Source organism: Toxoplasma gondii, chromosome VIII (assembly GCF_000006565.2).
Source record: "Toxoplasma gondii ME49 chromosome VIII, whole genome shotgun sequence".
Classification (NCBI taxonomy): Eukaryota; Apicomplexa; class Conoidasida; order Eucoccidiorida; family Sarcocystidae; genus Toxoplasma; species Toxoplasma gondii.
The window spans coordinates 2,946,833-3,188,289 of NC_031476.1; the positions used below are offsets into that span (position 1 = coordinate 2,946,833).

At 53.0% G+C, this 241,457-nt stretch overlaps 31 protein-coding genes across 31 annotated transcripts; 13 read left to right on the forward strand and 18 right to left on the reverse strand.

The window, feature by feature from the left end:
• Positions 1 to 275: 275 nt before the first annotated feature.
• On the reverse strand, positions 276 to 4,376 carry TGME49_274180 (hypothetical protein; the record flags this gene model as incomplete). The annotated part of the gene is made up of 1 exon (XM_002365978.1): positions 276 to 4,376. One exon carries the CDS (start codon positions 4,374 to 4,376, stop codon positions 276 to 278), a length of 4,101 nt encoding a protein of 1,366 aa, XP_002366019.1.
• Positions 4,377 to 7,849: 3,473 nt separating this feature from the next.
• On the reverse strand, positions 7,850 to 9,836 carry TGME49_274170 (protein kinase (incomplete catalytic triad)). Its single transcript, XM_002365977.1, has 2 exons — positions 9,635 to 9,836; positions 7,850 to 9,107 (listed from the first exon to the last, which is right to left on the reverse strand). Exons 1-2 carry the CDS (start codon positions 9,695 to 9,697, stop codon positions 8,130 to 8,132), a joined length of 1,041 nt encoding a protein of 346 aa, XP_002366018.1. The 5' UTR covers positions 9,698 to 9,836; the 3' UTR covers positions 7,850 to 8,129.
• Positions 9,837 to 13,374: 3,538 nt separating this feature from the next.
• TGME49_274160 (hypothetical protein) lies at positions 13,375 to 28,871 on the forward strand. The gene is made up of 14 exons (XM_018781719.1): positions 13,375 to 15,178; positions 15,754 to 15,782; positions 16,086 to 16,124; positions 16,634 to 16,872; positions 18,430 to 18,586; positions 19,341 to 19,504; positions 20,256 to 20,330; positions 20,898 to 20,925; positions 21,843 to 21,972; positions 22,583 to 22,708; positions 23,524 to 23,648; positions 24,475 to 24,716; positions 26,381 to 26,535; positions 27,418 to 28,871. The coding sequence occupies exons 2-14, from the start codon at positions 15,776 to 15,778 to the stop codon at positions 27,506 to 27,508; spliced, it is 1,578 nt and encodes a 525-aa protein (XP_018636756.1). The 5' UTR covers positions 13,375 to 15,178; positions 15,754 to 15,775; the 3' UTR covers positions 27,509 to 28,871.
• A 2,205-nt stretch (positions 28,872 to 31,076) lies between these two features.
• On the forward strand, positions 31,077 to 39,522 carry TGME49_274150 (hypothetical protein; the record flags this gene model as incomplete). The annotated part of the gene is made up of 8 exons (XM_018781718.1): positions 31,077 to 31,943; positions 33,506 to 33,655; positions 34,618 to 34,883; positions 35,807 to 35,972; positions 36,831 to 36,915; positions 37,634 to 37,908; positions 38,473 to 38,541; positions 39,187 to 39,522. The coding sequence occupies 8 exons, from the start codon at positions 31,077 to 31,079 to the stop codon at positions 39,520 to 39,522; spliced, it is 2,214 nt and encodes a 737-aa protein (XP_018636755.1).
• A 2,070-nt stretch (positions 39,523 to 41,592) lies between these two features.
• Positions 41,593 to 45,136, reverse strand: TGME49_274140 (hypothetical protein; the record flags this gene model as incomplete). Its single annotated transcript, XM_018781717.1, has 3 exons — positions 41,593 to 41,798; positions 42,084 to 42,485; positions 43,222 to 45,136. 3 exons carry the CDS (start codon positions 45,134 to 45,136, stop codon positions 41,593 to 41,595), a joined length of 2,523 nt encoding a protein of 840 aa, XP_018636754.1.
• A 4,278-nt stretch (positions 45,137 to 49,414) lies between these two features.
• On the forward strand, positions 49,415 to 61,879 carry TGME49_274130 (TBC domain-containing protein; the record flags this gene model as incomplete). The annotated part of the gene is made up of 11 exons (XM_018781716.1): positions 49,415 to 50,691; positions 51,586 to 51,765; positions 52,411 to 53,332; positions 54,142 to 54,387; positions 54,759 to 55,014; positions 55,220 to 57,075; positions 57,647 to 57,781; positions 58,635 to 58,721; positions 59,095 to 59,199; positions 60,103 to 60,209; positions 60,583 to 61,879. 11 exons carry the CDS (start codon positions 49,415 to 49,417, stop codon positions 61,760 to 61,762), a joined length of 6,351 nt encoding a protein of 2,116 aa, XP_018636753.1. The 3' UTR covers positions 61,763 to 61,879.
• Positions 61,880 to 64,050: 2,171 nt separating this feature from the next.
• Positions 64,051 to 71,237, reverse strand: TGME49_274120 (hypothetical protein). The gene is made up of 9 exons (XM_018781715.1): positions 70,885 to 71,237; positions 69,812 to 70,046; positions 69,253 to 69,372; positions 68,674 to 68,955; positions 67,842 to 68,090; positions 66,965 to 67,080; positions 66,276 to 66,396; positions 65,565 to 65,736; positions 64,051 to 65,072 (listed from the first exon to the last, which is right to left on the reverse strand). The coding sequence occupies exons 1-9, from the start codon at positions 71,134 to 71,136 to the stop codon at positions 64,595 to 64,597; spliced, it is 2,025 nt and encodes a 674-aa protein (XP_018636752.1). The 5' UTR covers positions 71,137 to 71,237; the 3' UTR covers positions 64,051 to 64,594.
• Positions 71,238 to 73,891: 2,654 nt separating this feature from the next.
• TGME49_274110 (glycoprotease family protein) lies at positions 73,892 to 81,462 on the reverse strand (the record flags this gene model as incomplete). Its single annotated transcript, XM_002365971.2, has 6 exons — positions 73,892 to 75,342; positions 75,727 to 75,819; positions 76,404 to 76,501; positions 76,997 to 78,692; positions 79,431 to 79,573; positions 79,964 to 81,462. The coding sequence occupies 6 exons, from the start codon at positions 81,460 to 81,462 to the stop codon at positions 73,892 to 73,894; spliced, it is 4,980 nt and encodes a 1,659-aa protein (XP_002366012.2).
• A 1,834-nt stretch (positions 81,463 to 83,296) lies between these two features.
• Positions 83,297 to 85,795, reverse strand: TGME49_274100 (hypothetical protein; the record flags this gene model as incomplete). Its single annotated transcript, XM_018781714.1, has 3 exons — positions 83,297 to 83,933; positions 84,469 to 85,491; positions 85,703 to 85,795. 3 exons carry the CDS (start codon positions 85,793 to 85,795, stop codon positions 83,514 to 83,516), a joined length of 1,536 nt encoding a protein of 511 aa, XP_018636751.1. The 3' UTR covers positions 83,297 to 83,513.
• Positions 85,796 to 87,022: 1,227 nt separating this feature from the next.
• Positions 87,023 to 88,126, forward strand: TGME49_274090 (hypothetical protein; the record flags this gene model as incomplete). The annotated part of the gene is made up of 3 exons (XM_002365969.2): positions 87,023 to 87,070; positions 87,526 to 87,586; positions 87,975 to 88,126. The coding sequence occupies 3 exons, from the start codon at positions 87,023 to 87,025 to the stop codon at positions 88,124 to 88,126; spliced, it is 261 nt and encodes an 86-aa protein (XP_002366010.1).
• A 694-nt stretch (positions 88,127 to 88,820) lies between these two features.
• Positions 88,821 to 92,199, reverse strand: TGME49_274080 (hypothetical protein; the record flags this gene model as incomplete). Its single annotated transcript, XM_018781713.1, has 4 exons — positions 88,821 to 90,217; positions 90,353 to 90,484; positions 91,005 to 91,067; positions 91,884 to 92,199. 4 exons carry the CDS (start codon positions 92,197 to 92,199, stop codon positions 88,821 to 88,823), a joined length of 1,908 nt encoding a protein of 635 aa, XP_018636750.1.
• A 2,429-nt stretch (positions 92,200 to 94,628) lies between these two features.
• On the reverse strand, positions 94,629 to 98,411 carry TGME49_274070 (ThiF family protein; the record flags this gene model as incomplete). Its single annotated transcript, XM_002365967.2, has 4 exons — positions 94,629 to 95,259; positions 95,620 to 96,068; positions 96,415 to 96,633; positions 97,371 to 98,411. The coding sequence occupies 4 exons, from the start codon at positions 98,409 to 98,411 to the stop codon at positions 94,629 to 94,631; spliced, it is 2,340 nt and encodes a 779-aa protein (XP_002366008.1).
• A 1,536-nt stretch (positions 98,412 to 99,947) lies between these two features.
• Positions 99,948 to 103,777, forward strand: OMT (2-oxoglutarate/malate translocase OMT). Its single transcript, XM_002365966.2, has 5 exons — positions 99,948 to 101,082; positions 101,583 to 101,774; positions 102,122 to 102,266; positions 102,582 to 102,723; positions 103,205 to 103,777. The coding sequence occupies exons 1-5, from the start codon at positions 100,801 to 100,803 to the stop codon at positions 103,413 to 103,415; spliced, it is 972 nt and encodes a 323-aa protein (XP_002366007.1). The 5' UTR covers positions 99,948 to 100,800; the 3' UTR covers positions 103,416 to 103,777.
• A 2,468-nt stretch (positions 103,778 to 106,245) lies between these two features.
• On the forward strand, positions 106,246 to 110,398 carry TGME49_274050 (hypothetical protein). The gene is made up of 8 exons (XM_018781712.1): positions 106,246 to 106,693; positions 107,388 to 107,503; positions 107,963 to 108,075; positions 108,636 to 108,783; positions 108,974 to 109,022; positions 109,317 to 109,423; positions 109,758 to 109,862; positions 110,037 to 110,398. The coding sequence occupies exons 1-8, from the start codon at positions 106,629 to 106,631 to the stop codon at positions 110,246 to 110,248; spliced, it is 915 nt and encodes a 304-aa protein (XP_018636749.1). The 5' UTR covers positions 106,246 to 106,628; the 3' UTR covers positions 110,249 to 110,398.
• A 5,270-nt stretch (positions 110,399 to 115,668) lies between these two features.
• On the reverse strand, positions 115,669 to 125,717 carry TGME49_274040 (hypothetical protein; the record flags this gene model as incomplete). The annotated part of the gene is made up of 12 exons (XM_018781711.1): positions 115,669 to 116,367; positions 117,127 to 117,756; positions 118,014 to 118,865; positions 119,708 to 119,848; positions 120,433 to 121,144; positions 121,624 to 121,943; positions 122,303 to 122,605; positions 123,057 to 123,225; positions 123,543 to 123,754; positions 124,003 to 124,402; positions 124,641 to 125,143; positions 125,433 to 125,717. The coding sequence occupies 12 exons, from the start codon at positions 125,715 to 125,717 to the stop codon at positions 115,669 to 115,671; spliced, it is 5,226 nt and encodes a 1,741-aa protein (XP_018636748.1).
• A 549-nt stretch (positions 125,718 to 126,266) lies between these two features.
• Positions 126,267 to 127,352, reverse strand: TGME49_274030 (hypothetical protein; the record flags this gene model as incomplete). Its single annotated transcript, XM_002365963.1, has 2 exons — positions 126,267 to 126,477; positions 127,170 to 127,352. 2 exons carry the CDS (start codon positions 127,350 to 127,352, stop codon positions 126,307 to 126,309), a joined length of 354 nt encoding a protein of 117 aa, XP_002366004.1. The 3' UTR covers positions 126,267 to 126,306.
• A 3,161-nt stretch (positions 127,353 to 130,513) lies between these two features.
• On the forward strand, positions 130,514 to 135,792 carry TGME49_274020 (kinesin motor domain-containing protein; the record flags this gene model as incomplete). Its single annotated transcript, XM_018781710.1, has 10 exons — positions 130,514 to 130,599; positions 130,969 to 131,189; positions 131,329 to 131,388; positions 131,603 to 131,707; positions 132,026 to 132,186; positions 132,602 to 132,693; positions 133,082 to 133,135; positions 133,470 to 133,674; positions 135,256 to 135,446; positions 135,753 to 135,792. The coding sequence occupies 10 exons, from the start codon at positions 130,514 to 130,516 to the stop codon at positions 135,790 to 135,792; spliced, it is 1,215 nt and encodes a 404-aa protein (XP_018636747.1).
• A 3,353-nt stretch (positions 135,793 to 139,145) lies between these two features.
• TGME49_274010 (hypothetical protein) lies at positions 139,146 to 155,685 on the reverse strand (the record flags this gene model as incomplete). The annotated part of the gene is made up of 9 exons (XM_018781709.1): positions 139,146 to 141,198; positions 141,592 to 143,989; positions 144,780 to 145,127; positions 145,722 to 146,335; positions 146,575 to 147,731; positions 148,258 to 149,083; positions 149,432 to 150,940; positions 152,058 to 152,495; positions 152,923 to 155,685. 9 exons carry the CDS (start codon positions 155,683 to 155,685, stop codon positions 139,207 to 139,209), a joined length of 12,045 nt encoding a protein of 4,014 aa, XP_018636746.1. The 3' UTR covers positions 139,146 to 139,206.
• Positions 155,686 to 159,151: 3,466 nt separating this feature from the next.
• Positions 159,152 to 177,888, forward strand: TGME49_274000 (hypothetical protein; the record flags this gene model as incomplete). The annotated part of the gene is made up of 14 exons (XM_018781708.1): positions 159,152 to 160,975; positions 161,486 to 162,487; positions 163,172 to 163,842; positions 164,385 to 164,616; positions 165,567 to 165,894; positions 166,370 to 168,453; positions 168,863 to 169,267; positions 169,747 to 169,886; positions 170,229 to 170,361; positions 170,851 to 171,203; positions 171,673 to 172,126; positions 172,643 to 172,943; positions 173,533 to 173,800; positions 174,372 to 177,888. 14 exons carry the CDS (start codon positions 159,152 to 159,154, stop codon positions 177,886 to 177,888), a joined length of 11,712 nt encoding a protein of 3,903 aa, XP_018636745.1.
• A 1,627-nt stretch (positions 177,889 to 179,515) lies between these two features.
• Positions 179,516 to 181,521, reverse strand: TGME49_273995 (hypothetical protein; the record flags this gene model as incomplete). The annotated part of the gene is made up of 2 exons (XM_018781707.1): positions 179,516 to 179,853; positions 180,708 to 181,521. 2 exons carry the CDS (start codon positions 181,519 to 181,521, stop codon positions 179,516 to 179,518), a joined length of 1,152 nt encoding a protein of 383 aa, XP_018636744.1.
• Positions 181,522 to 184,603: 3,082 nt separating this feature from the next.
• On the reverse strand, positions 184,604 to 186,556 carry TGME49_273990 (CobW/P47K family protein; the record flags this gene model as incomplete). The annotated part of the gene is made up of 1 exon (XM_002365959.1): positions 184,604 to 186,556. One exon carries the CDS (start codon positions 186,554 to 186,556, stop codon positions 184,604 to 184,606), a length of 1,953 nt encoding a protein of 650 aa, XP_002366000.1.
• A 295-nt stretch (positions 186,557 to 186,851) lies between these two features.
• TGME49_273985 (hypothetical protein) lies at positions 186,852 to 189,277 on the reverse strand (the record flags this gene model as incomplete). The annotated part of the gene is made up of 3 exons (XM_018781706.1): positions 186,852 to 186,868; positions 187,657 to 187,961; positions 189,147 to 189,277. The coding sequence occupies 3 exons, from the start codon at positions 189,275 to 189,277 to the stop codon at positions 186,852 to 186,854; spliced, it is 453 nt and encodes a 150-aa protein (XP_018636743.1).
• An 872-nt stretch (positions 189,278 to 190,149) lies between these two features.
• Positions 190,150 to 190,914, forward strand: TGME49_273980 (hypothetical protein; the record flags this gene model as incomplete). Its single annotated transcript, XM_002365958.1, has 1 exon — positions 190,150 to 190,914. The coding sequence occupies exon 1, from the start codon at positions 190,273 to 190,275 to the stop codon at positions 190,912 to 190,914; it is 642 nt and encodes a 213-aa protein (XP_002365999.1). The 5' UTR covers positions 190,150 to 190,272.
• Positions 190,915 to 192,754: 1,840 nt separating this feature from the next.
• Positions 192,755 to 194,843, reverse strand: TGME49_273970 (CorA family Mg2+ transporter protein; the record flags this gene model as incomplete). The annotated part of the gene is made up of 1 exon (XM_002365957.1): positions 192,755 to 194,843. One exon carries the CDS (start codon positions 194,841 to 194,843, stop codon positions 193,230 to 193,232), a length of 1,614 nt encoding a protein of 537 aa, XP_002365998.1. The 3' UTR covers positions 192,755 to 193,229.
• Positions 194,844 to 198,447: 3,604 nt separating this feature from the next.
• On the forward strand, positions 198,448 to 203,263 carry TGME49_273960 (chaperonin GroS protein; the record flags this gene model as incomplete). Its single annotated transcript, XM_018781705.1, has 8 exons — positions 198,448 to 198,756; positions 199,595 to 199,730; positions 200,000 to 200,145; positions 200,511 to 200,578; positions 201,377 to 201,443; positions 201,845 to 201,963; positions 202,347 to 202,509; positions 203,147 to 203,263. The coding sequence occupies 8 exons, from the start codon at positions 198,448 to 198,450 to the stop codon at positions 203,261 to 203,263; spliced, it is 1,125 nt and encodes a 374-aa protein (XP_018636742.1).
• A 1,981-nt stretch (positions 203,264 to 205,244) lies between these two features.
• Positions 205,245 to 208,293, reverse strand: TGME49_273950 (replication factor C subunit 5, putative; the record flags this gene model as incomplete). The annotated part of the gene is made up of 6 exons (XM_002365955.1): positions 205,245 to 205,799; positions 206,170 to 206,396; positions 206,814 to 206,951; positions 207,351 to 207,426; positions 207,794 to 207,907; positions 208,213 to 208,293. The coding sequence occupies 6 exons, from the start codon at positions 208,291 to 208,293 to the stop codon at positions 205,245 to 205,247; spliced, it is 1,191 nt and encodes a 396-aa protein (XP_002365996.1).
• Positions 208,294 to 215,592: 7,299 nt separating this feature from the next.
• Positions 215,593 to 216,519, reverse strand: TGME49_273940 (hypothetical protein). The gene is made up of 2 exons (XM_002365954.1): positions 216,375 to 216,519; positions 215,593 to 215,884 (listed from the first exon to the last, which is right to left on the reverse strand). Exons 1-2 carry the CDS (start codon positions 216,480 to 216,482, stop codon positions 215,687 to 215,689), a joined length of 306 nt encoding a protein of 101 aa, XP_002365995.1. The 5' UTR covers positions 216,483 to 216,519; the 3' UTR covers positions 215,593 to 215,686.
• Positions 216,520 to 220,444: 3,925 nt separating this feature from the next.
• On the forward strand, positions 220,445 to 223,656 carry TGME49_273930 (DNA topoisomerase domain-containing protein). The gene is made up of 4 exons (XM_002365953.1): positions 220,445 to 221,255; positions 221,847 to 221,892; positions 222,556 to 222,606; positions 222,980 to 223,656. The coding sequence occupies exons 1-4, from the start codon at positions 220,660 to 220,662 to the stop codon at positions 223,049 to 223,051; spliced, it is 765 nt and encodes a 254-aa protein (XP_002365994.1). The 5' UTR covers positions 220,445 to 220,659; the 3' UTR covers positions 223,052 to 223,656.
• A 2,779-nt stretch (positions 223,657 to 226,435) lies between these two features.
• Positions 226,436 to 231,401, forward strand: TGME49_273920 (aldose reductase, putative; the record flags this gene model as incomplete). The annotated part of the gene is made up of 6 exons (XM_002365952.1): positions 226,436 to 227,306; positions 227,615 to 227,830; positions 228,844 to 228,935; positions 229,195 to 229,284; positions 229,913 to 230,044; positions 230,485 to 231,401. The coding sequence occupies 6 exons, from the start codon at positions 226,436 to 226,438 to the stop codon at positions 230,695 to 230,697; spliced, it is 1,614 nt and encodes a 537-aa protein (XP_002365993.1). The 3' UTR covers positions 230,698 to 231,401.
• A 2,077-nt stretch (positions 231,402 to 233,478) lies between these two features.
• On the reverse strand, positions 233,479 to 234,619 carry TGME49_273915 (hypothetical protein; the record flags this gene model as incomplete). The annotated part of the gene is made up of 2 exons (XM_018781704.1): positions 233,479 to 233,539; positions 234,228 to 234,619. The coding sequence occupies 2 exons, from the start codon at positions 234,617 to 234,619 to the stop codon at positions 233,479 to 233,481; spliced, it is 453 nt and encodes a 150-aa protein (XP_018636741.1).
• TGME49_273905 (hypothetical protein) lies at positions 234,597 to 241,161 on the forward strand (the record flags this gene model as incomplete). Its single annotated transcript, XM_002365950.2, has 9 exons — positions 234,597 to 235,548; positions 235,855 to 236,010; positions 236,683 to 236,761; positions 237,819 to 238,017; positions 238,460 to 238,636; positions 238,930 to 239,056; positions 239,689 to 239,746; positions 239,989 to 240,162; positions 241,068 to 241,161. Exons 1-9 carry the CDS (start codon positions 235,056 to 235,058, stop codon positions 241,159 to 241,161), a joined length of 1,557 nt encoding a protein of 518 aa, XP_002365991.2. The 5' UTR covers positions 234,597 to 235,055.
• Positions 241,162 to 241,457: the final 296 nt, after the last annotated feature.

Consider the following 241,457-nt stretch of genomic DNA (forward strand, 5'->3'; position numbering starts at 1 on the left):
GCGAGTCCACCCCCACCGCTGCGTTCTGTCCCTCGACGAGAACCTGTAGGAGAGACAGATTCCGACGTCGATGCCTGCGGAACACAGGCGAAGCGGTGATGACTGCGTGAGGAGGCGAGGGAGTCCAATGAAGCGCCTCAGGGATTAAGTCGCACAGAGGCATGGCGTTTGAGGTCCCGAAGCCACAAAGATTTGAGAGCAGTTCACAGACGACGACTTCAAGGCGAAGCGGGGACAGCGCCTCGACTCTCTGCCAACGGTGTCTGACCTGACACTCATTGGCCGCTCTCTTCTTTCACCTGTCTGCGTTTCAGATCCACTTTCTGAATCTTCTGTTTCCGACGCGGCTGCGGTGTCTGTCGCGCCGCAGACTTGCTCGCTTTCTGCTTCTCTCCTGTCTGTCCCGTGAGGCCTTCGCCTGTCTCCTGCCACGCACCTTGCTCGACCTCGACTCCTGCGCCCTGGACCAGCGACGGATCGCCGCCGCTCACCTCCCGCCTGCGCTTCTGCCTGCCTGGAGACAGGGACCCCTCGGGATCTGCTCCAGGGTGCAAGCAGACGCTCGACGAGGCTGCGAAAGGGGAGAGAAACGGTGAGGAAAACGGCGCACGCAGGTCCCCAGCGCTATGAACGCCCACAGGCCCGAGCACGAGGCTCGGCGACCCTTGAGGGAAAAAGGGGGCGCCCGGCAGCGAAGCCCCCACCGCAGTCTGCAGCGTTTGCATCGGCAGGCGCGCATGCAGAATCTCTTCTTCGCCAGCGCGGCCCTGTGGAGCTGGGGACGGCCTCTGGGCGCCGCAGGCCGACATCTGTGCCGAGTTGAAGGCCGGCAGAGAGAGACGGCTGTCCAGAGGCGAAGCGGGGAAAGGAGAAGGACGAACTCCGGCGGCGACAGGCGAGGGCGAGGCGGAGGCCCCCAGCATCCATGACGGGGAAAGAGCTGCGGCCTCGACAGGTTTCGTTTCCACAAGCTGCTGCAGACGCATTTTGTAGCACTGTGCGTGGTACTCCCTCAGCGCGTGTCTGTACTGGCGCGCGCGAGTCTCCTGGGCTGCTGCCGCGCGAGAAGAATGGCTTTCTTGGTCCTTCAGCAACGCTTGAAGGACCTTCACGCTCTCCTCGTCCTCGGAGTCCCCACAGCCACTCTCCACGTAGCGCTCCCACCGGAACAACCGCCCCCCAGAAGAAGGTGGAACTCTTCTCGGGTCGCGTCTCAGACCTTGCAACGGAGAAGCCAAAGATGCAGACGATGAAGGTGAAGAAGAAGAATATGAAGAAGTCGAAGAGGACGCAGAAGAGGCGGAACAGGAAGAAGTACAGGAAAGAGAAGACGTCGAGCAGCAAGACGACGGTGAGAAAGAAGCAGAAGAAGAGAAAGAAGGAAAGGTGAAGTTCCAAGGGAAGTCTTGCCACACAGCAGTGGCGACAGCAACTCCGAGGCGATCGAGATAGGAGGCAGGCGCATCTGGGGACGAACCGGATGGTGAACTTGGACTTTTTTCACTTGGAAGAGGACAGAGTTTCGAGCTGTCGCATGCATCGGGGTTTCCCTGTTTGTGCAGACTCGGCGCGGAGACCGGTGCATGCGTCTGTTTGCTCGCGCCTTTTCTCGCGGCGTTCCCCGTGTCCTGTCTTCCCCCGTTCAGCCACAGGAGCTGCAGCTGAACTTCGTCAAGGTTTTCAAGAGAACAGTCGGGAACGTAGGGAGCCGCACCCGCTGCGCGTCCATTGCTGTTCACATCATCTTCTCTCTCGCCAGATCTGCTGCTCTCAGATCTGTCCCCTTGTCCCTCCGGCACCGCGTCAGTCGCCTTCGTGTCTCGTCTGATGGCTCTTCCAGGAGTCTCTCCTGTCTCTTTCAGGCAATCAACGCGCTGGCCTCCTCGCTCGCAAACTGGGATTTTCGTTTCTCCCTGCCTCTGGGGACTTCCCACCCTTCCCTCAGTCTCGGGCCAGCAGTCTGCGGAGACCGTCGCCGTCTCTGCATCTGCGAGCGCAGTGCAGAGTCCTCGGACGCGTTTCTTCTGCGTCTCTCCGAAGCCGGTTTCTCTGCCTCCTCGTTTCTCCCTCTTCACAGGAACCATGTGCCACCGTCCTTCGCCTGCGGCGCGAAGCACGCTCGTCTGGCGAGTCCGCGTCTCTAAAAATGCGTGAAAAGAGAGGGCAAGAAGCTCCTCTTCTTCGACATCCTCTCCATCCTCTTCTCCCGTCTTCTCGGCGCTCTCTGCTGCCTTCCTCAGCTCGTTGCAGCCCGCGGTCCCCCGCTCCGCTTCTTCTTCGTCTCTCTTAGACTCTCTCTTCGTCTTGAACACAGCTCCTCCTCCTGCCTTGTCCCGTTCGTTCGCAGCCGGTCCCCCCGCTGGCCTCTCGCCACCGGAAGAACCATGAACCGCGAGGGCGGAAGCGTCGTCGACGACGGCCCGGCACCCGCTCTCCTTCTCTGCATGCAGAACGCGAGACGAAGAAGAGGCGCCGTCTGGGGTGTTGCCCTTCTCACCACCCCCCTCTTGCAAACGTAAGGAGACAGGGGCGGCGTTCTGCCCAGCGGCTGCTCCTGGCCTCTGTGGCCTTTCCACGAGCCGTTGCATGCGCCACCGGACGCGGGTCTCGAGTTGACGCAGTCGCCTTGTTTCGCTCTCCACTTCGTCTCTGAGGAGACGGAGACAGGCAGCCGAGGTCTCGTGGCGTCTCCGGAGAAGCGCCGAAACGCGCTCCTGCTGATCCAGAAGCACCGTCGCCCCGTCCTCTCCACCGACAACAAACGACGAGGCCGAAGGGGAACGAGAAAGCGCATGCGAACTCCCAGAAGAAGAAGGCGAGGAAAACGATGGTCGCTTCCCCACATCCCCTCCAGGCTGCGGCCGCCTCGCCCCAGGAGAACCCCGAGAGAGCGCGGGACTTGCCTTTAAAGGCGCCCGGAACACGCTGGGAGAGTCGGCGCAGTCTCCGGGAAGTCCCTCCCTCTGTCTGCCTGCAGGCGATCTGCATGCGCCGCTAGCTGCCACGGACGTTCCACATGGTTCTCCAGTTAGGGGACGAGAACTCGAAGAAGCGGGAGCTGGAGCCTGGGAAGCGTCCTTGTTCCGCGCCTCCTCGCCCTCGTCTCGGAGCGGCGATGGTGTCCCATCATGAGTGGAGACAGGAGGCCCAGAGGCGGCGCCCCCGACTGGCTTCGGAAGGTCGCTGTTCACGGTTTCGTTTTCTGTGGGCGCAGCGGCGCCGTCGCGAGGTGTAGAGCCTGCTGGCGTTTTGGCGGGATTCGGACAAGTCTCCGGAACTCTCGGAGAGCGATCTGGTCCAGAGCGCTCCTCGGCTTGCACAGAGGAGCCGCATGCACCCGCAGGCCCGCCAGCAGGCGAAGCCAACGAAGCAGGAAAACCAGCGGCAACAGCGGGAGTTGCCATGTTTGTGCGCGTCTCTGGAGACTCGCCGCCAGTTCCTGAAGGAGCCGACGGAGGCCTGTCCGCGGTCGCAGCAATCGCCGAGGCAGCCCCTCGCAAAGGCTCTGGCTCGCGGGAGCGAAGCGGAGACGTCTGTGCATGCGCGGAAAACGAAACGAAGGAGGAGGTCGCAGTCGGGACAGAAGTGACACCGGACGGCGAGAAACACGCAGGAACTGTAGGCACCGAAGAAGGAGGGGGAGATTCAGTGGAAGAGGGGAGAGGAGAAGACGAAGAGGGGAGAGGAGAAGAGAGAGAAGAAAGACGATGAGGCGAGGAAGACGAGATGGAGGAGTCAAGAGGGCATGTAGGCCGAACAGAAGGAGACGGATATGTGGCGCCAGGATGGGTCACTGCGTCTGGTTTTTGGAGCCCAGACGGTCCATGCGGGTCTTGTCCGCATCCGTCTGAAAGAAAGGACCGGTTTCCGGAGGCCGTTTCTCGCATCTGGGGCGCCTTTCGCCATAGAGGTAAGATCGTGAGGCCGTTGCTCGCCGAGGAGGCGGTGGACGGCGAGGGAGAAGGAGGCGAGGACGAAGCGCCGGCGGGAGAGGGGAAGGGAGAAGCAAAGCCAGGTGTGGACGACGTCGGCCCCGCATGCTTTCCTGGGAGCGGGAAGAAGCTCGAACGATCTCCGGGGGCTCCTGCAGGCGCCCAGGCGGTGCCAACTGGCGAGAGGAGACGCGGGGGGTCTGGTGACCCGCGAGGCGCGCCATGCGGAGCGGGAGAGTGCGAGGGTGCACGCAGAGAAGAGAGACAAGAGGACGGACAGAGCGCATGGGGAGTCGCAGTCTGAGGCTCCGTCTGACGAAACTGAGCAGAGTGAAACCCAGCCGTTGAAACAGGCTGAGAAACGGCGACCGTGCGCCTGTCGACCCCCCCGCTCCCAGAGCCTTCCTCAACTCGAGGCTCTTCTGCGGTGGGGGCTTCCTGCATGGCGACCGCCGCCAAGTTATGAAACAGAAGGGAAAGAAGAAGAGGAAGAAGAGGCAGAAGACGAAGAAGATGAAGGAGAGGAAGAAGAGGAAGAAAATGAGGAAGAAAACGAGGAAGAAGAAAAGGAAGAAGAGGAGGAAGAAGAGGAAGAAGAAAGGGAGGGCGACGAAGAACAGGGGATTGCAGTTGTTTCCCGGATCTCGCTTTGTGTATTTTTCGATTTTTGTCGGAGCTCCTGTCTCCCTCACCCTCATCAGCCAAGAGGTTTCTGGAGCACGGGGTGGTCTCGCCCTCCTCTCCCGCTTCGTCTCTCCCTGGGGCAGAGGAGAGTCGGCCGGCGAGAGAGAAGTCGACAGAAGGAATGTCACATCGATCGGAAGAGACAAGCCGCCACTCCACAGCTAGGGGGCTCTAAGTGGGTCGAAGCAAGAAAATGGAAACAGGGCGCCTTCGCTCACTGGACGGCGAGAAAACAGACAGACACTGTTAAGAAAGAGGGAGAGAGGCGGAAAGCACGAACAGCACAAGAAAGAGACGAAGAGGGACACCGGTCTGTTCTCCTTTGAGGGCGTCCTCTCAACACTTGCTCCAAATGAAATTCCTCCCCCGTAGTGGTTTCTCGCTCTCAGGTCCACTTCTTTGTTTTCCTTCGAATCGCCTCCTCCTGTACAGCCGTCCTTCCCCGACTTGCTCCACACAACTCGCTGGGTGCTTTCTTTACCTTGTCGCGCATCCTCTCTCTCTTGCAGTTCTCCTCTCACTCTCGTGGTCAGTTTCCTTCTCCTGCGCCTGTGGGGGTCGCGAGTGTGTCACTCCCTTGCGGCGTTTGCGCGACCTCAAAGAGGGAAAGTGAGATAAAAGGAAAGAAACGTTTCGTTTGCACCATGCATAACAACTGAGGACCACCGTGATGCACAGCTGGACGTACTGGACAGTTTGGACCTTTCTCTGTACCTCGGTTTCCTCAAGCTTTTCTGAGCACGTACGCAGCTTCCTTCCACTCTCCACAACCTAAGAGATTCGTGACTGGACAGAAGTTCAGTAATGCAATGTTGACAACACAGTTCTTAAGGCTGCCGGCTCCATGCAGTTGTCTTCTCTCACACAGACACGTGTACCGAAAAAAGCGCAAGAAACGCAAACGGCCGCGCGGGTCTGAAGAAAAGACGGCGCCAGTCACGACACCCGCGGATTTCTTCTTCAGGGAACAGCAGGCACTGCGACGAAGGAATGGGGAGGAACTCACAAGAGAAACGAATCGCCTTGTCAAAGGAACGGAAGAATCCAACGCAAAATGGGAAACGTTGACAACGAAAAGAGAGAATCCACGTGAGGAATGGTGGACTTTGAGGAAGAAAAGGACTAATTCACAAGAGATGCGATCGACTTTTAGTAGAAAAACGAATTCACCAGAAGAATGATCCACTTTGAGAACAAAGGGTGGATGACAGTGCTTGAGGCAGAAAGAAAGGAGTTCGCGCGCGAAGTTTCCTCAAGAAAGAGACCGATTTTTCGGGAAAGAAGCAGCGACCCGTCTGAGAACCCGACGAAGACAGTCTTCCCCGTCCCGACTTGGGACGTCACCGGAAAACAAATCTGTAAAAACACTGGCTGGGAGTCTTCTCACGGGGAAAAGATGCAGTGCAGGTCTAAGGTGGAAAGTGCGCAGAAGTCGAAATCCTGTCGGCTCCGAGGCCAGCAAGATTGACCGAAATGAGTAAGACAAAGAAGACAGGTAAAAACTGAAGGTGTAAGGAAACAGTCGGACAAAGCGGAAGGAGTGTTGGCGAGCTTTGCTCCGTGTGTCAGTTTCACGAGGGAAAGAACGAAATCCGAGCAACCAGACAAGAGGGGGTGTCTTTTCATGCTACCTAACAGGAAGTTTTTCAGGATACGAGAGCGCATGCAGAAACAAAAGGCGATTACTCCTCGCCAAAGCCAGTTGAAAAGGGGAAAAAATCAGTGACAGACTCGAGAGAGGACGCACAACTGTGTTTTCTGTCGAGACACAGCCAAGAGAAAATCACACAAATCTTTTCTCCACCATCGGAAAGTGCCGTCCACACTTGGTAGCGGCTCAGCTCACCACGTTACCGCAAAAGTGTTCGTAGACGACCCGGCACTTTTCTAGTCTCGAGGAGAGTCTCAACTTGCGGAGAGTGGATTCCACAGAAGCCGGCAACGCGGACGACAAAAAACACCGTCCACAACAACCCCAATAATTCCACACTCAACTACTCTGTCAACTGGACCAGAAAATTGTATGTCTCTGGTCGTTGTTGTAGGAAAGTCACACAGGTGTTGAAAGAGAGAATGATGGTCAGATCAAAAGGACCAGTTAATACAGTACAGTGCTCATTCTAACGACCTTTACGGCGCTCTTTTTTCCGAGAATGGGAAATTTCAGATCAAAGGAGAAGGCTGACAACACCTCTAGTTTTCGTCAGCACTGCTTGAAAGAACAACCTGTGAAGACTGGTGCTCCCTTTCACACCACGAGAACGGCCCGACAAGGATTTCCTTCTTTTTCAAGCGTTATAACGCAGCGTGCCTATCTGCTGAATGCGTGACGCCGGCTGCTGAACCCTACTGATAGCTGGACCAAGTAATCTAACAACCACATTACAGAGAGGTTTGTCCCTGTACAAATGATGCACACACCCTTGGGGGGGACGTCAGAAACAGACTTGAGTGGAACTCCTCGATATGAGCCACGGTTTCATCGCTAGTCCATCGAACCACTACGTATGTTTAAATAAAAGTTACCGAAAAGGTGTCCTGTCACTCATTCAGCGTTTTCCGAAAGTCAGGGGGGACACAGGGCTCCTACATTGCGTTTAGGAACAATGCCGCTGCCCTTCCGCCTCCACTCGGCATATTCTAAAGTGACGTCCGTTGTCCATTCCGGGAAGAACGCGTTTGTATGTTTTGCCGTGTCACAGGAGGCACACTCCAGCGTTCGCATTCATCTACAGCATTTTGGTGTTTCGCATGATCGTGGCAGTGCTGGGGACACGCAGGTCGTTCAGTAGAAGGGACAAACGATGTAGTTTTCTGTTTTGACCGCCACTATCGTCGGTCCACATGTCTGGCACAATTGTAGGAGTTCATCGTCATTCGGGGAGGGGTTTAGGGTGTTCTGCTATGTGCTGTGGAATCTGGGTTCTTGTCTAGCTCTGTCTAGCTGGCAAGTGTCAGTGGTGTTCTCAGAGAAAGAAACTTCGAAAAGAACCGGTGGGCGATGTAGAATTTCTTACCAAGTCCCAACGGCCCCTAAAACGTGTATGATGCAACTCAGAGTCCCGGCCTTGAAACTCTTTTTCAGTCGGTGCGGGACGACTACGGCCCACAAACGGTTGCAAGTTCCGTTAAGTTTCCGAGTCCACCAGCGAAGCAGTCGGTATTATATCTGGTGTGATCTGTCGGTTCCCATAAAAAAAGATACGAGCAAGCTCAATTCTAAACTTAAAACGGGAGGCTGAGCAGACGCTCGCGTGCAGCTCAACCTCATTACCACGTGCATTTATCGGCAGCAATTCAACTGTACACAGCGAAGGGTTGAACCCACTCCGCATTATTATTGACTTGGCACACGACAACTCCACCGTGCTCACCAGGAAGCTCAAGCGGGTCAGAGAAAAGCATTTTTGTCTTCTCCTCCGGAAGCATTTAGGGTGCCTTGTTTTGCCTCATACCGCAAATCCCCCAAAACACCGGCGCGCCCCTTTAGGCAAGCCTAGGATTCGGTGCATTTTACGAGGAGAAAAGCGGACTCGCGACCACCATGTCGGCAGGCTTTTGCATAGGGCACTCGCCACAGCAGAGCAGCCGCATGATGGCAGCGCGAATGACCACGTCGTTCACATCCGTGTCATCAGCCTTAGGGAAATCGGGGTTGTCGTTGCATTTGTCCAGGTCGTCAGAAGGGTATTTCCCAGTGTAGATCGCGTGAGCAATATTGCCAAGGCGCACTGTGTCTTGCTTGGCACCGCCCACGCCCATGGCGTCGGAAAGCACAAACAAAGACTGGAAGCAGCTGTCACCGAAAGAAGTGAGCGCAATGTCCCCCGACTCGGCTAAAATCACAATGTTCGTTGGGTGGAGATTGCCGTGGCAAAGCTCGCTGCGATGCAAGTCTCCGACACTTCTGATGAGTCGGCGAATGAGGAAGAATTTCGCAGCCTTTTCCAACGTAGCGCCAGACCAGAGTAGGGCGTCCAGAGTTTGTGCCACCCGGGGGTACAAAATCAGCGCACCAAGGAAAGAAGTATCCGACCACTTCCCTGCCGGCTGAAGAACGGGGGGAACGTTCACTATGCTGCCTCCGCCTACCGGCACGAGAAAGCCGCTTTTCAGCACATTTTCGTCCGACCCGAAGCGCTCGACCAGCACGTTCTCGACGTTTTTCTCCTTGAAGGACTTCCACACAGCTGACAAGGCTTTGACCACGCTTTTGTTCGCCACTGAAAAAAGCTTGGCTGTGTACTCGTGTTTTGATTCGTTGTCCGTCACGTCAAACAGGACCGCGCCTTCGGTCACAGCAACGTTTCTGCCGCGAACCAGACGCTTGCCCCCCCATACCTCAAGAACGCTGCCCAAAGGGAGGACCGCAGTCGCAGCATTCACCATGTGCAGCTCGCGCTCAAAAAGGTGCGTATATCCCGAAACTGCGGATACATGTTGCTTGACGAGTTCACGGCCTCGCTCTTCAAGACTCTCCCACGTGGGTTCCTGAGGACACACACATACTGACCACGAGACAACTGCACAGACCTTCCTTCCTAGAAAAGGCATGATCCACCAGTGTGCTCTAAGACACTGTGTCGGCAACAGCAGATCTCATGACACAATGAAGTGCTCTGCTTGTCTGTAGGTTCCGATTGTTTTGATAGCTGTTTCTAACCCCCCGTCGCCGCAGGCGTGCGGTGCAGCCTGAGCTGGACGGCTGCATCCAAGCGCAGCGTGACCGGTAGCCCGCGCAACTGGGCATGAAACCCGTTGTTTCTTTTGTCTACAGACTGGTTAAACTTCCCTTCAAAACAACAGGCAAGCCATTCGCAGAGTATGCATCTGAATCGCTCGTATCCATGTCTCGTCTCCTGGATCGGGAGGCGGCCGGAGCCCCTCTGTCCCCCGGCGGGTCTGGGTCTCTCGCGCCCTCGAAGTCGAGCACGCATGCTTCAAAAAAGAAAGGAAATGACAGAGAGCACCGCGGCAGCGTATTTCCATGGTTTCCGTAAACACAATGACTTTCTTACTTCAGCAGAAACGGCTAGGCCGAGCCAACCTGCCGCAAAGAGCGAAGCCACCGGGAACCTCATGGTGCTCGTACCAGCCCGAGGCGACACTCCGGGGACTTGAGGCGACCGAGGGGTCAGACAGTGGAAGGTGTTTCTTTCCTGCGAGGATTTGCCGGATTTGCGGATGCTGGCGACAAAAGAGGATTTTGAATACAGTCTCGAAATGCACGCGCCGGCGACAGATGACACGGTACCCTTGAGTCAACCCGCGCGGCATCGACGCAGGCGATCAATCATTCGGAGTTTGCATGCCCTTTGCAGCGCGACGGGCTGGGTTCCCTTGACGGTGCTGATGATACTCGCACCAGAGTGGTCGCTTTGTCTCCGTGTTAATACGAGTTTTGATGACAGTAATCCATATAGATGATGCCTAGAACACAAGCGGAGTGGAATGGTCTGAATGCTTCGCGGTACTGTAATCCAGCAATGTTTACCCTAGGGAGCCCATCTGGAAAAGTCCTTGTTGCCGTGACGGGGGTCTGCCTTGTCCCCAGTGTCTATTTCCTGGCAACGGGCTGTTTATACTCTTCGGGCGTTTAGGGTTCCTGCGCAACATATGCATGCTCCTTCCGCTATACGCTTAATGCTTACCACGGGATGTGAGAACGGAATGTCGAGTTCTCTGCCTCGAGGTTTGTTACGATCCGTAAAAGGTAGAACTGTGTGTTTTCACTTAAATCGGATGAAATCCTAATAGATCCACCGGGAGGGAGTTCCAGTGATTATTAGGCTTAGACTCGCGTTGTAGCGCATTGCTGCACTCAGTAGTTTAGGCTCAACCTTGCGGTTCTACTTTTATGGCCCGAGGCTAGTTAAAGAAGTTAATGTTTCGCCGGGCAATAGCGTGGTAGTGTCAGCAGAAAGGAAACCGAGTGTGGGTGGAACTCCTGTACCCAAGTACATGTATGTTTTAGTGAAACGTAAATTAGACAAGAACTCAGAAGGTCCAGCAACACTGATTTGGGAGCAGCACAGGAAACAGGTTTTCCATATCTCAGCCGTTTCGAAAAACCCTCTGCAGTAGTTCTATAGACAGACCATGTGGCACAAAAAAATCCTTCTCATGTACGGCGAGGATCCCCGATTTTGTTACCTGAATCTCTTCTCGAGTTCGCCTCCTTACCCGTTTTGGAAGAAATCTGCCGCACTAAACAGACAGCTGTTGACCCTTCTTTAGTTCCATCGTGTGCAATTTGGGATGATGAGGAAAAGCACAACACTGAAAGAGGGGATACACACTGACTCCGTGGAATTTTTCCTCACTTTCTCATGATATGTCTTTCTCCTGAGTCTAACGGAAAGATGTCGGGTCCACAGAGACGGCCCGTTCGATTCGACAAAGAGACACAGGCGTCGATTTGCTTCTCCCAGGGGCAGGGGAGTCATGGCAGCATCTCTGCCCCAATAGAGAAGCTTTTCTTGAGAACGACTGCACAGAATTGCCGTCTGCCTGCACGTAGGCAATCGGCAACGGCGGAGAAAGGACACCGATCGTCGCAGGCAAATCGGCACGTGATCCTGCTCTGTACAATCTTTTTGATAAAAAGTCTTTGATGCCTTGTTTCCTTACTTTCAGACGAAGGAATTATACACCACTGATGAATGACAGATTCCACCGCAGGACTGGCAGGTGTGGACAAGAAGTGCTTGGCGGACGGGAACGTGACTCGCGAAAGAGTGCGGAATTCGCTGCGAGATCAGCGGCGCTTGTCCGGTGTCCCCCCTTCGCTTCTGCCCCTGCAAATGCTGATACATCGCTATCCCAGAGACAGAGTCCCACGGATGAGGAGTCCTTGAATACGATGCAGAGTGTTCGGCACACAAATCCAGAAATGTAGAGGAACAACAACTGTCGAGGAAGAACAAGTGACAGTGTGTGAAGGAGAAGCAAGTGAACGTTCGCCCTCTCCGTTTCTGATCCTTCTGTTTATTCCTGCAGCATGTGAGATGCTAGCTCACTGATGGCAAAACAACGAAAATCACCAATACATTCTCTTGTGGCACTGGCCACAGAAAATCTCGCAAATGTCCTCAGAGAAAGGCTGGTCGCGCCTGAAAGAAGGAAGTCGCTATCTTTAACATGGAAAGGATATGACGGTGGGGCGAGAGAACCACATGTTCACAAGATAAGACGGGGCAAAGGAGAAAAGCAGGGGCGAACCGTTTTGTCAGCGCTGTCGACTTCAAGAATCTTCCTCTCACGATTTTCTTTGCCTCTGTCACACTTTTCTGCATCGGACGGCTTCTGGTCGTCTTTCTGTAAAACGTCAACTCCCACCCGCTCCGGTCCCACCATACCATCACAACGGATTTCCTCAACAGGCATCTCACAGAGTGAATCGATCGAACGAGTGTTACTGGCCTTCCTACGAGTATGCACCTAACCTGAGATTCAAGCAACTCGAAAAGTAGAAAATAAACTTAGAGCAGCACTGTGTTCCGCGGGCAAGGACCGGGCACATCTGCTGGAAGCTTTCCCTCCTTTCGTGATCGCACCGTCACCCCCTTTTCGCCTTGTCCGCCTCTTTGATCGGTTCTTTTTCAATGCAGCATTCCCTTTTTCTTAAGAGTGGAGAGGCAAGTGAGGAACTGGTTCGACCCGCAACAAGAGGGAGAATCTTTTCTGCCGGCACTACGAACATAAAACGTCACATCTATAGTTCTAGGGATCCTGCAGGTGTCGATGCCGTGTTAAAAAGCTTTCCTTCCTCCGTATAGGTTGACGACGGATGATAAATGCCTACCGCACTCGATTGGATTGTTGAATAAGAGGAAGAACGTGTATTCACATGGAACATATTCAGAGTATCTTTTGACACATCTTTACTGTAAAACATAAATCCTCACCTGATTGCCTTGCCTCTGAGGGCCCTCCCTGTGCTTGCAACCGCGCCTTCGTCAGTTTGCGAGGAAGCATCCAGAGGGCCAAAAAGAACGAAGGGAGTCGAAACACTTAAGAGGAAGAAACAGGAAAGGTGGGAAATCGTAAGATACTGTGTTGGCAGCAATTCCACGCAAGCAGTTTGCTAGGACGTGTCCTGACCCTGAATACCGGCTTCGCAGGGCGGATACAATGACTTCTTTGTCTCACTCTACATTAGGGGTTCGGCGGCGCCTTCTCAGTAGCTGACGCGAAAAAAAGGAACAAACTGTCTCTGTAGTTTCGCAGTGTAGCGGTAAGGCAACCATGAGGCGCGCGCGAATCTGTTCGTCTTTTTTTTCGCTCTTGACTCTCGGAGAAACAAAACTAGTCAAACAGGAGAGGTTGAAAAGATGCGACCCTGATTCTTCCTGGACCGGTCCTCAGCTTAACCAAAGCATGAGCAAAGATAAGTAAATGTTCCCACACAACGTGATCGTGTTCGCTAGATCTTGAGGGTCTTTGTTTGCCAGATCCCTGTTAGGTGGGAAAAAGTTCCTTTGGATGGATGTTGCTGACTTCTGCGGTGGAACAGAGGGGATCTCACTTCGAGAGTAGCGGCAGGGGCCACCGAAGCCGAGCGAGGTCTCCACTGTGCATTTCACAACCTCACGATTTCGACCGTTTCTCGCAAACGTGCACACTTGCTGGAAATTGAACGTCACTGAATGCCGGATCCCTAAATATTTCCCTTCTTAATAGTCGAGATTCCCCGAACTCGGCTTATATTGGGGGAAACCGAAACCGCCGTGCAAGCCGACGGCATGCGCGGCCAAGGGAAGAGAGGCGACTGTATCTGTGCCTCTCTGCTCTCGCAATCCTTTCGCCTGGATTGGCTAATTGGAATTATTTAGAGAAAACGAAAGAGCTAGAGGGGTAAAGCAATCTCACGTTCACCGTTCCAAGGTGAAGAGGGGAGGAACGCTGCCGGTCCACAAGGGCTGTGAGGACAGCCAAGGGGCTCCCGACGGAGGCAACATGACCTCAAACGGGACGAAGTGAAAAGGAAACACGACCTCCTTCGCTGACCTTTGTCAATTATTCCTTCTTCGTTTTTGTTGCTGTTTCCGTCGTCTTCTTGTCAAAAACTTGAGGTCGAACCGGAGGAGTTAGTTGTGGCACGGCTTTGCTCGCAGGGATCTGCGCTACTGTCCTGTGTCTTGTTCACGTAGTTTCTCCGGGAGACTTCGAGCAGAAAACACGCAAACCTGTCGTTTTTTTTTGCTTGTGTCAAAGCTGCATCGGCTTTTTTCGCGTCCTTCGCGACTTTTGGGCCCTTGTCGTCAACACTGGTCTCTCGGACGGCGTGTGTGTCTTGCACGAGTTACTTTCCCTCCTTACCTTACGCGCTTGGCCCGCCACCATCAGTTCCCTTCGCTTTTCTCTGTCCACGGCACCTCTCTGTTTCTTTTTCGTCTGCCACTGCCATTCGCTTCTATGAAACTCTCCGTATTTCCGCTTTTGCTGACGGGAAATCCGCTCCCGCTGGACTGCTGCCGCAGACACGACGCAACCGGAGCGCGAGGACTCCCGGAGTTTCCTCTCGACAAAGGAGACACTTCGGCTTCCAGTCTGGCTTTGATTACGAAAGCGCCTTCTCCTCTTTATGGACTCCCTCTCCACTTTGTTCCGTACGCGCGTGATTCTCTTTCGGCGCGTCAAGACACCCGCCGAGTAGCGGATTCAGGGTCGCGTCAGTCGGACCTCTCCGCACGGTTCTAAAAAAGGCATCTCTACACCGTTGTACCGCCTCTCTCTCGTTTCCTTGTGTCTGCATCTCTAGGTTCACTCTCTTGGCCGAAGTGTGGGAGGGCATTTCCTCCTGCCTTTGGATGCATAGGGATGCCTGTGCCTTGTGGGGAACTCGTCGCTTGACAAGGATCTCTTTCTGCTGCTGTTGTTTTCAATTGACACGCGCACCAGTTTCCTCTTCTCCACACTGCGCATGTCTTTCCCTTTCCACCTCAACTTTTTTGATTCCTGTTTCACCGACTGTCTCTCGCTCTCCCTTTTTCTGTGGGCGTCTCCGGTCCTCTGCTTCTTGGTTCCCTCCCGCTTTTTCGTCGACTCGCAGCCAAGAACGAATTTCACCTGTTGGCCGTGATGGGATCTGTTGCCTGTCGTGTCGTGACTCTTCCTTTCTTGACATTCCTTCGGTTTTCTTTGAAGTCGATTTCGTCGCGGACATTTGAATTCGAGAAAACGTAACGCGACAGGGACGCCTTCCTTCTCGATTTCCTTTCTGCTCGCTTTTCGCTTCGGCACCGCTGCCCCTCCTTCTCAGTGTTGCTGCTTCTCTGCTTGTCGTTCGCATGTAGTTTTTCGCGTCTGCTACTGCTTCCCCCTATTCCGCCTCTTTCTTCTTCACTTCCTTCTCGCCCTCCTCCTCCTTCTCCTCCTCCTCGTCTCCCTCCCCTGGATCTTCGTCGTTCGCTCCACTTTAGGTTTTTCGTCTATCTAGTCCCGAGTTCCGCGCTCCTGTCTTTCAGCGTTTACGCGCCTCCACGAGCGCCCCGCTGAAGGAGTTCGAGAGCCCCAAAGAAGAATCCGCTAGCGGAAAGACATTCACGTGTCTTTTGACGGTAGGTATCCACCAAAAGCAACGCAGGAGTCAAACGAGACAGAGGCCATCGTGCAGGAACGGAGTATCGGCATTCTCTATCTTTGCATGCTTGCTTCTTCGCAGTTTCTGAATCCTCTTTCTCGATCGGAGTTTCGCGGATTTGCGTCGCAAATCTTTCTTCGTACAGAGAGGCTCCTCCTTTAAGTGCGGGAGCACGAATTGGTCAACAACAGTGCAGATTTCTTCAGCCTAGCGCTTTCGTCTTCTTCCTCGATCTTCACAGATGTCTACGTTTCCGTACTCTTACATCCCACCTGAAATACTCCGTTTCTCCAATTCTTCATGTATATATATGCATACATAAAAAATGAAAATATTTGTAGATGTACTTAAATATATATATATATATATATATATATATGTCTGTGGTCTCCAGTAAGCATGTAATATGTGCATTTTGCGCTGGCTCCTTTCTTCTGGAATTTGTGTCTGCTTCGACTCTGTTTCGTTCCCCGCCGCATCAGGGTCTCCTTCTCGCCTGTGATTTCAGCGTTCTTTCTGTCTTTGAATCAACTGTCTTCTGTCTCGCCTCAGGTGCTGCTGCAGATCGACCAAAATGGCGAGTGAGTCTCGGAGAGGACCTGAAAATTATCTCGCACGGTGGCAACAGACTGCTCTATCTTGTTTCATAAGCCCATCAACACATGTGCATATGAATACACGCTCACATTTATTCATATGCGTACAGGTGTACACAGATGCATGCGTATGTATCTGTCAACTGTGGGTCTTGTCTTTGACGTTCCGGTTTTTTCTTCCCTTGAGACTCGGCCGTTCTTTCCTTCACTCTTCTCTGTTCGACCGTTCTTCCAGTTGGCAGCAACAGTTGCGTCTCTCCTCTGTCTCTGTCGCTTTCCTTTTCTCAGCGTCTCCGGGCGGGGAGAGCGGTGCTCCCAGGTTGACGGGTGAGTTTTGAGAACAGCCGAACGATTCGTCTGGGGAAGAGGCCTCTCTCTGTCTCTCTCGTTCCTGTCTGAACCGTGTCTGCTTCTTCTGCGTCCGCTCCACTTTGACGACCGCGTCACATGTTCGGTTCTGGAAGAGTCTCTCACGACTGAAGTGCGTGCGACGAGTCGCACAGCAGCAGGTGATGCATGATGCAACGGCGTTTCAGTTCCGGCAGTTCAGTGGAGCAGAAACGCCGTCTGCGATCAGGGTACAGATGGAAGACGAGATCCGTTCGAAGGGTCTTCGTCGCTAGCTGGCTCGCTACGCCTGGTGCGTGGTGTGGCTTGGAGTGTGTCTAGAGGTTTCGTTGTGTCCGGTTTCTGAGCGCCCCTTTGGTCCGTTGTTTCTGCGGAGGCTCGTCGCGTTTCGACTTTGTTTTTGCGCTTCTGTTGCTTGCTGACTGCGCGGCCTTTCACGCTGTCCGGAGACTCGGTAGCGCCACTGTCGCGGGGGTGTTTCTCTGCAGAGAAAGACGGGAAGACGATGCAGAGGTTGACTCTCGGGGAGGCGGCAGAGGAGATCAAGAGACTGCGTCGCCTGACGCGGCAAAACAAAATCGACTTGCAGAAGAAAGAAGAGGAAAAAGGACAGCTGGAACACACCGTGTCTGAACTCCAGGCGGAAATGCAAAGTGCGCAGCGTGCAGCGGAGAAGAGAATCCGCGAGAAAGAACGAGAAGCAGACGACCTGCGAAAGCAGCTCGACGTAAGTTCTGAAAACCACGCAAGACAGAAGCCTCACGCGTCTGAGGACACTCGCTTCCACCTGAAAAACGAAGAAGGCGCTTCTATAAAAGGACTCTCTCCCCGCGTCCGTCCCCGCTGTCGTGAGCGTGTCTTTCACTGCGATTCGAAGTGACCTGCTGTTCTCGTATCTTCTATTACACTGGTCGTCAGTATTCATTCTTGACCCCTCCCTCGTCCCGACGTTTTCTTCGCGACGCTCACAGAGTCACGTTCTCTCCCATGCGGTCTCAGAGGAACTTCTCCGTTTCCACTCGCTCTGCTGGACTCACGTCCTCGACTTGTCTTCTCTTCAGCGCTGTGCCCCCCCCTCCCTTCTTCGGAATGCGCTTCCGGCCATGAGAGCCAGCATCCAAATTCGTTATGCGCGCTGCGCACCCCGCACCAGCTCGCTGGACTGCTCAAGAAGCCGTCTGTGCGTCGGACTTCCATCTCTTCCGACACCAAGCTTGTCACACATCGTGCTACTGAGCTTTCGTTGTCTCCGTTTTCGCTTATACATATATGCATATATATAAATAAGTATTAATACATCTGCGATACATACACATGTACATATATATATATATATATATATATGTATGTATGTATGTATGTATGTATGTATATGTGCGTATAAAGAGATGTATGCGAAACAAGAAGGAACGCTGTTTGAGTAAGGGAAATTGCAAATCTGTTCTCGAAAAAAATGTTTCACGTGAGAGCAGTGGCACTTCTTTCCGTTTGTTCGTCCGCCTCAACGGTTGTTCCCCCGCTGTTCTGTGTCTCCTCACTTGGATCCCGTAAACGGAGACCTTGCAGATCTAAATCAGGAGTTCATGTCTTGAAAACGACTCCCGAGCAAGAGCTGATAAATCATCCTGCCTCAGGCATACGTGCACAGATCTTTTCAACAGATCTTTACGATAGAAGACAAGTCCGCCATTAGTTGCTGTTCTCCGTTCTCTCGTCTGTCCTCATCTTTCCAAATAAAAAGCTGAATCCGATTTGCCGAGCAGCGCCCGTGGTGTCTGTCTGCGCCTGCCGTCTCTCTGCCTCTTCTTTCTCTGAGGCTCTTTCAGTGGGTTTCGTGTCGCTCTGAGAAATGGGGGAATTTCAGTTGTTTTGACATCCAGGTTGCTCATCCTGTTCTGCGCGCCAGACTGAATAGTTGAATCTGCGGCTCTCGCATGACGGCGAGTCCATCGCATTCTTGTTCCTCGTGGCAGCTGTGGTTCCCGCGCGTTATTTCCGTTGAGTTCCATATTCTACATCAAGCAGTTGCGTATATCTCTATACATGGAGTGTCACTGTTTCCTGGTATCACGTTTCTCCGTCGGTTCTGTGATAGGCGAAGTTATGATTTTTTCAGTCAACAAGGAGAGAAGAATCCAGAAGCCTTTTACCCGTGTAACTTCTCTGGATGATCCAGACTCTCCGCTTATCTCTGTGTCTCTCCTTAGCGGTTGGGACGTTCCCTTTTCTACGTATTTGAACGCTCCAGCTTCCTCATCGTTCTGGTTTTTCTGTTTTCCGCCAGAAAGCTGCTGAGGACATGAGGTTCCTTCAGTCAGTTTCCCTGCCGATCAACGAAGCTCGAAAGTTGACGTACAAAGCGTTGAGAAAAGGTCGGGCGTTGGAGTGTCTCGGAGAACTGTTCTGTCGAAACTCGGTCACGAACCGCATGCTGCGCGAGGGTAAGCGAAGAGAGTTCTCTCTGGAAGGAAGGAAAGCCGTCTCGAGCAGACCTCAGTTTGTGGCGTCCAGCAACCACAAAAAAACAGTCTCTCGAGAGTGTCTGCATTTTCTGGGGAGCATGCACCAGTCCAAAAAGAAATTTGGACGCCGCTCGCAAGCCACAGTAGATACACGTCACTGTTTATTTCTTGCACAGCGTGGAAGTAACCACTGCCAACACTGAAGGCCTCACAGACTCTTTCCGAGCCAGCGTCCTTTATTTCCTTTCAACTTTCGCTCCGTTCCGCGGAGTGAACGAATGAGATGTCTGCGTGCAGAAGTGGGTTATGAGAAAATAATTTTTAAGATTATTACGTGCAAAACAATCGTCAGATTTAGAATTTAAAATTTCGAGAGATAATTCGACGTCGAGTTAGTCTGGAGGTGACCCGATTTGCACACATGTTCAAAAGATAATTTGACCTCAAGAGTTTGAGAGAACGCCGGAGGTCAAAGTTTCACAGAAAAACGCTTCGTCACGGCGTTGATGAACACGCAGCGTTTCTCAGTCTTTCTGAAGCTTCCAAGGAAAAACTTTTCCAGGTTCAAATTCAGAGAGACACACGAGCATCCAGAACTTTCTCCATTCTTCCAATGCTCTCACTTTCGTAGCTTCCTTGCAGGTTGCTCCTTGCGTTCGAAACGTTTCCTTCCTCCAGTTTCTGTCTCTTATCCTCTCCTGTTCTTCCTCTCCGCTTGTTCTTCCGACTCCAGGTTTCACCGCAATCGTTGAAAACGCCTTCGGCCTTGGTCACTTGGCTTTTCGAGCTGAACACGGTGTCGGGCCGAGCAGCCGCACCGCAGTCGAATCCCAGCTGCGACTTCTTCGACAAGAGCAGCTGCTTCTGCTGGCTGAGAACGACAGGCTCACGTCGCAGGTGGGGTGCAGGAAAAGAGGAGGCCAGATGCATGCGAACGGGGAGCATGCCAAAGCGTCCTGCACGCGCCTCCAAATGCGGAGCCGCAGACGGAATAAATCGGGGGAGACAGACGCTGTGTTCATGTGTGTCAACGTCCACCTCGCGTTTTTTTCACAGTCTTCGGCAGTCTGCTGTGTCCGTCAACATTTCTCTTTCGCTCTCGTTGCCAGCTGGAGGGGACGACGACGTCCCTTCGCGAGGGAACGCGCAGAGGATTTTGACCGCCCTGTTCAAAGTGAAAACGTACGAGGCGGCTTGTCTTCGTCGAGAAAAAAGAAAGTGATAAAGGGATCTCTAGGTTTCTGAAAAAAGACCTGGCTTCCGAGGAGACAACTCCATGGAACAGGAGCGTTGGTGCCGTCGTTCTCGTGTTTGATCGAAAACCGTGTGTCACAAGAGAGCGTCTCATTCTAGCTCAAGTCCAGCGTCGCAGTCCCCTTCAGTTGGTCACTCTGACGTCACACCGGCATCCCCTGCCGGAATGCTTGCGCGGTCTCTGTCGCCCATCTCAGGTGCAGGCACAGCTCCTCTCAACAGATGGACGGAAGTTCCGCGGGTGCCTTCCCCAGTGTCTCCTTTTCTTTCTCCTTATCTCTTTTCAAATCTGTCTGAGTTCATCCGACCTGTTTCACCGTCTCACTGAAGCCTACACAACTGGCCAGTCTCGGTTACTTTTCGCTCTCACAGATGTCTTTGTCCTGCTTTTCAGCTGTCTGAAGTCCAGGGGTCACTGGCCAGTCAACGGAGAGAAGCTGCCAACCAGCCGGAAGAAGAAGCAGAAATAGTAGGGGAAAAAACGTTTTTCAGTCTGCGGGACTGTTCGTTTCTTTTGCGTTGAGTACGGAGACGATTCAGATTCGAGACTTTAGTCGTTCTTATTTCGAACAACTCTCTTTCAACGAATCAGGGTCGACGGCTTGCGAACGTTTGCCTTTCCTTTCGTCATTCGTCTCTGTCTCCAATTCAGTTGCTCCTATTTTTGCCTTTCTACATGTCGTCCTTCAACGACTCGCGTCTCTCAGCGAGGCTTTCCATGCCTGTTTTCTCATGGTCTCTCTTCGATTTCGACTTGACGCTCTGTCTCTCTGAGCTTCTCTTCTCTCAGCCTGTTGATAGCGCTGTCTGTGGTTCTCCGACGACACGAATGGCGTCGTTCTCTCGCGTTTTGTCGGTTTGCCGTACGATTCCTTTGCTTCTCCCTGTCGTCTGGTGGGCACCCTGTCGCTAGTTGCTTGCTCTCCCCCTTGGTTGCTTTCTTCTCGTTTTGACTCTGCTTTCTCGGTTTCCGAGAGTCCTCTCTTCCATCCCCGCGCTTCCTCCGGTTCTTGTTTTCTCTTTCTCGATGACCCAGGAAAAAGCCGAGGCGTCCGCAGGCGGCGGTAAGGAGGCTTTGCATGCAGAAAAGGCGACAGTGCACAGGGCAGTTCGCCTTTCCTCTTATTCGTTCTTCCTCCTTTAGCGTTTTTGTTTCTCTCTCTGCTTCGTTCACGCGCTTTCGATGCTTCCTTGGACACTTCCACTTCTGTTCGCTCTTTCTCGACTTGCGAACAAGCACCGTTTGCACCTCTCTCTGGGCAGAATCGATCACGAGGTCGACTCCGCAGTACTTAGGTCTCCACTTCGTCGACCAGTTCTCTATTCTGTTCTGGTCGCGCGGCTTGAGACCGCTCAGATACCTCATGAGTGTACACTGACATGCTTGTACATATATATTCATATATATTCATATATATATATATATATATATATACATGTAAATATGTGTATTTGTCACATTCTAAGTCTACATATGCGTATTTGCCCAGGATGATTCATCAGTTCACTCTCATTCAGACAAGTGTATACACAGACAGACACACAGACACAGACACCTGTAGTTGTCCATCTGTATATGTATGCATCGGTGCATAGCTCTCGACGGATAGATATAACTGTCTCTGCATGTCCAGGTTTGTACACTGGCATGTGGAGTGTCTTTTTGTGTTCGTCAGTAGAGAAGTTCGATTTATTTTGATACTCAGACATCCACCAAAGGGGATTTGTGCCTCTGAAGAGGGAGAAGAGCAGGAGTCTTTCTTCACAAGGTGAGACTGTACAGCGTTCGCCTCGTGGCAGCATCTCTCTTTTGCGACATGCCGTCAGTGGCGGAGGATCGTGAGTCTGGACGGCGACGTCCTCTGGGGTTCCGCCCCCTCTGCCAGATATCTGAAGGCTCGTGCATTCGTTGTTCCCCGTTCTTCTCTCCCCACTGAAGAGAGGCGAGACGCGTCGCTCGTGACTTCTTTCCGTTCTTCAGGGGACACAGACACTGAGGAGAAGAAGCAGTCCGCGAAAAGCAGAAAGAAGGCGATCAAGGCGGCGTTCGAGCTGGTCGCAGGCCTTCTGCGAACTGCCCGAGTGCGCCTATTGGCTGTCGCGATGCAGAGGTGAGGCGGCAGACGCTGACAGCTGCGGTGGACGTACACCTGGCCCCGAGACCTGCATGGAAGCCGTTTGCCGGGAGGTGCTCAGGATGTGACTGCTTTGTTTCCGCCCTAAAAAGACTTGCCGTCCTTCACACGCTGATTTGAATAGGACAACTCGGAAAAAACTGCTGAAGACATGCACAGCCTGAGCAGACGACAGGCTCCCCTGTCAACGGAGAGACTCCCCGATGGAAGGCGACCTTCCTCAAGAGAGACACTTTCTCCGAAAGTCTTCGCGTTCAAAGAGATGTGAAAGACAAGCGTGACCATACACACTTGCATCTGCGTTTCATTACTCAGATACAGATATCCACATGTAGATAGATACACATTCGTGCGTGATCGGACAAACTTAGCGACATCCAATTATCTGTACTCACACACACATATATATATATATACTTTTATACATATATATATATATATATATATATACTTATATCTATATTTTCTTTGTGGCGTCTCTGTGAAAAGCGTCTTTTTCTGTTGACTGCAAATCGTTCCATCAGAAGCACGTCGAAAGGGAGACGACCCTGTGGTGAGACATGAACTTTTTTTTCTGTTTTTTCAGGCTTGCGTGCTACGCCATACATGAAACAGGAGTCATGCTCTTGGACGTTGCTCGCACAAAAGCCACAAACAACTGGAACCAAGTGAATTTTATTCTGGGCGCTAAGTTGATCCTCATATTCCTCCGGTAAAAAGACGACGCATCCTTTCAGCCGATGATTTTCTCTTTTTCTACGTCATTACCATAATGTCTCTCTGTCTGCGTCTGCACATATGAATGAAGATCCCGTTTATCTAACTGTCGATCTATCTATTTCTGTTTGTCGGCCATTTACTTATCGATATGACTACCCAGCTGTCTCTTTCCATCTATGCCTCCATCGATCTCTGCTTCTATCTCTCTGTCAGTGCCTCTTTATCTATCTCTCCCTGTGTCTCTGTGTCTACATGTTTACCTGTCTATTCATCTGTCCATCAACCTCTCTGTCTATGTCTATCTGTCCATTTGTCTATCCATCTATCTGTCTATATTTATCCGTCCATCTGTATATCAGTCTGTAACTATCTATGCATCTATCCTGTCCATCTATCTGTGCCTATATGTTTATCTTTCTCCGTCGGCGTTCATGTTGACAGTTCAGTAGAGATGCAAGCAGGGAGTTCTATGCACATTCGTAAATGTAGTGTATATGTATACATATGTACATCTGTCAACGTATTCGCACAAAATTGTTTTTTCACATATCTGTTTCTATATGGATATATGTATCTATGACATATTTAAATCTATTTACAGAGAGATATCTATATGTGTGTATTTACTTCAGTATCCCTGTGAATATACACCCTTGTGTATGATTGCGGCTGACGACAACTCTCTGCGAGGGCGCATGCATGCGGATGGAGAACGAGAACTGCCTGTCTTTGTCGTTTTCTTGCGTGCATTTTGACAATTCCCTTCTGAGTTATTTTTCCTGGATTTCTTTTCAATTTCCCCTACAGGGCTTTCATGCGTCGCCGCGAACAGCTCGGATTTTATCGCCTTTGGGAAAATGCGATTAAAGATAAGAAAGTCAATAGAGAGCCGGAAAAAACACCCATGTGGAGAAACTCGGACCCTGCGGCAGGTCGGCGGAACTCTTGACTTCTAGTCATCAACTATCGTTCTACCTGGCTATTTGTACCTGCTCATACCTATCTATCTGCCAAGATATATATATATATATATCCATCTGCGTATCCCTGTATTTATCTACCGAAATCTATATACTTATTCATCTATTTATATATCTGTCTATGTCTCCCTTGTATGTAGATATAGACGTGCCTGGTTATCCCCATCTACGTATCTACCTATGTATATATATATATATATATATGTCTACCGAGATCTGTATATCTATTGATCTCTTTGTTTCCATTTCTGTCTGTCTCGTCTCTCTCTGCATTCGTACATGTGCATATATGTGTATCTTTATCAGTCGGCCCACAAATGCATATGTCCTTGTTTGCCTTTAGGTCCAATTCTCTGCTGTTTTTTTTCTGGATGTGTTTCTGTGTCTTGCGGATGTAGACTTTTCTGGTGGTTTCCCCGCGTTTGCTGTTCCCGTCTGCATTCTTCTTGCGCGGATGGTCTCTCTGATTCTGCATTCCGCGCTTCTCGTCGAGCCACCACACCGATGGCGGTTTTCTCGTTTTCTCTGTTGTTCTGTGTCCTCCGTTTCGCTTCTCTTTGCCCTGTGACTCCCGTTGCTGTCTGCGTTTCTCTCCCCCTGTCTTCGGCTCCGGGCGCTCGAGAAGCCTCCCTTCTCACACCCAGGAGCAGACGGTGCCCACACCCTTCGTTCTGTCTCGCCGAAGCCCGTCCGCTGGGGTGTACATCCACTTCGTCTGTGTGCCTGCGTCTGGATCCGCGATCTGCGTTCTGCCCGGTTTCCCTGCGCCTGTCTGCAGACTTGGCGCTTCCGTCTCCAGGCGAAAGTCTGTCCCCGCATCTTCTGGGGTTGAGTCTGGCGGGATCTGCCGGGCCTCTGGGAGGCTTGCCACCCTTCGTCTACCAACCTCACTACTACTGCAGGCTGCCTAGCACGCAGACGCGCAGATCTGGAAACGTTTTCTACCCTGCTCCTCCAGCGCCGACGGGACAAGCTGAATTGAAGCGCCAGGCTCTCTGCCACAACACTGACGTCTGCGATGTGAGACCCTCTGACACTGCTTGCCGTTGAAAAGGGAGGGCGTCGAAAAGGCTGAGGCAGCGCCACACACCTGCAGATCGTAAGATCGGCCTGCGTCGGAGTCTGACGCACGACAAATCGTGTGTTGGCTGCGTGAAGGCGTCACCTTCTTTCGTGCAGGCAGTCGCGAACGCTCTTGTGGTTGCCGAGCGTCCGACGTTTTTAGACTGTCGCCACTCCCGTGCTGTGTACCCCACTGCCGTCAAGGCTCCTCCTGTGAGTAGCTTTAGCTCCAGGCAGTCCAGACGGCTCTGGAGACTCCTGAATGGTCTCTAAAGAGGGCGCCGCCATATGAAGCATGTGAATGTCAGAGCGTCCGGAGGAGAAACTTTTGAATTCACCCGCCGTTCAAATCATGGAATAGCTGTCGCAACAGTGCTCTCGTGGGTTGATGGGAAAAACGGCTTGTGCCGATCAGAATGCGTGCGAGGCAGAGCACGAGGCGCAAGAGGGCGAGAAGAAAAGGCTGATTCCAACGTCCAGTCTTGACGTCGTTGTGGAAAGTCACTGCCTGATCTCGTTGACGAGCATTACCCCTCAAGAAGATATATATATATATATTTATTTATATACATATATTTATTTATATACATATATATATATATATATGTATATGTATATGCTGGATGCGAGTTTTCCGGGTACTCTGAGGCTTAACAGACCCACTTGAGGTCGTGAAAGTAGATGTATAAACATCAGATGAGTTGTCTCCTCCAAGCAGCCGAGGTACCGTACTTCTCGAAAAAAAACTTGTCGAGAATCCTGTCTTCTATGAACTGGAGGTTGGTAATTGCCTGCGTTTCAAAGTAGCGACTTCTTTTCTGTCAAATGCCTAATCTCAAGTTTACGTCGCAAAAGACGTGTAGCTCTTCTCTTCCATGTTGTCTGGCTTCATCCGCGTTTCATCTGGCGTGGCGGGCGAGGGGGGCGGAGAGCAGAAGGCAGGTCCCGAGTTTAGCGCGTGGGGAAGCCGCGGGGCTGCGGAATCCTCTGTTGATTTTCTTTGTGGAGTTGGGTGTCTCCTCCTCCCTGCGGACTTCTGAAGAGAAACGCAAGGCAATTCTTCGTCTCGTTGCCCTTCTCTTGAAGTGTCGACAGTGGAAAGCCAAATGAATCGCCTGGGATGTCTCGAGTTCCCTGTTCTGACAGCTCTTGTCTCTTGTGGCCTGTTCTCACTCGAACTCGACCTGCTGCCCGTCGCTGCTGTGCATGCGCCGCAGTTCTTCTTTGCTCTGTGTTGCGCGTCACGTGCATCCGGAGCTCTGAAGTGGAGACTGTCGAGCGACGTTATCCCTGTTTGCGGCTGATCCCCGCAGAGACATTCGAGAGAGGACGTCAGCGTTGTTTCGTGTGAGGTGTGCTTGCCCTGCTGCACCCCTTCGCGGTGTTGTCTCTGTGTTCCGCGTTTTGTCTTCGCCAATTTGCCCGTCGGCACCTTCTTTTCCTTTCGTGTTCCCGTTCTTTTTTTTTCTTTCTGCGTTTTCTCCGATGCCCCATCTGTCCCTCTAGTCCACCGATTCTCTCTGCGTTTCTGGGTCTCCTTTGGTGGCCGGACCTCGCCCGGGGGTCTCCGATTTCCTTCGCTTTTCTCGCCACGCTCTCTTTTTTTCTGTCTCTTCTCGCAGCCGATCTATCGGCCTGCACCAGAGTTGTCTGCAAGCCCGCAAGTCAATCGCGGATTCAATTCGGTAGGTCCCAGTGGCTTTTTGCCGGGACTCGCATTCAGCAGAGAGACGAAACAGCGAAGGAGAGAACTTCAAGGGGCACTGCTGAAGCGGAGGTAAGCCCTGTGGCTTCCGGGAACTCCTCCAGCACCTTCTGCCGGGATGTACTCCTTTCCGGGGATGCATCACGGCGTCACTTAAACGAATACTCGACTCGAGCGTCGAGAAAAGTATATCTGTCGTCTTACAAGATAAATGATCGATGAGCAAACGGAAGAGTTCAGTGTGCACTGCGGTGGGGGCGCCTCCCCGATTCGAGCGACTGTTTCTTCGTCGAGGGCTTAGGGTGCTGAGACCTCTCCGTAGAGAGCGATCTGTCCTGCATTGTGGCTGAGTACTTCCTCGTCATGGAACAAGATGCAGTTAGGAACGCTGGGTCACCGCCAGATGCGTCATGAACTAAAGAAAGAGTGTCTACAGATAGTTTGTTCCCTGTATCTCCTTTGAACCTGAGCAAATATACACAACAGAGCTTCAGTGTTCACGCTCATGGAGTCAATGTCCAGGAAAACCTCGCACTTACTTCCGCTGGCGAGGCACCTCGACTCACTTCCTTGGTGCATTCCTCCTTCGTTCTTTTCGTGATCCTTAGACGCGATCGTTTGCTTTTTAAAAATTCTTTTGAGACACTGCTGCGTTCTGCAAGTCGGCGCACACAGGTCGAGGGAAAGACGCTGCCGGGGGGCTCGAAGTTGGAAGGGAGAGAAGGGAGAGTAGATAACAACGTGGAGAGTGCATGAGAAGGTGGAAAGTAAATGCGTGTGAAGACCAAGCAGGGAACTCGAGTCTCTCATCAAGCAGCGCATAATTCAAAGCACCAAAAGTTTTTTAAGAAAGGAGAAACGCAGAGGAACCGCACGCAACATTGGTTGGGAATAGGAGAAGGAGACGCGACAGGAAATTGGACAGAAATGGGTTTCTTCTTTTTTCCTTTTTAGTGCATTCCCGGACGAGGAACCAATGAGCGCGACGCAGATGAACGACATGTACATCGACATGCTTCTGGAGGAAGTCGACAAGAGACAGTGAACTTGAAGAACTCGTTTTTGTCTCTTGTCTAGAGCACGACAAGCGGCTGTTCAGCGTTTTATCGTGGCGAAGAAGCGAGGCAATGAACGGCGCTAGGTGTGCGATAGTGGGATTCGTGAAGGTCGGCACTGTCTCTGTTTCACACAGCCGTGTGTACCGAGGACGATGAGAGAATTAAGGGTGCGAAACAGGTACTTTGTCTCTTTTTCGGGGACTTTCCCCTTCTTCATGCGTGGCGTTTTTCCTCTTTGGTGGCTCTCTCGCGCACCCAGCGCGCGCGTCTTTCCCTGCAAGGTCGCTAGACGCAGTTAGTAAACGACGCATTTCAGTCGCTTCGAGTGAAAAATTTATCGAAGGCAAAGGAAACTCGGCGCAGAAACTCCTGCTAATGCCAGGCGAGTATGGCCTGAGGCTCTCGAGAGAGAGCGAGCTTGCAGTGTCTCCGTTTTGGGTTCCGCCCCCGAGCAGGAAAGGGGCGCAAAGCTGTTGTTTGACAAACAGGTGATTCTGTCCAAGTTCTTCAAGTCAAGTGTGCGAGCGATTCGTCTCGCCTGTCTTGGAACCGAGAGACGCGAAGCCCAGGGGGCACCTAAAGCGCTCGATTCTCCCCGCGAGAACGCCGACCGCGAGAGACTCAGATTCCGTTTTTTTGACTTCACGACGGGATGTCCAGTTCACAGACTGTGGCTATACCCACCTGCCGTAGGGGAGTGCGACAGACATGGGAGGAACGTGACGAGCACTCTACGAGGGAGGATAGGTAGACTGTTTTTTTCCAGTTCAGGTCGGCGCGCACAGAAGTTCGAGGCCCCTCCAGGTGTCTTTCTGGGCGCTGTGGCGTGCGTTTTTTCAGCCCCGTGACGCGGCATTGGCACACAGAATGGTGAGATCTTTAGACCTGCAATCCTCCTCATGCCAGGATATTTGATGCTTAGGAACGGGGAGTTTTCCCAGCCTTGAGAACCCCACTTTGGTGGGGCAGCGATGTTGAAAGCACTTCAGCCCAAGCCCCGCGGTTTAGTAAAGCTTCTGTCGTCAATCTGTACTAAAGGAAAGAGCGACAACGCACAAGCGTGCAGATACACTTCAGAAGAGTCTTGTGCGTTCCACGACTTCAACATCGAGGTGGAGAAGTAGCGACAAGATCGGAATTAGGAATGGAGCTGTTTTGCAAACGTGCTCAAAGCTTCGAACTCTACTTTTTTTGAAAATCAAGTAATTTCTTCATCCCACGTCCACAGTTTCAAAGCGTGATCAGTTCTCGGTCCGCTAATTCAGTATTTAGATCGAATTCCACGTAATTTAAACATATTCGTAAATGCACAGCAAGTGTAATTCTCTCTGCCGTGTCCATCAACGACTGTGTCTCTAGCTCGAGTTGATATATATATATATATATATTGGCGCGTAGGGTTTCCAGAATGTAGGCTGTCTTATCTGTTAGGTGCGGATGAGCACACGCGAGTGTCAGTCGATGTTCATGAGTTCCTTCAATCGTAAAAGGGCATTAACATTCTTCTACAAATATGGCAATCTATATATATATGTATATATATATATATAGAGAGAGAGAGAGAGAAGGGAGACCTTTGGACGTCGTTTCTCTTCACGAGAGGTATCTCGCGAGCCACACGAAGCAAAGAATTAATGATATTTTCGTGCGTGAGATCCACCCAGGCGGATCTCTCGAATCTGTCGGGTGTATGTGCACTTTACGGTCGGAGGCGGCGATCGCATTTTTTCACGTTCTGTTTCTTTAGGAAAGCTCCCAATTTGGTGGGGAAAGTGTAAAGGGAGGGCGTCGGCTTGAGAGAGGAAACATTGACTGACTGAAAAGTCAAGCAGTTCGTTTGAAAAGGATAAGCTGCACAGGGTTATTCGAGGCGAGAGAGACCGTCTGAAAACGACACACGTTTTTTGGGTTTCGATGCCATCCTGGATCTGCGCACTCCTCTTCCGTGCAGTGCTTTTTAAGCTTCTGGGCGCACAAAGGGGTTCCTGGGGGAGTATTCGTATTAACCGTGAGAGACAACGCCGCCTCCGACGGTAGGATGAGCTGCTATTTCATAATCGTGCTCAGAGGCATCCCGCCACAGGCTTGTTTATCAGCTCTTTCTGAGAAGCAAGTGCGGCGAACGGACGACGGGTTAACAGCTGGACGGTCGTTTGGAAGGCTGCGCCGTTTGCTGCCGACACAGTTGGAGGGATCGCCTTCGGAAATCTCACCTGAGTCTAGACACACCGTTTTCTCCGTTTTTTTACGCTCTAGACAAACAGTTTCCACCCTTTTCCATTGCGCTGTCCCGACACTCTGGCGTCCGAGCGAGTCCTTTGTGTGTCGGGATGTTTGGAGTTGCTTGTCGTTTTGCCAAGTGGTACTGATCAGACTAGCATCTGAGTAGCAGTTGTCTCTCGCTGTTACTACGAGTGATTACAGAAATGCATATATTACGCCTAGAAATTAACCGATGTCCTTGATGCATGGACGAGGAGGAAGCAAGAATTGCTTTCATGTAAATAAAGAGCTCGTTTGCACACGCTTGTAATTACTGTTCACCTGAAGTCGGGTCCCATGGAAACCTTGTTCCCGACTCACAGAGTCTGCCTTTCTGCGCGCAACGATGTTCCCGCAGACTCTCCGTCCTTTTCATAGACAATCGAAGTTGTATTCTCTCTTTTCTCGGAGAGTTCTTCTCATTCTTCACGTGAACAGCGAAATGCAGAGGACAACGCACGACGGAAGAGATTTTGGAAAGTGAACGACCGTCCCCCCTCAACTTTCCCCGGAGGAGACACGGAGCAGCGCGGAGAGACACCCGCGAAGGGTGCCGCGTCGAGGCTTTGCCTCCCGGTTCTCGCGTTTTTTCCTCTCGTATCCTTATCGTCTCTCCAGCGTCAGTTGTCGACGCAGCAGGAAAAACGCGTGGAATTTCAAAGACCGCTTTGTTGCTTTCTTGCTCTGTCGCGGCTGGCCAGATGGCGCTGCCGGAGAAGTCGCCGTTCCGGAGAGACAAAGTAGCACGCGACACTCGAGAGACGTCGTCCACTTCTTCTCTTCCGTCTCTGTTTCCCCGTTTCTTCGCAGTGAAATGCAGTCTGTTTGCATGCGGGGGAAAAGAAACTGCAGTTCTTTTCCTCAGCGTCAGGTAGCTCAGTGGTCCTCGAAACGGTCCGCGTTCGAAGTCGAGACACACACATGCGCGTTTTCTCGTGGAATCAATCACCTAGAAAGACATCTGGATCTGACTTTGTGTAGACCCGAGGTCTTTCTCGCTTGCGAGTGCATTTTCAGAAAACTGACTTCCCGCCGACGCTGAAAACCTTCTCCCCGTCCTCTGCAGTACCGAAGGAGAATCCGAATTAGCAGTCAGCCACAGAAAGACACCCCCAGCGAACGCAGCGAGAAGAAGAACTAGCGGAAAAGAGACGAGGAGAAGGACAGAGACACGAGGAGGGCTGTTGCACAATCGAGAAACGAAGGCAAGAGAAGAGAGAAGAACAGAGGAGTGAGAGGAAAAGAAGAAAGCATGCAAGTGGCGTTTGCCTGTACACCTCGTCTGAGGACAGAATGCCGGCGTTATCGTCCACTATTTGTCCTCGCGTAGCTCGATCGGCTGCTTCTCTCTTTCTTCTGTTATTCCTTATCGAGAGCTCATTCAGATACGTCGGCTCTTTGCGAGGGTGTGAGGCCCTCAGTTGGTCTTCTTCTCATCTTCTTCCCCAGTCCAGATCTGATTCGTTCCTCTTCAACAAAGCCTTTCGGTGGAAAGGCAGGAAACAACCCAGCCCTCGGACTTCTTCCCTTCCATCTGCTCTCCTCACTTGTGCCCCAGGCTCTTGCTTCCTCTCTTCTGTCGTGAACTCTCAGCTCTCTTCTTCTTCTTCTTCTCTCCCTTCTTCTTCTTCTTCTTCTTCACTTGCTTCGTTCTCTGTGTCTCCTCTTTGCGGCGTCGCTCCGCACCGTGAGCCTAGGCCAGCAAGCGCGACGGCGGAGGGTCTCTCTTTTCGTTCTTGTTTTTCTTCCGGTCGATTTCCTTCTCCCCGGTTCCCGTCTGTGTCTTCGTTTCTATTTCCTTCTTCTTCTGTCTCTCCTTCTTTCTCGTCTTCCTCGTGGTCTTCTTCTGCTCAGTCTTCGCCTTCTCTTTTTTTCCTGTCTGCCTCCCCTGTCTCTGCTCTTCTTGCACAGTCTGCTGTCTCTTCGTCTTATGCACTGCCATGGTTGTCTTCTTCCTCGCGCTCCCCTTCCGCCGTGTCGGCGCTCTCGACTCCGACGACTCCAGTCACTCCTCTCCCCTTTGCTTTGTTCAAGGAGGCAAACACCTGGGTCGAGTCTCTAATAGCTTCGCACATCGTTCAACTTCAGAGACGAGGTCGACGCAATGAGCCTCCTCGCGAAGGGCCGTCGCTCAACTGGGATCTCCTTGCTGACGGTCGAGTAGGTCTGCTTTGTCTCTGTTATCGATAAACAACTTGCTTCTGCACTCTGCTCCATTCTTCAATACGCTATTGGTTATCGCAACTCCTAGGAGAACTGACGCTGTGCCTACTGGACTCCTCAGTTCGAGCAGAATCGTCGTTGAGCAGGACTCACGTTCAGGGGGGGCTCAGGGATTATATAGAGTTTGTAAATGCTCGACGGTAACTCACTGGAAAGGCTGCTTCAGCGCCGGATTCTCCGTCAACTTCCTTGTCTCCTCGGAGCCCCGCCTGCAACATGCTCTCGAAAGTCTCCTGTCACTTGTACATGTGTGACATTGACAGTCGTTTCATCTACCACCGGCGGCGTCGTCCGCTTGAAGTCCTCAGCATACCAGTGAAGTATCGACAAAGCGACATTCAACTACACACGAACATCCCAGTGGTATTTTGAGAAAAGAACTCCAGTGACACAGGCCTCCAGTCGTGAAGGATTCTCGCCAGACTTCGATCTCTTCGTGACTTCCGTGCATTTCTTCTCCTTCGAGTGATGTGGCAGACTTGGTCTGCCTTGTGTCTTCTTCCATGCACAGTTTTCTTCCTCAAAGGCACACATATCGGGTTGATATTTTCTTCTTATTTCCTGCAATCGACGACTCCCCTCATTGCACCTGCGGATGTGGTGGCGAACTCCTTACTCTACCTATATGTATCTATCCGTTTATCTCCATACCTATCTATCTTTCCCCTTTATCTATATAGCAATCTATCTATCTATTTCTCACGATCTGTGGGTCTATATCCACCCTACCGGACAAAGACTTTGAAAATCAATACCCTCCTGACATTTGCTGTGATATTTTCAACTCGTTCTAGCAGTCTTTGAACATTATTTGGAAGCGTACCGTTTGGGAGTCCGCTTCTCTTTATTTCAAGCGCGTCTGAATTCGTAGGATAACATCGAGACCCCCCGGTCGTGGGTTTGCGTTCTCGCGGTAGTGTACGTTGTCGAGAATGTGATCGTCTCTGTCTCGTAGCTGGGATGTGAACACATAAAGATCACAGGTGGGCTGTGTACGGTAGTCGCGGCAGCCAGCGTGGATACTGTCTACGTTTCACCCACGATGCGACCATTGAGACGTTGCTAAACGATGTTGTTTTTCGCAGGATAGGTCTATGTTGTCTCTGTGCACAAGATTCGCCATCCAGCAGTTGCCTGTCTTCTACGTCGAGGTCCATTTTCGTCTCTGTCTCACTCGGCATTCCATACGCGGGTCTGCTTTTTGCTGAGCCTGAACTCTGAGGAGTTTCAAGGCGGGAACAAGAATTGTCTTTGTTAACTCGAGCAAAGACTTCGAGCGTGGTGGAGTGTAAATTCACACGCGCTAGTTCGACGGGGCGTAGTCTGTCCAGTCTCAAACGGAGAACCTACTCGGTTGCCGGCAGAAGGTCTATCGCCTCCGTCCTCTCTCTTGCGTGCTTCGGAAGCCGAGCATTCTTCAGTGAAGCAGCCTGTGGATGTCCCCGAGCTCGACGGGTCCGCTTGACTCCCTTTTTTTCTGCTGATCTGTTTCTCTTCAGATTTTAAAAAGACAAATCGAGGGAGGCGAAGGAACTCTCTATCCGAATCCTCAAACGAATGTGACTGTCGAATTCTCTCTCCACACCCTCTCGGGGTTCAAGATCGCAGACACCCGCGCTCTCAACACCACGATGATGGAGTTTCCTTTTGTGAGGGAAAACGGATGTCTGAAAAAAACGAAAAAGATGAGGAGGCTTCAAAAAGAAAACCAAACACTGAGCGGTCTGCAGAACGAGAACTACAGAATCAAGAAATCAGGTGTCTGAACAAAAGTTGTGCGCACAGTCGCTGTCGTAGTCTCGCTACTGATGTTCGTCTGTAGACAATGCTTCGGTGTACTTGTATTAACAGATGCAAACTTGATCGAGGTCTAGTTGTGCCTCCAGGCATACATTTGCCAGTCTTGTCAGTGTCGTTGTTTCTTTATCGCATAACTGGAGTCATTGCCGGCGTCACGGGGACAACATGCATGTTTCATTGATAATTCTGTACCCTTTCATCAATCGTTTATGCGCGCATACATACATGATTAGTATGTATGCAAATGCCACTATATATATATATATATATTTATGGACCTAACACTGTGCATCAGTCATGAAGGCTTTGGTGTTCTCTCATTCCTAGAGTCTCATTTAGCTTCCGCGGAACTCGAGTGGATCTGTTTATTCGATATAATTTCTGTCGTTCTGGATCTCGACTTTTATTTCGTCAGTGTCGAAAACGAGAGCAAGTCACTAATTTAAAGGCATCCGCGCCTTTTAGATTCTTCCTTTTTCCTTTTTCGTCCTCCGTTTCTATCACTCTGAACAAACACGCAGCTGTCCTCTCTCTACCTCTCCAGCTTTGTGTCGGCCGCATCTCACAGATGGATGAAAGTTCTGAAATTCGTTTCTTAGAAAAGGTTCACTTCGACAAGTGCCTTTTGACTGAGTGTTGCATGTAGTTGTGGTCTATCTTTCCTCATGTCTCGTTTTGGTCAGAAAAGTTCTGTTCTCTCGTGTTTCCGCTGACGTTTTTTCTTCGTCTCCGTCTCTGCCTTCCTCCTGCGTCGGTTAACGTCTCGGCCCTAGGTCTTAAAATTCGTTTTCCTACTTTCTTTTGCGGCCAGGCCGATGCCATGCCGGGCATGCAAATCGCCCTCGCGAGCATGCGCAAGCTGGAGAGGTCCGTTTTTCTCCTCAGCCCAGAAATGGGCCTTCCCCTCGACTTCTCTGTCGACCTCGATCTGTCTGGAAGAGAAGAGAGCTGCATGCGAAGAGAAGACGAACCAGATCTCCCGCCAGCGCTGCGAGGGCGAGGGCGAGAGGAACTGCAGCAGAGGAAAAACGAGGAAAGTCCAACTAGTTTCACTGTCAAAGGCGGCGAGTGGCTTGCGTAAGAGAGGCGGGGCAGAGCAGGAGACGTGGACGCAATTCGCATGTGAAAAATCGCACCTTCTCTATTCTAGCGCTGGTCTCTCCTGAACAGGGAAATAGTGTTCATTTCCCTCTGTGTCTCCGCTGTTGCTCTCTGTGCTCGTCGCTCGCTTTTCTTCTCGCTTGACCTTTCTTGTGAACTGTGTCTGCTCTTCACATGTCGTGAATATGCACAGCTTCTGCAAGTCGAGTCGTTTCTGAAGATGGTAAGATGATTCGGCGTCTTCACTAGGTTTCTGGTCGTAGCCTTGGAGTCCTCTGTCTCGCCTCTTTTGTAATGACGTTTCTCTGACTCACCGCTCTTGTATAACGCGTTCTGCATGTGCTCGCGTCGAGCGGACAGAAACGCGGATACGCAAAAAGTAATTAAGGAAAGAGAAGCAAACGGAGAACAAAGCCAGTGCGGCCATGCGTATGGCATGTTGAAACGCCGGCGGATCCAGCGAACGTCTGAATGCAGTAGACGAGGTCCTGTGTGCCTACGCCTTTCACGATTACCTCTGCGACCCTTCTGTTCACCTGTTTTACTCGATTTCCAACTGCCATGCGCCTGTGTACTAGATCGTCGTGACCAGCTGTTTTCATGCAAGTTTCTCGCATTGTCACGTCGCGCCTCGCCTTTCCTAGATGTCGTGTGTTTGTCTCCTCTGGATGTCGTTTCTCCTCACGTCTCAGTTCCTTTTTATGTCCCACCTATATGTTTTTCGCTATTTTGCAGATCCGTTTCTGCGTCTCCCCAGATTACGTTTCCCAGTGAAGACATGCTGCGTTCCCTTTTGGCTGCTCCAGCCTTTCGTTCCTTCCCTCGTCCTTTGGTTCTGGAAGGCCCATGTGCTCCGACACTCCCTTTTCGTGCAGCGGTTTGAGTTTCTTTGCCTGCAGATTCGATCTCACTCTGTGTAACATCTATGACCGCCATCGACCGTGGTGGCGCATTTCTCCGGATATGGAATTTCTGAAGAACCTCCCTGTGGAGCACATTCCGGGCAACATGACCCATGACGAGTGGCTAGAATATAAGGCAGACCAAGTGCGAGACAAGATCCAGGTAAAGAAAGACGAAATGTCGCAAAGTGTAAAACGACGTGTCTCGCGTCTAAGGTTTGCTGCAGGTGAACCGGACAGAAGCGCTGGTTGGCGAAGCTGGAACTTCTTCCCCGTCGCGTTTGGAGGAAACGCGTCTGTTTCTTTGGGATACAAGCGTCTGTGTACTTGCCTTTGTCTCCTCTCTTTTTCCGCCTCTCGCACAAACCACAGAGACTCTTCCAGACCGCGTAGTGTGGAAAGGGCGTTTTGGCCATTGGTAGATTGACAGGCAGTTCGAGTCATGTCTGCACGCGCAGTAGAGTCCGCGCGTCGAGGAGGGAAACTTTTGGAGAGCTTGATCTTGCCCGCGTGATGTTGTCTCTTCCACGGAGTTTTTGTTGGAGGCGACGAGGTCACACTCTTCCGACAAGGTCCTCCAACTGCGCACCGAAACCACGATTTGCGTTCACAGACCTAGACGTGGATATTGAGCCACTGAGGCGCATGGAAAGAAATGGACGCGCATACAGAGACATGGAGACGCATGCGCAGGCATCGTCGGAAACGTATGGTTGACAGACTCGCCTGTGTCTCATGCAAGGCAGAATTTGAGAGACTTCCGTGTTTTGCAAAGACTCTGCGGCCTTTAGGTGACGCGTGAGAATGGGGTGACAGGACGCACTTCATACTTCCAGGATCTTATTTTGGTTTCGTCTGCACAAGTCTTCTGTGAGCACTTGCTTCACCCATTTCAACTGGTTGACTGGCTAGGTGTTTGTGAGATGTATCTATGAATACGAACATTCATGATTCCACGCAGGCGGGGGGAAACAGGTTCTCTCGTTTTCATCTTCTCGACTCTCCAGATGTCCCTCTTCAGGACGAAATGAGCACCAACCCCGCGAGTCCGTACTGGGAAGACATCGAGCCCGCGATGAACGACATGCAACGCGAGAGAGTTCAGAGTGAGACGAACAAAAACACACCACAGATGGCCCGGTAGAAACGGTCTTGTCAAGCAGAATGTCAAGGACACATCGTAAAACTCAGTAAATATAACTAGATATATGCATTTGAGGTGCTGACATGCATATATATATATATATATATCTGTTTATAATGTGCTGACATACTTATAAATACGTATATATATATATATACATATATGTATTTGTAGATGAACATTCAAGCGAGAGACACTGAGATGCACGTAAAGTTTTTATTTTTTTCGCTTTCGATGTTGCCCTAGTTCTTGGTGTATCTGCATGCAGGGGCCCGTGAGGTTGCCGGCATCTGTTTCCTTTTGTATGATGCACTAGAGACAACAGGATACGAAGAGTGTCCATAAGACTCGAGGACATGAGTTCTGATTTAGAGATCACCTTTGCAGGCCTGCGTACTCCTATACGATGCGCATTTATGTATGTGTATATACATATATTTATGTGTAGATATTATGTACTCGAGCAGAGGCACATCGCTGCTTGTCGCTCCGTGAGTCTCTGCCACGGTCTAAGGAGTCCTCGCGTGTGTCGACGTTGTTTGTGTGTTCGTTTGTGGTCTTTCACAGACTGTCCGGTTCGCGCTGTGCTTCGGGTCCCGTGCTTGTGCCATGCGCTGCGATTCCCCGTTCTCTGTATCTCCGCGTTTTCTGTCTCTGTACGAAACACCCATTTCCTTTAGACTACACGGCACGACTCTACGGGCTCGACAAACCGCAAGACCCGCGCAGGGACGGAAGCCGCGGCTTTCGCGATAGCGTCTTGGGTCGCTCGGGGGGCATGCGTCACGGCTGTGAAATGGGAGACAGGATGATGGGCAGGTCCAAGCACTACGTGTGGAGAGAAAGCATGTTCAACTTCGAGATTGTCCTCTTTCTCCGAGACGGAATTCGCGCCGAGCACATCACCTGGGATATCACCAGCAAGCGCCTCGACATCTTTATCGGTGGGAACCGGGTAAGAGGAAACAGAGGAACAGAACGAGGGGCATGCCGAACATGCGAAAGAAGAAACTAAAGACGCACCTCGCAGGCACAGGGACGCGTCTTTGCGCCTTCAGGGGGTTCGTCGCGAGACTGGTGGAGAGAGTGACAAACAGATGGAAAAGTGGAGAGAGGGAGCGAAAAGATGCAGTCGGATGCGTGCAGGTTAGGGAAAAGGAGAAAGACCGAGAAACCGACCGTGTGAAGGAAACGTGAGGTTTGTCGAGTTCCTTAAAAAACACGCTAGGCACCGCGAGGAGACCCTCCTCCCCAGAGCATCAGCAAGATGATATAAATATGTACATGTAGAAAGCGGGAAGGGGATATGAAGGAGGGAACTGGAGAAAGACGCGATCTTGATTGTGAAATGTGGAGGGGGTCTGGAACAAAATCCTCGAAATTTGTAGATAGACGTCGAGAGGTGTAAAGAGGGAAGTGACAACGTAGAACATGAGAGGAGAGACAAAGCGCAGATACGGAAAACCAAAAGTCACTGGCATCTTGAACAAAGAAGTGATTTGCCGAGTTCTGCGTTCAGGTTTTCGGCGATGAATTCGTTCACTCTGTAGACCACGGTGAAGGAGCAACGTGGACACTGACAGAGGCTGTAAGCGAGGATGAACGGGCGAAAACAGAGGGCATTTCCGCATGAACTCTGAACCGGGCCGAGTAATCGAGGGTGATATGTGTCCTGCGTTAAGGTAGAGAGAGTGTTGCGTGCTTACCCGCATCTCGCGATGAACAAAATTCAAAATGACCTTGCACCTTTTAAGTGCGAGCGCCTAGTGAATATCGGCAGGCGTCCCCTCCACGCTGAGGGCCAACGCTGACGCCGTGTCGTGCGCACTGCACAGTATTTTCTCTTTTTTTAGTTTTCCACAGACACTACACTGAGCATGGTAGCATTTGCTGACGCGATAGCGACCAGGATGAGGCCCTTGGCAGCTGTGCTTTGATTTCATTTGGACTGAGAACAGAGATACTGAAGAGGAGCCACGGTTCAACTTTTTCGCTCTCATGCGCATTGGACATCTAGGAGCAGCGACTTGTTTCTATCTACGTTGCTTTCAAACGATTTCATGGCTGTATATTAAGTATGCATGTGCAACCGATTCCGGGTGGTGTTTTGGCGGCCCCTCACCCAAGTATTTGCCTGCTGAGGAAAGCGCCGATGAGTTTCAAAATTAAAACACAAGGCTAAATTTAAACTTGAAGTCATAGCGGCGTCGCATCCGGTGTGAACTGTGTCTAGGCTGCCAAGCAAGAGGCAGTGCCTCTGTCAGAGCTTCACGCGTTGTACGCTTCTGCGCCTCTCGAAGTACCGACGCGGCTTGATCTCCCAGATGCTCCGTTACAAAGCGCTCCGAGAACGACGCCGGGAACACCTGCTTACGAATTTCCCCAGCCGCAGCCGATAGGCCAATTACCTGAAGAGGCAACAAGTTACACATGCCCGACGCTCTTGTCGACTCTCAAGGGGCAACTCGAAGATCTGAAGCTGCCTCTGCATCAGCCGGCGATGCACATTCATCTCCCGAAAGCAAGCAGCTGGAGAGAAATGTGGGGGAATCCCTTCAAATTTGTTTGAGGGGGAACAGTGCATTCAGTGGGGCTTCGGAGAGCGACAGGGGCAAGACACTTCCTTTTCACTACGCTTTGATGTTCAGGAATGGTGGGAGTTTGCTCGCGACAGCGGATCTCGTGGTATGAGGTCTCGTGGCTGAACTCTGGGGCGACATATCGGCGATTCCCACGCGGTCTTGGGGAAAGGTGTTTGAACTCTGTAGATTCGATTTCAAAGGAAAGTGGCGACCAAGAATGTTACGAGGGAGAAAGTGCCCATTAAGTCCCTGGCGAAGCATGTAGAAGGTGGGGTGGAAACTGCTGTTTTATCTCAGCCATTTTTAGACTAGGGGTCCCGGCACGCGTATCCTACAGAAAGAGCGCTTGTGTCTGGTGGTCATCTTCGCGTTGTGTGGAACGGGGGGGGAGTAAAACTGTCAAACAAACCATGATAACACTTGATGTGGGAAGCCTTGCATGCATAATTCGTTGTATGGAGGATCGAAGGCACCTCTTCAAAGCCGATTCTTCTCATAGTTTTTTCCGGAGGGACGAGCGCCTGCTACAAGAGCACTGGAGCGGAACACTCTCATGAACATCTGGATGAGTGTAGTGTCTGCGGTCACGTGCGAAAGCAACAACCGTGATGTGTGGAATGGACTTGAACGAGGTTCGTACATTTACACAGCTGAAGTGCTTTGTTGTATACGAATATATCTCTCTGAACGGGGGGACTCCTTGTCACCGGTGACTGAATTTTGTAGTTCGAAGAAGTGTGGGCACCGCGATTCGGCATCCGCTCACCCGTCAGAAGGTTCGGCGCATACCTTACGTAATTTCTTTTCGGGAAAGGACACGAAGCATAGGTCGGTCACATGGATAACGACTGTGTGTTTCATGGCTGTTCCACTTCACTCTGCGGCGCACTATTGCATGAACCTGGGCGACGGAACGGTACTTCGCAATCCACGCGCGATTGTATTTTCAGCATCCGCTTCTATCGAGGCACATTGCTTCTCCCGGCAGACACCCCGAAAGAAAGAAGACACGGATTCGTTATTAAAAGCCATCGGATGCGAGAAAGGGTTTCATTCTCAATGCGGTACAGCACCAAAAGACAAGGCGCCCACGTTGGGGAGGGGGATCGTGGGATGAATGTGTGGTAATCAACAGAAATGAAAGAAATGCAGTAAAATACTGTCAACACAGGGAGCTCGCTTCGCATACTCTCCAATAGGCGAGCCTCCTATTTGTCCTTCGTACACGTAGCGCAATAATCATTCAAAACTCACAGCAAACACAACCCGTTTCTGCAATACCTGAACGTTCTCGAGGCCTTCTCATGATCACATATATCCGTATATGTATATATATATATATATCCAAATATGAGACCAGCCAGAGAACTCTTGACGCAACGGGCACTCAACTCTACATTTCTTGTGGTACGCGCCCTCAGTCGGGGAACCCAAGCACGGGCGTAGTACACGGCCTGTCTGCGGACATCTCTCACCGTCCGTCTGAGACAAAGCCAGGAGTTTATGCTGAAACAGTTCACGATTCGACGAAGTTCATTGCCTCAGTGTGGCCTGTGTTCGGAAAAGGGAAGTCGAAACGCATTGACGGTAATGGATCGACACCCCAATAAGGCCTATCCAGCGTGTGGCCTATATGGCAAACGATCAGAGTGAAAGCGAAGCAGTTGGCGACAGGACCGAGACACACACATTTGCCAGCTAGCCGTCTCCGCCGCACCAACTGCATTGAGAATACACAAGACGGTTGATAACAGAACTACGTTCACGCACGCTATGGACACTATAACCCAGCATGGGGAAAAGGAGTCATTGCCGGGTAACTCTGAGGCACCCTGCTAACCGACGCCACTTTTCGATTGGTACAATCGATCCTTTCTGTAAAGGAAAGTGCGTCCAATGTCTTGGGCGTTCCGAAAAACATCACGATCACAGACCAAAAAAGAATCCATTGAGAGACTGCGCACAGACGATGTATGGCGCGAATCTGCTCCTATATTGTTCACCGGCCGTTTGGGCCGAGGCGGAAGAATCCTCTTCTTGCTGGAAACGCAGGACAGTCACGCCTGATTCTGGTCCCGAAGATTGGGCCCGTTTTTGCCATGTCCATTGTCGTCGAACAACCCGCCTTCAGCCATCATGTGAGAATACGTGTGGCTGACAAAAGTATTAGCCCTTCCAGTCCAACGGCATAAAGGAGCAAATGGGCAACAAACCCTCTCGTTGTCTTTCAACTGGCGCAGCCTCAAAAGAAGCCCTGAGTCCGCTGCATGACAAGTAACACAATGACATAGAAGCGCTGAAGCGCGGTCAGTGCTTCGCCATAGACGTGTTAAAATATGTCACTTCAGTTTAACACTTTCAAACTATTTAGGCACAACCGCGCGTGCGACCCCAGAGTCAGGCCAGATCAAAAACGACAGATACAGCCGGCGCAGAAAAAGCAGTCACCTCTGGCCACAAGCGGTGCCTTCCTTCTGCATACGTGTCTACATGCAGATGAATTATCATGTGCATGAGTGCAGAGGTAGTGTTTCACGTATGTTCGTACCTTCGTCTATCTTCTTGATCGCTGAAGCTTGCCAAACGCTGCCACATTCGGGGCAGTCGACTACGACGGGTTCTGATGGGTGATTCGGCTGCCAGCGTAAGCACTGATGCACACAGTCGCTGCAACACAGATGCCAACATGGGAGCAGGACGGGGTCGAAGGCAATGAATTTGCGGCAGACTCGACATGCAAAATCCTGAGCAGACTGTGGGGTGACACATGCTCCCACCGGGACTTTACGTTGTTCCAGATTCCCCATTCCTGGAGGTTGACGAGTGGGGACACCGGGCGACACGCCATTAATGCGGCGGGGCTCTTCAGGCAGCGGTGGCATTGTCTGATGACTTTGAACGGGAACGAAAGGAGTCCCTGGCTGCCAGTTTCCTGTATCTCCAAAGTATTCTGAGCGAACAGTCCCAAGAACATATAGGAAACTCATGTATGCAGATGCATCAAAATATCCGCAGGCGTTTCACAAGAATGGCATCACGGAGCTACTCTCTGGGTCACGAGGCGAAAGCCACAGCCGCCCTGCATCGGTCGACCATCATCGATATAACCCCTCTATGGGCAGACCTGATCCAACACTGAAAAACAAAGAACACTGCATTGGTTGAGCCCTTTGCCTCACCAGCTCCTATGCTGCCGGTGCCGGTAACACAAGATATATCGGTGGTCGATGAATGCTTTGCCAGCGAATCCTTCTTTGCCCATGTCGCCCTGATTCTGCTGCCACGCATGCGAATGCCGCCTACAGCCGCTGCGGCGACGGCTGCAGCAGCTTCAGAGGACGAGGAAAAACGGACGAAGGCGTATCCTACAAATGAAAGGAAAAGGAAGGGAAAGAGACTTGCCGTCGGCATGATGTACAACTTCCGACACAGCTGTAGCTCCACTCAACTCCTCTATTAACAATAGAACGGCACATGGTCAAACGTTGAATTCTTTAGATGCGACGACACAAAGGAACTCTAAACTCTCTTCACTGTCGTCTACATCCATGTTGAATTCCTTCCTTACCGCGGATAACACGATGTCCCAGACAGCGAGACTCAGGCAACTCTTCTCGTAAGAAAATGCAGGGGGACACGTGCTGTGTCCTTGATGGTTTCACGAGGGCACAAAGTAGGAGACTCACCGCTAGTTGCTGTCCATTCCTTATGAGGGTGCCTGTGGTCCTTGTCGCACACAACTACGGTAAGTTCGACTTTGCCGAATGCGCTAAAGGTCATGTGCAGGTCCTGTCGCGTCGTCATGGGAGGCACGTTTACAATTAAGGTGTACTTGGCCAGTCCTCCACTTCGACCGGAACTGGTCGATGTGTCATGCTTCCCCGCAGTGTTCAAGTCAGTCGGCCTCGTTGCTGCTTGCTCGCCCGAAAGATCCCCTGGTGGATAAAAGCTCCTCTGACTGCAAGACCCTTCCACGAACGGAACCGCAGGCATTCCTGGTGTGCACGAATCTGTTCCATCCCAGCTCCACAGATCACGGGCTTCGAGCATGTCATCCGATGGCACGGCAGGCAGTGCAAATGGCCCACTATAACGCCTTTGATAATTAATTCCTTGGTTGCCTGTAGGTCCGACTACACAAGGAAAGTATTTGCCGGCTTCAGTCAAATCCATCTTTCCGACTTCTCCTCCAGGAAACGTCCAGCGTCTGCCAATAAACTCTGGAATACCAGCGTCTTCGGGTGGAGCATTTATTCCGACAACATTCGGAATCGTACATTCGTCAGAAGAATTGGCCGCCATATGGAGAATTCGGGAAACCGCGTGTTGCCCCGTGTCGCAGCGGTTCTCAAAAAAAGAGACTGATTGCTGTTTTTCGCGAGCGGCCCTTCCGTGCCTTTCGGCCGCCGACTCTTCTGTTACATCAATGTCCCATGCTGTTGCAAGATCCTTAAACATGCTATCTTCGTCAAGAACGATAGCATGGCGATTCGGTGAGTCTCTGCGACTTACCATCGAAGCGGAACCCCGTTCGATGGCGGTCACAGAACTTGAGATGTGGGTTCTGCTATCCTGAGTCTGTCCGCCAGAGCTGTCAGGAACTTCTTGGGGCTCTAAGCATTTGTTGCCTTTCCACAACCGGGAAAACTCACTAACTATAAATTCTTTATCCTCATACCTAACAGCCGGACTCGGCCGAACAGTTTCTGTATTTCCCCTCACAAATATGTTTCTCTCGGCATGCGAGTCTGTGCCTTGGAGAATCATAAAGTCGTTGTGCGAGGAGGTGCCGCCACTGGTATCCTCTTTGTCGTGGCCTAACGCGGTCGTGCGTGCTTGCTCCTGATTCTTCCTCGTCAAGAGAGACAGAAGTTCTTGACCCTGATTAAAGGACGACGCAAAACTCGCTGGTGACGGAGCACCAGCCTTGTGCACGTTTTGCGTTAAACGTAGGAAGCGATCACCAATAGTTGGTATGGTGGAGCGTGCCTCCGGCAGACAGAGTTGAGGCGCATTCGCCCCGTTTCCCCGACATTCCTCGGACTGGCGTCTCTGCAGTATCTGCGCCAGCTGTGATTCTGACGTGTGTTCCGCACTGGACGACTCGGCAGTTCTGTGCACTTCGTTTGATTCCTTTTCTTCGTAGCATGTCGCCGAGGTGATAGACGTAAACGAAGTGGATGACAGTGACATGACGGAAGACTGCGCTGCCGAAAGGGAGCCCTCTGAATGAAAAGAGTGATTCGCAGCTGGCGAAAAAGGATATGAATCTCCTGCAAAGGAATTGGTCGACTGCGCTGACAGTGGGTTCCGAAGCTCCGCGGTTTCTAATAACTCTTTGTCGTCGGGACATTGGATTGATACCCCAGAGTTGGCGTCGGCTCCGGAGGATGCTCCATTGTAGTCACTGTTGTTCTTCATGGTAAAAGTTTTGCGTCGGTTTGCCTGTGTCGTCATTGAGGCCGCCTGTATGCATGTCGACTGCACGTGACAGCTGGAAGAGCTCATCGCCAGTTCAGGTTCACGTTCTTCTAATACTGCGTCTTCTCTCGATGAACCGCACGATTTGGCAGAATAACGGAACATAAACGATGCGTGCATTTTGTTTCGCTAACACCCGCTCCTGCAGTAACCCTCTAGCTAGATAAGGGTCAGGCAAGAGTTTGTCCAAACAATGAAGTCACAGTATCTGTTCACTTGGTGCAACTGTGAAACAAGTTTTCTGGATATCGAGTCACGGGTAGCCCGTCAAACACTTCAAGGGGGCAGGGTGAAATTCCTGCTGCGGACTTCATGCGCTACTGTCAAGGCATAGAACGAAAGCCATGATATTCCTTAATGTCAAACACGTCGGACGACGTGGCTGGGTCGAATCCAGAAAAAGGCACAGAATGGTCACCGATTGAACGGCAGCCTCAGTGGAAGTCTTTTGGCTTCCAACACTTCTGATCTGAGGTAAATGAGGCCTTGCCTCTGGGAATCATCAGAATTGAGACGGAGAAGTCCAAAAACCCGGTGGCTGTGCAGCGCGTCGTTCAACATCCGATTCATCTGACAGTCTGATTTGCAGTCACCGTCCAGCCAGGCGCCTCCATGCCACGCAGCCAGCCACTGCTACGAGCACACGCGGACTACCTTGTTTTTCGACCTTCCACTGTTATCCGTGACTAATCAACCATCGGCGACGCAGAGATGCACATTGCCCAGAAACCAGTGTTATTGAGTGTAGGTCGCTTTAGCTTCGTGTGACGTGTCGCTCTCCCAATGAACAGGGGGCCCTGGAACAGTCATGAAAGTCCCAGACGTGGCGTCGCAAAACTGGACTATCTCCATCCAATTTAGTTACACGTTCTAACCCCAAAGCCATCTTTTTGGCGTTCGGCAGGCAATGACGCTCATCTGGACCACGTTTTTAACACGTGCGCATTTTACGCAAATAGTTGTACGAGGGATGGGCAGACGTTTTACGGCGCTTCCAGACCTGGCTGCGTAATGCAACGTTTTGTCGATGATCTAGAAAAATATGTTGCTAGCGCAACTTCGAGTGGTCATTTACTCGTACACTCCATCTACGAATATGGGACAGACTTCAAGAAAATCTTTTCTTAAACAGCAGGGCAGTGGTAGTCTTGTTTGGCTGTTGTATATCGAACTGCGACGAATCCTCTACAGATTTGCAGTGCACACGTTGAATAGTCGCTAGCATCTTAAACGTCTCTCCAACTAGAGAACTGCCGCATGAGTAATATAGTGACGAGAGAAACAAACATTATTTGCAAGGCTTTGCATATCTCTGAATGTGTAGCTCGCACGTTGGCGGGCCCCATTATGATGCCTGAAGAGCACAGTTGCGCCACTCGAGAACTCGAGAACGCCTGCGTCTCGACGGAAAGAACCTCTTGGACAAAACTGTATTCGTGATAACATCAAGCATCATTCGGTGCTGAACACACGAACACGTAGATGGACACAGATCAAAGTAGTATTAATCAACGCACTGTGCTGGAGGGAGGAAGAAACCAACGAACAAGCTCTTGTGGTACTTTTTCGTTTCCTTGAACCTCGTAGTAGCAGCATAGATAGGGAAGTAGTGTTCTCTGATTTCATCGAATGTATGGGCATCGTGGCGAGAGTTTGACGTCTGACGACACTACCGGTGCTTATATGGCTTCGTACGCTCAGGGCCTTCGCAAATGTTCACATCACGGCAAAGATGATTCCGCGTTGTTTAGAAAGCAACCAGAGAGCTTGACTGAGTACTTGGGTGGACGATGTACCCGTCACTACAGCAAAAAGTAGGTTTGGAACCTCGAAGGTATCAGAGAACAAAGGAGTAAAGGGTAATGACCACGCGTTAGTTGAAGCCGCGGTCCTCTCCGGTTCACACTGTTAAATCTCTATTAGGCAATCGATAATTTCTCTACCTCCATCCAAAACTGAATTTATAAAGACCACTTCCGTGGTTTTGGATCTTACAACATCCGACACGGCGGCACTGATCATACTCACATCCGGCTAGTTGCTGTTCAACGCCGTTGATGCAACCAGTAATCCATATGTTACGCCTAGAACACATACGAATAAACTTGACATCTGTTTGTGTCGACCGGAGTTCCTCGAGTGTGCAGTTACCCGCGGCTGTCTGCAGACTTTTTTCGTGCATGGTAGCTCTCGGAGAGAGGCAGCGTGGCGGGATACTCGGGGACGAAGTTAAAAGTGAATCAATCCACAGCCGTTGGTCTGCTACTATTTATGACACCAGCATGTTAATGAAATTTCGATAACGAGGAAGCTTATTTGAATAACATAACACACAGAAGAATACGCGTCCGATGCCATATTCACCCCGGAAACACCGGCGTATTTGTTTCTGAACGGTATTTAAGGTCAGGTACTCGCGTCGTAAGAAGAAACTGCCACGGAAGCATTCGCACGTTGTATTGAAGAATGATAACGATAACGCCTGGGTGAGGTCATTGGGCGTTTGTTCTCTATGCGTTCTATGGGGAAGGAGAAAAACTTCAGCCTACCCGCGTTCACATATTCTGTGACTTTAGAGGGACTTCTGTTTTCGGCGACGCGCTTGGTTTCCATGAAGTTTGCCTTTCGTTTTGTTTCCCTCTTTTCCCCGTTGCAACGATTAGGCTCCAAAGGGTCCAGTTTTGTATTGCAGCAACACCTTCCCTGAAGAGCGAAGAACACTGTCTTCCTCAGATGTTTCGTAAACTATGCAGTGAACAACTTCCTTTTGCATTCACGGGTATCGCGCTCCGCCAAGCGGGTTTAGCAGGGGGAATGCGAGGGTAGCTCGTTTCTTCCCTTTTTCGACAACTTCATTCCTTTCTCTGCGTCAGCTTCCACAACAAAAGACACTATCCCGTTCTTTTCCATTTCCGCGTTTCTCCGAATTTAAAGACACTGTCACACCTGAAAAGAGCAACCGCAAAGCGGCTTTTCGATACTTTTCCTCCCGTGTCGCGTGCACACGCGAGTAGGTAGACGCACAACGCAAGTTCTGGCTGTCTTGATCTGTCTCGCTTTCGTTGTGGGACCTCGTTCGTTTCCTTCCCTGCCACGTGCACGCTTTGTCTCTCAAAGAATTGCGCGACCTTGGAAAATGCAGCTTTGCTGTCCAAATGGGCACAAGACACTACACTTGTTCGCGAAAGCATGTGAAAAGGCGACAGGCCGGTGAAGCAGCGCTTGCACAGCTAGACGCGCTCCCGATTCTTCGTCATGAAACAATTCACCGTACTTGTCTACAACATCAAATAATGTTCTCCTATAACAATTGCGTGTCTGTTTTTAGTTGCCGTCGGTCTCCTCCCTGCCGGCACGCGCTGGTGACGCTCGGATTCCCTTCACCCCGTGTGTCTCTTGAGGACTACAGCCCTCCGCTTTTCTTATTCAGCTTTCCCACTGGAAATCGCTTAAAAGAATTTAGTCAAGTCGATCTTCTGAACACGACACTTTCGTGTCCGTCTCTGTGTCTAAAAAGTCCCTCCCGTGCCTTCTGCGTTCAACTACACGGACTAAATAGCGAAGTGTCTTCTTTGTTCGTCTATCGTTCGATGCACGCCACTCCTTTTCGTTTCTGCTCTCTATCTCGACTTTGTTCTTGTCCTCCTTTGATCGCCTCTTCAACCCAATTCTTGCCTGAAAATAAATGCCCCATCCTATCTTGCTAGGGCAGAACTTGCGCCGATCCACCCGCCCTCGTCAGACCGAGTGGGCTTACCGCTTTCTTTCCCGTGAAAGTCGGCATTTTCTTCTTCTCAGCTATTCCGAGCTAGTCTTTTTTTTCACCTACACTACTCACTTTCCTGCCGCTCTTTCTTGCTGCACCCGAAATCACGCTTGTCTCCCACCGTGGACCTAGTTTGCCTCGTGTTCGGCTCCTCGTCCTCGACATGTTCTCTGAGAACCTGCACACGATACGCAGTCACCTTTAAACGTCGTTGCAGAGTCCCGCAGATGCCAGTGAATGCTTCGGTCTGTACGCCTCACGTCTGGTTTTTTTTAAAGAGGAATTCGCACTCAAAATCCTATTTTGGCTTTTGAGAGACAGACCACACTGAAAAGTTCAAGCCAGGTGTTCAGTGTCCAGAGAGTCGTTTGCGCGAACGCCCTTCTTCCCGTTTGCTCCAATCTGGAAACCACGGCAACGGAGGGACAGCAAGCCCTGGAAAACCACCCCTGTGAAAACCGCTGCGAACGGCCGGCACATGGAGATTTTCGTACCTGGATGGCATTCTCGAGTCTCCCGTGCGTTGTTGAAAGTCTTTCCTCCCAAAGTCGGGGCCTTCAGCCACTACCCTCGCGTCTTCTGTGCAAGTACTGCCAGCAACTACTAGGAACTCGACGGAGATCCCTAAGAACATGGCAGAACCGTGGCGAGGCGTCTGTCAGCTCAGATCCCGCAGCGAAGCCGCGCAGACTCTCGAGGAAGGAGAGCGAGTCAGGCTAGGGGACGAACTGCATGCCGACTCAGACAGAAGAAGAGGGGCGGAGGGAGGAGACGCTTCCCCTCGGAGTTCGGGAGAGGAAACAGGAAATAGTTTTGGGAGATCTGGCTCGCTTCATGGCTCCGATCGTCATGCCGCTTCCGGTGTCTCTGTCCGTTCGTCTGGCCAGTTCCTGTGCCCAGAAGTGACGGAAGCAGACGTGAGTTCTCCTGGGGGTTTCGCGTCCTCTTCTTCGCTGCCATCCGTTTTGTTGGCCTCTTCGTCTGAGTCTTCTTCCGCAGTATTTTCTCCTCGAACTTGCTCACCTGCTTCCGTGCTGCTCCCTCTACCTCAAAATGGTGCCTCTGTTCCTCTGAACAAGAGTCTTCCTTACAAAGGTTTGGCGCAGTCTCCTCCATGCCGCATCACCCTTGCAGCATGCTCCTCTGCGTCTCTGCTAAAGTCGGAAAGTTCTCTTTCAGCAGAGCTGCCTTGTTCTTCGCATTCGTGTCGTGACACCTCACCTCCGCAGCTGGTCGCGTCTTCGTCTCTGGCCTCTGTCTCCGGTGTTGCTCGAGGCGAAGGGGAAGAGATAGGACAGCAAGAGGCGCCTCGAAGGCTCTCTTCTTCTGACCCCACCTCGTCTTCTGCGCCGACGGAGGACCCGCCTCCCGGGCACCAAGCCGAATTCGCAGCTCGCGCAAAAACCGAAGAAAAGTTCGCGTCTCTGGCACACGTTCGGGAAGTGCAGACGAAGGAAAGAGGAGACCAGCGACTCCCGGGACTGACCGGAGGAGACAGAGATGGAGGCGGAACTGGCACAGCTAGCGACGGGAGAGGAGCCGATGGAACCGAGTTGAGAGGGGCTTCCTTTCTTTGGGAGAAGTCGCCTCCACACGCGAGAGATGACTTGCAGACAAACGCGTTCCGAGATCGACAGCGTGCATGCGTTGCAACTGGGGAGCACGGGATGAGAGAAGGAGAGAAGCACAAGACAGAGACGGGTGGACTTCGTGAGAAGGTGACCTCCGCGGCGCCGGGCAGCAAGGAGACATCCCGTGCAGGAAATCCTGAAGACACCGAGCGAGATTCTTGCTCCGAGCAGGCACCGCGAGAGAGCCGACTCCTCACTGCTGAAGAGAAGCTCGCGGTTCTGCAAAAGCATGTTCAACATCTTTTTGCCCGAGAACCTGGCGCAGCCGTCCGAACTCGGTAAGCTGCATGCGCAGATCGAAATTCGGTTCACTTCAGAGTTCCCAGATTATCTTTCGAGGAGAAGCAGACAGCTTGGTGTCGACTCGCGGAGTTTTCGTCTGTTTTCTCCAGGAAATGTCCGAGTGCGAATCGTGCGACACCGGGTTTCTAAAAGCTGCGCCAAACGAGCGCATTCATCACATCTGGGGAAAAACGGTGTGGCGGGGAAACTGACTCCAGCTGTGTTGCCGCGCAAAGCTTTTTGGATTTCGAGTGACGAAGCGACCGTCAGGTGCTCCGGAACTAGCTGGGGAGGAGTCGACTGGGAGGCTGCTGCGGCAGATCGTTTAGACGGATAAGATGTTTCGATGGAAGAAAGACGGTAAAGGACAGGTTTGAGGCGAAGACGGCACAGCAGCGAGTCCTCCGAAGAGAAGAGGAAACAGCGCGACGAAACACCACCAAACGCGAAGAAAACGCCAGACAGGCAAAAGGAAGAGCGAAAAGGGAAGGCCACAGAAAAGACTAGAAGCACCAGAAAGGAATTGGAGGGAGACAGGGCGCAGGGGAAGAAGCCATAGGAAAGAAGAGACAGAAGCCGGGACGAGACTCAGGGGAAGTGACAAGAGAAGAACGTGAAAACGAGCGGGAAAATACGTAGAAAAAAGAACAAGAAAACGGACGGTTTCGGCGACTGCTTTGTAGATGGTGTTTCGGCTCTTGTTCGCTAGACTGCAGAGAACACCGGGCAAGCTGCGCGTTCAAGACAAGTCTCTGCATGAGCTCTTTTTGATTTGTACTTTATCTGGAAGCTGGAAGCGACGGAAGCGCTTGGATACAATTGCAGGTGTTCAGTGATACTTTTGTTCCTTTCTTTCCCTCCCCCTTTTGCTCCTTTTGTCTCTTTTCCAGGCTTGCGTCGCGCGCAGAAGCTCTGAGAGAGTCGCCTCTGGATTTGGAGAAACTCCGCAGTCTGTGCGCAGCAGGCATGCCCGATCTTTGCCCAGCCATGCGTGCCATGTACTGGCGAATTCTCCTCGGATATCTCTCGCCCGATCCTTCTCGTTGGCAAGAAGACATGGAAAAAAAAAGGTAACCCTGCACTAGCAGGTGTCTCCTCACTTTCCCTCTGCACGCAATTATGCATGCATAAAAGGGGGACTTTTTCGTATTTCAATGGTGTCTCCTGGCCTTGCTTCTACATAGATGTACATTCATATATGCATGCATTGATCAGTGCGCATGTATTCACTTTTTATACTGTGTGATACTCCCGCAAAAATGCGTGCTTCATCTGAGGCATCGCACCTTCGAGTTAGCGCTATCCCTTTTTAGTTTTTTTACTATCTTCAAGATCTTCAAGAACCTCTTGTGAAGCCCGGAAACTCGAAAAAGGCACAATCACACCCTTGCACATTTTTCTGAATTCGCGTTCCTCTGACTTCCTGTCGCTCCCGCAGCTTCAAACTCGCGGGCTCTGACAATTGCTCGTGCAGAGTTTGTTTCAGCAGCGCATCAGATGCTTTCACCGGCGCTGCATGCACCTTTCTGATCCGCGCATGCGGCTCCTGTTTCAGCAGTGCATGCGTATTTTTTCCAGCATAGTATGCTTATTTTTCATCGGCACATGCGTTGATTGTGTATCCACGCCTTGCTCCAGGAGCGCTCTTTTTCTGAAATTCCTTCCATTTATTCTTATTAAACGTGGATTCTGCTCTTTCACCCTTTCTCTGACAGAAGCGCCTACCAGAGTTACAAGGACGACTTCATAAAAGAGCCCGAGCTGGTTCGGCGCCTCAGACAGACGCGTCCTTCATGTTCGAAACAGGAGAGCGAGGTGTCTCTCTTTCCCTCTTTGGCGCTGCACTCTGTCGCATCAAATTCTTTGTTTTTGGGTCCACTTACTTCGCCTCAGAGAGACCTAACGACACCTGGTGCCTCCACGACGACCCGTCAGGAGCCTTCGCCTCCCTGTGAAGCCTCTTCCTCTTCTTTTTTCTCCTCTCCTTCGTCTTCTTCTCTCACAGATGTGTCTGCTGTTTTACCATCTCCTTCTGCCGCAGAGCTGTTGTCTCCTTCCTGTGCCGCTGCGACGCTGCCGCCTGTCTCCTCTCCTTCGCTCTCTGCGTCTCCTGGAAATGTCCGAAATGCGCAGTCACTGCTCGCGGCGTTGGTAGGCCCACCCTCTGCTGAGAAGGGCCTCCAGGAGAAGCAGACTTTCAGCTTTGATCAGGAGAAAGCCTGCTCTCTCTTCGGCGATTCAAGCGAAACTCACCCACATCGGTCGCGTCCCGCCTTGACTTCTGCAAAGAAATCTCCACTTTTTGGGGAAGACAGCGATGCATCGGCTCTGCCGTCAGCCGCGTCATCGATGCTGGTGTCCAGGCCTCCCTCTCTCTTTGCTGAGAAAACATCTTCCAGGCTCGACGCCCCCGGCTCTTCTGTGCCTGGTTTCCGTCCTTCTGTGCCTCTGTTTCCAGCTCAGAAAGAGCAAGAGGAGACTGCGACAACTGTCTCTTCCTGCACACTTGGGTCGACAGCAGAAGGACATCAAGGCCCCGCGGTCGCCTCAGCGGCCTCCGGGCGACCGACTGGCTCAGGGCCTCACGGCCGGCAGCTCCTGACGCGTCCGTTGAACCTCGAATCAGTCAGCGACCATGTACGCTGTTTCGAAGAAATGGCTATCGATTTGTGTAGGGTCCGAAACGGTAGACAGACCATAGAGAGAAGCGAACTTTCATCTCCGTTCTCTCGTAGGTCTGTCTCGAGTGAGAGGTTGCAACTCTGGTCGACAAAAGATATTTAAAACAGCTGCACGTTCCACTCTGCAAAGCTCCAAAAACGGGTGCACATGCAAAGAAAAGGCTCATCCCGCATGCGTGCATGTCGACGGAGCTGTGTGTACGGAATCCGAATGGACAACGTTGAGACCGGCAGGCTTGCTCTCTGCTCGACATTGTTGTCCTTCGCTCGGGCTCTCTTCTCTGTCTCTCTGAGGAAACCGAAGCAGAGGTTTCGGTGCCTCCAAATGTAAATATCAGGTCCTGTTCTCCCGCATCCGCTTGTCATTGCTGCATCCGGGAAATCCTTCTTTTTGTCATGCTTTTCGAGTTCGAGAAGCGGCCAGAAAATCCTCAACCAGATGCGTTTATGAACCGGACCCGATATGTGTGTCACTTCTTCAATTGTCGCACGCACACATTCGCCACCGCGTCTTTAGTCAAGACCGCGAAGTCTCATGGATACCGTTCTTTTCCGCATTTTCTTCCCCTCGTTTCTTCAGCGTGACGAGCTCTTTCGGGGTGACGCTCTCGCAATGTCAGACTTCCGCTCGACTTGTGTTTCCTTTCCCTCCTCACTGTACCCTCGCAAAAGCTCGTGCATGCGCTCACAGCTTTCCACAGAACCTCGCCCTCTCAAGACTTCACGTTTCGCTCCCCTCTCTGACTTTTAACTTCTTCTCTGCAGCCTCTGAGTCAGAAGACAAGTAGCGAATGGAGAAGCTATTGGGACGACGCTGACATCTTCGATCAAATCAACAAAGACGTTTTTCGCACGCGGCCAGAGCTGGCGTTCTTCAACTACGATCCTGGCCTCAGTCTCCAACATCAACACGAACGACTGCTGCGGGCGTTACAAACTTCGCCGGGCCAGGCGGCGCCCCAGGGGTCTCCCAACCTACGATCTTTCGCCCAAGGGACGAGTGAAGAAGAGGTGAGTTATACACAATGTCTTGTTCAAAATAGGAGCTTTTCTACCAGATACGGTGTGTGTTGTTTATGCGACTGCTTTGTCTGTAATCTACAATTACGACTAGAGTATCTCTCCTTACACTGTCGCAAGTACATTTCTGGTCTATCTATGGTCGTTAAGAAGAGATACTCTCTCCCTCGATTCTGTGGTCTGCATGCAGAAGCTGCTGTTTGAGAACCTGTTTGCCCCCGAAAATACAGTTTGTCTCACACCTCATTGTATGTATGCAGTCGTAGACATATTTCGGGCGATTCACTGTGAGGATATTCAGACTTGCTTTCTCTTTCATTCCTCCCTAATTTCGGATTTTTCGCGTCCCTGACATGTCGCAGGAGCCGATTCCTCTGTTGGTGGACTACGAGACTCTGATGCTTCAGAAGGTGCCATCGCAGGACCTTAGCCGCATCAGCGACTCTTCGGTCTCTTCGGGTGCATCTGCGGCGTCTCACGCCTCCAAACCGGGCCGGTTCAGTTTGCGAAGAGCCTTTCTTTCACGAAAGACCAACGCGTCTTCCGAGTCTTCTCGGTCCTCACCTTCTGTCGCTGCCGTCCGCGCTTCGCTCCTGCCCTCGGACAAAGGTACCTTTTGTAAGTTCTTGTCGGAACCCTTTACTTGGGTGTATCTACATTTTGCGAAAGCCGTGCGGAGGGTGATCCACGTTACATTCCGGTTCGAAATTATGTAGCGGTCGTAAGGTACGCCGCGGATAGCAGTGGGCCAGATAACATCGGGAGTTCTTGTCGTCCTGGACTGTATCATCACCGAACTCTTAAGTGCTCTTTGTGTACATAGGTTCCGAGGCGGCAAACGGCGTCACAGCCGATGGCTCAGGCGCTGCTCTCCACTCGCGTTTGGACGCCACCGCCGAACCGTCCGGAAGCGAAGTTACGAGGCCGCTGGGCTCCACGAAGCCTCCGCTGTCTCTCTCGCCCTGTCGCGGCTGTCCGCCGAATCTGGAGGGTGGAGGATCGGCTTTGGCTTGCCGGTTTTCCAGTGACATCGGGAGGCAGGGCTCTTCGCCCTCGCCAACGTCGCTGTCCACGAAGACGGGGCACAGTCCCTCGTCCTTGGTTCGCTTCTTTGCGTCGGGCCTTGTGTCTCCTCGGCGGTCGCAGCGCCCCAAGCCCGGCGTCTCGCCAGGACAAGGTCATGCAGGAGCGGCGGAAGACGCGCCTCTGCGCGAGGGCCTTGTTTTCGAGCCCAACGGGCGGGGGTCGGAGAAGACAGGAGAGGAAACGCAGGCCTCGCTGACCCTCTCGGAGAAGAAAGAGGGCCGGGCAAAGGTAGAAGAACACGATACGCATCAAGAGTATTTTGTGACAGCGAAGGAGCTCGGGGCGCACCGAGGAGACGGGGAGACAGCCGTTGGAGCCCAGACGCAAGGCAACTGGCCCCTGGAGGGGACGTCCCTCGGTTCCTCAAGAAAACTGGGTACTGAGATTACGAAGACAACGAGAGGAGCCGCAAATTTGGGAGCAGCTTTCGCAGACTTAAACGCAAACGGTGCAGTAAAAGAAGACAGGAAGGCCCTCGATTTTCTCGAGAGCGACGGCTGCCCACATGGCGAAGTGCGAGAGATTTACCAAGGCAACCCTCAACTGGACGAAAACCCCGTGAATTTTTCGGTGGAGAACTCCATCTCTGTCGAGGCGGCTAGCGCGGACCGACTCCCTCCAGGTACGAGGATGCCTGCGTTCACAAGGGCTTCACCTTCTTTTTCTCCTTTGGCTGCGCAGGAGACTCAGGCTCTCGGGCGTCCGGCGCCCGTCGAGGCGCCGGTGGCTAGCCAAACGCCCAAGGAGGCGAAGGAGACTGTGTCCCCGCTGTCTCTTGTGGGTAGCACGTCCCGCCTTCACTCCTCGCGAGACCCCCTGGAGTCCCCAGAAGGCTACAGTCCCTTCGCTGAGACACCGGAGCGACTTGCGGGAGACTTGGCAAAAACAACCGGAGAGCATTCGGAGGAACGCCTCTCAGAGAGAGACCTTCCGTGGGCGGGAGAAAGAAGGCTGGACACAGCAGGAGACAGTCCGCAAGCCTTGGCTTTGGGGACTTTTAAACAGACGACGGGACAGGCCAAACCGCCACAAGTCGAAGAAGCCCAAAGACCCCGAGTGATTGTGGGGTGGGATGAACAAGATGGACAAGTGCCTCAGAACACCGTGCAGAAGAAAGACGTGCCTTTTGTATCGACAGAGATCTGTCAGTTGTCGGGGATTCCTCCAGAGGCACCGGGCGACCGCGGGGAAGCGGCGGCGAAGAGGGAACACAGGTCGGGGAACCAACTTGGCTTCTCACACAGAGACAACGTCGCTGAGGCGACGGAAAGTGGGGAGGAGACCCCAGGCGCGCCAGGCAATGCGGCGTTCTCCGCTTTTTCCGGTGCCGATCTGCATGCGTTGGCGAGTGATGAAGCGTCAAACTCGTCCGAGGAGACAGTCCCCCTCCTTCAGCCTTGTCGGGCCCCTGCTGGCATGCAAGACACTTGCGACTTGTTGGAGCCGCGCAGACACTACGACTTGCTGGGACGGATTCTCTTCGTGTACGCGAAGGTGAATCCAGGCATTCGATATGTTCAGGGAATGAACGAACTTCTCGCTCCGATCTACTACGTGATCATGTCCGACCCGCTCTGCACGGACCCCCTTCAGGCATGTCAGGAGAAGTGTAGAAAAGCAAGGCAGAAGAAACGAATCTGCGACTGGCGGTTCTTCCGTCGTTAGGTCGCGACGTATCGAACGTCCTCGTCGACAGACACAGAAGCATCAGAAGAGAACATGAGGAACAGAAGTATCCTAAGTCTACTTTGCAGTCCTCTCTGCTGCATCAATCAGCGATGCGAAATAGTCTAGTTGCGTGTCACGTTCGACTTGGATCATTCTCGAATCTTCGACAGTTGAATAACCACTACTGCTGCGACTAAACAGTGTGTACTTACGCAATGTCTATCCAGGTTTTTCTTCCGAGCTCGGGGAGAGTACCAGCTCTCGCAGTTCTCTGTGATGACGAGGTACATTTCCTGTAGCTGCATATAAATGGCAGTTCTAGACCAGTTGAGATCCGACAGATTCTGCAGGTTCTGAGGCCTTGTCTCTGAGGAATACAGAGATTTAGGTACGCTTGCAGTCTTCTGAAAGCATTGCGCACCTTCGCATGAACATCGTTTTTCTGCATGCATGCGAACATTTGTATAAAAATGTGGCGACTGTGTCGTTTTCGCAGGCAGAGGCAGAGATCTTTTTTTGTTTCACGGAGTTGATGCAGGAGCAGAGAGACGCATTCTGCAAGGCCCTCGACCCGACAGACCACGGCGTCAGTGGACGGATTGCTCGTCTGAGCGCTCTCTTGAAAAAGAAAGTAGGCCGTGAGAAAAACAGAACAGAAAAAACAGACGAAAAACGTCACGCAGACGCTAGCAGAGGCTCGGTTGAGTGCGATCAGGTCTGGGGACGGAGAAGATCCGAATTTTCTGTAAACGCGGCTGCGGATCGGACGCAGCGGACGCGATCTGTGAGTCGAGGAAAGAGAAGGACGCTTCCTAAACGCAGTTAGTGTATGCTCTGTCTCGCTTGGCATGCCATGTTAAATACTTCCGGAAGAGGGCAGGAGCTACAGGGGTCGGAACGAAGAGAGGGGAATGCACTGATCGCCTTCTCGAGGAGCGACGAGGCTTCCCTGCACTCGACGCGCGCGCAGACGTGATGTCATCTGAAGTCCCGCATACTTTTCTGTGCGTCCCCCGCCTTTGGCTCTGCGAGTCAGAAAACGGACCTTGGTCTGTGACGCAGCAAACGGGGAAGAATCCAAAGAGAGAGAAACAAGAACGATGAGTCCGACGGCCTTGTGTTGGAAAGGGAGACCCACACGGCGAAAGAGCAGACAGAAAGCAAAAGACTCAAACAGAAGAGTGAAGTGACTCTCGAGACCCGCGTCACTCCACATCTGTGGTGTTCTAGGCAGGTCTCTGACGCATTCCAGTGGACTGCAGTGGCGTACAGCAGGCGTAAAGAACTGAGCAGTCTGGATCTGACAACTGGAAGTGAACGCTCCCGTATTTTAGGCACTACACTGTCAGACGGCGTAGAGAATTTGCACCTCAAAATGGCAGTCACACCTAAGGTGCCGAACATGGTTTTGAAGCAAGGAGGTTTGTAGTGACTGCACGTTCGCAGAAAACGCCCAGTTTCGTTTCTCTCTCACCTCCTTTCAGGACATCGTCGTATGGACGCACTTGGAGACGATAGGCGTCGATCCCCAGTTCTACGCTTTGCGCTGGCTCTTGTTGCTGCTTACACAGGCAAGCGAAGTGGAACGGGTGCACCCTCGTAAAAGCAGCGAGACGTTGGCCACTTTGGTCTATTCGCCTCGTTGCTTTTTAGAGTCACCCGAATCGAAGGTCCTGCGTGCAAATGTGGAGAGATGAAGGGCTTGCCTCACCTGCTTCCACCGAGCTAGCGAGCTTCGAAGAGAGTCGTGCTCCGTCGATGAATAAAGAAACTGAAAGGAAGAAGAAGATGTGAAGGGAGACACCAGCAGCGTGACGTTTCCATTTTGTCTCGTTGGTTGCTGGCAAGGAGAGGACTGACAAAGAGAATTCACTGAGAACCTCAAAGCGGCTGGCAGGAAACCAGAACACCGAGCTGTCTTCGTTTTCCTTCTTGTTGCCACAGGAGTTTCAGTTGCCGGATGTCCTCGTCCTCTGGGATGCGTTCATCGCCGACGACGGATGGCCCCTGCCTCTTCTCTACTACGTTTGTGTGTCGATGATTCTGTGGGTGAGTGTGAAAGAAAAGCACTCCATGACCCTTCCTGTCTTCATGTACTCACGGCATGCAGTTCCAGCCAGATAACAGCCCCGCCGGCGAGCTCCACATTCACAGCACAAGACGAGGGCGCACGCGTTTACACGTTGTGTCTAGATTGAGGCGGTCCTGTTATCCTGTAAAGAACGCGCGGCTGCGAGTAGTCTGCGACAGGTCCTAACCTTACAGCGAGGAGGGAAGTATAGAAGAAAAGGGATGTGTAGACGGACGGTTAGCGTCTAACATTTAGAGCAGAATTGTCAGTGCACAGATGGACGCAGTGTATCCGAGCGCAGTTCAATCTTACGTGACTCTGCAGTTCAAGGTAGCGAGTCCTTCGTTTACAGCAGCGTTCAACATATGTAGTCAAGTACTAACTGAATGCCGATAAAAACATGCGTCTTTACAAAAATACCCGAGCATCAGGTACACAAACGGACACCGTCTTTGCGCTGTCGCCTCTACCTCTTTAGCGGTTAACCTTCCGCAAGCATTCAGGGCATGCAGCGCCAATCAGATAAAGTCTGAAGCTAGACTTGTTACAGATGATAAACTGGGATCCCTACGTTTCCATAAAGTCTCTTCGTAGAAAACCAGAACTTAGGGGAATCAGGGATCTTGCGTGAGTGCTGAGAGCCAGGTTTCTGCATGCAACACCAGTCGGGGATACCAACTGACGCGGATTTCTTTTGCAAGGTGCTCACGTGGTTTTTCTCCTTGTGCTGAAGGACTCTGTTTTCGGCTGTTTCTTCTTACACTTTTCTTCGCTTTATTTTCGCACAGGGAGAAGCCGTACAAGGATGAATTGTGTCCATCTGTGCATCTAAGTTGATGATCGGCTGTACATGTCTCTTTCGATTGTCTCTTTCTCTGCAGCTGAGACCCGCCCTTCTGGCTGGAGACTTCACTGCATGCATGAAACTTCTGCAGCACTTGCCGGCTTTCGACCCTCAAGTGCTTCTGAGAACGGCAGTCCGCATGCGGTAGGTTTTTTCCAGTTTTTTTACTAATGTCTTTGTTTGCCGGGTTCAAGGTCTGTCATGCATTTCATGGCCGTCGTTAGTTTTACATTTCTCTGTTTCTTTTCCAAGAAAGTGACTTTTTTCAGTGGTATTTGCGTGTCCGAGTTGGTTCCTTCTCTCAGAGTTTTGATTCTTTCCTGCCTCATACACGTCTCTCATTCTGTGTCTTCTGCTGCGGCCCTGCACTCGCTTCTTCCATCCACTCCTTGTGTTCGGTGTTTCTTCTCCGCGAAGCCGTTGATTTGATGATGCGTCGTCGGTTTCGCGTAGCATTGTTGTCAACACGGTCTCTACTTCCTTCCCCTTCCTTGTTTCCCCTGATCTCTGCTGTTAGAGAGGAAGACATAGCAGAGGGTCCCGCCGCTGTCTCTGATGTCTCGTCGCCCTCGGCTAGTCTCTCGGCTCGGGCCAACGACCTGGAGCGTCTCGATCCGCTTCGGACGCGAACGCAACTTCAATCGCTACCCACTTCTTCTCTTCAAGTGTCTCCTTTGTTTGGGCGAATTCGAAATGCCGGGAACGCGTTGTCTTCGTTCGCCTCCTCGGCACTGGCTACGTCCCCGTCTTCTTCTCTCTTGCCGCGCTTCGCCAGCGGCTTCGGAGCCCGAGACGGCGGGAGTGTAGGCTCCGTGGAGCCCAACGACCGTGGCCGGAGCGGCGGTCTCTCCGAGGCGAAGGAGGGAGACACCTGTGGTCTTGAGCGCGAAGGCGAGAGGGCTGATGGCATCTCGAGGCAGGTGTCGCCTAGCTTTGGTGAGCCGGTGAGAAATGTGGAGACAGACGGAAGAGTGGTAGATGCCGGGAGAGGCAGCGTTCTTCTTCCCAGCTATGTGTCTGTGGGCTCTGGAAACGCGAAGACTCTCTCTCCTCTTGAAGAAGCGAGGCACGACAGACAGCTCGTACCGCCAGCTAGGCGCTCCGGCGCGCCGCTGTGGGGTGGAGAGCCCGCCCGACGGGGCCCCCAGGAGAGAGGAGGAGACGCGGGTGTGGGGAGAGAAGCAAGGTCTCTTTTGGAAGTTCAAGCGGGATTTGAGGGCCAGCAAGAAGAGAGAGATTCGGCGAAGGAGAAACAAAAAGAGAAGGACAGGAAGGAGAGAGAAGAAGAGCGACGGAGGAAAGAGGAAGAAAGAAGACGACAAGTCATCAGCAGTCTGCCTGCAGCGTTCTTGACCGGGACAACAGATAGAGAAGAAAAGCGGTCTGGAGTTGCATCGAGCAGGCAGCGAGAAGAACAGAGACACGAGGAGGGAATGGAACCTCGGCGAGAACGAGAAGACAGATTCAACTCGAGATCTCTCTTACCCTGGAGGCGAGGCGAAGAAGCCAGTGAAAGAGACAGAGACTTCGACAGCACCCTATCGAGTTTAGGAGAAAAACTAGGAGAATTACGCTCCTTTGCAGTCACGAGTTTCGTCGCAGACACCGCACGCGCTCTCTGGGCCGCAGGAACGGGAAGTGGCGAAAGTTTCATTCAGGGAGAACGCGAAAAGTGGACAGAGGGTGAGCGCGAGTGACAACTTCAATTTGTCAAAGAGACGGGGAAAGCAGAGAAATCGGAACACCCAGAACAGACACCCACAAGAAACAAGTCTACGAGAAGGAGTGGAGCGGTTCTATTCGCTTGTGTCGCGATAATGTTCTACCTCTCAAGGCGAGTGTGTCTCGGTTGAACTTCTAGGTGGCTCTGTCGATCGGCGACGGCGCTTCCACCGCCTGAAGCCTTTCTTTGGAGAGGGTTGCATGTCGATTTTCCCTTACCGAAATTCGCGGGTCGCCGTGTAATCTCTTGATTCTACACAATACAACACTTCTGAAAGGACGCAGGTACAGTATATGCACAAATTCACTTACCGATATATATATATATATTTGTATCTATATACATGTATTTTTATATCTTTTCGTAAGTGTACAAGTTTGTGAGTGGCTGTGGGTGAGGAACAATGCGACTACTTTCTTGGAGAGATACTTTGAGTCTGGCGGCGCTACATTTCAAAAGCTGGAAGAACTCCTCCGTTCATGTGGAAGGGCAGGCATTAGGTTTTATCCCGAGTGCGTGAGGAGAACGTGAAGCGATACATGCCACAAGAAAATACAGAAAGATACAGGAGAAAGAAAAGCACGACTCAGGCTGTTGAAGTTCGAACCTTGGCAGTTCACTCATTACAGGAGGAAAGGGTACTCAGCTCCGTTTGAGAGACTTCGGGCTGCTCCAATGAACTCAATTGCGCCGTCACATTGTTTCACAAATCCGACAAATAGATCTATGAATGCGCCTGGATAAAATTCGAGACAGAGATTTCGTCACATACGCGTTGATGAAAACTGCGGTGTCTCCGCCCCTGAAACCACGTTACTTGTCGAAAAAAGATCTCTATGAAATCCTAGACATGACACACGGATGTCAACAAATATTTAAGTGACAATCTAAAGGTTTCCGAGGCATCTCGGCGGCCTGTCCGTGTACAGACATACGGGTATCTATGGAGATGTTTATAAGCTGTCTTTTGCCCCCCGAAGCACACCCCTAGAATCGCACTTTTTCGTGGGAGTAAACGTTTGTGAATAAGTGTGGTCAACGGTATAAGCTCCGGTTTACACATCTCTACAATTCGTTAACAGGCAAGCAAGAGTCTCAGGTGAACGATGCAGGAGCAGCGACGCCAAGAGCGTCTTAAGGTTGATTCCAAATGCTAAAGTCTAGCGTGCATCGGTCCCTTCTGTGTTTTGTTTCTGGGAAACAAGAAAACAACTGATTGGCTCCCGTTGACGATATCAACCTTTTGTTCAGTTTCCTTTCCTTCTTTGCCTTGTGTTCTTTTCGTTCACCCTTCGGTGGTTGAGGCACATATGGGTGTTCGCTAGAAAGGCGCTGTTGTGTGGGAATCTGTCGACAGGCGGGTCTCTTTCAAACTCCGACAAAACGGTCCCTTTTTAAAGCAGTGTGCATCACAAAACGGAAACGTGTGACCAAAATGTTTTCGCAAGCTGCTTTGGTTCGTCAAGAAGACAAAAACCCAAAGGAAACAGAACCGCTTTCGAATTTTCAATAGAACGGCGAGAACTGCCTTTTTCTGGGGGATACATACTACGGGTTGGAATGGCGCTTAGAGAAGGTAATCTGGACTCTTTCTTGGCGTAACGTTGTGTAGTTGGATGTTGCGTTCATTCCTGCATCCACAACGACGGTGTGTAGCATTTCGTCTGCTCAGTCCGTGTGAAACGTGAGACCACGCACACGCTGTTATGGTTTTTCAGAATTTAGAAACGTGTGGGCTGAAAGAGCATTGACACATCCATCCAATGCGCGCCGCGTATCACTTTGTTCCTCAGAGAGACCTACACATCTGTGCCGCCACGGACACAGTTCTGCCTGAGCATTTGAGATCCGTCGTCTGCGTAGGAAGCAAAGCTCGCCAGTGGAAGAAACACAACTCCTCTACCAGTCTTTTACGTCTCGGAAGGGATGATGTTTCTTGACTGACGAGTTTAACAAGAACGGAACACGTGCATCTTGAAATGACAAAGCATTGACACCTTCGTGTCCTGAGAAGCTTCTGAAAAACCTGTGACTCCCCACAACTTGGGCGAAAGGCGCTGACATCGTTGCCGCACCTCCGTACACAGCTAAGCATGGCCCACATGGACCCGTTTCAAGATGTAAAGTCCTTCCCGGCTTTTGTATGCTGAACCCTCTGGTCTGGTCGGCAAAAATGTGTTCTTTTTCTCTCGCCAGACACAGACAAGAAGCACAAGGTCCTCTCTGGAGGAAAGCGGCTTCAACTCAATGAGCGAGTCCTCTTCGAAATCGCCTCCTGTTTGTTTTTTCCCTTTGTCCATCTTAAGCGACTAAAGAGTGCCTGGCCTTCAAATGAAAACGCGAAAAAAACTTGACACTCTTAGACTTTCCGGAAGAAGCCAGGCGTGCTTTTGGCGCCCTCTCTGTCTGTTTCTCGACAGCAATGCAAAACCTCATGCAAGCTTCCAAGTCATGTCCCAATCAGCTCTTTTCCATGGAACAGTGCAGGCGGGCTGCGCGTCCAGACCCACCACGTGATGACTGCTTATTGTCAGGAAGTTTCTGGTCAGCTGTGAAAATTATGATTGCTACTCCTCCATGTACTAAGATGTTTAATGTGTTGGGCGCCTGAATGGCTAATCATAATACTGCACGAACAGGAGATCTTTGGGCTCTGTCCTTGGTTTCGTTTTTACACCTGCGCCTAATACATGTCCTGGAATACACGCCTCTTCAGCAACCCCAAACACAGAAGTATGCACATTCGTAGATCTGCAGACACGGCTAGATACTCACAGAAGCAGATGCATGTTAAGCGGTTGTGTAACTACTGTTTCCGGCTGATGGCTTGTTCGGTTATGCCTGAGTCGGCGGGTTCCGTCGCGATCGTCGCCGTCTTCTTTTCAGGCACGAGACGAAGCCACCGGTTGACAATGAACTCGAGCACACTGGCTTCCACGCCCACGACGGAGTTGAAGATGTATTTTCCGACGCAGAGAGTGACAGAGAAGAACTGCGGTTCCACTTTCAGCGAGTTGTGGCCCTCGCGAGACGATTTGCTTTCTTCTTTGGGTGCCGACGCTCCGGGCGCCTTGCCCTTCTGAGACAACACCGCTTCAACAGCTTGCATAGCAGCGGCTGTAGAGACTGGACGAAATTCATCTCCCGCGAATCTCTTGGGAACAGGCAACACGTCTTCGGGCCACGGCTCGAAAAAAAGCGACACTCCCGGGGCGATTTCAAGGCCCTCGGGGTAATCCGCGTAAGGATTTCTCGCGTGGCGGAGCATAGGCGGCACCGGACACCTGAGGGAAACAACAGCAACGCTTTTTCTCTCCCCGGATAACTCACTTTGAGTTTCGCCCCTAAACCGTAGTCCTCCCCCCGGGTTCGGATTGGCGGGATAGGAATCCACCGAGGACAAAGTGACATGAATCAAATGGACATCAACAGGAGAGGCGTCAGGGGAAGAATCAAGACAGATCGACGGACCGAAAGAGCGAGTGGAATCACGAACATGGCAGTGGCAGTGAAAGAAACGCGGCCCCGCAACCAGCTACAGTCGACATGCGCAAAATTCCTTTGTTCCAACGTAGAACCGCAGACGAAAAAGAGTCTCTGATCCAGAGAGTGGCAAAGAAACGCGGTACGGGAGGGCCTCTTTTTTTCATGGAGATCCAGACAAGGAGAGAGTCCATTTCCAACAGAAACTGCGATCTCGAATGAGCTGGTACAAACATCTAGCAAACAGAAGATCGAGATACAATGTCCCGCCTTTTCCGGCGCATGCAGCTTACTCCACTCGCTCGAAGTCTTCAATCATGAACTTGGCTGCAACGTCGTTTTTGCACGGAACGCATCCATCCACGTAACGCCAGAATCGCGTGTCTGCACACAGACGTTCTGTTGCCTCAAATCGGTCAAGGCCTGGAATGTACGAGGCCCGAGCTCGATTGCGAAATGAAGCGGCTGAAACAAAGACAGAGAAAAGGAATTCAAAGACGACCTAGAAGAGCGAGAGAGCAAACGTTCAGTTAGATGGCGAAAAACGGCACGAGAAAGACGAAAACGCGACTCGAAACGACAGTGGCGAGATGAGAAGAAAGAAACGCATGTCGTCGAACCCTCGGGTTGCGAGACAGAAGAACAAATCGGAAGAGATACAGTCATGAACAGAGCCGCGAACCGACGCCGGTGAATCACCTTCTGACGAAGAGTTTTTCCTTTGTAAATTTCTCCCTTGGCACTTCGGTCCATAGACAGCTACACAATGGAACACACAGAAAACACATGCATACGCGCATACATGCATGCAGACCCAAGCATATACACGCATTTACCTATACATATACAAATACATACACACGCATACGTATACGAACGTATCTAGATACAGCGACACATACGGTGGTTTCCACGAAATAGCGGAGAGAATCTTTTCTTGGGCGCCAGAGAGGGCCTTTTGTGCCCGTGAACGGAGTAAATCATTTCAGAGGACAGAGACTCACACGCGTGAGGCGCTGCCTCAGTTGGAGAGAGGGTGAAACCGAAAATGGTGTAGATGTCGCTGTAGCAAGATTTCGTGAAGATGTGAGCAGACAAGACGCCGTACGGCTCGAACACAAAGACCTGTGAAAGTGGAAGCGTACATATCAAATACAATGATCCGAAAGCGAGCAGACTGTAATTCGAAGTGGCTGGAGGTGCAACAGGGTGTGGATCCACGTCGAGAGGCCGGAGACAGTAGGGACAAACTGGCTTAGGGGCGAGACCGGGAAAAAAACGCGAGAAGACAGTTTGTCGACTCCAAAAGCAATGCCTCCCGAGGCAAAGAGTCAGAACATCCATGCGGAGAACGCGAGCCAAGTACAGAAAACGAGAAAGTCAAAGGCCTTCTAGGTTTACAAAAAAAGAACAGCGATTAGAGGCACAAAAGGACACACAATTTCGATATGTGTACTGTTGGCTTTGAAAATGACAGCATTTGGTCCCGCGGTCAAAACAAAAGTTGAACATTCAACTGTTTCTGGAAACTCCTTCCGATATGCACTGCGGGACAGTCGCCAAAGTGGAGAAAGACGGAAGGTCAAAAGGAGAACGAGGCGGCGAGGGGCAAAAGACACCGAAGAACTGGAAAAAGCAATTAAGGCATAGACGAAGAGTAAAGAAACGAAACAGAACACGTTCAAGAGCCTACCCGAGAGTGGAAACAGGCAATCGAGAGCCGTGACGTCGCTGCGCATGAGTTGAACAGCGAGATCTTGAAAGGAAGAGGAATCCGGACGTCACAGGTGTACGCTGAATCGGCCAAAACTGCACGCAAAGGGAAAAAAGCCGAGAACACTCGGTATTTTTGGTGAGCATCAGCGGGTCAGAAACACGGAACACATGTCAGCCGCCCGCAAAGTGCAAGGAGAGAGGCAAGCAGCCATGTACCCCTAGCTCATCTTGAAGAGCGGTCCTAGGCGAACGCCTGGGAATGAAACCTGGAAAAAACGGTGCACTCAAATGAGTTATCTTTGATCCTACTCTACCCACCGCTCCACTGAACAAACACGATTTGGACTCCTACAGTACACTCTAAACGCCTTTCCCACATCACGACTGTGTGTAGTTTTCAAGAACCTTCTTAAGCGCCGTTTGTGTTCCACACTTCTCCGTCACAGAATCTCTTAGTCTTTTCCTGCCTCAAGAGCTTTCTGAGCCTGGCAGAGCTAACTCTCCCGGCTTAGCATCCCTTTGCGTTGAAATACTCTTCTGTTGTCGCCTTTAGTTGGATTTGGAAGGACCAGAGGCCACAGATGTAATATGAGCTGGGCTGAGAATTATGGGAGCCAGTTTGTTCCCTCTCTACCATTTAAGTGTGTGCAAACACACACAACAGAAGTACAGCGTTCACGCTTAGGGATGCAGTGTCCAGACTTGCGTGGAGCTTAATGCTAACATTTAGAAGAATTAGCATGATCTACAACTACTGTAACTGCTGTGTTTGAATAGTGGTTAACTTTTTCTTTTCCTTTTCCAGCTTCCAAATAGACTACATATTGAAGCGCGTGCATTCAGACTCGTCCGACCTATCTCCGGGTCGCCGAACACGGGGACGTTTTTCGGCTTCGTCGCACTGTCTAGACACTCCGCAAGACGTGCTGTGAAGTCCTGGCCCTTAGGTTCTGCCACCAGGCGCCCGTTGGGCCCGACAATTAAGCCGCTTTTTCGCGTTCGCGGAATTCCAACGCGATTGGTTCCGATCATCACGCCTGAGGTCGCGACCAATGCGTCGAGATCCGCCGTGGTGTACGGGCCGGTCGCGGGCAAAGTGGTTTCTGAAAGAGAGACAGAAACGGGAGGCGACACGGGGGAGACACATCCGAAATCGGAAGCCATTTTGGTCGTTTCAGACTTTGCTCGAAGACGTAGTCATTCTGTAAACCCTCAAACAGGAGACATACGACAAGACACGAGCCTATGGTGTTTACCACACCTTGTTTCCCGAATGTCAAAGGTGTAGTTTCCAAGCTTTTGAAAAAACAGGTGGGGTCTATTTCCGTACTCGCTGCTCGTCAGAGCTCGCACCTGGTGTGCTTGGTGAGGTGTTGAGAGAGCAGTGAAGGGACATAAGAAAACTCCTCTCGTATTTCGTTCACTGGTGAAACGCGCGAGGCTACAAAAAGGGGCTTCTGCTTGGCAGAAGGCGCATTTCGTCAGCTCGTGTTTCGTCTTATAACGGAAAAAAACTGACGTCTCCTTTTTATGAAGCCTTAACCCCAGTTTCTTCCCTTGTGTTTTCCGGTGTTTCCCTCTATCTCCTGCTCCCTTCCGCGGGGTTCACGCCTTGCCCTTTGGTCTGCTTCTTCAGGCTTGCCTCACATTTGGGGGATGCAAGCAACTGGATTCCTCAGTTTTTACCGTGTCGCGGTTTGAGAGTGCTGTAGCAAAGTGGGGGGTCCTGACGCCGCCGAGGAGCACGCACGACGACGAAGGGGATGTTGAAGACAGGTGAGACTCGTTTGAACTCGTCTTTGTCCTTCCTGTCTTTCTTGTCTGTCTGCGAAGACCGAAGAAGGAGAGCGAGGGGGTAGCCGGACCGCGTGCAGATCGAGAGAAAGTGGCGGCCGGCTGGGAGAGGCGGCAAGACTCCCTTGAGCAGCAAGGCGTCGGTGGAGCAGTTGCACTTCACTCTCCAGTTATCTAAAACCATGACAGACAGAAAGAGTGGGCAAGACAACAATAACACAGTGTATCCATGTCCTTAATACTGTCTTTTCGCAAGACAGGTGTAGCACAAGGAGAAAGGCAATGGACAACTGTCCTCTGTGTCCGCGTCTCGTTCGACTCATCGGCGGCCCAATCAAGACTCGTCACGTTCTTCTTCCACTGAACACCGATTCTTTCCACGCCTGCTCTCACCTCTGTTGCTATCTCTTTGTCATGCACTCACATTCGACACCTGGTTCCGCCGTACTCTGGTTCTCTTTCTGCTCTTACCGATTGACAAAACAACCTCAAGGCCCGAAGGCAAGGGCTGAAGAAGGCCGATGAGGAACGGCTGCTCCCTCTCGGCCTCAACAATGGACGTGTAGCTGTCGATTTCGAGGACCGCCCTCGCTGAAAGAACAGCCACAAAAACGGCGAGAGCTTGAAGCGAAAAGGACGAAAAAGATGAGACACAAGGAAGACAAAAAGCTCACCATGTGACGCTGTCAAAGCAGGAAAAACGACATGACCGTGGATCGATCCAAAACAGTCCTCAAGAAAACGCATAAATGTCGAACAATACAAAGGCTGGTGTGACGACAGAGCACATGAGAAGACAAAGCGTATCCACAGCTTATTTCGGTTGCTGCAGCAAGACAGGAGGGTCATCCGCAACGCGACGGAGAAACCTCAACATGCACTTTTGAGAGGACACGAGGTCTTCTGGGTATCACGCTCTTTCCTTGTTTACCAAGCCACGCCTGTTCGTGGATGTCTTCCTTAGCCCACAATTCAGACCTCTGTGTCTTTGTGCTTTTCTCTCTTTTCCATCAATGCCTTCTCAGCCTACTTTTGCGGCTGCCCTCTGGCGGGTCTGAGAGGGAGCCCAGTTGGTCGAGGAAATCGACTTCAGTGTATGGGGGGCCGTCTCTGTCTGATCTGCGTTTCATGGCCTCTAGCGGAAGAGGATAGAAGTCGCTCAGAGGATGCCTTTTCACGTTGAGAAGCTCCTGCAACATGGACGCATTCTCCGCGTGCTTGTGCTGCATGTGCGCGCCGGATCCCTTATTGAGGAAGTCAGGGTCCTATGCATGCACATGCGAAAAAACGAAACGGAGGAGAAAACAGAGATATGAGGAAGGTCAGCTCGCGACTGTCCAGCCTACAAGAACGGCAATTAGCAGGAGAAAGTGACGCCGAGACAAACAGATCCGAACAATGCGCAGCTAACACGAGGGATTGACTCTCTGGTGGCCGAGGTTCCATTCAGCGACATATTAATATTTATATGGCGGTACGTATCTCCATTTATTCGTGGTAGTGTGTTCTTCCCCATTAGTAAAAGGAGGACCTTGCCGCCTGTGATCTCTTATGTAAACTTCAGCTCGACCTCTCTAGTTTTCGAGGAGCACTTAGCCACGGTTGGACCGAATCTGTGGCGACGCTGCTCAGCTGTCTTCAGCAAGGACTGAATTAGCACGACGGAAGAGCACCACATCCAGAAACAGAGTCGCCTGCATCTGCGGGTTCTTCATTTTGACTAGGATGTGGCTTCGGTATCGTTTTCTTTGCTATCGGTCTCGAAAAGAGACCAGAAACCCAGAGAACCACGGACTAACCAGAAGGCGACTGGAACAAGCCACAACCTGTTGCTACTCCTCTAACGAGATGTTGAATGCTACAGTAGATCGGAAGAACGGAAAGAAATTGCGAGTGTCTCGTTCGAAGACACGGAAGAGTTTAGGAGAATGAAATCCACGCGTTTTAGCCGTCTTTATCAGTTTACTGGGGTGGTGGTGTACAGCAACAATAAAGAACTTAGTTGTCTGTATCTCACAATGGAGTCAAATATGCAGTGTCCTAGGTGTATAAAATGTCGACTCTTCCGGATTCAATTTCTTTCCTTTCTCCAGTTCCGCCTACCCATCTTGTCTCCCGCTCGTTCAGGGCAACGTGGTCGCACTTGTAGTCGATGTATTGCTCGTAAGATGCAAATATGTCCCGGATTTGATTCGACAAAAAACTGGGTGACGGATCCTTGTCTCCGGGGGTTTGCTGCTGTTCCGAAAGAGCTGCAGAGCCAGGATTGCCCACCGAGGCAGAAGCTTGTGGGGCTGGAGACGAAGCCGCGCCTTCCTTCGCACCACCCGGGCGCACAGGAGCAATCCGCTTCATTTTGACAAGAACGAACAGAAACTCTGCTTTGCCACTCAATCAGGGGTATGGTTGACGACTTGGGTTGGGATGGTATGGCTGCGTGGAGGTTTCCTCGAATTGTATCGCTAAATTGAAAGCGATTTAGGCAGCTTACAACCCGTTCAATACTTCTGGTACTTTCAGATCATACTAATGGCGCGAAGGGAGGTGTGTCTCAAGAAAAGGATTGTTCTAGTGTCGGTGTCATTAATGTCGGTGGCGAGGGGACAAGGACAAAAGCAAAATTGGCGGATGTGTCTTCCCTAAACACCAGAAAACCAAGAAGAGAAGCAGAATCTTGTGGTTCGAGTGTGTCTAACTAAACCCAGGAGCCAACGAGAAGTGTACTGGTGTTTTCGAACGGAAACTTCTCCATCTCAAAACAGTTCGGGACCCCAGAACCAACAGTCTAGGCAGCCGACGCCTTCTAGGTGGTCACTTAGCTACCACGACGAAAGGGGGGACGGGAACATCCAGTCTCCCCATTGTCAGCGCAGATGGAAAATTCGTTAGTGTTGAAAGAATGCCTCAGCAGCGAGGGGATCGTGAGCTTTTGGTAGAAAGGAACGAACGGCTCTCAAAAAAAACGGAAACGGTGTAGTGTACCGGGTGGAAACGAGCAACGCGTCACCGTGACGTTTCTCGTGGAAGGGGGGGAAGTGAGACTGGAGAGCAGGGGAAAGGAAACAGAGAACGGAGCAAAGGGAGACGGCAAGGAACACGAGAGGAGAGACTCAAACAGAAGCTTGACGGGTTCTGGATGCAGCTCAACACGCGCAGGGATACGAGGGGTGGGAAAAAATGACACCCTTTACGAATTACAGGCTGCAAGGCGTCGCGAAATTAGTGTGGAGCGGAAAGACATACGAAAAAATGGAATCTCGGGAAGGGTCGAAAAATGATCGGATAAACCGAGATGTCAAGGCAAAATTACGCTGGCCTGGGGTCTGCTCGAGGTAGACCTCCCTGCGGTAAGACACGGAGAGGGCTAGAGGCTTGGCGCTCGCAAGAAACAAGGTCTGCCGCAGAAGGAAACCGCGGAAGATTGTACAGAAGAACGATACACAGTGACAGATCGTTTCATCCAACGCGGGAGGTGAAGTTTAACTGTGAGGCGCTGTGAGAAACGGAAAAAATATAACGGTCACAAGTTGCCTCCGCGCCGAAGACGGGGAAGTGGCTTCTGCCTAGCCTAGGCGGTAACTTGGAAAATACGAAGGCGAACGCCGGGGAACGTGCACAAAGGTACACGAAAGAAACGTACTGCCTCTATGGTTCTCAACAAAATTGCAGAAAGCAGCTGATCGCAAAAGTCGAAAACAGGAAAGATCATCAAGCCACAGCCAGCAGTGACACCTGCTTAACCCGAAGCCAGGACCCAGAGCATGCTGTGACCACGGGTAGCTCGTGCGCGCTCATCAAGAGGCATCGCACGAAGTGTACGAGCTTCATTCCAGTGCAACGCTCACCGAGCAAGATTTCTCGTTCCTTTTGAAACAGAAAGGACCTGCAGAACAAGCAAAAGAGATGTAGCGGTAGGGGAACGCGTACAGCCGGGTCACTGCGGCGAGCGTTCTTAGTTGAAGGCACCTTCTCTGCCTCCCCACGAGTGACATGAAGCATCGCGAGGAGGCTCTGAATGAGAAAGGTCGTTTGCGCGACAAACGGTTGCTGCGGCATTTGCTTTGCTGAAACACATCTGGATTAAAGTGAGACGCAGTCTAACACTGCGAGAAAAGGACCGTAGCCGGCGGGACAAACCTAGGTTGAGCGGCGCAACGTTTGCACTGCAACCCTGCAAGCTGGAGATAGAGACTTGCTCGATTGATCGTGGCAAATAAAAGGGGTGAGGAACGATTCATCTTGCATGTTTGTGGTGGATCGTAAGCTTCCGGGTGGAAAAAGCGAATAATGGCTGCTCATATTCATGTGGGATGCACTGCGGCAGGAAGGGCGGGTTCGGCAGTGGCACATCGGAAGGCTCAGTACTCCATGAACTCGATACCGTCGATCGCCCTACACATATGTATATAGGATTCCGCCGTTACAGCCACACTGACGAGACGCAGGTGCACCCCCGCACAGCTGTCCAAACGTGAACTGGAATGTACCTTTCATTCCTTGAAGCCTGATAGGAAAGGCGACCAAGAGTGGAAAATCGCTGCATTTGCCGCAACTTCTGTAGCTCGATGTTTAACGCCAGTATCTGCCCATAGTACTTTTGAGTAAGTCTACGCGGTAGAGCGATACCTGTAATCATTTAGAGTACAAAGTTTACTGGTATATGGGGTACTCCAGTCATGACAAGCCTCCTTTCTCCCATATTTGGTAGCTTCGCTACGAGGATATCTATGTCTGCTCAGACAACGTCTACCAACAAGATAAAGATCAAGATACACACAGAAAATGAGTGCTGCCTTGAAACAGTGACCGTACATGCGAGACCTTAACACGGGTCGCCTGTAGCATTGGATCCAACACACTGTGGCATGCAAAGCATCTGCTCATCTCGAGAGTAGCGCCGAACCCGTGAAAGTCATTCGATTCTGCTGCACGTCTCCGTTGTTTACGAAACATTCACCTGACCAGTTCAATACTGCGTTCACCGATACCTAGGAGAGCAGCTGCAGACTTGGGTTCCTCTGGCACAAAACCAATGGGCAGCTGCGACAGCAAACTTCGCGGTGGAATACGCGCACAAGAATCATCCGTTCTTCAGACACGGTATTTTTGACTAAGGCAGTGACTTTGTTTTCACAATCCAATCGAGAACCAGGAACTCGACCTTCGAGAGGAGGTCGTTTGCACACAGCGATATCCCGCCCAGCCAGCGAGGTGTAACAAGTTTCTTATCGTTACCAGCCGCAGCCATGAATTTTTGATTACGAAGATTACTCTCATTTCCATCGTTTGGTGACATGTAATCGTCTTCGCCTGCATTGTGTAGCACTCGCTCTGGCTGCTGCGGCCTCTCCTCTCTGCCCAGCCCCAGAGTTTCTGTCATTTTGCGACTCACCAGATTTTCTATGTGATCAAGGTCGAGGCGTTTCTCTGACTCGACACTCCAGTCTTCAATGTCTGTGTCAGCGTCAGTCTGCGTTCCATTCTGAAGATCTCTTCGGGATAGTTTCCCGTCTGGTTGACTCAGTGTCGCCTCTGACCGGTGGACGTCGGTCAGTGCTGCACCCGAATATCCCGTTGACATGTCCATGCATTTCACTGCATTCACGGCTGCCCACGCTATCATTACCCCGTTGTCGTTGCATAGCGGCTTCGAGGTCCAGAATGTTTCCCACCTGTCTACTCTACTTCCACTCCGTCGAAGGTCACCGCTATCACCCCTCGTGCAAAGCCCTAAAGGTGCTGTCGGCTTTGGTATAACTCCATCAATCGCCACTTCGGCACCAGTGGACTGGGACCCTGGTATTTTTTCTCCAACCAACCCCTTCGTCTGCTCTTGATGATGACCAAGAGAACACGATCCGTCGAAATCGAACGAACCCTCGGGCGACAGAAAAAATATCGGTCGCCTCGTCTCCTGCGAACTCAGAGAATCTTCTTTTAACGCGGATACAAGATCATTCAAGTCAACGCGCAAGCGACAGTAATGAGCAAATGAAAAGGCGCGTAGTTTTTTTTCTAGAATGCCCCGAAGGTCCGTGTCAGAGGCACCTTGTTTTTTTATTTCCGGAGACATGGCTTCTGCACTGCGTCTGTCCTGGTGACGCAGCTTCTTTTTCTCGCCTTGTTCAAAAACGGAAAGTTCGTTTTCACCGTCGTGTGCGACTCTGTGCAACTTGAATGCTTCTTTCTTTTCCGGTAAGTGGGTGTCTACCGTAGCGAGAAGTTCCTGCCGACTGGATTCGCTATCTTCGTGGTCGCTGGACTCTACGAAAGATGCGCTCCCGCCACGTCGTTTCTGGGTTTCGAGAACTGTAGTCTCTACATGTGGTGCTGCGCCGAATTTTGCGGGCGACGTCTCGTGCCGACCGCCACTAGAGGGACATAGAGAATCGTGTCGACCTGTCAAGACTTGCTGAGAGAGGAGTGAATCTGGAATGCGACGTGCGAGGATTTTGAGGCGATTCTTCAGGCGCTTGAATTCTTGCTCGTGAACGGATGTGTCGCCCCGCGACTCGCAAAGCTTTCGGAGACGTCGACGTAGCGTCTCGTTACAAGAAACTCCTGTACAGCGACGGGCAAAAGGGGAAAAAGGTCAACTGCGAAACACGCGAACAGATCGACAGCACCCTCCAGGGAATGGACACGGCAAAGACGGGCGAAGAGAATCGAGCATGCATGCGTAAAACAGAGGTGAAGGCGCACGCCACTGTCACCGGCATACTGGTAACCGCGACTCGACTCCAGACACACTGAAGCGAGCCAGAAAAACCCAAAGGCAGCAAAGCAACAGAGCAGGGGATGGGGGCCTATGAAGGTTGAGCCGCAAGCTCCCAAAGGAATTTGCGTAGATCCACGTGAGAAGTAGCGTGGGCTGCAGCAAAGAGAGATCGTTTCTACTTTCCTGTCAATATTCCTCGACAAAAAACTTGCAGGCATGTAGCGTACCTCCGACGACGGCGAGTCTCCGCGGAAAGTCCTCAAGAAATTCATACAGCCACATGGTCTTCCTCAGTTGGTCCTCGAGATGCTTGAAAACGGCTGCGAAAAAATGGACACGCGCAAAAAAGGAATCAAGCCCAGCATTAACAGTGCTTTACATAGTACACCCTTATTTTTCGGGACAGGAGCAGCTTAGAAACAACTGTAACTTCGTTCTATGTTCCATGGCCCTTTGAGTTCACTGCCGCATGAAGATCAGCGACGCCTGTATGCACCAAAGCGGGGAGGACAGAGAAATCGAACACCCCCCTCCTTGGGCCGCTAGTCTGGCGGGTTCACTCTTGTATCCAGTGTCGTTGTTTCGGATCATTTCGTGCTCCTTGGAGGCCAGCAGCTCCAGGTAGAGGCAGTTCGCCCCTCTTCATACGTGGCTCTAAACGTGGTGGAAGAGGACAGCAAAAATGCCAAGCACATCGTCAGTAAGGAATTGTCACTAGCTCGCTTGTCAGTCAAACAGAACATTTTTATGACGAAACACACCCCGACGGTTCCGACAGAATCTGCAAATATGCAGAGCCTGCTGCGCGTTCTCTCGTCTGAAGAACACCATCACGGGCTAGCGAAACGGAAGGTACCTACCACATGACATCCACCCCCAGTGGCTTTTCAAAGACTTATCTTACCTGCTTGGAGGGAAGCGGCGAAGTCACATTTCGCCTTTTCGTCTTGGTGACCCATTTTGGACACCGCCGCCGCGAATGCAGACTTCATTCCCGAGAAGCTGCAAACGAGGACGCGCATGCAATGCGAAAGCTGTCATGAGAATTCACTGGGTTCTTCAACGGCGCCGCAAGAGCTGGCTAAAATAGCGATGATGGGAACCTGGGTGAGTGCCATTGACGTTCTCATCCTCCTACAGGACTATACGTCCAGAAGCTCAGGAATTCGAGGAACGAGACCACTTTCCCAATGCACGCATCTACTTCTGGTGTAGGAAGTACGATTTTTGAATGGAGACATGCCCGCAGCTCTCCATCAAGTCACGTTTACACCTTAGCTCCGGCGCTCCCGGGAAACCAAGATGGCGCCCAGAGGGTGGAACTTCAAGCGCGTGTTGGGCAAGGAGACTTCGAGAGAGACTGTCCTCCCCCATCCAGCCACTGAACGATTTAAGTGTCGTTACTCTCGCTCTCTTTTTCGCAAATGGATTCGTGAACTCTTCATTCCTGCTTCCGCCCTTTGATGCCCGCCTGTGATTCGCTCGGGCATGTCCTACCTGAAATTCAAGGTCTTGGGTTTCAAAGAGAGCATGTTTGGAAGAGGGACAGCCTTGTCATTTCCTGAAGCTGCCATCTCCTCCATCATCGCTCCTCCGTGCCGCCCCTGCAGTGCCGCGCCTCTTCCAAGAGGCGCCTCGCCTCCAGTGGCTCCACTAGTACCTGAGGCGCTTTCTTCACCCTCAGAACTGCTTTCCCTTTTATTTGTTGTTTCAGCTGCTGCATGCGAAGTCTGAAAGCAGACGCCGGCGGCACTCGAGAGAGAGGGAAGAGAAGGCGAAGAGCAACGGAGGCATGGGGAAAGCGAAGGGGAGGTAGGAGGCAGAGGCATGGCCGGGTAGCCAAGGGCAGGTGCTGATGAAGTACTAGAACGAGCGTTGGAGGCAGAGATGGACGACTCTGGAGAAGAAGCCCCTGTCATCAGACAGCGCATCGACTTGTCGACAGCCTCACCGACAGCGTCGTCTTCCGACTGGCCCGTGTAGATGCACTGGAGGCCGTTGACGCATCCATCGTGGTTCGCCTCTTCCGGGTCATCCCAGCTTCCCCAGACTTCCACGAGAAGGTCTTTGGCGACGTTCCTGGATTTTTCGTCTTTCAAGAAGCAGCTGTTTGTGGAGTCTTTTCCCGGTCCATCACCGTCGTGGTCGTTCGTTCTCTCTCTCTGTAGTCCTGATGCATCCCCTCTCTCATTTTTCTCTTGGTGTCCGTTTCCTGGGGTTTCCACTCTGAGTCGTCGGTCTTGCAAACACTTTCTTGACTCTCCAACAATTCTCGCCGCCCCGATATTACGTCGCTCCTTACCCTCGTCAGCCCGCTCCATGCCCGCCTCTTCCTCCCCCTCTTCGCTTTCCACTTCGTGGCCTTTTTTAATGTCACCACCTGCTCGGTCTGCCGTTCTCGGGTCTCCAGAGGCTCTGTGTCGACTCCTGGCAGGAACGAGAAAGAGTTTCGGGCGCAGATGGAGGTGGTAGTCTTCGCATGCTTTAACTACACACGAGAAAGTGTGGCCTCCGGAAACAAGAAGAGCGAGAAACTTAGGCGGTAAGGCGGACGCGGGAGAACAGCTATCCCCCTGTCTGTCTGAAGCATGCTGCTGTTGCGAGGAGTCTCTGCCCGCAGAGAGGAGGTGGCCGTGAAGATGATTGACAGCCAAAACGAGTGGCACCCCTCTTCCTCTAGAAACCACCTTTTCGTCTGCACTCCCAGTCGCTCCTTTAGCCCAAACCACGCGTCGGAAAATCTCTTGTCGCTCTTCGGCGGACAGCCAGGAACGTTCCCGACCACTCTGTTCTTGAAAACCCTCCCCTCCCGCGGCTCCCCTTCCATCTCCTTTTGTCAGGTCTAAGCTGGTCTCTCTGGCCTCTCCCCCTTCCGCTTCTGCTGATCCCCCTCGCTTCATCTCTCCTCTTTCCATGCACTCAAGGCCCCAACAGGGACTCCGACCTTGGTCTTGTTCTCGGACGTAAGCTCCGCTGTCGTGCTTTCCCACCCCCGAGGACGCATGCCGGAGATGAGGCGAGTCGGCAAACGACGCAGAGATCTCCTTGTCGCGCACCGCCTCTTCTGCATCTGCCCACACCTCAGTCAGTTCGCCCGCAATTTCCAGAGCCGCTGACGCACCGACGGAGAGGCAAGGAACGAGCCCTGGCCCTCGCGTGAAAGCAATGACGTCGATATCGAGGAGTGAGACGCCTGGACGGAAACGGACAAGAAATCGCAGATGAACCAGAGCAAGGGGAAAGAGTCGCTTGCACCCACCGAGGCGCCCATCTGCATCACTGGGGCAAACAATGAAAATGACACAAGGACGTGTCACCGTATTAATGTGAAACCACAAGAGTGAAAGACCCTGTGGCGAATTGTAATAACTTGCTTGTGGCTGATTACTTTTCTGACAAACTGCAGGGAGCGCAAAATTCAAAAACAGTTATTTGGCCGATTTTTCGATGTACGACTAGCAGGAGAGCAGCAGCTGGTCCGCAGTCATCTCACACAGGCCCTCCACACCAAATGTATACACAGAAAAATTTACACAGGAGAAGGTTTCGTTTTTTAGGCGCAGAACTTGGTTCCGCTACTCTTTGAGATCCTAACCATGGTGCCACAATGGCAATATCCTCTGTGGGCTCTTGAGTGACCACATATTTACTACGTGTCTCCCCAGTTGTGTCTGAATATGGCGTTTCCTGATCGACAGAGAAACACAGATGTTCACGGCATGTTCAGACGAGGCTTTAAGCACGGCACTCGTCGTTCGCCCCTAGGTCGAAACGCGTGTTTTCAGGAGCACATAAATTCGTATCTCTGTGTGTCTGCTTGAGTACGGCACGTGCCAAAATCTCGAGGGAACAGCACAGATTCATGACAGGCGTCGTCCGCAGCAGAGACGTGAAGCCTTGCAATTGCAAGGCTCCCGGTCGGCTAACATACCTGCCTCCTGGAGAGCATTTCTTACAACCGACTGCATGCGCCGGTCGTGTGCCGCAGCGGCTTCCGATGGGTGAACTCCTCCATACTTGATGAGAAGCTCTGGCTGCGGAGTGCAAATGTTTGCCAGAATTCTTCCACTCTCCCTGTAGAGGTCGCAAACCGAGAGCCAAGACGAAAGTAAGAAGAAGCGAACAAGAGGGCTATGAGCGCATGAAGCACTCCCGAGGCACGGATATACAGGAAGAAATGTACAGAGGACAGCACGACAGCGAATGCAAAGAAAATGAACATGAGACACAGGCAAGCCGAAGGGTGATGAAGTGTAGGGCACACCCGCGAGCATAACAAGGGCACGTCTTCCACGATCGAATAGAACCCATGCCGTTGTAGATAAGGTCAATCCACGGTCTTTTCCATGGGCTTGTGCAACAGCTGAAGCTCTTTGAGCATAACCATTCTCCTCAAGTTCTTTGCGCAGTCTCGTTTCGGCGTATTATGTCCTTTGCGTTGGCTCGACTCTCGCTGTCTCTCACCAGTCGACAATGCCAACACACGTGTCGTCGCAGGATGTCTCAATCCCAAGGATAAGGGTCTGGCCTCCTTTCCTCTGTTTCTCATGGTGCGTTTTCCGTAGATTGTTCCACCTTAACCGGATAGCCTCTTCGGACTCGATGGTCATATTTTCCTCCTGAATTGGAAGGGTGCCATCGGGCACCTCTGAATCTCCTGTCTCCGAGGCGAAGTTCTTGGGACCCTGCCTCACGGCTCTCTGTTGCTCACGGCAGGAAGTCTGCGCGAGACCATGCAGTCCGTCGTTTTGGAACTTACTCAGGTACTGCCCCGTTTCCCTGCGTCGAAGAGACGCTCTTGGCTTGTCAACCGGAATCTTTTCATCTGTGAGACCTTGACGAGGCGCCACTTCTTCGCCAGATGTCATTGATCCACTCGTATCCCCCAACTCTGACTGTGAACTGTCAAACGACTGAGTCGCAGTCTTTTGTTTGCAGTCCTCTTTGTTCTGCATTCCCACCGGTACCTTGTGGCAGGGCATGGAAAAAAGAAGACTCCTCGTCCATTGCATCAGGTACGGCACGCCATAATCCGTGTGCGGTTCGCGAGTAGCGCATCCCACCGGCCTCCCACCGCCGAGACACCTCCGAATGCGATTTGTCGTGTCAGTGTGCTTCTCTCTTGTCCATAAAAAGCTGCAGGAGTGTGGTTTCCACGTCGCCCTGGCTTCTTCGAAGACGGTCTGCCGCCACTCATTCCCGAACCGAGAACACGCGAAACAGAGGAGCGGCGTTTTGCCACCGCAACCATAAAGCAAATCTTGCAGTGGTAAGTAAAAGTTCTGAGGCTCCCATAATTTCCGTAAACCGCGGACAGGAAGACAGGAGAACCTAGACCGCCCGTCGCTCGCTTTTCGGTGTTTTGTCGCTGAACTCGGACAGACATATGGTGAGTGCCATCGCGTTCCTGGCGCTGATGAGTTGCCATGCCCAGGTGTACAGACGCTCCACAGCGTGGACGCTGGGTAGGCTTTTCGACGACGGCAGCACGGGAAGGGAGTTCGGGGAGCTGATGTAAACGCCTCAGCATCCAAGGAACTTTCCTGCGAAATCCCCTCTTTGCCGGACCTCAGGAAGGCGCACTCTTGTCGGCACATAGTCCGATGGGACCAGGATGCCCCCGACGGCGGAACGAGGAATCGTGTCTGTGTCGACGCATTGGTTCGCAACTCCGGATGTGGCACACGGAAGGAGTATCCAGTCGTGGATGTGAGATCGTTCAGAAATCCTGGTTGAAGAGAGAAGCGAACTCCCAGCGGGGAAAACGACTCAAACCCGTGATGGGTTGAAGTGAAGGGAGAATTATCGCGAAAACAGAAGTGAACGGATTGGAGGCGGGCTGACCGAGGAAGTATCGAATCCGCAAGACTGGACGGAACGAGACGCAGGAGGGAAATCAGAAGCACAAGGCAGGTGGGGGAAGTGCGACAACGGTAGACTGGTCGCCGGATCCCCGAAACCATTTCGGTTTCCAGTACAAAAGAGTGGCACAAGAAGAGGGGTGAGAAGCCAGACACTGCAAACACCCGCAGAGCTTTTTCCCCGTCTGTTGCGTATACTTGAATTCAAAACACGCTCAAGTCCTTCTGGATATTTTTAAAGTGTGAAGCTGGGTTGGCGGCGCCCTTTTGTCCATATTAATAAAACGGAGGCAAAATGTAAAAGCCCTAGGAAAACAGTGTGTGCGTCGGTACCGCCGCGCTTCCCGAGAATCCGTTGAATACTGACTTTTGCCGAGACTCGGCATTGCTGTCAGCACGAAGTCGATCCGCGTTCCTTCAGTAGCAGTATACTGTAACGTTATTTAGAAACGATTAAGAAGAAGCTGCTCCCTGTCCGAAAGTGGGCAACCCCTAACAGCGCTCACCAGGTGGTGCTCGTTCTAGGAAATCACCCACAGAAAAAGCCTACCAATCATCAGAATTTTTTATTCACAGCGTGCGCTTTCTTCCGATTTGCAAATGACTCGACGTTCGAAACTTCCTTACAGAAGATCCTGCAGACAGGTGTCGGCTGTGAGGCGCGAATGGCAGTCACCGCAGCAGCGTTGTCAGTCTCGGGCGCATTGCGGATCCTATAGAAAATGAAAACCATGAGTGGCTTTTTGCATGAAACACACTGAATGGCCCCGCCACATCCAGGCTGAGGTTCTTGAAGTTATACCATCCAGTCCGTGGAGCGTGAAAGGAGAAAGCCACCAAGAAGTGAGAAGTGTGTCGATGTGTTGCGCTGAATTGTGATTAGCTGACCCCAGGAGACACGCGAGGCCCGCTTTGCGCCTCGATATCGAAGACACGATGGTTGAGTTGAGAGTGAAAAAATTCTCAGTGTTAACGAATCACACATCATCTACAGGAGACCACCGTTTCACCACGATTCCACATTGCCAGAGCGTTAATCCGCTCCTTAAGCTCCCAAGAAAAAGACCAGCTGCCTGCAAGGGTTGTTCCTATTATGGTGATGGTCGCAGCTCTTGGACGTCCGTGGTGCATCTACCAAATATGCGTCTGGCGTTTTTGTGCATTTTTCTCGTTTCGGACTGAAGGTTGAAGAGGTCTCTGGTTTGCGAATGTGCTTGTGTGTGTTTCCTGTACGGATGGAAAGTGTAGGTGTGTTGTCACGGTGTAGTGCTGCGACGAGTCGTGCCCGATCCTCACTAAAATCCGGGGTTCTCTGGCTTGCTTCTTCGAAGCAAAGCCTTCCGTAGTGTACCTCGACATCTTCCTCGCTCCGTCATACAAACGAGCCGAGAGTAAGAATCACGTTTTCAGTATCGGGACGCACAGGATCCGCCCGAAATTGACTATCGTACCTACTTACAGCCTGCTAGACTAGGGTCGTTGGCGGGCCGCAACAAAGAGCATGTATGACAGAATCATATGGAGTGTTCTGTACAGTATTACATTGCGTGTCTTTCTGCTTCACAAGGGTACGTGCAGATTTGTTTGTACCAGGGGTTTCCGCAGTTGTGTGTATGCTGCTAGTAGGAGTTATAGTCATTTCGTCATGCGCCGTCCCACTCACCCGTGAAGAAAACGCGAGAGGCGCGCTTGGGAGTAAACCTCGATTTAGCTCTTTGCGTATGTAAAAGCAAGACCCGCCACATCATTCACAGGCTGTAGACTCAGGCAGTTCTCTGGAATTCTGACCGTAGAAATAGTGGAGCCGGCGAGACTGACTTTTGTAAACTAACCGACGCAGGCGTGTAGTTTTGCACGAAGAACGGCCACGCACGAAGCACCTGCCTCTTGGGACAAGAATGCTCATATATGGAAAATAGAGGAGTCACCAGCTTGTGACGAAAAAAATGGAAACGTTTAGAGTCATCCGCGTGGCTGTAGCGTGAAATGACTTGCAACTAGGCGAGTTCGAGAGCGTCTGACTGCCGTGCTCACAGGTGTGAAATTCAGGTGATGAAAAGAATTAAGGAACACAAGACTCGAGAATTTATATATGAGCTGACACTCGCTCGACGCCCACCACCCGGTGAGCTCGCGTTGCTCTGTACAGTTTCTCATTTTTCCTTCATTTCTTGTAAAGCCTTTCGAGCACCTTCTCTGAACTTTTTGCTGATGCTCTGATAACGGGGTTCTGGCGCCCCCCAGCCGTCGAGGTACAAATTGTGAAGTGCCAGACTAAGGAAACGAGAAGAAAAGGAAGCGAGGAGTTTAAACGAGATGTCATTCGCCTCCTTGTACATCAACACAATTGTTGCTCGGCTGTCATTCACTCCTTCAGGCGGAACAGAATGTTCCGGTTTCTCCGCTCCGCCTGTGGATGATTCGATTGCCTTCGAGCCTGGCGCAGCATAAGTCAGCGCCTCTGTTGGAAGTACTGTTACAGCGAGGGAACAAGATGGTTTGAAGGTGCACGACCGGAGAGCTTGAATAAAAGCTTGAACCTCCTTGTAGAGAGCGTCCTTACAGCCGGCATCCTGAAACATGAAAAGCAAACGAAAATGGCTTCGCATGTCTTCTTACCACTCCGACGGCGCAGTTTAGGTGTCAAGGTGTAACAGTCCGTTTGAGGTCATTTGCTGTCTAGACCCATCAAACGGGAGGAGGCACTTGAAAAAAGTCGAATCTGGGTCGGCCATACACAGAGGAGTATTCTCGAAGTATCGAACAGGAGAGCGGGACATAAAGCAGCCGATTCGTATCGCGTGGGCGGTGCATTTTTCGAAATCATGGGGAACAGAGTCAGGTGAATTTACGGGCCTGCGCCAGAGAAATGCGGCAGTTGGAATAATCGATGAAAAGGGGAGGGGAAAAAACGTAAAATGGGATTACCAGCACACTGCGCAGAAGGAGACAATGCAAGTGGGGAGGTAATGGATAGCAAGCAAGAGAAACCTGGCTGAGGGATGGAGGGTCAAAACATGGAAATACGGCCGGCCCCCGGCGTTCGGAGTGCGGTCGACAGAGAACGAATACATCAAATACTCTCAGAGATCGGATCCTGTGTCTCACCATGTTTCTTGGCACTGAGTTCGCAAGTGCCCTATGAAAGCCCTTGAGAATGTGTTCCGGATTTTTGTTGCCGACAAATGTAAAGACCAGTGTCTTTTCGATTTCTGGCGCGAACAGAAGGCTCAGCGCTTCTTGTTCCTCCTCCGCCTTTAAACCCTTCTCAGCTGCATGTCTCCGTTGTGTGTACCACTCTTTCCAACCCTCTAAACTGTCACGGTTCACATACACTGCAACTGCGTACGCCCTCGCCGCGGGAATCCAACAAATGTCGTGCATGCAGCGAGGCGCGACGGCGACGCAGTCGTGAGGAACCGGCGCCTGTTTTCCAAAGGTCTTTTGGGGCAGAAAGGTCTCCGGGAAATCAACGGCTAACACAGGTTCGTGGAAACGTCTTGGGGGCTGTGGCTTTTCTTGGCTGTCCGTAGGCGAAGCGCACGCAACAAGAAGGCTCCCCGAGGAAACTCTCCTTCGTGGTCGGAAGGGTAGGCTAGCGACTAGTTCGAAATCCTCTCTTCGCTGCGATTGATTCCTCGATACATAGCTTGGCGAATGGGCCTTGCGCACGCGGGAAGAATGCAAAGACGGCGGCGTACCGAATAAAGGGTTTACGGATGAAGGTGAGGGCAGCGTATAAGCATAGGATGGCAAGAAATCGCCGTCATACAAAGGTGAGAGGTACGCGGAGGAAATCAGACGACGGTGACCAAGATCGAAATATGAACTCCCCAAAACAGAAGAAGTCAGTGATGAGTCTCCCGCGCTATTTGATGTTTGGCGGTGTCTCAGACCACCGGGTAAAGAGTTGCAAGAAGATGGTTGTCTCCGCAAGGCAGCAAAGGCTCCAACGTTTCGTCTAGATCCCCAGGAAAAACGAAGCTCGGAGCTAGAGGTGCCACCCCTCAGACGCGGTGCAGAGGAAAGGGAATGCTTGGAACGTTTGGAACAAGCTTCAAGTGACGCGAATCGAGAAGCCGTGGGACATGTCTCCACTGTTAGGCTTGGTACAACGAACGGGTAAGTACGCTGCGAAACAAAAGGGACACAGCACAACAACCGGAAACGCTGGTAATCCACAATTTTGCAGTTTTGCAGTGTCGTTATTGTCGAAAGGATCGCGGACATGGCGACAACGACAAGGCCTCAGTCGTGTTACCACACCCATCGAACCACGCACGCGTGTCTACTCCGTCGATTCAGCAAATCTAAATGATCGAGCTCTCTTTCTCTGACTCACCTGTTTCCACGCATAGTTGCGCTCCTGACGACAGCATTGTGCCGTGAGGAAAGGCGACATCACGCTAAGACAAGGAGTGACGGCCACCATCATGGCGCTCGCTGGAGGGACGGGCGAAACTATTTTTTCGCTGACAAAGTCTCAAGCGAAGCACTTGTCGTGTCAGGCAGATTCAGCACTTGATGTGGGAGCGGAACAGACAAACGTGTCTCCGCCATCACACTAAGACGACTGCTGTAATCGAAACGGTGTAAAAGAGTTCCCGCATTTTGAGACGCCGCAGTCCCAACGTCCAGGACGGGAGAAGTCGGTACGCAGTCTGAAGCGTCTTTGTCTTGTTACTTTGACGCCGTCTAGTAACTGTGAAAAGAGGAAGGACTCCGAACGGCACACGTCGACCTCCGGGATTGGAAGAGCTAGATGCAGATCCGTTTGACGCCGCATGCGAAAAGTAAAAAGCTTTTTCGATGTCTCAAGCAACCGTCGATCGAAGTATAAACCACAGCAGAGAGAAGCCAGGCTGTTGACTCGCAGTGTCCTGTATTTTTTCACAACGGTTCCTTCCTATTTGGAATTGCAGATCCCGTAATACCCTGGTGAAAGAAGCGGCGACTTTCCGATACGCGTATCGACCGCGTCAGGTCGAAGGTGTGTGGCACGGCTGGCGAACGGTCGATTCTGTCGCTAAATTTTTCCTTTGTCGGTGGCTCATCATTCCAGTAGGCATTTCAACACGAATGCCTTCTATTTCGTGTCAACAATTTGTGTCGGACTGTTTGGTAAGAGCTTGGAACGACCCTCCCTCTATAAGGTTTCGCGTCCGCGTTCCTCGCCTCCAACCGCAGCATTTGCCCCTCTTGATGCATACGAATTTTGAACAATACTCAATTTCCGTGGCGGTGCCGGGGCCGTGTTCAAGCCTGGGAAAACATGAGTACCACATGGGTATCAGCTCGGAAGCTGCGTGCATGAAACTGGGGAAAAGAAGAGAGACCAGCTGAAGGTGTGGGTTGCAGTGACGTAAAGGATACAACTTCCAGCGCAGTCGCCTGTGGCACTGTAGCAATTAAACTTCTGTTGTCAGACGAGGTTGAGGGAGGCCGATGTGTACGGCTGAAGTTCAGTCGGCAATCCCATACCAACCCTTCCTCGTGACGTGGTATTTCCGACCTACATTGTCTTGCTCGAGGTGGTACTTATAAATGGGAAGGCCTTCAGTCAGTACAAGGGCACTTGAATTACAACAGGCCGCACTATCGCACGGGCAACGACACCTCATAAAAAAACATTTTGAAGACGGCGTGACCACGGCAAACCGCAATGGATGCTCTTCAGCGAAAAAATATCGCGCAGGCCGCTGCTATCACAGTAGGTCCAATTGTACGCTGCCGGAATCCGTCTGCTGAATTTGGTTCAACAGGGAGGGCAAATCCACTGAGAATGGTTGCGTTGGAGGAAATGTATGCTCATTTGTACAAAGAAAAAAGTAGATTCTGACTGGTGAAAATACCCCATCATTATATTTTTCCAGAACGGCTCTGATCAAACTAGCATCTGAGTAGCAGTTTATCCTCGCTGCGAATACAAGTGCGTGCAGGGGGCGAACGAAAACAAAATGTCCCAAGGCACATACCTCTGCACGGCCACAGGGCCGCTACACTCAGGCTGATAAACTGCTGCGTGCCGAAGGTTTTATGAGTACGAGAGCTACAGGCTGATTTCGTCTTGGCCGGTGCTTCTGGTCAAATAAGTTGTTAGCGAAGTCGCAAGAATCATTTAATGAAGGTGAAAATTTTTGTGCTGCGCGTTCCTTATGGTCTCAGGACCGACTGCAAGAATTTACGACGGCAGGATTCTGTTTTTCCCAATGTGTCGAAGTGATAAGTACGTCTCAGCTTAATTCGCTTCTCAAACGCACCAGAGACACACGTGACTGATAAGATATTTCTGAAGCAGGCATGCGTTCGTACAGGACACGTGCGGGTGAATATATAGGAGGAATGTCGAAAATCGCATTTCAGAATGTAGTGACTCCTGACCCAACTTCGTAGTGGGCAGTATATCAATGACATAAAAAAACTTGATCCTTCTGTGCCTCCCGTGGGTTCATACTACTGGCAGTGTCATTCAACAAGTGTGGATGTATCCACATGGTAAACCCAACTATCCCGTTGTGGTGGTTACTTACTTCGTGTGTCAACTTCTGACGTGCACGGAGCCAAGTTGTTCTGAATTGCGTCTTTGAATGCCCCTCTTTCTAACTGTGTGGCAGAAAGTCGACTGAATAATGCGGAGAAAACATGCCTGTGGAACTGCGCACAACGTTGGGAAGAAACCCGCCACTTCATCCACATGAGAGCAAAGGATCTGTTACAAACGCCTGAGGGAAGTGGCTCACGCCCAACAGATTACGGGACATCATGAAAGATACTTTTTCCCCTGCTTTTTAGAGACCTTCCCTTGTGTTGGGCTTCAAACATGCAAGCATAAAATATGTTTTCTTGTGTGCGGTTGCAAGGTTTGGTGATCAGGTGAGTTCTCTCGTGAAGGGGTTGTCTGAACGGGAATTCCATCCGCATCGCATTGTCTGTTTTTGTTCGCACCGTCTGTGGGGATGTTCATGAAAATAACGTGAAGGTACGACTTCGCTGCTGGAGGTTTCGGCTTGTAATAAGGTGTTTCCTCCGTGAGACTGCGCGTTCACGGAAAAGTACAACTGATCGCATCAGCTTGAGAAGTGGTATGTTTGTATGGTAGCACCAGCAACTGTAGCACATTTCCATACCAGTGAGACAAGTTATGACTTTGTCTCCCCGTAGCCGCTGATACTTGCAGCTAGAACGGAGTGTTCAACAGTGAAGGCGTTCTGTTCCTTGCTTCGAACGGACCACATTCTCTTGTCATTATCGGTCCTCAGAGCATATTATCAAGTACTACGATGTACAATATCCGAAGATGCCTCGCACAATATGGATGGGAATTAATGAGTCCTTCCATCAAACGATATAAACGCAACAACACGCTTGACAGGCTGTGCTAGTTGAGAGGAACTCTGTGGCGGTAGGCTTGTGTCCATTTCTTCCCCCACACGCAGCTGTAGAATCGTTTTATGAAGAGATCAGAACACTGTATCGAGAAAGGCATCCGCAATCTCGCTTTCCGTCCACTTCAGTCTGTCTTCTTCCCATCCCGGGTAGGTATGACCATCACGTGCACCAGGCAAAATTTCAGCACAGTCGGAATCAGCTCTGGGATCGGATGTCTCAAACGCAGTGTGCCTTCGCTTTTTTTCGAAGTCAAAATTCGCGCAACTACGATCCGGCGATGTAGTGACGACATTCGTAACGACAGTCCCTGTGTGTGCCGCAGAAGAATTGTGGGGTCCCTGTGATATGTAAATTGACGGAAAGCAACACTCTAGACCAGCGGCTGCCTTCTCGTCGGTTGGTACGATGACAGTAAGAAGAGGATATGGATCGGTAGAAACGAGTGCTCTGCTAAAAAGAGAGCAAAAGGAGAAAGGGAAAGGAAAAAGTAACACGCGTCTCTCAGGTTTCCGGGCAGGCGCTGTCTCTTCGAACGTGTTGGCAGTTGCGCCATTACTGCTATCCACCTTCTTTCCGCATGGTCTGGATTTCTGTCGGCCGACCGAGTCCGAAGCTTCATTGTCAGGCGTCCATGTGACGAGAAGGTGGATGTCGCTCACAGTGACGAGCGGAATCGGGCGATCTCCATGAGAATTTCCGAGCTTATGGCTAGAAGAACCCGTCGAATACGGCATTTCTGAATCCGTGTCGTTGTCGTCTTGCCTTGCCGAAGTAGCAAACCATGAATTTTTTGACGATGAAGTCGTTTGCGGGTCACAGCCGCAGCACAAACTGGCATTCTCTTGGGTCATCCGACGCAGGTCCAGTTGTAGGAGGAATGCCGATCCCCGTAGGCTGGAGCGTGTCACTGTCACTGTTTTATTTTCGACGTCGTGACGCTCTTGCTCATCGGGAGAAAGAAGAAAGGCCTTTTTGAATTGAAATGTGGCACCTTTCTCTTTACCAGGTTCTTTAGAAGACTCAGCGTTTTTATCTTCATGTGATCCTCCGCTCCTTCCATCAGATTCAGTTGTTACGCGGTCGAAGTCAAAAGCGTTGATTGAGCATTCTGGAAATCCGTCATCTTCGACTCCAGCATACTTACACTTCCAAGCACTGAAGCGGGCATCAGAAAGACTGCCTAAATGTTGTGCCTCGGGACCAAATGTTCGTTTTTGAAGTAGACACTCTATGAACTGGACGAGCAAGGTGGGGCCGACGAACCACGCTTCAAAAGCCGGAATATCGGGCTTTTTTTTCAAACAGGAACAACTCCTTGTTGCCTTGAGTCCGCCTGACTGTATATTACCATTAGGGGGGCAATCAATCCAATTCCCCGGGGACGTCGGCTCCGTTGCGGAAACTGTTTCCACTTCTTGGATTTTTGATTTGACAGTGACTTTGACCCGTTGCGGTTGAGGGGCATGCCCTGTATCGAATGCACAGATGATTATTTGGGTACTCTACAGAATCGGGAACTCCGAAAGGCAGACGCTCGACACGATAAAATTCTCAGGTACCAACTGTGTGCTGGATGCTCTCTCTGGTGTATGTGTCACCGTACCTTTGTAACGGAGTTTTGGAAAAGAAAATTCGTCGCGCAGTTTGAGCCCATACTTATGAGCAACTGCCGCTAGGGAGAACTGGGCAAACAGCTGCTTCAGCTTGGGCTCCTTAAGGCATTGATGAACAGTGCCTGACCAAGAAAGAGTGGCAACAATGAGAAGCGGCTGTGATTAGCACACTCGCGCCGGTGATCCCACTCTTTAGATATTCTTGCCATCAATACTTGACAAACATCTGACTTGCTGGTGCGGCCTTCGGGAGCAGAGGGGACGGACTGTCGTGTCCAAAGTGCCGGAACGAAGAGGCTATCTGCTGAAGGAATGGAGCAATCCACCCCGACTCTTTCCGTGTTTCGATGCCGGCATACACGCGTAAGCAGTAGCATTTCAACACGAGTGTACAGAGACGTCAAGAAAACGGGAAGCTGTTGAAGGGCACACGGTTTCCTGAATCTTTTATTACTCTTGCGAAGGAAACCAAACACGACCCCTGTTTTGGGGAGACGCCTTCAGGCTTAGAGTTCCCAACCTCCGCATCTCCGTGTCTGTTGCGGCCAATTGGGGTGCTCGCATCTGTTATTTTGCCTGGCTATTCACTCGATGCGGTGGCGGCTGACAGTGTGGTGCCACAAAAAGTGATTCTTCTTGTACCTGGATTAAAGACGACATCGAAGGAGATGCATGGCTGTCCCTCTTTGTCAGCGCATTCAATGCCTGAATGAAAGCAACACATATCTTTTAGAGTTGGTTGAACAGCAATTTGGTCACATCGAGAGAACAGACACCTCACATATTCAAACGACAGACGATTCTGTTGAATGAGCGACAGACGCATAATTCTTAATGTGATTAGAGTACAGAGCGCCTAAACCATTTATAATCAAATTATTTTTGTCGAATGGAGAGCATCGATATCAGAGCACCTCATCCCCACTGCTGAGGACCCCTTCGAAGTAGCTCTATGGGACAAATGAAGCCGTCAGCATGATATTTCTGACACTTCGCATGGACAGCGAATATCACTGTGACACGAGCTGGAACTTTCAATCAAGAGCTGTCGTTTGGTTACTCGCTGACGTTGCAGTTCGTCAAAAGCCAGGATTTCTTCATGGATTCAACAGAATGTGTTTCGTCGTAACTCTTACTATTCATAGGACGACAGATAATTTATTCCGTTACCCTTTCCCGCAAACCGTACATGAGAAGAGCGGTGGTTTCCAAACCGACGGGTCATACACCTCACTGCAGTTGCGAGACTCTTCCTAACGTTGGTGGACATCCGGCCTCGATCGACATAATACAACGTTTGTGGCGGTCAGCAGGAACTTTCCTCGATTGCTTATATTGTTTCCCTTTTCTTTGTACTACAAACCTTGTCTTGACAGCCACATTACCGCAGGTTGTGTTGTTCCATAAACGTGACAGGAACGGTCCAAAAAAAACTACTCCTTCACTGGAAGTACTGCCACCTGCACTGTGGTGGCCGGTCGATTTGAGAAACTGAATGCTTAGCAATGACGTAAAACTCACGCTCGCCAACACTGAGAGGGATTCGGACGCCTTCCGTATCTTGTCCACTGGCCCCATCATCCACGTCGTCTGCAAGGAGACGTTCATAATGCCACGGCTCTATCTGGGAGTGAGTGCAAATATTCACAAACACTTTCTCTCCGCTTTCCTGACGGCCCTTCAGCACACTGTGGGGCTCTGGAAAGATGAGAACTCCACCATCTTTGGTGGGCAAATCAATGCCTGCCGTGTTCTGCGACTCCCCCCCTTGCTGCTGGGCAAGCCATTCTTGCAGTTGAATCAGGCCATCGACTGACTGGTTGCTACTGAACTCCATATGTCCCCATTTATCGGCGTGACTCGCAGGTCTCGATGACTGGGTTTCGAGCGCTTTTCCTTCGCACATTGGACCCCTTTTTCTGGCGCCAGAGAACTGCCTTTTTTCCATCTGCCCGGGACAGGCAGATGGTGCTTCGGCACCCTGTCGATGGTGACCCTGTTCCGAGGAGCGCCATATGTCCTTAGTTGCACAGGATCCGTATACTTCCGCGAACGAAGGTTCAGAGGCAGCCGCAGCGGTGGCTATTTCTTGGACAGCCTGGGTTGTCCACATGACCGGTATAATTGACAGTGCTTCGGGCGCATACAGTTTTTGCTTGGTGCTTCATCTGTCAACGTCCGGTGCACGAGACAGAAACAAAAAAGCTCCACGGAGCGGAGGAAAAAAGCTGGTTTCGGGAAACAATAAAAATTGTCCTGAATCGGATGCTACACTTCTCTCTTTGCCCCGTCACTTCCCTCAGCAGGAAGAGTTCGTTTACAGACCCTATCCTTTTTTTTCAGCTGGACAGGGGGTTCTGGCACGCCATTGGATGCGTTTCATTACGTGAGCAATGTATGTTTGTTTGGCGCACAACGTCTTTTTTTGCGACTGGAAGGCTCTGACTTCGTTTATTTCCTAAGCTACGTAGTGTCGTTCAACATCTGAAGTCAACCCAATCAAAAAGAAGCTCTGCGCCCCGAAACAAGCAGCACTGAAATCACTTGCGAGCTCGACTAGACTTTCCGTTTATTGGTGAAACAGATCACTGAACTAAAGATGATTAGTGCCCGCCATGGCTTAGCTCCAGGGGCGGTCTTTTCTTCTATACATACTCGCGCATCCTCAGCGGCAGAGGCATGAAATGGAAGCAAAATTAGCGGGGAAGAAATGACACAGAATATCCAAGAGGAACGATAGCAAATTTTCGTTGTCGGCCGTTCTTTTTCTGACTGCTCTCAAATCTGTGTGTGCGCGCTTGCTGACACCGCACCTGTCGCTCGGTTTGCTTGTGGTTAGGCCGAGCAATGGCTTGACTGAACTCCCGTCACGTGGCGTTGCGAAAAAGAAACCGGTTGACCAAGCCCAGCTATTTCTTGCCAAGTTATTATGGACAAGAAATACCACTGGCTTCTCTATGTGTAGCAACTTATGCTCGACATTCGCACAACACGGCCCGGACCATGGGAAGACAAGCAGCACCACCTTTTCGACACAGTGGCGCTTGATCTGTACACCGATAATGAAACAGAAGTCAAAGATTATTAATTCGGCGTCTACACACTGAACTCAGAAGTACTTTTGGAGGAACAAACTCCCCGGAATTTGTGCGACTTGGCGTAAGTGGAATGGGCAGGGGGGTCTACACCCCAATCAAGCGTCTCCGAAGACAGTATTTGCATGCACCTATAAAACTTCTGAATGACTGCACTACGCGTTTTCCTTTGAACCCCATTATTTTGTTTAGAGGATCACAACCTGACACTGAAATTGTGAGTGAGCGACAAGGTTCGTCAGGTTGTCAGTGTCCTGTGTGCCTGCGCACGCGTGCATCCAGTGGTGCGCGGAACAACATGCCAGCTGGTAGAAAACACATTAACAGTGTTCCAGCCAGGTGACCGATCCAAAGTAAAGCAAGACTCCTTCCTCCATTCTTTCTCTTATAAAATACTTTCTCCATTCTTTCTCTTATAAAATACTTATTCTGCCACTTCCATGTCTCCTTCATCGCATTGACTTAATAACTATATGCGAGTCATCGTCTACGTATTTTGCACTGACGAATGCGTGTTCATGCTTACACCTTCAAACTGCCGCGTGTGGACCTGCACCGTTGACCAGTCGGTGAATTATAGTGTATCAGCTGGAGAGGCAAGGCTGTACTGAACTTAACATAATCCGACAGGGGGCAGGAAGCAAAAACACGATTTTAGGTAAAGTCACCAAACTTTCTGGTTATGAGACTTAAGAACACTATCACCTAAACTGTCCTATGCATGTGCGCCGGAAGGTGAGTCGCTCGCTTTACCAAATAATTCAACCTCATGTGACACTGCAACAGTTGCCGTACGACGCAGCTCGTAGTGCCTTTCAAGTTTCGTTCTAGCACACTACCAGAAAGACTAAACTACGGGTTTGGATGGAAACAAACTTCGACAGCGGCTACTACAAAAAAGAAGCTGCCAATGAAGAGAACACGCATTGACGTGTGAGACAACGCTGCAGAGACATTACTCTTACACAGCAGCAGTACTGCCGTGCGTGCACAAGAAGTGCAATAGAGGCTTCTTATCTTTTTCATAGACACAAGCTAACAAAGCCAGAATAACTGGAAATATCGTCTACCAGACAGCCAACCAATAGCTTGAGAATCTCAAGTAAGGTTACAGCGAGTTAGACTAGTCCAAGAGGAGAAGGAGAAATCATTCATTCTCAACATACGAATGTCACAGTTCAAGAACCTCAGCTTTCCGCTCTATGCCGTTCCAGATGAAAGTGTTATTGATGGGCTCGAATTGGCGGCATATTAGCTTGACAGCTTCTTGCGCTGCGACACCTCCAACAATTGCAGCAGTCGTGTGAATCTCCGCTCCCCCAAAAGCAACCATCTGCCTAATGATGCGTTCATCAACAGTCAAATCTGGTACATTTATTTCGGAAAGCAAAACATTCACTTCTCTTTTCAAACCTTCTATAGCTGCATCGAGTGACATTTCTGGCGGTCTGGCAGTCACAGAAACTTGCGTACGGTGTTGTTCGCCTTCCTCAGATTCACATTGATACTGAGGATTTAAACAACGGCCTGTTGTCTCATTCTTATCCACATCCCAGTGGGTCGTCGTTGCCTTACTGAGACTCATTTCCTGTTTCGAGTTGGCGTCTAACCATCCAACTGCCCTTACACCTGGGAAGAAGCCGTTGCGAGCGGCAAACCGATGACATGCCCACAGAGCCAGATACCAGGGAAGGAGTGGTATCCCTTCGTCGCTCTCTTCCATCCGCAAACCAGCAACTGCCTCACCGTACATTTCTCTGTTCACAGTGAGTGGGTTGAACTCCTCGCCAATTGAACGATATCTGTGAGCAAACGGCACACATAAAAACGGACTTCTGACATACTGGAACCATCGATACACAAAAGTACCTCCTATGCTACTGAATCCATTGTGTGGCAGTGCCACAGAAAACCGACAGGCATATTTTGTTGTTGGTGTTGAACTAGCTTTTCTGCTTCCGGTCCGGTGCCACCGGAGACAACCCGTGTGATTTGTCCATTTACTCCCGAGTGTGGCTCCAACGACTTGCCAAGACACCTAGATCTTACCCATAGTTGCAGGCGCTGAAGTACCATACACTTTTCTACGACATAATTTCTGTGAACTATACTCTTCCATTGAACCAAGAACACAGACCTGTAGCAAGTGTAACTCAGCTTACCGTATGACCTTAAGGTTGTACGCGTTCCGACAGAACTTCTCGACGTCAAGCGATGCCCCACTCCGTTCTGAATCACGCCTCCGAAAGGCCGAGCCAACGGAACCTTCTCTTGATGATAGTTGCGAGCACCGCAACGGCGGAGAGCAGGACCTTTGAGAGTTTGTCACTCCGCCGTGTCTCCTTCCCTGACCATCCCCCTCGAGGGTGATGCTGTCCTCTTGGATCATCGCGACACTTGCCTTGATTGCGTTGCAGTCACCTTCTGCACGTTTTGAGTAGACCTGTTGGAGGCGGATGAAACTTTGTGTATCACTTGTCATATCCGGAAGAGTGCCCTGCACAGGCAGCTTCTTGCATGCTCTCTGAAAGGCGGCAAGAGCCCGAGCGAGAGTCCAAAAGTTGATGTTCGTCACGGGTTTGAATGACGGACATGACGCTTGTTCAATCACCTACATTACAACGAGACAACAAAAGGGAACACTAAGTAACAGACTGTTTGCGAACACTGGAAAACGATACTGTAAAATTCAGGTGCAGTTCTTTCCTTCCTGCGTTCAAGAGCATCCGCTTCGCGAAGTGCTTTCGATGCCCTTTCCGGCTTTCGTTGCAAACTACCAGGGCGCAAGCTCAAGACTGCTCAAAATGATCAACGACGTACAGTCGCCAGCCTCCCTCCCCTCTGGGGCAGCCTGCTGGACAGTGAAGCGAAGCATCGTCAAGTGAGCATATGCCACTTAGCGACCTCCACGCTTCGCCACTTGGTTCTACTTAACAGTCGCCGTTTTCCCGACATACCTCAGCTGTATCCTGAGAAACACTGTGCGGCTTAAGAATTCTAAAGACATTTGCCATTGCCTCGTCGAAATTCACTTCATCTGGGTGTCTCCGCATCCCCTGGATAATTGCTTCGAGTTGACCCCTAGCTTCCTGTGGTAAGGGCATCAGAGGCGGCTCCCCCATGGCGCAAGCATCTGACGAGGAGCTGCACTGGGTTCGGCGATACCGATCAAGAGCCTGAGAGAAAGAGGACAGGACACTCTGAGTAGAATACTGGTGCCAGTCCCTTTTCCGCGGTTGCTTTGACCAGCTTCGCTGTCTAGGACATACACAACTTCACATGGGAATGCGTAGACATTTGGAGGTGAGATATGGCAGAGCAGGACCCCGGGAAGTGAAAGCGCTGACATCGAATGTCACAAAAAGTAAGGAGATCTTGATGCTTTGCCAGCGATAGACGATTAGCGAGTCCCCTCGACATTAAAAACACAGCTATCTGGCTCACCTGCTCAGTCGCTACTCGATAAACGACGAATTGGGAGTATGCCGTGACTTCTCTGGATACTCTACAAAAGCAAAGCTTGGTTTGTCCCTTCTCAATTGTCCTGTATCTGCCAAGTCATAGCAGCCGAGCATGGAAAACTGTTATCTCTAAAACAGAGTGAGCTTCCATACCACTTGCGCTGCTATGCCGATGCACCTCCCCATCTCCTCGTGTTAAACGCAAAGGCTTCGAAGATCCACCAACATGACAGAACACCTGAGAGTGCAGCCCTTGAGCGCGTTGGAACGCGATCCAGTCATGCAAGCCTTCGGATCCTCGTTTTCCCAGCTAAGCCAGGCGATTACTCAGGCAAGCGTAGGAAATAAATGTACCCGTAAGGCCACCCTGAACACAGGCGCCCGCCTCTATTCCCGATCTCGCATGTTCTGTGTCTCAGTGCCAGACTGGGTCCCGCTTGCAGGGTACTCACTTGAATGAGAATCACAGCGAACGGCACTTGCGCGTGTGCGAGGTCATCCAGGCGGTTGAGATCATACTCCATGGCAAACTCGTAGAGTTCAGGGAAGGGATCGAACAGCCGCAAGTCTACGCTTCCCTCGCTTTGGCCCTTCCTTTCTACCAGGCAGTATTCGCCTGCACAGACGCGGACAACGCCGAGAAGGCCGACGCTTGTGACGTTGATAAGCGGAACGATTTCTGATCGTTGACAGCACCGTCCGTTACATAGCGATGCAGCTTTTTCAGCAGCTGGCGGAGGAGTTGTCGGAACAGTTGTTGCACACCTTGTAAAGTCGAAACCGGCGCCTCCGTTGTGGCAAATCGGGTGAGAAACCGAGATAGTGGAGGCAGAGGAGGTCGTTTGCTCGACAGGCTCTAACCCACACAGTCTGCTAAGACGACGAACCAGGTCAAGGGGCTGCTGACACGCGATGACGAGGGAGAAGTCAAAAATGTCTGGCAATCCCACTTCGGATTCGCCGGGACCAGTTCCCTCTGCATCGCCAGCTGAAGAAGCTGGATCAGGCATTGCATTCTCTTCAACACGGCGTGAGCAGACACACGAGTTGAGGACGGAGGCCTCGCATGCAGTCACATATGCCACTGGACTCATGTGGACCGAGGCACCCTCCACGTCCGAGTTAAGTTCCAAAAGCTCGCGCACCATGCTGGCTGCGCGTGCCTTGCCGAGGTCACCAGGGCTGAGCATCGTATTGTGGAGGTCGGAGCGCGTCACGTGGGCATCGTCGATAATCACGAACCGCCGAATGCCGGGCAAAACAAGATTCTTTAGAACCTCGCCAGCCACAGCGGATGATCCCAAAACGAGAACGGATGCGGCTCTGAGCTCATTTTGGCCATGTTCACCCCAAATACGAATCTGACGGTCATAGCGGTCCGCTGAGGTACCCGCAGAGGCTGAACGCGTGCCACTGGATTTAGGCAATCCACCACCAACGGACTCCATCTTTTCGAGTTCCCCCTTTGGTTCGGAATAATCCGGGAAACCCATTCAAAGATGCGGCCCTTTACGGATCAGAGGCAGCAGGCTCCCTCCGGAAGAAGCGTGTCTTCACAGCCAAGGACGCCGCTTGCAGTGCGTGCCTTTTCGGGACGCGGTGAGTCGCCCGAATTTGAACGACGTGCAATTCCCCTTCTTCAGACACGGACACAGCGAACCAATTTCTTCTTTAACACAGCATTATCTCCGCTGGTGCCAACGCAGAGCTCATCCCCATCGAAGACGTTCCTGAGAATAGCACAAACTCCTGCCTGTTTTCAGTTTCTCTACACTATCACGCCCAGAGTGTCATGACACTGGCGGAAGGGGGAACCGTCCAAGGATCCGCGCACATCGCCACCAGCTCACAGAGTTCCCTCTCTTCCAATGCTTAGGAAAGACGAGAGGACATGAGTTTCTGCATCTCTCTTCCGGACCCCCCGAATTCGAACGAAATCAACTGCGATTGGTGACAGCCGCCATTTTTGTGGAGGCGTCGTGGTCAGAAATTCCTTCTAGCCCGGTATGAGGAGCCACGTGCGTACACCGATGGAGAGAACTGCTCGATAGTGTGCAGCAAAAGACAGTTGGAATAATGCAGAAGAGACACTGACAGAGATGCGTACGGTGTTTTACAGAGAACACTGCAGTGCCTCTGCTTCTATTCACAGTAAACTTCACGTATCCACATCCTCAGATGACGAGGAAGGCGATCCCAAGTGGTATCGGATGTGTGTTGTCCAGATGATGATCGGCGCGGGGAAGGAATGGCTTAAAACACGACCACGAGAACGCGTGTTGGCGATTCTACAAGCGCAGAACGGTGACTTGGCGGAGAAAAGCAACTCCAGTGCACAACGCGTCCCAAGACACTCAGTGTTCAGTATTGTTCATGGATCTTCTGCGAATCTCCTCGCGTTAGCGGGATTGTCTGAGACAGGGACACACATGACAATGAAGCACGCGCAGAAAAAACGCAGCTTGCTTCGCGTGACTTCGAACCACGGGCAGAGCCTGCGGCTTCTATCGAGTGTGCAAGCGTGGTTCTTCTTCGGTGTTCGCTGTGTGTAGTTGCCAAATGGATTTGAAGCTGAAACTTTACTGGCTTACACGGCTACGACCGGGCAGGGCCGACACTGCCGAGACTTCGATGGATGCGTCATTCTTAAGAAGAAACAGATCTCCACCACGTGACAACCTTCAGACGAAAACGGTAGATGCAGAGACGCAGCCCGTGCATGCGAGGTGCCAGGAGGCGGTGCATCGCTCACCTGGCGGTTCAGGTGGGGTGTCACGGCGAAAAGCTTGGTCTCAACAGATTTCCAAGAACCTGGGAAATACGAGCCCGTTCGTCCTGTGCCTGTCCGAAACCCTCATCTACCTTTCATACAAGCTTTGAAAGGAATGTCTCTCACAGACTCATCCAGCGTGGTGAGGTGAACTTGAGCGCACCGCAGCAGCCGAGAGTCTGCCAAACTGTACTCCTGCTGGCTGTCTGCATCACTTTTTGACTGGTGTGTCCTGCTCATCTGCTCGCTTGTACATCGGACTGCTTGCTTTTTTTACGCTTTCCCTTCGCAAGAAGAGTTGAATACTGGCCTGATTTTTCGGCAATCTACTTCAATGTACGCTGCAGCGATTGTGTGTTTCTGTTACGAGTTGTCTAAAAGAAAGTGTCCGCGGGCAAGAGTTCCGGCGGTCCGCAGAGTCGTGAGAAAGTCGCAACCCATGCGGTGCGCGTAGAGACGTAAAACGGAAGAAGCCCATACCGGTGTTTCGACGTTTTTGAAAGACTCCCGATTGCCAGTTGTGTATTGGGATTTTTGGTGGGTAAGATATGCTGGACAAACATCTGATATTTTATTTTCTTGGACGGGGCTGCCGGCTCTGCGGGGGCATCCCCTTTTCAACGTAGACGCCATAACGGGAACACCGGGTACATCCCCTGTCAGTTTTTTACAGCTGTATCCCTCAGGCCATTTTACTGGGTTACAGTAGTCGTTGGGAGTACTGTTTACGGTCTTGCCGGTACATTTTATCCGTCGGGACCGTGTGTCTCTCTGCCGCAAGTGTGTAGGACGGAGACAGACGGAGACCGGTTTTCGGCGCTCCGAACGAGGCTCTCTGTATGCCGGAGCTGGCCAGTTTTGGTATGCTGTTTTTTGCAGCAACCGCGCCTGTGATCAGAAGCGTCTGCTGTGACTGGGCGATATTTGCGTGACTCGGTTGAGTCTTCGTTTCGTGACCCGTGCGTGGTAGCGTATTCACCCTCGAAATTTTTTCGAACCCATCCGCGTGGCCACTGTGTTTGTGTTGGACTCACCAGACAGTGAGGAACATTAGGGTTTTGGCCCCTTTCTCCCGCCAACTTCCCTTTGGTTGTATGTTAGTGTGAGGAAACATGGCGGCCTCCTCAAGCGCTGTTTCAGGGGCCTCTTCCTCTCCAGGTTCGGTCAAGAAGGCTGACACGTTTATAAAGCGCGTGCAGCCATTTGCTGTCGGAGGTCTCTCAGGGTGCGTTGCGACGACCTGCGTCCAACCAATAGATATGATCAAAGTGCGCATTCAGCTGGCGGGAGAAGCTGGCGGTTCAACGAATCCCTTTACTGTCTGCCGTAACATCGCCAAAAACGAAGGAATCTCAGGCCTCTACAAAGGTCTCGATGCTGGACTGATCCGCCAGGTTCGCCGCCCCCCCCCCCGCAGATTTAGCGTTCAAGTCTGCTCGAACTTTTTGCTATCAGCTGGACTGTGAAGGTGGCTGCAGTGACAGGACAGCTCACTAAGCTGCAGTGCCTCTCCTTCAAGCTTCTTGTCGCCTCAGACCCACTAGACTCGCACAAAAAATCATGCAGACTGTGGAAACGTGGTCAATTTAGAAGTACCGCGATGTCTCTTGAGTACCAGGTGCAGAACAGGCGTGGATAGTCACGCTGCAGGCGGAAACGTGCAGGGTTGAGTCTCAGGTTACCTGGGGACAAAAGTGGATTGAGTGTAACCTGTAGGAAAAAAACACGCAGACTGCTGTTTCTTGGGGTCGCTCCTCACACCAGTCAAGTGGATGGCACTACAAATTTCTCTCCCCGAGCGAGTTCCTCTATGTTTCGGCTTTCTTTCGGACAGGGTGTCAGGGCCTTTGCCCGGATGAGCATTCGCCGTTCTGTACGTGTGTGCGTTTTTCAGCTCACATACAGTACAGCCCGCCTGGGTCTCTTCCGCATCATCAGCGACGAGATGCGCCAAATGGAACCGAAAGACGAGAATGGCGTCGCGCGACCTCTGCCGTTGTGGAAGAAAGCCGTGGCAGGGCTTGCCGCTGGTGGCCTCGGGAGCTTTTTCGGCAATCCAGCTGACCTTGCCCTGATCCGTCTCCAGGTGTGTACCTCTTGTTGACGAATACGACAAACTGGACACAAATTCTCGGCGAAGAGGTGCATCACATGCGCGGAAACGAGCGCCTACAGAAAAGGCAAATAGTTCCCTTAGGGTACAGCAGACTGCACGGGAGAGCGACAGGTGTGACCGTATCAAGAGATGATTAGGCGTTTTCACCGTGAAACAGCTTCTCTTGTCCCAGTAGCAGCGGAACGACGAATGCTTCCATGACTGCCAGAGAGTTTGTAGGCGTCACATGTCAATGCAGATCGTGTGAGGATGTGCACCCAATTCGTAGCCGAAAGAAATCGCTTTTGGTTGCTTTTTCTCCTCGATCGCACCAACAGGCGGATGCAACACTTCCTCCCGACCAGCGTCGAAACTACACCGGTGTCTTGAATGCCATCAGCCGCATTGTGAAAGAAGAAGGTCTTTTTGGTCTCTGGCGAGGTAGCACGCCAACAGTGCTCAGAGCCATGGCTCTAAATATGGGTAAGCGACAAGTGAGAAGCGATTTCGGTAATGCAGTGCATCCCATACTCCGGGTACACTGAGAGGCAGTCTTGTTGCCTTGAGCGATCTCATCGGTAGATCTGTTCGGCTAACTCATGTGCGAAGCAGTGGCATTCATCGGGAAACTCGCGTCCGGCCACGGTGTTCCGAGCCAAGAAGAGCAGATCTTTTTTTTTCAAGTTGCTCTTTGAATTCGCGTCGAAGGATTCTAACGGGGGAGGCGTTAGTTACATGGGTGGATGGCTGAGTTGAACCAGAACGAATTTGTTCGGGTATCTGCTGCGACTGTCTCAGGCATGCTCGCCTCGAACGATCAAGCGAAGGAGCTTTTGGAACCCGCTTTCGGAAAAGGATGGACGACAACTTTGGGGGCGAGTGCCATATCAGGTTTCTTCGCTGTAACATTTTCTTTACCGTTCGACTTCATAAAGACAAGGTACGCGTCATTTCATCTGGAACTGGTGAGCAGGGGCTCATGGATGCTCCGCGTGTCACATGGTGATACGCCTGTTAATTTGGCAACCGAAACGAGGCGTTCGCTAGAACAGCCACGGTGACATTCTCTGACCATAACTGTACATCAATACATCCAATTCCGGTTTGATTCCCAGTAGTAGCCTTAACGACGAGCATTCCAGCCCGTACATTTATGTATTCATATTTGTTCGAGTATGAAATTTGAAAGGGGACTGGCCAGGATAACACGCCAGACTGAGCAAATTCTTTCCCTCAACTCTAAGCAGGCAAGCATACGTAGCACTTCTGGTTTTGAGTGGGGCCGTCTGCAACGAACTGGTTGCGTGCCGTCTGGAAACGGTGCGCTGGCGTACGGGGGTTCTTGAACTCAGAAAGGAGAGCACTAACTGATTATCAGCCACGCATGTAAAGTGCTTCTTTTCATTTCTGTCGTTGTACAGGATGCAGAAGATGCGTCGCGACCCGGTGACCGGCCAATTGCCCTACAAGAATTTCTGCGATGCCGTGGTCAAAATCACCCGACGTGAAGGCATCATGTCACTCTACACTGGCTACCCCACCTATTACGTACGTATAGCTCCGCATGCAATGATCACGTTGATTTCGATGGAGTACCTGAACAAGATGTGGAACAGGTACACGAGTGTGTAGCCGTCGGATGCATGTTGGTTTTCGGTAGCTTTCTTGAGTGTCGGGTTTTTGTGCCGACTGTTGTAAATCGCAAGTAAGCGCCTCCAGTTTTTCCATTCGAACCCACAATGACGTGTACCTTTTCTGCAAGGACCAGGTGTTTCGAAAGTATTTTTATGCTGGGGACCTCCCAGTTGTGTAGCGATTAGTGGAAGCTTGGTTAATGCCACATAAGCTAGTGTGTTGCCGTGTTTGCCACGGAAATGGGGCGTTTTCAAGAGCTGCTGGAGCGCTGAACCGATTGTCGTCGAATGCCACGCATGCTTCACTGCTACTCAACGCCAACTTGAACGACCAGTCTAACCACCTGTAGAGGCTTGAAGCTGATGGATGGAACAGACACGTGGGATGCAGTGCGTGCTGGAATCCCTGCGTGTATTAGAAATGGTGAGCGGACAACAGTTCCGACAATCTTTCTCAGGATGGTAGCGCAGGCGCCTATACGCCACGTAACGATATATACGTGCCAGAAGGTATTATGAATGTCACATTCATACCTGCAGTTTTTGCAGGCCGCCACTACATGGTGGCCTATACTGAATCGCACAGCTGCTCGTCACTGTTATGTGGAAATGCGCTACATCGTTGACAATGCTGCCCGGTACATCCAGATGCGCGAGTCGTACTACAAGCACGCAGGAGACCGCTGCCCGTGACCACTTACACAAAACGTTCCAGCCAGCGACAAACAATTCCCTGTGCAAGCAGCATCAAATAGCCACGCATGGCCTTCTGCGCCAGCGGGACGACCAGTTTTTGCTGAGTAGCCACACCAGGTGGAAGAGACGAACACTGTTCCAGTGCCGAAAATTCAACAGGTTGCAACGCAGCTACGTGCATGCTGAGATGTGGGTTATACGTTTAACTTACCAACGATGTCTGGACATCTGTACTTGCCCACTGCTTCTCTGAGTGGCACCTGCCCGCCCGATGCATGGTACTGGATCGACGACGGGACCAAGCATTGGATCGATAAACAGCCACTTGTCACAACTGAGGAACGCTCCCATCATGCATTCGAGGGCAGTCGGTGCTGTCGACGCGTTGCGCGTTGAAGTCACAGATTGCATTGACATTCTCGCAAAAGCACTGTGCCTGATTGTAAACCCTATTTCTCGCCAGATGAAAACTTCATTTCCGGCAACTCATTACAGTAACCTGACAGTCAAAGGTCGCAATGTACACCTGTCCCCCATAAACCAGATCACGAGTAGCCCCCCATGCACTTCATCGGGGATTTGCTCAGGACACTTTAGACACAGAAGACATCTGCACAATTTGCAGATCGCCACAGATACGCCAGGGAAGAATGCCTACGCGACTTTGGGATATTGTTTTCCGCATCACGCTCCATCCGCACTGGAACTTCAGTGTAGCAGTATCACGAAGATACATGGCTTTTCTTGCGAGAGCCAAGGCCCAAACTATGCCGGCCCACATCCCACGCCGTGAAATTGGCATTTGGAGCTTTTCAAAGTGTGGTTCAATGACTGAGTACCTTGGTTTCGTATTGACAGCAGCTCAGAAAGAAAGGGATACTTTCTTTGTATCCTGGCCCTCCACACCTCCGACCCGCCACAGGTCTCGATTCACGGCAAGCCATCGGCGACGCCTCATGGAAATCTAGTAAAGCACGGTGAGCTATTCACCTGGGTACAGTCCTAGATGGCTGAAAACACTTGGCTTAACAGACATCGTGAAATTTTGAGGCGAATACGCGAGGAAACAGGGTCGTCAACACCAGGACTGTAAGGCACTCTTTCACCCGAAGGCTCCGGAGGTACCCCTGGGACACAAAGCCATAGGGTCGAAAAGACGGGGGTCGAAGTCCTTACGTTTCCCTTACTTCACTGCCTTAGCAGCCGAGTTGCTATCTCTCTCAAGCCTAAGAAAACTAGAGGCAGTCAAGCTTTCCGCGGCTCACAGACACTCTTGCAAACCAAAACGCACACAAGCATCTGCTACCACTCTCATTCCGCTGGTGGCTGGTCGCCACGCCGGTCCACCGAGACTCGAGAAACTCTAGTTTGAACAACGACTATTTTGTTTCGCCGATGACCATGCGTCATCATTCCACGTTCACAGATGATGTTAAAGTATCGCCATAGTTTTCTTGCCTCGAAATCATCTTCGCCAATTCGCTGGATTTCCATTACCTAAGTATACCAGCGCAGAATTGTGGCTGCATGCCTCGAAGCTTTTCACAAACAAAGCGCTGGGTGTGACTTCTTTTTTTTTCACCGTCGTGTCTCTAATACTCAGCACTTCACGGTGAGAGTGGCTTCATTGGCGCAAGAAATTCTATCATAGTGTTACTTCAGATCGGTCGCTTTGAACATCTGCACTGAGTAATGCCACCTTGTTGCTACGGTACACATGACCTTGACTTCTTTTAAGTAGCCCGCCGATTCAGGCTCCGCTCCCGTGGCGCATGCGTGTCCATTGCGGTGCTTGTGTGAAGACAATGAGTTCCTCTTATTCTCTGTTGAAAGAGCGCAGACTTCGTATGAACGCTTCTACGCCGATACTAGCATGAGACAATGTTTTCTTTGTGTCCGCGTTTGTGACTCAGGTAGCGGTATGGCCTGCCTTGCCAGTAGATGGCTGGCTCCTCTGTTAACATCTCTCGTTTTTGTACTGCTTTATTCTTCTTAACCTGCGCTTTCCCATTCGGCTTTTCTGTGGATACGCAGACGCCTCTGTATGTGTTCTCGCCCTGCCGTTGTCCCCCTACAGCGTTGAAACCTGTGTGGGTCAGCGACTTTCCAGCCCGGATGCTCGACACCCTCCCGGGAACAGGGCACCCACGTCGTCCATTGTTGTCGATTGTTGGCGGCTTGTGTCTTCTGTTGGTGCGATAGTTTCAATCAGATAGCCGAGAGACTTCTTGCACGACGCGGGTGTTTGTAGGTTGGGGATCCGACCGCCCAGGGCATATCTTTGCCCGATTGACTGCTGTTTCTGAGTTTCACCTTAATAAAGTACCATTATGCAGTCTCGTGTATCGCGTGCACGCTCCGCTGTATTTTGATGCTTTTTAAGCGCACTAAGCGACGTGCCATCTCAGGTGACAGTTTAGTCGAGGCCAAACAATACCTTACGTAGACCCACACTTGCTTTGAGCAAACACGTGACGCCACACGACGAACTGATTGTTTTCCGATCTGCGTAACCATGTCTTTCACGGAGAAGCTTCAGCAGAGGCGGAAGATACAGGAGGACACAGCTAAAGTTTTTGAGTAAGCGTCTAGGGAATATATGCTTCGTTAGGATATGCAGTATTGCTTCATGGTAACGTGCAGTTCTTTTGGTTTGTCCATATGATAGCAGACGGTGCTTGACCAGTCTTCAATGTCGTCTGCCACATGCGAAGAGGCGTGGTTAAGCGTATGCATGACACGTAACTCCCTTTCGCATTGTATTGCACCCTTTGCCTTGTTTTGGGGGGGTGTAGGGAAGGTGGAATTTGCCCAAGGAGTACGTATTATTGTCGCCATAACAATCCTGGCGCTGGAGGCGGCTGGTGATACGTAACACTTTGTCACCAGGCACATCGTAGTGTAGCACTGTCGTCATCACGTAGTGTTGGTGTATCGGGATGATCTGCGTGTGACGTATGACGCGCACAGACAGGAAATTATTGAAATTGGCATTCGTTCTGTTCACTTGCCATTGCGGGAATTCGGTCACAATCAATGTTCTTACATTCGAGATGGAATATTGCACCCTGTTGAGCCCTCAGTTAATGTGAAAAGAGTGTTCCTGTCCGCTGGCTAACTCGGTAGCGGGTGTTTCCGTCAGTGACAGTGAGCACGAGCCACACCGCTTTGTTCTCTCCAGATGTGAAAGCGATCATATGTAGCGTCACGCGCACAAGGAGCGACCGTTCGTCTCTCTCACTGAGAAGGTGTCTCTCCGCTCCGTATGCTGCAGGGACTACGGCAAGAAGAAGCAAATATTCAAGACAGGGAAGTCGCGTTTATTGAGAGAGGACTGCGAGAAACAACTGCGGGAACTCAATAATGTTGGCAGTGAGCCTCCAACAGAAGGTGAGGGTTTCCGATGCGCCTGCGCAAGATGCATTCACCGACTCTTGACTGAGCAAAAAGTTCCTAGCGGCTTCCCACAGAGTCTCCCTGGGTGATGGAGACGGCTGGTGAATATTATGTTTGCTCACATGCAGGAATCGATGATAGAAAAGACAACCGTTTGGAGGAGATTCAGCTCGGTTCGTTCTTACACCAAAAATGCTTCAGTATCAACACCGCGTGGTGATCCCATCGTTTGCCACTCGAGGCGGTTGTAGGGTGTCCGCTGAATATTTTGCTTAACATACACACGAATGCAAGCACAGCTACGGGTGTGCGTCGAGGCCGTCATCTATCGGCTGTGGGGGCGCGTAACGCAAGGCTGAGGCACACAGTGTACACAGCTGTGCGCAGGCATGCTGTGACGTGCAGAAACAAAGGCTAAAGAGCTCTGATCACTTTGCGCAAACGTGTTTGCAGTATGTGAAGTGGAGCTTCCCGCGGAGGAGCACACAACGCCAACACGCGACCTAGCGGCTGCGCATCCGGCGCCGTCCCCTCCTGGCCCTGAGTTGAGGGTGCGGAAACAGTGGGTGAGTTAACTTTGCGAGGTCGTTTTTTTCTGGAAGAATGAGATCTTGATTCGGTTGTCATCCCGGAATCGAGCGACGCATATGCGCTCGACAAAGTGATGCGGCCGACAGTGTATCCTTCCATCCACAGAAGTAGCGTGCCATGTGCCCGCCACCTTGAGCTGAGCAGTCAAGAGAATTGATGACCCAGTCGAGCTCGTAGAAGTTCGGATCGTTGGACATCTAAGATTTCTTCAGGGAGTTCTACGCGTGTGCTTGTCCCAAGTACTTAACCAGGTATTTTTCTGAGTCGTTCAGGGCAGTAATAGTATCTCCTTTGTGTTTCCAGCGTTGGACAGACCATCGTTGCGCGGGTACGTATTTTTCCTAATCCATGAAAGTTTTTCGTGCCACGTCGTGGCTGGCCCTCCTCGGTAACGTATCCGGGACCATACAGTAAGGGACGATTCGTTTTTGAAAAGTGCTACGAGCAGCGTGGGGCCAGCTTCGATGTTGAGCATCAGCGACAAAAGCCAGTCTTAATTCCGGTACAGAACACGTGTGCGCGAAAACTGACGTAGGTGCTGTCGGAGAACGTCAAGTTCCGTCAAGATCGCAAGAGTCCAGAAGTACTCAACAAGGCCAAAGAAATTTCGGTTCGGTTTGGATTGCCGAAGGACGTTTGCTTGCGACTGGGTCTGCTTTTTCAGTTTCGCGACACGAAGCGTGGTACGCTGTAGACCTATTTTCATCAGAACGTCTCTTTTCGACACTCGAACGATGGCTGACTTCCTCTTGAACAATTTGAGGGAATGCTGGTAGAGTTCGCGTTCTCTGTCTTTGTTTGCGTGTGTCACTGCAGTGAAATAATGATCGATATCATACGTTGGTTGCTTGTGTATTGTGTGATGTATGGCAGGGGAGGATATGCTCACCGTTTATCTGACAGCGCTACAACGACTGAAGCAGTAGGGAGGCGGGATAAAGACATCGATATCGCTGAGAGTTCGCTTCCGTGTCAAACCTGAAGTGAATTAAGGATTTATTATTAGTTGACTGACGCATGTGACCAAACCACTCCAAGAACACCAACGTTAGTATTCCTGTGATGCTCGCTGTATATTCGTAGGTGTGATCTCCCGATTGAGCAGCTGATGTCAAGGATGTACTGCCTGTGTCTCCTTTTGGCCGAAGATATCCAGAAGAGGCTGCATAGTGTTGTGCGCACCACTTTACGCTGCCTGTGTCCTGATGCTCTGTAGGGGATTCGACTGCGCTAAATTGGCGAAGCGCTCTCTCAAAGTGAAAAAGAAGTTTCTGAAAATTGACCCAAAGACTCGGACACTGTACATTAAAGGCCTTGGTCCTAGTAAGGAGCAAGAGACAGTTTAACCGCTCTCGGATGAGTGTGCAGAAACTCAAAGGCAGAACGTGGTTCGATGTGTGTTGTTTATTGCGTGGACAACGGTGCGTGTTGCTTTGGCAATCAAAAGGGTACACGGGACGAATCAGCCAAGAAATGGTGGAAAATCAAAGATTTTTGCAAACTGTCTTCCTTCAGTACACACCGAAAGAATGAATGCGCTTAACATAATGACTTTTACAATGTTGTGTATGCGATCCTTCAGACGTTTGGTTGTGCCATTTAGTAAGTCTCCTATGTAGCATGGTTCGCAAAAGAAGATGTGTGTGCGTGCTTGCAGTATTCAGGAAAACGACTGCTCTGGATCTGCGCGCAGTCCAGGACGTATATGCGGGCACGTCGGAGTCACCCGAGTTTCAGGAGGTTAACCGGAGAATCAAAACATGTAGGGAGGTTTGAGCATGCATGCGTTTTTTGAGGCGCAGCTTCAGAAAGACCTACTACAATGGATGCTGCTCAGCGCCACCAAATGAGATTTAGTGGTGTGCTTTCTGGATAAAGGATGCTGCAGTCATATCATTGTATGATGTGCACTGTTGATCTGTTTGCTGTTTCGCAGTGGGCCATCGCCTAGAAGAAAACCGGTGCTGCGTCGTCAAGACGGAAGTGCGCACGTACAGCTTGATTTTGAACTCCGCCTGTGACACGGATGACTTGTTCGCGACCGTCGATCTGCTGAAGGGGAACCATGGACCAGCAGTTTGGCGAGAAGACAATAGAGCAGCTGAAAATGTTTTTCGAGTAGAAGGGGCTATGGATATGAGTTTGTAACTGCGAAGCAGATTCCAGAATGATTGTGTATGCAGTTTCTTTCTAAGGCCTGTGTCCCACGTGCTGTCGTACAAGCGTTTCGTGTTCCGAGAAAACTCCACCCACTTTACATGCCCGCAGGTATCATAAGAAGTTCTGCGGAACGGTCTGTTTCACGTTGGTTAGACAGTACCGCGGCAACAATTTTGCAATCAATTGGTCTTCTTCACGCTGTAGGAAACTGGACCGTTGGCCACATTGTGCCCGGAAGAACTCCATAGGTAGAGCTGACGTACTACTGTACAATATGTTTTGAACTGCCCGCCGTTGAAAATGAGGGGCATGACGTTTCTTGGTTTTTGTTGGTGTATTTCCTTATAATCACGATTGATGCAACTCAACGGCAGGGCAGCTGAGTGTGTTGGTTCACTTTGCGTACCGTCATGCCCAAGATCATTTTGGGGCTTCACGGTGATGTGTGCTTTAAATATGCCAAACTTTGCGTTGTTCAGAGGAACGGCACAGATATTGCTTTCAATATCATTGTGCCGATTTGTTATGTGGTCATGAGAACCTGGACGTCGATGGCCGGGTACGAGGTCAGGCAGTGTTGAGAAGGCGGATTGTTCATTCCATCGGTGCCTGTGGATATTTCTGCACCTCTCTTGCCGTCACGCACGCGTTCATTTAAAAAAGAAGAAACGCTTTGATTTCGCAAGAAACTCACTGCCCGCGTATGCTAATGTTGGAGATAGTAGAGGGGCCAGAATTATTTGTGTGTTGATGCATTCTGCGGTTGTTTAATGGCAGATACCATAAGTGCCAGTGTCCGTGGGCCCTGGTGCTGTTCGCAGCGTCTCCTTGTTAGATACGAGATTGCTCAACAGATTAAATGTAAGGTGTTCACGCAATGTGGGTGCACGTAAGACTCATGCTGAAAAGCAGTGGCTCCTGCGGTCGCGCCCACGCTTGTGTTGGCGTGTGCGTCCACTCTACTTCGAGCGTCGAAGTCTGCGACAAAGGTCGCAAGCGTTTGAAATGTGTCCTTTTTTAACCAGTGTACCTTAGGACTTTAGCAGACGACCCCTGTAATCGCGGCTGCGCAGAAGGCTATCAATTGAACGACCGTGGTCCGGTGCGGAAACGTGACGCGGAGACAGGTGCAGAAATGATCTGGATTTCCATTCGTCGGTTTGTGGTGCCCATATTACCCTACCGGTAGAGGTCGGAACTACACGTGTAACGCAGGTGCCGGGGCAGATGGTTGGTAGAAGCGTTGCCACTTCAGTCTCGTCGACTGCTTCCGGGCACATGGCATATTTCGTTATGGCAATGGCCGCCGAGTGTGGTAACGGAGTATGCCACACTAGCCCTGTTTTGTCCTTCAGGGCTCGAGGTGGTGAAGACACTTTTCTAGCTATGGGTGCGAGAGCTTAGTGACTTTCCCACCCTCCGCCCGTTTGGCTATGGTAAGGTTGATTTGCGTTGCATTTCTCCTGAGCTCAAATGTCGACACACTCTTAGCACTGTTAACCTCCTAGTGATCTGACAGCTGTTCCGTATCGCAAGCAAAAGATGCCGAGTGAGCGTTGAACACTCGGCATTTGTTACCCCGTAGTTGTGGATATTCCGTCATACCCACGTTTGGGTTAAATATATTCATGGCTTCTGTTTCCCTTTTGTTGGAACTCCATTAGTTCCGTGGTCTCCTTTAGCTTGGCCTCTCCCCGGATGGCCTGCTGTGACCCACGGAATACCGTAGAGCACTGCAGTAGGGGGTGCCTGCAAGCCGGGGAGGTCCGTTGCGCGCTCTGCATGGTCATCCGTAGGTGTGTCACGAAGTGCGCTGCTCTGTCGTTTGTTTACTTCGAAATCAGTTGGGTTAGCGGCATTCCCTACTGAAGGTTTTTTTCTTGAGTCCGCCCCTGAATGCATGGACGATGTGGCAGCAGGAGTGCCAGTGCGTTTCTTCTCCGGGCACCGCATTCTAGACTCGAGGGAGGTTCTGAGAATCAGAAACACGTGAAGAACGGAAACCAACATTAACACAGGGACGGCTGAAACCTGTGTAGGGCACCTTTCGCTACGTGCAATTCTGCTTTGACGTGCAAGAGAAGATTCAGATTACCATTCCATCGTACAACAGCTCTCAGGTTGCAAGCATAACAGGCCTTGCGAACCTTAGCTGTCTAAAGCGTAGTGAGAAGCAAATCTTGCGCTCCCGCTGTTGTTTTCCCGAGACGCTTACTCAGTGCTTGCCAGTGTTTGTTGAGTCCTGAGCAGTTCGTTAAGAGTTCTCGCGCCATGTCTGACAGTAGCCTCTGGCACGGTGTAGTCGTTCAAAACAATGGCACTGACCCCTGAGGAGTATCAAGATGACGACAGCAAGAACCACCGTTGTGCTTAGCCAGGGAAGAGCTCTTCAGGAGCGTGTGTTGCAGTGTTTCCAGGTAGACGGACATTCGTCACTTGTGCGACGACGCTACGACAGTTATGTCAGGTGGAACAAAGACTGACTTCAGACGTGAGGCCACCCCCTGACGTGAGGCTTGCGTTGTGCTCTGGTGGTGGTGGCGCAAAAACAAGGTTCGGACCAATTAGTTGGATTACTCGGAGGGCCCAAACTCGAAGAATTTTCCGCACCTTGTAGAGAAAGCAGGAGAGTCACGTCACAATCTCGCAAGGTAGAATTTCTGTTCCGCATGCTTTTCCACTGGTACCGAGCTGCATTCTGCACGGCGGCCTTGTGGGAGTTCCAGTCAAGGGTTCCGATCAACGTCAGATGACTCAAATCCAGCGCCAGCAACTGCTCTGGATTGATTCCTTGCTGAAAGAGTTGCTCGACGGACGGCGTCCATAAAACCTGAGGACTCTGTGTGCACATGCAGTCGACGAAGTCCTCCGTGGTGTATCTGAAAAAGAAAGAAAATGAGGAAGTCCGTACGCATGCTGGAGGACTCAACGTCGGGATGGGTAGTGCTGAGGATGGCCAACGGTGACTCGCCAGTTACGGATAAAATCAAACAAGGTCAACAGAGGTTTTCATTTCACCGCTCATGAACGTTGCTGCCCACCCTTTGTGTTCGTTTTCTCTGTTCTCTGTGCCTCTGACGAAGATGCCCCTCCTGTGTTCCACCGCTGATGGCTGTTTAATCCGACTAGCCACAGGCACTTGCTTCGTCAGCTGACCAGAACGTAAAACAGAGAGTGACTGCCACATTAACTTTGCCAGAGTAGTCAGAACGAGAGCAGCCCCATGATTACCTTGCACAGTGGATGGAACAATGATCGGGGGCACTTGAGTCGTGAGTCGACCACGCTTGGCCGTCCTTTTGCTCGCTCAATTCTGAAGGCGAATGCTGCCTCTTGTTGTCTCCGCCTTCTATTGATGGGCCCGCTAGTACGATCACGCTTTCTCTCGCGAAACTTATGTTCATTTCTGAGACCGATCGTCTATTAGGTGTGCAGAAGGAATCTTCGGTCTGAAGCATTCTGTGAGCGAAGAAGTGCAGACTATAATCCCTCGAAACATGCGGTCCGAAGAGTCTGACAATGACCTCGAATTTCTCAAACACGAAGTGGACTAGAGATGGATCCGGCAACAGCAAAAGGTGCTGCGGATGGCATTCTCGGGCAGGTCTGTTTTCCTGGAAGGCTTGAACGCGCTCGTAAAGAGATGTCCGATACAATTTTAGCTCGAGGCTTTCCATCATATGCACCAGAATCGCCTCGACAAGACGGTCAACAGGTTCGGTGTCTGCGTGTTGCACTCTAAGCTGGTGAGGCAGCGTTACTTTCTCGGCAAAGTAGCGGACTGCATCGGAGCTCCCTTCCCCCCCTTCGAGTCCTTGCAGAGTGAGGGCAGCAACCATGTACAACGAGTGGTCGCGGTACTGGAGTGACACCACACAGAGCTGCCGCGGACAGATGTGCTGAAGGATAATTTGGGTTGTCAGTTGCCATACGCTGCTTTGAGCCCTCCAGAATGGACTTTTCCTGAGAAGACAGCTGGACACCATTGCGGGCAACACCAAACGCAGGCGAGGACTCGCTCTGGCACGGTTTCAACGAGGAAATTGATACTCGAGCTGGGGGTTTCAGTCCTCCTCTGTCGACTCCGTTTCCTACAACGGAAGAACCTCTAGCGCCTTGCACAGGATCATTCACGAGCAAGTACGTGACCATTAGCACCCTCGCGAAAAATCGCTCTTCCCGATACTTCTACTTCTGAGTGCAGAAGGTGTTCCCATCCTGGAGTCAAGTGGCTACGAGAAACTTACGCCTCTAACTCCTGAACACGAGGAACCGCCGAAGGATGGAACCAGACTTTCTGGAGGCGCCGAAGATCGTTTTCATACACGTTTTCCAGCACTGTGGGATCCGAAAGACTCTGATGAACCCATTCAGCCTGGACTGCAGTCTGTAGCGCTTGCAAAGTTGTTAACGAGTGAAATGTTCTCTCCACGCTGTCGCTATTCGTATTGCCGCTACCATACAGGTGGAGCGCATGTCCTGTCGCCTTAGCGCGATCGTACATTCGGGCAGCCAGACAGTAGAAGAGGCAGTTCTCGACCTCCTTCAGCGCCGACGTAAACTGACAGTTCTCCACTGGCGGTCGGCGGAGAGTACCCTGCCATGGAGACACTCGAGCTCCCAGTGTACTTCCTGGTTGGCTTTTTCCCTTCGCGAGCGATAGGGCTGAGATCTGATATAAATTAACAAGACGCAACAGTCCTCAACCCATTTTCAAGTTCGGGTAGCACGTTAACTGAGTGCTTGAGCACCTCCACTAGCAAGCCCCGAGCCGTTAAAGTCTCCTCTGCGTCCCCGTGTGCCTGTGGTCAAACAGGAAACGAGGACATCTTATACGCATTATACATTCGGCACGGACACCTGCAAAAACAGACGAATGGTAGCGTTCGAGACTCCAGAATTGCCAGACGTTTGACCACGACTGTGCGCACTTCCACGTAAAAGGGCAAACGCTCCCTCGAGGGTTCTCCATGGTCTTCTCACCTCCACCAAAAAACTTCGGTAGTCCTCGATCTCCATCCGCAATTCACCACAAGATGCTGACATGGGCGTCTCCCACAGCTGAAGGACCTTTCGATAAAAGACAAAACAAATATCGGCGTCTGTGCTCTCTTCCAACATGCACTTGGTCACTAGAGGTAACAGCTGTCATATGTGGGTATGCTAATTCCTTGTGACACATGGACAGGTCAAGAGCCCAGACAAATCGCTGTGACGTGAAACCCTCGATGCCTAGCCAGCGTGGAGTGGCAAGGTGTGTTGTCGTTGATTCTTTATTTGCACACTTCGTTCCCTTTGGCTGAAGAAGGGGTCAATCAGATTCAGCAGCGCTCTCAAACGCAGCTGTTAGACGCGAGAGGATCTCAGCTTTTTGCTTCTTCTAGGGTGAATTTAGCCTCATGCAAACTTCAGGGACTGATGGAGCGAGTGTCACGGAAGGACGAGCCGACTCTCTCAAGTGCAGCCAATAGATTTCCCGACTGTAACATCAACGCGTGTGTTCCTGTGGAGCCTACAAATTCCGTTTCTGTTTCGCCAGCTTTCTCGAGATGGAGCAATTCTTGAGCAGCGTGAGCAATATGCAGATTGAGCAATGCCACTTCGCTTAGGAAAGATATCTCCGTTTCGTTCAGACTGAAAACGGACGCCAGGCCAACGCCGCCTCTCAGGCTCCGCAGCACCTGCCTCCGGAACTCAACGATCTCCTTATCGGCTTCTGCCTTCAGAGTCTGGTACGGAAGGGTACCCAGGTTCGCAAGGCTATCGAGTGCCTCGCCTAGAAGCCTTCTTGCGTCCTTGACATTGCCTTCGCGATGGCCCGACTGACGAGCAGTCTTTCGAAGCCACTCGTCTACGGCGCGCCTTTCGCGTGAGGCTGTGAGAAACTCCACCATTCCAGGAAAAGACATGGATTCGAGCGGCAGGAGACACGTAGAGACATCCGGAGCGGCAGGATCCAGCAACTGCGTGTAGCACGAGAGCCGCTCCAGTCGCGCCCGAATGACCCCGAAGAAAGACACCGATCGATGCAACGAAGACAGCATGTCAGGCGGACAAAGACGGATGTCTTGGCGAAGACTTGGCAGAGTGATCCGATCTCCGATAATCTGAAAGAAAAGTCCCCAGGCCACAGTATATATCGTCCGGACTGGACTGTTTCACTGAGCGACCCTGCCACTTAGGGCAAGGCACGAAGCCGCTTCAGGGAGGCGAAACGCCCGCAATCAAGTCTGGACTATCCCGCGAAGGACAGCTTTACGCCGGTATGTTCAGACATACACTATTCAAAGACAGACTCATCGCACTGAAGGTAAAAACGCTTCTGAGACAAAATGATATACAAGCTTTTTCTAGTTACTACGAGTTGGACTACTGGTGTAGATCCTGAATGTCGTTGTTTCACAGATTCAAGTTCTACTGAGCTGTTCTTAACCGTCACAGTCAGTGCTGTGACAAAAGTGATTGCCACAGTACATTTGAAAAACCGGTGTTTGCGAACAAGTTGCACTAATGTCATGAGTCACTGACTCGGAGTCAAACATCCTTTCGTTAGAGTTGCCGGCGCACAACTCCCTTCCAAAGTCAGCGTGTTCCGTCGCTTCGTCCCGGATCTAAAATGCACAACGAGCCTCTGAAGCTTGTAATCAGCTGCAACGAGTACCCGAATTGCTTGCATGCGTTTCCGCAATTATCTTGACTCTGTGCGAGGAGACAGAAGATGAACTGCTGGACACGACGGGCACAAGAGCACTCGCTCGGTGGGCGCGAGAGCCCCCAGGTGAGGGCATCCACGAATTCTGATTTGCTATACGGCTGTCGAAAAGTTACCTCTCACGAAAGAATGCTCAGCGTTGCAGCATACTCACGGCAGCCATGCGTCGGAGACGAGCTATCAACTCATCGCGCTCCTGATTGTAGATAGCGGGGCTGGTTGCCTCGGTCTGGGATGATGCCGTCTGTCGTTGTGTACACACCCCTTCTTCAGGAATACTGCCCACGCGGTCTGGCTCTTGATGCAAGTTTTCCACCAAGTCGCACAAGTTGACGAAGAGGGGAACGAGACGCGGGAGGATGAAAATCAAAAGCGGAGACGATAGAAGGGAGTCCACCACAGTCTGGACATCGGAGACAACAGCGGTGAGCCTGTCTAGGACGCCCGCAGGCGTTGCAACTCGTAGCCGATCTCCTAGATCAGCTGCCGAGCGGTCGAGTCTCAGCAGCTGCAGCCGCGCCTTCCACAAACTATGAAGCACGGGGCGCGACGGCAATTCCTCTTTAATCAACAATGTTTCTGCGGAAAACTTCGTACTCATCGTAGAGTCGCCATGTAACAGGCCACGGTCGAAGGACGGGATATCATTCGGCCTGAGTCTCTTAGCTCCCGCGCGGTGAACGTCCTTCGTGCGACACCGCCTGTCGAGTTCCTCGAGTGCGTGAATGACCCCCGTGAGCAGCTCGTCCAACATTTCTGACTTCTCTGAGCGGGGCCGAGCAAGCTGCAAGCAAAATCGGAAAGAGCACGAGTGGGGAAAATGCGGTTTCTCCCCCAAAAGAGGCCTTATTCCAGCACGGAATCCTTACTCAATCCTTCATCGAAAAACGGCTTCAGACTGTCGGCAACTGGAAACCCCGTGGAACCCCGCACTAGGGCGTTTGCGCGCTAATGCAGTGTATTGGCCTGGGGTAGACCACTCGTTGAAGAGGACAAAGGAAACGAGTCTCACGGTCAAATATCCAGCCGTGGGTCACTCACTATCAGTGTCTCTGCAACAGCCGCGAGAGTCGTCGCCGAAGCCCCGCCTCCCTCAGCATGCAGAACAGCCTTCAAGAAAACACACGCAGGAGAGTCACGCCCCTCTCCAGTCTGCAGCGCACCGACGCAGCCTGCCGCTCTGATGACAACCTCCGTTTCGGTGGCCTCTGCAGTTAGGGCCTTTTGCAGCGCCGCAATGGCAAACTCGAACGCCGCGCGGCTCTCCCCCCAGAAGTAAAACTCCTCCGCCAGATCTACGAAAAGCTTCGCGGCAGCCGCCTGCTGAAACTGCTGAACGTAGAATGTGGAGGCTGCTTCGGCTTCGAGTCCAGCGCCGGGTACATGTGCCAGGTCGCAAGAACGGGCCAAGAGCGAAGGCAGGAACTTGCTGAGCGCGTCCAAAGTAGAATCAACCACGGAGCTCATAGACATCAAAACTGTCTGCTTGCCAGTTGCACCCTCGCAGATGTGGAACGCTCGGGCAAGGCGCATGGTGCACAGAGTCTGCTCGAGGTGGAGAAACTCGCGGTTGAATACCCAGCCTGGCTCTGACCCCGCTGCCCGGAGCAGCTCAAGGTGCCGATGTAAAACCGGAATTGACCAGGCTTCGAGGCCAAGCTGAAATAGCACATTCTGTAGGGTCCGACATGCTTCAACTGCAAGGCTGTAGTTTTCGAATCGTCTGTGCTCGCGGGAATTGTGAAACAGCCGAGAGTCCTCAAAGTCTGAGCTGGAGGCTGGCGCGGTCACAGGGTGTTTCGGCAGTGGTTGTTCCCCTTGAACCTGCAGCGGCTTTGCCATGTCTCGGATATCGAGCACTTTGCCCGCGAACGCATTACCAGCCAGAGGTACCTGCAGGAAGAGAAAGTTACAAGTACCACAACACTTGATACGCATCTGGTCGATATCTTGTGAGCGACGAACGGACACCCACCTATTAGAGGTCGTATAAACGTTAGGTTATCATGGTACCTTCACAAAAAGTCAAGGCGGGTCACGTATTAGACCGAAGGTATGCCTGACGAGGAAAGTGAGAGATATATACCAGATGAGATACATAGATGCCCAACCTTACGTGTACAGCGTCCCAGTGTATCTGATATGCTTGTGGAGAAGCGACGGCACACAAACTGTGCCTTCCAAGCGTACGTCTGAGACTCCTTCATTTTCACTTTCTGTTGCTATCTCCACCTGGCTGGCGGAGCTGCGCTCGCTGTCTTCCACGTCCCATGGGACTGACCCAGCATCTTCTGCTCTCCACAAAACAGCAGACACCACCAGCCGCAGGTCGATGCAGCGAAGACGAAAGCATCCGTCCGCTACCCGAGTGCACTGTAATGTCTTCTGGTTCAAACGAATAGTTCCAGCACTGCTTGCAGACGCGACAGGTGGACTCCAATGCTTCTGCAGAACTCTTTAGAAACCTTCGCTCACGTGTGACTGTCTTCTGCCTGCGGAGTTATATCGTTACCGTGATATCCTAGAGACCGTTTACCAGTGAGTCGTAAGCACCCTGGTTTTGGGGAGGGGCTTTTGAGGCACAGCGTAAAGTCCACTTTCGAGAACCCCTTCGGCTCTCTAGTTGCGGCACCACAGGTAGCCAAGGGAACGTCGTCTAAGGAAACGCAGAAAGCGCTAAGCACGCTTTCGCATGCATGCACGGTACCTGTCGGCTTCGCAAAGCGCTCCACTACTGCTGTTGACGCATCAGAGAGAGCAGCCAGGAACTCGTCGGCATCTGGAGTTGCCAGCAGCGTCAGTGTCTTCGCGCGCTGGTGAATGTCGAATCCGAGCTCGGGGATGTAGGTGGTCTCCTTTGCATCCGACGAGCTACCCTGTGCGTGCACACAGTCTCTCTTCTGATTGTGAAACGACAGAATGAGATATTCCATTGTGTGTGCGGCTTCTGGGGAGTGTTTACTGCGAATTGGTCCACGGGTTTGGACATTGAATATCTATGTTTACCTGATCTGTGTACTGCAGCCAAGAGCATACATACTGTAGTTATGCCGTACAAGTGGACAGCACTGTAAATGGTGGATGGAGAGCAACCTGTCTTCAGACATTCCTAACTCAGCCCAGACGTTTCACCTGACGGTGAACCATCGTTCTTCTTGCTGGAAATGGGGATGCTTGTAATTTTAAAAATTTGTCGAGAGCGTCAACACTACGTGGATTCGTTTCCCGTGGAGACTGCCAAATGCCGTTGATCCTGTCGAATTGCTGAATTTCCAGAGGTGCCTCAAGTAGTAGCGTACGAGTCCTTGCGACCCAGCAGACGTCGGCTGTTATTTTTTTCTGTCGCTCTTCGTTTCACCAAAGACGCTGGACAAATATTCTTCCATCCGCTGCTCCACGCGAATAAAACGCTTTAACTGCTTCACGGAAGCTACCTATCTCGTGGAAACCTCTGCCTCACCTTGTCGCCTCTGAAGGTCTTGAGAAAACTGCACCTCCGCTGCATGTCGTCGGCGTCGTCGGCGAGGGCGAGAGCGGCCTTGATATGCTTCGAGACCTGCGACCAAGGTTCTGATGAAAGCAAGAAAAGGTCTGCGAGCTCGAGATGTGCGTCCGCGGCTTTGAGATCCGAGGAGCCTTCCATGATTTCTATGGCCCTCTCGTACAACTTCACCGCGTCTGAGTGTCCCACCGGCAGTGCGCGGGCACAGAAAAGTAGCAGGTCTCCTTCCGAAGCGCTCTCACTCGTGGCCTTCTCGCTAATTTCGGCGAACGGTTTCTTTTCGCTTTGGCTTATCGCGAGGAGCTGAAACCTCAAGACCTGGCTGTGGACGGACTTGGGCAGCTGCAGAAAGGCTTTGTCTGCGACAGCGATCACGTCTCTCCATTCGCCCTCCGCGGACAAGCAGGAGAGGAGGCCGAGGTACAGTTTGGCGAGCGTCGGCAGAGCCTCTGAACGTCTCGCCACTCCGACAATCGGCAGCGCCGCTCGAATGGCATTGATAAGATCGCGCCGGAGTTCAGCGACCGGAAGAAGCGGCGCCGCCACGTTCCACAAACTCTGACATGCGAAAAGAGCGAGTGAAGCGTTCTGCGTTGACTGTGCACACTGGCACGCCTGAAGCAAGTGAAGGAGGGCTAGAGCTTGACCACTTGACGCATTCGGACATGACCTGCGAAGGGACACAGCCGAGGGAGATCTCGGCGTCGCCAAAAACCTTTCAGATTAAGAAGGATTTTAGCCTGTCTTCCTGGAGAAGGCTACTATTTAAGGGGTCAGACCCCCGCACCCCACGCACGGACAAAGAGAAGGAGCGCTCGATGCGCCTTTTTGCGAAACAGATGGAAAAAGAACAGATTGACTTGCAGACCCGACTGAGACCGTGAAACAGGTGTCACTGTAAACTGGATGACAGTCAAGGATGCCTCTCGCTTGAACCCCACCCACCCTTAGCAAGTAAATGATCTGGTAAGACTGCAGATCGTGGCACCGGTGAACAACGATCTTGCGGATCCAAGCCCGCGGGAGTGATAAGCTTTGAGACAACATTATCACGAAGCTGCTTCTGACGAGTACATCATACTTCGAGTTGAACAACCAGCTTAGATCTCGAAAGTCTACTGAATTTCCTTTCCAGGCTGCGCTTCTTACCGGTCAGAATGGATACTGGAGAGGCTCAGCCCTGCGACCGTGTGGCTTATTCCGAGCCACAGTCGCTTGCGCCGGCTGATTGTGGCCGACAGTGAGTACGGCACATGTTGCCTGTCCTCGCCCACGGCCTCGAGGGCAAACGCCAGCGAGAGGCGAAGGAAAAGGGTATGCAAGCTAAAGGCTCTGACAGCGAGACGGACCTTCATCTCCGCTTGTAAATCTCTGGTAGCTTCTGTCCCGACTGGCATGGCTTGAATGATGTCGTAGCATCGCGTAATCAAACTCTCTTTCGTCGGAATGTCCGTTTCCTTGGAAATCCTCTGTTCGGCACACAGCAAGCACAAACGCGCTTTCAGCAGCACATCCTGAGGCCACCGTTAGACTGCTGAGAGCACGAAGGCGCCCGCTTCTCATATTGTTGGAGCCATTTTCAGCATCATGTGGGCTGGAATGTCTCTTTATTCGATATGACTTACACAGTACCGGAGCGCGGATCTTGTGACACAACGCTTCGCTGGGCATCAACGCGCAACTGGTTCTTGGAACTAAGGCTCCGACATGCGGTACCCCTCGTTGCCCTTTGCGACTTTATGCTCGGAATATAATGAAGCAACATACACAAAACAAATAGAGGAAAAGCACGCGGTTTGACGCCTCGACCACCACAGCTGAATCGTACCTCCATGAGAATGAGAGCTCGAATTTCCCCTCCCATTAGGTCGGAAGGAAGCTCAGCGAGAACGGCGGGGGACGTAGCCTGTTGCTTGGCGCTTTTGCCAGCTTTTGAGGGCGACGGTGCCGGTGCAATAGGCGGGTCATTGTTCACGTTTGCTTTCAGAAGTTGTTCAATCCAAGTGGAATTCGTGCAGGCTGCTGTTCCACCTTCAAAGAGAGAGGCGACGATGTCCTTACATCCGCTGCGACCCAGGAAGGGCAGGGCTCGAGAGATGGCTTCCTCAGTGACGGCGAGGTTCGACGAGGCCTAGGAAACAAGACAAGGTAAAAAGCGAGAGCACCTTGTCAGTTCTTTCCTGTTGCCAGATGGCTTTCATCGGCGTCCTGTGTGCAGAATTCAAGTGAACCATTTATGCGCGTATGCATGTATAATTATCTATAATGCACACAACAGCAAAAATAGCACTTGTACTTGACGTGCACGGGCACGGTAGGCGTCTTAAAGCAGATGCGAAGAGACTTCTCCGGTGAGCTTTCTCGAATGATCCAAGTGTCCTTGCAGCATCAGGGCAATATCAACATTTGTAAATGGAGCCTAGTTTCTTCACAACGTAGCGCCGGACGAACGGTGTGCGGGGCATATCGCTAGGCTCTGCCAGTGTCGTGTGAAGGGGAATTCAGAGGTCTTCTGTCTTGCTCACGAGAGCGTGTTGTGTCAGAAAAATGGTAAGATTCTGGAGGAGAATCGTATTTCTGACTGGGAAAACCTCGTGCTTGACCAGCAGATGTGTCTGGAGTTCTTGCACGTGCTCAAGCAAAGACACGCTCCTTGTCCGATCAAACGCGCGGCTTTCCAAGATGTGCTTGTGCAGGTTCCAAAAGTGAATCGCGCCGTTGGATATTAGCCAGAATTGCTCGAAGTCCTTGCTGTGGGCAACGGATCACCGGCGACAAAGGACTGTCTCGCTTCCTCTCGCGTCTCTACAGACAGTCTTGTCTCGCGTGTCACAAGGCTGTGTTTTTAGGAGAGCCACACGAAGCAGCGTTCTGCAGCATTGGTCGGGTGAGTCCTAAGGAGTATCCGTGGCCGCTGTCTATCTCTTGGTGCGAATAAAAGATGGAATGTCCTTTGACGATAACCATATGCCTACAGACCCCGAGACCGGCAGGCATGCTGCAACTGGGACTGCCTGCAAAACTTGTTTCCTTCCTCGTGGCAGGATCCAACAGCCCCTCTGACTTACCTGAGGCGACTGCCCACAAGCAAAAGCTGAACAATATCTTGTTTCATTTTCATTGCCTTCGCAGTGCCTTTCTTCTGCCCCGCCAGCCTGGTGGCGGTTGACACCGGAAACTCGTCACTGTCCGTCGAGATCCTTTCGACCTTTCCGTTGCTCGTGTCAACACCGGGGAGCTCTTTGAACTCCATCTTGAGAATGTGACTCAGGCAAAGTGCCTAAGCGACACAGGCGAGGACGTTTCCAAAAGCGGAACCCGTTGTGCTGTCGTACAGTGCGCCGGAGACAACCGGATGGAAACTGCTAACGGTTCTTCGACACTGCGGCACGTAGCAGCTTCTGTTTCGTCACGCATTTCTTCTATTTCGGATGTGTTTCCTACTCTTTCTAACGAAGAACTGCAGTGGCTACGGCCTGATTTCTTCTGTCTGAGCGCGACGGAACGAGACTTTCTGGTGCGCCTTACCAAGGTGTAGCAGGACTGGACCACTGCGATGGCTGTTTGTTTATGGTGGGCCGGCACCATCAGCCGCACTGCCGGGGGAGCGCTGTCTCCGTCTCGTTCGGCAGGAGTCTTCTCTTCCTCGTCGTCCTGCAGAATGGGCGAGAGCTCGTCCCTTCGATTCTCTGTCAGACGCAACACCGTCTTGCAGAAGGTTGCCGCCACCGAAAACTGGCCGTATGCGTAAGCATGTTGTGCAACGTTATTCATCAGCCTCAAGAGCCTGTCGAGTTTTGCTTCTCGCCCAGTTTGGTTCACCTCCGCCTCCACGGGATCGTGGAGTGGAGTAGCGGTTTCTTTTTCAGACTCCGCAAGCTCCGCGAGCGCTTGATCTTTTAGTGCCTCAATCTTGGGAAGGTAGTTCCTGGCGAGAGGTAACAGCCCCAAGAATTTTGATAGCAACTCGAGGGACGGTAGGACGGCGTGAGACTTCTTCGCCGTGTGTGGGGGGCTTTACATCTGTGACACAGAGAATTTGCAACCTGCGCTACTGAACAAAGGCGCTGGTAGGCTGAGTCCCGACGTTAGTCTGTGCGGAACTTTTTGGTCCATTTATTTGTCTGAACGAGAATGGATTTGCCTCCCTGCTGCGACCGATCTACCTGAGTGAGAGAGCCGACTTGCTCCTATCGACAAGCAGCTGCATTTGATCAAGAATGACGAATTCGTCGTCTAGAACCACTTGTGGCTTTATGGATTCCAAGAGAGTTTTGAAGTAGCGATCCAAGCAACGTGAATCAGGCGACTGCGTGGGCTCTCGTAGGTTTAGGTTATCTCCCTGGTGAGCCGACGTTCCAGAAACAACTGAAGCGGAAAGTGTCCGCGACTCGGACGGGGTGCTGAAATCGATGGAAAGCGCCTTTTCAATCGACTCTTTTGCCACAGCTGGGAGATCTTCTTCGGCCTCACAGAGTGCTACTTGATAGAGCAGATTCACTCGAAGGGTTGCGAGGGAGGACTCTATGTTCTCGAGCGCCTCGCTGGCCTGTTCGAACAAGATACTCGGGGACGCGGCAAACATCCGGTTCATATGACCTTTGTGCTGGATGAAGCAGGCTCCAAGAAGGCTGTAACTCAAATTCCAAGCTTGCACCACCTCAATGGGCTGCTTAAGACGGTAAAAAGTGTTGGATTTCGATATTTGACCACAGTAAGCTTATTACGCATCGGCTATGTACTATGGTCAATATAGAGATTATCTTTTTTCAGCCTCAGTGATTTGCCAGATGCCGCAGCATACATTGAAACGTGCTTCACCAACCGTCAAATGCTACCTTTTGAATGCGCTGCACAATGTATAGACTGACTGCTTTCTTTCCCGGAAAAAATACACCCTTTTACATGCACATAAACTTGCGAAGATGATTTCCACGTGCTTCGGGCTAAACACTGACCCTGTGAAGGCTTCGATACACGAGACTGCGGGATGGCGCGAGAAGCAGAGGTCTGGCCATGTTCCACATGCTAACAGCGCACTCTTCTATGAAGTCGGAGCAGAAAGAGTTCTGCTCAGCGGTGACGAGGCACTCTTCGATGACTTTCACTGCGTGAATCCGTTTCGCCACCGCAGCCTTCATACGGCGCTCTTCGTCGTCTGCCGATACCACGTTGTCTTGCGCCGGTTCTTGTTCGTACTCCGAGAGGTAGACGTCTACTTCTGTTGCTAACAGCTCTTGCATCAGGGTGCATCGGCTTGTGAGCTTCTTCCAGCTGAAGATACACGCTTGCACACATGATGCATGATACCGGGATAGGTACCTGTCTACCTGCGGCTCCACTTCTGTAGGTCTTACTACAAAACACTCGCTTGCGCGATTTTGATCAAGTACGAAGCTATACAGGCCACAAGCGAGACGTTGTCGTTTCAGAAACAACATCGATCTAGACAACTCACAATTTACGTCGTTGTAGGAAGATGCTGCAAAAATCGTGCTACTGTTTTCTCAAATTGTCTGAATGTTGTCAACTTTCACCGGCAAGTGTAGGTTGGGGGAAGGTGATGAGGTGGTCCACGCTAACGGTTGCAGGAGGCGGTCCTGAGAGGCTATCACATTATCCAGCATTACCGTTTACCACTTCAGTCGCTTGACCATAAGGCTTGCAAGTGACCACAAGCTCAACTCCATTGCCGTTCTGACTAACAGCCCTGCAGCTAGCTGTTCGTTTGCAGAAGCTGTAACCGCTGGCAGGCCGGCGAGGGCGGTTTCAAGTGCTTCGCCAGGTCCCCAGTGGAACTCGTCAGATTCTCTTGAATACAGAGTAAAGAAGTCAGGATCGACTAGCGCCCAGGATTTTGCGAGCCCCGTTGCCGCCTCGGGTCCCGGGAGGCGTGACGCGAAAAGAGCCGTCATTTGCATCCGAGACCAGGCACTTTTTTCTGTTTCTTTTCGAACAACTGCCACCAATGGCTCTGAATCCCTTGCCAACTCCACTCGAGCCCTGATTAGCACGCATGCATCACAATCGGTTATTAAGCGACAGAACATGGTTGAAATTCGGTATGCAGCGTTAGGAGTGATGGTACGAGCTACTGAGTATGACACATTGATCCAGCATACGTTACTTGTTCATCTCTACCACCAGCCATCGATAGAATCATGATCACGCGACTACTTGAGTTTGCTTACATCATCAACTTCCACTCTAAACCAGTTCGTTCAGTGTGAATTTCGGCTTTCTGTTCCGCTTCCGGCCCATCAGCAGCAAAGAGCTTCGTAGCGTCGTCTGTGGTCTGAAGGTCCGGAGAAGCCACACAGACTGGAGACTCGACAGTTACAAGCCCCGTCAACCGTCTACGATTATCTGGGTTCCTTAACCTCTGGCTACTCACCGTTGCATAAACGAGACGCAAACCAATGTTCCATGACTACCAGACCGTTGACGAGCCCACTGCTCAAATATAAAGAACCTACTCAGAGAGCCATAACGCTGCCACAAGGTACATATACACACACGTGAACGCACCTGTATCTGCACAGAACAAGAGGTCCGCGACTCTCTCCGATGGAGTGGTCGCCAGTCCAACTCCCCTGTAGTATTCAGTTCATCAACGTAAATCGATCAAGGTCTCAGAACTGGTAACTGCACGACAAAACTGAAATTTTGCGCTCCGTTGCTGCAGAGATGCTCACTTTGAAGGCGTCGACGATTTTTCCGGCATCTGCCAGACAACTTGCATACTGGAGAATCAAGTTGATTCTCCATGAGATGTCTGACACAGGTTCCGAATGTGTCGGCTGTTCAGAGTGAAGTCGCTCTTTGGCGCCCCGTTCACCTGCTTGCTTTGCAGCTGCCGCACTGCAAGATACGAGCATAAACATGCCATCCAGAAGAGGGTCGTCTGCTTAGTAATTTATCTGTCCTTCAGGAAACTTTGACACAGCAGTGCTGGCGTGTGCCTCATCGACACGCATGCGGAACGGGCGAGTGTGCAAGTGTGGGAGATCCGTCGGAAGCCGTCCTCCAGCCCATTGGGGACAGAGGTGACCGTGCTTGCAGAGCGCTGCACTGCGACGGATGTGAAAGTGTCTTTGCGGTTGTACAAAAGCCGTGGTCGACCAGATGTACGTATAAGGAAGAGCTGAAACATGAGTAAAATGTGGTTGGTAGTAGGCGCGTAGTGCGCGGCCTGGGAAAAACGCGGCTAGCGCCGATTTCACGTACTTTGCCGCCTGTTATGGCGTGAGCGCAAGCACGTACCTGACTGATCTCAGGAGGTTTTCAAAAGCACCGACCAAGTACTTCTTCCAGCCGGGTCTCAAAAGTGGCCGTGTGATCGAAACAAAAACCAAACTGGCATTGAATATTAACTCGACTTGTCTGCACCGACACCGCAGATAAACATACTACTAGGAGAGTGAGAACCACATTTGCCAGTTTTTCGTGTAACACTTCGTGGCATTATTGAGGAACACAAACAGTCTTTGGGCTGCGCTGCAGCACAGCTGGTTGACTTGCCTATCTTCCTTTGGCCCTGCCAAAATGATTCTCGTTGCCTCGTCGACGAATGACAACGCGAAAAGGATTTGACGCACTAGGTTCATGCCTGTTAAGCAAAGCTCTTTCGCCCGCCGTGCTTCCAGAAGTCCCCTAGGAATCCAGCAGCCAGATAAACTCGACGAAAACTCAACTGAATGGAGGTCATTTGCTCATGAGTGCCTCGTATGCATCCGTGCGTGTATGTGCGTGTGTGTGTGCGTCAGTCAGAGCTGAAGACCCTTGCAATAATAGGAACTCTAGAGGCACGTCATACCATCATGCTGCATCAGTAGATGAGCTGATGACGACATGGGGTGTTTCCAAAGATCTATGCCAGCCTCAGAAACTTTTTAACTGAGACACACAAACCGGCACCTTCGGCCAGTACACACACCTGTCGAGTTTCAGCAAGTACAACCCGATCTTATCGTGGTTCTACGCTGCCCGCAAAGACATTATCGTGTAGGAATCGGAGATGCACATCGGGTTCCTGTTTTGTCACACATACCGAATCAGGTTAGCTCGAGCGAGCGTCTGCGAAGTCTCTGGCTCTGTCGTCTCGTACAGCTGAAGAAGAAGAGGATGCTCAAACTCAAAGACAGGGTAGTAATATCAGTGAGACAGATCCCTACACGTCCACAGGCAAAACAAGTCGTCTCTCTGTGGTATTTTCTAAATTCCATAAATTTGGGGCTTACCTCAATTGCCTCCGCTGCCTTATCGTAGTGCCCGAGGGCACACGTACATTCCGCGAAGTCCACCAGGACATCTGCGCATGTGTGAAAAAATGGTCTTTTTCAGAAAGAATTGCATTCAGTGCCAGGCTTGAGCGTTGCCTCATGAAGACGACAAAGGCCTTTTGGCAATGTACCCCACATATCACATATTAAATATTGGAAGGATTCACCCTTCCGGATATCAGCAGGCAACAAAGTTCTAGTCTTGCGTGCTTATGAGACACATTCCTTTTTCCAGGTGGTGACAGATAAAACGTAACGAATGCAGCGTGAGGGGTAAGTAGAACTCGGGTTGCTTGGCTCCTTTAGAAAGTTAAATCATTCACTGGCTGCAGTTCAGTTACCTTTCGCCTAAGCTCCAGTCTGGGACACAAGCTTTCACAGGAAAGGTCGCAGACACGTATTTCCACACTGAGTGGGAAGGAGTTTCACAAGATTCCTCACGTTTCATGTGTGCAATGCTGCCGGCTTGATGCTTGATGATCTGCGAGACGGTTGATGAAGCAAGAGAATTTTTGAAGTTTACAGAACAACATGTCCAAACCTAGTTGGTGAGCATCTCTGACCGATTGAAGACGTGCACCGACCGAAGAGGAAATAAAAAGAATTAACTGCAATTCATCACCCCTGATGTCTTTCATTTGAGATAGTCGACCATCGCACTGCTCCGGGGCAGTCACAAGAGATGCTGTTCTGGAGACAGACGAGCCGTACCTGGGGGGATGGTTATTCCGAAGATGTGCTCGTTCTCTCTTATACAGGCTGAAGCGGCCTCAAGGCTCTCCAGACTTCCGGTCTGCCGGACATCTTCAATGAGCCGTTGCAGCTGCCGTGTCACCATCCCCATTGCGGCTAGCGACTAATAGAACCGTGAAATCAGTTCGTTGATACGTTCTACGATGCCCTGACCTTCGGCAGCCTCCTAACCGGCACGAGACGTCTCGTTCGTTTCCTGCGTGCAATTAATTAGGTGCTCAGTGGTCAATGGTGCTGCCGGAATTGAATCCCATTCTCCATTTTGCGCCTGCCGAGCGATGTTGCGAAATCAGGACTGCAAAATTTTGCTGAGGCGGCCTCGCCTGAGTCTCCACTGACCGGATTGCCGCCTTCAAATTCCTTACCGCTGGAAATAGAATTTCCAACGGAAGCAGTATATCTGTTCGATTTCTGTGTTCAGATCGATGCCGGATAACTTGATCCGTTTGGTTTGCATAGATGCTGATGTTCGCGTTCCGGTGGCTGTGACAGGACTACGAAAAGGCACACAAGCGTGGTCACGCATCCTCGAGGGCCCCGAAACATTTCGTGGGGCGTACATGTGGCTTGAGAAATGCGTCCGAACATGATCAACGTTAGAAGAAAAAGTGGCTGGTTTCACCAATAATCGCAACAGCCAAATCGGTTGTCCTAGTAGTCGGCACGAGATTCATCAGCTTACGCCAGGGTCTCGACACTACGCTGTGTGGGCTGTACGCAGACCTCATTTATTTGTTTTTCTTTTCCTGTCTGGGGATTGCGAAACACGGTACAATTGAGCGCCCAAAGCGGTGCTTCCTCTCAGGAGACTGTCGACGATGCTGTTGCCCGAATGACTCTTGATCGGCTGTTGTGGATGGAAACTCCGTTCAAACGAAAGTGGTTACACGTCTAGTTTGAGCATGTTTTGCTTATGCCTCCCATGCGAATCGCACTAGCAACCCGAAAAAAAAACCTTGAGATGGGTGTCGCTGGATAAAGAAAAAGCTTTCTGCATGTGAAGAATGCCGTGTTCAAAATGTCACAAGCACAGAGGACAAGCGCGAAGGTTCGTGTGTTTACACGACTCAGACCACTTTTTAGCTCTGAGGTAAGAGAGAGATAGACCAGCATTCGCATGTAGATGCATATATTTCATAAAATTGATATATGGGTGGACTCTGTCGCTTCTAGCTTGATACTATACTCAGAAGCCCTCACTTGCACTCTCCCTTTCATTATACCTCCCAGAACGCGTATCTACGTATATATATATATATATATATATATATGCATATTCATACATATATATACACGTCTGCACACAGTTGGCCTCTGAAGCGTAACGGTTTTTTGGCCCACAAGCGAGCTTTAGGATCGCATGTAAAACTGCGCCAGCAGGGTTCTGCAGGGTTCCACAGCCCCAGAGGACTAAAACCCAATATTGATTGATTTCGTATCTTTCCGGCGCGCTTCGCAGAAGAAACATCAATGACAAAGTTGTGCTCAATGCGGATTCATGCAATATTCAGCGACAAGAAGGCCACCTGTGTGGGTGGACAGTATCGCCGGAGCAAACGCAGATTTACCCGATAACCAATCCCGGGGCGCAGTGCGACCTTGAAGAACAGCTTTTGCCACATGCCATTGATAAGAACGGCCATTTAGTCTACCAGTTTGACAGATGCTTTGATGACACAGGTGCGTTAGGCCTGTTCACGAAACACGTTCGTCGCGACTACGAAGCCTCTCTTCTCCACGTTTCTAGCTGTAGCGCTTGTTTAGACGTCCACGCTGCGTTCGTATGAGGAGAGTTTCAGTGTCACGCGGGGTTGTGCAGCGTCAACGAAGGAGATTTTCGAGTGGATTGCGAAGCCTTTGATTGAGCCCCTTCTCAATGGTAAGAACGCGGACGATCCGCAGGTGAGGCTTGCTCTAAAGTCCCTTGACTTGATACTTCGGATCGGACACTGTGAAGCAAGGTAACCCACATTCCATGCGCGAAACTGAAGTCAAGACGACAACACGGTTTCAGGTGACATTCCAGTGAGATCGACTGGCATGGCAACCACTGTCGTTCTACCAGCAAGCGCGACGTGTGCTTTCTCTATCAGGAGTAAACGGCAGCATCCTAACTTATGGTCAGACGGGCAGTGGCAAGACTCACAGTATCTTTGGTACCTTCAAGGACGCCGGCTTGATCGAGCTCGCCGCCAGAGGTAAGAAACCATGTAGAGTGGATAGAACGTTCACAGGCCTGAGGAAAAAGACAGTGAGACTCCCTTCAAACCGACATGTTTGTTCCTTTATCGTGTTAGTGCCTTAGCGTGGAGACGACCTGCCACCCTCTGTCAGCACAGATCGTCCATGTCCACCGATGTCGACTGCTTCGGTCACCTTTAGAGGCCCAGCCCATTTCATTTCCCCTGTGAGACGAAGATGGCGGTGCTATATCCTGGTTTGTTTTCCTGTAGAAATTTTCTCTCGGATTAAAAACTGCCGACGAGGACAGCTGCATCGCCACGGTCCCTGTGCAGGTTCAAGGACACAAACCCCCAACGCGGGTCGAGAAATACATGACCGACCAGGAACAATATTTACAGTCAAGGTCTCTTACATTGAGATATATATGGAGCGTGTGAACGATCTTCTCCAAGACGGACAAAGAGGCAACAAATATCAAGCGGAAAATCTGCCGGTAAACAGTCTCACAGTCGGACCCATTATTTTTTTCGAACCGTCCATCTGGTTGGTCCGGCCACCGACGAATCAGAACACATATTTGCTCATGGAATGTGTTCTGTTTTTGTACTGGAACTCACTTTATCGTCATAGCGAGGCACTGGACACACTCCCGGGTGACTGTCAAACTGCCTCCACACAAAGACCACGGGGAAGTGACCCCGAGCCTACAACAACCAAAGAAACGCGGAGGAGGTAAACATGGTTTCTTGAAAGAAAGGAGGTTTCCATGGCAATTTGCTACGAACTCTGCCGAACAGCGTTCCTCTGTGCTGAAATCTGCTGGTCAGCCCACGGGTGAATGACCGCTGTATCGAGGAGCAACCGACACGTTTACTGCCTCACCTGATGTGCCTCCTTGTGAATTGCAGGTCAAGGAGGATCCCTTCAAAGGCTTCTACGTTCAGGGCATGCACGAGCAGGAAGTAGAAACGGTGTCGGATGTGCTTCACACGTTGCAACAGTGAGTTGCCTTAGGGCATTCCCTTTTACATTGCTTGTATAAATCATAAATAAATACTGTGGGATTTCTGTGCTGTACCTCAGCCGTCAAAATCATTTTACAGGGCACCAATCGCGGAGTGAATCAGCCCTGTGTGAATTGCCGTGCCGTGCTTTTCACGCGGCTACGCAGCATCACCTTTCGCAGGAACTATGGTAGACAAGCTCTTCATCCATATATCCAATGCTGTGCGCGCCGGCGTTTGCTCATGTCCGCGGACCATTCTGAATGTTGGTGGAATATATTCACGGACGCGGGTCGACAGCCCAATTAAAAAGTCAGATCATTAGAAAAGGTGTGTTTGAGGTTTTGCTGAACTGATGTCGCCACTTGTGGACATATGACTCAGAGCTGATCGGAAGAGGAGGTTTGCGAGGACTGATTTCAACGCAATGTCATCCAGGTAAACGCCTTACTACACACACCCAGTTCACACAGATTTTATTGGCTTAGATGTAACGGATGTCGACGCTTGGATACAGCTAGAGACTTGCTCTATCACTCGGGCGACGGACCGCTCAAAGTGTCGTTCCTGGGCTCGGACTTGTTTAGCAGGTTCTGCGCTTTCACTGCAACGCGCCGGCCGTATGGCTCTTGCGGATGTGACATGATTATTGGTTCGAATGAAGTTTTGCAATATGGGGGGACTACGGTGTCTGAAGACAGCCATGCGCCTAGGACACAGGATCGTATTTTGGAATCACTTCGGCACTGCAGGTGTTCTTTTTTCTCTTCAGGTCGCATGTCATCTTTTCGATCATTGTGGAAAGCTTTACCCCAGTAGACACATCGCTGAAGAATGCCAGAGGAACCGAGGCAGTTGGAATATGGAGAACAGCCAGACTAAGCCTGGTGGATCTAGCGGGAAGTGAAAGACTGGCAATCCGCCGGCGCCCCTACACAAGCGCACGACTGAGCTCCCAGCCTGATCTGCAAGCACGAGTAAGCGCTAGGCTCTGGCATGGCGACACATGAGAGGAAATGCTCTGGTGGAGAACATTCAGAACTCATCCGTTCCCTGAAGGGGTCAATTTTACCGGCCATGTCCATTTGGTGGCGTGAGGCTCGACAGCTAACAACGTGTCTACAGGGAACGCCTCTTTTTCTTCTTTCTTCCTCTTAAACCTTGGCTCAGCCCAGGAGATAAAAGCATTTTTGGACACTGCTATCTTAATAAAGAACCTTTTTCGTTTGTCGGACGCATCAGTGGTTGCATTCACAGTATCGCACTACAGACCCGCGGGGAAATTGAATTTCGTTTGTCAAATTTATGTTGTGCGGATATGCTGCAGCGAAGATCTGAAGAGGGGAAAATGATAAATAAATCGCTTTTCTTCCTCAGGTGATGACAGCATCTTCTTTCGTCCGTTCGCTTGTGTTGACTTGTGGCCTCTTAGAAGACCTTCTCTCGAATGCGCCATCGCTTTGTTAGCTACTAAAACGTTCGCTTTGCTGATCCAGAATACAACAGAACCGATGAGGCGAGTAGCGCATTTCCGGTGGAGTCGTGGGAGTATTAACTGCTTGCGCTGGGGTGTCTGTTCAAAAAGAGAAGAGGGCTACGAAAGGCGTAACTCATGTATGGGTGCCGCCCCTTGATCACTTTCTCAGCTCGATTCGGTATTGTGGTGTGCCCTTCACTTGCAGCCAGTGTATTGGCATGCTAACTCGGCGTACCTCTTCAGCAACACCGGTAAACGCCAGGGAAAGTGTTATGCAGAAGCATGGTCTTGCGCCGGTCACATTAGTTTCATCTCTACCGAACAAAAAGCGTGACACGGAGCAACCCGCCGCTAGCATTATTATTACAGTCCTCTATGCTTCGAGACCACTGGTGCTTTGAAAAGTAACATGATTCCGAAAGCAGGTCTCTGCTGCCAGTGACTTCGGGCTCGTCCCAGCTGAACGATGCCGTAGCTGCTCTCCGAAGGCAAGCACAACGAAACAACCAAAAGTTCGGTGCAAGACACCGTGTAGCCAGGTCTGACGGAACATAGCTCCTGTGAACGCACAACATTGTTTCCTGAATTCCCAGAGGTGTTTGATGCAGGGAAGGGTCGTATCATCGATGGTAAGGCAGATTCCGTATCGTCACTCGAAGCTGACCAGGATCCTTGCCGTAAGCATATTACGACTGCAGTTTCTCGTCCAAAAGATGTTAGGGGAATTTCCGCTGCCCGAAGCATTTGTCAAAAGATAAGGATTTTTCGTTTTTATTGCACGGCTGAAGGAAGCCTAACCATGTCATAATCACCAAACTGAGTCGGTTCGAGTTCACAGTTCAGAACGTGGTGAATGTCCAAGACCCGATACCCGCAAGTCTCTCGCGTAGTTTCTAGCAAACATACAGCGATGACGCACTTCGGAGAATACCGAGGGATTTCGCGAACGTGTTTTTGTTATCAGCACCAAGCGCAGAACCACTAAGTATCCGAGAACCGAATGCCGCTGCCCGCAAAATATGCAGAAGCGTGAGCGTTACATCCAAGTGGTTTCTGTGAATCCACATTGTGCATGGCTCAGTCGACTCTGGGGGGAAACGCGAATGTCGCTCTCCTCGTCACGTTGCATCCGTCACACAAGTACGCCGATGTCACCCACAACTCGCTCAAGTTCGCCCAACGCGTCGGCTGCCTGAGAGTTCATGCTCAGACGAACTGTCACACAACAAAGGAACACTCCGTCATTCTGCGCCAGAAGAAGATCATTGAACAGTAAGGAAACCGCAGAGGTTTTTGTGCTCGGGAGGGCATCTCTTCTTTGAGTTCTTAGGCAGCCAAAACATGGTGTCACTATTGCGCCTAAGGGGAAGGTAAATGCTATTTTCAGGAGTGGGTGACGACGCCTAATCATTCTGGTTGTCCAGTCATCTGACGACGGCCCACGATCCGAAGCCGAGTTAGGTAGATAGCATTGCTGCAATCATTGGGAAACCGAAGGAAGGAGGCCATGCGCGATCTGTGTGAGAATGCCTCCACAGCTTCTGCTGGCCGGCTTGCTGTATCCGGCTTTTCGTGCAGGCTTCGGGCAGAGCTACAAAACTCTCAGAAGCAGGTGTGACGTCTACGGATGCATAACGAGTATCCCAGAAAAGAGAGCATAACGAGCACCAAGGCAATAAGTATATGACGCCTTTCCCTGGAAGAGTCATGCACCGAAAACGACTCACGGGGTTGAACCCCTTTGGACTTCCATTTCAGACACGCCTCTTTCTGGACGTGTCGCCAGTTTTGTGGTGCGACTCCCACTGCCCACTTTTCCACATGCTAGCTGCTTCACTATCCACTTCGTCCGCGCTAAGAAATACGGTCGTGGCGGTATCGTCCTGCATCTCCACTACCACGCCTTCCCGTGCCTGGGCCAACCCTCGTCAGAAAATCTGTTTCTTCTGCCTATATGATGCAGCTTCCCCAACCATCGCAAGGGATTGCGGAGCAATCGGAAGAGATGAACAGATTAAAAGCTGAGCTCCAAGACAAACTGACAGTCCTTATAGACCTCATCTCGCGAGCCCGTTCTTCCATTGATAACTGCCGCGACCCAGAGCTTGGGTCACTTCTCGTACCCATATCTCGCACTGTCGCAGATGACGAAAATACACCCTCCGGTCTAAAAGCCTCGCGCGTATCTGACCCGATGCGAGGAGAAAAAAGCTCCCGAGGAGGCCCGGGGAGATTCGCGAGTTTGCCCGCGACGAACACTGAAGGCAACGGATCCTATGTCTGCGAGAGTCTGGAACGATCGGACGTGTTGAAAAGCGGCGTGGCCTGTGGGGCATCTCAGTGGAACCACGCGGTAGTTCAGGATGGATGTGAAGAAAAGGCAGAGAGTTCCAGAAGGCCTCCATGCAGAGCTGCTAGGGGCGTAAAGTCGCAAGATACGTCACTTGCACGCGGCGGAGCGCGGAGGCTCGCCAATGGTAGTGAAGGAGAGAGAACCGATTCTGGAATGCGTCAAACACAGAGTCAAGCAGACTGCCGGGCTCTGGCATGCCGGCCATCCGAACGAGAGAGCCACGTTCAGAGTATCGACTCGCGAGACGAAAAAGGGGACATTTACGAGGTGAGCCTTGAAGACTGTCGATCAAGCCGAAGCGATGTCAGTCCACGGTGCACTCCAGGGCAGCACAATGCCTACACTGACATCCGATGCGAGCGACCTTCCCTTCACCAGGGCTTGGCTCCTCACCACAGTCCGTTAAACGTTGCTACTGATGAGACGACTCCAAGCGTAGCTGAAGAAGATCTTCCACCTCTGTCAGAACGGGCTGTACTGGCAGGTGAAGGCCTCTTTCCTGCGCCCCAAGCCACCCTTGATGCGGCCAGGACCCCACGGCCTGCCGAAGCAAAAGCCAAAGTGCATGCTTGCTGGCTGGAACGAAATCTGGCTTGCGACGTCTCCCTTGATGAGCGCTCGCCTCCAACTGACTTGCCGATACGGAGTTATTCGAAGCTAAGGCCTTGCATGAGTAATCGCCCATCGCAAGGACCGATTTCTGAGACCAGCAACAGAGGTTGCTCGCTTGCTGCAAACGGTGACGCCTGCCGGAGACATTGCGTGTCTCAACATTGTTCTCATCCCTCATACGGTAGCCTAGGGAGTCTACGAACGCTGGAAGTGACGTGGGACGCGAGAAAGCACTCAGAAAAGGACTGGGGTGCAGTGGACGAAAGCCAGAATGACATGATCGCTCATATGCATACACGGCAAGGTGCGGTCGACTGCCCCCTCCTACCGCCATCTATATCGAGTTCTGTCATTCGCGTGGCCTCCGACGAATCAAACTCGCACTCCGACCCACCGGCGGGTGTTTTCCCTCTGCCGCCTGAGCCTCAAATCATCTCTCAGTCTGCAAGCGCATCTTCTGATGTTTCGGCGTCGGCCACCCAAGCGTTTCTCGGCTCTCCCCGATTTCCAGCAGGAAGCAAGATGTTCGTCATGCAGCATCATCCGCCAATCCCTCAAGCTGTCTTCGTGTCCCAGCCTGTGCATGCCAAGGAGGCGCCCCTGACCACACATGCAGCCGTTTGCGTTCCTGTGTCCAACTTTGTACGAGCGCCACCGGGTGCCATCGTCCTCAGCTCTCCACCTGCTGTTGCGCTTTCGTCTGAGCCGTCTCCTGAACCTGGTTCAGCTGAGGCGATTCACGCCGAACACAGTCCTGCATTTGTATCTGCCTGTCATCGATCCAAAGTCTCCGTCCCACCTGCTTCAGGTTTCGTTGCACCTCCACTTCATTCCGGGGGAGTACCTCCGTCTCTCAGGCTTCTAACAGATTCAACATGCGGCGGATCGTGGCTGCCCACACCGCCTGCCCCCCTAGCACATACGGGGGCGTCGCAATTTGCTGTGCAGTCCGCTGGTCTTTTTCAGACCCTTCAGCCCCCCGGAGTAATTCCATGTCCTCAAAACCCGGGACTCTTCCAAGGGTCCATGGGTGTGTCACTGCGTTCGGCGCCGGTGCCAGCCATGTGGCCAGCCTCTGACAGTTATCTTCACTACATGGATCCAACTCAGATGTTTTCTTCAGTCCATCCTAGAGTCCTAAGAAGGCATAGCAGCGCTGTGATTGCTCCTGCGGGGAATTTGCCTGCGTTGCCAGAAAATGCGACAAATGCCCTACAGGCCTGCACTCCTATCAGACGCTTGAGAAGCGCCACAACCCCCGGAACCTGAAGTGAACCCAGAGCACTGCACGCCAAGTGGAGTGGGGGGAGGTTTTCGTCTCGGTTAGGCAGCAGGGTGGAACACTGGTTATTCACATCTGTGGCAGTCCCGCCTGAGAGCGATGCTCTCAGACACATCCTGAGTGAGATGTGTAGAAACTTTGTCCTTCTTAAAGCTGTTGATAACTCAAGAAACGAAGCGCTAGGATTCGCTGGGGGTCTCGCAGCCTGGCAGCGAGCATCTACAAAAAAGCGCACACTAACCACGGAGAAATGCCGTCACAGTCGCAAATGCCGAAAGGCAAGCACCATATACACAGCAGTTCGTTGCGAAACCGAGCAGAACGGTTGCGCTTTTCTGTTGAGTAAAGAACACTGTGTGCATTTGTTTGACGTCTAGCGATCAGACTGACATACATGGGAGGCCCACATCCCTCCCTTTCCGTGTGTGCTTCTCGTGCACCGGTGTTGGCAGTTCAACCTGTCTATTAAGACGCAAACTGGGCACAGTGGCGACAGCGCTTCGTGCAGTCCAGCGGTTTGAGCAGCAGTGAGAAAGGAAGACTGATTTGTGTGGTTCTGTCTCAGAAGCCTTTCGATGAACGGGCCACCTAGAGTGTCCAGAAAACACACCACGTAGAAGATTTAAGAAGTCTCGGGTTTGAGGAAGTTCTAAAACGTGACTTGGCAGGACAAAAAGAGGATCCTGAAAAGCAGTCAGCTGTCTTGACGGTTGACAGACAGTTTGAAAATGTGGGTTTCCTAATGTTCCCCTGCCCTGTTCCTCGGTGAGGTATGACTCCCACACCTAGTCGCATTTCATCGCCAGTTCCTCGTCTTCGTCTTCGTCCGGCGCAAACGGAGCCGTGCCTGGCCCCTGCAGACCGCCTCGGGCTGCACCCGATCGTCCAACGCTGACTCCCCTGTCAGTGCTTTGGCCATAACGTCGGTCCCACACCTGTTCTGGCCTCCCGTGGCTCGACAGAGCCTGTGAAGGAGCCTCGAAAGGCTCCGAGAGCTGTGCATGCTCTGCACGTCTCTGTGCTCCACGTTCCTCGGGGTCTTGCGCCTGCGTGGCCGCTGGGGGTCCCTGCCCGATGCTCGAGTCTCTCTTCCCCAATCTTTCATCGCGACAGCCCAGCAGACCTGCACCGTCCTGCAGTGGCTGGAGACTGGAGGAGGCATGTTGCTCTCTTCCACAATCAATCCCATAAACGGAAGTCCAGACAGTCTCCACAGACGACTCAGATTCTCCACTTCCACCTCTGCGAGGCGCAGTGCACAGCTCGTCGCCCCGCGCATCGTGGCGCTCCCCTTGACTTTTCGTGCCTGTAAGATCGGCGGTATTCTGCAGAAGGGGAGACCGCCTGAAAACACTGTGTCTGTCTTCATCTCCGACGACTAAAGGATCACACGCACCGAGTTGTACCGAACGCTGTTCCGCTGACTCCTGCAAACCCGCAGAGCGCGCCTCAGTAGGTCGCGCAGGCGCAAATAGATGAAGGATAAGCTCCTGAAGCCGCCAGTCGAGGCCTGCCCAAAGAGAACCCACACGTCCGCCGGAGACACCTGTCTCCGGTCTCTTGGAACTGGCCCTCTTGGCGCGTTCCACGAGCTCGCGAAGAAAGGCAAAGACGCGCATTTCACATGGAACAAGGAATAGGGGGTCGAGCGCTCGTCGCTGGTCAAACACACTGCACCGACTGGACTCTGTGCAATCAAGGTTGCCGGGCGAGCCTGTTTTTTCGTTGAGTGAGAGACGGACACTCGACACCCGGTTGTCTCCCTCATCGAGGTCCAGATCGCTCCCCATGCTCGACTGCACTCTGACGACATCCCACGGTTCGCTTTTTCTCTCGTGTGTGCACACCGGACAGCTGCTGGGTCGCTTGCGGCGTACCGCTCGCCGACCCCCCGGCCGCCTCCCATGAGGAGGACACTTGTCTCCTTTGTGAAACGCCAGGAGAACCTCAAAGAGGAAGTCCGTGACTGGTTGAGGTAACGGCGCGAGAGCTTCGTGTGTGCTGCGTCTGCGCTCGGTGCCGACCTGAGCTTGCGACGACGTTGCAGCGACCCTGGCGCCGGAAGGCAAGCCCTGCTCTCCAATCCCGGACATCCCGATTCCTTCGCTTTCTTCAACTGTATGTCTCGGATGCATGCAAAACGGTGACGTTCCCAACTCCGGCGCTGGCGTCTGCGAAAGGAAAGGGCAGACTTCCCCGTGTTGGCATTCAACGCCTCTAGGGCACGAGGGGGCATGTCGGTCGACCCAGGAGAGTGTGTCTCGACTACGTCGAGGAGCTCCAGAAAAACCCCTTGAGTCATCATGCATTCGACTAGGTTCCCATGCGTCGTCGAGCTGAGATGGGGAGACAAACGAGCCAAGGAAACGGTCTTCCAGCTGCTCAGCTCCACGCCAAAGCTCCTTGCTCGCTGCTGCTTGCACGAAGGGGCCCTGGCGCAAGCTGGGAGGGTGTAGATCGAACCTGCCGGCCAAGGCGGCGTCGCGCGGGCCGTTGGGCTCTCGCTGGAGTTCTGTCGTGCCGCCAACGGGATGAACCTGCAGACTGTATACCCCCGAGACTGAGCGACCTACTCGAGTGTCTGGGCTTCCGGCTTCGACGTCTGGGAGGACAGAAGCAAGCGAAATGTTCTCCAAGCTCCGGGATCTCTGTCGGGAAGGCAGGCAGGCAGATGCTGCATGCACCGGCTTTGGCAGACGAAGCGTCTGATCTGCATAGACTGCAGCTTGCCAAAGGGTCTCCAAGGGAACTGAGAGGCGAAGAACGTGACCTAAGAGCTGCACGAAGGAAACGATCGCCACAGACACGAGTCAGACGACGGAGACGACACAAAGGAGACGCGAGCGAAGTACCGGAGCTTCCACCACTGACGGGAAGGAGACAGAAATACCCGATTTGCCCTGGAGACACACGGTCCCTGTGCGACTCTCTCGTGAGGCGCAAGTGTCCGCCAAGCGACTCCAGCGCCTCTAGATCCACCTCGAGGAATGATGAGGTCCCTTCTTCCTAGGGCGCTACTAAGAGGAAGACTAGATTCCTGGACATCTGGGAAACACACCGCCCTGGATAGAAGGAAACAAATTCTGGCCAAGCAGTTCTCTCTCTCAAAGACCAGTCGCGCAAGAAAAAAGTTTTGTTGCTCGTGGCTGCTTCGAGGAGCTCACACTCACCTCAGTTGCCACACTGGAGCCGCCCGGATCTCTCGGGTTCCAAGGCTCTGGGGCGTTGGCGGTCTGGCCCTGCTCGCGTCTCGGTATCCGTCGCAGGCCACAAACACAAGCCGCGTCGCCAGAAGAAGGTCGAGAGGCAGGGGTCGGTGGCGGCATGTTGCTCGACGCCTCTGCGCGGGAGCAGGCAGCCGGCGCGTCCGGCGCTGCAGGGGGACGACGTTTGCTGTGGTAGGGGAGACAAAACTCAAGAGGCGCGTCCGATGTATCCCAGTGTGACAGAAGCGAACAGACGAAAGCGACAAGGACATTCCGGGTGAACTGCAATCTGATGAGGTGGGGGGAGTTGAGAAGGCTCGCGTCTGACGGCTCCTCCACCTCCGAGTCCCCTTTCCGGCTTTCTCGCTGTATCAGGCCGTTCCTCCTCAGCCTCGCGCTGTGCCGCGCCCCCCCGCGCTGCTCTCCCAGCAGACCTCGGCCTCCTCTGCTCCATCGTCTCTCTTCCTCTGAGGGCGGCCGCAGCTGCCGCAGAGCCCAGACGACTTCGACAAGAAGAGCGGCTAACATCGAAGGCGACTTCGGCGCCGCATCCGAGGCTTCCCCCTTCTGAAATGAAACGCGTGACGCCCCGTCCTCGCGCTGCTCTGGGTGGGGATTTGCGCCACTGCGAGACACGGGGATTCGTTCTTCTCGCCGCGCCTCTCCAAATGGATGCATGCCACAGTGGTCTTCTTCTCGGGAGTCCTGCCTCTGTTCGCTCTCCGGCTCGCGAGACTTTGGGAGGACGCACGCGTCTCCGGCATCCTCTCCAGCACTCTTCTTTTGATCCATTTCCTCGTTGCCCGCGAATCTTCCGCTGCGCTCTTCGTTTCCGCGCCCCGGCCCCTCGCCCGGAGCTGCCGCCCCGTTGGCTTCTTGCGAATGCCCGCATGCATTGGCGCCTTGGCCTAGCTGCGACATCTCGGCCTCGGCGAGAGGAGTCGTGGACAGAAGACGCAGCAGCGTCGGAGCTTCGAAGAGCGTCAACCAGCAGGTGCCAGTGAGAAGCTCGGCGCGTTGCGCCTGAGCCTTGATTTCCGCTAACCTGGACTCCTGAGGCTCGTCTGCCTCGTCTCGCAGCGCCGCCTGCCGTCGCACGAGAAGGACGAGGAGCTCCTGCAGATGCGACGGGAAAAGCAGCTTCTTGTCGAAGAAAAAACAGAAAAAAATTGTCTCCCAGAGCCCCGCCAACTGCGGCGCGGCTGCGGCGTCCAACGTCCTGTCGTTCAGGAGACGCCCTGCAACTGGAAGAACAAACGGAAACAGCAGAGCCTCCGTCATTTCTCTTCGTTCCCTTTCTGCGCGAGACAGTTGGGGTACACAGCAGTTGAAAGGCCCCGAACCTGCTCCAGACACGTCGCACTCAGACGCCGCGAAAGAAGCCGACGGGCGGGGCTCGGCGTCTGGACACCGAGGAGGCATCAGCTCCATCTGAGGCGGCCTTCCGCTCTGACAGGAGTCGTCATGCCCTGAGTTCGGATCTGCGGCGCTCAACTCGTCGCGAAAAAGCCAAGCGAAGGGAGAGGCTGAGAAGAAGCCAACAGCGCGCGGCGAAGAGACCGGCAGTGGTGCGTGGGTGTGGAGAAGAAAGACAGCAATGCACTCCGCTGCGAGCCGAAGCAGTTCGTCGTCTTCTGTCATCATGCAAACCGCGCAGAGCTCTCGGATGCCATCCCACAGCGGCGGCACGAGAGGGGCGATCCCTGCATCTTCCGCTGGCTCTTGTCGCTCTGTTTCTCCCTCCTGGATCTTACTGTCATGACCAGCTTCCTCCCCCTTCGACAAGTGAGAAGGAAACTGCGACTGAGTCTCCACACACGGCGCCTTCTCGCCGTCGGACCTTCTGTCTCCCTCGCCGTCGCCCCTCTCGGCACACAGGCCGCGAGACGCATTTGGGGGGCGGCCGGGCGACGCGGGGCCGGTCCCGGAACCCCAGAAGTCGTCATCTTTCTCCTCTCGTTTTTTCAGTCTTTCCTGCTGCATGCGTCGCATCGATCCGTCCGGAGGCCCACGGCAGGAGACGCCTGTCTCTGCTTGCGCGGCCGCTGGCGAAGAAGCCCCCAGAGCGCCGGCAGGAAGAGAGAGACACGGAGGAGACTCGCGGGTGAGGAGGTGATCTCGGCCAAAGACGCAGGACGGGAGAGGCTGGGAGGCGAAGAAAGTCCGCAGGGCCTCTGCGCACATGCATGCAACGTGGGCAGAGGCGGGGGGAGAAGCGAAAGCGGGGCGGGCGTCCATCGAGGCCGGAAAAGAAAGATGGAGAGAATCGCGCTGCAGGGCAGTCTGTTTCGCCGCCAAACTCAGACGATGCGCTTCCAACAGGACACACAGCGAAGCCACCAATCGCTGCTGGATTGCAGAGCTGCAGATGAGCAGAGAGAACGAGACAGGAGCAGAGATGTAGATGGAGGAAAAAAGAGAGATAGACACAGAAGCAGACAGACGGAGAGAGGGAGAGAAAGACGGCGAAAAAAGGAGAGGGGAGGGGGAGAGAAAAAGAGAGAAGAGAGGCAGAAGCGAGAGAAAAGAAAGAAAGAAGCTAGACAGGGAGGGAAAAGGATGGGGGAGAGAAGAAGAGGAAGAGGGAATGAGAGATGAAGACAACGAGGCGACAGAAAAAACAGAGAAGACAGGGAGAGAGACACCCACACGAGATACGAACAACGATGTTCAGGAAACAGTGAGAAAACGAACATCTTTCACAGTTCAGTGAAGCGATTACTGGGCGTCCTTTACTGTGCCTGTTTCTGCGTAGACAGAACGACTACATGCTATAGAAATCTTCCTAACAGCGAAGGCGGCGAAACGAGGTCTTGGGCTTCTTCTCCCTTATCCCGTTTGCTGGGTTTTTTGTTGTCTTGAGAGTCGCCTTCACGCCCCTGTCAATCGACGTTGAATTCTTCTTTCTCTCTCTGCCCCTGTGGTTTCTCTTCGCGTCCGTGTTCCTACTTTCGCCTTTCGCGCTTCCCTTTTCTTCCCCTTCTTCTCTTCCTGTTGCTCTCTCTTCCTCTCCTTCTTTACCTGCTGCTCTCTCTTCCCCTCCTTCTTTTCCTGTTGCTCTCTCTTCCTTTCCTTCTTTACCTGCTCCTCTCCACCTCCTCTTCTTTCCCTCTTGGTCCCGTCCCCGTCAGCGGCGCTCCGCTGGCGCGTACCTGACGTCATTTGCGTTGTTCGCGCTCCCCGTCTCGCGGGCGACGCATGCACTGAGAAGCGCCTGGAAGCCGCCGTTCAGCTGCGGCACATGCAGCGCCTTCGCCCAGGCGGTGCAAATCAGGCGCTGTATGTGAGGCGGGGAGTAGACGCCCGAGGCGATGGGGCAGAGCCTCAAGATCCGCAGCAGGAGACGCAGGAACTCCGTGCAAGTGGAGGCGGAGAGCAGCGGGAGGAGATCATGTGCGTCTTCAATCACGGCGGAAATCTCAAACTCGAGCGCCACCTCGCCAGAAGCGCGCCGCTTGAGCGCAGCGAGAAAACCTTCAAAAGCGACGAAGCTACATAGTCTGCAGGTGGACACAAAACGCCGAAGCGCCTGCGTTTTAAGCGTGCGAATTGCGACCCTCTGTGACTGAACGACAATCCTCCGCGAAACCGTGAGTCGGCGGACACAGGCGAAGGCACTCCGACACACTCAACCAGAGGGTCGCCAGTTTCCTGTGTGGTGCCGCGCGTGCATGCAAGGAAAAGAAAAACCTCTTTTTTGCGGGGTAATCATCGGTGAGCTCCAGCCGCCTGCTTTGGACTTTGGGATCCACGCGGACCGTTGTGCTGGAAACAGTTCCGTTCATCGACTTCGAAAGGTAACCGAGTGAGACAAGCGGGCGAACGAGAGAAGCGCAGAGGAAGCTGAAAGAGCACTTGCGGCGCTCAAAGCGACAAGCGCCTCAAAGAGCCTGGCGCCGAGGGGATACTCAGAGCAGAGAAGACGGCCTGACGGCCAAAAGGGAGGAGAAACGGAACGTGAGGAAGGAGAGACACCGACAGAGAAATGACAGATGGAACGGGAACAAAGAATAAAAACCAGACGGAGACACGCCCAGAAAAAGAGGCAAAACTCGACCAGAGAAAAACCGAGAAGCTCCCCTGTCCCTGCCTACCTAACGACCGGATGCTGGTGATGGTCTGTGCAACTGCGAGAAGCCAAGCGAGCGAGCGCATGCAGTTCTTCGGCGCCATAGTGAGTGACCAAGTAAGTCGCGAGGTCTTTGGCCACAATGAGGGCCCTTCCCTTCAGAAGCGGCATGTCTCCTTCTCCTTCTTTGTCGCTGTCGGAGTGGACTGTGGGGTCTCCTCTCTGGCCGCCAAGCCCCAGCTCTCTGCTAGGCCACCTTGGTCCCTCAGTTAGGTCGCTGCTCTTTCCTACTTCTCCATCCTCTTCGCCTCGCGGAGACACCTGGCTCCTCGGCTGGCCTTCCGCTGTCGGAGATTCGCGTCTCGCTCGGTCTTGCGGTCGCCTCGCTTCTGGAGCTTGTCCAGGAGCTGTGAGAATCTGGGCGAGAGTCTTGACGACGCGGTCGACAGAAAGACTCGAGTCGCGACTCCAGATTTCTTCTTCTATCGCCTTTCGACTTTGCATCCAAGGATCCACGGCGCCTCCCTGGGAAGCGTCTCCGCCAGTGTCGCAGGGCAGAGGCGAGCAAGGAGAAGGAGACGAAAAGGCAGAAATGCGTGCGAGAGTGTTGGAGACAGCGCCAATCGCCCACAGGGCGACCTGGAAAGACGAGAAAAACAATCAATGGCAACGAAGAGGAAAACGCGGACTAAAACGTGGAACTCCAAACCCTCCAGCTTAAAGCAAGGAACGGGGAAACCTCGCAGCGTTCATCCAGACTCGCTTCGTCTGAAAACAGCGACTTTCTTGTCTCACTTGATCTGTCCTTCCTTTGTCTCTATACCACCGCAGCCAGTGCGGCTTCGTCGTCTTTCCTTCTGCGATTCTGTCAAACATACCTCAACCAGCTTCCACCACCTCGCAGCTCCTTCTCGCTTCCTCATCTCGCCCAACTGAATCACCGACGTAGCTGCTTCAACCACTGCGGCTGCAGTCCCTAAACTCCTCCGGAGCTCTTCTTCTTCGTCTGCTTCTGTCTCTTCTGCTTCGTCTGCTTCTGTCTCTTCTGCTTCGTCGGCTTCTGTCTCTTCTTCTTCGTCTGCTTCTCCGCCTTCCTCTCCCTCTTCTCCGTCTCCTCCGCCGTCGATTTCTGTGTCGCTGGCTGTCTCGCTGCAGGAGGAAGAAGAACGCGAGCGAGACGAGCAGCCGCCTGCGCGTTCGAGGTCGCTGGTGTCGCCCGCTGGCTTTCTAGGAAGGTGCCGACGGCGTTCTGCTTCGCCACCCTGTCTCTCGTTCGCCGGCGACGAAGCGCGCATGTCTCGCGTCGAACTCCGAGAATGCCGAAGGCTTTCCGCCTCCTCCGCGCAACCCACCAAGGAGGGCGAGGATGCAAAGGACCGAGAACAGGCCGGTAGAGAGGGTGAGAGAGAGAAAGTGGAGACAAAACGGCAGGAGGAGGAGAGAGGAGACTGGGGCGCAGAAAACGAAGAGATGCGCGTGTGACGCGCCGAAGCCTTTGCAGGTCCAGCCACAAGACAAGCAGGAGAGAACGACGGACTCGAATGAACAAAGAAGGAAAGAGAGTTTGTCCACTCAACGCCGATGCCGCGCCTGGGGGGTCTCTCCAGAGCACGAATAAACTTGGTGACCGCTGTGCGTATCGATTCGACTTCCTCCTCTTCACTCTCTGCTTCATCCCGTGGACAGTCAATGAGCCCTCCATGCACTGGAATTCTTCTCTCTCTTCTTCTGTCTCTTCTCCTCCGTCTTTGTGCCTCTCTTCCTTCCGCGCTTTTTCCCTCGCTTTGCCTTCTCGCTGTCTCCGAAGCCGGTCTGGTACGGCGCGCAAGGATCCAGGTTGCCGCTTGACAGCTGTCTCCTTTTCCTTCTGCTCTGCCTTTTTCCTCTCCTTGTTCTTCGCCTTTGCCGCCTCCGGCGACCCGGCGGCCCCTGCGACTTTCCTCCACCACTGGCTCGCAGCAGCTCGAAGACAAACGCGAAATCTGACTGGAGCGTCCGCGCAGCAGCGGCTTTCTCGGTGCCTCTCCGGGCTCGCCTGGACACCAAGAGAGCGACAGAGAGAGCTCGAGAGGTCCAGAACTGGACGCATGCAGTCTGCCTTATCGCGGAGGACATCGAGACGTACGTTCAGTGGCAGGACGAAGAATGCGCGCGAAAGAGAGACATGAAAGGTGTACGAGCGTCAGCGAGAAGACAGCAGAAAGACAAGCGATGAAAGGCGCAAGACAAGGGGAGGGAGAAAAGACGCAACACAAGAAATGCGAAGGCAAGTGTAATAAGGCACCTGAAGGGAAGCATGAAGTGACACAGATCAAGAGGCGCGAACGAATCAGGAACGGCAGCGACAGCAGCCACGGAGAGCGAGGGCGCCTGCTGCTTTTGAAACGCACCAAACACACAGTCTTCACCCTCGAAAAACAACCGTGTCAAAAGATCCTTACACGGTTCACAAGAGCTCCACGTTATCCTTTCAAACCGGAACGGCGAGGTAGTCTTCAAATCCTGAATTGTGAGTCCCGCTGTCTGTGAAGAAACAAGCAAAGGCCTTTCTTTCCACTTACATATTTCACGAGACCGTGAACAGACAAGCGCCGCAGTGTCTCCGTCAACTCCAAGAATCCTCAAGGCTCGCCATCTGTTTTCTGCCGACGCGAGGCCGAGGAGAGAAACTCGGCGATAACAAATGCAGCAGCGAATGGCATGTCCTTCTTCAGCTGTTCCCCCCTCGCACCTTGAATCTGCGTTTCTGCCTTTACTTCCGCCTCGTCCTGCTTCCACCTTGTCTCTCCTGTTTGTGTCCGCCCTCACGGGGGTGTTTGGTGGCGACAAAGGAAAGTCTCGTCGGGCCTCGTTTGCTCTGCAGGCGCGATCACTGGGACTAGACGCTGGATCGAAGGCGGAGACGGGGAGACGCCGCCCAGGCGAGGGCGCGCCCACCGTCTCTGTCATTTCTTCTCCAGCGCAAAACGTCTCCTGCCTCCGTCCCCGTGTGTCTCCTTGTGCTCGTTCGCGAAGCCGCGGTCGCTGGTTGCTCGTGACGCTCCTGGGAGTGCACCAGCCGTGGGCGAAAGAGCAAGGGGGATGTCTCCGAGTAAAAGAGACATTAGATGAGAAGGAGACCGGCGACCGTCTCTGTGGGTGTGGGGTGTCTCTCTTTTGCTGTCTCTTTGGCTTCGGGCTCGAGGCCCGAGAGGGGTACAGCGCAAACGCGAAGGACGTCGATCTGTGGCCTAGCAGCGTCTTCTCTTCAGCAGGCGCGAGCTGGCAGAACGGGAGGAGAAGCGAGAAGAGAAGCGAGAGAAGAAGAGGCGCGGTGGAATTGCTGGAGGACAAAAGGAGAGAGGCGGAGTTCGGACTCTCGGCCAAGGCGCCCAGAAGGCGAACAATCTGAAGACACACAATTCACAGCCGGTCTGCGCGCTTCTCTCAGGGAGCTTGTGGGGCGCGAGCGAGAAGAACGAAGGCGACCCAGACACAGAAACCACGGAGCTAGGAGGTTAGCCGCGCGAGAGAAGGCAGACGACGAGCACCGCGCACAAAGCCAAGTAATCATTATCCAAAACGAGGAAAGACGAGCACGCAGAGAAAGGGAACCCCAGAGGGAACTCGGAACAAAGACAGGAACGCCAGACCCCCACGAACGAAAAAAAACACGGAGATAAATTGTGAAGGGGATAAACGTAGAACAGGAGCAACGACGAGTGTCAAGAATCAAAAGAGAAGACGCAAACGAACCTGAATGACTAGGGCAACCCCAGAGTGGCGTCGGCCTGGTTGCCGCACTCCACGCGGTCTCTCGTCTTGTGCAAAGACGAAGCCACCGCCGTCTTCCTCGTCGAGCAGGAGCGTGTCAAACATACGAAAGTAGCGTTTTAAGAGTTCGATGCTGACCTCGAGAGAACTCTTTGCAGTCTCTGTCGCTGTCTGTCGGAGCCGCGAGACAACAGAGGAACGAACGCTCAAGCACGGCTCCCTTAACTCTCGTATCGACCCGTCCCGGTCAAAGAGATCAGACTCAGCGCTCCCGTCTCCTCGAAAGGAAGGCGAGGCGGCGAAAACCTCTAGACACGAAACGCAGAGAGCTGCGCCTGGAAGACTCGCAGAAAGCCATGAGGACGAAGGTGAGAGCTCAGCGGGCGAGAACCCCCCTACCCCACAGCCTTCTTCGCGTTCTTCGACTCTCCAGAAAGAGTTTCCTTCCGCTACGGGGCCGTCTCCGTTTCGACGTTCGCCAAGCTGCGGCGACCCTCTCCCTCGGCCTCGGCGCCCTTCGGGATCGAAGGTCCCTAGAGCTTCTGCGCCGCCGCCATGGAGGCCGACCGGCTTGGGGATCCGGCCTTCTCGGATATCGCTACTCTGTTCTGGATGGAAGTCTCGACCGCATTCTGTATTGATCGCTGGATTACATCGCTCGTTAAACTTTGGACTGGAGTCTCCGTCGCCTCCTTCCTTTCTGTCCGGTTCGCCACGAGCCGAGGCGGCATGAGGAGGAAACCTTTCCTCGTTTGTGTCTCGCATCTCAGACGGATTCTCAGGACAACCAAGATGGAACTTCTCCCCTTTTTCGTCGCCTCCGGCCTTGGTTTGTTTTCGGCCTCCCTTCACGCTCTTCGCACACCCTCCTCCCACAAGTGTCTCCGTCTGTCTCTCAAGGCTCGGGGGCTGCGCTCGACCGACAGGGACAGTGGCGGCTTGGGGCTCCGCCTCGGACCCAAAAGCGTATCTCCTTTCGCTGCGCGACAAGAAGGCGACGACTTCCGCGAGGTTGGATCGAGAGCGCAGCGAGGGACAGAGCGACTCAAGAGAAGCGAGGAGAATCCAGTTTGCCTCCAGAAGAAGAAAGAGAGGAGGGAGAGCAGACAAACCCCTCACGCAGGAGACCGCGACCTCGATGTACTCGACGTCGGTAAGGCGCGCACTTGCACAGCGAAGAAGGTCGAGAAGAAGTGAGGAGAACGCCCCGATGGACAGCGCCACGGGGAAGAGCGCCGCTTTCCACGAAAGCAAACGAGAGCGAAAGACAGTTTCGTAAAGTGAACAAACCTGGTAGGCATTCCAGTTCACTCCCCGCCGCGCTCGCCGCAGGAGACTCAGCCGGGGTCCACAGGCGGCGTCGGAGCAGGAAACACAAGGGGAGGCGAAAGGCGCGAAAGACGACGAGAACGGACGGCGAGCGACTGCTCGCAGAATCGCCCGGTAGAGGTCGACAATAGCTTGGGCGAGGAGAGGCGACGGGAGCGAAAACTGAAGGGAAGGAAGAGAACGCAGCGAGAAGAAAGAGGTGAAAAGTGAGGGAGCGCGGAAAGCTCATCACGGAAATAGGAGGAGAAAGACGTGACGGACAGCACACAACGTGGAAAGGCGAAGGGAGAGACAAGTGAGAGAGAAAGCAGCAAATGACGCATCTGACCGACAGCTTTCGCCAATTGTTATTGATGATTTAGTGAACAAAATATGCGTTAGTATTGTATCTTTATAGTTTGCAGATAATTTATTTCGTTTATGTGTTTGAAGGTGAAATTCGCGCTGGGTTCAACCTAATGGTTTTTAATACTGATTTGTACTGTGCCACTTGGAAAAAAATAAATTCCTACACTAAAAAACATGTTCGCATATCTTTAAACAAATGACCACGATAGTAAAAGTGGAAACTGAAACGTAATTGCCCTTCGGACTTGGTCCTTTAAAGACGCAAACCAGAGTCGGAATTGAGACGGAAACGCAGACGGAGAGTGTTCTGTCTCGGCGTAGACAGACGAAGAGTCCTTCGCAAAACGAGAGAGCACACAGTGTAGAAGGCGAGTCCATCTCTGCGTATGCCTTGCCTCCAGCGAACCAGTCCCTTTCACAGACGAAGCTGGAAGTCTGGAAACGAGAAGAGCTTTAGACGCTTCGCACACACCGGGTCTCAGAGCCAGCGACGGTGGAAGCTCTGTGCAAAGAGGCTGCCAGCACTCAGCCCTCCTAGCGCCTCCAAACGCTCCCCCACGACAATCTACAAGTCGAAAACATAGAGCTAAGGAATGCAAGAATAGAGCTATATATGCACATCTATTTCCTACATTTATGTCTCTGTTCCGTGGCTGCACCAAGACTTCGCACCAAGACAAATCTACATCTCTTCTTGTATAAATGGTTGTATATGTCTAAACACTGGACACACATGTTGTGCACCGCTGAGTCGGTGCGTATTTCAGTCAGCGCTCGTCTGTTTCGCTCAGCCGCTGGTTCGTTCGTTTCGACGCGCCAGGTGGAATGTACGTTTATCTTTCTTCGTTTGTATATGCTTCACGTATGGGTATCTTTCACTTCGTTGCAGCATACAAACGCATGCGAAACTCTGCCCTTCCCCCTGTAATACCTGGGAGCTCAGGCGAGCCTTGGTGAGAGCGAGAGTCCTGCCGACAGCGTCGCCATCGAGGGACGAGACAGCCGAGGCGCCACCGCCTGCTGTGCAGCCCCAAAGGTGGAGCCCAAAGCAGGCGCCGGGCGCCGGTCTCGCGCGGTCGAGAGCCTGGCGAAGCGCGGCGAGGACGGCCTCCAGAAACGGACAGAAAGGCGACATCGAGGGTGCGCAGACGCGCTGGAAATGCGCCGAGTGTCGCCTGAGACTCTCGAAGGAGTGAGGCAACACCAAGGCGACAAATGCATTCTCCACGAGGCAGTGCAGAAGGGACAAGAGAGACAGTTGAGCCTCAAGAAGCGCAGGCGAAGAAGGCCGACACAGAAACAGGGGAGACGCTCCAGAGGCCTCAGACGGAGACGCCGGCAACGCGTCCAACGACAACCGAAGTAGAACCTGCAACAGGAGGGAGGAAGACATCGAACAAACTACTCAGGCACGGATCCACGTCTACACAATTAGAGTCCTACATATAAATCTACTAGCTGTCGGATGTGTCATTACACACACACATACGCAAAGACAAAGTAAACATACATATAAATACATATATATATATATATATATGCATATATTTACGCATATATATATATATATATGGGGACGCAAAGTGTGGGAATGACGGCCAGAGTCTCGAGATCATAAATGAGGGAGCAGAGAAGAAAGAAGAAGAGAGAGAAAGATACGTGAATGGCGATTGACTGAGAGTCTCTTCAGAGTGAAGGCAAAGGCACTCGACTGCCACACAGGACTCAATGAACCACCGCGCGCATGCGAAAGGGAGCCCGGCAAGTTGTCTCCACCCTCGCCCCGCTGTTCCTACTAAGACATGAACACGCAGCTGTATCCAGTCTTCGTCTTCCTCGCTTTCGCCTTCCTCGTCTGCTCCGCTCTTTTCGTTTCCTGACGCTCCTTCTGCATCGCTGTACATCTCCATTGGGCGCGCGCCTGCCCGCGAGTCGCCCTCCCGAGTTCGCCTGTCTCCCTCGCGTTTCAGCGAATCGTCTCTGGCCAGCTGATAGCCGTCTGTCTCCATCCCAGCGGCGGCCTCGGCGTCTCCCCCCTGATCTCCATGTTCTCCATTTCCTCTCGGCCTTCGAGTTCTTTCATCGAAACTGGAGTCCTCTCGACGTCCGCCGGCCGCCCCTGTTCCTGGCCTTCCGCCTTCTTCCTTACTCCTTCCTGGTGAACTGTACATTTGAGTCCGTTCGTGAATCCATGCACCTCCCCTGTTTCCTCCCCTATCTCCGCTTCTGTCTCTACTGGGCTCGATGGACCATCCGCGGAAGCCGCGCGGTCGGTGGGCGCCGTCTCGCCGTGTCTCCTCGCTCTGCGAAACGTCCGAGGAGGCTGGGGGCGAGGTCTGTGTTCTTCGCTCAGAAACGGAGTTCGAGGAATGCTGCTTGTTTACGAGTTCTGTCTCTGCGTCTCTAAAGGCTTCACCGGTCGCCGGCAGACGACGCCGCAGTCTGGGAGGACGAGCGCGGCGAAGCAGAACCGCAGAAACTACGCGATGGAGGTGAGGCCTCACAAGCGCCGTCGAATGCAGCAGTGCATGCGTGAGAAGATAAGAAGCAGCTCGTCTCTCAGAGCGAGGAAAAGACTCCCAGTGAGGTGTCACGACGCGCCGCAGCAGCAAGGTTGCGCACAGCAGCTGCAGAGAAGGCAAACAGGTTTCGTCGGAGCCGACAGACTCTCGTCCACTGCGCTCGCGACAGAACAACGCCAGCGGAAGGGTGGAAGGAGACTGGGGAGAAGACCGAGAAGGAGAAAAACCGACTTCGACGAGGTTCACGGGAGCGGCCCAAGGTGGAGTGAGGTAGGCGGAGAAATCCATGTCTTGTAAGGAGTCTTCATCTTCTTGAAAGGATCTACGGGAGCACGCGCGCCTCTTCCCCTCGAGCTGCGTATGTCCTGAGGGGCCAGAAGAAGCTGTTTCGGGTGCTGTCTCGCGACGCGGAGTTGCGTTGGCCTCTGAACAGCAGCGCCCAACGTCCTGTCGTCGAGTTCCTCGCACGTCTGCAAACGTTTGAGGAGAGAATGGAGAGGCGGGGGGGCCTCTGTCCTTTTGCCGTTCGTCTGCTCTCTCCTGGGGCGTCTCCGCGAGACCGTCAGATGGTCGACATCCACCGCAGGCTCCTTCTCTCTCGCCCTTTTCAAACGCGTCATTTTTGGTCTGTTCCTCGCCTCGGTCTCGCGTCCTTCTTTCGCATCCGCTCCTCTGCGCGTTCTCTCCGTTTGCGTCCGTTCTTCGTCCTCTTCTTCGTTCTTCTCGTCCACCTCCGAGTCTCTCTTCTCTCTCCTCACTCGCTGTGCCTGTCTCGCACTCCTTCGTCTCCCCCCCGCCAGCGCCTCGGGGTCGCTCTCTACTTGATGGCCGCCCTTCGCCTTCTTGCCGCCTGCGCGCCGTCCTCGTTTGTCCTCTGCGTCTTCGCGATCGACCTCTCTCCGCGATCTGCGAGTGTTTGAAGTCCTCGCCTGTGCTGTGCGCTGCAGCGCAGTGCTGCGCGTGGATGCAGGAGAGGACGAAGCCGCGCTCCGTCTGTCCAGACACCGCAAAGGCGGTGAAGGCGAGGAGGACGCCTGCGCGCGACGCGGAGCGAAAGAAGAGAGCTTCAGCAGCTTCGCGTTCCGCCGCCTCGGTGCCGGCAAGCCGCAGCAGGAGCGCCTGGCACTCGAGGAACTGACGGCGAAAGACACTGCCAGTTTCCTCTTCAAACGCCAGCTGCTTCCGACACTGAATGCAAGTCAGACAGGCCCGACAGCAGGACGCCCAAGACGACAGCTCCGCTGGACATACACACGACAGCACAGGCGGAGAAGAAGAAGAACAAGCCAGCGAAGGAGCAGCTTGTACGGGAGAGGAGGCCGGGGGGGAAGGAGGCTGGAGAGTTGCAGGAGAAGTGGATGTCGCGGCAGACGAGGAAGCAGGTGAGGAAAACTGTGAGAGACGGGGGTCCGGAGCGAGAGACTCACAAGGCGTCGAGAGGTGCACGATTTCGGGAGTGCCTGCAAGAGAACCTGCAGAGCGACGAAGGAGAGAAGAAGCGACCGCAGGAGGCTCGGCTCGCGGGGAGAGGCAAATGGGTGAAGACGCGGAAGGAGGCGCCCAAGGCTGGCCTTGTTGAACGTCGAGCGACGGCGGGGGTCGCGGAGGCGTGGAGGCAGAGGAAGCTGCGAGCGGGAGAGGCGAAGCGACGAGCGAGTCAGAGGAAGGAAACAGCGGCAACGCAGAGACTCCAGGGAACTCGGCAGGCGAGGAAAGAGTCGCAGGAGACACCCGTTGAGAAGAAACGCCAGACGACGGCGACTGCCACGGAAAACACGATGTAGAGAGACAAGAAGGCAGACCAGAGGGGTGGAGGAGAGACGACGACGCATCGGCCGGACCAGACAGGGGAGGAGGAGAGAAAGGATGAGGAAGAGAAGAAGAGGAAGAAGGAGGAGAGGTAGAAGAAACGAGAAAGGGAGACGGTTCGTAGCGTTCCTCTTGACTTGCAGATCGCGAGACGAACATTTCATGAGGAGTAGAAGAAGACAAAGAGAAGAAAACGTCGTTCTCTGGGCGGGAGGGTGTTCCCGCCATAGCGAACAGATAGCGGGAGGTGGAAGCCGAGGCAAGCAACCGGAAGAAGAAAAGAGGACAGAGGAAGAAGAAAAACGGAAACACGGGCGGGCACTGCAGACGGCCCCAGTGGGCGACGATCACGGCAACGGTGAAGGAAGGAAAGCAGAGGAAAACGATAAGAACGGGGAGAGGCGGCCAGCTGCGCTTTGAAAGAGGGCAGCGGAAAGAATTCGGATTTACAGGAGTTGGTCGCGAAACAGAGAGGGCACCGGAGACAGTTTATGTTTCCTCTCGTTTCGCCTGTCTCCCTCCAATTGGTCGGAGCGACCTGGGAAGACCGGCCCTCTGTGACATAAAATGCAGCATTTCTTCTGCTTGAATGCAGGTGTGCTCGATCGTGGATGAAGACGAGAAGCCCCCAAACAAAGTCGCATTTTCCCCTTCATTTCGACATATCCCCGCTCCTCTCTCCTGACGCTCCCCGTTCTTTCATCTCTCCGTCGTTGGCATCCTCTTTCTCTGCGGCTCCCTCTTTCTCTTTGTCTCTCCTTCTCTGACTGCCTGTCTCGACGTGCTCTCTGTGTTTCTCTCTCGCTGTCTCCCTGTCTCTCGCTGTCTGCCTGTCTCTCGCTGTCTCTCCTTCAGCTTCTCGCTTCCGCGCCTTTTCCTCCGCGCCGTCCGGCTTCGTTGCTTGAGACCTCGCGAGTTGGCGGAGCCTAGGCGGCCGCGGGTGTTCTTTTGAATGCGGAGAGGAGACGGCGGTTTCAAAGCAACGCAGGGGACGACTTTCTCCACGAAAAGAAAGAGATGGCCTCTTGCTCTTCGTCGCAAAGAGACAAACGGCATTCGAGTTCGGTTCCTTCTCGTGGGCTTCAAGCTCCTTTTCGCCGAAGAAACGCGACCTGCGCGCAGGGGAAGATGCCGCAGCGGTGCCTGGCGTCCCCGCGTCCTCGCCAGAGCTTCGTCGACTCACGGTCGCCTCCTTGTTCGTCGGACTTCTTCTCGCCGTGGAATTTCTTCTTCTTCTCGATTTTCCTCTCGGAGCGCTGAATGGAGCGCCCTTCGACGTAGGCGGCGTCGCCAAAAGAAGACGACACACACCACACTGAAACTGTCCAGATGGCGGAGTAGCAGGGAAGCAGCCGAACTCAGACGGGGAAGCCGGATACGGCGGGAGGCGAGGAGCGGAACGAAGGAAGGAAGGCAGAGAAGACACCAAGCTGGAATTCGAAGAAGAAGCAGTTTCGAGCGAGGAGCGCTGCGCGAGCGAGCGCCGCGGAGCCTTGCGTGAGGAGCGCCGAGCGCGGCTCTCACGCTGGCCTCCCGCGAGAGGAAAGAAAGAGGAACGACGAACTTCTCTGTCCGCGGCGCTGTCTCACCGTCCACGAGAAAAGAGGCGCGAAGAGCAGCGGGCGCCAAGAAATCTCGAGAAAAAGCAGGAAAGCAGAACAAGGGGAGCGATTTGTCGAGTGTGCATGCGCGCACAGCGGTGAGCTGATGAGAAGTTCAGGTGGAGAAAGACGCGAAACAGGCGAAAAACTCGAGAGACATGCAGCGGAGGCCTCCACCTCGTGCTGGCGGTTGGGTCTTGCGGTGTACCTACACCTGAACTTTCTGAATTTCTTCGACGAGAAGTGGAGCGCGAAGTCTCTTTTCGCTTTCTTGGAAGCCAAGACCTTCTCGCCCTCCTCCTCTCGCCGTGTGCCTGTTCCAACTGCCAGAGAGATCGTCCACCTTCTCTCGGGTGTCTCGCCAGGATCTTCCCCGTTTTTTCACCATTTCGCCAACCGCCCTCCTCGTCTGTTTCTATTTCTGGGGTGTAGCTGCTTCTCCTCGTCCTCAGGGCGCCAGTGTCTTTGCAAACTCGGAAGTTCTCGTCCGCCCAACGCACGCATCTCTGGTCTTGCAGTTCTTCTCCTCCGTCTTGCTCGAATTTGTCATCCTTCTTTCGCCACTTGGCCTCTCCCCAAAAAACGAAGTCTGCTGTTCCCAGAAACCTAAAGTTCTCTCGACGTTTCCGACCGCCGTCTCGAGTCTCGAGCATTCTCGCAACATTCGCAATACACACACACACACACTCCCCTCTCCGAGTCTTGATGTTTTTTCTTACCTCAGCGTCATTTGAGAGATCCCAAGTTCTGTCAGGTCTCTCTGACACGGTCGGTCTTTCCTCCTCGTCTCGCTTCCACTTCAGAAATGTCACTTCTCTTTCCTCAGAAGACACTTGGGGTCGTCTTCGAAAAACCAGAGCTCCAGAGCTGCTTCTCTCCCCAGCCAGAGCAGATCCTTGTTCTCTTCCTCGCTCTCCTGTTTGTTTTGTAGACTTGCGTTTTCCTTGAGAGAAAAAAGAGAGAACGGGCGGTTGAAGCGCCTCTTCGCTTCTCCGGGATAAACCTCAGGGCGGCCCCTCGCGCAGGCTCGGAGCTGAGGGAGAGAAAATGAGAGGCCAGTAAAACGAGGGAAAAGAAAGAGACGAATGACAAACTGGGATTGCGTACAGACCGGGTCTTCCTCTTTTCTTGGAGGAGAACGACGAGGAAGAAAAGACTCTACACACTCTCCCTCTCTCGGATTCTCTGCTGCCGCTCTCGCGACGCCGCAGGAGCCGGCAGGTCTTCGCCGATGCGCCCCCGTCCAGTGGCTTCCTGGAACTTGCTTTCGTCTCTCGCGCTCGGAGACGCTCGCGTCCAACCAGCGCGGTCGGGCGCCGCTGCGGCCTGCAGTCCAAACGCCGCCTCACGGAGAAAGGGACTGGCCGGACGGAGGCTTCGATGGATGACGAGAGAGAGCCCCCAGAGGCAAGATCCCTCTTTTCGCCAGTGTCTCTCCATAGACGATCCGCATCTGTCGCGCGCGAGTCATGCAGGCTCGCTGGAGCTCCCGCGCACCCAGAGGCCAGTACTACGTCTTCCTCGCTAGGTCTTCGGCCTCCCGAGGCTTGTCGCCGGACAGGACTTCCTCTCCAGGAGTTCATATCCTCAGGGACGTTGCGAGACATGGCGAAGATTCGCATTGCGAACGCGCCGCTTCGCTGTAACGCCGCACGCATCTTGAAATGCCTGGGAAGCCTCAAATAGGGTGGCGAAACGCCTGCTGCCAGTCCCAGGGGAAGATCGCGAGCTTCCTTGCCTCGAATCCTTCGCTTCCCCCGTCTCTCTCTCGCGGGTTGCTGCGGCCTTCGCCTTGCCATCGGGGGACTCTGCATCTGTGTCCTCACTGTGTTTGACACGGTCGCGCGACGTTCTCGGTCAGGTACTCGAGGCGTCTGCTTCGCGGCCAGTGCTTCGCCTGTGCAGCGGAGGCGCTTCCTCTCGCGTCTCGGCCGCGTCTACCTCTCTCCTTCGGCTCTCCTTTCACCGAGAGGAGACGGACTGTCCCCCGCCCCCGTCTCTGTGGCTGTCTCGCGACGGCGGGTGCTCGCTGGAAGGAGTCCTCTGTTGGCCCCGTCTCCCTCGTTTTCTCGTCTCGCCACACGCATGCACCGATGCTGGCTCCGACAGACTGGACCGACGCCGAGATCCTCGCGGCCGCCGCGCAGGCCGCGCGCGAGGAGTTCTTTGGAGCCCAACGCGCTCGCGTCGGAGATACAGGCGCGCAAGACGAGGCGCGCGGCGGAGGAGTCCCCTTTCTCCTCGTTCGCAAGCAGCTCGTTCGCCTCTTGGACGAGATGGGTGTCGGACTGCAGTCGACGCGCGGTCTCCAGGTGTACAGACACCTGCTGCAGCACGTCGTGCAGGCGACGGTCGGCGAGTGTGGCCATGACATGATTCTCTTTTCTGAGGAAAGTCGAGCGCTGTTCATGCCGCCGGTCAACGGAGCCGGAGGGACAGCCGCGTCGCGACTCGCGAACGCGAACTCATGGTCTCTCGCCAGTTCCCCTTCTGTTGTCTCCAGCGGTCCAGCTCCTGTCCTCGTCTCGGCTTCTCCCGGTCCTTCGGGCCTCTCTGACCGAAGTTTCAATGAGACAACGCCCCGTGTTTCTGCTTCTTCTTCGTCTGCTCCTTCCTCTTCTTCCAGCTCGTCTCCTGTTTCGTTCTCGCCATCATCGGGTCCTGTTTCCTCTTCTTCGACGTTCCCTCCTTCGTCATCGTCGGCCTGTCCCTCTTCTTCTTCGTCTTCTTCGTCTTCTTCGTTTTCTTCTTGTTCTTCTTGTTCTTCGTCTCCGCTGGCTTCTGCGACTGCTCGTGTCCAGGCCTTCGCTGCTCGACGGAAGGCGGGTGAAGACCATCGTCTCCTTCTCGACGCGCTGCGAGAGTGGCGGCGCTGGGCTGCCCGGGAGGCGCGTCTCAGGTCGCTCTTTTGGACGCTGAGCTCCCGGCGCCGCCTGCGCGCGCTCAGACGCTCACTTCATGCCTGGCGCGCGAATTTCATCGAAGCACTCAGCCGCCGCGAAGACTCGAACGAAGAGGCGGCAGACGGTCAGCGAACCGCGGCGGTCTGTCGCCGCAGTCTTCTCGCCTGGTCTGCCGGCGTGGAGACGCAGAGCGCAGAGGCCAGAGGTCAAGTCGCAAGAGCCGCCCCAGCGGAAGAAGGTTGCCAACGGTATGAGGCGTTGCAGACCTCGTTCCGGTCGTGGCGGGAGGCGACAGTTGCACAGAGGGAGGCGGAAAGGCAGAGACGTCTCTTGAGTGCTTTCAAAGCGTGGAAAGAATCGCATCTGTCGCGGCGGGTGAGGAAGCAGGTCCTCGAACACAGGGCCTTTGCAGTCCAGAAAAGCCTCCAAGACAGGCACATGCGTGGCGTCTGGAGGTACTGGCGAGCAGCCGCCGAGGCGCGCTCCCGCGCAGGCGCCGCAGCACGAGAGACGCTCGAGCGGACGCGGTTCCGACGAGTTTTCAACGCCCTCCTGGCGGAGACCCGCGACCGCCAGACGCGCCGCGGCGCCGCTGTCGCAGCCGCAGAGGCAACAGTTCGCGAGCGGCGCGTACGACGCGCGTTTCGCGCCTGGCGGAAGGTTAGCATTCTCCGGAGGCCGCCCTTTGCCGCTGGACACTCGCAGTTCTCGTCCCCACAGATCGTCTGTCTCCTGAAGGCAGTGAGTGCGCTGAGGCGCGAAGGAGCCAGCGAAGAGCCGGGACATGCCCGAAGCCTCGGCGAAGCCTTGCTCGACGCCGCGACCGCGCGGCAGCGACGCGAACGCGCCCAGAGGCGAGGCGACAGAGATGGCGAGGAGACAGAGCTTGGCAGAGACGCGCAAGTCGACTTGGAAGATGCAGCTCTCCTCACCCTCATTCCACTGCACGGCATCGATCTCCATCTGCCGAAACTGAGCACCGCCGCGCCTCTCATGGCGCAGGCACTCCGGCAAGTGAGTGTCTCGTTCGTTAGCAAAGAAGGCGAGCGTCTCCCTCTCTCAACGCAGCCAGTTGTCACTAGGCGCAGACACCCCTACACCATTTGACGCCGACAGACAGACAGGTGGATATTCGGTCTTCTCGCCAACCACTGGAAGGTCCGCCGTCGTACGCGATCCACTCACTCGAAGTGAATATGTCCAGCTACGTAGATGTAGAAACATGCGTACATGTACATCTATCTAAATATGTGTTTGTAGGTGATGGGCGTAGCTGAGACACTGATGAGTATGCTTGTTGTTTGCAGTTCTTTTTTTTCTCCGTTCTGACTCCTGTGTGAATGCTTGTCTCCTCGGGAGCCTCGTCTTCTCTCCACCCTATCGTTGTCTTCTCCAGCTCGCTTTCTCTGAACCTCTCCTCAGCGACGCCGTCTTTTCTGTAACCTGCCCTCCACTCTCCTTTCCCCGTTTCTTCTCTTGCCAAGAGACTTTTCCACGACCTTTTGTCTCCTCTCGTCCTCTCAGCACTACCTGCGACACAGCTTCCTCCAGTGGCGCGCTGAGGCTTTACGTCAGAGACAGTTCCGGCAAGCGGCGCGGGTCTCTCGACTGGCGCGAGTGTTTCGCGCATGGCGCGAGGAGACGCAGAAGGCGAAGGGTGAGGCGGCGGCGAGCTCGGCTGTCTACGCCGCTCAAAAGACTCGGATTCTGCGAGAGGCCTGGCGATCGTGGCGCATGCGGTTTCGACGCTACGTCCTCTTCCGGACGCAGTGCCGGAGTCTGCAGGACCTGCGTCTCCTCCACCTGAAATCTCTCGCCTTTCGCGGCTGGTGCACATTCCACCGCGAGAGACAGCGCGAGGCCCAGAGTGTCTCCGCAGTCAAGGATCGTGCAGCCGCGGCTCTCCAACGCGCCGCCTGGAGCCGGTGGCAAGAGGCCTGGCACCTCCGGCGCCGACGTCGGGCGATGGCGGAGGCGGCCGCGCTTCTTCGCGAGAAGACGCTCCTCGCCAAAGGCCTCAGAGGTCTGAAGAGGCAGCGAGCCTCAGCTGCAAGTCTCCGTGACGCCGCAGCGGCCCTGAGGCAGGAGAGACTCGGCCTCGCGCTAGCCGTCTGGTGGCGATGGGCCGCGAGGCGCGGAGCCTTCCAGGAGCTCTGCGAGCTTCAGAGGGCGAAGCGCGCGCGCCGGAACCTTAGGCGCCTGCTCCTTGCCTGGAGGAGCCTCGCCAAGCGCATGGAGACCCGCAGAGACGCCGTGTGGCGCCTCGCCGCCGTCGTCGATCGGATCCGAGTCCGTCGCGGATTCTGTGGCTGGAACGCCCTCCGAATGCAGGAACGAAAGAGAGAAGAAGCCGCGAGTCGTCTGCAGCGGACCCTCAGGGACGCACGAATCAGAGCGGCCTGGGCCGCCTGGCGCAGCGCCCAGAGCCTCGCGTGCAAAGAAGCAGAACTGAGGAAAGAGAGCGAGGACTCACTCAAGCGAAGAGTCTTCAAGCAGTGGCAGGCAGCAGCAGCAGAGCACGCTACGGTACGTCGCAGTGAGGGGATCCACCGGAGGGGAAAAGGAGGAAAGGCTTTATTGCACAAAGCATCTTTCGCGTTTGTCGCACTTAGCGATCGATCATCCTCTAGCGTCAAAGCCGCGCGACTGCATTTGCCCTTTGAGGAAGCCCGATGCACGCAGAACAGAGAGAAGAAGCGAGACAGTGAGGGCAATGTGGAGGGGAGAAGACGAAGAAGGGGGAGAAGGGGGAACGTGAGAGGGAGAAACGGCGCTGAAGGGAGAGGAGAATGCGGAGAAACGAAGAGGAAAAGCGAGAGCTAAGCAGTGCACGGAGAAACGCAAGTGTTGTGATGTTTGTTTGAGGGTGTCGGATGACATGTGGAACAGGGGGATCAGATGCTTGCGCATATTTGTGAATGAAAAGTTGTCGATTTTTTTCCTATCAGCATGATGACCTGCGCGACGTTCCCTACATTTCGTTCTTTGGGTTTTGGCAAACGACACAGCTTTCAACATCTATCCTGTCTGTCTCGACTTCGCTTCCTCCTACCACCATTTTATGCGTCGCACACTAAGCACGGTTTGAGGCGGAGACTACGCGCCTTGTGCGTGGTTCTACGTCGCAGAGGCTTCTCTTTGCCCCCCAAAGTTTTTTCTCTCATTTTTCGCATGTTGTCCGGCTCTCCTTCGTTTTCTCCCCGTTCTTAGCTGCAGCTCCACCTTCGCGGACAGCTGCTCTGTTGGCGACTGTCTCGGCTGCTGCATCGTTGGAGGCGCCTTGCAACTCTCTTTCGCCTCGGCCTCCTGCAGAAGTCTCGCTCGCGACTGTACGTCCTGCGTCGGTGCCAAGAGGCGTGGCTTGCGCGGCTTGCGGAGCGAAGCGAAGAGCGGCGGAAGGAAGCGCGCGCCGAGTCCCTCTGCCTCACCCTCCGGCTCCGCGCCGCGCAGAGGTGTCTCCTCGCCTGGCAAGAAACCGCGGTCGCGGTCGCGGCGCGGCGCCGGAAAGGAGACACCTTTCGGGCGCAGCTGCACCGCGCGCGCCTGGACGCGGCGTGGACGACTTGGCGGCGGGGCGTCGAGGAGCTCCACAGGCGGAGGCGTCTGCTGTTGGGCGTCGAGAAGATCCGCGAAAAGATTCTCGTCGCGCAGTCCCTGACAAGATGGAAGTGCGCGGCGGCGCTGCTCCGAAAGGAGGCTCTCGCGACCCAGGCACGGCGGCAGGCCCTCCTGCGTCGCGCCTTGCAGGCGTGGACGCTCTGGAGGCGCCGCCGCACAGAGAAGAAGGACGAGGCGGAACGCGTCCGAGCCTGTCTCAACGAGGAAGGAAGTGCGAAGCGCGCAGGCGAGCGACAGCGGAAAAAGGAGACGCTTGCGGCCTGGTAGGACGCGAAAGTCATGGGGATGTGGAGCTCTCCCGTGGAGCCACCTGGAGTGACAACGCAGACAAAGCGTTGGCGAGGTCTGACGAAATCACAAAAAGTCTCTCCGTCCTGTTTGGGAAGTGTGACGAAAACGCGAATCCAATGGAAAAGTCGCCGGTGCTCGCTTCCCCTTTGCATATCTGCCTCAGTTTTCAGAGAGGGACTTCACTCTCCGCGCAAATTAAAACAAAAGATACGAACAAGTGCCTCGAGATTCCTGGGTGTGTCTCTCTGTAAGAACGAGCTCCCTGCCTTTGCGCTGGGCTTCTCTTGCGGCCTCGAAGCTACTCTTCGTGATGTCCTCCCTCAGACTCGCAAAAGATATACACACAGACACAACATCTACCCTACACATGCACTCACTGGTATACAGAGGTCTGTCAATAACTGCATGGTTGTGTAGATCGATGGAGAAGGAGCAGGTCGAGAACCTTGTGTGGGCCCTGCATCCTTTTGCTCTCTTCCACATCGTGTGCTTCACTCCTTCACATTCTTTTCAGGCATGCATTGACGGAGAAACGGTTCGAGGAGCGCAGGGCCTTTTCGCGCGTCGAAGCCATCGGAGATCGATTGTCTCTGCGCCGTGGCTTCGTAACTTGGCGCCTCTGGGCGCTGAGGCTCGCGGGTCTCTCGCAGGCCACGGTGCGCCTAGACGTCTGGAGACGCAGATGTCTCCTGCGGATCTCCTATGAGGCCCTCAGCCAGCACCGGGACCGCGTCAAGGAAATGGAGGTACGCTCTTCAGAACTGCTGCTTTTCTCCCATGGCGAGACTCTCAGATTTTGTACAAAGCCTCGCAGCCAGTGGACCGCGGGAACGCTTGCTCTCCCGTCCAGTTCGACATCCGAGCCACTCTTCGTTTCTTGCGCCTTTCCTGTGTCTCGCTCTCCCTTCATAATACAAACGCATATATATAAATATATATAAATATATATATATATATATATATATATATAGATACACATTTGTTGGCATCTCTAGAAATCTGCCGATATTGGATTCGTGTTCTACCGTCCCCACGGTTTAACAGTACGTAGTATATATATATATATATATAAATATATATATATATATATCTGTACTGATCTTTGTACGCATGCGTCGGAGTACGTCTCTGTCGAGTCAGATGCTTGCTGTACCTGAGCATTTGCGATCTCTTCATCCGACGCAGATACGCATTCAGAGAGACGGGGCGCTTGAGGTAGCGAGGCAGCACCCGTGGGTGTAGAAATTGTTCCTGAACCTAGAGACTGCGTTCTTACAGTCTTCTGTGTAGTTTTTTCAGTGTGGCTCATTCCGACATGATGTCAGAAAAACCTGTTTCCATCTCTGCAGTTGTAGGTGGTAAATGCTAAACTGGATGGCAACGCGTTTTTCACAAGCTCGCCGCAGCTCCGAAAATCCTATCTACACTTATTTTTTTTTTATAATCGGGACCGAGACAGACTCTAGGAAAGATGAAACAGCTGGGAGCTCACCAGGAGACTCCGCTTCTGGTACCTTCGCGCGGAGCGAAGTTGCGGTGTCCCCCTCTGTCTGTCTCTGCTCTGCTTGCTTCCGGCCTATCCCAACGCGTTCCCTACGTTGACGGCCCTCGATCTCTCCGCTCGAGTTTTTTGCGCCCTCGTGGACCGTGACCTGTGCTTCAGCATGTGGTTTGCCGTCTCCGGGTGTCTCTACAGCTTGCGAGTCTCGCGCACCTCTCGCAGCTTCGGGCTCAGACACTCCGGCGGTCGTTTTGCTCCTGGCGGACCCAGTTTGCCGCCTTGAGACGCGAGGCGGAGGTCTTGGCGCGGCGCCGCAGCGCTGCCGCGAGGGCCGAAGCGCATGCAGCGCTTGCCTGCAAACGAAGGTCGTTTCTCGCCTGGCTCAAGGCCCTCGCCGCGAAGCTCGCGCTGAAGAAGCGCCTTTTCGTGCTGCTCAAAGAACGCAGAGAGGCGCTCGAAGCCAGGACTCTCCGTGCTTGGCGCAGACTTGCGAAGAAGAAAGGCGACCTCAGAGAAAGTCTAGGTGAGGTTATTTTCGCGGCGACGCACCGGAGCGCCACAGGGGAGAAAACGTACAGAATGGGGTCAGAGAAGCAGGGAGCAGAGACCGAAACGGTCCCGCCGAGAAGGCCGGTTCGGAGCCAAGCGGAAGCACGGATTCGTTCACAGAGGGAACCGATCCGTTTGCCGAGATCTCGCGCGGCAAACACCGCCGCGGTGCACGGTCACTGCATGTTCATAAACCTGAACGTATTTTTGCATAGAAACGCGCGTTTGCTTCTGGGGTTGTGTTGGGGTCGTCACCACTTCATCGCTTCCTAACGCAGCCGGCGGCGAACCAGCCTGGGACCTTGTGAAGCATTCCTTCAACTTCAGAAATTTGTATTCTAAACAGAACCTGGCAACGTTCTGGGGGAACCTCTGGGTGCTTTCCAAGTCTGTTTCTTGACGTGAGCCTGTCACGCATTCTTGACACTTTTCCCTTGAAATCCGTGCAGAGATGTTCTCGGATTCTCGCCGTTCTCAGTGTCTCCGTCGAGTTTTCGCGGCTGTCTTCGCCACGGTGTCTCGCCGGCGTCTGGTCCGCGTCCGCTTCCTCTTCGCCCTGGGTCTCTTGGCTCCTTCTCCGGACTTCTCTGTCTCTTCTGCCGAGTCCTCGCATCCCCACAGCCGCTCGCTCCTCCTGCCGCTCTCGCCTCTCGGACCGGCCGAAGAGGCCTCCCTGCGTCTCTTGTGGGGTCCCGCGCTGCCTGCGCCGCTCCTCGCCCCGAGGCTGATCCCTCGTCTCCCCGGCCCATCGCGCGCCTTCGAGAGCGCGAAGGAATGTCCAAGCGTCCTCGCTTCACTCCCCCTTGTCCCGCGCCTGATCGTCTGGTCTGCGCAGCCTCACATGCTTCATCTGCTTCTTCTCCAGCCTGCGATCGCAGAAAGTCTCGCGAGGCAGGCGGGCCAACAGCCTCAAAGATCTGCCGCCTTCTTTGAGCCCCTGCCGGTCTCGCGAGCACGGCTCGCGCTCTTCTCCGATGCCGACGCAGAGGCGCGAACTCGCGTGTGGGGTTTGCCGGCTGCGTCTCTTGGGGGCGAGGAGACACCGGGTGGAGACAAAGGAAACGGGGCCCTGCCGCTCGCTGCGCTCGCGTCGGCGAGGTCGCGCCCGCCGTCCGTCTGGAGCTGCCTCACGCCCTCCACATGCACGCCCCACACGAGCCTTTCTGTGCCGCTCTCGGGATTCGAGGCCCCGCCGCCGAGGCCTGGGAGGACCTTCTTCCGGACAGAGACAGGAGACACTCTGGGCTCTGCACGCTCGCAGTTCCGCGGCCGGAGTGCCTCGCCGCTGCACTCGGACGGCCCCAGTGGCCGCGAGGCGGGAAGCAGGCGACACCGGAGCGCGACGAAGGAACGCGACCGCGAAGACCGGGAGGAAATCGACGAGTTGCTGCTTGCCGACAAGAAAAGCAGCAAAAGCCTTGAGCGGCTCCTGCGTTGCTTCTCCGCGAAACAAGGGCCGGAAGGCCCGCTGAAAGAAAACGCAGAGCTGTGGGGCGAACAGGCTGTTCTCGCTGACAGCGTCCGACGCATGCGCCCTCAGAATGATCTCCAAGCGCTTCTACTGGCGCAAGTGAACTTGTCTCGGAGACCCAGCGTGCAGCGTCCGGCTCCCCTCTTTCTCCCCTCGGCCATGGGGCCTGACGCCGCTGTTTCCGACGCTCTGGACGCTTCCCAGGACTCTGTCGAGAGCGATGGCAGCGCCGGTGGGCTGTCCGTGCACTCCGAGGAGACGCCGCTTCCGAGCAAGAACTGGCGAGAAGAAATCCCAGTCGATCTCCTAGCGACCGCCTGGCAGTTCGCACGGCTCCTCCAGGCTGCGCTGCGAGCCTGGCTCCTGCAGGCGCAGCGCCACAAGGCCCAGAGACTCCGCGAGACCGGCTTGGTCGCAGGCTTTCGAATCCAGAGCCGCAGTCGGCTGCTGGCGGCCTGCTGGGGGCTCTGGCGCAGCACGAAGAGCAGCCTCGAAGCCAGGACGCGGACGAAGGCGCAGCGTCTCGCCTGGGGCATCCAGCGTCGCGTCCTGCAGGCCTGGTTCCTCTGCGCGACGGTGGACGCGAGTGCCGTTCTCCGTGCAGAGGCTTTTGCGGAGACGAGACGCAGCGCGAAGACGCACGCGATGCTCGAGGCGTGGCGGGGTGTGGCGACAAAGAGGCGGCAAGAGCGCGAGCAAGTCGAGGCCTGGAGACAGCACCGCGCCCGAGAGAGAAAACAGGAACTCTTCGCCCTCTGGACCCACCTTGCGTCTGTCAACCGCGCCGGAGCTCAGCTGTACGTACACCGGAGGGCGGCGACGCTCAACAAGGTCTTCGCGACGTGGCGAACGTCAACTCTGAGGAGCCTGGCGTTGGACAAACTTCAGCGAATCGTCTCCCGGCCGGGCCTCTTCCTCGGATTCTCCCTGCTCCGGATCTGGAGCCTCACCCGCGCATGCAGTCTCCGTCTCGCTGCCCAGTGTCTAGACAGCTGGCGACAACACACAGAGAGTCGCAAGCGGCTCGCCGGTCTCCTCGTATACGTCCAGACCGTGCACAAGGTCAGGCGTCAAGTCCGTAATGCGCTTCCATAGTGCAGTACCAGAGATACTCATCTTTTCAAAAGAGCTTCTTCAACTACGCAGAGAGAGACAGGGAGACATAGTGTGACACGCGCGCAGAGAGATACGCATACTCATTTATATATATATATATACATATATATACATATATGTGCATATACATATATATATATATATATATATTTATATATTGTATATGAAGAGGTGCCTGGTGGTTCGTCTCTCAGATCCTCCGCGTCTCCTCATACGGAAAGCGCAGTAGTGACGTCTGTCGATTTGCATTTGCAAATACGTATACATCTCGAACTACGCACACGTGTCTACGTATATATGTATGTGTGTTCAGAGTTGCATGGGCGTCTTTGTTAGTTTGGTTTCTCTGTTTCAGGTCTCCCGTCTTCAGCAGCATTTTTCGGCGTGGTTGTTGGTCCAGCAGCGACGGCGGCGTCTGTTGCTTCTTCACAGAACGGCAGAGGCTGCTGCGTTTCTCTTGCCGTTGCACCGCATCTTCTCGCGGTGGCGCGCCTCTGCGTTGGACAGACAGGCGCAGAGAGACAGTCTCCTGGGCCGCTTCCTCGCGCAGAGACAGAGGCCGTTCCTTGCCCTCGATCCCGAAGAGTCTGCAGAAGCGAAGGACGCAGGGCGACTCGGCACAACGCCTAGCTGCGCGTACTGGGCGCGCTGGCGAATCGAAGAGACGTGGAAAGTCTGGCGCCGAAGATTCAGGCTCAGAACTCTTCTCAGGCGACGCGCCACCCGCTGCGCCCGCACGGCTCTCTCAGCGCTCCGACAGGTCCGAAGAGCACAAACATTCAACTCGCTTGCACTCACATATCCCAACGCGTCTTCGTCCCTCTGTGTGTGGATACCAAAGTTAAAGCCGCGTACATGTTGAAAAGAGATACACACAGGAATGTGCCCGTATTTCCACGTCGTTATATATATATATATAAATATATATATGATTCAAGCATCCGAATGTATTGTACATAGAGAGAAATGCGCGTGTACGCTGTAGGTGCACGAGAAGAGGTAGCTGGTTGTTGTCTTCTCACTCAGGCATGCAGCGGGCGGAAGCGTGACTGGTGTGAAGCCTTTTTCTCAACAAATGACTGCGCTTTTGGAATGTGCTCGTCCACATCAAATTCGTTCCTCTTTCCCCCTGTCCTGCCCTTTTTTGAGACGCCCACACACCTTCCTGTTTTACCTCCCAGTCTCCGTTTTTCTCCCTCCTGTCCTTCTGCCCCTCCGTCTGATTCTCCGAATATATAGGCCGTCGAGCGGCGTCGAGCCCTCGAAGCGTTTGAGCGCAAGCGCCGACAGCGTCTCCTGCAGCGCGCGACTGTGGCGTGGCAGGTGTATGTACAGCGGCGCCTGTTGAAGCAGCAGCGGACTGCGCACGCGATCGAGCGGTGAGGATCGCGCGAGGAAGGAATTTCAGAAGTTCCGACGCATGCAGCCACCCGCAGTTCTGGCCGAGACCGGGGAATCGGCGTTTGGCCTTGCGGCTTCATCTGGTTTCCTCTGGTCCATCGGATTGCAGATTCAGAGTGCGTACAGGCGTAGGCGCTTGTCGCGCGTAAGCGGCGATGCATAGGGTCACATGCATTGCAGCATGTCACACGTTTGTGTGAATTTTTTTCTTTTTCTGAGGATTGGCTCGAGTGCGCTTGCACGCGTGCATGTTGAGGGTCCGTCACGCGTTTGTTTTCTTGTCTCTCGCTTTCCTTTGCATTCGTTTTTTTTGCATGCAGATACAACACCCACACTCTGCGGCAAGCCTTCAGCAAGTGCCGGTGGCTCCTCCAACGCCTCCAGTGGGAGCGCGGCGTCATCGAAGTTTCGCAAGCGAAGGCGAATCGTCGCGTCTGTCGGATGACGCTGCAGGTGAGACGTTTTGAAGCAAAAGAGACCCCTACGGAAGGACGGTTGGCAAAACCTCCTCAGAGACGTAACAGAAAAAAACGGACGGCATCTGCTCTTCTGCCTCGCTGCTGTTTTATCTCGTGGACCGCGGCGTCTCCAGAGAGCGAGAAAGTCGAGAGACTTCGCAGGACGCCGGGAAACTCCTGATCGTCTCTGCCTGGTCTCCCTGCTGGATATCGACAGCCAGGCGCAGTTGCCAGATGCCTTCCGAAGCTCACGAGAACACTTTGGGTTCTTCTGGCTCTACGTTCATCTGTCGCTCTCGCCCCGATGCAGGTCGCCAGGGCAGCGCTCTCTGTGTGTTTTTTTTTATTCGACGTGCCTGCGTTACAGTGCCTTCCAGTCTCCGTCCTCTCTTCTCTGTGAATCTCTGGTTTTTCTCCTATCCGTCTGTCTGTGTCGGTCACTCCTTCGTCTGGTGTTTCCTCGGTCCCTCGATCGCTCTCGCAGGCGCTGCAGGCGTACGCAGAGGCTCGCGTGGCGGAGCGGGAGCGCCTCGACGGCTGTCGGGCCGCGCGCAGTTCGCACCTTCTCCGCATGCACTTTGAAAAATGGAGCTTCTTGCTGCGAGCCACTCACCACGCGGCCTCGCTCTCCCGCAAGACGAGTTTCCTTCTCTGGACGCGGGCCTTCCGGAGAAGCCGAGGCGCGGCGCTCCTCGTCGCTGTGCAGAGGCGCGTGGAGGAGCGACAGACGCGGCGTGGCCTCGCGGCGCTGCAAGCCGAAAGCGAAGCCTTTGAGCAAATCAAGGCCTTTGGCGCAGAGACGCCTTGGCTGAGGGACGCGATCGAGGAGAAAGTCAGGTGAGAGGCAGACCGAGCACCGAAGAACGAACGCTGGAGAGCTCGCCACGGGGTTGGAGCAGAGACGAGAGCACGGCGCAGGCGCAGCTGCGACGAAACGAAACATGGCGCAACACACAGAGCGACAGATTCAGCGCGAGGAAGAGACGGATGGCGAGAAAACGGGGGACGCGGGGTGTGCAGAGAGAGAGAGCGAGAGGAAGCATGCAAAGAGACGTTCAGTGTTTTTTCGAGAGAGGAGAAGATAAACTCAAGGCTCTCCTGTGAGTGAGACTGAAGCGGGGAAAACGATGCAGCCATGGGCGACGTCACAGAGACGAGCCGAAGGACGCAAACCTGAAAACGTTCGAAAGCAACGCGGTGAATTGACACGACCCCACCTGGCATTTGCGAGGCGTCGACACTGTCCATATAGTTTGCTACACCGCGGTTGTGCAGTTATTTCTTCTGCTCTCATTGCTTGCCCCAGCTCTGCCCGCGCGTCCATGACCTTCGCTCTCTCGTCGCTGCGGCTTTTTGCGGCGCACCGCGTCTCGCGCCGACGCCAGGCGCGGCTGCTTGCGGGAGCGCTGGCCTCCTGGGCGCGTCTCCAGGAAACCGACGGTCCGCGGCGCCGCCTCCGACCGTATCTCCGCCATTGGCGTGGAGCGCTCCAGTACCGGCTGCACCTCCAGGCGGCTGAAGAGGCCCTCCGGCGCCATGTCGAGTTCCGACGTCTCCGCGAAGTGTGGGGTGCGTGGCGACACTTGCGGCGCGAAGAGGCCCGCGGCCGAGAGCTCCTCGCCCTCGCCGAGGAGACCAAGAAAGTCTGGGCTCTCGAAAAGGGCATTCTCCTCCTTCACGAACACCGCCTTCAGCGCGAGTGGATGACCTGGTGTACGTACCGGGCAGAGCTCTTCGTCACGGACACCAGACACGAGAAGGTGAGCCGGGGCGCGGAGAGGAGAACAAGAAGGCGACGCGAAGAGGGCGCTGTCTGGAGAAGAGCACGGACGGCAAAGAAGGCGGAGAACTCAGAAGACATGAGGAAGGAATCCGAGAAGAGACGGGCCGGGCAGTGTCGCTGGCCGGAGGGAAACAACAATGAAGGAAGAGGCAGTGGGGCGACAAACAGGGGTGTGTACATAAGTATCTGACGGGGAAGGAGGCAACGCGACAACGTGGATGAAAGCTGATATTCTTTCATCGTACTTTGCGGCGTCTTCGAGATGCATGCCTCACGTCTCTTTCGACTTCTCCTGGAGACGCGTTCCTCTCCTTGGGGTATCTCCATCTTCTCTCTCCCGTCAGTTTTCGGTTGGCGTCTCTTCCATACCTCTGCTTGCTTCTGTCTCTTGTCGCTCTCGCGCCACCCCCACCCGACTCTCTCGCTGTTTCTGTTTTCTCTTCCACTCTCCCATAAACTCCACGTTCTCGGTTCCTTGTCTCCTTTTCTGCAGGCCCGGCTGTGCGTCCGAGCCTGGCACAGTTGGGTCGCGAAGCGGCGGGAGCTGCGGCGACGCGGCTTGGAGGCGCAGGAGGCCTCGCGGCTTTTTGTGTTGTCGAACGCCTTCAGCGCGCTCCGGTGTGCGTACACTCGTCGTACGGCGCTGCGAGCGGCAGGCGCGTGTGTGGTGGAGAAGCAGAAGCGCAGCTCTTTGCGAACAGCGTGGCGAGGCTGGCGCAAAGTTCTCGTGGACCTCCTCGCCCTCAAGCCCCGCCTCGAGGCGCTTCTCGCTCGACAGGCATTTCAACGCGTTTGTACGAGTGCCACCAAAGACGCGATGCGAAGTCTCTCATTTCCGCCATGCATAAGAGCAGAGAACAGGAGAAACATAAAAAGCATCAGCGACAGCTCTAGGTTCCAGTGGTGTCATCGAGAGATGAGACAGAGCAGTCGACCCCTGTGGCTCTAAATCCGTCTTCGGTGGGAACGTTGAAAGGCTCTGCTCTGTTCTCTAGGTGAATCGTGTGTAGCCATGCAGAACTAAAACGACCTTTGAAGAGCGAGCGGGAGACACCGAGAGATACACACGCGAGTTTCAGACAACGAGGCATCTGGCCCGATGTTGCTAAGAGGGTGGACTCGTGCAGGTGATGTCGTGTCTGTACACGACGTCCAGGACTGTGGCTTTTGATTCGTCGCATTCTCTCCGCTTGATCTCGCGAGTGCAGCCGTGGAGGAAACGTTTTTTTATTTTTCAATCCGAATGTCCAGGCGCGACGTTTCTCCAGTGTCTCTCGCTTCTTCCTGTCTTCCTCTCTCTCTCTTTACCTTTCCCAAAAACGTCTTCACCCGTCTGTCTCTCTCGCTGCCTTCCTCTTCTTTTGTTTGTCTCCTCGCATTTAGGTCTCGCCTGGTGGGGCTGGCGTATGTGGCATCAGCGGCGGAAAGAACGGCGCCAGCTCCTCGGTCCCCTCAGCGAGAAGGCTCGCGTTGTGCGAGACGTTCAGCTTGCAGCCCAGTGCTTCCGCGGCTGGGCGGAACTTGCGGAGACGCGCGCGACGTTCTGGCGGCAGCGCGAAGGCCTCGTGGAGAAGCTCGTGGCGCGGCGCCTCACGAAGGAGACCTTCCGGGCCTGGCGCCTCTGCGCGAGAGAAATCCACTTCGTCCGAAGGTACGACCACCATGCGGATCATGTCCAAATGAGCAACTCGGGCAAACGCGAGGGAAAGTCGGAAGCATCTCTGTGGGGTTCGGCTCCAGTCCCTGCTCACCTGGTGACGGACGATCATCTCGGTACATGAGGTTCCATGCGCAGTGCCATGGGTGGCCGAGCGGCCTTGCTTCTCTACCTGATCTACGTGGAGAATGCGAGCTTGTGAGACTCCTCGTGCTTCATTCCATGCGCCAAAAAAGAGAGACAGATACCTGCATTTCCGACAATTGAACGCATATATGTTTGAATCCATCTATCTAGACAGATAGATAGATGGATAGATGGATGGATTCAAACACTTGTATTATGTATACGTAATAGGCGGTGTCGCGTTCCCTTTACTGTTGCGTGGCGGAGAAATAAGTATGTGTGAAAGCGGACTAAAACCACAAGTCGCGACAGGACTTCTACTCGATCTTGAAGAGGGCGAAGAGATGTGTATGTCTCGCGACAACAGATTTCTCCTCCCGAGGCTCGACCCCTGGAGAGGACGCCGATGCTCGCGTGGTAGTTTTTTTTTGTTTTTCAGTACGAAAGCCGCGGCGGCAAACGCAGCAGCTCTGGCCGCAGCAGGGCATGGCATGCGCGAGATGCATTTGCCAGCGCAGGCACCCGCAGACAGGCGAGGCCGTCCTGGTCCCAGCCGAGAAACGACGATGTCGCCTGCGTCTTCTCTGTTCTCTTCGGCCTCTGTGTCTCCGACAGCGTCTCGGAGGAACCGCAGACGCGGGGGGAGAAGTGGAAGGCCGCGCGGGCGCGATCTGCTTTCTTCGTCCCTCTCGCTATCGGATTCTCAGCCCCTCGAGCGCCTTTCACAGGCCTCCGACCGAAGGGGAGGGGAGTCCCAGACGGACGGAGACAGCGGGGACATGTCGGAGACAGTGAGGCGGCGGCCGGGATGCCAGAGGCCCTCCGAGGCTGCTCCGGGGTCTCCTCCCGGCGGGCGTTCGAAGCGAGTGCATGCAGCGGCCGGGCGGCGCAGACAGGGAGCGAGGGAGATACTGGAAGAGAGAGAAATCTCTCGGCTTGCCCGCTCGGCCGTCGCCTGGCTTCCGCGCGCGGCGGAAAGGTCGGACGAGGCCGAGGAGAGAGCGCTGAGGAGGCGGAGTGCCAGTGCGGTCTTTGGTTCTCGCGGTCGAGACGGAGAGAGCGGCTTGGGAGAAATGAGGTCGACGACAGGCCCAGCGGGAGGCCATCGCGCCTGGGAGTCCGAGGCAAGTGGCGAAGACACTGAGGGCGAAGAAGGTCCGCGAAATCTTCAAGGACAGGAGGCGGAAGCGTCGACATCTGGAAAGAAGGCGCGGGGGACTTGTGGCCTCGCTGTATCGTTCTCTCTCGGCTCTCCTCTCTCGTCTGATCGACCGTCTTCTCCTTTGTCTGTCGCTGCTCACGAGCCGCCTCCACCTCCAGGAAAGACGCGTCTCCATCGTGTCTCTTCTTCTCTCTCCTCGCCTAGACCCCGCGGCGCGCATGCAAAAGAGACACCTGCGGGACCCCCTTCGTCTCCCTCTTCTGCTTCTTCGGCAAGTCTTCGTCAGGGACCTAGACAGTTGCGTCTCCAGGATCTTCTCTCGGACTCCTCTTCGTCTCTGGCTTCAGCTCAGCCTGCGCCTGTCTTCGCTCCTCAAGAAAACCGGGGAAAGTCAAAAAGCGACTCGGTCGAATCCCCGTCTCCCCTCACGGTCGCGACGTCGCTTCTCGAGGCCTTGTCTCACTCGCACTCCTCCGCGCTCGCAGAGGCGGCGCGCTCGCTGCTGCTTCAGTCGGGCGCGAGGAATCCCGACACGAAGCCTGCTGCTTCTTCGCGGGATCTTTCCGAGAGCGATCGCTCTAAGAGCTTCAGCAGCGCCGATTCCGAGATGGACCGAACCGCGACAGAAGACAGCGAAGACGACCGCGGGCCCCAGGGTGGTCGGCGAGGAGTCCGGAGACGCCGCAGTTCGCCCGTGAGAAGAGGCGATCGATCCAGAAGAGTCAGAAGAGAAGAGGAAGAGGAAACACGGCGGCGCTCGACCCGTCGACGAAGAGCCGCAGAGAGCGAACAACTCGGGGAAGAAGAAGACGTCGAAGAAGTCGAAGAAGAGGAAGTCGAAGAAGAGGAAGTCGAAGAGGAGGAAGGAGTTTCGGGGGTCGAGGTATCCCTCGTGGAGAAGAGAGCTGAGGAGCGAATTCGCGTTTTTCCGCGGGCGATTCGAGAAGCGCCTCCGTCAGCCTTCGCTCTCCCTTCCTCGCTTTCTTCTCTCTTCTTGACTTCTCTGCAGGGTGCGCAAGGATCTCGCTCTGCAGAGACGCAGGCGCGAGAGGAGCCTCGAGTTGGGCGAGTCCTGGCGCTTGCACATAGTCTCGCTGGATCCGCCAGCAGATTCGAACGAGGAGGAGACGAAGACAGAGTAGAAGACGAAGGGCAATCTGTGGAGTCCGCTCGTTTATCAACGGCAAGTTTGGACGCCGGGGAACGCGACAGGGTACCACGGAAGGGCGGCAAGAGAGATCATCCGTTTTTCTTCTCGCTGATGTCCTCGACGCCCTCTCTTCGCGACCAGGCGTCCGGAGGGCAGTCCTCTTGTTCTTCGTCTCCCGCGTCGCCGTCTTCGGAGTCCTCGGTTTGCGTCGGCGGGCCAAGGCGGCGAGCGGTCGGAGCGGCGAAGGAGCCTCTGGGGACTCGGGATGAAGCGAAAGAACTTCGCGCGAACTGCGACCTCGCTGAAGAGCCTGCGAGCCTGGCAGGCGGCGCTGCAGCGCACCGACCGGATCCACAGGGCGCAGCGCTGACGGAGAAACTCCGTCGCATCGTCGCACTGGCAGTAGCGAACCGCCTGCAAAGCCCAGCCGCAGCGAGTGAAGAGGACACAGAGGAAAACGAAGGCGTGGAGAAGGAAGGTGCCGACGAAGAGGAGGACGTTGTGCACAGCGAGACGGGCGGAGAAGCGGAGAACAGAGCAGAGAGAGGTCGTCTTTCTCTCATCTCTTCAACCTTGTCCACGACGTTGCTTCTTTCAGAGCTAGCGGCTCCTCAAGAAGACGAAGGTGTGCCGCTGGGGTCGAGGTCTGCAGCGTCTGCGTCGCACGAAGAGACAGGCGAGTCGCGGGAGGAACAGGAAACGACTGGCTGCGAAAGGGACAGTCCTGGCGTAGCTCACCGCTTGCTTCTTCATCCAGCGACGTTCTCCCTGGCGCGAGGCTCCCTGCCTCCCATCTCCGAGGGTGCGACCGGGTCGCGTTCGTCGCCATCGCCGGATCGTCTAGCTGCCTCCACGCAGTCGGAAGCAGCCGCGGAGCCGACGGAGACTGGCGACAGCGAGGCGGAGCTCCGCAAGCTTCTAGCGAGGCTGGAGCGAGTCGAAGAACTGCACAGAGCGAGAGACTTCATCGGCGCGGAGGCGGACGACAGCGGGGCGCTTCCGGTCGCGAATATGCAGTCTTCCGTGGACCTGCGAAGCGCATGCGAGGCACCGCAAGACACAGAACGACAAAGACGCCGGCCCGAGCGCATGCAGTCTCCGTCGCCGCCCGCGTCGCCCTCCGTCGCTCCAGCGCGGAGACTCGAGAGCGAGGCTGGAGCCAACCGCGGCGTTCCGGAACTGTCTGTTTCTCCTGTTGCCGGGGCGCAGGAGTTTGTCTTCGAGGGCAATCCGGACGCAGCAGAAACGGGCAACGAAGTCGCGGAAGTCCAGAGACAAGAACGGAGACGAGCGGCAGAAGCAGAGGCAGCAGTTGCACAGAACGCAGAGGACGAGAGGACAGAGAGGGAGCCCAGAGATGAGGAGGCCGCGAGCGGCGGCCAGAGGGAGGAAGAGGAATGGCTTCAGGACATTGTCGCTGTGTCTCGGCGGAAAGCCGCGGAGGCGCGGGCGCGGGATCAGCGAGACGAAAGTGAGAGAGACGCGAGAAAGGACACAGAGTCGATTGCCGGCAGTGAAGAGCTGCTGGAAGAAGCGTGGAAAGAAGCGCGTGCAGAAACTCGGAACGCGCTTCTGGAGATTCACCGAGAAATGAAAGGAGTCGCTCTCTACGACGGCGACGCGAGGGATGCATCACGGACTTGACTGGTTCTCAAGCCTGTGGAATGCGGAATACGACGCGCCACTCCGTCTCGACGGTTTGGCCTTTTCTGTCTGCCCGTCGTCTCTTCTCGCCGAGAAGGTTGCGCGGGAAACGAAAAATATGGCCCTTTTCAAACGTGCACTTGTCCTCTTGGCGATCCACTCTTGGCTCAAACGTTTTCAATCGCAAACGCCCTCAAATACGCCCTTCTGTAACCTGGTACAAATATATATATATATATATATATATATATATATATATATCGGTAAACATACGTATATATCTGTATATGCGTGCATGTGTGAAGAGCCTAAACACCCCCACATGCCTACTTACATCCAAACATTTACATCTATATCTATCTATATATACATATATACATACATATATATATATATATATATATATGTTGATGTGCATAATCGCATGCATGGAGACACACATGCACATATCGATATGTATGTCTCACTAAACAGACAGTGTGCCAGCCCCCACTAGAAGGCTTGTCTCCCAATGCGTCGAGGTCTCGAGTGCCTGCGAGAGATTCCAGGCAGTGCCAAATTCCGTCAGAAACCGTTTACGCCTCTTGCGCAAGCGCTCCTGAATCGAAGCGCATGCAGTCCGGACGTAAACGTCGAAATGGAAGAGCGGAAACCTAAGCGCTCCTCCTAGCGTCCCAGGTTAGCGGGAGCCCCAGCGCGCCTCATTTTTTTCAGTTCCAAATGGGTTGCATGCACCTACCAAAAACAATTGCAAAATCGCCGCTTCCTCCCCTGGCCACTTGAGACGAGAGAGGCAAAAAAAACTCTCTCTGTCGAGCTGCGATCTTTCTTGGACGCTCGGGCAGACGCGAACAAAAAACGATGGAAAAAACGGCTGTGTGTCTTCTGAAGAGCAATTTGTAGGCGACATGTTCGCGGCTCTCTGATGTTCAAATCATACTGAAGGAGTTTGTCTTTCAAAGAGTCGTTGAGAAACACTGACATCACACAGCATGGTTAGGAAAACGCATGGAACTGACGAGGCCTGGGGCCAGCCACAAGAGAGTTCCGTTTGTACGAAAGGCGAGAGCGAAGGGAGTCTGGAAGTCCGAGGCAACGTTTCCCTGAAACGCGTCAGGGTACGCCGTAAAAACCTTGGGGGGCTTGAATTCGGAAATCGATAGCTGTCGCTTCTTTCTCCAACCGAAGAACAGAAAACAAAGATCCAACGGCTTCCACTCAAACACGGGCGGGTCGTCGTGGAGGTTCGAGGCCTGGCGATGAGAGAAAGCTCGAGGATGGAACTTTGACAGAGATCAAAGCATGATGCGATCGCGTTTACCACGATCCTCTTTGCGAGACTGAGAATCCAAACGGCCGAGATATTCGCATCGATGCCGTCGGTCTCTGTTTGCCGGTTCCTGTGTCTCTGCTGAACTCGCCGACCTCTGGAGACACCAGTGGTAGACTTTGTCCAGGCACCTGGGCGCCATCGCTCTCTTGGCGTCACTCCAGGCCTCGCTCGCTTTCATGCGCAGCCTTCTCGTCTCCACAGGACTCTCTCCCTACTGCTTTCCGTTCTCGCTTTTTGTTTCTTTCCTCACGACCTCGCTCTCTGCCTTCTGCTCGCCACTTGACTGCGCGACGCCTACGCTCCTTCGTGACCTCGCTGCTGCCAGGCGTCCCCCAACGCGCGTCGCGAGTCGCGCTCTTCGTCGCGTTCCTCCTCGAAAGCAACTCGCACCGCTCGCGGCGCGTTGTGCAGCGGATCCCAGGACGTCTCGAAAGTGACGCTTTGCCCTGGGTGGAGAAGAAGATGTTCGACCTTCTGCGTCTCGCCAGCCGCCCTCGCGCCGGCCCCTGCACTCGCCGAAACTCTCCGCGACTTGCGGCCACCAGCAGGCGAAGACGCAGACGACGCAGAAGACGATGACTTGACGAAATCGTCGCGGTGAAGAAAGATGTGCGGTCCGCCGTCATCGGGGGCTGAGAAAGAGAGACAGAAGAGCCGCGGAAGCGCGAAGCGGCAAACGCAGAAGAAACACAGTTCACAGGAGCAGTAGCGAGGCCACGTTTCTCTCTGTGCGGGAGAGTCTGTTGCGTTTCGCGCCATCACTAGGAACCGCGTAGTCTCCCGCTTTGCTGCGCGTCGACATTGGACCGCCTGAGATCAACCAGTCGACCCCCTCGACGCGCCCTCCACAGCCTGTGAGGTTTCTAGCCTTCGCCGTCTCGATGCGTTCGATCTCACGGACCGCTCAGAGTCGGGGACAAGGCGAGCAGGGGGAGCAACACAGGTTTCTTGTCTTTGCGACGCGCCTCTCTCCCAGCGGATTCCCTGCGCAAACTGCCGTCGTTTGACGCCGAGTCCAGGAGAGGGCAAACGAGTGACTTTCGAGCGAACACTCAGACGTGTGCTGCGGCTACTCACTTGCGGAAGTTAGAAAAACTGAGCGGACAGTCTCACAGGCGTTTTCTGCAGCATTTTCGAAGACGGTTTCGAACGCATTTGCATGCGGCAACGAGTCAGACAAAAAGAAAACGCAAAAGAAGGCAAGAGGCACTGTGCACTCGACGCGGCAACCGAGTTAAAAGAATCCCATTCGGCATGCAGACGCAAAGTGAAAATGTGGACGCCTTGACTGGCACACGACGCCTCGCGCGATTTCCTGAAAGGCATCGGATACTGAATTCCAGTGACTCTTCGAGCTGTCTTACGCAGGCCAGTGAGGCGATGTTATGCACCTGTCAAACAAAAACAGAACGTTGCCGTTCGAACTGTGACGCGCGGCTCCTCACACACCGAGCCTTCTCTGCGAGTTCTCTCTTTCTCTCCTCACCGACGAATCCGCAGACGCGGTGATGGTGAACTTTGACAATGGTGCCATGGAGACGAGCTCTGGGGGCTTCACAGACGGCCGTTCTCGCAGTTGGTCTGTTACTCTCCTCTGTCGCGCTTCGCCTCCTTCCCTGCGTCTGCGAAAAGGCGCTCGCGCCGTCTTGCCAGTCTCCACGCGCGTCAGCAGCGTCCACGCAAGCTTCTCCGCGTCCGCGAGATCCAGCTATCCCCGGTCTCTTTCGTCCACCTGGAGACTTCTCTCCGTGCACCGAGTTCCAAGGGGAAGGGAAGCCAGAAGAGGCAGAAGGCGACGAAATCGATGAAGAAGCAGACGACGAAGAGAGAATCCTGTACGGAAGGCAAGCGTCGTCAGTCGGAGTGCCCACTGTTATTTCAACAGAAGAGAAACAGTCGTTGGCGCCCCTGCCTTCGTCTGGAATGTCCACCGCAGAGACACTGTGAAATCTCTGCAACTTCCAAGTCTCCCGTACAGACTTTGCAACAGCTTCTCGAGTTTCTTCCGACGAACCGAAGGAAGAAGAAGAAGAAGAAAAAAACACAGAGTGCGAGGCGTGGAGAGATAGATGAGGTGAATGCGCAGACAGCGAAGAGTCGCCCAGCCGAGGTTGAGGAGAAGAACAAGACGAACAGTTCGAAGCGGCACGGCGGTCTGTCCTTTCTCGAACGAACTGTCTACGCAGCAAGCAGGCAGAAGAAGGAAGACGTCGACAAGAAAGTGGGCAAAGAGGGGAAGGGCCAGAAGAAGCGAACTGTCGCAGAACGGACCGTCGACTCAGGTGCAGGAGATCCATCATCTTGAAATCTAAAATAGTGACGAACAAAGACGGCTTGTCGATGAGAAAAAGAGCGCGCCAGCCCCCCTGGAAAGCAGAGCAACAGAGGGCAAGAAGATACGCATAAAAATGTCGGAGAAGAGGGCAGAAATCGAAGAAGAAATGAGGTCGTCGGCTGCTGCCCGTGTGTTCCTTTCAGCTCGTTGAGATGACGGCGGATACGCGGGGGTCTCTTCGACTTCCAGGGAGGAAACGCGACGAAAAGGAAAGCCTCCACGAAAGAAAGACAAAGCCTAAGACTGGCAGGTAGGTTAGGGTAAGAGGCTCCACAGAACGCAGAAAAGTGAAGCAAGAAACTCGAAAAAAAAGTTCAGTTGCCGCATGCAGTCGGTCGCATGCACAACAGGACTTTCTGCCGCATTGACAAATAAAAAAGTATGTTCATTTACAGACACATAAAAATGGATGTTTATTTACAAATACGGACGTCTGTCAAAAAGTATAAACAACCTTGGTATGCGCTTCAGAGAAATCGTTCGACATGTTGCTCCAAACGAATTGAAATCGTGATGTCTCTCTCTGTTCTTTAAAGAAGTCTGCAGGGCATGTCGCGTTTTTTTTGACTGTTTTGCCTGTTTTCCAGATCTCACTGGGTATGGCGGTGTGTAGGTGAAATATCTTTGTAAATCTCTGGATGAAGGAGCTGAAGGAGACTGGTCAGCGCAATTTCTCTCGCAGCATTTGATGTGCAAAAGAGAAGACACAACAACAGCAAAAAGAAAAAAAAAGCATGGACAGTGGCTGAAGACAGATGGGGACGAACTTGAAAAGTTTAGATGCGTGACTGCAGGGAACCGAGAGTCCTTTTGACTTCTCGGCTTCGTATTGTCTTTCACCATGACGAACTTGCGTCTGTCGTCTCCTCCAGGAAAAGGTCTGTCGCTGTTTTCTCAGTCGTCTCTCATAAAACGCGTTGTGCGAGCCCCCTGAGACAGTGTGGAAGTCTTGCGTTTTTTCTCGGCTTCCCCAAGGATTCAGAGTCTCCTTCTCATCTGTTCCTCCATGAGGCGGTCTTTCTATGTAAGCAAAACGAAAAAGCCAGTTCGCTTCTTGTCAGTTGGGCTCCCTAGGCTTCGTCGACTGTCTATCTCCACACACACAGCACCAACGCGCTCGTCACCTCATACTCAAGTGTTCGCTTCGCTGGATTCTCGGCTATCACAGCGTTCGCCTTCTTGCCTTACACCTAACAGGATTCACAGCTGTGCCGAGAAGGAACTTAGATCGCCCCGGCCCTCGTGGTTACACTATGCACAGTGTGGAATGCGTTCTAGGTCGACAGGGATCGTCGCCGTATCGATGCTCGAACAAACTAAAATTAGGATGCGCTGAGCAAAGACCTTCGAAAACTAAGCCAGGCGTCCAGCTCGTCGCGCCACAGTCCCTATCAGACGACTCGTGAAGCGAAACGGATGCAGACAACGTAGCGAAGTTCCTGGTTTATGAGACGTCCTGTAGGGAACAGCGAAACATCACCGTATGGCGACCAGGCAAAAACAAAAAACGCAGATCCTAGTCCCTCTCTGGTTTGGACTCGGTAGAGACAGGAACGGGAACAGACACAACGTTTTGCTTCGGATGTTCTGTGGTTCTCTCTCGCTCTTCTGCTCCTCGTCCTCCTCCGTGATCGCAGATCTACGCAGCGGCTGGGTCAAGAGGAACTTGAGGCAACCTCGTCCGCACAGGTGTCTGGACAACTTGGCGGAATCGCGAAAAACGTATTTTTGTTGTTTCATTTCAGAGAGACATCTACTTTCGAGGGAGAAATCGACACTTTCAATGGACTGCGCGGGCAAGCACCTTGTCGAATTGCGGCTGCTCGACATCGGGCCTGCATGGAAACCGGTTTATGGTGGCACCGACGACAGTGCATGTTTTCCTTCACTTCTTTTTCTTTTCACGATCGGCTGCGCCTGTTTGTTTCGTTCTCTCTGGACCGGCGTAAACGCGTTGCGTCGTCCCGAGAGACCGACGAGGAAACTGGAAGCCTCTTTCAGCGACTGAAGGGGAACCTTCCGGACCGGCTCTCGGCTTTCACTAAAGAGCCGCATCGTTGGTGACGTGAGTGTCGGGGGGACAGTGCAGTCGACAACTTGTCGCGCCTCGCAGAATCTGTGTACTCTCAGAAAGCGCGCAGAAATACTCCTGCCTTAGAGAGACGACTCCTCCCCGCCCAAACCTCGCTGTCGCCTCCCGTATGTGAGCAGGCGACTCCCCTCGCCGGAGAAAAGAGTAGCGCGCCCTGTTTCGCCGTACATCTCACTGCTTGGAGTTAGTTCTAGAGTTAATTCACTGAACTTCAGTGGCCAGTGAAGCGTACTGACTTGTTTGAAATAGTGTCCAGTGAGACTTCATTGAGCGGCGCAAAGACTGTCACTTGAAAAAGACGTTTTTCTGCCATTCAAAGTTAAAGACTCGACGCTCGTTTCTCCAGTGACTCGTCTTCCGACCCCCTCCTCCTGTTCCTCCCCCGCGACTTGGCCGCCTGCAAGTCTTGCGGAACGTTTCTGAACAGCTTCGAAGACGACTCCCTATGTACTTAGACAGGAAACAGAGCCTCCGGGGAAAACGAGCACCTCAGTCAATACGGAGTTCGGTACTGGGTTTCTGGAACAGCGGTTACTGTTTAAAACACTAGCGGGTGAAAAAGACGAATTGCGTCCTTCACAGAAATCAACGTACACCAGACATCAAGCGATCGCGGCCTCTCTCTTTCTCTCTCTCTCTGAAAAAAACGAAGACACGTTCCTGCCGCGTTCCGTTCACGGCCAGAGTTCCTCGATCTCTTCGATTGATGTCACTCTGCATTCTTCCCCACAGACTTCCCTGTCTCCGAGACCTTCACCCTTGCATGTTGCTGACCGAACAACAACAGTCAGTACGGCGGCTAGAATCTCCTCTCTCTCTCTCTGTGTTTCTGCCGAGAGCGCGTTGTCGTTTCGTCTTCCACCTGCGTCTTCACTCTTCACCCGTTTCCTTCTTTATGGACGTTCCCCCGCTCGCCTTCTCCCCGCCTTGTCATATCTGTCTCTTTCGGTGTCTCCTACACGAGAAGTCGTTCTTCAAGACATCCCTCCAAGCGTCTTCGCAACTCCGCTGACGTGAGGCCCATCCCCACAAAGAGAAACCTGCTCTCAATGATTTCTTCGTGATTCTCAAGCCTCTCCTCGTCATCCTCCCGCCCCTCCCCCTCTCTGTCTGCTTCTGTTTCTGTTGTTTCTTTGGTGTGAGGACAGTGCGCCGGACAGGAGCAGTCTTCCCCATGGTGTTTGTGTTTCATCGCTCCCTGCGTTCTTCCCGGGCGTCTTCTCTTCACGCTGTCTAAACAATTCAGATCTATCACCCGGTTCACTTCGAAGACGCGACCGACGCCTTGAAGCTCGAACACCCCCCACACTCCCTGGGGTCGCGTCGCTGCGCCAGCTCCGCTGGTCTCCCCTCTCTGATCCCTTTCTTCGACTTCCGCCTCCCTCGCGCCATCCTCCACCCATGCCGCGAAAAGCGCCTTGCACCGAAAGACGAGAGGGCCAGCCGCGTTTCCAACGTTCTGGGAGGGCTCCTCACGCCAGAGTAACTCGCTGAGAAGTCTCTCGAGCCGCGCCAGAGACACCAGCTTGCATCCCCGTTTCTCTCGCCGCTCTCCGGCGTCTACACACCGGCCGAGGCCTTCGCTCCGGTCTTCTTCGTCTTCGCTCCGAGTCACCTTTGCGAGCAGCGAAATGCAGTGACTCTGAATCCCCCAGGGATTGCCCGGGCCTCTGCAAGGCGTCTTTGCTTCTCCCAGTCTCTCCCGAAGGCGCCCGAGCCTTGCAGAGTCGCTGGCCGCCTCGTCGTCTTGCGGCGGCTGTCCTGCTGAGAAGGGAGGTTCTGTTACGCGCATCTGCCGCGAAGCCGCCCCGGTCGCGTACGCCCTCTGGAACAAGAAGTCGTGGATTTGCAGGCCTGGCGACTCTCTCGCTTCTTCGAATTTCAAAGCCGCTCTTGACAAAGACGCCACAGGGTTCAGCGCCTGCAGCAGCTGCGTCGCCGCCTCGACTTCGCTCTGTCGAGCAACGTCTGTCTTCGTCACAATCAACTTGTCAGCGCATACGACTTGCTGCATCCAGAGGTCGCGAAAGAACTCCGAATCCGCCCACCGCTTGAGCGGTCGCGCGCCTTCTTGACCAGCCTCCCGACTCGACGGAGGAGGTTCGGGAGAGGCGCGAGACGGCAAGGAAGCGTCTTGCGTCTGCACTGACGGCGCCTGGCTCGCGTTGTTCGCGTCCGCCGCGCCTTCTTCCGGCGACTTCCAACTGACACCAGGGATGTTGCTCGGATCCACTAAAGTGACCAGGCCGTCCAAGTGCATCTGCTCCTGGAGAGGCTCATCCAGCCAGAAGGCCTCGACCAGCTGCTGGGGTGTCGCCACCCCGCTTGCCTCCACGACGATGTAGTCGAAGGAGTAGGGAAACTTCGCAAGCAGGGACTCGAGCGTGCGAATCAACTCGTCTTTTATGCTGCAGCAGATGCAGCCGTTGGGCAGCTGGTAAACTGTCTCGGGCAGCAGCGCCTCTTCGGACTCTCTTGGCTCGAGGCGGCTGATCTCGCCTTCAGAGCCGAGACCGGAGCGAGGCGGCTGCCTTCCAGAGGCCAGCGAGGCGTCGAAGGCCGCGCGCAGCGGCGCCTCCACGCCGCCCTCGACTGAGAACTCGTTCTGAACTGCGAGAATCCGCAGACCGTGGGGAATGGAGCCAGACAAAAGGCCGCGAAGAAGAGACGTCTTACCCGCACCCAGAAGTCCCGAAATAATGGTCACAGGCACCGAAGAAGAAGAAGAGGAAGAGGAAGAAGAGGAAGAAGAAGAGGAAGACGAAGTAGAGGAAGAAGCACGGAGGAGACAGGGTGGCGCGTCGTCATCCTCACTTGCATCCGAAGGACAGGGGGAGGACGAAGACTGCAGCTGTTCTGTTTCGCTCCTCTCTTTTCTCGCTCGCGAACGCTGTTCGCAGTTCTCCATGGTGCAGAGGTTCGCTTCTGTTGCTTCTTGCCGTGTTCGTTTTTCCTGAATCTCTTTGTCCAGCGTCTCCAAACCTGCTGCTGCGCTCTCCTCCCGTCTCTGTTGCAGACTCCTCTGCGTCCTTCCCCTCGAAAGGCGCTTCACGAAGACACAGAGATCGAGTCCAAGAGGTCCGCAAAAAAGGAGACGAAGCTCGCGAGAAGATGCAGAGAAGACGAGGACCTGGAGCTGGGCTTGCAGGGAGAGGTGTGAAAAGCACAGGAGAAAAATGTGCGGCGAAGCAGAAGGCGCTGGTTTACCCTGCCCGATGCGCTGCAAAAGCGAAAAAAAGCGACAGAGTTCAGGGTCCTGCGACACACAGGTTACTCTTCATCGGACGCCTGTGTGTGAAGCTGCACAATGATGCAGGTTCCACAATGCTGGGGCAGGACAAAGACAAGCGCGCGTAAAAATCGAGAGAAACGCGTTGACTCTTGACACTGACGAGACAGGCGCGACTTCTGCCGGAAGGGAGAGCAGTTTCTGAAGAGGAGTGAAGGAACAAATGGAGAGAACACCGTCTCCTTTGGGTCAGCCTGCCAAACAAGGAATCAGTTTCCTCTGATCATCGAAAAATCGCACAGGAAGCGCAACCTGCAAGGGAAAAAGTCACCGTCGAGGCCGATCTTCCGCGAGTCACATGCGGACGGAGCGATTCCCACATGCAAACGCGTTTCCATTTTTAAAATTTGGATTTTCCTCTGCAAGTGGCTTCTCTTTTACCCGCCATAATTCAGAACTCTCTTCGAAAGGCGTCGAGACAAATCTTCCTCCCGTCGGGACTTTCATCTCCGTGTGTCCAGTGGGTCCCCGTTCTCTTTTGTTTTCTGGATTTTCGCCGTTTCGCTGCTGCTGGGAAGCCACAGGGAGACTTGGAAAACTTGAGGCCAGAGTGTAGGGCACAAGGTGACGCAACAATGGGAGAACGCCCTCGGTAGCAATGGAGACAGAAGTTCAAGAGCAACGAAACCCAAGTCATAACGGTCTCGTTCGACAGTGCCCACGCGCGAAAGCTGTAGGCAGAACGGCGGGGGAGTGTCCGGGAAAAGAGAGTCGCTCACATCGCAAACAGCTTCCAAAAAGAGGAGAATTTGGAAACTGCCTGTATTTCCAACAGGAGTGGAGACGAGCCGAGTTCCTTGGCCTTTTTCCTGACTCAAGATCCTCTCCGTATTTCCATAGTCGCCTCACGCGCTCGGACCCTAAAGCCGCAACAGAATGTCTCTCTCCTGCTGAGAGACCGTCTCTGCTGCGTCCAGAGTCTGCTCTCATCGCTCGTGCGAGTTTCCAGCTTTGAACTGAACTGGTGTGAACGCAAAGTGGGCCGTCGAATACAGCGTCACGCACCTCAGTGCAAAGGTGCGAGCTGCAAGCAAAAAAATCCTTGCCTTAAAACGATGAGATCGGCCGCTGGCGGAAAACAAAGCTGGAAAACACTCTGACATCGCCGACAGGAGACCCAGGCCTGCCACAAAAACTGCTTCGTAGTAACTCGAAAGCGGCACAGTGTGTTGGTCAGGTCCCCCGGCGTCGCACACGTGGTGTCATATCTAGAAACACCATCTGAAGAGATATGTAATACAGAAACTCACACAGGCATATATATATATATATATATATATATATGCGGATAGATATTCACCTTTTCGTCGCGGGCATATACTACGAATGAGCATAGAAGTATTTGTGTGTGTCATTCTGGAAGCGAAAAAAGCCCACAATACAGCCATCAGCGAGCCGGCGTTTGTGTACGGAGTCAAGTTTCCAAAAGTTTCATTACGGATGGGCAAGAAAGAGCTCGACGAAGCTTATGCAAAATCTTCCGTTGTCTCTCAAGACCTTTGAGAGTCGAGCCCCAGAACCTGAGGGGCACAGGGTTTACGGTTTCGAAGAGTTTTTTCTACGCTCGCATATGGTAACACGCTGGACCAGAGGCGTTTCGCGTGTACTGAATGACCGGGGAATCCTCACACGAAGGAAAGCGGTCCTGTTTGTCGCCTCTTCTGGAGTGATACACTCGCTCTTCCGTTCTGGCGAGCTCCTGCGACCACGCTCTCTGAAAACTGCAGGTTTCGTCTTCCAAAGAAGTGAGCAGTTTTCTTTTTGTGCTCAGGTTTTCGTGGCGACAGGTGCAAGCCAGACGTGCTGCAGTGTCCACTCGATGCAGAGAAACGAGGAAACAGGATGCTCCATCCCCCGGCTGCCTCTTCGAAAACGCGGTTTTCTGGGCAACACTGGAAGTCATCTGTCGGCGGTAAACCGTAAACGCTGCGACCGCGCAACCCTCTTTGTGTTCGGCCACTTCTCTGAAGTCTGCCTATCCGAAGCCTCCACCAGAAACGACTGCAAAGTCCATTTCAATTGACCCCATTGTGGCGGAAACCTCCAGCGACGGCCAGTCTCGTGTACTCCAGCGTTGGTTTGGATCCCGACGTTTTTTCTTTCCGATTTCCCGGGTCTCGTGTGCTTTTCATGAATGCCGTGCTGGAGCGCGGAAACACCTCTTCATACATTGTGGGGTTTGGGGTTTTCTCACTGTGCTTTTACTTGCCCGTCTCGCCTGTATTCACAGGAGTTGGTGCCTGTTTTCAAATGTCGCGTGGAGTGCGCGTCGACCCCGGTGCTGCGGTTTCGCGGACGCCAGATTGATGCGCCGTTGATGCGCCAGCGGAGTCGGCACATTCGTTCTTGTTCACCATTACAATACGACAAGATTCTATTTGATGCAACCTGAGAATGGCGTCAGGGCAAAGCCTCGTGTCTCCCTGGCGCGTGTGCCTCGGTTTACCGCCGCCAGGCGCCGGTAAAGAGCAGAGCGCGCCGAGGAGGTATTTTGTCCTGCGAGCATGACAAGGGGTTTTGATTTCGAAGGAGTGTGTTCCCCGGATCCGGCGAGACGGGAAACATTTTTTTGCAGGCAACGCTTCAAAAGCAGCTGCGTAGGACCTTCTGCCCTTTTTGATGGTCACGGGTTGTTCGTGTGCCGTGCATCGGCCTAGCGCCTCGTCTCTGTTGAGCACGGTGTTCGTACGAGGATCGTACGAGGATAGGCAGGTCGCGAGGAAACGCGGTCAACGATGTACGTGCGTCTCGGCCCGAATCTAGCTGCTTGGCGCACTTACGGCTTCGACGGCAGCTTTCGTCCTGTTCTCGCGGGAGAGGCCACCGAAAAGTGCGAGAATTGTGCGCGGTTGTGTGTAGCGCAGGGCGCGGTCGACCGCGGCGGAACTTCGCATCCGGGGTGGGGTCTTCCCCCCGCTAGAAAAGGGAGCCCCTGAGCTGTGCCGCAGGCGCGACTGTTGCGGTCTCCAAAAGATGCACGTCAGAATTGTTAGTTTTGTCGAGTTTGTACTTTGACGCGTTGAATTTTGCATTCTTCCCTTCGAAAAACAGTTCCAGTTGTGGCAACGGACCCTACAAACTTGCACGCGTGCGCGGTTCAAAGGTGTTCTCCACGATTTCGAGCAACGCTCCTCCACCCTTCTGGAGCACGGGCGGTCGACCTCGACGACTTCCCACCACCCGTCACAGGCCCCGCGTTTCCCTCCAGGCTCACTTCAGTCCTTTTGCCCTCGCCGCCACCGTGCTTTTGCCGGAACGGATCTGTCCCCTGCAATTTTCCCCCCGATCACATCCTTTTCCGCCGAACGTGCATTTCCCTACGACCCGCAGTCAAAATGAAGCTGTCGAAGAAACTCGTTGTCGCTCTCTGCTGCTCGGCGGGCGTCGCCCTGAACGCCGCCGCGGGGGAATCCACCGGGGAGGCTGTGACAGCCGTTGCGACCCGGGAGATGCCAGGTTTTGAAGCACCCGAAATTGCCGACAACGTCGAGGAAGGCAGCGAAGAGCTGCAGATCGCCGCTCCCCGAAGCCGTCGCAGCAGCGCAGCCCAGTCCAGGAAGGGCCACCGCAATGCCGCCAAACTCGGCCGCGCCGCGGCAGTCATCGCCGCTATCCTCGCCGCTCTCGGCGGAGGCTACTACATGATGAATAAGGAAACTGGTGATGAGCAGTCTGCCGGTGACAAGACGCAGGAGGTGTCCGCCGAAGGGACGAAGAAGGTCGCTGATACCCCGGAGGAAGCGGCCAAGCCGGGCCCTGCCGCCGACGGTCGGAGGTTCCGCACGGCCAGAAATGCTCTGATCGGTTTGGGAGGCACCGCAGGCATTGCCGCTCTAGCTGCTGCCCTTTACCAGGTGATCCAAGGGGAGGGAGTCTTTTCCGACTTCCTCAATGGCGTTCCCACCACCGACGGCTTCGACTCCATGAACGGCACCTCTCGGCCCCCGTGGGCTCCGGGAGCAGGGCCCGAGAACTAAGTGGTCTAAGACAGTTCGCGCAGCGAGAGGCGACGGTTCAGAAGAAATGACGAGTCGCGCCCGTTGCTTGACTTCCCTCACAATCTAAGAAATGCCCAGATGCTGTGTGTCCACATCAGACAAGACTGCAAGGAAGGCCATTCACCGGCGCTTGTGTGCTACCTCTGCCGTTCCTATTCCACCAAAGAAACAGGCTGACGAGCGCCTGTCTAAAACTTGGGATCAAGTTAGCCGGTCTTTTGGTCCTCGTTGGCAGTCCGTTTTCTGCGTGTCTGTTGTGCCCCGCGACCTGGGGGTGTTTTTTTTTGTTTTGCAGTCGACGTCACTGTTGTTGCTTCCCTTCTCTTTGACACTTTTTTTCCTCGATAGTCTGCCGAACCTTGCGCAAACCAACAGTTTGCTGAGTGGGTTACATCTGGGCTTCTGGAACGGGACGCCACGATGCCACACGACCACGACGCTTCTTGACGGAGCAGCACCGGCACTCTCACGGCTCCTGCCCCGGATGGTCATCTCGAACAGCGTCCAGAGTCAGTGCAACACTCACTCATCGTCACACTTAGCGGGTTTAACCAAAAGCCGCCACAGTGACGCAGGCACAAAAGGCTTATCTATGCAGCATCGTTTCTAACCTGGAGAACGCTAGCTTTTGAACCCGTGTACCATGGCGTGACCACAGCAGGCGCACAGTCAGCGTGTAACTCCTTTTGACACCAGCAGAAGGCACCTCAGCAGGCAGACGGCATTTCGAACAGTTTCAGACGCCGCCGACGCGTGGTCTTCACTAAAAAGGTGCAGCTTTCTTCTCTTTAGTCACGCCTGATCGCGACTGTCCGTGGGTACCCACGATGTCGCCGTTCACATGCATAGCTTTTTAGTGTATGCTCTTCTAGGTGGTGCTCCGTCGAATCGCAAGCTGTCGGGTAAGCTTTTTCGCAAGAAAAATATGCGTCATGCGGCAACTGGTAGGAAGTTCGTGGTTCCGTGGTCTCCAATTGCGTCTGATTAGGTGAACGAAGTGATGCGTGCAGGCGAACGTGGGCTACGCGTTGGGTGAGGCGTTCTTTATGCGGGAGCGGGCAAGCTGTTCGCGTCAAGACGAGTAAGATTGCGCCGTGACATCCAGTTGGACAAGTCAGGAGGGAGGACATCTCGGCGGGCTTTTGAGGGAGACAGAGCAACGCAGAGCTCCACAAACAAATCAGGTTTTATTGGAATCGTTTCCTGCCAAGGAATGGATGCTCTGAGTCGTTCAGCAGAGGTCAGTAGGCCAGATTCGTCAGACTGAGGAGCCCGCATCTAACCGCTGCACGAAAAGACGCATTAGAATAGGAAAGAAATACAGTACGTTTCTGGAGTTCGCTACTAGAAGCGGGGTTGTTCAGGCAGGTTGTATCCGAAGGAACCGCCTCCAACATGTTTCAGGAACACGTCCGTTAACCCAACCCCTGAAGACTCCCCAATCTCGACCAAAGGTCGCCGATGCAACAGACACAACCTTTGTCACCAGTCAAGCAAAATACAGCTGAAGGCATACGGGAAAACAGAGCCGAGAAGAAAATAGCCGTCCCTTTGAAAAGACTTCTGTTCGCGTTCTAGAAAGCGTTGTGCCTGACCCTCCTTGTCCCATAACAATGAATCAAATGCGTCCTACGAATGCCCACTTCCCCTCCATCCCTAGCGTACATTCTCACTGTGATGACATTTGTTCCGCTCATAGATGGCAGTGAGCTGTCTATGTCTTTACACGATGGAGCTTGATTTAGAGCGCGGTTTGTCTCCCACTAAGTCATTGTTTGTAGACTTCTTAGGGTCACTGCAGTCAGTTGCTCGGGGTTGAACAGGTGGCTCTCTGAAATCAGGCGCAAAGAGGCCACTAGTCGGTGTCTTTCTTGTTTGGGAAGACAAGTGCAATCAAGCTACGGAAGACATAGTCTCCCGAGCAGAGATTTATGTACACCAGACAAGAAAGCGATTTCCCTTTTGCGTTCCTTTGCGCTCTAGTCACCGCCTCTGATTTTCCCACAGACGTGGTCGCGGCAATGGAAGTGGACACCCTTCCTTTGCCGTGTGATGAGGCGGACCAAACGCTCGTTAGAGTAGCTTTCGATCACCACAGTCTGGCCACCGCCACTCACGTGTCAGCGGCTTGCGTCGGAGATGTTTCAAGACGAGGCTGCTGTTTGTTGAACCATCGCTCCCGGAGAGTGGCCATAAAACAAGGTCCCTGGAGGAGTACGGCCGTCAGCCCCCCAATCTCTGGTCACAAAATATCCTTTTTCGCTGTGTCCGGGACCTTTGCTGAAGCAGGGAGACTAGATCCGGATCCTTCTGAGGAGCCAGCTGACGACGATTCCCGTGATGATGGTTCCCATGAAGATCGCTGCACTGATGCTCCAGAAAATCGTTTCGCTGGAGGGTATGTTCTCGAAGCCGTGGTGGATGTTCATCCCGAAGAACCCGGGGACAAGGGCAAAGAATCCCGTGATGGTCGCGAGCGCCGTCATCCACACGTCGGTCTTCAACAGGAAGTTTCGCTGCATCCCCAAGTGCAGCTCAATCATCGCGAGAGAGTCATCGATGTATTCGTCGATGCTTTTCACGTTCTTGAGCATCGCGTCGGCCTCCTGGGAGTAGCAGCCGAGCAGCATCTCGATTTCGTGCTTTACGGCGCGCTTTGTGCTGTGTGAGAGCGCTTCGCGGCTCTCGTCTTCCCACAACTCGGGGGTATCCCAGAACCGCGAGATGGCCATGCGCCGCAGCGACTCGTCGTCTCCCAAGACGTCGTTGAGTGCGGTTAACACGCCCGCCACTTCCGACTTGATCGTGTTGAGCATTTTTTGCAGGCTGTTGATGCTCAGAAGGATCGAGGAATTGACGCCTCGTCCAGTGCGCAGGTCGGCGCAGATTGACACGGCGGTCTGGCGCATTTCCCTGCTCTGCCTCGACAGCACCTCTAGCGACTCCACGATGGCGGTTTCGAGTGCGAGATACTCGAAAGGAGTCGAGGAGTTGAGAGCCACTAGTTGCTCCAGCTTTTCCAGGAGACTCGAGTCGATTTCTGTGGGCGGGGACGCGTCGCCGTTCCCGACGTCTGCGGCTGTGGCGCTCGAAACCGACAACACCGAGGACCGGGACTTATCTTGCGCGGAACTCGGGACTCCGAGAATTAGAGAGGCACCCGCGGAATTCGGCTTTTTCGTTTCCTCATCCTCCTCCCTGCTCAGCAGCCCCTGTCTGAGCAGTTCACACCGCCACTCGGTCTGCTCAAATTTCCGCGCTTCTCGCGAGAAATTGCCCCGCCCCAGAGGCAGCATGTACACTAGCCTGTGCAAGATGACAATGCGGACATAGGGCAACGAAACCAGCAGGCAGTTTCTCCTCGTGATAATCGACGACCCGTCGCTTCCTGCCGACAGGAAAAGGCGGATGTCTCTCACCTTGACGGCCCCTGGTGCCAGTTCGCAGGTTTCGGGCGGTTTTTCTTCTTTGCTGTGTTGGTGAATCTTAGCTAGCAAGTCGCAGATCTGAAACACGAACTCCTCGACACCCTGCTTCGAGATCGCGTACACCACGAACGCTCTGCTCCGAGCAGCCACGTGCTGCATCAGAGTCGTGCTCCGCCGCAGCGTCGGAGCGGTTTCGTCTCCCGAGTTCTGTTTCGACAGCTTCCCCGCCACAATGCTCTTCCGTTCTGCCCGCTCTCTCAACCGCGAAAGCTTCCGCTGGAGATACCCTCGCGATTCGCGGCTTCTCTTCCAGGGAACCTCCAGAGAACTCGGGACGCTTCCCGCTCGTGTCAGGTGTGGACTCCGCGAGGATGGTCTTTCCAGCTTCGTGTTTTTGGCGGATCGCGGCAGCAGAAAGTCCTCCTCGCTTCCGCTCCCAGACGGAGAATCACCTAGTGGATCGATGATGTACTGTTCCATTGGGAGAAAAAGGCAAGCGAAACAGAGAGCAGGACCGACCTCTCCCTTCCGGGATAAAATCCGGGCAGGAGTCCTTGTCTACATGGAGGCCAAAAGGAGGGGAAACGACGGGGACGCGGGCCTAGCACACGACCACTTGCCGCCAACAGCACTGCGAGTCTGCATATGAAATGCAGGGCACAAATATCGAAGAATGACGTCGTAGAAGCTCTTTGCTGCGAGCGAAAGCACTCAAACAAGGTAGCGGCGACGGGTAGTGGGTGAACCGGTTGCCGAGCATCGATTTCGATGATCCGAAAAATTCATTGAAATGACACATCTTTTCCGCCCTCCGATCAATTGGCTATTTCTCTCGAGGATTTTCGCCTGAACAGATCTTGCTGAGGAAATGCAGAAGACCCCAGCGCCGCCATGGAATGCCAGCCGAAACGGACATGCAATGGCTCGCAATGCCCGAATCCCGACAATGGCACAACCAGCCCCATAAAGTTCTTATTCGTCAGAAGGGACTAACAGATCTGGACTTGCCGCTGTATAAACGATTAAATGGCACTTTTCCAATGCACAGAGGCGGAGGTGAACCTTAACCCTTTGTGTGAAGTTGCCGCGACCGCGGCTTGCCACGACAACGAACAAGACACAACAAGCAGCGGTGTCGCGAAAACAGGTAGACAGCATCAAAGTGGCGCTAAATGCACGCCACCCGAAAAGGTATAAACAAAAATATTTAGAAAGAAGAAAACTCATTACCAAGGGAGAACGACGGCTTCGTGGTGAACAACGAGACAATAGGGATGAGGGTTCCCGTTAGCTTGCCAACGCGTATCCCGGGAGGCGGGTTTTGTCTGCTTGTCGAGTTTTCTGCGTTGCAGCAAATCCCTCTACACGGCCATACCCTGAACATTCGTAGAAATGCTCCAGTCCTCGAAAACTGTTATAATTGACGCTGCTTCGAAGGCCTTCTTTTTTCCGCCGCTTTCGCGCTGGCGGAAAAGTGCGACGTACCGTGAACAGGGGAGCTTTCGCGCCGTCTCGTGTCTTGGATCGATTGCAGAACTATTAGATGTTTGCTGTTTGTCGGACGTTCCGAGAAAATCAAGTCGGGAACAACTATATCTACGTCCGGGGAGAGACGAGAGGAAACCTAATCGAGGGAGTGTTTGTCAGGGCGGTGTGACTCTGCGCGACTTCCGATATTGTTGAGAAGCCGGATGTGCAGACGTTCTACATTGACGACACTCATTCCAAAGAATTTTCCCTCGTGTGCCGTGAAGATGGATGCCTACACAGTTAGGATTCACGTGCCGCTGCCGGGGGATTCAAAACACGTGCTCAACAGCGTTCTTTACAAAAAAGTTCGGTTTGGGCGGTAAAGTAAAGTCTGAAGGCATCTGTAGGCGTGCAGATTCTTTCTTACATTGTCGACCGTTTTCGGATGCAGTAAGGAACGACAACTCCAGCCACTCAGAAGTGGAGGAGGGTCGTGGAAGACGGTCTTTTGAATTTTTGTTGTCTAATCCGAGAAACTGTCTTCCTCAGATGCACGCTGTTGGGGTTCCTCGAGCGATGTTGAGCACTTGCTATCCAGGAGGCTCTGCGCCGGTTTCTTCGCGACAGCAGGAATTTTGGGAGCCGGGCCCTCACAGAACGCTTTAAACAGACAGTTTACTCGAGTTAGGGATTGGCGAGGTGTGTGCCTTCACGGTCCTGAATGCGGCAGTGGCTGTAGACGTACTTTCCTCTGCTTTCTTGGCAGTCGTGTGGTATGCCGGGTGTCGAAGTCATGCCTACCTCTGTAGGGCCGCTCCACAGAAGTCGAGAGATTTGTCTAGCTCTGTTCACGAAAAGATTTGCTCCGGACCGGCTCACGCAGTCGTCGCGTGCTCTATTAACGTGCTGGTGATGTGTTTACATGGGATCTCGTGCAAGCGGTGAGAACTCCAGCTGTACGCTACAGCAAGTTTCCCTTCCTACTAGAAAGACGGTATTTCTCTGGGTCAAGAACCGACGCTGCTGATAGTAACAAACAGATGAGTCGCGTTCGATCTCGAGGATCTGTAAGAAATACCAACACCGAGAATGGCTTCGAATTTCGTAGCTCGTCAGCCTCACCGCAAATTACGACGTACTGCTACAGAACTGGGGGGCATTCCGCGCAAGGGAATGGTTTTTTTTTTCACACCTAACGGAAGTCTCAGCTCTGTTTCATCCTCACGCATGTTTAGCGCTGCCGTCACCAGTTCTGAAAGCAAATCTTCCTTGAGCAACTCGACAGGACCTACGATCTGAACTCGTGGGGTCATTTTTGTCATTAAGATGAAACCAGCCTTGAAGCAGGGACGAAAGCAAAACTATGAACAAGCAAAACTATGAAAAGGCACTAAGAGCCTTGAAACTGGAACTTTAGACAACTAAACAGGCGAGGGAGTTTGGACAAAGACGTTGGAAGAAAACCACCGCAGACTGCTTCAGCTTGAATCCCCCATCGAATCTTTCCCTTCCTTCCGTGCGCTCCGGCTCCCAGTCGTGTGAAGATCCAGACGGACCCACAGAAATCTTCGGTTGTTGTAAGCAGACTGGACACAGTTTCGAAGCAACTTACGGCAAATCGTTCGCTATCTTTTTCTCGCTTATATTCGGAGCGAGACTTGAACGAAGTCTAGGCGCTCGCCCGTCTCCGGTCAGAGAGACAGGGTACCCCGCACATGCAGTGTGTCAACTGCATTGCGAGACGCCGCTCTGCCGAAACGCTGAAGAAAATGTTCGCCTTAAAGGGGTGCCAACATTTTGAAGGAATTCAGCATCGTGGAAGTGAAACGCTGCAGGGAGAGACGGAGTCGAGTGATCGGTTTTTTTGTGTCTCAGAAGGCTGTTGAAGGAAGTCTTGATGGTTTTGTGCGCGCAGCGTCCGGCTTTTTCCCCTTTTCTCCCTGCCGTGTGCACAGCCGTCGAAGTTTCATTCCTTGTCTACGCTTTCCCGATTGATTTTTTCTCTTGAACAGCTTCCAGCTTGCTGCTGATTTCCCGTTCCTCATCGCAGGGTGTTCGGCCGGCAAGTTCATTCGCGTGACAGGCCAGCTGCTAGAAGCCATTACTCTTCTCTTTGACCAATTTTTTCGCGCCGAGTTGTGCCGACTCTGTCGGACCGCAGCCACCGTGTGACCTTGCAACAGGGAGAGAAGGCGTCCCCGTTCCGCACGCGATTCGCTCGCAACGGGAGAAATCATTCTCCGATCCTCTGAGAGTCTTCACGGCCTGTCTGAACACTCTACACAGTTTTCTGCTGGAAACTATCCATTCCCACCGCTGGCCTCAGCTTCCCATGGACGTCTGCGCATCCCTATCTTTGTTCCGAGAAGTTGGGTGGGTTTCCTAACTGGCCAGCATCCTCTACGAGGCGGTGAACGCGTTTGAAAGGCGCGCTTTCCCACGCTGCTTCACCGGTGTCTCGTGCAAAGTCCTTTCGCTTTTCTTTTGACGGGTTTCTCTCCTGCTGAAACGACGGGCGATTTGTCCGTGGACGGGACACGTCCCTCGGCCGAAGGATCCCTCACAAGTCCCCAAACGACCCTCTCTCTCCGACGTCGAAATCACGAAAAACGAAATGACGCCTGCGTCTCGAGGCGTTCCTCTCGGGTGTACGTACACCGCTCCTGCACTGGAGGGTGGGGTGCAGCCGAGTCGGAGAATCGGAAGACTGACTCAGATTCTGTTTGTGTTCTTTATTCTCGGCCTTGCTTCGCTTTCCAGCTCGCTCTTCGCACATGAGGGTCAAGAAGAAACGGTTTCCCCGTTCCTATTCGCAGTCGGGACCGTGTACAAACAGCCCGGCAGCGTCGCTCCGACTTCGCTTCATTGCGCGGGCTCTGACTCGGGAGGGGAAGGCTTCGTCCGCTCTTCAGAGAGATCTCTGGTAAGCTCGCGTCTCTTGCGTTTTAGCCGTTAGATATGGGTTTCTGCCGCCACTCGTTTTTACAATATGGCCTGTGTACAGCGGCTTTCTTACTGTTTATGCCCCCGTGTATTGGTCTCGGATCACCATTTGCGATTCGAGTTCTTAGTTTACTGCCCGAGTGCGAATTGGTCAGCCATTCGGGGCTCAAGCCTGTTCACTGGATGGACGACTGTCTAGGCAACACAGACGTTTTCAGTGTAGGCCGTGCTACTCCTTCATGACGCGAGCATCAGCTAACGCCGGGAAGCAGGTGCCTGTGTGTGTATGCCTCCCTGTGCTTATCGACCCCGCATTTCGAACTTTCTCCTGTGTCCGTACACCTTCCAGAGGCGCGTAAATAATTTCTGATTGTGGCCACGAGCGCGACTAAAGGGGAGCCTCAACAAACTTCAGTGCCGTCCCTCTTCCGTTCGCGCCTTGCAAAAAAGTCGAGTGTCTTTTTGCTCCCCACCCCCCCTCGGTCCGTTGGAGCTGAGGTGTACGTACACCACACGCCTGAGTGCTCGTGCAGAATGAACAGTTTCGGTGAGGTCCAGGGCAAAATTGACGATGCGTTTCGTCCTGCATGTACACCGCAGCCAGACGCGTCAGCAGCCTTGGCAGCTGTAAAAGCGTCCCCCTTTCCGGAGGACGCTTTTACAGCATCGGAAATCCGTTTTCCACCCTGCCACTGGTTTTCTGTGGCTGTGTGGAGTGCTGTTTCTCTCCGTTTCTCTTTCGTCGCTTCGCACCTTCTCTAGGCTTCGGCGTGCCCTACAGAGGCTTTGCAGGTGGCTGCGTTTGTTGGGTCTTTCAGGCGTTTGTGCGTGGGCAGCCTTCTCGGTCGTTCGCTCTTTCGTCGCCGCCAGCAGCTTCCTCCGCCTTCTCTCCAGCTGTACAAGAACCGAGCCACTTGGTTTCAGGGCCAACAAGCCTCGCCAGTCGAGACGCAGGTGGGTACAGATCTCCGCGCAAGCGACTTCTGTAGTAGACGACTTTAAGTAAACTCTCAAGTCGAGTGCCATGTTTCGGAAAGCCGCGGGAGAAGGCTGCAGCACTCACGGCGGGAGAGTCGCGCGCGACGGACTCTCCAGGCGCGCCGGGCCATGACGCCTGCACACACGAAGCAAGGGAGTGCATGCACCAGAATGGCCCCTTCCCCCCCCCATTCGTTGTTGTAGCTTGCCGAAGCGCATGTGCATGCGTCCGCTTTTGTTTCGAGGCGTCGGCCCCCTGCGGAGTGCGTCGAACTTTTCCTTCGAGGGTGAAGACATTCGAGGTCCCATCAAGCCCCTGCGAGGCATGGTTCTCCTCGAGAGAAGGGAGGCAGTGGAGAAAAGCGCTGGCGGCGTCTATCTTCCGATCGAGGTGAAAGCAGCGAGAGAAGAAGAGACACGGACATGGAGAGAAAGGAGAGGGAGAAAGAGAAAAGGCAGCCGACGAGCTCAGATCAGTAGAATGGAGAAAGGGAACAGTGAAGGGCAGAAGAGACGAGAAGAACGAGATACTGCGAGATCAAAACGTTGAATGGACTTCCCTGTTTCTCTCGCGCGTGTCTCCGTTTCGAGTTCTCTCGGTTAGGTCTCCGCAGTCACCCGCCTTGTACATCTTTTCGGCACCCGTCGTTCTCGTTTTTCTCCTTTCACACTTCCTCCTGTTTCTTGCTCTGTGCGTAGGCGTCGTCCAACGCCTTGCGTCCTTTTTTCCGCGCTCTGTCTCTTTTTTGTGCTCAGTCTAAGGCGAAGCAGGTGATTGCCAAGGTCATTGAGGTCGGGCCTGGGGAGGTCAATCGCGAGACTGGGTACGCAGGTCTTCAGAAACATTCTTCTCGCGTTTCCTGCGTGTCCGGCCTTTCCTTTCTCTGTGTCATTCCTTTGTCTCTTGTCTCTCATTCTTTCGTATCTCTCCTTCCTCTGTCTCGCTTGTCGGTCCGAAACTCCTCCCGTTGTTTTCGTTCTCCTTTCCTTCTCCCATCTGTTTTTTCTTTGTGCCGGAAGCGCCATCGGGGCTGAGCTCGCCGGCCTGGCGTGGTCGGTCGAGGGTACGGTTCGGGGCGCGAGAAAACGAGCGTGCAGAGCAAAGGCAGGGGGAGTTGTCTTTCTCCCTGGTTTCTTTATGCATGCGACAGGGGAGAGGGGTCACACAGAACGCGTACGGAACGTCTGAGAACCGTGCTTTCAAGCTCCACTTGTGCAGGAGAGAGTTCGCTCGTACGAAGCGCTGCACGCGTCTGCGGTGGTGCTCAGCGTCGCTCTTGCCTTCACCCGGATATGTGAAAAGTATGCTTCCATCCCGCGCATCCTCTGGAAAATACCAAACGCAGTTACTCCGCTTCTTTGCGTGCGTCCATGCTGTCTCATGAAGACATGTACATCCATATTGGAGGGTAAATGCAAACAAAGGAAAAAGGAAGGATGTTTGTGCGAACAGGTGTGCAAGGAATTTCAGGGAATGTGGCATATAGGCATTTATCTATGTGTAGGACAGTGTTAAATGGGTATTTGCATGGAGCTGTCTTTGTCGGTGTATGTACTTGCGCGGGTGTCTGTCTCACACGCAATGCATGCTCACATGCTCTTCCACTCTTCGGCCCGTTCAGAGCTCGCATTCCAGTTGATGTGGCTATCGGCGACTGGACCATCATTTCGCGACACACCTACGATTCGGTGAGGAGAAAAACCAGAAGCGTTTCTCTTCACCTCGACCCTCCAGGCTCCCGGCGTTCTCACCCCCGAACCTCGCTGCATGTCTTCTCCATGATGCATTGGCGCATCCATAAACACATACACTTTCATGCGATGACCTTTTGATATACATATGTATATGTATATATATGTATATGTATAAATATATATATATATATATAGATATAGATACAGATATAGAGGTAGAGTGTTGTGTGTACGCATCTTGTGTGAATCATGTGAGTATGTGCAGCAGATACATGCCTACTCATGAACGCACATGCGCAAATTCATCGGTGTCTGCTTGTGTGGTTGCCTACGTGCGAATTTGGATCAAAGCTTCGCATCAGAGCGTTCACGGACATGCTGCGTTCTCCGTTCAGTTTAAATACAATGGCAAGGACTGCGTCTTGGTGGAGGCCCGCGACATTATCGCGAAAGTCCAAACGACCACGGAGGAAAGGGACGCGAACCCTTCAGACATTCTTCCTCTCGGCGACACGTGAGTCTCCTGTTCATGCATTCTTACAGATGCACACAGATACACATCTAGAGAGCTTTATACACATACATATGCATATATATATATATATGCATATATATATATATATATATATATATGTATATACTTACGTATCTGTTCACGTATATATATACATATACTTATATGTATATATATATATATATAGGTGTATATATATATATATATGTACATATATGGAGTTTCGAGGTTTTGAGCTTTTGTGGTCGCATCCACCTTGTCGCTCCTGCTGTTCGGCGACCTGAAACGCGCTAAGTAGTGGACGAGGCACCGCCTGCGCGAGGAGAGTAGACGGAGTGTGCATCCACCGAAGAAGCTGTCCGGGTGGTCTGTGCTTGTTCCAGAATTTTGGTGAAGCTCGTGAAGCAGGCGCAGCGAACGGCGAGTGGACTGTATCTACAGCCGACGGGCAGCGAGAGGGACAGAGGCCAGGGAGTGAAGCGCGCGCAAGTTGTTGCTGTGGGACTCGGCCGCTACAACAGAAACGGAGAGCGTGTTCCGAATGACGTAAGAGGAGAAAAATCGAGTTTGAGTTTTGAGGTCGATGTTCAGTAGACACCCAGTCTCAGACTCGGTTCTGAACGTTTTTTCATTCCCTCATCTTTTGGCCGCTCAGACTTCTCGCTGGACCCATGCACCTCTCTCTTTCGCACGGGAGTTACATCTCTCCATCTCTCAAGAGACAGATACATATGTGTAGACATATAATAAGCACATACCCATACATATTCATATCTAAATATAACTATAGGTTTGTGCGTATTTACAAACTATATATATATATATATATATATATGTATATAAGTATGTATGTATACATGTACACGTACATGCATCGAGGATGGGATGTATCTGCATGAAGATGTGTGTCTATGCATGGGCAACGTTGATGCACAGGTTGTTTTTTCAGGCGTTGTCTCCACGCCTGCATTCTCCTCCCTTGTCCGTGTGTATGCTTGCATGCATCGATGCAGAACTTTCTCCTACAAAAAGTGTACATGAACTCAATTGTGTGTTTAGGTTGTGACTTTTTTTATCGGGGTCCCTCCGCTGACGTGGAAAGGCTGTGCTGCAGATCCACCCACCTGCGCGCGTTTTCTTCGTAGAGCGCAAGTCGAGTTTTCTGTCTCGGGTGTCTCCGCAGGTGGTGCCGGGGGACGAAGTCCTGTTCCCGGCTTACAGCCAAGACGAGCCGGAGATGAAGTACGGCGGCGAGTCTTACGCGTTCGTGCGAGCGGCTGATCTCTTGGCAAAGTGGTGAAAAGCTTCGCAAATGTATGTGGAAATTCTTACACTCGAGATGTCCGGCGGCGTTCCGCTCTCGACGCAGACGCATGGGTTTGTCTCCCGCGAAGCAGCGGCCATTCCACGGACTCACCTCTCTTCTTCCTATCGCTGCCTCCCGCAGACATCTAGCTAGCCAGTCTCTCTGGACAACGCTATCTCGGAAGGTTCACTTTTCTCTCTGCCTCTCTGTCTAGGCTCTCTACTGACAGCCTCCGTGAACTCCAGCAGTGAGGCGGTGCAAACGAGATCTGTCGGTGTAGAGACACCGGAGGGACATGTGCGTTTCAGCTGTCTTGACGTTCTGGGTCAGGAACTCTCAAAGTTTCTGCGCCGATTTCGGAGTGGCCTCTGTGCTGGACAGTGTCTTTGATTCAGGGATTTCTTTGTTCGTTGAGGTATTCGCGGTCTCCACTGGGCTGGTGCCGAGGTTTATATGTGGCGGCGAGGGGAGAGTGTCATTTTTTTCTGCGTTGTGTTCCAGTTCTGGGTCTGAGTGTGACGGACTTTTGCCTACACCTTTTTCGTCTCGTCTGTGTGGCAGAGACTGTGGTTCCGCGATAGGCGTTCTCTGCGCCTTCTACATCTGAAGTTGTCTCTCCTCTCTCGCGGCTGGTCTCGCGTTCTGGGGGGCTCTCGACCCCCGTGCTTTTCTACTCCCTTCTCCGTTTTCTGCGTCGTGGTTCAGACCATCGGACCCGATGCGAATTTTGAGAGGCCAGACACGCTCCCGGACTTGGCATCTCTCGCTTCACCAGCGCCACGGAGCGAGCGCGGGAGTCGCGGAACAGGGAGAGAGAAGATGCGCGAGAAATAGACTTGCCTTTTTCAATCCCAGCCGACGAGACGCGGGCGAACTGGGAGAGGACGAAGATAAAGAACACGGAGAACAGCACGATTAGAGAGAAAACAAGAGGAGAAAGAAGAGGAGAGAAAGCAGAGAGGGGGTGGCGCGAAAGACAGAGCACAAGTAGAGACAGGGGGAAATCCTTTAAAGGCAAGACAGTGCGCGAGCGCGAGTTGTGGACCTCAGCTCGCATAAAAAACGGAGACGTGATCGCCTAAGTAGGAAATCGAAGAAGCGGGACGAAGCGAGACAAGGACTGCGAGCCATGATGACACTCGGAAGAAACAGAAACATACACTGACACTACTTGTTCGCTGAGATGGAGGTGCGATATACATGTTGTTCTCGGTAGCTGGGCGATTGCAGCAGTGAAACGCACACTAAAAATCAGGTGGAACGAGCTCTGAAACGTCGAGGAGCAAAACGAGACGAATGATTCTCAGGTCTACTCCGGAGCTTTGGGCGCGTTTCTTTCCGAGATAAAGATTAGATTTCCGTTTCCACGATAAAACTGTCAAACAAAAAAGCCGTAACACACGGGGTCGGTACATACACCTCACACCCGCTTCCTCCACGTCATCACACGGCGCTTCACCGAGCAGCTTTCCCTGCATCCTTCACAGCCGAAAACGCGTTTTCGTCAGATGCTCCAGATTCTCGAACTCGCAGTTTTCTTGTCCTCTCTGCGCCTCACCTGTCCCCCACGCGTGTCGTCTCTCGGCAAGGAAACAGTAACAAAGACTTTCGAGATCGAAATGAGTCGTCCAACGCGTAGTATCTGCTCCCCAGAAAAATGTAGTTTATATAAACCTTGTTCGTCGGCTCGTGTTGGTTTTAGAAACGAACTCCCGATTGGAGGATTGGAGGAGAGGGGCGCTTTTCTGTGCGCGTCAGAGCCACAGGTGGAGACTGGAGTTCGCAGTTCTCTACAGAAATAAAGGGATCTGTGTGTGTGTCGACAGCGAGGGCCTTGTCGCGACTTCCTGTCACATTTCCTTGCCTCCAAACTGTCCTTCAGAAGAACGCATCATCTCGTCTCGCTCCTCCGGATCGCCTCTTCCCCCTCCCCTCCCCTCCCCCGCAGCTCGAGCGAAGTTTCTTTCCAGCTGTGCTACGTTCTCTTGACGACGTCTGCGAGATGGAGGACGCGCATCGCTTGCGCCAAAAAAGCTTCGAGGTGAATGATTTCCTTCGACCCCTTCTTCAGAGTGTGCGAAAAATGCGCGGCTGCATGCACCAAGACGGTCGCAGGGTCGTGGCCGGCGGCCTGGCGGCTCGAGCCGGGCGTCTCTGCGGAGGCGCCTGCAGCGCGCGGCTTCGGCTGCTTTTCGCGGACAAGAGCGAGGAGTGTGGTGAGGAGGCGACCGAGGACAAGCTCGCCTGGGATGAGGACAGAAAGCAGGTCGTACAGCATCCCTCGACACTCTGAAAGCGCCCGCGGACTCTGTTGCCGGAAGGCGCACACTGCGATCTCGTCGCACAGGCGCTCCCAGGGCAGTGGGAAGGGTGACGCCTCGCCGCGAGGCAGAGACAGAGCGGTAGACGGAGACAGAGACGCGGTGAAGTTGTGGGTCGCGAGACACTCCAGCGCGAGCCCGGCGCGACGCAAGTTGCGCGCACTCTTTTCGGAAATCGTTTGCAAAAGAGCATCGGGCGCCACCTGAGGCTGGACAGAGAAGAACAACGAGGGAACGGGGAGGAAAGAACAAGATGGACCGCGAAGCAAAGATGAAAAGGATGAGAGGTGAAAGAGCGACTGAACATCTCGACACTCTGTGAGAAGCGTCTTCCGACTTTCGAAGGCCTCTTTCGTTTGTGGTCTGTCTCTCCCTACGATTCTCTCATGCTCGCTGCCTCTTCCCCATGCCGTTGCCTCGTTCGCCGGCCTTCTGTCGAGGCTCTCTGTCAACCTGTTCACCCCAGCCTTCGCACTCTCTTCAATCTCCCCTGCACCCGGTCCCCGCCATCGCTCGTCCGGCCTCCTGCCCGTCGCCTCGCCTTCTCTCTCGCGCGTTCCGCCCAGTTCTCTCACGCACAGGGAGGCCTTCTTTGTCGCAGAGGGATCTGAGGAAGGAGGCGACGGCGCGGTGCGAGGGGAGAGGAACGCGAACGCAGAAGCAGCGACTCTTCAGGGGCGCAGAGAACCTCTCGAGTCTCTCCACGAGGAAGACGAACTTTAGCCGCGAAGAGTAGATCTCCAGCGTTCGACGCAGCGCATGCTGTGCACTCTCCGAGAGAAGATCTGCGTCCTGGAAAATGCAAACTGAAGAGAGGGAGAACAACGGACAGCCGCTGTGAAAACGGCGCTCACGCGACGGCGAACGCACCAAAACATCAGACACCCCACCTCCAAAAGAGATACATGAGCACGCATATACATACTTGCATGAAAGTTGCCCCATAGAGGCAAAGTCATATCTCTCGCTGATCGAAAAGAGAGATAAATACATGAACAGAGCTATCCGTGACTGGTGCTCGGTAGATATCCACACTCTGTGCACCTACAAACTCCTCTCTGTGTCGGAGGATACATACGCTTTAACATAAATATATATATATATAGAGAGAGAGAGAGATAAATAGGTAGATAAATAGATAAATTGGTAGATAGAGAGATAGGTAGATAGAGATAGATATGGCAATTGGTGCAGATAATGGACGACGAGGTATTTGAGATTACTTTTGAAGGGGGGCACACTGGATGCCTTCGGAGCCGCGAAGAAGGAAGAGACTCCTGAGAGGGTTGTGCTTTCGGCGATGTCTTTGATAATCGACTGCACGATTGCGCGATCTTTCACACCGAACTCCTGACAGGAAACTGAAAACGCAGAATCGTTCAGGCGCATTCTTCACCCTTCCTGCCAGACATCGAGTCTTTTTGATCAACGCCGCCGAGCTGAAGCGCGTGGACTTCACGACTGTGCTGTTCGAACGGACTCTCCTCGGATCCCGCAGAGCCCGCTATCGCTGCAAAAGCGAATCTGAAGATCCCAGTGAGACCCAGTGAATGCAAAAAACGCGTTTGCTTCTTCCTCAACCTCACTATCCTCGTTCGCGTCGAAGTTCTCTGCTCTTTGTGCTCGTTCCCTTGTTCTTCCGTGAATGTTCTGCCCTCCTGTTCTTCCGTGTTCCCCTGTTCTTCTCTTCTGTCTCCTTGGTTTTTCGTCTGCTGTCTCCTTGGTTTTTTCTCTGAGAGGTTCGCTCCTTTCTGACTTACGCAGAATATGGTGCGAGGATCGGCAGACTGTGGCCTCTGTGCCTGACTCTCGGTCAGTGAACGTTTCAACTCGAACCTGAGGAAGAGAACTCAGAAATGGCAAGACCCCATGAGGAAAGCAGAACGGAATTCGAAGAAAGAGCGGATCTAGAAAAACAAACTTGGAAAGAAGGCAGAAATCTCTCCCCCCCCCCCCCATTCCCCCCCCTAACCCCGGTCGACTTCGTTACGTCTCGCGAGAAAACATTTTCTTCGTGTTGGTTTCCCCGTGGACGCTTCGCTTCCACTTGTCTGATTGTTCTGTCTCCTCGCCTTTTCCCGCGCGCCTCCTGACAAAGCAGAGACGAGACGCTTTCCCTGTTGCTCGAGACAGAAAGTGCATTTTTCCGGACTGCTCGCCCTCTGAGAGAGGAGAAAAAATCCTCAGAAGCCTCGGCGCGCACCTTATCGACTGCATCTCCAAAGATTCTTCGTACAAGGGCGAGCACGCGAGTCTTCTTGCCCCCGCCAGTCGGACCGTAGAAGAGGAGGTGAGGAAGCGAAGCCGACGCAGCTTGCTGAACAAGAGAGAACGCATGGAAGAGGCAGAAAAGAAACAGCAACGCAGCGACGGGCGTGGAGGTGGAAGTACACCGGAGCAGCAGAGCAGAAGAGACTGGGGAGACAAGAGGTGAAGGCCGGAACCACGAACAAGAAAAGGAGAGAGAGGGAGAACGCGTCTTCTTCTCAGTAGACGGAAAAGAGATCACTCCGGACAGAAAGAAGGACGATCAAGAAAAAGCAAAAGAGGAGACGAGAAGGGTAAAGAGAGAAGAGGGAGAGACAGAGGAGGAGAGCACAGGGCGGTCACAAGGAGACGAACCTTCAGGAGAAGACGGGAGATTTCTGGGTGGATTGAGAGTTCCTCGATTTCGCGAGGAGCGTGTTTATCCACCCACAACATTTTTGTAGAGGAAGGTCTGAGGTATCTGAAAAGAAGAGAAACGACGAGTCAGCAGTTGACGGCGGCCGCCTCCAAAGGAGCCGAAAAGAGAAAAAAAAACTTTACGAAGCTCTGACGTAAGAACCTGCTGCGCTTGCTGAGGTGTACGTACACCCGTCAGGACCGAGGCGTCCTCGCTTTCCCGTCTCGATTGTCCATTCTCTTTCGATGCGCTTGGAACGCGAACCTGTGTACCCTAAAGTTTCTGCCCTCACAAAGAACTGGAGAGGCATTCCTCTGTGAGAAAGCATGCCTCGACTTCCAACAACAGTCCGGCGGCCAAGTCATCACAGAAGGAGAGCTCAGAACCGCGGAAGATTCTTTTGGGAAGCCAAACTACTCGCCGGAAACGAGGTTGCGAGTCACACACAGGCAGGGAAATCTCTGCAGCGGTGTGTATGTGAAGAAACATCGACTTCCAATAGGATGAAACAGAGGCACACAAATGAAAGGACGCACGATAGGCTCCGAGGAAAAAAGTGTAGAGGCGCGGAGCAAAGCGTCTCTTCGAACGAAAGGCCTGGGCCGTAGAAAGAAGCTGAGGGAATGGCGCGAAGAGTGGTGCGTGGTTCTTCGGCGTGTGTGCACGTCGCAGAGAAATCCTTGATTTTTCGTTCTTTCAAACAAACACAAAAGGAGGAAAGGCGCTCCTCGAGGTACGCCGGAATACCAAGAGAAGCGAACTGAGGAAGTGCCAGTCCAGAGAAGCCCCCAAACGCCTTTGAGAGGGCTCGCGGCAGACAGCTGCAGGAGACGGCACACAGCTGGCGAACGGAGGGAAAATCCAAGGAAAGCCTTTGATTCTTTAGAAAGAGTCAATCATAAAGTGGGGAGAAGCTGTCGGAAAGGCGTCTTTCATTTTCGACCGAGCGGTGTGTCTTGAGATAAAGCAGCACAGTGATCCCAGCATGCGGACGCACACCCGACCCGCTCCCCCCACGAAGCGACGGTGTGCAGAGGCGCCTGTTCTTCGCTCAGCTCCGTCAAGCAGAGGACATCTCTGGACAGAGACAAACGAAACTCTGGGTGTCGATCCTGTGTCCTCGCCACTCTATCGAGACCTGCCGGCAATACTGGACTTCAAGCGTATCTAGGAATCGCTGCGGTCGCAACTGGACAGACAAGGAGTTGCTGCCTCCTGCATGTATATAGAGCGTCTACTTCTATAAATAAATCTCTAAAGCTGTATATGTACAGGTGTATGCATTGAAAGAAAGAAACATTTGCATGCATTTGTGAGCTCGCAAATACGTAAATCCCTGCATACACACAGGGAACAGCCAGAACAAGAGAGTCGCGCCTCTTCGTGGACGTGCTCATCTTCGGTTCAGATGTTTCAGCAGGGACATCCGAACTTCTGCGCATCTGCGTTTGTGTGCGCGTTGAGAGAAAAGCACACGAAAGCGCCGAGACTTCTGTGGAGACGGAGAGCTCCACGTCTGTGTGTCAACGCGTGTCGTTTGTGATGCATTTGTCATGCTCTTCATGTATCGGGAAAGGCGACAAAAAGTTCTGCGTTTCTCGTACATGACGTCTAAGCTGTCGAGAACCTAAATGCTGGCGAACATGCGGAAAAATGAACAGTAGATTCATCGGCCTATTGCAGGTGTATCTGCGGCCGGTTCTTCAGCTTAAGCGTACAACGGAACTGGAAGAAAGAGCTTTCGCGGGAACAGGAAACGAAAGCAAACATCGTCTTTGGCTCTTGAGAGCTATGGTACTTGGAAACGAGGTTCCTTCTCTCGGCACCCTCCACAGCTGTCACTCTCGCGCGATTTTCTCTACACTTGGTTCTGCTGAAAGATCGAAAGCTGTGTTTCCTCCTCGCCACAAGACAGTATGCTCTTAGGAGTCGCAGACAGAAACATTGGTGACGTCCATGATTCTGCAGTACTTCTCTGGACTTTACGTGACGTGGTTGGTCTGGCCCACGAAATGTGCTACTTGCGTGTTGCTTTTCTACATACAGGATCTGTGTTCCCAAGGAATCACTTTTCGTTATCGCGTTCTGTCTGTGTTTCTCGATTCCCTCCCTTTCTCTGTCGCTGCGCATTTCTCATACGTGAGGCGCATCGGATTTCTCGATCGCGAACTAACAAAACAAGGTTTTTGAAGATCGGAGAGATGCCCGTCGCTCACGGAGTGACTCGCTAGATGTGTTTCGCCGCCGTAGTTGTAGTAAGCGAACAGTGTACATCCTGTAAAGTTTTCTTATTTTAAGAATCGAGGCGGTTTAGGGTTAGGGCAAAGTAAACAAAATAATGATCTCTCGCGAGAGATCGCTCTCTTCCAGGAACCAGAAAGAACGTACACCCCAGATACAGTGATCACTTACTTTGTGTGACATAAATGTCCAGGTGAAACTACTTTTTAAAGTACCTTAGTACCGGGCTATCCCTGTGCCCGAGGCACGTTCGCAGAGTTTTCAGGTCGAACGAATCCCTTTCTCCGCTTCTGTCTGAGTTTCGCCCGCCTCCAAAGAAGAAGCGAAAGCAAAAAACAAACGAATATGAGGTGCGGTCCCACACTTGCGGAAAGAACGGATTTCAGAACCAAGTTGCCCCACGTGGGGCGGCCTCCTGGTAGGCGGACTGCCGCCGCAATTTCGGGAGTCCGAGAGAACCCCCTCGTCAGCCTGTTGGTCAGCACAAAGTGACAAAGAGACGGTTCTGCTCTTCTTGCGATGAAGTAGAAGAGGCGCAGCAGCAGTTTCTATAGCACAAAAGTTCATGTGGAGAGTCACCTGTGTTGCTTGAGATCTCAGAAGAACCACAACGCGCTTTGTTGGCAGAACGGGGGGTGACAGAAGCACCCAAAACGTCTGCCGATTCGCTTTGCTGTGTCGATCGTCGAGCAGCCATTTTCTCGGAGAAGCATCTGAGGTATCGATGGGTTTCTCCTTTCCCTGTACAGTGCGTGATTCTTATCGCTCCTGACATGGAGGCTTGCAGTTGTTTCCGGGAGGAAAAGAATGGGTGGACAGTGTGGCACTGACATGGACAGTAATGCCGACGAAGCAATAACACCTGCGCCACGTGACTCTCTCCGCCGTTGTGGCCCAAAGATCTGACTCGACCTTTGGCGCTTGTTTCTTCCCTTGATTTCACAAACAGCTCCAACACACGCACTGGGAAAGGTTCGTTTGGGGCTACGTTTCGGGGCTCTTGTCTCATCTGGATGAAAACGAGAGTGTCCATTCCAGAAACCAAAAACGATCTTTCAAGAAAAGCACGCCAACATGCAAAGCGAAAGGCTCTGCCGGCTTAATCGACTCGATGGTCCCATATGGCGACGAAGACCTACCTTAGGTAATGAAGCACATGAAGGCCGCCGTCGATCACGAATCCTACACAGATGCGGCGTGTCTCTGTCGGTGTGGAAAAACGTTAGCGTAAAGATCCGAGATTATCCCCGCAGAAACGCATTCCCGCTAGACCAAATCTCCTCTTGATGCAGAGCGATGCTCACTTCTTGGCCAGACCTGCCACATACGCGACGATGCTCGCAAACTCTCGACGAAGCGTTTGCCACCCGTTGTGCATGCGGCACTAAAAAGTAGTGGCTTTCTGTGTCCCGTCAATCTGCTACCGACTAGGCTTACCTGGAGTCTCAGTCCGCCGACCAAATAAAAAGCGGGCCTTTCACAGATGCGTTAAATGCCGTGGAGCACACTCGGAGGGTGTTCCGCTGGATCGCTGCACTCACGTCTGCACAAAAAGCTTTACACTTTTGTATGGATAGATGGGTCGACACGCCACTGTAAGCATATTTGTAGGTAGCGGCAGCGACTAGAGTAAGTAGGTATAGAACTCAACCAGGCATCAAAACGGTAGTTCAATAACTATAAAACCAGATACACAATAGTCGAAGCGGTTAAACTGTAGAAGAGTCTCGTATTATCCGTACATACCAGGCCTCAAAAGCGTGCATCCAGTAGGTCGATGGGTAAGGAGATAACGCGGCTAGGAAAGCTGTGAGAATTCGTCGGAAGCTCAGCAGCACAACTGCAATCAGGAGTCACGAAGACCTCCTACGTTTCCAGGGAAGGCCGAAGAAGGTGCCATGCAACTTTGTTTTGGCGAATATTTTGGGAACTTTTCTTCTGTGATGTGCAGAATGCCCAGTTCGATGGTTTGACACCAGCGACAGAAATACAGACTACACGGCCGTGAACGCATCTGGGGAAGCTCCGCTGTATCAGGATGAACGCACATGAACAAGCCACTAAAACACAATCTGCCATCATCTGTACGTCTCGTTCAGTTATTTTTTGTGCAGCATGTGTATTTCCATGTACTCAAGGTTCCTTAGTGTGTATCCCAAAACCACATTCGGCTGTCTGTCTGTCGTTTTCCGCGCTCAGACAGCTCGGGTCGCCTAGCTGCCTTCACTCTCTCTGCTTTTCCGTCTCCATCCAAGCGCCCGATATTTCGGTCCTCTTCCCTCTCTCGTCCTTTCTCGCATCCTGCCTCTTCCACCCGTCGTTCTCCTTCTGCTTCTGTTCTTACACGCTTCCCTCGTCTTCCTCTGTTGTCTGGTCGACGAAGGTCGAGAGGTTGTTGCCACGCCCTTAAGGGAAGGAACGGAAGAGGGAAAAGAGAAATCACGAAGGAGCAGAAGGAGAGTTTCTGCCGAGCGATCGCAGTTTCTGAAGACGGGAAAGTCCTGGCGCTGGGGAATCGACGCGGCCACGTTTGCATTCTGTTCCTCGCAGAAAATCGGTGAGACTCGCCTTGCCGTCGAGCTGCATCTCTCCTCGCTTTCCCCGTTCCTGTGAAACCCGTGTATTGTTTACCTATTCTCCCAGTTCCTTCTGTTATCGTGAGTGGATGTTGTCGGTCCAGTTGTTAGTAAGCTTTTTCCGTCAACTAACGCTTTCAACAGCAAACGTCCCCGCTAGAGAGTCCGAGAGGTAGGTTGGCTCTTAACAATCCTCGATTTTTGGTCGAGCAGCTGGAATAAGCAAACAATGCTAGCAATCGAGTGATAGACAATCTTGCCTGCCAATACGGGAGCTAAATCAGCAACCCATTTGGTTTGAGTCTGGAGGCAAAACACAAGTTGACGAAAAAATCGAGACTAGCACGAGTTGACAGGAGTCGGACGGATGTGGCGCGCGCGACCTATTTCGTGTCCGCCGTCCAGAAGACACCCACATCTAAATCATACACGTAGTCTCGATTTCTCTACCTACACTTAGAAACAGGTTCGCACCCATGGGACTGTTGAAAAGCCAAGCATACAGAACTACAGTCTGTTTTGTGTCCAGTGCCGCCTCGTTTCTTCCGGTAACATTGACACCACAATGGGAAACTTTGGCTCCCCAGGAGCACGAAAGAAGATGCAGCACGAGGCAAAGCGCCTGCAGTTCCGCTCATGTGCTCGCAATATCCCCCTGTTTCAGGTACCGTCTCCTCTTCCATCCGGGTCTAGGCCCCGTTTGCTCTCTCGCACTCCTTTGCTCCGAGCGGCTTTCCTCGCGTCTGCCAACCGGTGCCATCACTTCTGTCTTGAAACCATCTATCTCGAACCCGAACAGCAGCCTCTTGCCTTCTTCGGGTAATCCCCCACAAAAAAACTGCGAATGCCGCAGAAATGCGGCGTGTCGGCGTTCCTCATCTGCTGCTTCCGTCCCGCAGTCTCCAACATGTTCCGCCTCTCTCGTCGCTTCCCAACCTCTTTCTTGCTCTTCGTTTCCACCCTCGTTCCCGCGTATTTACGAAAAAAAGAATGCCGGTCGTTCTGCCTCATCGTCGTCGCAATGTGGCTCTCCACGGTGTCTAAGCAGCGGCGAATTTTCCTGCCGGAGCGTCTGCTCCCATCCAGTTTCTGAAGCTTCACATTCTTTTGTGTCAACTGGCAAAGATACATCTTGTGAACTCTACAAGCACCCTTCCCTTCCTTCTTGTCGACGGTCTCCTTCTTGTCCTGAACGGTCTCGAGGTTGTGTAGAGAACAAACACTCGTGTCCAGCTTCCCCCTGCATTCGAAAGAATCCTTCCCCTTCGGCTTCGGCGCCCTTGCGAGGGCGGAGCGAGCAGCGGGACCTCCAGGCGTGTTTCCTTTCCGTAAAAGAGAAGGAAAATCTCACAGGTCCCCGTTCTGGTCTCCCCGCTGTCTGCCCTGTCACGCAAACGTCTTCGTGGAACTGGCCGTGTCTGTCAAGCCACCACAAAATCTTAACCCAGAGAAGGAGGGGGCATGCAGAGGCGACGCTTACACCTTTTGAAGAGACGAAATACAGAGCAGACCTCGCGGAATCGCATTTCTGCTTTCCGTCTGAGGCAAGCAAAGCATTTGCCCTGAACGGTTCGAGGCCTATACCTCCCCCTCGCCATCGGGCAGTTTCCTGTCGGTGAGGATGGCTTTCGGCTCTCTTGTCACTTTTTTTAGTCCGTTCGGAGACGGTTCCAGACGGGCACACTGATGAAGAAAGAAACTCGCTACACCAAATTCAGATGGACCGTTGCAAACGCGTGACGTGGTGAGGATGGCCGTACACAATCATTTTCCTTGGGGTGTCTCTGTTCGGCTTGTCCAAGCAATCTCATATCTGTACACTAACTCGCCATCATGACGTGAGTGTTTTTTGAAAAAACGTGATGGCAACCAGCAAGCTGCAAATGCCCTGAATACACCAGTACGCAATGCCCTACGGAAGTCGAAGGAGCTTGCGCGATCTTACATCGTTTGATATAGAGCACGAAACCGTGTTTAGTCAGCAGCCATGTCACGTGGGTTCCGCGCTGCTGTGTTCATCAAGGCTAACGACTTCAGATTCGTTTCTTTTTTTCTCTGTTCACCACCCGCCGGTTTTGCAGGCGAGGAGCCAGTTGCCCCTTCGGTACCCGCGGAGGCTCCAGCGAGGCGGTCGGCAACCGGCAAGATGCGCAGCTCGACAAGAATGAGAAAAGCGGCTCGAAGCCAGTTCTCGCTGTCGCCTCTGGGAGGTCTGTTCAAGTCTTCGATTTGAGAACAATGCGAAGACTGTTCGTCGACGCACGCCGACACAGGATGCCTGTTTCCCGGGTTGCCTCTCTGCAGCGGAGAAGGTGGGTGCCTAGTACGAAGTAGCTCCACAGATAGCGGAGCGTGGCGACGCCTCAGACCTGACGCAAAGAGAGGCAAGGACAAAACCCTGGAAATCCGCTATTCGCCTTCACTTGCGTCGTGCCTTCCTCACCTGTGGTCTGCTGCACGAATCAAACGACTCGAACGCGCAGATGCGAAACGGCCAACAGCCGTGCTTGTGTTTTGTCTCTGTCGTTTTTAGGACCTTCGCCTCGCTATCCCCAGATCTCCTTCTTGTGTGGAATTACTCGCGGCTGGAGGAGATTCAAGTCGCTCTTTCTCTTCACGCCACAGCCCCCTCGTTTTTCTCGCAGATATGTCCCTTTGCCTTTTCTCCCACTCGTGAGTCTTTCGTTCTCCTGCAAAGAGAAGGCTGCATCACGGTCTGGGCCTCAGACGTAAATACGAGCGCAGGAAGCAACCTGTCTGTGTTGCCCGTCTCCTCTCCCGCTTCCTCGTCTCTTCGTTCTTCGTGTGTGGCCTGGACACAACCGGAATGGGCGCGAAACGCCGGGAGTGCAGTCGTGTCAAAACACACAGACACATGCGCAAAGAGCGAAATGCGGCGAGCTGAGCAAACGGTTTTTCGGCCCGTGGCTCGGTGGACAGTTCCGCCTCTCGAGGCCTTGCGCGAGTCGCCTTTGAACGGTCGCGGCCATGCCTTGAAGCCTTTCGCGTCTGAAAGAGTTTTCTTTACTGGGTGAGGAAACTCTCGAAAGACAGAGACTTTAGAGAAACACCATTCGAAACTGAGCGCTGAACGAAGCCCGTACCACGGCACATGTCAAACCAGCGGGTTCGAGACAGTCTCGGGTCTGCTGCAGTTTCTCACCCCTGTGACTTCGAGAGCAAGTCAACAATAACAGAAGGATTGAACGTGGCACACAGAAGTCTCAGGCGTCAGACACACGACTGAAGGGAAGAGTTTCCAACGGACCGATTTTCAAATTCTCCCCGCCTTTCGAACTTACGTTTTCCCTACTCTCCCCTGAGTAGCGCGCAAGTTCAGGAAGCACCTGACACCTGTGAAGGAAACGAGGTTTTCTCCACGTTCGTGTCTTCCATGCCTCAGATGACATCTGGCTGCTACTGCTTGGCTGTCTTCCCCGACAATTTTCTCAGAGTCGTCGTGGCACACCGACGACTCGTCGCCACAGGGCTATGTCTCCGGACCCACAAAGGAGTCATCTACGCATTTCCTCTTGCTTCGTCGTCTCTCTCGGACTCTTCCCAGTCGACAACTTCTGCTCCTCAAGAAGCAAGCCGGCTCTCCTTCCCGTCGCCTCTCCCGCTCGGGATACGCACGCTTCTCTCTGCGTCTCTAGTGCAGGGTCGAGGTGCTCGCCTTCTTCTCCCAGACTCGATTCCTCCGTTTCGCTCTGGGTCTTCTCCGGAGTGTCGCTCCTCACCTGCATGCAGTGGAACCTCTGTGGCCGCCTCGCCTATCTCCCTCTCCATCCCGACAGAGAGCGTCGCCGGAGAGACCATCGGCGCCTCCTTCTCTCCCGACCGGAAGAAGGCAGAGCGCGGGCGAGTCGGTGGCACAGGCATAAAAACAAGGAAGGATGTTCATGGAAAGGTCGGCGAGGCAACTGTTCCTGGCCCTCGCTGCTGGGGCAGCGACCGTGGCTCGTGCGAGATGACGAAAGGAAGACTCTCAACTAGAGGAAAAACACCTGACGCCCTGAGAGTTGCAGAGACGTCGTCACCTATTCTGCAGACGAAGTCGCTTGTCTTGACAGACGAAAAGGAAGAAGAGGAGTCGCGCGGACGAACAGATCGAGACACAAGACAGAGAAGAGAACGCAGGGGACTCGGACTGATTTTGGAAGAAGGAGCGTTTGTGGTGGTTGACTTAGCGTCGCTGCGGGAATGCCTCAGGTTAGAAGAGCCAGGCCGCGCGATCGTTCAAGTAGAAACGGACCACAGAAACAAGTAAGGAACAAGTCGATGCAAAATGTACAAGCATTGAATGTCTGCACCGGTGCACTCGAGTGGGCAGTCGGTTGTCTGTGGCAGACGCTAAAAGGACAAAGTCGAAACACGGTTCTTGATGCTGAACCAGGTGAGGCAGAGGCGGAGCAGTCCTTATAATTGATTGTGCCGAGTTCCTGTCCCGATACACTCCAGTTCGCTGGAGAGGAGACAGAAAGCAGGGAAGAGCAAGGGAAAAACAACAGAAAACATATCGTGTTCTGAGAGACATTGGACACGGCCAGAACCTCTCGAGAGCAACCGTCGTAATGGATCTCTGAGACTAATAGGGGGCCTTAGCCCCGTTTCCGCTGTCAGTTTCAGTGAGTCCTTGTTGCCTCGGCGAGTCTGAGGGAAAAACTCCCCGGCGAATATTCTCTCCATTTTTCCTAAAGAAGATGCTTCTGTATCGCCGGGGTGTCTCGACGCTTTCTGTCCTGTCTCTGCTCCCCAGGTTCCTTTTCTTCCTCCTTTCCGACGGATGCACGATGATGTTCGACTTCTTCGAGTCCCTGAGGATTGCTGAGCGTCAAAAGCAAGCACGCTCTCTCAGGGGAGGCTGTCTCTCCCTGCTTTATCCGGTCCTTCCTTCTTGTCCCGCGTCGCTCACTCTTCCGGCATGCCTTCAAGCTCTCGTCGGCGCAGACGCTCCGAGAGCGAAGAGCATGAGGCTGAAGCCCAGGCTCTGTACACCGAAAGACGTCGCAGCACTTTTAACTCACTCTCACATGGCTTCTGCTTGCCCAAGGGGAGGAGTCCCTGCCAGCTTCGTTTCACCTTATCCGTCGCCAGAAGCAGGTGTTCGCAGGACTTGTGTAAGAACTGGTCGGGAGTCCCGGACTGCCGCTTTAGTGGATGGAACAAACAGCCACTCCAAACTGGCAAAAACACACGACGCTGGCCCTTCTTGCGTGTGTAGAGCGTGCTGTCCGGACTGGGAGTCGCCTCGGTCTTCGGTCAAACGGTGGCAACTGAGAACCGGGGGGGCGTACGCAGATTCACGGAACCGGGATGAAAAAGGCGAACCCGCACACGACACACCAGGCGCGGCAAGCAGAGACACACCGTTGACAGAGTCTGAAGAGCTCTCCGACCTCGACGATTTGACATGGGTCCACGGAAACATGCGTTTTGCAGCGCTGCCCAGCAAACAACCACACAGAAATTTTAGGCGGATAGTACCTTCTCCAAGTTATCCTGTACACTCTCTTTCTGGGAATGATCATACAAGTAGAAATGACGCTGGAAGGTGCTGTAGCGGGGAAACACACAGCGTCGGTTGCCGCGCTCTCGATGAATGCCGTTCTGCAACGGCTCTTGCCAAGCAAGGGAAATGTGAAATGACATCAGAGAAGCGAAGAGCTTCTGTCCGCTCTGCCACATCCGTTAGACAAGGATCCGAAAGGGCGTCTGAGGAATTTTACCATCGAGCGCAAGGCTTGGCACACGGGTTGCCCCCCCCTCCCCCCCCTCCGTGTGTGTCATGTCTCTTATTTCCCTCGGGCACCCTTCCGGGAAGGACGCATGATATCTCATTCGGCTTTTCGTCTCCGTCTTGTTCCCCAGTTTCATCGCTGGCTTCTGACTTCCCTTCGTCCGAGGCACTCTCCGCGCGAGAGTTGCGCAATCCGGTGCCTCCAAGTGCAGGAACCAGCAGCGTTGCAGACAGCCTTTCTCTTTTCTACGAAGATGAAGGCGTTGGCAGAAGAGACGGCTCTTCACCGGGAGAAGATGCAGACGCAACTACAGCGGTGCCTATGGTGTTTTCTTCTCCAGGCTGCTCTCCCCCGTGGAGTCCTGCTGTTGGCCAAGCGGGAAACAGCGCCCCGATCGGGACTTGAGACTGCTGCGGCAGTGATCGAAACTTTTTCAGTTTTGTGTGGGTAACCGGAAGATATTTTTCGCTAACCATTTCACAGGTGTTTTATTTTTAAGAGTTAACATTTTCTTACTAACTGAGCACCAAGTCTCTTTGGCACCCCTTGCTACCTGCTGGAGCTTGTCAACTTCTAAAACTTCACTCAAGGAAACATGTGTGTGCGGAAAAGACGCTTCTCTGTTTCCAAAATTTGTGGGAGGTGACCGAGACGGTTGAAAATCTGCAATGAGTAACTGGTCGAGAGCTAACCGCCTATTCTGCGCACGGACTAGAAATCCAGTGCTGTTGCCACTCTGCGCCACAGTGCCACTCTGGCCACAACTCCATGGACTAAAACCCTTTACATATAGATTGTACACTTTATATATATATATATACATGTATCATGCAGATTATATACATATACTATAAAGACTATATATATACGTTATATATATAATTCAAGTGCATCTACCAGAAGTGAACGAAAAAAGTGAACGGTTTTGTAGTTGCCCGCAGAAAAGGGGATCTCCTTTTCGATACAACTCGTGTACACAGAACCTCACTAGGGTGTGCTGGAATCGATGCTCGCAGAACGCCTTGCACAAAAACACTATTACAGACACAAGCAGGCCCGCGTACGGTGCATAACATCAAACCGAGAGAGTTAGCCACGCATATTATGGCACCTCTGCTCTGAAGGTTCTGCATACACAATCTAGTTCCCTCTTGAAACAACTGTGAATGCCCGCTAAACGCCGCGATCAGTGTGCGAGATCCGTCTGAGGTTCCTTCGCCGGGAAGACTGGACATACGACACAGAGAGTTCTTTGTTTGTTATCTATCAGTTCATGATGTCCACCGGATTTCATCTGTCATGATTTCCCGCCAGAGATCCCTACTTTGTCAAACAAAGGTTGTGCGTTCGCTACAGCGGAAGAAGTGGCTGTGTTCCCATGCTGCAGGGCGTTCTGTCGGCGTGTTCTTCCTACTTTTCTCAGCAGAAACGCATTGTCGACAATTCTAGAGAGAGATCGGTGGTTTTGGGATTCGGTTTCGATGAAGGGTTACCGTCAGAAGGGAGAGAAAGTCCACAAACCTCCAGCAAAATGCCTTCTGGACGTGCATGCGCTCTCTCCGGTGAGCCGAGAACGCTGGTCCGCGGAGGAACCTTGCCAGCAGCGTCTTTGCCCTCCTTCCGGGCAGCACAGGGCGACTTTTTCCCCGGCAGCCATTCCTCGATATCGGGAGTTTTCTCTTTTTACGCCTGCAGTTTTTCTGCTTGATTGCCGAACAAGGGAAGACTTTCCGAAACTAGAACAAGACGAACTTTTAAAGCCGCAGCACTTCCGGTCTACTCCGCGAGACTTTCCAGCGTTGGTAGCCAGTGCCTCTGGTCCTTCCCCTGAGGAACAAGACGGGGGATGCACGGCGACGTCGCTGCACATCTTTTCTTTTTACAGCGTTGCTTTTGTCCGTTTGTTTTCTTCAAAATGGCGTTTTTTCCGCGGCTCTTCGCAGACTTTTCCAACTCCCTCCGGAGCAGGGGGTCGCCCGTTCTGTCGCAGGCTCAGCAAGTTCCAGCTCGAAGCGCAGCTTTTTGCCAAGCCACCCCGGCAGGGCCGTTCGGAGCTCGTTTCTCCGGTAGAGAGGGAAATCCCACCGTTTTGGCGCGCACGGGCGCCACGAACGTCCTGACTTTCTGCCGCGAACCCGCGCCGGGGAGCTTCGCGAAAAACCGGGAGTTCCTGTGTTCCGGAACACGAAGGTACTTCCCTTCCCTTGTGTCCTGCCCGCCGACTGGAGGTGGAGCCTCCGCACTTTCCTGCATGCGCCAGCAGCCTCGGCACTTTACGAGTCCCAGCGAATCTTCTGGATCCTCTGCTAGTGAAAAAACCAACGAGACAGCGAAGCCGAAACGTGGACCGACAGGCCTGCAGCGTCCTTGCGACTTGAAGGGCCCACTCGCCACTTTCATGGGCAAGACAGAAGCCTCCAGAGTCGAGGTCGTCAAGCACATGTAGGTGGAGGGAAAACAGCAATGGTTGGAGGAAATGTTTCGCAAAACCACTCAGAAACGCGTTGCCGCACACCTCCATCTGTGGCGCACCAGCCAACAACTCTGGTCCCGGTGACTCTAGACAGGACGGTGGTCTCGAGTTCAGTCAGGCGACTGAAGACGAGTTAGAAATTCAAAGAGCCGAGGGAATGCCACGCTACTCCGGGACATAGAAGCTCCTTGTTTTCTTCACGCGGGCGCATACGGCCTGCAGGGCCTCCTCTTACAATGGCTGTTTTCACTTTCCGTGTTGTTTTTTTGGAGCGACGTCTTTCTTCACACATACACACGCATGCCACAATCTTACTCGTACGCGAGTCGAAATGGCTGTTGCTGATGCATGCGTTGGTACGCGCGTTTCCAGTGGACATTCACACACATACGCAGGAGGTGCTGCCGCTGTGTGTCGCTGGCTTCTCTTTGTGAAAGCAGCCTTCCTTATCACGTTGGGTCTTTGCTTGCCAAAGGAGCCAGAGACTCGGCAAGTCGTTCAACGACCGTAGAATTGACACGCGGTCAGTCGTTTGTTCTTGTCTGTTATTTTCTTTTTAGCTGGGACTACATCAAGCGACATAATCTCCAGAGTCCCGAAAACAAGGTATGCAACCTCAAAACGCTTTTCTTACTAAAGTTGCCAGTGAAGGACCTGCTTTGGCATGCATTCCATCTTGTCATCTATAGAATGCGTTACACTGGTTTGGCAGTCGTTTACCGTCGCACCTCCTGCCAAACATGGCGCCGTCAGACGGTGCACAACTTCTTCGGTTGCCACGGGAGTGAGGCCGTTTTCATGAACTGTGAATCAACGGAATGAACACCGGGAAGCTCGGGAAGTCTGAGGTGCATGCATCGCCGAAAAAAAAACGGCGTCGAGGAAACTTCCGGAGTGTGCGTACGCCTCTGCATTGCATTGCGTACCAATGGAGCTCGTCACGGGGACCGTTGAAAGGGACCAAGGGTCATGCAGCCGGTGAATAGCGCGGGAGGTTCTCAGGGACGTTTTCGAAGAAGAAGCTTCACACGCATGTCAGTTGTGGAAGTGCTCTCGTCTTTTCGAGAATCCAGAAACACTCGTGTTTTTGCGCGGTTACGTTTATCAAGGTTTCATGTCTCCTTTCCGAACCAGATGTTGCCTCCCGGCTGTACAGCCGAAATGTTCGATTTCCTGCCGTTGTTTTAACTGCATTAGCATTTTCTGTGTGTCGGAGCCGCCAGAGAAAGAAAGCGACGCTTCATTATTGTTGTTCTGCCTTGGTCTCAGAGGATGATCAACGCTGACAGCACCCTCCGGCCGCTGTTTCAGAAAGACCAAGTAAGTGCATTTCCAAAGAGCGCCTTCTCTAAGTGTTCCTTGTTTGCATTTCGTGCGTCAAGTCCGCATCGACTCCTGCACGAATGCCGTATCCTCTTTTCCGGAAAGAACGCGTTCGTCGATCTAAGACGGTCTTAGCTTTTCTCACAGTTTTTGCCGTCACTCGTCCGTGACTGTGACAGCATTTTTTGCGTCTCAAGAGAGCTGCTGGACTGAAGCTCACTGCATCACCTTGCCACGATGGGTGTTTTTTCGGTCCTTGGCAAGCCCGCGAGATTCTACGAAGGCGCGTTTTCGGCTTGTCAGTGTCTCTCGACAAGTTGCCGAGTTCGCTGGACAAAAGCTACGCGGGTGTTCGTGTCTCCTGTCGCAGGTTTCAATGTTCGAACTCAACAAATTGCTCTCCAAGTTTGTTCAGAGCCGGCCGTCGCCGCCCAAGCCGTAAGAGGGAGACGCTGAGTCGAGGGGGTTCTACTTTCAAGCCTGTCCTTTTGCGGAGAGGCCCAGCGGCGAGTTGCAAAGGCGCTGTGTACGGCTCGACTTCCTTGCGGGAATACCGTACCTGCACCTCAGGTTTTGGTCCAGGCGGTTTTCAAGTGAGGCTGAGAACAGGCGTTTAGGGATACGCCGTGCGGCTTCCAGTGAGACTTACTTCCGCTTCCTTAGTTCGCTTTAAAACTCGAGGAACGGTACGGAACGGAAAATCACCGCAGTGTGGAGGGCGAGACTGCCGCATTGTCGCACTTTCGCAGAACCGCAACCACGCGTGCGAATATCCTTCCATCCGTTTCACCGCGAACAACTCGATATGCGGAAGGTTGCCCTCCGTGGAAAAAACGACAATTTTGTGTGTCGATTAAAAAACGGAGGGACTTCCGCCATGGGGTAAGGGCAGGCGGTCTTGTGTCTCCCTCGCAAGCAACCGAGAAGGGGATTTCCTGGACGTCGAGCCCTACTGACACAGGTTAAAAACCACCACTTTTTTTGCATTTTCAGCCGAAATCGAAAAGTCGACGCTCACGCACCGAGGCACTCGCTGTGTGCAGCGTCGTGGCATATATTTGAACCAAACTCGCGAAACATTCGTTGCACTTACCGTTCACGGTGAACAAACATCTCAAATTCCAGTGTATCCGTCAGATCACTCGAAGTCGCTACTTTCCACGATCCTTCACAAAGGTTCCACTGTGCTCTCTGCATGGACCGTACAGTGGTAGGTCCGTAATAAACCGTCGTGACACGAAACCTACGGTGCTTCGTGACTCGAGCTAGGTTCACTTGACACTGGCGTCGCTCGGCGGCCTGCTTCCGCAACTTTCGAGCTCCAGCGGGATTATCCCACTCGACTCGTTGCCTCTTTCCACTCGAAAAATCGCACCACTACGGGAACACTGAATGCAACATTCCAAGAAGCGAACGAAACGGGTGGGCACGACCGCAGTCTCTGCATTCATGCTGTCCACTCTCATGGAAGTGAGAGAGATGGACTGATCTTGATGAGCTCGAAGTGCGTGGTTGCATCGAAACGAGCGAAGCACGTTCTTCGACAAACTCTCCACCCGCGTCAGCGTGAGGCAGAAGGACTTCTCGATGTCTCATAGAAGAACTCTAATAGTCTAATAGTTCCTCTGGATGGCCTCAATGATGCGGTGTCCTTTTGTGTTTCACAGCATTCAAATGCGGGGGCTGGCTGTGCTCTCTGTCCTTGCGCTCAAAGGTCCCCGAAGCACAAGTGATCTTTCTGATTCCCGACACTTCTAATTTTGACGAGACGCGTACTCGGTGGCACGGAGGGGACGCTACGCAAACACAGCAGAATTTTAAGCGAAAAACTGCTGCTCTTTGGCATCCCCGTCCGCCTTCGCTTTCCTCTGATTCGCAAAACTCGTCTCGAGCGGCCTCAGGGCAGTGCATGCGTGGTTGCCAAGAAAGGGTGTGAAAAACTCTCAGGAAAACCGTCTTTTCCATTGACTATGAACTGCGTTCTGTCACGCAGGACCGCGACCTTGTGTAGAAGTTGACATCGTTTTCGCGGAAAGCCGCCAGAGCTCGAACCGTGCTTTCCAGTCGGTCTTCGCTGAACTTGCGCAAAACGACGCAACAAGAAACCACGAGATTCAGAGCTTTGAGTCGTGTCTCGGATCGACCGGTGCGGGAAGGGACAAGCGACTTTAATTGTTTTTCTCCTGCGTCGTGCGAAACCACAGTCCGTCCTCTCATTATGACGCACGCTTGCAGGGGCTCTTGCTTCTGAAGGACTTGGCGATGTCGCGAAACGACGAGAAAGCCAGCCGTTCGCTCACTCTAGTTTCGGGGCGCCTTTTCTCCGCCCTCTCACGGAAGAACAGCGCAGCGGGTCACGCGTGCTAATTGTCGTCACTTTGCACCCGCGTTTGTCAAGTCGTCGGCGACAGAGTAGCTGTCAGCGTGAATTTGCGCTTCTTCGTAAAATTCCCGTGTGTCTGCGACAGGCACACACCAACCAGAAAACTCCCCTTTCTTGTGTGGAGCATGCAAGTGCACAGAAGGGTCCCTCGGCGACGCCTCTGGCGGGCTGCTCTGTCGGCTGTGACAATCTCTGCGTGATTCAGGTTTTTCCCGCGTTTCCTCCCCTCTGTTGCAGCGAGAAGGCCGCACCCGCAGTCTCCGGCTGGATTCTCGTTTGTTAACAAGCCGGCTCAAACGGAGACACAATGTCTCTCTATCGTCGGCGTCACTTTTTCCCCTCGGTGTGGCGCTCGTCCTATTTCTTCGTCGAAGTGTTGCTCGCGAAAAGAACATCAACATCGCAGGCCACCATTCGTCCTCCACGTTTCGAGTTTCTCCACTAAATGCATTTCTCTGTCATTTCCTGTCGACCCCCGTCTGCGGCCGTTCCCCTCGCGGGACTCTCGCTGCCGCATTTTCCTCGCCTCATCGCAAGGTATCTCACAGAGCCTAGCTGACAGACTCTGGACAAGAAAAAGTCTTCGTGCAGTGTCACAGCTACATTCCATGGTCGAGCTATACGATATGTGAGTTTGTTTTGCCGGAAAAACGTTGACAATGTGTCTTTTCAATGTGTGAAGTGGAATCCATGGCCGAGAGCTGTACGGTCTTTGCGTTCGTAATGCCGACTTTGTACGAAGGAAAGGTGACTTCTGTGCACTCACGTACACTGCCTCGAAAGTTGTCGCAAGACTGGGAGTTTTTCCCCGCGACCTCTTCCCCGTCTTCGTCTCGGACTTTCTTTTCCGGAATTTTCCGCGGACTTTCGGCTTGCCTGGCCACCACATTAAACCGCGCCTCTTGGGTCGGATTTTTTCATTTCAACGTGTCTTCGTCTCCAGCCTGGAAGAAAAGAGGCGCTTTTTTCACTCGTTCACGCGGCTTTTCATTGGCGGCGCAGAACGTAGGACTGCCTGTCGTGCAGGTGTGACGCGACTGACATATTCAGGAAATCTTTGTCACTTCTGCTTCGAGCTTCTCTGCGCGACTGCAGACGCTCGCAGTGCGAGGGAGCATTTCCGCAGACTGTCTCTGGATGCGAGAACTGACGGTCGACTTCTCAGGTTCTCGGTGTCTCGGCAAAGTTCGGGAAGATTTCTTGACTGCGCGAGGTTGTTCTTTTCGATTCGTGTGCTTCTGCTTCTGTTCCGTTTCTTTGCTTTTTCTCGCTCCGTCTACGCCTTCTTCACAGGTGTCTTGTCTTTCCGATCCGTCTCCTGGAGATCCCCTCTTTTCGTCTTCCCCGTCTCTTGTCGTCTCGCCGCTTGCGGCCTTCTCCTGAGCCTTCCGCGTCTTCTCGCCCCCACACACCGCCTGCGCCGCCTGCCCCCCTGCTTTGAAGATGCCGTCGTTTCTGAGTTTCTTTTCTTCGCGGAAGCGGCAAAAAAACCCGCTGTCGCACCCGCCGAGCAGCCAGCGATCTTCTCTCTCTTCTTCGGTGAAAGTGGGCGGTTGTTCGCCTTCAGCTTCAGGGTACGCGTTCCATGCCGTCACGCAGCCGCCGGCCGCCCCCGCGGCTGACGGAGCGCGCGCCTCGACGCCGCAGACTGCAGCCTCCGCCTCGCCTTCGCCGAAGGAGCTCGACGGCGCGGAGGCCGAACGCGTCTCCGCGGCGCAGTCTCCGTGTGTTGCCTCGCCTCACGCGCCGGCGCAGCCTGCGAACGAAAGTCTCTGTTCTTCGTTGCCCTCCGGCGCCTCACCCGCTGCGACTCTGGGGGAGGATAGCCGGCGCGCAGGCCGCGGGCCGCAGCCAGATGAGTCCTCGCTTCGCGCCCATCCACCTGGGATGCGCGCCTCGCGCTCGGCCGCCTCCTTCTTCTCGCTGCTGCGGGGCAGCAAGATGGCGGCCGCCTCAGTCGCTTCTCACAGCCGTCCTGCGCTCAGCGCGATGCAGTGTGCAGACAAGGAGATGCATGTGAAGCATCTTTCCTCGACTTCTTCGAGCGCTTCGCGGACTCGCGCCCACAGCCAGCAGTTGCAGGCGTGGATACGCGAGTCTTCTCCCCGACCGCCTGCGCACCCTGCGCCTCTGTGCGCGAGCCTGAGGAACGGAGTCCTCTTCCCGATTCTCGGTCTGGGGACTTACCGCCTCCACGGCGAAGAGTGCATGGCCGTCGTCGAGCGCGCCGTCTCGCTTCGACAGTTCATGCTCATCGACACCGCCAGCGTCTACCGGAACGAAGAAGAAGTCGGAAAAGCTCTCCGAGACGCCGGTACGCAGACCGGAGGCGAAGAGGGGGATGTGTGTTTAGGAAACGACGCAAGGGAGCGGAAGGGCAGAGAGCCGCAGAGATCAGCGAAGAAGATAGAGAAAAGCAGGAGCGGAATGAGGTCGAAACGCGAGAGACAGAAGCGAAACAGAGCAGCAAAGGGAAACGGGTGAAGCAGCTGTGTCGCGTTGTTTTTTCTCCGCTGTGTGTTTTTCTCTTCGCACCTGACGCCTGGGGTTCGAGTCGTCCCTGCTCCTTCTCTCAGCTCTGCTTCTCGGGGCTGCTTCTTTTTTTCCTCGCTGTCTCTGCAGGCGCTCGCGGCTTTCCGTGGCAGCTGTACTTGCGAGACGACTGCGAGATGAACATTCGGTGCCGCAGAGAAGCGAGCAATTTAGGCGTTTTTTTGACTTCGAAAATCAGTCCGAAAGACGTCGCGGGCGGCAGAGAGCGAGCCTACGAGGCGGCCCTCATGTCCATGAAGCGGCTCGGCGTCGAACAACTCGACCTCTACCTCATTCACTGGCCTGGTAAGAAGGCAGGGCAATCTGTCGAGAACTCCACGCGTTCGCCACTGTGCTCTCCAACGTTCATTCACCTCTTGCCTGAGGGCTGGGGACAAGTGAACCGCACGGTTTCTTGCTGAACAGCAGGGGCCTTCCATTCAAGCCGACTCCCGCGTTAGTAGTGATGGCGTCGACTGCCAGTGCAGTGTCCATACATTCGAACGCGGTGCTCGTGCATGCACTCCACGCGCTTGAACAGCCTCTCTTTATCCGTCGTGTATTGGCATATTTGTGCGGATAGTCATATATACACACACATATATACATATATACATATATATATATATATACATATATTTATATACATATATATATATATACATATATTTATATACATATATATATATGTATATATGCATGTTTATACATGCTGGTTGTTCTGAATCGAAGCAATAGTGCGTTTGCGTAGTGATGCTTATGGAGGGAAAATCGATAGATGCGGCGAATGCTCTTTTACGGGTCTGCAGTCGCATGCGGTCTTCCTTGTTCGTCTCCTCTGCCTTGGTGTCTCGAGTTCGGACATTTAAAAGAGCCAGTCCACTTTATTTTTCTCCACGCGCCGGTGAAGTGTCTGTGCAACTGTTTCAATACTTTCCATTGGCCCCGTCAAGTCGCCTCCTCGATTTGTCGCGCAGCATCTGTTTCAAGGAAGACCTGCTTATCCACACATTTGTATATCCGTACATGACTGTTGATGAGGCACATCCCTATATACATAATACAGTACATACACGCGTATACGTACATATAAATCTATGAATATATGTCTTTCTATGTATATGTATGTATATATACCCATATATATATATATATATATTTGTATATATATATATATATGCTGGTATATTTCTCCGTGTGTCGCCTAATGCCGTTCGATGTATCTGCACGCTCTCGGTGACAGTCTGGGTCTGCGGAAGAGTGGACGTCTGCTTTGTTTTCTCGTCTGACTCTGCGGTTTCTTTCGCCTAACTCTGCAGGGGTGCGAGGCCACAAGAGCTCGAGCCGCGAAAACAGGCGGCTTCGCCACGAGTGCTGGCAGGCGCTGGAGCAGCTGTACAAAGAGAAGAAGGTGAGCGGAGCACGAGTGGAGAAAACGGCAGAGCGAATAACTGAAGAGAAAACAGAGGAACTAAACGACAATAGGCAGTGGCTCGAGAGAAGGATACCCGAGAGAGGAGACAGCAGAGAGGGAGAGAGGGCGGTGAATACGCGCCAGGAAGGTTCAGAGCGCAAGACGCGAGAGGCGTCTGCGAGCAGGGGCAGCAGACGCTGTTCCGAGCCGTCATCCCTCTCTTTCGTTTCTCTCTTCGTTCCGAACTCGTCGTCAGGTGCGCGCCATTGGGGTGTCGAATTTTCTAGTTCGGCATTTGGAAGATCTGCTGGAAGACGGCGTCGAGGTCGTTCCCATGGTGAATCAAGTGAGTCGCAGCCTTTTCGAGAAAGCAGCATTTCTGAGTGAGACTTCTCTCAGTTCTTCTTGCGGCCACTGAGAGAGATGTTCGCGAGGACACAGCTCATCACGCGAAGGAATATACGCTTCAGGTCAGAGAAAGTGTATCCTACGGCAGAAAGAGTTTCCGAGCCTCGAGCAACGCGTTCGATGTCACAGAGAGTCCTTCAGTTTTCTCCCTTCCTCTCGAGGTAGTCAAGTCCAAGCGTTGATTTGCAGCCCAGACGTGCAGGTGCGGGGGATTCTCTCCACAGGAGACGCTTTGACTCTCAAGGTTCCGAAGCTTTCTTTGTCGCATGCCTTGGACCTGCCGGCACAGCGCAGCGGCCCGCCGCTGTTCAGAGAAGCTCCCAGGTTTCTTCTTGCTCTGACTGCTGTGTGATCGGGAGCCTCGTGGTGACAAAGATCGTCGCTCCAGTAGAGTTACGTTCAGAGGAGAGAGAGTCCAGAGAAAGCGGATCTGCAAACGTTCACTGTCCTTTTCCTATCCGCTGTTGGGACCTGCGCAGGAGGAGGCGCATGTGTGTGTCAAGGCTGTGAGACAGCGAAGCGAGGGAAAAGCTGGAATCGTCTGTGGAGTCTGCGTGCGTCTCCAGATTGAATTCCAGCCACTCTGTTTCGACAGAGACTTGCTCAAGTGGGGTGAGAAGCATGGCATGAGGATTCAGGCCTACGCATCGCTCGGCTCTGGGGATCCTCGGCTTCTGCGCAACCCAACAGTGTTGGCGGTGAGACCTATTTTTGACGCCTTTCACCTTTCCGGTTGGGGTGCTGCAGTCCTTCTTTCTGCTCTCTGCGTGGTTCTCGCTGTGCTCTCCCAGGTGCTGCCTCCCGCAGCGCTTCATTCGGATCCTCGTTCCTCTCCGTTTCACGACGAACATGTTCTCTTCTGTCTCTCTCTGTTCTTGTTTCTTCTCTCCTGCTCCTCGAGTGTCGTTCCTTCTCTCTCTGTCCCTCCTTGCTCTCTCTCTCTCTCTTTCTCTCTGTCTGTCGCTCCCTCTCTGTCGGTCGCTCCCTCTTTCTCTTCTCGGTTTTGTTTCCCTCTTCTTTTTTCTTCTGAATCGTCTCTTTCGTTTCGTTTCGCGTCTCCCCGCCGGGGCGTCGTTCTCGGCTTCGCGCTTCAGGCTTGCACCGGACTCTGTGCGAAGCTGCGGCGTTGTTTTCGCAGATTGCGGTGGAGTGCGGCGTGACTCCGGCGCTGGTTTTGCTGCGTTGGGCGCTGCAGCATGGATGTCATGTCATTCCTTGCAGTCGGAGGGAGACGCACTTGATTGAAGACAGCCATGTATTTGACTTTTGCCTCAACGACGAACAGATGACGCTCCTGGACCGCCTCTGCGACAACACACATTTCTGCTGGGATCCAAACATCATCGCCTGAACTGGTGGGGAGAAGCGGAGCAGACGCGAAGCCGGCGCGGCGGCTCCGCGCGACCGCAGAGGCCGCAGAGACGGTGGAGGCGGTGGAGGCGGAAGGGACGAGAGGTGGAGGGGAGAGAAGGAAGAGCGGAGAGAGGACTGAACAGAGCGAGAGAAGCGAGAGAAGAGGAACGCCACATATCGATAGAGAGGTAGAGGGAGGAGTAGACAGAGATAATAGACAGAGATAGACAGAGATAAACGGAGATAGAGTGGGGGAAATACGAGAGGAGAGGAGTGGAAGGAGAGAGAACGACCAGGATGGAAATGGAGGGAGAAGAGAGCCATGGAGAGAAAGAAGAGGAGGGAGAGCCGGGAGAGTGAAGAGAGGATGGAGCATGTCGGAGGGAGTATTTGCACTACGGGGTCGACTGCAGGTTTCTTTCTTGAATGTCTTGGTTTACTGGAGTTCCAAGTTCGACGACGCTTTTCGTGACTACCATGATGAGCGCGTTAAGGTTTTTCGGAAAGGCGCGGGAAGTTTCGAGATGAGAGTCACAGCGTTCCGGAATTGCGCGAAAGACTCGCGGAAAAGAACGCCGAGGGAGACGAGACTGCGGTAGAAGGGAGAGACACTGGCTGGCGCAACTCCAAGGCGTCTCCTAAATGTCCCTCGTCAGTCAACAACGAGGCTGAAACAGTCGCGGGATCTTTGTGGCGCCGCTGTGAGAGCGAGAAACCAGCGAGGGGAGACAGGCAGCAAAACACGACGGGGGAAGACGAAATCTGGAGACAGATTTCAGGCAACTGCTGGCGCATCGCTGCGTTTCTCGATGTGGACGGGAAGCCCAACTATCTGTGTGCGTTGGCCTTTAACATCGAACGCGCGATGCGAAGAAAAAGCTTCTTCCCTCTCGCCGCCAAAGCGTTCTTTCCTCCGGTTTCCACATCTCCCGCGAGCTGTGGTTGATCTCCCCTTTCCTGCGGCGCATGTCCTTTGTCTGGCGCGTAGCTCGTGATCTCCGAATTACCGCTTCCGGAGTGGTACACAAGGAGTCAGAAGTGATCGGTTTTTCAGTCTGTTTCGTTTCTCCCGCGGCTATCCCAGGCTGTGCGCGGCTGCAGTTTATTTTTTTGAGCTGTATGGACTGCGTCTTCTACCTTGCGAGTCGCTCGGCTCTCCTGTCTCTCCTGTCTCCTCGCCGGGAGCAAGATACTGTGCTTTTTCCTCACTTCCGCGTGTCAAGAAGTCGGGAGACACCGAGCTTTTTTGGTGTGCATACACCCTCCACGCTCTCCGTCCGACTGTGTGGCTGCGGCTTCGCATCACCTGCGAGGGGGCTCTTTCTTGAGCTCTGAAGACGCAGAACTTGCCTCGGAGACTTTCTTGAAAAGAACCATTGCTGCGGACCCAGGGAAAAAAGGCGAGCTCCGCTGCGCACCAGTGCATTTCATGGAGAACCACTGAGCTCCGAACTGAGCTCCAAACTCGACACAAAGCATTTCACACAAACATTTCTTTTGACAGCTGTGCAGCATGAGTTTCCTGGAGCACACACTCTATAAGGTATCTCAATTTCGTTCAGAACAAGCTGCATCAACAGGAGGTTTCGGACTCCCGGTCCCCGGAAACTACGCCTGTCGGCAGAATCACATGTGGACCTGAGCATATCTTCTTGCAGACATCAATGAATATTCACCCGTGCATGCACAGATACAAAGAAATCTAGGTGTGCACGGGCATCCACATACGTTTATATCCTTAAATGCATGGGTGCCAACACAGCTACGCACATACATGCATGCAGAAAAAGATTTCAACACACACACACCCATACATAGGTGTAACAGGCCTACGCAAACAGAGACCTGCATGGACGGATATCAGTACCCTTGAGGAGATGCAAACGAACATTCACAGCTGAAAACATTCGTACATCAGCTCGAGGAGCGAACGCTTTTTTCCGTATGTTCAAGATACCAACAATGCGCTGTGTGTATACGAGCTCTTCCCCAAGGAGTTGTTTCATTTCAGAGTGAGATTCTTGAGCCTGTCTCTTGGCAGCACACTTGTTCCAGCATGGAGCTTTATGTGAGACAGAAGGTTCTGCCGTGCGAAGATATATATATTTTTATGTCCTTCGTACTGCTGTTTTTACTCTTTCATATACATATATATATACCTACATATATGTATCTATGTATATACATACTATATATATATATATGTATATACGCATTCAGGTGTATCCAACATTGTTTCTGGAGTGTCGGAGAGGTCTCGTGATGCCAGACCCTCTTCGCGCAGATTCGAATGCGAGTGTCTCGGCTCGCCGAAGAAGATGCATTCTTTGAAAATGAAAAATTCACCGTCAGAGGCAATTTGCAAGTTCGCCAAGAGTATCGAGACGCATTCGGCGAGTGCAGAGGACTTCTCCAGAAAGAAATCGCAGGTCTTGAAAAAGTGACTCTTAAACTTGCGTGCACATCTGGAGCTCCTCGAACTCCAACAACACTGCTTGGCCGATACTCCAGTAAAAAGGACGAAAAAGACTGAAAGGAATTTCAGAAGCCATTTTCTGGAAAGAACTGGCAGACTGCCGTTGCGGACAGGAGAACGCGCGTATCCGACGCACTCCTGCAGCGCGGGAGGAGGTCTTCGAGAACGATCAAGCGAAAGCAACCTTTCAGTTCAGAGGCACTCTTCCCCCTGCGAGTTATCTGATTCTGTCACCCATCGAGCAGAAAACTTGTCTCTGTCCCCGATTTTCAGCCAGAAAAACAAGGTGGACCATGTGCCGTTCTAGCACCACGACGAAAGATTTTGTGTCTTTTTACAGACGAGCTTCAATCCGAAAGAGCGCCTGCAAACACACACCAAAAATCTTCAGTCCCCCGGAGCCTGACTAAAGCTGTAGGAGTGAACCATAAACAAGTTCGCAATGATGGTCGCTGAACCGACGCTCTTTCCTTTCTTCTTGAGTTTTCGTGAGATCTCTTGTGTGTTTGAAAAGATCTCCGGCGACAAGACAGCTTCTTGCTTTTTTCCCTTCGTTCCGAACTCGGCGACCGGAAACGAGTGCTTTGCGCTTCGATTATATTCGGACCTACGCCGGCGCAAGCTGTGACTACCTATTTAAAACAGAGACTTCACGATACACGATTGTCAAATGGAGAGTCACGGACGACTGGGAAGAAAAACGCCTGCGAGATGGCGCAAGGCGAGTACACATGTTTTTTTGTAAGTACGCCTTTTTTCTGAATAAGAAAAGGAATTTTGTCGGAATAAAAGTTTTTTCGGAGAAAACGTGTTTCCTCGGATACGAACTTTTTTTTAGAGTTTAATTTTTTTCCATAATAAGGCTATTTTTCGGAACAAAGACTTTTTTCAGAAAAAACCTTTTGTTTAAGACACACGTTTTTGCCGTGATGAAAGAATTTTTAGGGATTAATGGACTTTTTCAGGATAAAAGATGCTTTTTGGAATAAAAAGGCTTTTAGGAATGAACGTTTTTTTCAGATTAAAAAGCTTTTCTCTCGGAATTTTCATACCAGGCACAGAGACAGCTGTACACCCGTGGGCCTCCCCTGCCTCCGTCCTTGAAGGTGAAGATCGGCAAGAGGGGAAGACTGGAGGAAAAAATGCTGAAGCAACGTGAGAGAAAGAAAACTGAGGGACGGAAAGAAGACCTCAAAAGAAGAAGAGAGAGAAGAAGACAAGGGAAGGGTGACCAGCGAGAGCAGAGAGAGAAAGAAAGAGACAAAATGGAGACATCCCGGAGCGAAGGACTGCTCGAAAAACCGCCCTTGTCACTTTTCGGTCGCGATGAAACCGTTTGGAAAGCTTCTGTGGCTCGCGCTCCCTGAGTCTTCTTTTCTCTCTTGAGTCTTTTCTTTTCAATTCTTTTCCTTGGTTTTCCTGAGATCTTCTCCTTTTTTTTCATCCCCTTTTCTCGAGCTGGGCGCGCCGCTTGGATCTGTTGAGTCCATTTTGCACTCGTCAAATGAGCACAGCGTGCACATGCTGTTCTTGTGCGATTTTCTCCCTTTTCTCTTTACCGTTTCTCCCTTTTTTTCTTTTCTCCCTTCTCTGCTCTCTGGCTTTCTCTCTGCTTGCGCCTCTCTGCAAACGCACCGAACAGCATCTTGCCAGGTTTTTCTTGAGTCTCGGGAGCCGGCCTTCTTTTCTCCAGCAGCGACGAGGAAGGAGAGCTGCTGCTAGAGAACTGCGGACCGCACTCACATTCGACTTTCTCCGCTTTTCCCTGCTCGCCGCACCCCTCCTCGTCTCCTCTTCTGCCTTCTTTCCTTCCTTGGCTCCCAGAAGACCGAGGGGAGAAGCAGGCGCCCGTGGGCTGCGCGCGGAGATGCCCCAGACGCATGAACCTTTTCCTTTTCTTTTTGCGATTCCGCGCGATTCCGCGCTCCTCGGTCCTGCCCTCTCAGTCTCTTCTTCTCAAGACCGCGAAACGCGTGCACTCTCCGCTCTTCCTTGTATATCTCTTGCTTCTCTCCGCTGTTCCTGCGGCCGTGACTCGTGAATTGTGTGAGTTCGAAGTGTTGGAAAAACCTTTCCGACTTTTTCGCAGAATCCTCTCTCTCGCCAGTTTCTCGATCCTCCCCCTCTGCGCCTCGTCCTCAGCTTCGCTTCTCTCCGCGTTCGCCTGCCGTTTTTTTCGGTTTTCTTCTTCCATCGTCTCTCCTCGATTCGCTCGTAGCTCTCTCTCTCTCTTTCTCTGGCTCCACCTCTGCGGCTTCCTCTTCTTTCTTCTTTTCGTCTGCGGAGACGCCGTCTGTCCAAATTCCTTCTCCACTATGGCGAACAGCGGCATCAACTGGCCCGGCCTCTATCGATGGTCCATGGAGTACCACGGTGAGGACCGCGAAAGAACTCCAGACACACCAAGAAGGTTGCGTTTCAATGTCTCAACTTCTCCTTCTCGTTGCCTCCGTCTCGTCCTCACCTTCACCTGGCTGTCTCGGTTTCGTCTTCGTTCGCTGTTTCTTTCTTGCTGCTGTCTTCTGCTTCTCCCCCCATATCCCCTTTCTCCCCCACAGGCGCCTCTCGACTTGCGCGGTACAGCATCTCGGAGAGCGAGGATCGTTCGCTTGGTTCACTCGCAGGTTGCCTGGCGGCTCCCGACTGCATGCACGTTTCGTCTTGGACTTTTTTCTGCAGACGGAACGCTGCCGCGCAGCCTGTCCAAAGAGGACTCGGACTTCCTGCAGAATGCAATTCGCGAGGCGATGCGCCACCAAGAAGATCCTGCGAAAGTCCTCGCCGAGCAGTTGGCCGTGATCGACGGCTTCAACCAAGGAAATTCAAGCATTCGGCGTGAGGTCCCCACAAACAGGCTGTCCGTATTTTAATCCTCAGTCCAAATGGTTTTATCTCACGTACCAGTGCACTTTTATCTTCGCTCGAAGTTGCAAGGCGCATCTTCTTCCACTATACGTTTCCTTGTGAAGCGTCCATACTCTGTCACCCTATACATTTCTCTTCCTTTCCACGTTCCCTTTCAGTGCGAGGCGCTCTGCTGTTTTTCAACATGTCAAGATTCATGACGATCTGCCTGTCTCTTCTACTCTCTTTCGATCTCTCTCTCTCGCTCTCTGCTCTTCTCGTTTTCGCCCTGTCGCTCTTTTCTCTGAAAGACCTCAAAACGCTCGCGGAGCCTACCGCGTCCTCCCCAAACTCTGCGGTCGTGTCTCCGCTCTTTTCAACATTTTTTCCTTCCTCGTTTCCTTCTTCTCAGTGCTGCTCCTTCTTGGGCCAGGTCTGTGCGCGCATCTTTTTCTGCGGCTTCTTCTTCGTCTCGCCGCGTCCTCAAAATTCTCCTTTATTTCGAGTCTTGTCATCTCGACTCTTCGAGACCGTGATTTGTATCAGTGTCTCTCGGTGCGGCCGTCGTCTCTTGTGTCTGTACACTGCGTGGAAACGCGGAGGTACGCTTCGGCGTCTCTCTCCAACGTGCATGCGATTCCTCTCCTCGATTTCCTTCTGCAGCTCGCGACCTCCTGGCGGCTCTCGCGGTCATGGAACGCCTCATCGACGACTACTCAGAACTCGCTCGAGACTTTGAAAAGTGAGTCTCGCGGCAAATCTAACGCCGGCATTCACCGATGCCCGCGCTGTATCTCCACCTGCGTTGCGAAGCTCTCGATCCCGTTTCGGACTACCTTTAAATCGCTTGTCTGCATTTGCGATCATGCCGATCTATCTACATCTTTGTCCATGGCGCTCTACCCAAATCCATATATAATATATATATATATTTATATGATATATGCATATCTGTGGATGTATATATACATAAGATATATATATATATATATATATATAGTTATATATATATATATATATATATATATATATATATATATATAACGTACCTATTTTTAAAATTAAAAATGTGTTTCGAACCTCAGTATAAATGCTTGTTCACAAAATGGGAGCTGGCCGAAAAAACTTCGAGTATACGTTTTTTTCTCAGATATTGCATTTGATTGGACGACAATGTAGAATCTTTTCTTTAATGAAAAAATCTTCCTGTAGGTATCTCTATATATTTTTTGAGATGTGTCACTTCACAATATATATATATATATATATATGGAGCAGGTGTGTATGGTTTCATATATATATATATATATATATATATATATGGAGCAGGTGTGTATGGGTGCATATATATATATATATATATATATATGCTTCTGGCTCATTCGTTTGGTGGCTCCTTCACTCTCCAGCAACCAGGACGTTGTTTGCTGTCTGTATCGGTTTATATCGCTGCATTGGATCTCTCGTTTTTGAGGCAGGTTGCCGCTGTTGAGCTTTCTGTTTCTGTTTCTTCGTTTTTTCGTATATGCCATTCTCTCGAATCTCTTTGAGACGCCCTTTGCCTCGTTGCTGTCCCTGCCTCTACGCCGCTCTTTCCTTTGCCAGCGACCCAGGCTCCGCTGCCCCCTCGGGGAGCGGCGACCTCGATCTCTTTTCCTTTGTCTCGCTCTCCTCGATTCTGTCCTTCCCCTACCGCCAGGTGTTCTCGCCAGTTTCGGGAGGGAGACAGAGAGGCCCTCTCTCGTGCTCCTTCTCTAGAATCTCCATTCGGTTCCTTCGTTTTGTTCTTCCTTCTCTAGACTAGGCGCCCTGCAGCCATGCTTGCGGCTGCTCACCACCTGCTCCGCCGTGCATGCGCCGGAAGAGTCTCGCGACCGCCATTCGACGGACGAAGACGACGCGGCCCTCGCCGTCAAAGTAGTCAAGACTGCACTCACCATTCTCTCCCTCATCGTCGCCAACAATCCCGACGTCCAAGAGGCTGTCTATAAACAGCATGTTAGCACTCCTCACCAGACATGCACATCTACATATCTACATAGAATATGTATATATATATATATATATATGTCTATACATACATATGTTTATATATATATATATATATGCATGCATCAAACAGGTGCCCGGTCACAGGTATGTACATGTTTGTTAGGTTCAATTAAGAGGGACAATGGTGTAGACATATATATATATATATATATATACATGTATATGTATATCTGTGTCTGTGCTTTTGTGTAGGCGTCTCTCGATAGACGTTGTTCTGGATCTGTACACACCGATGAACGGATGTCTCTTAGCGTCTGTGTTTGTGTCCTGCGAGTACGCATGCAGATGTTTGAAGACGTTTGGCCAAGTGGTTTCAAAGGTTCTGCTGCGTTGCGTTGTCCACTGCTGCTCGCCGTTTCTGTCGACGTTGCATGTTCCTGTTTTCCAGGGATTGGCGCTGTTGATGAATTTGCTGAAGGAAGCGCCTGTGAATTCTTCTCTTCGCGTCAAGGCTCTCACAGCGCTGGCATGTCAGATGCGACACCATCGCCCCTCCGAGCTGGCCTTCGTCACTGCGGGTGGCTTGGCGCTCCTCGTGCATGCAATGCTTTCTCGAGACGAGAAGGTAAACGTTTCTCGTCCAGAGCCGTCCACTTGAGGCGCAGGTCTCGAGCAGAGGACGTTCCGAGGGTCTCGTCCTCCAGACGCTGTCTGCTTGACTGAGCGCTGAGCTGGGCAACTCTCGCCGAACTCACTTTCGGCGAAAAACGAAGTGAATCGCTGACACACTTGGGCTGCTTCCCCCCCAACGCGAGATCCAGACGACCTGGTTGTCTCCGCGTCGAAGGTGAACAAATGGCGAAGCGGTTCGGATTTTGCATGCGGCGCAGCGAAGGACCTCTGTGCGTTTGCCTGCAGTATCAAGAAAAAGCAGCTTCGCTCACTCGACATCTGCTTCAGGAAGGACTTCTGGCCTTCTCGCAAGTCGAGAAATACGACCTCCCTGGAGCCGTCGCCGGCTTGCTCGAACGCACCCCCTTCACCAGTAAGGCTCAGCCGCGCGTCACCTTCTTGCACGAACGAAAAGACGCCGACAGACGAACAGAGAAAAAGAGAGAAGCAAAGAGCGACTGAGAGAGACAACGATGTAAAAAAGAAGGAAGCACAGAAGACAGAAGCAGAGAGAGACAACGAGGTAAAGGAGAAGGAAGCACAGAAGAGCGAATCAGAGAGAAGCAGAGAGAGACAACGAGGTAAAGGAGAGAACAGAGATGGGATCAAGACCAGTTGTGGTGGTCGCTGTGTGTCTCGAGTTGGGGGGCGTTTTTGAGAGGGAAAGCAGTTGAGCTGCATGCCAGCCCTCTGCGCCTCAATGGAAGAGCATCGCAGGTGCCAAGTGAGGAGAAGCAGCAACGGTGAGAGGTGGACAGCTGCAGGAGATTCCGCCTGGAGAGACATGGCGAGAACGAAGGGAGAAGATGCGGATTCAAGCGACTGTGACGTCTCACCTTTTTTTTTCAAGAGGGAAGTGCATGTTTCCGGACGAGGCGTGATGTATCTCACGCTGTTAGCAGCGGCTCAGGGGCAGGAAGTCGACAACAGGAAACCGGACATGTAGAACGCAGAGGCGCAAAGGAAGAATGAAACTGTGAAGGGATGTGCTCGCGTTTCTCGCAGATATCCAGTTCGGCGAAACCGTCGTTCAGCTGGCGATTGCCCTTCTTCAGCAACATCGGTAGGACAGACAGAACGAAGCAGACAACGAAGGGAGACAGAAGAGGAGGGACCTGGTGGAGACGGCGAGATACAGAGGAAGATGTCGGGAAGGGGAGGGAGAAGACGCGAACGGGAGAAAGAACGAAGGAGAGCGGGAGAGAAAGAGGGACAGAGCGAAAGAGAGAGAAGCAGAGGAGAACGTCGAGACCCGAAGGCGAGTCTGCGGTTCCTGCCGTCTGCGTTTCTGCGGTTCTTTCTCAGCGCAACTATGGCGAAAGGCCCAGTCTTGGCAGGCCTTCGCCAAACGCTGCTAGACCGACAGCGGGGCTTGAAGGAGATGCTCCGGGAGATGGAGAAGAGAAAAGTCGAGGACTTGTTACCGGAGGACTTCTCAACTCAGGCTGCCCTCCTTGAAGAAGCGCTTTCGATCGCCAAGTGAGACGCGCAGCAGACCAGCGCTGCTTCCACTCGTCCTGCATTGCCCGTCTGTTGTTATTTTTGCGATTCTGTTACGCATGGCCGTGACACAGAGACACAAAGATTTCCTACAAGATCTGTCTTCTACATCTCCCCGTTCGTTCACACTCTTCTCGATTCGCGCCGCTTGTGTGCTTTCGAGTATCAACAGCTCCCGCTCTGCCTCTGCATCTCTGTGATGGCTTTTGTTCTTCTGTCCCTCTCTGCGGATCGGCCTCTCTGGCCTCTTCGGATTTCTACGATACATCCGCCAAGGGCTACATACTGGCGTATAGGCGTATACGTAATACATACATATATATATATATATATTTATATGGATATATGCGTAGAGAGAGAGCCAGACAGAGATATGTTATGGATTATATAAATTAACTAACTATATATATATATATATATATATATATGAATGTATGTCGATTTCTGTTACGGTGTATATGTGTTGTGGCGGAGTGGCGTAGAGAGACGGGGAAGTGAACGACATGTTTTCCTTGGTTTCCTGTTGTTGGCTTCGCTGAGTCGAGGAAACGGAGAAATGTCAACGCGAAGGAGTTTGACGCTTTGACGGCTCTAGCGTGAAGCATTCTGTGTGGAGGCGAACGGCGCCATTCCTGACAAGTTGAACAAGCGTAGATGTGCTCGACTGAAGGTGACCATCCGGAACTTTCGCTAAGTGGAAGTTCTTTTTTTCTGCCACCAGACGCCGCTGTGCTTTGCTTGCGCCTCGGTGTCGTCCCCCGCGTCTCTCCAGGACCAGCGCGCATGGAAACGCGTCTCGCTTGGTCGGGAGGCGCCTGAAAGAGCCTCGCGTTCGTCTTCGTTTCACCTCGTTTTCTTTGTTTCTTCGCTTCGCCGTTTGTCAGGTTCCCCGGCATGAAACCGGCGGACTCGGGGACGACCGCGGATCGACAAGGCGGCGGGAAGGCGCCACAGCAAGCCAAGATGCTGGCGATGTGACGTTCTCGACGAAATCCAGGCGCAGTGGATTTTGATCCAAGCTCTTCAGCCTGGGTCGGCTGTGTCGCGTCGGCTACAGGGTGTGCGTCAGACAAGCTGGAAGAACGTCTTGAAAGCAGTGCTTCTGAGAACAGACTGAAAACCGACTCAGAGTCTTCGACGTCGGCTGCCCCCCGGTCTCCATCTCTCTGCAAAGAAACCGGGTGGAGGTTCATGTCCTCCACCCTCCAGGTCAAGCCTCTCGCGCGGCGGCGCTCGAGCTCTCTCTTTGCCTGGCGGGTGGTGCCTGTGTGACT

What these genes read in the sequence shown, in the direction of transcription:
- TGME49_274170 (XM_002365977.1), bottom strand. Translation starts at nt 9,697, where the DNA reads ATGAGGTTCCCGGTGGCTTCGCTCTTTGCGGCAGGTTGGCTCGGCCTA. An exon ending in GCCTAGCCGTTTCTGCTGAA is followed by an intron (nt 9,108 to 9,634) that starts GTAAGAAAGTCA and finishes GTGTGTCCTCAG; the next exon opens with GAACCCACGTGGGAGAGTCT.
- TGME49_274160 (XM_018781719.1), top strand. An exon ending in GAACCGCATGCTGCGCGAGG is followed by an intron (nt 18,587 to 19,340) that starts GTAAGCGAAGAG and finishes TTCCGACTCCAG; the next exon opens with GTTTCACCGCAATCGTTGAA. An exon ending in TTGATCCTCATATTCCTCCG is followed by an intron (nt 22,709 to 23,523) that starts GTAAAAAGACGA and finishes TTTCCCCTACAG; the next exon opens with GGCTTTCATGCGTCGCCGCG.
- TGME49_274120 (XM_018781715.1), bottom strand. Translation starts at nt 71,136, where the DNA reads ATGAAGCGGATTGCTCCTGTGCGCCCGGGTGGTGCGAAGGAAGGCGCG. An exon ending in GCCAGAGGGCAGCCGCAAAA is followed by an intron (nt 69,373 to 69,811) that starts GTAGGCTGAGAA and finishes CTGTTCTTTCAG; the next exon opens with CGAGGGCGGTCCTCGAAATC. An exon ending in TGAGGTTGTTTTGTCAATCG is followed by an intron (nt 68,956 to 69,252) that starts GTAAGAGCAGAA and finishes TCATGGTTTTAG; the next exon opens with ATAACTGGAGAGTGAAGTGC.
- OMT (XM_002365966.2), top strand. Translation starts at nt 100,801, where the DNA reads ATGGCGGCCTCCTCAAGCGCTGTTTCAGGGGCCTCTTCCTCTCCAGGT. An exon ending in TTGCCCTGATCCGTCTCCAG is followed by an intron (nt 101,775 to 102,121) that starts GTGTGTACCTCT and finishes TCGCACCAACAG; the next exon opens with GCGGATGCAACACTTCCTCC. An exon ending in AGCCATGGCTCTAAATATGG is followed by an intron (nt 102,267 to 102,581) that starts GTAAGCGACAAG and finishes CGACTGTCTCAG; the next exon opens with GCATGCTCGCCTCGAACGAT.
- TGME49_274050 (XM_018781712.1), top strand. Translation starts at nt 106,629, where the DNA reads ATGTCTTTCACGGAGAAGCTTCAGCAGAGGCGGAAGATACAGGAGGAC. An exon ending in TGAGGGTGCGGAAACAGTGG is followed by an intron (nt 108,076 to 108,635) that starts GTGAGTTAACTT and finishes AAACTGACGTAG; the next exon opens with GTGCTGTCGGAGAACGTCAA. An exon ending in CATTAAAGGCCTTGGTCCTA is followed by an intron (nt 109,424 to 109,757) that starts GTAAGGAGCAAG and finishes GCGTGCTTGCAG; the next exon opens with TATTCAGGAAAACGACTGCT.
- TGME49_273940 (XM_002365954.1), bottom strand. Translation starts at nt 216,482, where the DNA reads ATGTCATCTGAGGCATGGAAGACACGAACGTGGAGAAAACCTCGTTTC. An exon ending in CAGGGGAGAGTAGGGAAAAC is followed by an intron (nt 215,885 to 216,374) that starts GTAAGTTCGAAA and finishes GGTTGTGTCCAG; the next exon opens with GCCACACACGAAGAACGAAG.
- TGME49_273930 (XM_002365953.1), top strand. Translation starts at nt 220,660, where the DNA reads ATGCACGGCGACGTCGCTGCACATCTTTTCTTTTTACAGCGTTGCTTT. An exon ending in GTCGAGGTCGTCAAGCACAT is followed by an intron (nt 221,256 to 221,846) that starts GTAGGTGGAGGG and finishes TTTTCTTTTTAG; the next exon opens with CTGGGACTACATCAAGCGAC. An exon ending in TCCAGAGTCCCGAAAACAAG is followed by an intron (nt 221,893 to 222,555) that starts GTATGCAACCTC and finishes CCTTGGTCTCAG; the next exon opens with AGGATGATCAACGCTGACAG.